Genomic DNA, 288,358 nt, shown 5'->3' on the forward strand with positions numbered 1-288,358 from the left:
AAAGAAAAGAAAAGATGTGCAGTAAAATGTGATTATATATAAAAGTTACATGTATAGTAACAATGAAAGCGTTGGCCAAAAGAGCTAGGAGGGTTAGGCATGGATATATGCTTCCTACAGATTTGTAAAATTATATCTCTCATAAAGTCATTGCAATGACATACTGTAGATTAGAAGTTTGATATGCTGTAAGGCCAAGGCACCATGTGAAATGAGGAAACTTTTGGTATTAGGTTAAGAATCCTGTAATGTATCTGTGAGTTTTGTGACCTTGAACAAGTTCTGATACTCTCTGAACTTTGGTGTTCGCACTTATAAGATGGCGACAAGAACACATTTTACTTTGATTTCATGTATATGTATACATACATATAAATATTTTAATTTAAGACTTAGCATATTACATCTATAATTTTATTTAACTGTATTAAAGCAATTGTTATAGTCGAGGAAAGTGAGGACTAGAAAGGCTACATTATGTGTTCAAAGACACAGGGGAAAAAGGAAAAGGCAGATAGACAGCCTGCTTTGTCTGAGTTCAAAAACTGTCTACTTACCTATGCTGTGGGACTAAATAAAGGAGTGTATATCATGCTATATGACATTATCCATGTCACAATATGGCAGATATGGCCACAAGCAATTTATGGAAGGCACAGCCCTGAGCAATTTTGTAAACTCAAAATTTTCTGGAGTTGTTGGAATATAGCAATAAACATGAAGAAACACCCATTACTACTTCCTTTTCCATCTTTATTAGTTATTCGTACCATGAGTCATGCTAAAATAGTTTTAGGATAATGAACACACAGAACAGGGGACAAGAAAATAAACCAGCTAAGATAAATGCTGGCTAAGTAAAGCACTTCTCTGTAAAAGGCAGGCAGTAGTGGGACTGGGGGTGGGGCAAGGCATGAAAATATTAAACTTCTTCCAATCTTTAAGATTATTTTATAGTCTTAGACTAAAAACAAGTTTTCAAGAAAGATAAACTCATGGTGAATTCACAGTAAATAGTTCATGACTTCCCATTTCCTGGCTGTTTATCTTGTTACTAATCTTGGTCTTATTTCCTTTTGACAAGGCTGAAACACTCCCTGATTTGTCTTCTTTGTGAACCAAAGCCACACACAGGCAGGTCATTTGAGCCATTCATATGTACCTGTATTTGAGCCATTCATACATACCTGTATTAAAACACCCTGCTTTGCAAAATCTCTACCCAGGAACCCAGACATCCCTTTTTACAGTGTTTTCCCCAGAGTATTAGTGAGGGGTAATTCATCCCCACCAGTTTCTCTCCATGTTTGGTGTTAGCATAGTTTCTGGCCAGTGCTTCTAGGATAATGAGGAAATCGTTGTGCTTGTATAGTTTGAACTATAGGCATTGCAGAAAATGAGATTTTGTTAAGCTTAGCATAACAAAGTACCACAGACAGGCTGCTTTGAACAACCATCTATTTCCTTGGTCCAAGATGTAGTGTTAGAAAGGAAGGATCCTCTGATGTAGCTCTCCTTACAGGTAGACAGCCACCCCTGCCTGCATTCACACATGCTTTTCTCTCTGGCATTGTGCCCTGTTTCCCTATCTTGTGCCTATTATGAATGGATGAATATTCACCCCCAGGGGTTCCTACTCTTCAGTGAGTATCCGTATACTGCTTCTTGTTCCTCATTGCAGAACCACATTTTTATGTGTTCTACATTAGAAGCCAAAATTCAGAGATCCTTCTGGAGGCAAAACAGCGGTAGAGATTAAGTATGCATTGATTCTGAACAGCCTTTCTGGGCTTCAGATCTCTTCGGTTTTCAAGTGTTTATAGAGGAGCAGTACAGTTAACTCAGACTAGAATTTCCACTCAGGTTTCTTTTCACATTGTCTCAATGCTGCATTTAGAAACAAGAGAAAGCTGTGAGTATGGTCTAGTGTGTGCTCAAACAACCTGTATAAACTCCTTCGTGCACATAACTGAAGGAATTAGAAGAGACGGGAGTCCGGAAATTACTTCTGCCTTTTCATGTTGTTTCCTTCTGTTCTTCATCTCCTAACAGGCCTATGATGAGTGAAGATATTCTAAAGAGACATCTAAATTTCTCAGTCTGACAGTGAGACACTGAAAGCACATATCCCAAAGAAATGGGAATCTCCTCCACCGAATCTAATGCTTATAAAAAGAAAAGAAACCAGTCAGAATAGGAAATTGTCTCCAAGAAAGAGATTTCACAATGTTCTAATGGTTTGTCAGAATACAAATCATTAGAATTACAGGATGAGACTGAAACCCAGACTATGAAGGGTCGATGGAAGGCAGGACTATACCTGGATAGGAACTACTTAGATGTGCAAATCCATAGCCTCTTATTTAAACTTTAATATTACTTTGCGATCCCAGTGAGTGAATTGAGCAGATCACCGGATATCTCTTTATCCTTCTTCTCAATGTGATCATACTGAATAAATTTCCTTTTTTTCTGATTTCCCTTTTATTTTGACTATTTTAGCTGGATTATTTAGGACCAATGACTGAACCTAGCTTGTAGCATAGGCTACGACCCCCAAGTGTGGTAACTGTTCTCCCGCTGACCCATGAGAGTGGGCAGGTGTGTGGTTGAAACAGCTGGTTCTAGTGTCAGCAATGAGATTAGGGCAATCATCCTCCCTCATATTAGCCTGATTCATGGAGGACCCAGGTGTTTGGAAGGCAAATTTAAAATTAGATTCCTTTTGTTTACCAAGCCTAATGGCAGATACAAGGCTGCTACATATGACATTTTTCTGTACTTGACCACACGGAGTTCATCTGGCTCTACAAATACATTTTCCTGGTGTCAAATGGCACTTGTGCTTATATATATTATTTACCATTTTAACATTTTCCAGTGCCCAGATATAATTGCTGGGATTCTTTACAATGGCATCATGTTTTTCTTTTTCTTTCTTTCTTTTTTTTTTCTTTTAAAATGCTGTCCTGAGGACAAAAGGGATTAAGTGCATTGCGTAAATTCAGTAAGAAATAAACACATTTAGCCAAGAAGAAAATGGCATGTTGTCTTCTGGAAGTGCTCCTAAGGGCTCAGTTGAGGCATCTTTTGCAAATTAGTGATCCTGGAAGGGCTACTGTTGAATAAATTAAAACCTTCAAATGTGTGTGTAAGAGGCTCTACTCCCTCAGTCCTTGTCAAAGACAACATCCAGAAAAAGAACAGGGTTCCTTCTGGACATATATTAGAGCTACTTTGACAGCTTTTGCTTTCTGTATATGCATTCATTGCTCTTGCCCTAATTATTATTTATTTTGTTCTAACCACTGAGGCTTAGTATTTCTTCCTGCAGCATTGAAAGCAAACTTTCAGAGAATGGGCCATTAGCCACATTGATTTTAACTCATTAGCAACTGTTAATTACATCATAACAAAAGATCCACAAACACAGCCTATAACTAATCACAAAGCCTCAGCAAAACACTCTTTGATAATTTAAAATTTGATTTGTTTCAACCTTTGTATGGTTGTCTGACATTACATTTATGAATGTAATTTAAGCTAAATTCCAGTTACCTCCACAGAAATAAATGGTTTCCATTTCTTCCATGGGCTGAGTTTACTCTTGGTCTCCTTTTGCATGCCACTTTTCCTATCACAAAGCTTATGGGCAGCTATTCTTTGACAAAAAAAAAAATGAATTCCAGTTTAATAGCAGTTTTCACTCTAACAAAAAATAATTTGATTAGTCATTTAAAACAGTGAGTCTTTTCCTTTTAAAACTTGAAATTGTGAAACTGAAATGAGTACCTCCTTTTCTGGCATTTTTCATGCTGAATTTCTGGAAACATTCCAATTAAACCATCATTTTTTGATTTGTTTCCCCCAATCTGGATGATATTGCTAAATATTACAAGTGCCGGTACCCATGAGCCCATAAATCATTTTTGTATACTTGGCACTTAATCCAGACCACACAATAAAGGACTCAGAGAATCAAGAAATGTTAAAACAGAGTAATTATCTTTGTAACTTTTGTTGCAATATTTCAAAGCTAAGACCAGTGCTTTCTGTAATTCATGCATTGCAGAGAATGAAGGAAACAATGATACATTAAACAGCTAGGGCAGTTTGTGCTTTGCTACTCTTCCTATAGGAAATGACCTCAAGGACACTAAATTCTTCAGTAGATTTGATATGATGCCTTCTATCTGGGTCACATTTACACCAATTTTAAGATGATAATTTCTGGTTTTCCTGTTTTTTTTTTTTTTGTTGTTGTTGTTGTTTGTTTGGGGTTTTTTTTGTTTTTTTGTTTTTCTTGTCTTCCTCTTTCCCTCTTGTATTGTGACATTATTTCTGGGGATACATGAACAAATATCTACTTGCCTAGTAGAGATTCTATGGCGGACCAAAATAAGGACACCACCAAAGCCCAACTTGGCTACTTAATTAGCTTTATTGCTGCTACTTACAGGAGTATGGGTGAGGGTTCCTCACAGGGCCAGAAATGACTGAAACACAACTGTGTTGCCAAAATCCCTTTCCAGCATGAGGGAATGCTCATGAGCCCACAATCCTGGAGTATGTTGCACAATCTGCAGATGCTTAAAGGATGGGAAAATGTCATTTCCAGGTTGCTCAGTTTGTCTGAGCCTCTTCCCCACAGCTTGACTCTGGTCCTCTTCTTCTAGATAGGTTGTCTGGTCTCTGCTTCTTCAAGGTGACTTGCCTGACTAGAGCACTTCTAGGCACGTCAGTTTAAACAGGCATCTCCAAGACCACTCAGCTGGCCTGTGTCTTTGTGGTTGCTTGACTGGTCTAAAGGAGTCTCTCAGAAGTCCTTCCTACTTGCAAGCTTAGGGAAAGAAGATTCTAGATGCTTAGAATCTACTTTCTAAGCCTAATGAGACTCCCTACAGGGTGGAATATTTCACCTCTCCTTAGAACACCCTGCTGTTTTTACTTCCTTTAATACTCTTCATCTTAAGGTTCTTTCCTCTAAGATGAACAATTATATCTCTGAAGGAACAATGAAATGGTACGCCTATGTTTTCCAGCACCTAATTCTTCTATCAGTTTTTATTCTTTTTCCTTTTTGGTTCCTGTTTGTTTTTTTAAAAATCCTTTATCTAAACCATTAAAAATTGTATCTTATTTTAAATGGTACATAAAAACCACAAGAGTCATAACTTATACTGTACTGCAAAATATTCCAATAATATGCCTTGTATAATAGTTAAATGTGATTAAGCCTATCTCCTGAAATAGTTGTCATCTTTATGGAGAAATGTTTGCAATCCTTCATTCTGCTGTGCAGAAGGGCACAGTGGTTCTTGTGCCTATCTAAAGGAAGCTCATCAATTATTAGTCTCACAGCATCCCTTTGTCCTCTGACTCCTCCTACTGTCTAACACTCATCATGCTCCTCTTTTTCTATGAGGTGAACTCTTTTTTACACATTTGAGTGCGATTGCATTGTCCTAGTCTCCCGTGCCTGAACTATTCCAACTAGCATACCAATTTATTTTATTGAAAACAATAGGATTTCATTCTGTTTGGAGGACTAAATTGTATTCCATTGTGCGTGTCTGTTTGTATAGAAGTGTGTGTGTCTATATCTATGAATGTATTTATTTTTAAATTTTTAAAAAGGTGCTTTGAGATTTTAACATAATTACATAATTTGCCTCTTCCCTTTTCTCTAAAACTCCACTTGCTCTCTTTCAAATTCAGGTTTCAAATTCATGGCTACTTTTTCTTTACATATAATATACCTCTAAGGCAGGCGGATCTCTGTGAGTTCGAGACCAGCCTCGTCTACAAGAGCTAGTTCCAGGACAGGCTCCAAAACCACAGAGAAACCCTGTCTCGAAAAACATATATATATATACCTCTAAATACATAAATACATGGCTAGGACTTGCTCCGTCTGTATAATGTTACTTGTATGGTTTCAGGGCTGACCATTTAGTAGTGGATAACCAATTGTGCTCTTTTGTGGAAAAGACTATTTCTCCCACTCTCACTGTTCCTTGTTTGTCTTTAATTCTTTATCTAGGATATGTCTGCTAAAACATTTCCTTTTAATGTCAGCACATCTATTGATGTTGTCCATTTTCAGGTCATATTTAAGAAATCATGTTTGCGTAACTTCTGAAATTCCCAAGATACACAGTCTCCTAGCAAACTCCCCTTTGCTCTGTTGTTTACAATCTTTCTGCCCCCCTTCTGTAATGATTCTTGAGACTTTGGTGGAGGATGTGTGCTCTATATGTATCACTGTGACTGGGATCCACAACTCTGTATTTTGATTAGTTGTGGTTTTCTGTAATGCTCTCTGTCTGTTACAAAAAGAAGTTTCCTAGATGAGGATTGAGAACTACATTTTTCTTTGTGTATAAGAGCAAATGTTGAGAATGTAGGTAGAGATTAAGCTGACTTAGTAAAGAGGCAGTTATAGATTCTCCTCCGAGATCCACAGTTTCTCCAGAACTGAGCTCTTGACTGGAATCCCTTTGCCAGGCATCACTTCTTTCTTATTCAACAAGTCTTAAGTCCTAACCTGAAGACATCTTTCCTGAGGACTTTCATGGTGCCAAACGTACTATTCAAGCTTCTAAAGTAAGAAAGCAGCCATCAGTCTTACAGCTATGGACCACAACAGCAACCAACATGGCATGATTCCTCTAAGGATGTAATGGTGACATGTATACCTTTGTGGTCACCAACTATTATCTACCTATCAGTTGATGGGCACTTGTGTTGGTTCTCTTTCCTTTTTCCCTCCCTCCCTTTCTTTCCACCTTTAATTTATTTTATTAGCCCCCTACACTAGCTAAGGCTAGCCTTGAAAGCATTCCTAATGTATAAATCTTTTGAATTTGCCAGTGTCAGGTAAAGCCATTTGTTCTGGCTTGTGTCCATTCTTTTAGCCACTGGAAATAGCCCTACTATAAATGTGACGTATTGACTACTGATTTCATTAATTCTGGTATATATAAGATCATGGCATGTTGTTAATTAAAGCCCAGAAAAGCACTTATATTGGGTATAATGATATATACCTAAGATTGAATACAACTCTGGGGGATATAATGATAAAATGAATCTTAAATGACCCAGATGTGAGAAGCCAAATTTTTGTGATATTAGAAATTCTGAGCATAACTAGAGGGGGTTGTTGTGTCTAAAAGAGGAGTTAACGAGATGTTTTCTTTAGCACCAAAACTTTGATAGTGATTGGAAGCTGTTGATGAATGAATTCAAACATCATCACATTGCAACCCTAACATCTTTCTGAGATACATTGGAATGAGATTAACATCCACTCTTAGAACTTTTCCCCTTTTATAAACCAGGACTGTGGGTAAACTTCACCAGAGGAATAAAACATCATAAAGACAGCCTCCTCTCTTTCCTTCTTCCTCTTAACAGGACAAAGAGAATAGTCTTGATGTCCTATCTCGACTTTCTCAAATGTTGATGATTCATTCAAGTTCTTAACTCTTTGCCTAGATACTGTACTATGGAATTCACACTTTCTTTGTGCCTCCATTAAAATGGATCACAAAGTTAAAGTGACCTGAAGGCCTAGTGAAGAGGGTTGGAGGCACACCAAAGGACAAAGACTGTGGCCTTTTGAAGTTCTCTGTAATACCAGATAAAATCCAAAGTGTGGTGTCTTCAGCCTAAAGGTATATGGGGACATCTTGGAATGCTAAAAAAAATCATAAAGTGTCTAGAAGGAGCCAACAGGGAACTGGTGGCTTACACAGGTTCACAGAAAGGGATATACAGAAAGACAGGTGAGGAATTTCCAGCTAATAAAACAACTCTTTGCTGGTGAAGCAGAGTGTCGTTAGGGAAAGAACCAATGTTAACAGTCACTAACATGACTAACTTTTAACCTCCCAATGTAAGAATAAAGATGTTATGGCAAAATAACATGAAGCTATAATGTTGTCTTGAATTAATTAAAATAAATGTTAGAGCTAAATACGAAAAAGAACTCATTTTAAGAAACAAATTTTGTTATATTTGTAGAAAAAACTTCTTATTTTTATGTCATGTGTATGAAAGAAAATATTTTGGCATATTTGAATGGATTATAAACCTTTCTTTAAAGAGAGGCTTTTAAAAAAAAGATAAGAGAAAATTCTAAATACCAAGCCTAAGGCAAAGAGCGTAGAATTATTGTTTATCAGCTTTATGTAATTGATGATTTTCTTCTCAAAGATGTACTATATATTCTTGATTTATAAAATTCATGTGGGCTAGCCAGAAGCATTTTAAATTTCCCTAACACCACAATTACATACGCCAGATCTTTTTTGCCAGCAAGATTTTCAGTATAACTGATTTTACAAATCTACCCCCATCCACAATATCTAGCTAATTAGGCACTTTCGGCACCAGTGACTGATGGATAAGCCCTTTAAGTGGCTTAAGAATAACTTAGCCATGCTTGATGACTATTGAAAATTTAGAATGTGTATGTACTCCAACAAAAGGAAGTAGAATGGAAACAAAGAAGGGATAAGAAGTTACTAAGCTGAGTATTTAGCATTTGCTTAAAGGAAGTTCTTTTTTTTTTTTTTTTTTTTTTTTTTTCTGTGTCTGTGATTTTACAGCTGCACAGATGTAACAAGGAGCTTTTGCTGCCAGCTGGGACTTAACACCAAAACCTTTCTAAGTTTTTGGAATCCTAAGGGGGTATTTTCTGTCTCCATGGACATAACTTTAGTTCTCATAAAGTTCATCCTTTCTACTTCCGCTTTCTGTAAAAATTCCTGAGCAATAAAGACTGATGAACTATTGTAGCAAAGAAGAAGTGCTATCAGCATTCAGGCTATTGAACACGTGTTGAACAATGAAAGATAATATAAGAAAACCCAATGATCTCATGGGTAGTCATTCTAAGGGTTTCTAAAAATATGCATGTCAACAGAATAATGAATAACTTATGTCAGTTAGTATATATGAAACCAAACATAATGAGGGGTAGGATTTTACTTTAAATCACTTGGACACAAGAAAACTTACATGGTATGGCAGGGAGGAGAAAAGAGTTAATTGGCTCTGAGATGCAAATTATAGAGGAATAATGATTCAAAATAAAATTTAATAGTGTTAGTTATGTGCAGTTGCCCATATTCAATGTATTTTATATAAATATTAATGATAAAATGAATTGCCATCTCAAAATAAGTAATGACATCAATTATTATAATATATAATAAACATATACCTATGTATGCAGTTGCATGGTAAATATATAATCAATTTAATGCAACTGAAAAAATGACTGTATAGTTTTACAAGTTGTAAATTATATATAATGGATTAAATTACATATAAATACTATGTATGTGTATTTTGTGTGTATTTGTGACTCTGTGTATAATTACATCTTGTAAATGATTCTTTTACTAATGTTTTCCTACAATCTTTTACCAAGTAAACTGAAGTAGAATTGTTAGGACATGAATAGCGATACTCCAAGAAGTAATTGTCTCAATTCATCAGGAAAGTAAATCTTCCAGTTCACAAAATTCTGATAGATGCCCAGGTGTCATGATGTTTTAATTATTTTGCCCTGTTCTGTAGATGATATAATTTATTTTCTTGAAAAGGAATAGCCTTAGCTTTAGAGTCTTTTGGACTCCCAGGAACATTTTGCTGAGTTCATGTGTTTATAGCTCAAGGAAACTTTATACTATGACAAATGTCCAAGAACCTTTCTCAACTTTTCAAGCTGGGTTATTTAAGGCCCACCTAGCACAATAATTCAACTTCTGAATCTGCCCTGAAATGGAGAAGGGCAATAGAGAACAAGACTATATTCAACACACCTTGATGGGTAACAGAAACTAATAAATGCTCACTTATTAGGATAGACATACTATGAGGAAGTTTGAAAAGACAATAGAAAGAACAACAATAGAATGGCTGCAAGTTTCCTTAGGTAGTAAACAAAACTAAAACATAAACAACAAAGGAAATAAACAAAAAAATGAGTCCTGATTTGATGACTCAATTGGATCCCAGTTAAAGATAACAGGTGACTGGAATTAGATAGGTACCAGGAATACTGTAGAGTGTCTCAGGCATGTTCTAGGGCTTCTTTTCCCTTTCTTTTTTAAAGTTTACCATCACCAAAGTACAGGTTCCCACACTCCAACTGTGCTTTCTTCTGTAAAGAAAATTGAACCAAGTGTCTCACCCTTGTCCTGAAATGGTCTAACCTCCTTTATCAACTCCAGAATTATTTACATTTCAAAAGAGAAACATAAAGCCTCACATTTTAGAGGTGATTAGATCAGTCAATAGCTCCTTTACATTCCTCTAGGACACAGCATATTCAAACATTGTCATAATATATATCCCATAGTTATTCTCACATCTGTACACTACAATTTAAAAATAAAAAACAGTAGATAAGTGGTTCCATTATATAAACTACTGAAGGAATTTAATAGATATAGCTATCTTTGAATCAAAACAAAAGTTCTAGTGAAATAAGATTCAAATCAGTATGAAATGAGCACCTTGGAATCCCTGGACGGTGTTGCGAATTAGGTCAGTATGATAAGTAACCAGGCTAGCTCAAGAGTAACAGGAATACTTTAATGGTTAAAGAGGGGAAACTTACACTATAAGAATGGGAGTTTCAAAATCCAATAGGTCTGGTGGGCACCGTGAAGAGAAGAGTGTGCATCTGCATCCCCAGGTTTTTCTACCTGGACTCTAGGTGGCCACACACTAACTAAATGTGATTGGTTGAAACTATCCAATCAGTTGACAGTTTCCCCATCATCTCCCCGTTTTGTCTAAACAAGATCAATCCAAACCCAATACAACTATATACAATAGGAAGAGATACCAAATATAAAATTATAAACAGTAAACATTATTAAGCAAGGAACACAAGACAAAGATTTTACTAAACGTCAGGAAGGCTCCGAGCATTGGGCCCCTAACTCATACAATGACTATGCGACACTGGTTTCTTAACTTTTTGTTCTAGAGCATGTCAAACGAACACTTCCAGGGATGGGGCAAGCTCATACACTGCTAGGAAAGAGGGACGAAACAGTATTTCCAGATGAACAGAGGTGACCGTGACTAATGCAACAAACCTAACAGGGAAGGAAAACCAAGTCTTGAGATTCCCCTTTGTAACTGCCCACAGATATGAATGGACGGCATGGGCATGCTTTCCTGATCCAAGGTGTACATCCTCTGGGCTACTTGAACTAAATAAAAACAATTGAACCACAGTACATGGATATTTGTTTCTATCGCAAAGATATAAGTTATACATGGTGTATGCAACACAGCAGTGGATCTTTGCTGGTCAGTTTCCTTGGGACTCACAGGCGTGAAAGGTGCTGTAACTTTTCAGGATATGTTATACAGAAAAGTAAATCAGCAGGGTAGTTGAAACCAGGAAGGAGCATGGTTTCTGCACAAGGTTTCTGGTTTGGTGCTTCTGAAGACATGTCATTTGATAAGTACATGAGATAGTCAACAGAAGGTGTAATGGATCATTAATCATCTTCACAGACATCTCTTTAAAGAATAGTTTATTCCCTTTCTTTGTGCACATGTCTTGCTGCATATTTATCACTAATAGTCTTTTTGTCTTTGTTTTCTGCTTGTAATGGTAAATTTTCATATGCAACATCAAATACTTTGTATAATGTGTTTTCTATGATGTTATCTCAATTGTACCTAATAAGAATTAATGAAAAAAAACTGTCTTCCAGGAAAAGTGCATAACTGACTTGGATTCCAGGTGTGTTCAATTCTTTCTTTGCTAACCCCAAGTATTATCTTACTTATAATGGTTATGAAATGGTTATGCAAGGCTAAGCTCACAGAAGCATTTATGATAGACAGACCAAAATGTCCAAAGAAAAAAGTATATTCTTGTTGGTCTAGCTGTGTGTAGTTATAATCTCAGTTCTGGGAGACTGAGGCAGGAGTATTGCCCAGGTTTTAAAGCCAACCTGAGCTGCATAAAAAATAACAATCTATTCCAGACTACATAGCAAAATCTTGTCATATATGTATATTAATGAATATATATATTCACACATATATACATGAGTCAGTATATATAATATAGATACCACAGATTATATAATTTTGAATTTCGTACTTATATATAAATTTTAGATATATAATATATTGTATATGATATATAATAGCATGATATGAGTATATATTATATATAGTATATTATATTCTGTATATTACATAATATATTATATATGTGTTGTGTAGGAGGTCCTTCTGTTTATGTGTTGCTTTCATTGGTTAATCAATAAAAAAAAATGCTTTGGGCCTGATAGGGCAGAACTTAGGTAGGCTGAGAAGACAGAATTGAATGCTGGGAAGAAAGGCAGGGTGAGAGCTGCCATGGAGCTGCCAGGTCAGACATTCTGAATCTTTCCCCATAAGCCACAACCTCGTGGTGATACACAGATTAATAGAAATGGGTTAAATCAAGATGTGAGAGTTAGCCAATAAGAGGCTAAAGCTAATGGGCCAAGCAGTAATTTAATTAATTCAATTTCTGTGTGGTTATTTCTGGAGCTAAGCTAGCCGGGTGGCTGGAAGGAACAAAGGATCCCTCCTTGTAACAATATGCGTTATAAATATGGTATATATAATTGTTCTGCTTATTTCAAAATACTGTAATTCTATATTTGCTTCCACACTGAATGTTAACCATGTTTCACATATGTAATTTTCTGATGTGTAATTTTTTCAGGTACTCTGATAGAAATCCATCTGCTCTTAAAGTCTTACCTTCTTCTGAATTTTGTTTTATTCGATGACTTTCATGTTTCTGAACTTCTTTGATAACTCATGATTCCTAAGAATTCTTAGTCTTCTCTATGAGCTGTAAGTAAAGTCTACTACCCCTCTCGGGACTGTACTGGCCCCACAGTTTTACCAGTACACTCCTTCTACCTTGCTTTCAGACTCTCATTTGTATAGCAGTCTTACAGTGTAAAATACAGAGCTTCCTAGGCACAAGCATGGGGGTAACATGTTCACTCTCATAAAGACATTTCCTACTTATTATTCAAAGACAGGTCCTCATAGGACGGTTCTGCTATTGATGCCATGTCTCTGAATAATCATTGGAAGCTTTCAAGTTATTATAATATTCTATGGATTGAACATTTAACATGCAAAATATACCAGGTTGCAAATATGATTAGGACAAAAATAATAATTGCAGTAAAAAGAGAAGTGATTAAAGCATAAGGAACTTTTCTTTTTGTTCTTGCTGCCCTGAGCACACATCTTGTTTCAGGTCACAAAGATCCACACTAACAGACGTGAAAGCAAATCTCATTCCACTTTAATGGCAGAAGCTGTCTTCTCTCCAATGGCATATTTTCAGTCTAAATTGAGTGAAACTGTAGAAGCCTTCCACTGAAATAAGCAAATAGCCCAACAATTGAAGGGTTTCTCTGGCAAATATTTAGAGCAGTGAGTGATTTAATATGACTTCTAGTTTTTTTTTTTTTTTGTTTTTGTTTTTTTTTTTTCAGTTCTATGAGTAAGCTTCCTCGCCAGAGTGAACATGCTTTATTCAGGAGCATGGTGACACTTGCTAAAAGCAAGGTTGCTGAATATAAAATAGCGTGTTTACAGTACCTCTCATACTCTTCACATCCCCAGGCAACACGAAATGGAATTTCCAGTGAAAAACATTATTTGAACAAATTTGACTTGAGATTTAATCAATTCAATTGTGAGTATATTGTACAGCCGTAGATTCTGCTTTTCATGCTGAAATGTCAACACTGAGTATTTTGTGAGACCGTAGAAACACTGCTTTCTCACACTGTTTTATTTTTCAGGTTTAAGAGAAAAAAAATTCAATGTTGCTGAACTATCTTCCAATTAGGTGAATTTTACTGGATCAGGAGGATTAATCAATGTGTCATTGAACATGCAAATTGTGTTTCACACTATCAAAGACTATGTTTCTTTATTTCTACAGCCATGCACTCTCCAGGAAGAGGCAATTCATATGGAGCTGTGTGCACTCTGTCAAGGTGAACAATGCCAGCACCTACATGCCAGCATTGACAAGTTACTCTATTCACTAGTGATCTTCTTTCTTTTAATGGAACTTAGAACAGTAAATATTTCCTCTAGGAACCAGTATTGACAAAGATAACTATCCTAAGTAGAAAACATTTTATTTCAGGCTGCCTTAATCAAGGCAAGGTGTGAGCTCTTTTTAAAGTGGTTGGGGCTTCTTAGTGCAGAAGGTTTAGAGTCAGATTCTTTCACACAGTGACCTCCCTTGAGGAAGTGAGGAAATGCATGAAAATGTGGAATAATGAATGCAGTTATGAAAACCAATTATTTTTTGCTGATGAGTATTGTTCTTTCTCCAGTAAAACAAAATGTTGCATGCAACAGGTTTTTTTTATTATCATTAGATTTCCAACTATGTACAAATTTTCAACTATGAGTAATGTGACTTTCAGCATATCACATGGTCCTTGATTTAATCTTTCCCTCTGCAATTCAATTTGGCAAGATCCCTAATTCATTGGATTTCAATACACCCAAAGAATGAGGAAATCAAGAAGGGAAAACACACTAAAGAGTGTAAAATGACTGTCCTTGGGACTTTGTTCCATCAAAATCAATTAAGATCAGTTTTAACTATGGTTTTTACATAGCCATGGTGGGAAGGGCAGTATCCTGCAAGAGTTTATCTGATAGTACTCATTAAAAATAGGCTTATAGGCTTTCTATGTAAAGAAAATGCATTCTTTATTAACAGGTAATTCCTCAGATGCTATCAATTTCGAACACAGTGGCAGAACAGAAATAGAACATTTCCATAAGTTGGCTCCACTTGTTGAAATGATTCTAAACATGAATGTGGTCTGTTGTATGGTTGACATATGCTCTGCTGTGATAAGAATGTGGCATGTAATCCTTCTCACCTGGAAAATGTTATGCCATGCCTTATCAAACTATATGTGTGGTTACTGGTCTCTAGTCTGGGCTCTAAAGCACAGTCTAACTCTCTTATCTGTAGTACAAATGTCCGATGGATAGAGAAAAGCAAGAGCAGTTCAACCTCTATGAATAATGTGCCTTTCCTATTGAATTATGACACAGCCTAGTTAAACATGAACACATGAGAAATCAAAGAAGCTCCATGAAAATGGCTGTATGATATATGTACATATACATTTATTATATAAATATATATATTATTTCATATATATATATATGAAATTGACAGAAAAAGCACATCTATGGAGATGGAAGGTCAATATTAATTGTTGAATATTATGTTTAGGTTACAGATTAATGAATAACTGCTAAATATTAGTTTCTCCACAGGGCAATAAATAGGTTCTGGATATTATAATGATGAAAAATGTACTAATAATCACTTATTTATATAATTCTGTACTTGAAAACAATGTATTACATCTCAATAACAACTAAAGCCAATAAAATATTTGGTCTACAGGAAATATAATCCAATTTGAATGGCAATTCTTAGATAATCAAAATAATGATGATGACTTAAAACAGTTAGGAATATGCTACTTTGGAGACAGTAGCCCTCCCTAGAAGCCTTTAGTAGAATTTTATATAAGCAATCACATGATTCAATTTTTACTACATTGGTATGGATAAGTTAGAGTTTTAGACTGATTATTTACATAAACAATTATTTAAATGTCAACATTGACTTGTGTGTTTGCTTTTACGAATTACTTTGGTGCAGAAAAGAACTCAGTGAAGCTTGACTAAGTTTCTGAATCCTATCTAAGATTACATATTTTTGTGAATGTTTGTATAGCAAATAAAATTTACTAGAACACAAAGGCAGGCATAATTAAGGGAAACCCATGTGTTTTAGTTGTCTGAAGCAGAAAGGGGATGAATAGTTCATTGCCGGTTGTAACTCAGAATTACAAGATAAAGCCCTAGTGCAGATCAAGTGTGTAGTGTGTGATGATTCATTTTCCCCGAAATTTCACTTTATAAATTTATGCAATTTTGCTTAATCTTTCTTTCATCATTTCTTGTCTCTCGCCCTGTGAACTAGTCTTACTCTTTTTATTTAAATCAAGTGTTTACTATTTGATGAATAACAAGCATTATCAAGTAGTTGATAGTAAATAATATGTACATATATATTTACTATTATATTTGTTCACATTTATGTGGAAGGTGTCTGCATGTGCCATAGCATTTGTATGGGACTCTGCAACTGTTTTTTTTCTTTTTTTGAGACAGTGTTTCTCTGTACTAGAACTCATTCTGTAGACCAACCTGGCCTAGAACTCAGAAATACACCTGCCTTTGCCCCCAAGTGCTAGAAATAAAGACCTGCACTATCACCACCAAGCCTGCCTGCTTGCTGTCTAAGGAGAGAGAGTAAAGAATATCATGGAGTTAGATGGGCATGGGGGGGGGGAGATCTGAGAAGTGACAAGGACAGAAACCATTCTCAGAACATATTATATGAAAAAAAATGTACTTTCAATTTTAAAAATGTTGAGGAAGAAAGCGGAGAAAGGAGAGAAGGATGAAAGGAAGGAAGAAAGGATGGAAGGAAGGAAGAGAGAAGGGAAGAGAAGGGAATAGGAGAGGAGAGGGGAGGGAGGGGGAGGGGAAGAGGGGGAGAGGAGAAGAGAGGAGAGGAGAGAAGAGGAGAGGAGAGGAGAGGAGAGGAGAGGAGAGGAGAGGAGAGGAGAGGAGAGGAGAGAGGAGAGGAGGAAAAATGAAATGCCACATCTCTAGTAGAAGGAAAGATGGTCTGGCAGAGGCAACGTTAAACTCAGAGGTTAATGTAGTAGTTATTGCTGCTTAGGGAAAATGATAAGAGTCTGAACTTGAACTTGTCATTATAGCTGGGATAGGTATTTTATGGTCTCTTGGATTAACTCTTCCTAGTTTTTAGTCTTTCTTCTGCCTTAAAACACCAGGAATAACAAAGCGATGGGAGATAACCAATCTTCCATAACTGTAGAAAGTAAAGAGAAATGATGAAAATGATAATAGAATCAACTATTAATTATTCTGCTCTAAGCAACATGTTTTTGCAATTTAAAACATCAAGGAATAGTTTATCCAAAAAATATTTTGTTGAGCTAAGTTCTAATTTATTTGTTGGATTGATTAGTTTTCAGGTACTATAAAAATATTTTAGCATTCTTAAGAATGTATGTATCAAATTAGTATATTTCTGTTAGTATATCTTTGTACCTTTTATGTTAAAAGTTTGATTTCAAATATGGTTGTTTGAGTTGCTAACTTGAGTAGCACATATACATAGGCAAGCACATATACACAAGACACACACACACACCATACACACACACTCGATACCTGTCCAATCTGGTGTGGAAGCGCAGTTATTATATTTTATGTTTTATATCCCTTTCTTAGTCTTTGCCTAGAGACTAACAAGTGTCAGGGAGAGCTTCTTTTGTCTGAAAATTACATAGATTCCATTTTGCCAGCATCTTTAGCACCTAGTCTCTGAATATGAGATAAAAAGAAAACTGTGAAAACCATGGTATTTCCTGTGTCCTTATTATTCCTAGACTGTCTTCTTGTAGCCCTTTACAGTTAGAGAGGAAATATAGATCTTATTTAAACCAAACTGAAAACCTAGTCTAAATTCTCTTCTAGAACAATAATCCTCACTATTGACTTTGTTTATTTCTCTCTTGGTGCTGTGTTTCACTGAAGGCTACAAGTAACACGTCTACCACAAATTCAACAGAAGAAAAGTGTATGTTGAGAAAAAAAATCATCAACTTCAGTAGCTGTTTCCAGGTTCTGCAATTGTGTATGTGTGGAGGGGGATATCAATGTCACATTCTGCTCATTTAGAAAGAAAGCATTATAGACCAATTTCAGTCCATCTTATCCCTGATACTTTATGTCACCTTTTCCTCTCAAAGAAATAGTCCTTGATGTAGTTACTTCCCTTGATAGCTACTTGAGGCCAGCCAAGTTCTAGCCTCTATTGACAGAAAGATAGTTTAGGAGAATCAAGCTCTAATCTTCTTTGTAAGGGAAAGAGCTGGTATCTGGTACTTGTGAATGCTTTGCTGACATGTCAATCCAGTGCGAAAACAAGATGTAGTAACTTCCTACCCATAGTTCAAAACTTTTATACTAAATTAACAAGAAGAAATATAGACTTATGTGCACCACCCTTTAAGGAGGCAGGGATACGTGGATCAGAAATCGCACTCTTACTGAATTCTGCCAATTATAATTCTACTTGAACTGGTTCATTAGGAAACACACAGAGGGTTCAGGGTAGCTTTCAGACATAGTCCTTTTGTTTCTGGGTTTCATCTCATAGGTGATCACTGTGGACATTATATGTCTAGGTTTCTTTGCAGCTGGCTTGTACTTAGATTAAAATATGGAAGGTACTGGCAGGAAATTAGAATGTGGAAGGAAATGGGGAAGTAATATCCCCTTCCTTCTTTGCTTGGGTTCTGTCTTTGGAAGTGAGTGTGTTTACACAGAGGTTCTTATTCCATTTCTTGTCCCTATGTATTCTAAATTCGCTCCTTGATAGTGATGGTTACTTAGTTTTAGAGATTCACCATTTTTTTGTTGTTTTCTTTCCAGATCAGTGATGGACAGCAATGCATTTATGCAAATTGTATCCTAGAAATCTTCTCAATGTGATTGTGTGGAGGGGTCTGTACATGTGTATGTATGTGAGTGGTGCATGTGCATATGGAAGCCAAAGGTTGCTTTAGCTATCACCCTCATCACTTTCCACTTTATATATTGATGGAGCCTTTCACTTGAGCCAGACATTTTGGATTCAGCTAGCTTGATCCATCCTAGGGGCCAGAGTCCTGAACTCTAGCCATCACATTTGCAGAACAGTTCTTTATCTGCTGAGCCACCTTCCCAAGCCTCTGAAATCCTCCTGATGACATTATTGCCCTTTCGTTATCCATCGGTTACATAAAACAAAGGTGGTAGTTATGGAATCTGAAGCCTGGCACCCTGTCAGGCTCTATCACCTGACCAGAGTTTTGCATATACATCACACCATACTGGGACTGCCATCTTCTCAAAATTATATGTAGAGAAAATATTTCCCCAAAGCCAGACTGTTGGGTAATAATCCTTTTGTACCCTGTGAATATGTTTTACTCTAATTGGTTAATAAAGAAACTGCTTTATTGTGAAGGTCCATGTGAGCCTATTTCATCTTGTCTGAAGGTCAGAGAGTTTGAGGTTACTGAAAGTTGTTAACAACAAAGGTGGCTACAAATCCTGACCTAAGGTGTGGTTACTTGCTGTTTTCCAAGATGGCCCATAGAGGTGTATCCAAAAGTCAGAGATTCAACCATACTTCTCCTTATTCTGAATTAGGAGGTTTGACCTAGGGAGTGTCTGCCTTCAGGATACTCAGTCTAGAGTGGGCTCACTGTCTAAAATACAAAATGTTTCTCTCATGAATAAATTGCTTGACGTTTCAAAGTACTGAAGCAAGTAACAGTTCAGTTGTCCTTTGTATCATGTTAAAGAAGTCTTTTGCCTTTCTCCCTCTTTTTGTATTGGAACATAAAACTGTATGGAAAATTAAACACTAATGAACTCACAACTCAGAAGAGAAATTCAGCATTGAGTATTCACTAAGATGCCCTCCCGGTACTATCCTATGTCTCTGTAATTCTTTCTTATCACGTTTCTCCTGCCTAACATTTCAAATCCTCATGCTCCTACCCTGGAATGTTCCAACCTGCCATGGCCAGGACCACAGCAGAAGTCACCCCAAAAAGGCAGGCCATGACTTACGGCGGCCCAACATGGTCGGAATAAGGCCAAGCCAGAAAGCTAAACTAAAATTACAGGAGGAGAAGGGTGGAGTCAGAGGGATATGCGAGCCAGGTGCCAGAGGAACAAGATGTGCTAGAGAACAGGTAAAGTTATGACACCATGCGGCCAAATGTAGATTATAGATATTTAATTTGTAATAAATTTAATAATTTAAATAAAATTAAGTTGTAAGAGCTAATTAATAAGTCTGAGCTATAGGCTGAGTATTCTGTAATTAATGTAAACTTTTGTGTGCTTATTTGAGCCTGAGGAGTCAGGACAAAAGAAAAGCTCCAGTTACACCAGACAGTTAATTGAAGGTTAGTCCTATGTCATAGATGACTTTTATAGCCATGGGTAGATGGCATTTCATATAATAATACTATGAAAAATCAAAAAAAACCTGATATGAACATCATTATTTAAACTTTCAAGGGATGTTGCTCATATCCTCCATAAGCTAGAAGAGAAGACACCCAAGTACCACACACTCCCTTCCTAAGTCCCTGCATAAAAACTTTAATTCATTCTTGAGGATATTTTTACCTCTCCTAGCTCATTTTCTTCAGTTCAACTTCATGGTATTTTGTATTTCTTTCTCTGAAGAGTTGAAAGCGTAATTGTGTGGCTTTTGATCAGTAAATGCCTGTCTCCACATACCTGGGTGGAACACACTTCTCGTCAAGAGTGACCTTTCAGCGGCACACAGTTGACATTTTTGTCTCTTGCTTTGTAAAAGATAACTTCCAGTTTATTGTGAGAGGCTTTTCAATCTGGTTGTCAGTGAAAATAAACTTTCAGCGCATTATCAAATGAGGTCTTTCTTCTCTTGCTGACCGTGAGGTTATTAAGCAGCTCACTGGTACCAGGATCTCTCACTAGTTCAATTTGAGTTATGCTTAATCTTTGCAGCATTCTGTTTTAACAACCATCCTGCATGCAATATGCTGTTTTAAGTAAAAATTAAGGGTGATAAAAGAATATCTTTAAAGAAAAGTCAGTAGAAATTAAGGGATTTTAACACATTTTCCTTTTTTTAATAAATACATAAAGCTTTGTCATTTCCCTCAATTATTTTGATTAACACGATAATAGGATTTTTAAATCATCTTTGTACCAATTCTCACAGCCTGATGTAAAAAGACTCATTTCACAGAAATAATTATGGTTAGCATTGATAGATGAATGTTGATGTCCTAACATAACAGTATAAGGCATATTTACACCATCTTAACATACAGAAACACCATACACCTACACAAAAGAACCACAGATCTGGAGCAAAGGAAGTCAGCCTCCTAGACAGCTTACATTTATAGACTTTGCCTGAAACTATATATATATAATTTTTGCTTTTTTTAGCATTTTTTCTTTCATAGCAACGAACAGATCTTCCCTATTTCTTGTGATTTATTTATAACATTGTATTCATGCAAAAATAATACTTGTTTATTGCATTAACATTTAAACAGTTGTAGATTTGAGTTCTAAAACCATCACTTAAAATTTTACTTCATGTTGTTTGATCCACATTGTTGTCTGAGTTGCTGTGATATGAAGATATTTTTGCTTGGTGAGTTATAGAATGACAAACATGTCCAGTTGACCACAGTTCAAAAATCAAGATTCCTAAGTTTCTTGATCATGCACGTTATACATTCATTATTACAAAATGGCTTGAATCAGATAGATACACCATTTTGACACACATTTGTTGGCTTCATTTTTAAAATTATGTTTCTAAAAACAACAACAAAAGTAATGAAAAGAAAATACTGTCCCACATCCACTGTTCACAAAAAGGAAGAGCAGCAAGAATCACACCTACCAACAGTCAGGTGGTGACATTGTAGTAAACATTGAATGCTATTTAAACAAGCCAGGAACATCACCGTTACTACAACCCATACTTTTGAAGCAGTTCAGATTGCCACTGGCGTTTGCGCTCTGGAAAACAATCTGGAATGTGGATCTTTTTAAAATCCTGAATACACTTTTTCATTTCTTCCTCCACACTTAGCTTCTCACAGACCTTCTTTTTGGAGAGATTTGTATCTCGGGACTTGCTGATGAGTGACTGAAAGAGTTCACTGTTCCTACGCTTGTCTGGTGGTGGCATCCATTGCACAGGCGCTTTTTTGGAGGGTCGATCCAAGGTTAAGGTGTTAGGCTGGTGAGCTGCAGCCTGCTGGGCATTGGGTGGGTTGTCCTGTGGAGTGCTGGCCTCTGAGTGACTGTCACAGCTGGATGTGGAGAGCTCATTGCAGGAAGTCCCACTCTCACTTCCTTTGTCGGCGACTTTGTCGTGTTTCCTGTCATCATGTTCTTGTTTGGGTGATACTATTTTCTGAGGTGGTCCTAAAGAAGACAAGTAAGGGGAAGGATAGGAAGAGAGAATTAGTAAATTCATGTTTTCTATTTAAAGACAAAAACATCGATCTGGAAAAAAAAAAAAAAAAAAAACTGTTGTTCTAGCCTGCATTTGAGAGGTTCAATAACAACACTTAGGTTTTTAACATATAAACATGCTACAAGCCAATTCACTACTTAAACCGGAAATCTTTTAGGGCTATCCCTAATGACCTTACAATAGATCATGACTCTCATCATGCCGAAAGGAAGGTCTTTGTTCCTTTGTTTTCTGACTCCTGCTGGAGCATGTGAAGAGAACAAACCTACAAATCCAAAATTGGAGGATCTCCATGACACAAGGCAACAACGAGATATTTAAGAGGAGCCCAGTGAAATGCCATTTTTGGTAGTCTAGCAGTAACCAGAGGCTTCAAGCCAGGCCAATGACTCTTGTCAATGAACACTTGAATATAAACATGAATGAATAAAGGACAAACTGTGTGACTGAATAGGCCACACTACAGCATTCAAAACAAGATTCTTCTTCTTTTTTTAGTTTTGTGCTCTGGGACAATGGTCTGTATTCCGTCACTTGTATTTTAAATAAACATTGATTGGCCAGTAGCCAGGTAGAAGTATAGGCAGGGTGACCAGGCAGGAAGTAGAGACAGGGCAAAGAGAATTCTCGGAAGAGGGAAGTTTCAGTCTGAAATCATCACCCAGACACAGAGAGGAAGTCAAACACAGCAAGCAAGATGTGACTGCCTAGCTGAAAAATGTACCAAGCCACATGGCTAACACAGACAAGAATTATGGGCTAATATAAGTTATAAGAGTTAATAAAAAGCCAAAGTTAATAGGCCAATCAGTTTATAATGAATGTAGGCCTCTGTGTGTTTATTTGGGACTAAACAATTATGGGAACCGGTGGGACAGAAAACTTGGTCGACCGTTTCATTCTGTTTCTTTGGGTTTTTTGTTAGTTTGTTTTTTAATTTGGTCTTGATGGGAGGTTACAAAGGTAGAAGGCAGATTCGAGGAAATGGGGAGATAAATGTAACTGGAATGCATGATGTGAAATCCACAAAGAAACAATGAAAGTTAAAAAAGAAAAGATGCCATGTACAAACATTCCCCCAGTATTATTTCTGCATCTCTAGAGGTTGTGATCAATTTTTTGACAATCACAGCCATAGCTGTTGTCCTTTGCATGCTTATTTTCCACTGCAAATTAGGAAAGTGCCATTGCTCAGGTTTGCAATTCAGTGGGCTCAGCCCAGAAATATAATCACATTGTATAGCGCCCAAGTGAGAGGCTGATTTAAATGTAATTCTCAAATTCTTCATCTGTTTTTTTTTTTGAGAATTATGAAGCTGCTATAGTCTTAATATTATAGAGACTGTAAATAGTTAAAATAGAGTACTCCTTCAAAATATATGGCCTTGCTATTTGAGAATACATAGGATGACAATTTTCAAAACCTGTTAGCTTTTCGTAGGGTATGTAACATCATTCAGTAAATGTTAAGAGGAGGTCCTAATCCCACAGTAGAGTCAAAACAAGCAAACCAAAAACAAAAATAAAAAACCTAAAATATGTTCCACTTTAGAAATAAGCTGTTGAAATATTTAAAATAATAATGATGGAAATTAGAATTTTTAACTGCATTCTCAATATGTTTGAGAATAAGACATGTGTAGCTCTCACCCCTCATCAAAGAAGCTTCCTTTGCAACAGATGTAGGCCTTTACTCAAAGACACAACTGATCAAAATGCAGAGAACAAGTGACTGTGGGGGCCTAGTCCCAAATGAAACATCAACAATACAAGCCCTTATTTATTTCTATTATAAAATTTTTTAAGTTAAAATGATTAAATGAATAAGAAGGAATATTTTACTGATGTGAGATTCCTCTCTGTATGCTAAGAATATGTTTTATTACCATTGGTTATCAAAAAAAACTGTTTCGACCAATGGCTTAGTAAAGCCAGGCAGGAAATCCGAACAGAGATATAGAGAGAAAAAAGGCAGAGTCAAGGAAATGCCATGTGGCTGCCAAAGGAGACAGACCACAGTTCCTTACCAGTAAGCCACAGCCACATGCCAATACGTAGATTAATAGAAATGCGTTCATTCAAGATGTAAGAGCTAGCTAGAAATTTGACAGATATTGGCTGAACAGTTTTGTAATTAATATAGTTTCTGTGTTATTATTCAAGCCCGGGTAGCTGGGAAAGGAACCAGCAGCTTTTCTCTACATTTTACCATGAATATAAATTAATCACTAGAAGAGAAAAATAATTTCAATTTCTACTGTATACTTATAGAATAACAAAGTGCAAGTACAATTTTCCATAAGCTCAATGAAACTTAGTCCTGGAAGAAAAAATCAACTTATATATGTTTCATTATACATATTCTTAGTCTTCAAACACAGACAAGAGAATGTTAAGGTTTCAAAGTATGTTCAGTGTGGGTTTAAAACCTAGTTCAACAATGTACAAAATTTGGCTTCTCTGGATACATTTTTAAATTTGGGAGAATGAATTTCCTTATGTTTAAGCTTTTAAAACTTTTTTCAAGGGATCAATATATATGGGGTATTTTGATTGATTCTGGTATGCTCAAATGTTAATTATTTTTCTTAGACTATGTAACCCTGAGCTATTGACCATGGAAATGAGGTACTCCTGTTTATTTGCAAATTAACCTTATGGACTGAGGAATCCAAATACTTTCATTCTAATTATGGCTCTGCACATACTAACTATGCACAGATGCATAAAGTTCAGCTTTAGCTTCTTTGTTCCTAAACTTTTAGTTTGTCTGTTGAAATTAAATTAAAATGGCAATATCTGCGCAAATGGCTATGGCAAAATTTAAATGAGGGGGGTCATATATGTGTAAGCAATTTGTAACTTTTAAAATTCTATTTAGGTAAGCTATTATTAGTTCATAGATTAAATTCATCTGTAATTAAGATTTTAATTTAAGTATTAAACTTTTGTTTTCCAAGAAGTAATTTCTTGAAAAAGAAAATAAAGTCTCTATCATGTTTTCCCAAAGAGTTCATTCAAAGCAATTGAACTAGATATGTTCTTAGGGAAAATTGTTTGCTTTGGAAAGGCATGTTTGACAACTGGCACCACAAAAATAATAGTAGCACACACACACATACACACACACAATAATAATAGTTGTTACATCAAGTAAAATAGACTAAAGGATATCACAATAGCCCCAAATTTGTTGATTTCAAGAAAATAAGGCTTTTGATGGATTTTATTAGGCTTTTTTATATTGCAGTAAAAAGGAAGAAAATGATAACTTTCTCAGCCATTTGGGAAGTGGTACAGAAATTAAATGTCAATTCTTGTATCTGTCAGCAGGCCATGTGAGCTCTGTGAAGTAATGTGGCTATGCTCAGTTATAAGACCATAGCAGATTTATTTTGAATGCAGAAGTGTTTCGAAATGAAGTCTGTATATTACCGCTCACTTTACAAATTGTAATTTAATCTCTTTACCCGCATAGTGATGATAAAAAAGACCGGGTATTTAATTTTTTTCTGCAGTGAATGTAATTCCAAGAAGGGAAATTACCTGCTAAAGGTGCTAAACTCAACTCCGTATAAATGGTTAAATGGTTCTTAGAGAGCAGCCCGTCTAACATACTTTAAGTAGTTGAGTTAAAGAAGGGAAAAACAAAAGTTCATGATTCCACAAAACTTTGTTAAATATCTATACACACATGGAATAATTGCTTAGAGGAGACTGAAAAGTTCACCTGATCCCTGGCAATCATTCTGATATCAGTTATTCTTAATTTACAGAGTGGACAAGTACATGTGTAACTGAAGCTTAAATAACACGTGCACAGATGTGGAAAACTGTGGTGTGATTTGAATTGAACTAACAAACAGGAAGTGTTTTTAATTAATTATTGAAATTCCTACTCTGAATTGAAACTTCACACAGGAGAGGCATTCATATTCAAGTCAAAGACTATTTAAATGAAGAACAGGTAACGGGTGTTAGAGAAAATGAAGTCATTTCTGTAGTTCTTCTATCTTGATGGGAGTCATCACCTTTATGACTGAAGAGTAATTAAGAAAAAAAAGAAGCATTGAGATTGCTCGATAAAATCTCAAGGAGTCATATTATTTTATATTTACCTAAAATTACATATAATTTTAAATAAAGTCATGCCATTTGATCTGACCATGCTCCTACAAGGGCCACAGACTACCAAAACAACAATAAGAACAAAAAAGAAAACAAAAATAAAAAAATAAAACAGCAATAAGCAACCATTTTTTAAGTGATTGGTAATGCAAGTTGCCGCTCACTGCGCCCCCGTGTCTGTGTTCTGTGCACAGGCACCCAGTTCGTGAGCTTCGGGCAAAGGGACTGGAGGTTAAAATACACAAACACACACAGACAGAGATACAGTGACACGAGTCATCCTTGAATTTCCCAAGAATGCCCCCTTTATTGTGTTCAGGGACAGATTATATAGAGATAGCCATGCCTCCGCCAGACCCACCAGAAACCACTCTCCTGCCATCAGGAACTCCTGAAGGTCTCGTACTCAGAGCAGCTGCAGGTGTTGGATATGGTGGTCTACAAGCCTCTGAATGACAGTGTACGGGCTGCTAGGGAAGCCAAAGAGGCGCACAGAGCGCAGACACGGGGGCGCGGTGGCAATTGGAGGTCCCCACGGAGATATCGGGAACTGACACAAGTGACTGGCTAAACAATATGGGTTATTAATGTTGCTCTTGGTTACCTCTCAGAGGTTAAGGATAATTAAGTCCCTACTGCCTAAGACATTGTTTACTTAGGATACAGAACTAGGAAGATATGAGATGGATCTGACCTATAAAGCTTCTTCCTGTTTCCTAGCTTTCATAATATTGTGCTAGCTTCCAAAGGTAGTGAAATTTTTCTTCACCCTGATAAGTCTCCCACGAAAACAGCAATCCAAATCATACCTACTTAGTATGGGACGTCCTTTTGTGTATATGTGTTGCTTTTATTGGATAATGAATAAAGCTGCTTTCAGCAAATGGCACCCCAACAACCTCAAATTCCAATGGACCAACCCATTTAAGATTCAAAAGCCACCCAATATTGTCTGTCTGGGGACCTATGTTTTAGCATATGGGATTTTGGAAAGCTTTAAAAATCTGTATCAGAACATGTTATCAGAATGCTCCCAGCATCCCGCCACAAAAATTGGGTCTCACAGTCACACATATTAAGTGACCTCAAAGAATTATCATTTTTAGAAGCACGTGAGTGTTGATTATGCTTCTTTGTTTCACTGAGGTAGTTTAAAAAAATTAACTTGTATTATCTCTAAAACAACTGATAAAATACATAAGAAAATGTATTTTAGGATTAGGATAAGAAAATATATTTGCTCCGTGGTGCATGTATTAAAGGAGATCTCTAACAGTAATCTTTTCTTCCATTTTTATTGAAAATAGAATTTTTTATAAAATAAATTCTGATCATGGTTTTCTCTTCAACAACTTCTCATTGCTTAATGATTTCAGTGCCTCTCAGGCATGCTGGCACACACAAGTCTGGTCACATAAGGAGTTTGAAGACTGCCAAGGATATTAGGAGAAATTTTGTTTAAAAAAATAAGAAAGATAAAAATAATAAATATTCAAAGCTTGTTCCAAATACTGCTTTCAGACTAAAACCTCCTCACAGTTAGTTGCAATTTTTCTCTTATTGACCCAAAAGTATTCTGTTTAAGTCTATATCAAAGTACTAAAAGTTATTTTGTCTTAAAAAATAATTTTCCTGTTTCAGATTTAATTCTATGCTGTATCTCAATATACACACACCACATGTGCACAATATACATAAACTGAACACAGACGACATACACTCAGAGTCACTACACCTATAAACTGCACACACTGCACACATATATTACTCATGAACATTCATACACACACACCTTATCGCTATATCTACTTAGGGTCAGAGATTATCTTTATTGGAATTCCTGATGCACCATCCAAGTAATAGCTACAAAATATTATAAAAGCACATACGAGACAGGTTGTGTTATATAAATTTAAAAATATAGACAAAAGTATAATGAGGCTCAATTGGCATGACAAGAGCAAAGGGAAAGCCAGGGGCTGAGTGAAATCACACTCTGGCTGTGCTCCATAGAAACCATCACAGTGCGTAGTTAGTGACCACATCACTTTTGGGGTCAAAACCCTGATTTACCCTTCAGTTCTTTTAAAGAGAAATAAATATTGAAAGGCCATACGTAATGAGGATATAGTTTTCTCTGCTCTGCATGGCATGTGAATTCTATACCACTTCCATGGTTGCTGTTGACATTTGCAGCTATGTGTGTCTAGTGAAAATGTGGGATCTATTTATCTACTCAGAGGCCTTGTCGTCCGCAAAATTGTTAGAGAAACCTCACCAGGGCTCTATTCTTAAAAATTATCTTCACACTGCACCCATGGAAGCTGATTCTTTGCTTTATTTCTGGTGCTTACAAGAAACTAACAAACAACTCAAACAGAGCTGCCAAGGTTCATTTGGGATCTTAGAATTCAGACTGTGGAAGCACTCTGTGGACAACTCTGTTTCCTTTATTTGACTCTGCCATTCCTTATTAGAGATGCTGGTGCATTTTTCATGTGTCACATTAGCCACCTCCCTCTAATGACCTCCTTTCTAACTGACACATAGTACAAGGGTGGCGTGATTTATCTGTTTTTGAAATTCATGAACAAAAGCCTACGCTTGCTTGTTCCACATCTATAAAACTGGGATCGTAACACCTACAAGATTCTCGGCAAGGATTAATGAGATGTTGTATCAACAGCATCTTGGATGGTTGGGGTGGGGGTGGGTGAGAAGGTCCTCTATAAATAAGAATGGAATGTTCATATGGTGTGTTATATATAACAAATTTATATGAACACAAAACCACGGTAGTATAAATTATGCTGTCGTTTATACAGTACCAAACAACTGTTTCAGGCCTGATCAAAACTACATTTTTCATTAAGACATTTTTATACATCCATATCATTGTTTTTAACTTTTTCTGCCACCCTCCGCAGACTACTCCCCAACTATCTGAGATAAAGCTTTTTCTACATGCCTTGGTGTACCCATGTATGTGGAGGCAGGAGATTAACCTTAAGCATTGTTCCTCGGAAGTTGTACACCTTGTTTTCAGTAGGCTAGGATGGATGGTCAGGGAGCCCCTCTGTCTCTGTTTTATGCCTGTAAGATTACACATGTGCACCAGCACTTCTGGTTTTACATGTGTGTACGGGGATCTAGCTCAGTCTTCATGCTTGCATGACAAGAAATTTAGAGACTTAGCTCTCTCCCCAGCCTTGAAATAAGGGCCTATTTGAAAACAGTGAAAACAGATTAAGAGGAAGCTAGACGGTGGAGCCTACGTGCAATTCCTACACTCTGGAAGTGTTGGCAGGAGGATTGCTACAAGTTTAATCTCAGCAATGCACAATAATTGCAAAGCCTGTCAGAGCTACACAGGCAGACTCTTTTGAAAAGATAATCACAACATAATCAAGTTTGTGAGGAAGCAAAAAGAAGTCAGCAACAATCCAAGACTTAGATTCCAGGAGCAGAAATAATTGCCTAGAGAAAGTCAGAGGTCAGGGGATTTTTATCTATTTGATCTCTGCAGATCTCAAGTGCTTATTTGAAAATAAATATTTCAAGTATTTTCAGTAATCGCCAATGGGATTACTTCTTGTAGCTGCCTTGCCATTTAATGTGAGTGCTACCTCTTTCCCCTTGAGGTTTATAAATGTTTGTCTCTTAAGGAAGATATTTGGCTCATAGTCATGAGACTTCATGGGAAACAGAAGCGTGCATGGGCATAGCAGAGTTTAATTTCATTTTGTGGTTCAATAAAAAATATGCTTTATCTTTGAAAATAGCAAAACTGTGCTCATAGTAAAAGTTCTGACACATGCCTTTCTAGGTCTCTAAAATGTCAATTTGCTACCCTGCTTCAGAAGAATGAGAAATGTGACATTAACCTGCTGGCATGATTTTATGTCAGCCTATATGTGGGAAAGACTTGTCCACTGGACTTACATTTAGCCACCCAGGGAGAGATGTGAAGAGGAGATACAGAGAGTAAGAGTGTGTGTAAAAAAGAATTTTAATGTAGTGGTGATAATAATGTTTTTGTTTTTCTTTCTGATGATAAAGTACTGATGATAAAGCACAGGACTTTACATATACCAGATAAGTTATCTAACACCGAGTCACACCCATAACTCTTGTCACATTATGCAGGGACTAGTTAATAGATTTGTGTATATTCATCTTCAAATTTATGAAAGTTTACAGATTAATGTATATGTTTGTGTCTTTTTATATCTCTCACAATTAAATAAGAATACACAAATGTGAGAATCACCTGATCAACATCATGGATATTTACTCAGTTGAAGAATAAAATAATGCCATTTTCAGAAAAATGGACATAACTGGAGAATATCAAATCAGACAAAGTAAATCAGAAGCAGAAAGCTTTATAGATCATGTTCTTTCTCACTTGAGGCTATTTATGTAGGTACAGAAAATAAGATATGTATATAGGGCATGAAAGGGGAAGCAAAACTTTTGTGAAATGGGGTGGGGCTTATGGAAGGAGGAGAGGAAAATGATGGGTAGAAGATATGGGTTGAGTGTTGTAAAATTATATTTTATTCCTGTATGAAAATGTCCTTATGAAATCTTGTACCATGCACAATGTATATGCACAAATTATAATCTAACAAAAAAAGACAAAACAAAAGAAAAACAGTTTCCTCAGAAAAAAAGAGGAACCTATAAATGTCACTTTAAGTGACCAAAGACTTCGTAGGCATAATTAAGAATTTTGGAGTGGTGGAAATCTGTTGGGTTGTTTGGTGTGGCTTCTTAATCCCAGGAGAGTTCTTTCCAGTAGGAAGAAGAGGGAGATTAACATATGAAGAAGAAGGACAGAAAATAGAGTCTGGGAGAAGCCAGCACAGAACTCCCTAAAACTCCTGCAGGGAGCCGAGACTTATTGATATCTCATTTTAATTTCTGATTAAAATGTAAAAGTGATTGCAGTCCTCAGACCCTCAATGGTTTTGGACAATACATTCATTTTCCCTAAGGTCTCCAAGTTTATGCAGTTACGGAAACTAGCATGAGTCCAGTCGAGTGCCAGGCTCTTGCCAGGTGCTTATTTTTATCATATTTGTGTAAGCATAATTAAGCCCTCTACATTGGGTCAGTTTCTCTGTTACAGTAAAATGTCTTTGCAAATCTGAAATGGGCTCATCCTGTTTCTGTTAGCACATCCCATAAAAATAAGCCCAGAATATCATACGGCACATCGTTGCCTTCTGTGGATATCCTTGTTGGTAGAAAACCCCAAGATAGTGAACATTTATTTACATACCGTTGATACTATCTCCATCTTTCAGGGAAGTATTTGTGAGTGGTTCTCCTCTTTACACTAATTCCCTTGGATATAAATGCTTGGCATACCTATTCTGTGCCCTCCAATTCATATAAATTAATCACCATATGGATGACATTAAATAGTCTCCTTACATCATCTATAATCACCAAATATGTTTTCTTTCTCTTTCTTAAATAAAACACAGATACTCACCTACCCATTTTAATACACATGAAAACAATGTAAAACATAAGAAATCACTGAATAATCCTTCTTCTGTAGCTGACACCATACATCCCTACCACCCATTCTTTTCTTAACATTCGGACACACTTTTCTGTCTTCTCCTAAAACTTCTAAAACTATATGCTAAATGGTATTATTGTTATTCTTTCCCTTTATTTTTATTTGTTTTTAAAATTATGTGAATTTGCGTGTTGTAGCAGGGTTGAGGCAATGATGTGCTCATGGACGATAGAATTGGAAATCAAATTCCCAAAAGCTAGAATTATAGGTGGTTATGAGCTGCCTGACCTGATCGCTGGAACTCAAACTTATTTCCTCTCCATTAACAGCATATTATTTGAAACCACTGATCTATCTCTCTAGCCTTATCCCTGATCCTTCTCTCTAGCCTTATATTCTTTTTGCTTTTAACCAGTTCAATCTATGATTTTCTTTTTAAAATAAAAACATCATAATCTCAAGTGTACAATTGTGTGCTTAGGAACTATATTATTTTAAGTTCTCTTGGGTAAGGTTTCCTTCCACATATGGAACTACCTGACTACATGCTATATGTCTTTAAGATTATTTCCCCCCTTGTCCTCTTAGTCTTTTTCATAGTTTTAATCCTCATACATGTACTGAATTTATTGGAAGGCCTCCATTCCTACAGATCCATTCACTGCCGTCTCTATTTTGTATTACCCAACTACTGAGATTCCAACTTCACATCGGTGAAACATCTTTTAAGAACATACCTTTTCTCAGACACCTTCAGTGCCTTTTGAAAAAAATTCCCCATTTCTTAGCTACATGGACAGTACACTCTGTAACTCAGTCTACACTCTAACCCAGGCTACATTTAAAATCAAATCACACTTGTTATTACTTTCATCCATTGTTTATCCAAAATTGGAGGAATGTATATGTCATATAAATCTATCCACAATTAGCCATCTGTGTTACAAAAGGTTGATTGATTTTTTTTTTAACTATTCTTGTCTACATGAAGTAAGAAAGCTCTTCACTGGCACTGTGTGTGTGCGTGTGTATGTGTGTGTGTGTGTGTGTGTGTAAGAATATATTTGGTGCTCCATGTATCCCTTTATTTAAGAAATTCAAACCCCAGGCTACAGCAGTAGATTTATTATCTAGAGGAGCCATTCATAATACCTTACTTAGCTAGCCCCATGATCTACTGCATGGGCACAGGTTAGAAAGCAAGTATTTATGGTTACTCAGCATCAGGAAGTTTATGGGATGTATTACACTGCTCATGAGGAGAAGAGAAAAGATCCTTACAGATCTACACAAAAAGTTCTCAGATATGATTGGATCTTACTCAGTCCATATACAGTCACGGAGAAGAAAATCTAAATAGGAGATTCTACAATGTTAGAATGCTGGTGTGACTTGATCACTAATTTTTAGGGAAGTTCCACCTGTTTGATGAGTAACTATAGACCATATAAAATATAATTCTACCTGACTGTATATATATATCAGTACTGGACTGTCTGCGAGGTGCTACAAGTATAAGTGTATGTGTGCTCTCTCTCTCCTTCCTTTCTGTGTGCCTGTATGTTCAAGTGTGTGTGTGTGTGTGTGTGTATGTGTGTGTATAAACCTGTCTACGTATTTTGGGCTGCAAATAATAATGAAAGATAACTGGGACCTTTCTTGATAAAAGGATAAGCAAGGTGTTTGTCATACACATCACCAGAATATGCTAACCTGTAATGTTTAATGCATAAATTAAGACTTTAAAATGAATGCCTTAATTTAATAATTATAAACCTTATGGAAATATGGAGTCTGTCATATATAAAAATATAATCAGAAGGTATCTTTTAGTAAATATTTTGTGAACAATTTATTGAAATGAAAGAATAATTTTCTGTTTTTCTATATCATGAGTAATAGGATCATATACCCCTATTTCTCGTGCCAGAGAATATTAATATTATTACTTTTTTGGCCCAGTCTCAACTTGTCATCCATTCTTATGTTTTAGGAGAAAAAATATGTTTAATAGATTCATGTCTTCTAGGTGCAAATATGTGTTTTATCTTTATTTGTTTTAGGATTATTTTATTTTGTTCATATTTCACCTTTACATTAAAAGTTGTAACAATAGTAACATGCATCATGCATTGTCCATAGTTTTCCATTTATAGTCTGAAGTTACTTGGCTTCATGTTATAGATTTGTCATGCCTGAGTTACAGCTGAGATAAACTGCTAATAAGAATCTCAGGTCTCTTTACTGAACTGCTTCCAATTATCCTGACAATACTGCTGAGAACATTATTTTTGAAACCCATACAAAAAGGTAATCACTTGATGTGGGATTCCCCTCTGTATGCTGTGAATTCCATTTGGTGAATAAAGAAACTGCATTGGCCTGTTGATAGGGCAGAACTTAGGTAGGCAGGGAATGCAGGGAGGAAGAAGGTGGAATAAGGGAGAAGCCATGTAGCCTTGCAGGAGATAGATACCAGAACTTTAGCCAGAAAGCCACAGCCACGTGGTGATACACAGAATAATAAAAATGGGTTAAATTAATATGCAAGAGTTAGCCAATAAGAAGCTAGAGCTAATGGGTCAAGCAATAATTTAATTACTTCAGTTTCTGTATGATTATCTCGGAAGTCTGGGTGGCCGGGAAATGAACAATTGGCCTCCTTACAACAATAACTCATAAACTTCATGCTCTAAATGGAATAAGCCTTGATATCCATCTGAAAAGTTCGGGTTCAGTGTCTAACTACACTGAAATGTTTGTATTTATTAAGGTTGTTCACAGTAGAGCATTTTTAAAATCGTGCATGAAGATAAAGGGCTATATATTTCAAAAATGTTGCATCTGTTTTCTAACTCATTCATTGTGCTATTATTGTGGTTTAACCACTTTAGTCCACTCATCTATCAGTTATCTTATATTGTTTTTTTTTTCCTAATTTAAAACAAAGACTGAGGTTAAATCATCTTCTGAAGAACTTGCCAATAATATAAACACTATTTTCAATGAGATGTAAGATGGGCCCCAAATATGACACCCCTATGATGCAAGAGAAAATGATACTGTTTATAACATGAATCTTGTAAATTTTTTGTAGAGAGATGTATGAAATATATAAGCTATCAAAAGAAGAGAAAAGAACAAGCAGAACATAGAACATTTCACACATATTAGGCCCTGGGCTTGTCAAGAATTGTGCTCTCTAATATTCAGAGTTACATTTCTACAGCAGGCATTTCAGAAGCACCTTTCACTGATATGCCCGTCTCCATCAGAGAGGTTCTGACACAAGGGCCGCAGTGTCTGTAAGAACTCGCGCAACCTAATTTAAAAATGAGTGAATTCTGCCCCTGTCAAGCTTCCCTTGTCTTTTCCTGTCACTTCACAGTGCACTTTAGCAAGAAGTTAATATTTTAACAACAGTAGCAGTGTCGCTCTTCTTTTGACACAAAACCAAAAGAATTTAAGAGGAAGATAGTGATATGCTGCTCATAAAACCATGTCGAGATGAAAAGATAGCTTTAAATCTTCTATGTGGATACACAATAATGGCTACACCACAGCATTCACACTGGAGACACATATGGAAACCCCTATATACTTACCAGATGAATGAGGGCCCCTCATTAATAGCTTAGAACATTTTTAAACATGTCAAGCCTTGGTAACAGAATCTTATGTTAGTGTATTTCATATTTTAAATATTTCCCTGGAACTCCATGGAAACAGCATTCATTAAAAAAAAAAAAAAACTGCTTCCTGCTTTGTCTTGATGTAATTCAGTGAATGGAGTCAATGAAAGAAATCAGTGATATCCACTCTTTTTTCATGTTACAAAAATTTAATAGAATAATGTGCTATTTTAATGAAAAGTTGAAATATATACTATTCTTATGGAAGAAACATGTCCACAATGAGGAACTAAACTAGAGCCAAAATCAGCTATTTAAAATGACACTAAGATTACTAATTAATTATAAGTACACCTTACAATATAATTATCTGAGTGCAATTGTAACTCTATATTGACATATAATTATCAAAAATTATTAAAGTATTAATTAAGAACTCACAGTCCTTTGTTTAAATAGTCAGCTATTGAATTTGTTTATCATATGCAAACAAATATGCAAGGTCACGTCAAAGGTCACATAGAAGACAGAAAAATTGGGGGTCATAGATAAGATAAAAGTTTGGGGGTCAAATAGAAGACAGAGAATATTGGGGTTTTTATAGTTCACAGAGAATAAGGAAAATTGTTCATGTGAAGTTGTAACTGATTTTTCTCTACTATTGATTTTGCTCTGCCCATTTTATCCTTTCGATCACCACAAAAATGACATACAAATACTAGAAAAAATATAATTAAAATCTGTAGTATGGTATGCTCAAATTGCTCAATACTCAATAATACAAAAGGTTTAACCAAAGAGGAAGGGCATGCCCTAAAGGTGGTAGTATCACCCCATGGAGTAAGGTCCTAAAATGATTTTACAAAATGCATGAGTAACAGCATATCTTTCTCTGTCTTCTTCCCTGCTGTAGGACCAATGTGAGTACCTCCTACTGATAATGGTCCTGCTGCCACATCTTCAATGCCATGATGGACTATACTCTTGACCAAATAAAGCCCTTCTTCCTTAAGATGTTCGTGTCATGTATTATGTCATAGCATGGAGAAATTAGTAATACAACATCCAAACAATGTAAGGCATGGGGAGGGGAACACCAGAACAGGCACATGTTTGTGCTTTTATATTAATCATCCTGATCTGAGTAGGGAAGGTTGGGGGTATAATAAGAGGTTCAATGCTGTGTAACAATAATGCCATTTTCTAGGCAGGGTGATGATATATTAAAGGAAGATGTAGGTGGTAGTGGTGGAAAGAAACAAAAAATATGAGACACTTTTAGAGTTGAGAGGGAAATGCCTAGAGCAGTCAATAGGTTTAAGCTCCCAGACTTTATAAACAATAGACTGGATTAAAATTGCACATTGAGAAAGTTTATTTTGAATGAAAGTTATGTTTATAGAAAAATGAAACAAAATATGATCTTATTCTTTCAAATCTCTTGGTTATGGAGAGCTAACATGTCTAGATGGGAATTCATGTATGCCTTGGGCTATATACTTGTTTGGAAAGCAAGTTGGCTCTGAATTTAAAAGAAAGAGAGAGAGAGAGAAAGAGTAAAAGAGAAAAGGTAGACAAAGAATACAAAGGTAAATGTTGAAGAAATTAAGTTAATTAAGTCATAATATTAATGATTATTAACATCTAAAGCTAAGATCTAGATGATCATAACAGAAAAAGTAAGAATGCTGAGAAGAAAGAACAAACAAGGGATACTGTCTTGTTGACAGAATACACATCCTGGTTACGGTCAAAATAGTAAACTGAAAAAAAATGTGACTGGTAAAGCAAATGGACTTTTCAACATGTTAGGAATGGAAAAATATGACATTAACTATGAATAAACAGGTAAGAAGGGAAGCTCACTGACAAACCCTATGGTCACATTCTCTGTCACACCTAGAACTGGCTAGAATGATCCAGTAACAACATTCCAAGAACTACATTCCAAATAATTAATAGCGGGAATCAGGTATTTACTTATACAACATCATGCAATGACATAAAAAGTTAAATCCACAGTTCTCTTTTCTTATCGTCCCTCTCTGTTTATCAGTAAATTAAAAAAGAAGGTGCATAGTGAGTGTATTTTGTAGAGTGTTTCACTGTTCTGGCAAGAAATACAAAACAAGGCAGAATAGCAATAGTGTAATTTTGGTGATTGTAATATCAGTGAGTACCAGGGAAGCTACAGAATACAACCTTTTCCAATACCTCTTACACACACACACACACACACACACACACATACACACACACAAGAAAATCCATGTTGTTGGCCTGAGAGATGGTTCAGTCAGTAAAATTAATATCCCGTTATTATGACAGCAAGTGTTCACATCCACAGAACCACATTTTACAAAGGGTAGGCATGGTCACAGAGATTGGAAATTCAATATTAGGAGGTCAGAATCCAAGAGGCTACTCAGAGCTTACTGGCCAGTGAGTATAAACAATAATTAACCATCAGGTTTTGTAAGAAATCCTGTGTTGAAAGATAAGGTGGAAAGCTGGTGGTGGGGGCACAGGCCTTTAATCCCAGAACTCAGGAGGCAGAGGCAGGTTCATCTCTGTGAGTTCAAGGCCAGCCCAGTCTACAAAAGCTAGTTTCATGATAGGCTCCAAAGCTACAGAAAAATCCTGTCTCAAAACCCCCCAAAACAAAAACAAACAGTTGGAGATTGATAAATATGATAACTCACATAAGATTCTGGCCTCCGTACACACATGTACACCAGCATGTGCACATGAACCTGTATGTAAACACACAATTTTGACACTGCAATAGTACAGCTTGGATATTTATATATTAAAAGTCACCCACAGACTCATATTAAAAGCTTGGTTCTGCCTGAGAGGTAACTGGATGAATTTATTGAATGATAATTTGATAATACTATTAGTGTGTAGTAAAATTTTCTGGAGAAAGGGACTGGTTGTAGAAAGTAGGTCCCTTCGGTAAGCTCTTCAAGGCTGTGTTCTGCCCTCACTCCTTTACGGTGCCTTTTCTGCAATGTACTGAACAAATTTACTCTAGTACATTTTCCCAACCAATGTTTGCTTCACTGGAGCCCAAAAGGAATGCAACCATGGAACCAGGGAAGAAAATCACTGAGCCCATGAGAACTATATATCTTTCTTCTTGACTATTTCTCATTGTTATTTATCACATTGAGTGATAACTGACACATATCACCAAGATGAACAGTAAAGTTCATGTTGATAATTAAAATTTTCATCACTCAGAGCAATATTTGAAGGAAAATAGTAAAATGTATTACAAACAGACCCAAGCATAGAAATCACATTAACAAATTGAGAACGTATCTATTTCTTTAAAGAGACACTGTGATTACAGGCATTTTTACAAAGAAAGAATTTAGTTGGACTAGCTTACAGTTTCAGAGGTTTAGTCCATGATCATCAAGGTGGGGTATGTGGCAGCACACAGGCAGATATGGTACTGGAGAAGTAGTTGAGAATGCAACATCCAAATCCACAGGCAGGAGGCAGAGAGGCACTGGGTTTGACTTAGGCTTTTGAACCCTCAAATCCCATTCCCTCTGGTATACTTCCTCCAATAAGGCCACACAGCACTACTCCAACACAGCACTTTCCTAATCTGTCTCAGGTAGTGGCCCTCCGTGATGACCAAAGATTAAAATAAGATTATGAGTTGATGGGGGCCATTCTTATTCAAACCAAAAAAAGAAACCACTGTAATTTTTGCTTTTTGTGAAAATTTTCCTTCAGCTTTTGGAATAAAAGATCTTACATTCTTACTTGGTTGATCCATGCAAATTCAAAGTTTATTTTAAAGGAGACCAATAAGGCTGCTAAATACCAAATTATAGGAGAACTTCAAAGTGAAGGAAATTATGAGAAAGAGAATTACAGTCTTAAATGTAATTAACTAAATGTGGAAAAGATTAGAAATATAGGAAGTAAGTCTTCAAAACAATATACTAAAATATAGTAAAATAAAACAAACAACAAAAAATAGGAGCTTGTCACAAATTTTAAAAGTAGCAAAAAGACAAACAATAGCATAAAAGATGAGTATAGAGTGCAGCAGGTTTTATATATATTGTACATATAATATGCATGTACATAATGTATACAATAAATAGGAAAGGGGTTATTTGCTTTTTGGTTTTACTCTTTTTTTTCTTTTGACTCTTTACTCTTTGTTCCTCTTTTGGGGGCCTGCCACCCATCTCCCCCAAAAAATCACATACGGAGTCTTATTCTTATTTATAAATGCCCGACCTTAGATTGACTAATTTCTAGTCAGCTTTTCTTAACTTAAATTATTCCATCTACCATTTGCCTCTATGCTTTTTCCTGTTATTACTTCTGTGTATCTTACTTTCACTCTCACTCCATAGCTAGCTGTGCGTCTGGATGACTGGCCCCTAGTGTCCTCCTCTCCTTGTTCTCTTGCTTTTTCTCCCCTTTATTCTCTCCGCCCGCCAGCCCAGCTTATCCTTTCTCCTGCATTGCTATTGGCCATTCAGCTATTTATTAGACCATCAGGTGGCAAAATATCAGTTTCACAGAGATAAATAAATGTAACATAGAAGAATGCAACACACCTTTGCATCATTAAAGCAAATGTTCCACAGCATAAACATGCAACACACCTTAAAACAATATTCCACAACAAAAGTATGATAAAGATTTTGTAATACTTTCTCCTCATTTTTGAAAGATATCATGTATGTTCTCCTTTATCTTAAATTGTAATTCAGCCCCATATCTTCCTGACTCTCCTTCAATCTCTTTAATATGTGATAGAATTTACATTATATATATATTTTTATCTTTACTTTATGCCATTAGTATATAACATTCAGCATTTCTTATACACTACATGGCTTACATATCACATGTCCTAGAAAAGGTTAATGTTCATATTTATTGAATTAACAAGCCAATGAATAAAATATTGAAATGATCTCAACTATTCAAGAAACCCAAGATTATAATGGGTTAAAGAAGTCTGTGTTAAGGAAGTCATGGAGATCTCATTATGAATATAAAAATTGAACACCACCTTGAAGGGAGGAGGGGTTTCACGTAGCTTTCTTAGAACTGTTCTCAATTGCCTCGGCAATTATCACTCTATTTTCCCTTCCTCCCATTGGAACATCATTTCTGATCATTATCATAATTGTTACATAGTAATTGCATTTGGTGTTTAACCAAAGGCACCATTAGTAATTACTTTTACAACAGTTTTACTCAGTCAATACCAATTGGTGTCAACTCTCACATTTGGCCCTGTGCATTCTGGCACTGTGAAAGACCCACTTGGAGAAGCAATTACCTGGGAGCATGGCCACAGGGACCTCAGAGAAATGCAGCACTAACAGAATGCATCTTAATGAGTGCCCTTTGAATCTTCACCTCCACCTCTTCTCATTGCTTCCATAAAATGAAGGTTTCTTTAATTTGCAGTATAATATCAGCCAACGAAAAAGAATACAAATTACATCAACAATTAAAACACAGTATCAAAGAAGCAATTTTGTATGCTCCAGAAGTAAAATGTATGCATTTTTGTCATTCTAGAGGACAATGAAAAGAAAGAATAGTTATGCTCAATTATTGACAACTGTGTTTCCCATGTCTCATTGATATATTGCCCTGTCCTTCAATTCATTTGTCCTCATAAAAGTCAAATAGAATTCCCCTTTACCTCTAAGTACTGCAATGGCTGAGTAAGGTAAAGACTTAAAAGACATCTCCATATGAGGAGTAGGAAAGAAGAGTAAGAAGTTTATTCTGACAGTGCTTGTCAGCTCCAATTTGATGGAGGTGGGGAAGGTCAAGATGTAAACATTTATGTCTAGCTTTTGTTCACCAGAAAAATATCTAGGTCAACATGGAAGAGATTGTATTTGTTTGTTTGCTGTTTAAGAAGCCTTTAATTTCCTTCCATGAAGAAGTTATTCGAGAGTTTGTTGTTTTAGTAACGGCAGGTTATGCCTGCTCAGTATCCTAACAGAAAAATTAAAACAAAAAGAATAAAATAAAATAAAAATAAAACAAAAAGAAAAAAAACCTTGGATTTCTAACTCTTCACAATAATAACATTAAATGATCTGTTAAAATGGTGTTTTCTGAATGGCTTTTATTATGCATACACAGCAGGACTTGCTTTCGAATGCTTTCTTTTGCAAGGGGGAATAGAGAGAAAGTGAGGTGATGGGCCAGAGCACGTAATAGAAGAATATGAGATTCCTTTCTGTTCAAAGACAAGATACCCACTAGGGAATATGAAGTTCAAATATGATTTCCATTTTTCTGAGTTCACTGTTCAAGATAAGTAAACACGTTATTGTAGGGATTTGGGAAACAAGGACTACTTTCTCCATCTTTTTGACATATGCCTAAATTATTCTCTTTCTCAGTTCCTCTTCCAGAGATATGGAAGAAGACAAGTAGATGTACGTCCTGAGAAACAGACAGAGATGTAGCTATAAGAGACGGCTATATTAATAGAGACATATCGGGGTTTGCTGGACCACTTCTGTTTTTTAATCATTGCTTTGAGTTTTTTCCTTTGCCTGTGATTAGTGTGTTAAAACTAAAATCAAATATTTCACATGGAAACAAGAGCTACATTAGAAAGATAGCACACCACTTTTTGTAACTCTGCGCATTGAAAGATACAGTTAGATTTTATGGTGGAGAAATGGTTTCTAGAATGTGAAGCTGTAACAGGAAGGAGAAGGTAAATTAACCCCTTAGAACTGAACTTGCCACAATTCTGCCTCTTCTAATTGTTGTTTAGCAGCATTATTTGTAATAGCCAGAACCTGGAAGCAACCGAGATGCCCTTCAACGGAAGAATGGATGAAGAAAGTGTGGAATATATACACATTAGAGTACTACTCTGCGGTAAAAAACAATGACTTCTCGAATTTTGCATGCAAATGGATGGAAATAGAAAATACTATCCTGAGTGAGGTAACCCAGACCCAAAAAGAAGATCATGGGATGTACTCACTCATAATTGGTTTCTAGCCATGGATAGGGGCCACTGAGTCTATAATTTGTGATCCTAAAGAAGCTAAACAAGAGGGTAAACCCAAGGAAAAACATATAGATATCCTCCCAGCTATGGGAAATAGACAAGATTGATGGGTAAAAAATTGGAATCTTGGGGGTGGGGTGGGATGGGGATGAGGGGTGATGGGGAGAGAAAAGTGTGAAGGAGAGGATGAGGGGAACTGGGGGAATCGGGGTGATTGGGGATAAAGGAAGGTTGGATAGGGGAGCAGGGAAACTCATACCTTAGTTAAGGGAGCCACCTAAGGGTTGGCAAGAGACTTGAACTTGGAATGGCTACCAGATGCCCAGGGCAATGTCCCCAGTTAGTTCATTGGGGCACCTGAGGATAGGGAACCTGAAATGAACCTATCCTATAATCATACTGATGAATATCTTGCATATTGTTGTTTTAAGATGAGGTCTCACTATGCAGCCGTGGCTAGCTTAGAACTCACTATGTAAACCAGCCTGGAAACCAACTCACAAGGATCTGCTTACCTCTGCCTCCCAAGTACTGGGATTAATGATGAGGGCTGGGATTAGCAAACTCTGGCATGCCAGGCTAATTATTTGATGCAAGAGTGGCAGGGAAAAGAATGTTGATGCATTTCCCTTTGGGTTACATACTTTCTTCCATCAGTTGGAGTAGGATTTTCAATATTTGCTTGTTTGCTTGTTTTGTTTTGTTTTGCTATTCTTTCTGAAAGCAAGAAAAAAATATCTGGAAAATTTTAAATAAATTAATCAGAGAAACTCTTGTCAAATAAACCTGCATATACAAGTAATATAGGAAATTATAAAGCAGTTTAAAATTGGTTACTCTGCTGTTATTTCATTATTTTTGTCTTAATCATAAAGCATCTATTCTTTGTGTATTTTAATGATCATACAGGTAGGAAATAACTAAAAATAATAGCCACAACATTCAAGTTAAATAGGATGAAATCCTAGGAAAATTTCTTAAATGGAAAAAGAAGAACAGGATAAAGTCAGTCTAATAGGTGTGCAGAGGACAGGTGGCCTTGCTTGTCCAGAGTAGAAGGCTATACTCTCTCTGCTGCTAATCTCTGGAGTCTGGGTCCTTTTATTACTGTCTGGATCTTAAGTATGATCTTCAACCAATAATATTATTAGGTTGTGGTAGAAACTCTAGGGTGGGAACTTATTGGAGGCACTAGGTCATTGATGGTGTTATTTTTGAGGGTATATTTTGCCTCAAATCTCTAGCCCTCCTCTCTCTCTCCTCTCTCTCTCTCTCTCTCTCTCTCTCTCTCTCTCTCTCTCCTCTCTCTCTCTCCTCTCTCTCTCTTTGATACCATAAATTGAGCAGCTTTCCATTGGCATTCCCTTACAGTATGATGTCCTGTCTTATGACAGACCCAGAAGCAATGAACTAAGAAGAAACAGTCATGGGAAATAAATTTTTCCAACTTTACGTTTATCTCAGCAATTTTGGACACAGTGACAGAAAGCTAACACGATCCTGACATGAAGCACTGAACAGATAAATTTCCTCGGCAGCTTCTGGTAAAAGTTTAAAGATGAATGTATGAAATCTTGCTCTGGGAAGGAAAGCAGAGAGGGGATGTCATCATTCATGAAAGCGGCAGCAGGTTCACAGCACACTGCAAAGGAAGAATGCAGCCTTGAGGTTTACTGGCACTCCAGAATCAGCCACTCGGGGTCCTGATTGTGAGTATTTGTTCTCAATACTCCATTCGAGAATGGGACTTTCCCTTTTACTAGCGGATTTTATCTTTAAAACAATCTTTCAATATTTGAGAATGGAAACTGTTATGAAACACACATTAGTTATTTAAAATCATCATATATTTGTAGTAGGGGCTGCGGGCCTCTTCCACAGCCCAGCTCATGGTTGCCTGGCTAGCTTATGCCCCAAAATAATGACACACAAACTCTATTCTTTTAAACACTGCTTGGCCCATTTCTGTTCATGTATGTAGCACCCTAAGGTGCGCTTACCGGGAAGATTCTAGCCTACGTCCATCCTGGGTCAGAGCTTCATCGTGTCTGCTCTGGAGAGGAGAGCATGGCGTCTGTCTCTCAGAGGAGCTGCCCTGCATCTGAGCTCACTTCCTCTTCCTCCCAGCATTCTATTCTGTCTACTCCACCCACCTAAGGGGTAGCCTATCAAATGGGCCAAGGCAGTTTGTTTATTGACAAATGACCTTCCTCCATCATTTCCCTTTTTTCTGTTTAAACAAAAAAAAAAAGGAAGGCTTTAACTTTAACATAGCAAAATTACATATAACAAAACAGTTATCAAGTAAAAATTACAATATTTACATCTATTTTATCTTTATCATAACTAAGGAAAACTATAACTATCTATCTATTATTCAACTCCATCAAAGACTCCAGAAGAATACAATATTACCTAAGCAAACAAAAAGTAAGCAACTTCTAAACTCTAGAAATGACAGAGACATCTCACTGCCTGGACAGTCACCCAAAGTTCCTCTGTACCGTTGGGGCATCCATCTTCGGCCTAAAGGTCCATAGTATCCAGAGACGTTTCCATGAAGCAGGAAATTTAAAGGCAGTTCAGTCACTATCTGCTGTGTCCTGCAGAATGTCTCGCAGACTCTTTCATGAATCAGGAACCCCGAAAGATCATCTCACCTTTAGGCAAGTTCAGCAGTCCTCTCTCTGCGGGTTCTTTGTGTCCAGTTTATAAAATAGTCCAGGCAAGAGCAGTTTCTTGCCCAAATGGTTATCAAACTCCATAAGGATCCTCTTCGATGCCCATCTTCTTCTTGAAGTAGATTGGTGCTGCCAGGAGCAGAGTGTCTCATTGTCATGAAAAACCCTAAGTTATTAAAGCACTTAAAATGCCATATTTTATAATCTTTGAAAGATATGAAGAATGTCTATCTAAAATATAAGCATGCACATCTAGAAAATCTAACATGACTACAAACTTGACTATTATTGATAATTATCCATTAGCAACCTATATACATTACATTTTTAAGTGAACTACACAATCACAATACCTTAATCAATATCAGAAATACATATACATATAATAAAATTGACCTTAAATTAATATCAGTAAACCAAGATTCATATCAATGCAAATTATTCACATCTATATTATCTCCCCCTTTAAATGTAAAAGAACATTTATAAACAATATATGGGAACATGGGCGCAGTTTTTTCTCTCCAAACTGCTTCCTGCTGAATGGGGGCGCTGTTAATCAGGTCTTTCATGGTATAACCTGTGTGCTAGGTTCCTCTCAGTCGGCAGTTGAGCAAAGTAATTTTTTGAAGGTGTTCACAGCAACCCTTCAGGAGGACGTGGTCTATCATACCATATTGGGATCGAAGAAGCAATCCAAAGAGTCTCATCCTCTGTGAAAACAAAAGAAGAAACTCTTTTCCAAAGTATCATATCCTTAGATCCAAATTCTGAAGTCAAGGTATTTTGAAAATATCTATCTTGAATTAATTCAGCAGCATTTATAAACAAATATCTTTTAGCATCTGTTGCTCCTTCCTCAGCATTAAAACAATTCAAAGAGAGCATAATAGCATACAGTATCAAGATTTTCTGTGTACTTTCCATCTTTGTGCGGCTTTATTTTAACTCTATTTTGTTTATTTTTACTTTTGTTTTATATTTTCTGTATATCTTTGTCCTGGAATAACTCTTTAGACCAGGCTGTCCTTGAACTCTCAGAGATCTGTCTGTCTCTGCCTCCCAGGCATTGGGATTAAAGGCATGTGCTACCACACCTTGAAGTCACAGAGGTCAATCTCCCTCTGTCTCCTAAGTGTTGGGATTAAAGGTGTGTACTACCACACCCAACTGCTTTCTTCCTTATTTTTTTTAAGAACTTTTAGCCTGCATATACTTTTAACACACTGTAAATCATTTAAAGTTTTCTTTGTCTTTGAATCTCTCTTTACTGTATCTCTCTCTTTTTCTGACCACACGAGCCTTTAAATTACTGAGCAATATGGGTAGGATTAAAGCCGTGGCTTTGCCAGATAAATCCAGGCCATTCCTTAGCTTTCCAGCCTCATGGCGGAGGTACCGGCTGTAGCCATGTTTACCACCACAACTCTGTGGCGTTTCAAGGTCCTTGCCAGCAAACAAGCTGCAATACTATATCCACAGACAACACTCAAGTCCTCTCTCTGTAGTTGGCCCTCCTGCCTCAAACAGTCAGAGTTTGCCCTGGCAGGATGGACCAGAATGCCAGAGTTTTAAAACAGCACAACTTTTTTCCTGCTACGTCTGAAAACAAACAAGTATGCAGTCAGCTTTTATCAATACCTTTTAAGTGTTTCGTGGCAGGACCTCTTAATGAGCTGCAGGGTTCTGCAGCTGAAGCTGAGTCAGGAAGCCTCTCTTAGATGAGAGCGCTTGCTTGCCTCTAGCAGGCAGAGCAGACCCGAGAAATTGTTGCTACCAAGAAAACATGCTTTACTCTATTCTTTCCCAAGCTTTCTCAGGCTTTCTGTGGATGCAGTTATCCACATGGGCGCCATCTGTAGTAGGGGCTGCGGGCCTCTTCCCACAGCCCAGCTCATGGTTGCCTGGCTAGCTTATGCCCCAAAATAATGACACACAAACTCTATTCTTTTAAACACTGCTTGGCCCATTTCTGTTCATGTATGTAGCACCCTAAGGTGCGCTTACCGGGAAGATTCTAGCCTACGTCCATCCTGGGTCAGAGCTTCATCGTGTCTGCTCTGGAGAGGAGAGCATGGCGTCTGTCTCTCAGAGGAGCTGCCCTGCATCTGAGCTCACTTCCTCTTCCTCCCAGCATTCTATTCTGTCTACTCCACCCACCTAAGGGGTAGCCTATCAAATGGGCCAAGGCAGTTTGTTTATTGACAAATGACCTTCCTCCATCATATATTATTCATAGGGAGACAAACAACCATAAGGCTATATATAGCAAGAAATAAGACATGTAGAATCAAACTTAAGAAGGATATTTTTTTCCAGTACCCTTGAAGTTGCCTGTTTCTTCTCTGCTATCATGACTCAACCTGACCCATAAAAATAGCTATTGTTTATAATTTTAATTAGTTTTCTCTTCATTTATAATTTTCTTGGTTAGTGATTATTTTGAGCCTATGAAAGTTTGTGAAAACTTTCACATTCAAAAGTAGATCCAAAAATGATCAGTCATCTGGTATTTCTTTGGGTTTGATTTGGGATCCCCCATCTGCATATACATATTTAAATTTATTTTCTAATTAATCTTTTTCATGTAAGTTTTATTCATAACCAAGCCAAGAATCTAAGAAAATTTAGGAAGTTTCCTACCATCTACACAAGTAAACTCTTTTGACTTCTGCTTTCCTTTTTGCATAGAAAAAGAAAACATTCTTAATCATGGCCTACATATGTACTAATAAATCAGTGATGTGCAGTATTTCTTAAAATCAAATATTATTAAATAAAATAATTAACAATGATAAAATAAAAAGTGAACATTTTATTTCATGACAAAGACTAGAGGGTTGAGAGGGGAGGAGCTAAGTAGAATTAATCAGCTGCAAGCAAAACCAAGGAAATGATCACAAATACTGACTTGAAACCTTGATTTTAATATCAGGTCTCCTAAGCCATTGTCCCTTGTCTGCAAATATATGTTCAGGACTGGTAACCCAAAGCTATCTAGAAATAAAAACTGCTTCTCCTGGACTTCATCCTCACTGGACGGATTCACCTGCTCCACGGTTCTCTGCTTCACACCACACATTTATCTCTAATGTAGGTCACTGGATTTTCCTCTCTCGGGTCTGAAGCAAATGCTCTTCAGGACGGTCCAACTGCTACCTTGCCCTGCTTCTGCCCATTGTGGGAACTTGTTCCAAGGTCTGACCCTATTTTTGGCCAGCACCTGTCATGTTTCAGTAAATCTTTTGTAGTAGAAATATCATCTCTAGTATTTTCATATAACAATGTCATAATTCAAAGAGAATTTTTAAACTAGAAATGCAAAAATGAATAATTCAATTAAAATTATATATATGTTTATTATTTTTAGTTTTACCTTTATCTACATTTTCGGTCCTTTATGATATTTATAGGAAAATACTTATCACTATCAATGTAAAGATGAATTCATTTATATTTCACATTTCAAAATTTTAGCATTAATATCTATGGGACATAATAAATTAATATTTATTTTAATTAATTAAAATATTACTATTTTATTATAGTTTTTATTTTAAAAGTTCTGATACATAATTAGTCCTATATCAGAATTCTTCAAGGAATTAGAAGAAAAATAGTAACAAAATTTTACTTGAACCTTATCCATAGTCTGCATTGAGATATGGTTGTCTTTTCAATTGATAATAAATACCTTATTGATCTTACACAGAGATTTAATGCACATAGGATTATGTAATAAAAGGGAGCTTGTAGAAATTGATGGACCAATGCTAACTTTTTTTTAAATGAAAGTGTCTCCTGATGAGAAAAGGGCAGGATGCTTGGTCCTACTGCTGTGTCCTAGATTTGTAGGATGAGACCAGGTTTGTCTTCTGAGAAGCTTCTAGATTGTACTAAATGTTAACAGTGTGGTGAACTGCATGAAGAAGCCACAGCTACGATTCGCTGATGATCACTGCTACCAACACACCTTCAGTTTCTTTTGACTCAGAGACTATAGGTGACAGGAAATAGCAACATGACAGGAAATGAATATTTGTGAAAAGTATCTCTGATACTAAGTTTTTCTGAGAGGCAGACTAACTTTGCTGTCAAGAGAACAGGCTGATTCTATTACAGACGTCATCAGGGAATACATCTTAATTTTACCATTTAGTTTTCTGACTCCTGTTTGCTAGTGCATCACTTCAATTCACAGATGTGACTGGATATGTTTGAGTGATAGTTTCTATCTCTTATTATTGCAAAGAGTAATTATTAAATAATTATTAAATTTCATTGTGATATTTCTACGATTATATGATAAACAATAGCAACAAATATGCTTTGTGATCCGATGAAGTAGAAAACACTATGAATCTAGCATCCTAAGCTAACATGATGGAAACTCTTCATATTATAATTAGTGCCGAGAAAACATTATTCACAAACAAATAGGGAGGTGGTAAACACTGTAGACTTCAAGGACAGTTGGAGGGCAGAAACCAAATACAATGTCAATTTTAAGTTTTCCTTGAACAATAAGACAAGTTGTGTGACTCAATTAGACCTGAGGATATCTGAAAAAAATATGAAAGATACATGAATAGAACAAAACCATTACTACACACACATTTTTGGCCTAAGACATAGAAATATAATTTCATTTTGATGTTGCTGTTTTATTTGTGCCATTTGTGTGTGCGAAAAAGCAGCATAATAACTAATAATACAGAGACAATTTTTAGCTATTAATATTTTTCTTTCTATGAAGTTTTTTTTCCTGACCTTAAGAACCAGTAATGTACTGTCATGTAGAAACAATTGTCCCCCTGTTTCTTAGTGAACCGTACAAGGGTGCACTAACGCAACCATAGTAGTTTGTGTCGCATGTTCTCCATGTGCTTAGGTATGAACACTTAGCCCTGGATTGATGGTGCTGTTCAGGGGAGAAATTTGGGACCTTTATGAGGTGCAGCCTTGATGGAGGAAGTACATTCCTATGGATAGACTTGGAGAGGTTATATCCTTACTACATTTGCTGCCCACTCTTTGTTTCCTGTATGTGTAAGTTGAGATGTGAGCTCTCAACTTCCTCCTCTTTCCACCATGCCTGCTATTGCTGCCATGCCCTCCCGGCATCCGTCATACAGACACCCTAATGTCCTCTTGTCCCTTTGGAACTAGAAGCCAAAATAAAAGTCTTTGTGTATAAGTTGCTTTTGGCCATGGTACCTTATCATAGGAACTGTGACAGCTGGTTTTGGTTGTCTGGCAAAGTCATCTATTCCCTTACTGTGTCATTCCTTCACTCTTGTTAGAACCAAGCTGTTCAGGGACACAAAGTGGACTGAATACCAACAAGATTTCCAAGAATCCTCTATCTATTCAGCTCCACGGTGAGACTGTAGGACATACAACCTTATTAGCTGACCAAATACCGTATTCTCAGCCTCTTTGGTACATGATAGCCATTGTTTTTACAGAATATATCTTGTAAGTCAATCTAAGAAAATTCCTGTTAATACATATATATTCATTTTATGAGCTATGATCTTTTAAAAGAACCTTAGTTAACATTGCAACAAAAATTAGCCAATAAAACGTATCCATTGCATCAGGTAACAATTAAAAGGAAAATCTTCCACAGTCCCAGAGAAGCTAGGTAACAAGGAGGACCTTAAGAGTGACTGACACATGGATGTCACTGGGAATAGGAAATAGATGAAATGTGCTGGGAAAACTGGGGGCAAGGAGGAGTCGAGTGAAGCAGATGAGGGGTTCAGGAGCATGAGGGATCGGGATGGTCGAGTTCAGGGGGGCAGAGGGGAAGTAATAAAAAAGATATATTGATAGAGGGGACTGTTATAGGATTAGGGAGAAACCTAATGGCAGGAAAACTCCCTGGAACCCACAAGGATGACTACAGCTAAGACTCCTAGAAAAACCTTGATATTAGTGATATAAATCAGGCACAGAAAACAAACATCATATAAAAGTTTGATCTCAGAGGAGACCATAAAGTGGCCACAAAGTACCTGGGAAGGATGTGGAGGTTAGAGGTAGAGAAAGGATATTTAAGAAGAATGAGAAGTAGTTGAACAGAAAAATAACTTCCAGTGTTCTATAGCACAGCAGATAGTTGTAGTGGCCAACAATGAATCAGATCATTCTGCAAAGCTGGAGAAACTTGTAGATGTTTTTAACATACAGAAACATTAATGTCTGATAATACAGATATGCCAATTAGCTGACTTGATCATTTCAGTACACATGAGTATTGAACTATCACATAATACCCCATAAATATGTGCAATTATTATGTCAATTAAAAATTACAAATATTTTTAAAAGCACTAACTTTAAAATTGCATAAATGAGAGAGGACTCAATAAAAGCAACATGTGATCCATACAAACAGAGTGAACCAACAATCTTACCAAGACTTTCATCTATTCAAAGATTGCTATGCACAAGGTAATTTAGGGCTATGGCAAAAATTCAGAGGAAATTTTCCATTGGCCTGTTCATGGGCTAAGAAATCAGATTCAGTCTCAAAAGGTTATTTTTCTAGACTACATAAGAATTATGACATAAAATAATAAATGATAATCACAAGTTAAAGACAAACCTAGGGGAGTATAAGGAATTTAAATTGTTCTGTAGGCTATTTCTTTGCCATAAAGAAAAAAATGTGGAAGAAACAAAGAAATATTAGCTTCTGAAATGAAAGTTACAAAAGTAAGCAAAATGAGTGTTATTTGTGGAGTGAATGCATTGTACCCCCAACAATGTTCAAGCTCTGTTTTCCTGCATCTGTGCCTGTGATCTTCATTAGCACCAAGGTCTTGGCCAGTGTGAGAGTTAAGATGTGATCATACTGGATGCAGGTGAGACCAGTGACTAACATCATTAGAGAAGTGAGGCATATAAGGGCTGAATGAAGAGAGAGCATTCATTACTGTTTTTAAATGTGGATTTAATGTGATTGGTGACGTGCTGCTCCTGCTGCCTTGGTTTTACTCTGAGGGACAGTATCTTCTGGAGTTGTAGACTCGGGTAAACCTTTCCTTCCTTCTTAGGCTGTTTGCTCCTGGGTGTTTTCTAGTAGTAACAAGAAAACTAAATGGTAGAATAGACATAAGAGGAAAGTTGCCAAATGAAGACGGAGGCCCAGGTAGGTGTTCCACAGATACGAGTGCAGAGAGGCCAAAGATCAGCAGTCATCTCTCAAACCCAGGAAGAGAAGAGAAAGGGTTTCCTTGTAGTTTTACATGGAATCTGATATTTTTACTTTAAACTTTTAGTTTTTAAAGCTGAAAGCTATACTCGTATTTTGTTCTAATCTACCTACTTGTGATAATTTGTTGTGATGACCCTAGGAAAACACTGATTCCAAAATTAAATATTTCTCTTGGTAATGGCCTTTACAGATAACATTTTTGATGACTATATTTTTATAAAATAAATTTTACAGTCACAATTATTTGAAAGAGTGATCTGAATAGGTGAGAATTGAAACATGATAATCTACGTGTTTTATCCATGCAAATCATTTGTCACATTCAATAACATATAATTTAAGAACAGGAGCATTCAACCTGCTAAATTTGCAGTAAGTAGAAAATGATTTAAGGAGTATCCAAATTTCTTCAGTATAAAATGCAGAAATGTTATTCACATATGTATGATCTATGATTTCTTCATGCTATAATATCAGATATTTGAACAGCTCCAACACAGATTAGAACTTCAAATATTCATGAAGGTCCTACAAAGGAGTGTGCAGAGTTCTTATTTGACTTTATTCACATATTCTTCTATGCGAGTCTCTGATTTTCTCTTTCCTCAGGCCCACCCTTCCTATATATGTCACCACTAGAGTGACAATTCAAAACTCGTTTTACATTTCCTTCAAAAATGAGGTGAAAGAAACCATGCATATGGTATAATTAAAATATGAAAAGGAAAGGCTGGAGAGATGGTTCGGTGGTTAAGAGCACTAGATGTTCTTCCAGAGGACCTGATTTCAATTCCCAGCACCCACACGGCAGCACACCACTGTCTATAACTGCAGCTCCAGGAGTTCCAATATTTTCACATAAACACGCATGCAGGAGAAAGCATCAACGCACATAAAATAAAGGGAGCTATTATGGAGTTAGCAAGAAACCTGGCACTAGGGAAATTCCCAGGAACCCACAGGATGACCCCAGCTAATATTCTAAGCAATCACAGAGAGGGTTCCCTAACTGGCCTTCCCTTCTAATCAGATTCATGACTATCTTAATTGTCATCATAGAACCTTCATCCAGTAACTGATGGAAGCGGATGCAGAGATCCACAGATAAGCACTAGGCCAGTCTCCTGGATTCCGGTCATAGGGAGGGAGGAGCAATAATATGAATAAAGGGATCAGAACCATAATGGGCAAACCCACAGAAACAGCTGACTGGTGCTAGTAGAAGCTCACTGACTCTGGACTGCCAGAGGACAGAGAGGAAAAGCAATAGTGCCTTAAGATTCTTTCTCTCTCTGCTCATGCCAACAGTCACATTGTTGTAAACTAGTCACATTGTCTTAAAGCCATCTACCCTCTGTTACCATATCAATTTCTCAAAGACTCTGTCTTAAAATATAATCATGTTCTAAAGAACCATGAATTTGGGGAGATGTAAGTAGCTCAGAATACTCCTTTCTCATTCCATGTGAACAGAATGACTTCCTGGTTTTTCAAGCACATAAGATTCTTTCTTTTTTTTTCGTCACAGAGTTTCACTTGCTTTTTCTATGCTTGTGTTCTTTCCTGCTCTTTTGCACACCTGAATTTTACTCATTCTTTTTTATTCTCATTGCTATCTCCTAAGAGGGTTCTTTCCTCGACAACCAATCTAAATCACTGTGACTGCCCCCTCTTCCCTCATCTCTGTCTAATGTGACTTATTTAACGTGTACTTCTTTATTTAAAATAATATCTACCCCAGGACTCATCTGTCATCTTATTCCTGGGTGCATACTTGAGAAACTGTGATGTACCAATGAGCCTCAGTACACAAGATTCTTCATTAAATAAATGTTCTTCATTAAAAGACAAAAATAACATTTTAACAATAAAAATGCCAAGACTCGAAATCCATTTCTTTTATAAAATGTTTCCTATATAATCTCATTGTTCTCACTTAAGGCAAGTTGAATAGCCACATTTTCATTCAGTCTTCCCAGCTGTAAAATGTAATTTATCCTTGCACACATGGATTGGTCTATTATCATAATAGACATGGAATGAATTTAGTAAAAGATTTATAATCATATTTATCAGACAATCAATGCTATACAATTCTTTGATATTATCAGGTGAAAAATGTAGTTCAGTATTAGTGGCTATCATTGATCAAATGAGATGAAGGCTCTCTGCTCTAGAGGATTTTACTCATCACTAAAGAGACTGCGTAAAATGATTTACACTGTGCTCAATTTATTTAGAGCAATTAAATGATATAAATATGAAATAACTATAATCATGAGGAAAATAAAGATCATTAACACCATGGTTTTGCATCATATAGGCATTATCCTGTGAAAATTATATATAATATTGATTTTTTTCATCTCCCTTAGTCTGTATTTCAAGGCCTATGATTGGCAAGTAATTTCTGTCCATTATAAGTTAACTCATTCTAAAGTATATCTTTAAAATTTTTCTTCACATTGTGAAGTGACAAGATTATAGTAGAATAAGAGATGGCTCAGCCTTTTAACTGACCCCTGAAAGTTTATTGTTTGGGGGACAAGAAAGAAGACTCAGCAGTAAAGAACATTGACTCTTCATTCACAGGACTCTGAGTCCATTCAGCACATTCATGTTGGCTCACAGCTGCATTCCAGAGATTTGATTCTCTCTTCTGGCATCCATGACCACTTCGTGCATATAGTGCACAGGCATACATGCAGGCAAAACACCCGTGAACATAAAATAAAAATAAACATGATTTTCTTTTTTAAATTGTTCTTTGTACCACTAAGTGTTTCTTCTCATGGAAGAATTCTTGAGCCAAAGTCCAACTTCTACTTACCATTAAATTCCTTGATATTCTATGCCTTTCTGTGGGATTTAGAAATCTTAAAACACACCATTTAACTAGATAATGGTTGACAATATCTACACTCTCAAAACTAATGGGTGGGAAGTAATGTGATTGCTGAGACCATCTGGTCGTTTGTGCTGGACAGCTCCAAGCAAACACCATGAAAATATTGATTTTCTTTGCAAATTTATAAATTGAGTCCTAAATACCCTGTGTTTGCTCAGTGTTCCTGCACTGGGAAGGAAGGACACTAAATGGCAATGACAAACTCAGATATGCATATTTGGGTGATTGATTTGTGGTCTGGACACCTGTGCCAAGAGATTGTTGCAGCTGCAATGTGACCATTTCACATGTAGGCTAAGGAATGCTCATGCATCTCACCCCCACTCCTCCCTATATTGGCCTATCTCTGATTTTCAGGCCCTTCTATAATTGTTCCAATCAATGCTATTACACATTAAGTGGATATTTATGGAAAATCAATTCAGAACACTATAATTAGCAAGCACTGTAAGCCTCAAAATGTTAATGCATAGCGGCCACTCCAAGCAGAAATTTACCCATAATAAAACTTGTATGAAATACCTTAAGACATTTAGCAGTAGTGACTTGGTTGATATTCAATAGTGGTGTTAATTTGTTTGTATGAGATAGAACCAAGGTCTTATCTCATTTCCACAAGCGATGATGAATAATATTCAGAAGCTCCATTTCGCCAAATGGGAAACTGTCACTGATCTGAACTCTTAACATTTTCAACATTATGTTGTAAGAAATCCAATTTTACATTTTTTTTGTAAAATAATATTAATTTTTATATATCAGGCAGGCATACGACAAAAATTAATTGCATTAGCATTTCTATTTCAGTGGCTTACAAAGATACTTTTCTAAACTGTTGCTTCTTTCCCCTGCTACTCTTTTTCACTGTTTCTCAGGAATAGAAGTTGTGACCAGTTCAGGTTGGTTCTAGGCAATGATTGCAGAAATGAAGATAGAAAGACTGTTGACTTCAAATCAAGGTTCCGGAAGGTACCTTCTTTAATGTCTCTGTTTTCATAGTAGAATAAATGCCTTTAAGTTAACTATTTTTGCTACTCTCACTAGTTCCCAAATCTTACAGTTCATCAGATGATTATCTGTGGAAGAATGTCCATTGCTATGTAAACTTGTGGGCCATTAGCATACAGAGTCTACTCATGGGATGACCTGATGCCTGTTTTCTTAGACACTCAGGTAAGGCTTCAGTGAACCTGAACATTATTCTCAGAAATAGCAATGTTTACACCAAAAGAACTTTCATGTGTTGCTCAAATATTACCACTTTTCTTTAAATCCTTTTTAATATGTTATTTGTTTATTAATCATTAAAATGGTTTCTGGAGCTCTGAAACCTTGAGCAGTATAGCAAACACTCATATCTGCTCTGTCTCCTATCTGTCTTCTTACTCTAGCTCCTCCCTGTTTTCAAACCTTAGTCAGCCTGCCTAGATAAATATGAAATGTGACTGTAGGAATCATCAGTATCCCTCAATGTTAAAGGGAGTTGCATAGATAGGAGAAAAGTGCCCATCTCTAGATTAATAAAATTTAACAAGACACAGCCTGAGGATAGTGGCTTTCTTTGGGAATGGCCAAGCTAACTATAGATAGATTATTCCAGCAAAACTTTCTCCAGCTATATTATTTCATTTATTCCTTTATTTTACTTATTTGAAGTGCTTCAATTCAAACCTGAGGCCCCTACACAAGACATATAAAGACATATATACAGTCTTTCTCTGAGCTCCACTCCTAGCTGGTGTTTTATTTCTCAAGTTGCGACACAGCTTTCATATACACTTGTATGAACTTTTTTTGTTTGGGGAGCTGGGCTAAGGTGAGAAGAGATCTCACCAGGTAATCCAAGCTATGTATCTCATTCTACCTTGTCACTTGAAATCCTGACTCTGTATCCCTATGACTGAGATTTATTTTTTTGTTTATTTCTTTGTTTCTGTTTTGAGTTTCTCTTTTTAACCCTTGCCTTCCTGGAACTCATTCTGCAGACCAGGTGGCCTTGAAAATTAGGAGATTTACCTGCCTCTGTCTCCCAAGAGCTGGGACTATAGGTGTACGCCGCCCTCACCTGGCAGGTCTGGGGATTTTGCATCTATTTTTATTAAATATTTATATGAAATGACATTAGGTGCTTATTATCTAGAAATGCAAATGAAATATGACTAAATACCAAGCAAATAAGTAGAAAACCATTGCCTCTCATGAGTTTATACTAAGAACGGAAAAGTAGAAGATGCAGAAACCATTTTTGTTACAGAATTTAACATCCAAGTAAAATGTTTGAGCAATGTGAACTTTAGTAAAAGCCTTATATTTGGTATATATGTCTTCATATGTTTACCTTTTGATCTTATCCTCCTTTTTGTTTCCTTATTTTGCATAAGAAAGCTGCTTTGCTTGGGTGGCCCACTGATGCTGCTCCTTCCAGAGAGGCAGAAGGACGACTTTGCTGACTTCTCACGTGTTTGCTTCAGTTTACACCATTCTGAACTGTGCTTTCCATTCAGGAAGTCTTTGCTTTGCCTGAGTGTCTTCTGCTTTTTTTCCCCAAAGCTTTCATTGTTTTCATTATAGATCAAGCTTTCTTCTCATTATTTTTTAACCTCTCATTTCAATAAAAGCATTTTGGAAACTTAATATTCAGAAATATAGTCTATTCGGTTTCAAGTAGCTTCCAACTTAATTGGGGATACTTGGTGGTCTACGTACACTACCTTTGCTTCCCAATGTAGCAACTTTTAAAGTGCGTGAAGCCATCAATCTCTGTTTTAATTAAGATTAGATTGTTCTAATGTAGCAGATACAGTTGGCCCTAGACTTCACTAATGAACTAAAGACAAAAAACAGATTGTTGTCGTGAACATATATAGTCTGTATCTGTGCGGAGACACCAACGACTACCATCTTTTTGATTAAGGTGGTGACAGCACAAAAATGTTATGCACTGAAAATGGAAAGGCATGCAGTATACATTTCCCAATAATTTTTCATCTTTTTCTCAGAAATATTATTTTCTTAAAATCAAGTGTTACTGACCTAAGGACAATATGAACATTGCATACAGTTTTAGTCTCTATATGTTGTGGTTTCAAATATTTTATGGTGAATTCATTTCTTGAGTTTTTCCAAATTGGTTACACGATTTTGAAAAATCTGTTTGACCTCTGTATTCTTTAATTTCCCATTAGTAGAGTGAAACTTGGAAGGGCATCACTGTTCTAAGATAGAATGTTTCTGACAATAAGAGCTAACATTATGTGCATTGCTCTCCCTGAATCAGGCACTGTTTAAGCCTCTTGGACATAATTCTCATCTAATCCTTAAAGCAGCTCATGGCAGAGCTCTGCCTTGACAACATCTGGTACTTTTATATGAGGACACTGATGCTGACTGGTCCATGGAGACAGTGCTATCTATTACAGACAAGATTTTTATGTACCAAATACAGAATATAAGCTATTAGAACCAAGAGTACCCAATGTTCACATCTGGGCACTGAGCACTGACAGAATGAAGGCTTCTCTGTAAGGTGAAGGAGTAAACCCCAGGGCGAGGGAGTCAGGGAAAACAGACCGCTGAGTGTTCTGAAGAGGACAGCTCAAGATGACAGCAAGGATAGTCTCTGCCAGTGATATTTTGCAGGCAGATACCAAAAGAGAGCTGAAGACCTTTTAAAATGAGTTAGGGAGAATGGATGCTGTTTTTTGTCTGTTCGTATTAGTGCTTGTCACTGGACAGAGAAGATAATTGGAAAGAAGTGCAGCCTTGTCCAAGGGCAGACAGCGTGCATGGTGAGGTGACATTGTGTTTCTGCTTTGACTCCACGGGGACCAAAGCAGAAGGTGGTTCTAGGCCACACCCCTCCCTTCTCCTTTCAGTCATCAGAATGTAAGCCTCTACCCTGGGGCAGGCACTTCTGGGAAGCAGCAATGAGTGCAACAGAGAACATTTCTGCTTTCTACGCCTGGGCACATCTAAGTGACCTTAGAGAAATTACCATTTCTATATAGGTGGTGTTGTGTTTGTTATGTTTTGGTTTTTAAGAGATATTCTCAAGCGTTTAGATTTATGTTCCATTCTATCTTGCATCCCTTTAACGGTAGCATTGGCAAGTGCACTTACTCTGAAGCCATACTCTAAGAAATAGACTGCATGAGAAATGGTCTGGTACCAGGTGGACTCCAACTTAATAGCAATTCAAGGCCATTAAATGAAAACAGCGAATCAGCAGTACTGCAAGGGTCTGCTTCATCCATGAGGGACACTGTCCCGAACTCCCAGTCAATGCTTGAAATCATACACAATGCTGCAAAGCCTTTAGATAGTGTTCTCATAAGTCCACATATAATGGGGAACCTCCTTCAGCAAATGGCCTTTGAGAGGCTGGACCAGGTTGGGTGTAGCTTTGGGTACCAAAAAGCCCACAGGAGCGTCCGCTTGACCTCTTCCTGCTTGCCACACCTGAATGCTGGATCCTGTTCCTGTTTCCTCATTGTAATTTGTGAGTTTCCTTTTTAATAAAGAAAATCTTAGGGCTGGAGAGATGGCTCAGCGGTTAAGAGAATTGCCTGCTCTTCCAAAAGTCCTGAGTTCAATTCCCAGCAACCACATGATGGCTCACAACCATCTGTAGTGAGGTCTGGTGCCCTCTTCTGGCCTGCAGGCATACACGTAGAAATTGTATACATAATAAATAAATATTTTTTTAAAAGAAGAAAATCTTAGTATGCTCTATTCTGAGCTAGCATGGGATTCCTTTATTCACATCTTCTCCCATCTAATGTGTTCCACTTCATATATATCTATAATAAACTTAAATTTATAATATTATGATAGGGTGAACTTAAGAACTGCAGTACTCACACAGAGAACTCATAACTGAAGTGACTACTGAGTGACCAGTGGCCCCCAGCTAGCACAGCCTAGACACACTAGACACAGGAAACTTAAATGGCCGATGTGGCAAATGATTCCATCATGTTTTGTTGGAAGAGTGCAGTGTAAAAGCTGGCAATTTCCTTTTAATATTTGGAATTGGGATTGTCTGATTGTAATTAGCACTCGAAATGCCGTTTGCAGCTAATAGAGAGGTGAACAGTAAACAGGAGATGGGAAGTGTAATACGGTATTGAAAGATGAGCTGGCTGTCCTCTCATGGAGCCCTGCTCTTTTAGGAAGAGACCTTTTTGGGAGAAGGAAGATGGGGTGGGGGCTGGAAGAGGAGCTGTGGTCAGGAAGTGTGTATGAGAGAAGAATCTATTTTCACTTAATGAAAGAAAGAAGGCTACATCTCACTCAACACTCGAAAGCTCCTGTGCAGAGTCTTGAGGGAAGTAATCAGGTCAGAGTCATAGAGAAACTGAGAAACTGAGACTTAAACCTTTGTGTGTTATATATTTTGAATGTCAATAAAACTTCTCTCTCTCTCTCTTCTACTCCCTTTGCCTCTCATTCTGAGAAAGATTGTTTTTCTCATGTACAAAAGTTGTGTGTGCTAAGGGAACTTTTGTCTCTAATAACACACTACTTGTATGTTTTTAGTGCATATTTTCTGGCTACACCAGCACCTCCTTACACATGGTTTGGCTTTTCATGATTGCAGTACCAACATCATATAGTGAAATATCTTATTTTTGTGCAAGTTATTTTAAATGGCAGATGTTCCACACTCCCACACTTACCCAGAGAACAGTCCATCAGCCCTTCTCAAAACATTCACTAAGCATTCCAGGCTTTTACTCTCCATATAGCTTTCACCTGAAGGATGATGATTGGCAGTGGTAAAGGAGAGGCTAATGGCAAAGGCAGGGTGGGGCCAAAAGGGTTTCAAGAGATGCTGATCCACAAGGAAGGATACAGAAGATGCAGGACACAAGGAGGTAGTTACTCTGATCTAGAGAAAGCTGCCAATCTGAAGTCATGAACTCAGTCCCTGCCTACCTGCAGCCAGGAGAGGAATGCATAGTCTGAACCCCCATTCCCTAGCACTCTCATTTTCTTTTTCTGCCACCTACAGCCTGAACCCTAGCGAAAGCCTGTCTCCTGGGGCTCCGAGGTTGGAGATTTGGGTAGTTGGGTTTCAAAGGTTCCCTCTAACCAGTGGGTCAAGCCTACAACATACTCAGTAAAGCAATATGAGGCAAATGAAGGATAAGTATATTTATTTGTTTTAAATTAGAGATGACGTCAATAGGTGTCCTAGGCTATTCTCAAACTCTACATCCTCTTGTTTTCTATTCCCAAGTGTTGTTACAGTTACAAGCATGTTTATACATCCGAAGCTGGCTGGGCAACTGTATTCTAATGAATATTTCACTTTTGTAATTTGTATTCTCCACTCCAAAGTTAATGTCTTTTGGTCAGTCTTGCTGTGCTGACATGTGATTCTGAATCTACTTATATAGAAAGGAAAGAAACCTTAATTGCTCCACTTGGCATTCTAAGTTTGTTTTGCTTGAAATATACATCTTGATACATGGTATTAAGTTAATTGTGTATGAAAAGGGTGAGCCCAAACCTTCCAGAAGATTTTGAGGAGGCAAAATAACAGATAAAATGAAAATGCACGCAAATATCAACAAGGATCATTTCCACTACACACCCTTGATTCTAGACTGTGGAAAGCATTTCTCCCGTACCTTTAAAAAGCATTCCAGGTGTAGATTGGCCTTTCACACCTCTCTCTTCCATACTGTCTTAGTTAGCATCACAATCGCTACGATGAAACACCATCCCCAAAGCAAGTTGTGGAGAAAATGGTTTGAGTTATACTTCCACATTGCAGGCTATCGCTGAAGGAAGTCAGAACAGGAACTCTAACAGGGCAGGAACATGGAGGCAGGAGGTGATGCTGAGGTCATGAAGTGGTGCTGCTTACCAGCTTGCTCCTCGTTGCTTGCTGAGCCTGTTTTGTTATAGAACCCAGGGCTACCAGTCCAAGAATGGTCTCACCCACAATGGACAGAACCCTCTTCCACCAATCACTGATTTAGAAAATACCCTACAGGCCTGCCTACAGCCCAATATTATGGAGGAGGCATTTTCTCAACTGGGATGCCCTCCGGTCAGATGATGATGCTTGTATCAAGTTAGTATAAAATTTGTCAGCACACATTCCTTGTCACTTCTCTCTCAGGATGGAGGGATGATATCTGGCCGGTGATTCTGGATGGTATGTTGCCACCCCTTTTATTTCTTTTTTTTTTTTTTTTTTTTTTTATTAATTAATTTAATTATTAAAGATTTCTGCCTCTTCCCCGCCACCACCTCCCGTTCCCTCCCCCTCCCCCAATAAAGTCTTCCTTCCTCCTCAGCCCAAAGAGCAAGCAGGTTTCTCTGCCCTGTGGGAGGTCCAAGGACCACCCACCTCCATCCAGGTCTATTAAGGTGAGCATCCAAACTACCTGGGCTCCCACACAGCCATTACATGCAATAGGATCAAGAACCCATTGCCATTGTTCTTCAGTTCTCAGTAGTCCTCATTGTCCATTATGTTCAGCGAGACCGGTTTTGTCCCATGCTTTTTCAGTCCCCGGCCAGCTGGCCTTGGTGAGTTCCCGATAGATCATCCCCATTGCCTCAGTGTGTGGGTGCACCCCTCGCCGTCCTGAGTTCCTTGCTCGTGCTCACTCTCCTTCTGCTCCTCCTTTGGATCGTGAGACTTCAGTCCAGTGCTCCAATGTTGGTCTCTGTCTCTGTCTTCTTTCATCGCCTGATGAAGGTTAATATTCAGGGGGATGCTTATATGTTTTTCTTTGGGTTCACCTTCTTATTTAGCTTCTCTAGAGTCACGAATTATAGTCTCAATGTCCTTTATTTATGGCTAGAAACCAAATATGAGTGAGTACATCCCATGTTCCTCTTTTTGGGTCTGGCTTACCTCACTCAGGATAGTGTTTTCAATTTCCGTCCATTTGTATGCAAAATTCAAGAAGTCATTGTTTTTTACTGCTGAGTAGTACTCTAATATGTATATATTCCATACTTTCTTCATCCATTCTTCCACTGAAGGACATCTAGGTTGTTTCCAGGTTCTGGCAATTACAAACAATGCTGCTATGAACATAGTTGAGCATATACTTTTGTTGTATGTTTGGGCATCTCTTGGGTATATTCCCAATAGTGGTATTGCTGGGTCAAGAGGTAGGTTGAACCCGACTTTCCTAAGAAACCGCCACACTGCTTTCCAAAGTGGTTGCACAAGTTTGCATTCCCACCAGCAATGGATGAGAGTGCCCCTTTCTCCACAACCTCTCCAGCAGAGGCTATCATTGGTGTTTTTGATTTTAGCCATTCTGACAGGTGTAAGATGGTATCTTAATGTTGTCTTGATTTGCATTTCCCTGATTGCTAAGGAAGTTGAGCATGATCTTAAGTGACTTTTGGCCATTTGAACTTCTTCTGTTGAAAAGTCTCTGTTCAGCTCAGTGCCCCATTTTATAATTGGATTGATTAACCTTTTACGGTCTAATTTCTTGAGTTCTTTGTATATTTTGGATATCAGACCTTTGTCAGTTGCGGGGTTGGTGAAGATCTTCTCCCAGTCAGTGGGTTGCCTTTCTGTCTTAGTGACAGTGTCCTTTGCTTTACAGAAGCTTCTCAGTCTCAGGAGGTCCCATTTATTCAATGATGTCCTTAGTGTTTGTGCTGCTGGGGTTGTACGTAGGAAGTGTTCTCCTGTGCCCATGTGTTGTAGAGTACTTCCCACTTTCTCTTCTATCAGATTCAGTGTGTTTGGACTGATATTGAGGTCTTTAATCCATTTGGACTTGAGTTTTGTGCATGGTGATATATATGGATCTATTTTCATTCTTCTACAGATTGACTTCCAGTTTTGCCAGCACAATTTGTTGAAGATGCTCTCTTTTTTCCATTGTATACTTTTAGCTCCTTTATCGAAAATCAGGTGTTCATAGGTTTGTGGGCTAAAGTCAGGGTCTTCTATTCTATTCCATTGGTCGACTTCTCTGTTTTTATGCCAGTACCAAGCCGTTTTCAGTACTGTAGCTCTGTAATAGAGTTTGAAGTCAGGGATGGTAATGCCTCCAGACAATCCTTTATTGTATAAGATTGTTTTGGCTATCCTGGGTTTTTTGTTTTTCCATATAAAGTTGATTATTGTCTTCTCCAGATCTGTGAAGAATTTTGATGGGATTTTGATGGGGATTGCGTTGAATCTATAGATTGCTTTTGGTAGAATTGCCATTTTTACTATGTTGATCCTCCCAATCCAAGAGCAAGGGAGGTCCTTCCATTTTCTGGTGTCCTCTTCAATTTCTTTCTTCAAAGACTTAAAGTTCTTGCCAAATAGATCTTTCACTTCCTTGGTCAGAGTTACCCCAAGGTATTTTATGCTATTTGTGGCTATCGTGAAAGGTGATGCTTCTCTGATTTCCCTCTCTGCTTCCTTATCCTTAGTGTATAGGAAGGCAACTGATTTTTTGGAGTTGATTTTGTATCCCGCCACATTACCAAAGGTGTTTATCAGCTGTAGGAGTTCTTTGGTAGAGTTTTTGGGGTCGCTTATGTATACTATCATATCATCTGCAAATAATGAAAGCTTAACTTCTTCCTTTCCAATACGGATCCCCTTGATCCCCTTATGTTGTCTTATTGCTATTGCTAGAACTTCAAGCACTATATTGAAGAGGTATGGAGAGAGTGGACATCCTTGTCGTGTTCCTGATTTTAGTGGGATGGCTTTGAGTTTTTCTCCATTTAATTTAATGTTAGCTGTCGGCTTGCTGTAAATAGCTTTTATTATATTTAGGTATGCCCCTTGTATCCCTAATCTCTCCAAGACCTTTATCATAAAGGAGTGTTGAATTTTGTCGAATGCTTTTTCAGCATCTAATGAAATGATCATATGGTTTTTTTCTTTCAGTTTATTTATATGGTTGATTACATTGATAGATTTGCGTATCTTGAACCAGCCCTGCATCTCTGGAATGAAGCCTACTTGATCATAATGGATAACTTTTCTAATGTGTTCTTGGATTCGGTTTGCCAGTATTTTATTGAGAATTTTTGCGTCGATGTTCATGAGTGAGATAGGCCTGTAATTCTCTTTCTTGGTTGGGTCTTTGTGTGGTTTTGGTATCAGGGTAACTGTAGGTTCATAAAAGGAATTTTGCAATGACTCTTCTGTTTCTATATTGTGAAATACATTAAGAAGTATAGGTATTAGCTCTTCTTGGAAGTTCTGGTAGAATTCTGCATTGAAACCATCTGGCCCTGGGCTTTTTTTGGAAGGGAGATTTTTGATAACTGTTTCTAATTCTTCGCGACTAACAGGTCTATTTAGATCGTTCACCTGGTCTTGGTTTAGGTTTGGTATATGGTACTTATCTAAAAAAGTGTCCATTTCTTTTGCATTTTCCAGTTTTGTGGCATACAGGCTTTTGTAGTAAGATCTAATGATTCTCTGAATTTCCTCTGTGTCTGTGGTTATGTCCCCCTTTTCATTTCTGATCTTATTTATTTGCGTGTTCTCTCTCTGTCGTTTAATTAGTTTGGATAGGGGTTTGTCAATCTTGTTGATTTTCTCCAAGAACCAACTTTTTGTTTCATTGATTCTTTGGACTGTTTTCTGTGTTTCTATTTTGTTGATTTCTGCCCTCAGTTTGATTATTTCCAGTCTTCTACTCCTCCTGGGTGCGTCTGCTTCTTTTTTTTCTAGAGCTTTCAGGTGTGCTGTTAAGTCCCCAATGTATGCTTTCTCCGTTTTCTTTAAGTGGGCACTTAGTGCTATGAACTTTCCTCTTAGCACTGCTTTCATCGTGTCCCATAGGTTTGAGTATGTTGTCTCTTTGTTTTCATTAAATTCAAGGAAGACTTTAATTTCTTTCTTAATTTCTTCCTTGACCCAGGTGTGGTTCAGTAGTTGACTGTTCAGTTTCCATGAGTTTGCCAGCTTTCTGGGGGTAGCTTTGTTGGTGGCTTCTAACTTTAATCCGTGGTGATCTGATAAGACACAGGTGGACACTGATATTTTTTTGTATCTGTGGAGGTTTCCTTTGTTTCCAAGTATGTGGTCAATTTTCGAGAAGGTTCCATGAGCTGCAGAGAAGAAGGTGTATTCTTTCCTATTTGGGTGGAGTGTTCTATAGATGTCTGTTAAGTCCATTTGATTCATTACCTCCAACAATTCTCTTAATTCTCTATTAGTTTTCTGTCTGATTGACCTGTCCATTGGTGAGAGAGGTGTGTTGAAGTCTCCTACTACTAGTGTGTGTGATTTGATGTCTGCCTTGAGTTTTAGCAATATTTCTTTTACATAAGTGGGTGCTTTTATATTAGGGGCATAGATATTCAGGATTGAGACTTCATCCTGCTGAATCGTTCCTGTTATGAGTATAAAGTGTCCCTGTCGATCTCTTCTGATTGATTTTAGTTTGAAGTCAGTTTTGTTAGAAATTAGTATGGCCACACCTGCTTTTTTCTTAGGTCCATTTGCTTGAAAAACCTTTTCCCAACCCTTTACTCTGAGTAGATGCCTGTCTTTGTGGTTGAGATGAGTTTCTTGCAAACAGCAGACTGTTGGATCCTGTTTTCGTATCCAATCTCTTAGCCTGTGCCTTTTTATTGGTGAATTGAGACCATTAATATTAAGTGATATTAATGACCAGTGGTTGTTAACTCCGGTTATTCTTACTGCTTTTGGTAGAAGAGTTTGTGTGTCTCCCTTCTTTGAGTTGTGCTGTTGAAGGGTCGCTAGATGCCTGGGTTATTGTAGACAGTGTTGGCAATGTTGGATTCCTTGGGTTGTGATTTTCCTTCTATTACTTTCTGTAGGGCTGGATTTGTGGCAACGTATTGTTTAAATTTGTTCTTATCCTGGAATGTCTTGTTTTCTCCATTGATAGTGAACGATAGCTTGGCTGGGTATAGTAGTTTGGGTTTGCATCCATGGTCTCTTAGTTTCTGTAGTACCTCTATCCAGGACCTTCTGGCTTTCATGGTTTCCATAGAGAAGTCAGGTGTAAGTCTGATCGGTTTACCTTTATAAGTTACTTGGCCTTTTTCCTTTGCAGCTCTTAATATTCTTTCTTTAATCTGTATATTTTGTGTTTTGATTATTATATGGCGAGGGGACGTTTTTTTTTGATCCAGTCTGTTTGGTGTTCTGTATGCTTCTTGAATATTCAAAGGAATATCTTTCTTTATGTTGGGGAAGTTTTCTTCCATAATTTTGTTAAAAATGTTTTCTGGACCTTTGAGCTGTGCCTCTTCTCCTTCTTCTATCCCTATTATTCTTAGGTTTGGTCTTTTTATTGTGTCCCATATTTCCTGAATGTTTTGTGATGAGAATTTGTTGGTTTTGGTGTTTTCTTTGATCAGTCCGTTTATTTTCTCTATGTTGTCTTCAGAATCTGAGATTCTTTCTTCTATCTCTTGTATTCTATTGATTATGCTTGTTTCTGTAGTCTCTGCTCGTTGACCTATATTTGCCATATCCAGCTGGTCCTCAGTTTGTGTTTTCTTCCTTGCTTCCATTTCAGTTTTCAATTCTTGGACTGTTTCCATTACCTGTTTGATCGTTTTTTCTTGGCTTCCCAGGGTATCATTTACGTATTTACTCATTTCTTCAAACTTTTTGTTATACTTCTCATCCATTTCTATGAGGGCGTTTTTTACATGTTGTTTAAGGGACTCTATTGCTTTCAAAAAGTCAGTTTTTTCCTCTTCTCCTGTGATAGGGTGTTCAAGTCCTTGTGTTGTAAGATCATTGGGTTCTGGTGTTTTCATGTTGTTTTTCAGATTGTTGGGTGAATTCTTGCCTTGGAGTCTGCCCATCTCCTCTTACCGATGCTATCTATTGGGTTTGATTTAATTGTAGCGGGGCAATCTGTTCTCAGTGCAGGCTTCACTGTTTCTTGCCCGCACTATCCTGTATCCAGTGCCTCCGCCGCCCGGGCCTGCCTGCCGGTGCCTCCGCCGCCCGGAATTGTCTGTGCGCCGGTGTTTCCGCCGCCTAGGCCTGCCTGCCGGTGCCTACGCCACCTGGGCCTGCCTGCGCGCCGGTGCTTCCGCCGCCTAGGCCTGCCTGCCGGGCCTGACTGTCGGTGCCTCCGCCACCCGGGCCTGCCTGCACGCCGGTGCCTCTGCCGCCCGGACTTGCCTGCGTGCTGGTGCCTCCGCCGCCCGGGCCTGTCTGTGCGCCGGTGCTTCCGCTGCCTAGGCCTGCCTGCCGGGCCTGACTGCCGATGCCTCCGCCACCCGGGCCTGCCTACACGCCGGTGCCTCTGCCGCCAGGACTTGCCTGCGTGCTGGTGCCTCCGCTGCCCGGGCCTGCCTGCGCGCCGTTGCTTCCGCCGCCTAGGCCTGCCTGCCGGTGCCTCCGCCGGCCGGAACTGTCTGTGCGCCGGTGCTTCCGCCGCCTAGGCCTGCCTGCCGGTGCCTCCGCCACCTGGGCCTGCCTGCGCGCCGGTGCTTCCGCCGCCTATGCCTGCCTGCCGGGCCTGACTGCCGGTGCCTCCGCCACCCGGGCCTGCCTGCACGCCGGTGCCTCTGCCGCCCGGACTTGCCTGCGTGCTGGTGCCTCCGCTGCCCGGGCCTGCCTCCACCCCTTTTATTTCTGCCAGCTTTCCTTCATATGATGCACAGTAGATTCTGCTCTTTTGCAGACAAGGTTAGGACTGCAGATGCAGGCATTGCATACTGCTATTGGAAATAGGTGTCGGTGGGTAAGAGGAAGTAGGGCTGTCTGTAATACAGGTAAGTAAACCTATTCATTCATATAATCACGTAAGAATGATCAGTGGTACCCTAGGTGTTAGCTCTGTTTTCCGGCTCAGGTTGTCAATAGTAATGCTATCTTTAAATCTCTAGCACTCTACCACATACTACTCGAATGTGATCTTTACTGTTCTATGATCTTTACTGTTCTAGTGATCTTTACTGTTCTATGCTGAGAAGCCCAGCAGCAACTCTCTTAAAGAATGGACAGCAGAATTCTCTAACCCTTCATAGAGACCATTTTATAACAACTCTCACCCACCCCCTGGGTCTGAGCAGGCCAGTCACGGGAGCGGGGGATGATTCTGTAAATGGATCTCAGGTGCTGGAGAAGCGACAAGCTGCTGAGAGACTGAGCAGAAACCGGTGAAACAGCTGAGGACCAAATTTCAGCTTCTATTCATGTGCAGATAACATCTAAATCTGCTTCTATCATTCAGTACTCCCTTCCTAAACGACCTTCGAAAGCCAACAAGAAATAAACAAAAACAAAAAGCAAACCTTCCTAAAATCCCCACTTCTCACTCTTTGGAATCATTGTTTATCCCAGTATGCCTATACTCTCCCTATTTCTCTAAATTGAGTAGCTTTCCTCTACCACAGCTTTTTGCATGTACCATTGCCTCTGCTGAAAATGCTCTCCTCTTCTGGGTTCCGGTTTCTTCTGCCAGTAATCCTTGTTCATATTAAGCTTCCCCCCAAGCTAAGGAAACTTCTATCTATAACACCACACTGCTGATATGGTTTTAGTGTGCATTTTTTTTAATTATAGGGGAACTTGTGACAGCTGGTTTTAATTGTCAGCTTGAAACAATCTGGAATCACTTGTGAAAAGAATCTAAAGGAAGGGTTACACAGAGAAGGTTTGCTGCGAACATGTGGGTAGAGGGTTACTTTCACTAAATGATGTAGGAAGAAGACCCAACCCAGTGTGGGTGGCATCATTCCTTAGGTTTGGGTCCCAGTCTATGTAAAAAAAGAGAGGGAACTGAGTAGTAAGCATCAATACACTCGTTTCTCTGTGCTCTTAACTATTGTTGTGATGTGACAACCTGCTTCAAGTTCCTGCTGCCTTAACTTCCTTATAATGTTGACCTGTCACCTGGAACTGTGAGTTAAATAAACCTTTCTGCTCAAAACTGCTGTCTCACCATGGGGGTTTGGTCACAGCAACAAAAATGAAACTAGAACAACTGTTGCACGTTCTGATACTCTTCATCCCTCTTCCACTCTTCCTCCCTCTTCCACTCTTCCTCCCTCTTCCACTCTTCCTCCCTCTTCCACTCTTCCTCCCTCTTCCACTCAACATCCTAGTTGTTCTTGTTTGGTTCAATACCATGAGCAAAAGCACTTGGGAACTAAGTGGTTTATTTCAGCTTACTTGTTCCAGTTCATCTTTGAGCACACCCAAGGGAAGCTCTCACAGCAGAGACAATGGATGAATGCGGCTTACTGGATTGCGCTTTCTCTGGCTTACATATCTGACTTTCTTATTCAGCACGGGCGCACCTCTTAAAGGATGGTACCCACCCACACACATACTCATCAATTAGCCCTTAAGAAAATGCATCAAAGTAATGACCATAGGGCAATCTGATCTAAGCAATTCTTCAGATGGGGTTCCCTCATATTGAGTGCCCCTAGTTTCTGTCAACTTGATTGCTGAAGTTAACCATAATACTAGCTGTAATTTTTTTGTTTTATTTATTGCTGTTTCATTTACTATTTGGTTAATGATTATTTCAGTCCAGATTATAGAAACCCATGTATTATTTTATTCATCTCCTATTTATGATACTTTTAATTAATGAAAGAAAGAGTGAATGCAAATGTAGACACCCAAGTGTGCACTTATCATGATTGTCGCTGGCAAAGTAGAATTTTAGGCCTGGTAAGATGACTAGGCAGTTGGAAAACTGGTTAATTTTTCAGAGGACTAAAAGATCTGACACCTTCTTCTGATCTCCATGGTTACCAGGCATGCACATACATACAGTTGGACAAAATATTCATACATACAAATTAAGATAAATTTTCAAAAGAGATTTTATGGATCTTTGGATACAGGGCTTTAGTATATTTTTTATTAAATTACTGTCTATTGGAAAGTAAACTTCTATCTACATAAGACTTGCAATTTTTCTGTTTCACAAGCAAACATGCTTATTTCATTTTTATAGCTGTAAGTGTAAATTATGCTGATATACAAGCAAATAATTTTTTACTGTTCATATTATTACCCAATTTTTAAAGTCTATATAATTCACATGTATAGTACCAACATATATATTTCTTTAAATATCAATGTGCATAAATAAGTTTTCTACATTAATTCATTCCCTAACTAGGTGTTGCACAATCAGCAAAACCTTTGTTTTATCTTGTTTTGGACAGGGTGTTCCTCTGTATCCTACGCTGGCCTCAGACTAGAAACTATTGTCCCACTTTGGCTTGCTAAATGCTAGAATTACTACCATGTGCAACCACACCTGTCACCAGCATGTTCTTCTACACCTGTCAGCAACAGTTTAATTGTAGCTTTAACTTGTGAACAAAAACACAAGGTGCTAGACATCAGAACCACACGGAGTTTGCTCTTGAAAAAAAAAAGGGAGGGCATATGGGTTCTAATTAATCTTTTAAATCACTAGTCTTATGTAAGGATAAAGTCAAACAACCTGTTCATGTAAATGAAGAAAGTCATATTTGTATTGCACATCACCAAGGGGCTATCTCAAAATATATAATGTGTGCTTGATTTTTGACCGAATCAAATATAAAATAACCACTTCATCAGGCGATGAAAGGAGACAGAGACCCACATTGGAGCACAAGACTGAAATCTCAAGGTCCAAATCAGGAGCAGAAGGAGAGAAAGCACGAGCAAGGAACTCAGGACCGCGAGGGGTGCACCCACATACTGAGACAATGGGGATGTTCTATCGGGAACTCACCAAGGCCAGCTGGCCTGGGTCTGAAAAAGCATGGGATAAAACCAGACTCGCTGAACATAGAGGACAATGAGGACTACTGAGAACTCAAGAACAATGGCAATGGGTTTTTGATCCTACTGCACGTACTGGCTTTGTGGGAGCCTAGGCAGTTTGGATGCTCACCTTACTAGACCGGGATGGAGGTGGGTGGTCCTTGGGCTTCCCACAGGGCAGGGAACCCTGATTGCTCTTTGGGCTGAGGAGGGAGGGGGACTTGATTGGGGGAGGGGGGAGGGGGAGGGAAATGGGAGGTGGTGGTGGGGAGGAGGCAGAAATCTTCAATAAATTAATTAATTAATTAATTAATTAATTAAAAAAATATATAAAATAACCACAATCTATTCCTGTTTGTGAAATTTCACAGAGGGTTTGATGCTGCGGTAGTCTCTAAGATGCATCCCTTCCAAATATGCAAATGTAGGGACTGAAAATACAACCTCAAAGGCTCGAATTCTAGCTTGCACACCTAAGAGAACCCAGGTAAGATGTGTAACTTCTCTGTGCCAATGTTTCCTCAGTAGTAACACGAAAATAATAGTATCTATCACTGACCCTATAGGATCATCCCAGAGATGAAGTGGGGACACATGAGATGTCTGGAGAACAGAACAATCCATGCTTATCATTCATAGAAAAGCATTCTTGGGAATTGTATCATTTAAGAATCCATTCTGTAATATACTGGATTTTTAAATTATATTCAGTGGTGAGATAACAGTTTTTAAGAAGTTCATGCTATGATTCTGGAGCCTTCTGATGAGGGAGAGAAAAGAATCATACATTTGAGATTTGGAGGAGGATTTTTTTTTTTTTTTTTTTTTTGAAACATAATTTCACTGTGTAGCCCTGGCTGGCTTGGTACTTGTTAGGTATAAGGCTATCTTTTTTTTTTTTTTTTTTTTTTTTTTGGTTTTTCTAGACAGGGTTTCTTTGTAGCTTTGGAGCCTGTCCTGGAACTCCCTTTGTAGACCAGGCTGGCCTCGAACTCACAGAGATCCGTCTGCCTCTGCCTCCCGAGTGTTGGGATTAAAGGCGTGCGCCACCACCGCCCGGCAGTATAAGGCTATCTTTAAACTTATGGAGATCCACCTGCCTCTTTCTCCAGCATGCTATAATTAAAGGAATATATATATATATATATATATACATTATATATATATGAATGATACCTGGCCCGATTTGGTAGCTAATCTATCAAAGGGAAAGATAACATTGGCAGTTAGGTTTTGAGAACATTCATCATTCTTCCCTTATTGTTCTTAGCACTACCCTGGTGCTCCTTTGCTGTGGGCTTCTCTTCTTCCACGGTGAGCCCTCTCTTTTGCCCTCTGTGAACCCTGGTGCCCCCTTGCTGTGGGCTTCTCTTCTTCCACAGTGAGCCCTCTCTCTCTTTTGCCCTCTGTGAGCTTCATCTCTCACACTCTATCAAGTTTCCAAAGTAGTTTGATTTCTACTCTTAATACCTGGCTTATAGGCTAAAGCCGTCCTTGAATATTTGGCAAGTTTTCGTCTATATAGCACGCATAACCTCTCCATATGGATTTAGTAATAAAGAAATAGGGAAAAATACTCACTAAGACCTCTTTCAAGAAACACTGGAACTCTGCACAGTTCTGTTTGTCAAGACTCTGCTGATAGTCTCCATTACGGGAAGTGGATCCCCTTGAAAGCCTGTTTGAATCAATTTGTAAAACTGCTTGAGGCATTAACAGATGATGTCTAGAAATTGAGAAGTAGCTGGTGCCTTCTTGGCAGTCAAAAGTGGTATCCTATATCAAAACACAATCTCATGAGCTTTTCATGATTTGTTCTGAAGAGATTTGCCCGACTTCATTGCTCACATTTATCCCCATCCCCTTAGCTGGAATTAAAGCGACGTTGGAGACTTGGTAATTGCCTGTTATGTACTGCCGTGTATGCCTTCCTCATTGCCTTGCCTTGCTGGTTGCATGTTTTAATATATGTCTTTAGCTTTCCTCATAAATAATTTTGACCAGAAGAAATTTATTCTTGTCTGTGCTTGTGAATAGATTTCTCAACTTTTCAAGGGCTTTGTCTTCAGGAGTTAAGGCTGAGCTAATTCCTACAGCAGTGTTTAAAATGTTCCTATGTCTGAAGGTCTACAGTTATAAAGATAAGTTACCCATGGTTAAAATGATATGTATAGGATGTATGAAATCTGCATACCACCACTAGCCATTATTCATTTGCATAAAATCAGTTCAGTTATCTTACCTAGTCCATCAGAAGTTGTTGAGAGTCCAGAGAATCTGGTCTTTGTTTGCTTTTCCATGATCCTTCGTGATCTCAGGCAGAACCATGTGTGCCTTCAGATCCAAACTCTACATAATTCATTTCATGTGCTGCCTCACAATACCAAGTTCCCCTTTACTCTTCAGTGCTAAATTTTATACTGCCCTCATTCTTTCCTACTGAAAAATCCTTAATTTGATTTTTTAATTTCTTGTCTGTTGGGCTTGTAAATATGGCTGATAAATTTTACATATATTTTCTTTTCTAAGTGATGAAAATGAAAACCACATATATCAGGTTAATATTAACACTCAAAACATTAAAACTTTGAAAATGTAAAGGCTATAAAATGTGAAAATACTTTTTAGAGTTCTACAGAAAGCATTAGATTAGGGGGTTAATAATATGTAAGACCAAATTAAAATAACATACACTGGTTATGAATGTGTCATTTGTGGCTTGCCAGTCCTAAGACTATATACAGGCACTATCACCAATTAAGTATAAGTCAATTAGAGTAACATACACATAATGGTTACCTTCTAAGTCCATAGTCTTTGGATCCAGAAATTTATCTACCTGACAAATGTGAAAGAAGAACTTTCTGCACTGAGTATGCATGGGTTTGATTCTTTCATTGTTCCTGAATCAAAACGGTGTTAGAGAAACTGTTTGCATGGCATTAACATTGTTATGGGTATTATAAAGTAATATAATTATAGTAAGTACTATAAGTAATTATAAGGGATGGTTTAAATATATAGAAATGGATATAGGTTTTGGGGGAAGTAGCATGCCATTTTACATAAAGGATCTGGATATCCAGATATTTTAGTCTTCAAGCAATACAAGCCCTAAAATTAACTGTCTGAAGATGACGAGGTGCAACACACAAAAATAAATGTCCTAAAGCATGCTCACAAACCCATATAGTCCTCAAAATACTCTAGGATCAGCTCCATTTCATGAAATGAGTAAAATGTAGCATAGAACCTAACAGTTAAACAAATGGCAGTGACATTTGGAACCTAATCATTTTCTTCTATAGCTAACTCAATAATTACTCAGTAATCATATAGTAACACACTATGCAGGATATGCAAATAATTATCACTTATGGATATATTTATAAAAATTTACATTTTAATAATTACTAATATTTGTTGATCTATTATTTGTTTATATTATGTGTGTATACATTTTGTGTGTGTGTGTGTGTGTGTGTGTGTAAATTGGATCATATGTGGAGATGACTGCACAACTTGTGGAAATTGGTTCTCTCTTCAGCATCTGTGTTCAAGGGACCAAATTCAGGTTACTATGCTCATGTGCATGCCTTTGCCCAATGGGTCATCTCAATGGCCAGTGAAGTCTACTTTTATGAAAGGCAATTGCTTCCTTGTATGGAAGGGAAATCTCAGTTCAGTGAAATAGACAGTACCAAGCCAAGTAAGAGTCTTTTATGTCTGTTAGATGGCAAACAAAATTAATCAGGTTCTATATAAAATAAAACCTCACATTTGTGAGTACACATCAAACTTTTAACCAACAGAGAATAATCTGTGATAATGATGCTTCTGAATTATGTAAATAAGTAAGAATAAAATAGCTTCTGGTGTGGGCCTTAAGCCTAGACTGAGGCTCTCTTTGTTTTGTTTTGTTTTGTCTTTTGAGAAAGGGTTTCTCTGTAGTTTTGGAGCCTGTGCTGGAACTAGCTCTTGTAGACCAGGCTGGCCTAAAACTCACAGAGATCTGCTTGACTGAGGAGGCTCTTATATGATCGCACAGTGGATTCCATTGAAAAAGTTTCTCTATTCTGCAACTCAGCCATTGCTTTAGCAGAGTCCAGTGTTGCCTTTCATACTCAAGTCAGCCATCCGTCTCCAGATTTGCAACTATTAAATGTGAATAAATGTCCCTAAATTGTAACTATTCTTGATAGGGATGCCAGTCCAACACAAGAGAGCCACTTAATACTTGGGCATAATTTTCAGTCATCCAACTTTTATAAGGCATTCTATATATCTTTTTAATTTTAATTTTATTATTATATGTGTGTCTGTGTTTGTGTTTATGCATCTGCATGATGGAAGCGTGCAGATTCATATGTGCGATGGATGCATGTGGATGTCAGGAGGTGACTTTCAAGGGTCCATTCTCTCATTCCACAATGGGTTCTGAGGATAAAACTCAGGTAGCCGGGCCTGTGTAGCAAGAGCCTTTACCTGCTGAGCTGTCTATCCACGGCATCCGACTTGATGTTTGCTCATCAGCCTAACCCAAGCAGCACACTTCTTTAGTCACCCACGCTTTCCCTCCTCATATGCCTGAGCATGAGCATTGCATTTTCGTCATGATCTTCATATTATACATTGAAACATTTGTTGAGCATAAAATTTTATGTTGTAATACTGATAATTTATTGTGAAAAACCTTTTTAGACGATCTGTTACTTTGACTGATTCTTGTGAATAAGACAAAGGGGCAATCTTTCTCTGTTTCTATCTTTAACATGAAAATAGACAATAAAAATAAAGTATAAATTACATATTTATAACTTTCAAAGCTACATCAAATGTGTTCAAAAAGGGGATATAGTCAAATAGGAAATAAAAATAGCTCCCACTCTTAAACACTGTGCATAGTGTCTGGTTTAATAAATATGTAGTTTACATGTGTTTTTACTTTTACAGCAAAAATAGTTTATACTGTCTTTAATTTTATTTAGATAAAATATTTTATAGTAAACAATTTGTCTTATAATTTAGTGAAATGATAAAGAATGCTATCAAGAAAACATGATCAAAAGCTTAGCTCCTTCAGTGTTAAAATGTCAGTATTCAAATAACCCCATAAGTCAGCAATAAATTCAGCTCAATTGCTATTTTTTTATTAGCAAGTAATAAATCAAGTAACGAACTGATTGCATTAAAAAAAAAACAACTTTCTCATGTGAACCAGTCTGAAGCTGTTTTTTTTTTTTTTTTTTTTTTCTGGAAATAAGGTTCGAAAAGTGCTTGAATTTGTTAAACAATATAACATTCAGAACATAGCATACCTTTGTTTCATCCAATCAATTGTCTTTACATGTGTTTTGAGCACTGTACCTTTTCATAGTTTGTTAGTGACAGGAAATAATAAACAGACACATGACACCATCTCCTATTGTTTAGAAATGGAGTTAACAGAAGAATCTGAACTGGAGATGTTGATGGTAACACATAAAGACAGCTGCAAAATCTACAAATCCATTGTAAAGTTCTATGCATTCAAACTATTTAGAATCCACTCAAACAGTGCTCAAAATAAGAGAACATTGAGTGCATTACATTCCTGACAAATAATTCTCCTATTCCTATTGAAAGGGAACTCTGAAACCATTGCATCTCTGTTGTAGCTGCTGCTTAACATCCTCATAGCTGGATGTCTCTCAGAATGAACCTTGCTCCGTTTGCTTCAAGTTTGTTTTTCTGCTTATGGTCATTGACCTTTTATTCTCATTTTCTCCAAGGAACTTGCTCAGTCAATCAGACCCAATTCCCAGTGTGTGTGTGTGTGTGTGTGTGTGTGTGTGTTTCTTCCAGAAAAAGGGACTAAACATTCCCAAGTTTTGGAAGCAAATCCCTCACTATCTTAGATTTACTAGGTATGCTTATTCTTCAGTTGTCCTGTTCAGTGTCTTTGAAGAGTTGTCATTCCTTGATCACTGCATTCCTCCCCTATAGCCAAGGTTTTGTCTTTCCCTGGTAATAGTTTTGTCTACATCAACTATGAGTGCTACCAAGTTCCTAGCCATTCCTCAGTCATTCACCTAGTTTCCTACCTCTTGTGGTATACAGCCCATAATTGCTTCCTGACATCTTCTGCTCCAGTTTCAAACTGAACTCTTCCCCCTTTAAACAGCTGCATTTTTCCTCATTCTTACCTTGAACTATATTAAGGTTTCTTCTCTTCTTTAGTATAACATCTCCCCTTATATGTCATATTATTTGGAGACTAGTCATATCCGATTTCTATCTCCAATCCAGGCATCTTTTTTAAAATTGGTTTTTACTGACCTCTACATTTTTCTCTGCTCTCCTCCCTCCATCTCCCCTCCCCCTTCTACCCTCCCCCCAAATCCCAATTTACTCAGGAAATCTTGTCTTTTTCTACTTCCCATGTAGATTAGATCTATATAAGTCTCTCTTAGTATCCTCATTGTTGTCTAAGTTCTCTGGGATTTTGGTTCATAGGCTGGTTTTCTTTGCTTTATTTGTAAAAAACACCTATGAGTGAGTACATGTGATAATTTCTTTCTGTGTCTGGGTTACCTCATTCAAAATAATGTTTTCTAGCTCCATCTATTTTCCTGCAAATTTCAAGATGTCGTTATTTTTTCTGCTGTGGAATACTCCATTGTGTAAATGTACCACATTTTCCTTATCCATTCTTCAGTCGAGGGCATTTAGGTTGTTTCCAGGTTCTGGCTATGACAAACAATTCTGCTATGAACATAGTTGAGCACATGTTTTTGTGGCATGATTGAGCATCCTTCAAATATATACCCAAAAGGGGTATTACTCAGTCTTGAGGAAGGTTGTTTCCTAATTTAGCCAAGAAGAAAGTATATATCTCCCTACTGGCCATTGTCACCACCAGAATGGTTCAATCAACGTTATCAAAGAATTCCAGACTTACCAAACTTTCCCAGCTGTAATACCCTAGCCCCGTGCATACTTATATCAACTATTTTAGCTATGTATTCCCTGTCTCTGTTGATGATTAATAGAGTTGATGATTCCAAGTAGAAAAATGTTGGGATCACTTATAGCAATTTATATTTCTCAAGTAATTGCATCCTCCTGAGTTCTAATGATTTGTGATTAGTCTTTTTATGTTTGTTCTCAACATTATTGTCACTAATCATACTTTTACTAAACTATCTATCTATATATCCCTCAGAACATTTAACATAAAATCTACCTACTTCATAAACTTTTAAATACACATACACTCATGTTAACAAGAGATTTCTAGAACTGTATTACCTTGTAAAATCAAATTTTTAACCATGGCAACCATTCTCTCTGTTGCTAAGAGTCTATTTTAGATATTTTATACAAGCAGAAACTTAAGATCCTGGTCCTAATTTATTATCTTGATATGGCCTACAGTTTCAGTCTGGTTGCTACCTGTGGTATTATTTCTTTCTCTTTTAGGCTGAATAATAATAACATAGTGGCTATAATTTTATAGCATGCTTTCACGTTATAGTTTATGTCTCCTTTTCTTCATTTATTTCTACATGAAACTATTCTATTTCTAAATATTGGCTAACCTGAAAAATGGCATAATGATCACTCCTCAAAAAATTAAAAGCTTCCCTACCACGAGGGCATTCTACCTTCTGATTTTATATTCAAAGAAATGGAAAATGGAATTTTGATAAGACATTATAGATTTTTCACTATTCTTTTGTACCTCTAGTCTTATGCCTTACTATTTTTAATGCATATATGCACTGCTGGTGTTACTTATTTTGGTTTTACAGTCGTACTGATGGAACGTAGGGCTTCAATTATTCTATCAATGGATAACAATTTCATTTAGTGTGATTTTTAAAAATTTGTGCATGGCTATATGTATAGACATTATCCACTCCTCAGATTAATGTATGTTATGAGTGACAATCTTAGCAAATCATCTCCACTGTAACAGGAGCATATATTATCTGTGCATAATCTGTAGTCATAAAGACTTCAAAGGTCAGCCACTTACTGTTCTTTAGAATGGAGAGACAAACGAACCCAACCCCTTCATGGGTCACGACCTTACTACTGTTACCCTGAATTAAGAAAGACCCAAATGTAAAAAGTCCTTTCGTTTTCATTGAGCATCTTCTTTGGAACATTTGGCAATGGGAATTATCAAATCAATTTTTTGACATTATACTTAATAATTAGTTAGCTTGTTTTACTAACTGACTATTCTTCCTCATCCTTGGGTTGTAAATACATATTGTCAGTTATGAAACTATTATTTAGTATAATTGTTAACAGCTATTCTGGCTGCATAGAAAGATATAGAGTAAGTAAAAGCGCATGGTTCTGAGGATTAAGAGACACACCGAGACAAAAAAGTCTACCTACATTCTACCTGGAATGTGCATTGAGTTGCATGATGCCTAGATCTCCATTATTTCTCATGAACAATGAAATATACGCTGATGATATGTTTTTAGAAAATTATAAAATACAGTCTTTGATAGTGTTAACCTTTGAAAGAAGTTACAAGTATAAAAATTATCAGCAAAAAACTTAAAATAACTCAAAATCAAATAATTTTACAAATCACTGAATTCATATTTTTAAAATTAGAAAGTGCTTAAATAAATGTAAAAGACATACTACACTATATAATGTTGGGAACCAACATTTTGACTTATTAAGAGTCAGACGAGAATTATCTTAGAATTAGTGGCTAAAATGTTGCTATCACAATCAGTTCATTCCACCACTGGAATGACATGTAGCCACAGATAAGAATAGTTATTTCCCTTCATTGAGAAAAATTCTCCTTGCAACAGAGAGAGAGACCTTTATAGAAAACTACAACTAACCCCAAAGGCAGTGTTGTTGAGCCCAGTCCCAACAGATGCCTCTACAAAATAATTCCTGCACCTAAGTCTCATGGAGCATTGTGGAAGATGGAATAGGGTGGAAAGATTATAAAAGCCAGAGAATAAGGGAGTTTTCTGCTAGATTGTGTCTTCTAGTAATGTCAGAGGCTCCACCCATAGTGTCTCATAAACAGGACTGTCTCAACAAGACTTGCAGTCTTCATTGTATTGTAGACAAGTATTTAGAGAGGCTGACGAAGAACTTTTGGCTACATAATGTATAGACATAGGAAAGTGTCAGATGTATTTAGGTATATAAAAGAATCTAAGATTCAACTAAAGCTCTAAATTTCAAATAAAAGCATACAACAAATAGAATAGGTCCTGAAGAAAAACACATATGTGAATATGGAGTCAACATGTATTATCTGTGTTCCTTCCTCGGTTCTCTTGTCTACTACACAGTAATTTCCTCTAAATTGATGCAGTCCTTTCCAAAGGAAGGAGGAAAATTCATGAGACATGAGCAGTGGACAAGCCACAAGCCTTCAAATGCCAATACTTCCAAGACTCACAAGGAATCTTTCCAACATTATAGAAGCAGAAAATAATTGCTGGGGAAAGTATCCTATCAGCGCAAATGCCTGAGAAAAAAAGCTGTACAGCTGCTTGCAAGTTGTACAGAAAACTCCTGGAATGTAGCTCCTGTAGGCGCTCACACAGCTGCATCACTGAATATTGTCAGTGCATCACTGAAGATGAATATGATCAGCTGCCTCTGAGCTCTACACTCTTCTGAAAGTAACCCTTAACCCATACTCTTGGTTTGCTGAGGTAGACTTCCATAGCATCTTTTTTTTGGATCGATAATTGATACTTTATCTGGATTCCAGTATACCTTGTGTTACGTTTTCACAGGAAGATTCTCATGCAACACTATCAACAACTAAAGAGGATTATAGAAAGATATCTCTATATTTTGCTGGTGGGGATGTAAGCTGGTGGTACATTTTGAATACTTTCTGTTGAACCAACAATTTTCTTCTTTACTATACTCTAGTATAGTACTTATTTTTTTTTTTTTTAGGAGAGACAGGTAGACTGGTGCTCCCAAACAATTCACATAATAATCACCAGTATTTGTGAAGGTATCACTTCATGTGACAGAAGAAATTGAGATGATGTGATTAAATTCAGGCTCTTTAGGGGTGTGTTTATATAGGCAACCCTGGGTGAATTCAATACAATGACAAGAGTTTCTCTGAGGATTAAGCATATGCATAATTAGAGAAGTGGTAGCCATGAAATAAGGAAGTGGTATCCTGAAGTGTTGCTAAATGCTCATTGACTAAATTTAGTCAAGACTGACATTGGTTCTTAGTCTGTGAAATGTATCAATTTAATGTATTTTGTTTACACTTTAATTAAAATTGTAAAAATATATCAAAAACATGACACAGAAATTTAATTTGATTGACAAGAGGAAGATTAAAATCTGTATAAATTTAAATCATTAAAAATGTTAAATGATTTTTTAAATGTCATCTTAGATAATTTATCAAAACATCAACCAAGGACTGAGGTTTTATTTAAAACCTGAAACATTCTCTTAAAGCCACAGGGTCTTGCCTGAGGCTAGCAATTTCCCTAGGGTTTATCTTCAGGCCATGCATATTTAATTGAATAGTTAATTGAAACACACATACAAAGATATTCCCTCAAGATCATAGAATGATAAAATTTTCTTCTCTAATTATTTTGCTCACATCCCTGTTGGGACTAGAACCTTAGTTCAGGGTTCATTTTTACCTATCCTCACTTTTGGCTACCTATCTTTCTAGTTCTCTCAATCAATCAAGTATTTTTTCCTTGTACCTAAAGGTACACAGAGGTCCTCAGTGCCTTCTGCTTTCTGCACCAAATGCCAAGAATGAAAAATGGGGCACAGTGGCAACAGTATACATCACAAAACCTGAGAAGGAGCAGATAGGGCTCCTTCTCTTTATCCATTGTTGCGGTGGAAAGCAGCCATTGTCAAGATGCAAAACTCTTGATTTAATGGCTGAAGTTCATTTTGTAAGGATCACGTAACTTCATGGTTGGTGATATGCATGAATAACCTCATCTTGACTAAATTGCACTATACCAAATTCACTCCAGTTTACAATTTTTATTTCAATTAGCATCAAATGTAATATATTTTGAGTTGCTTATTGTATTTCAAGATGTGTTTAAGAAACTAGGAACATAATGAGACACTAAGACGTTGCATACTCATCGAATGCATATATTCACAAGTCAGGTTCTCTTAGTTCACTGGCACAGTGCTATGACACTACAGCAATTGGCTTGGATGCTTCAAAAAAATAGCTGAATATTCAGAATCACATCATTTGTATTAGGAATAAAATACAGAAAAAATGGGAAACACGTGTATTTTATATTAAAATACATTTCTTTAATATACTTACTTTGTATTATAAACATAGTAAGAAAATCTTGCAAGCCAAGTTTTAAATTTCACCTGCAGGCTAGCTTTGCATCGCAACATATTGGAATGAAGGTCTTAATCTCTGTAACTTGAGATTAATTTCTCAGTTTTAATTTTGCTAGTAAACATGTGTAATTTCTTTTTAAATTCCTGACAAAATTGTGCCTGGCATTCAATTCTTCTATTCCTGTAACCCATTCTAGAGGAACTAGAAGTCTGCACTATTCACCATCCTCCACTCCAAATCCACTCCAAATGACATACTTATTCTAGGTTTTTTAGGTTTTTGTTTTTTTTTTTTTTTTTGTCTAATATTTTAATCCGTCTATGCTGGGCTGTTCACAAAGTCAACTGATTATCCTGATGATAAGTGATTAAACCAGAAAGAGCCAACGAGATCTCAGGCTTTCAGTGCTATAAATGTTCAATATTTTTATAAACCTAAAGATATTTAAACATGAGACCAACAGAATTCAAGGGTTATATTTGAATCAAAAGTTTAAATCACAGGTAATATCAAGAATGTCTCCAGGAAGAGAGCTGTGAGAAAACAAAAGAACCAAAGTTATCAATGTAAGTTATTAATAAACATAATAATATAAAAGAAGAAGCATTAAGAGAGGCAACTGGATAGGCCAATGTTAAACAAGGATGGTTTGTAACATATGCAGGGCAGTGCACAGCCCTCCAAGTGGAAAGCTGTGAACTTATGTCCTAAGCTTACATCCTAAACACAGGGAGGAGAATCTCTGCATCTCAGCAATGAAAGGGACAAACCTCTGAAAGATGAGGGCAGTATTTGTATAAACCTTCCTCTAAGAAACAAATGAGGCCATTAAGCATATAAGGAGATCCTGAACATTGCCAGCCATTAATTAAAATCAGATATTACTTCACGTTCACTGCAGTGCACTTAAGCACAGAGTGAGGAAACAGTAACTGTTGACAAAGGTACAGATAAAGCAGATGGCAGAGGGAATGTAAAAATTCTTCAATTTCTCTTTTTAAAAAAGGTGACAAATGTCTTCAGATTGTTAAACACAAATGCATTAAGTGACTCAGAGAATATTTTCCTTGTCAGATACGTAAGAGAAATTAAAATATAGGCATTCAAAATGGGTGAACAGATGCTCACAGGAGTCTTAGTCATAATTATCAACAAGTGGGATCAAGAAAAACATCCATCAGCTGATGAATATCTGCACAACGTTTTGTATCTTGATATAATGATACATTGCTCTGTAATACAGAGAATTGAAGTACTGACACATACTAAAATTTGCTGGATCTTAAGAGAGCAACATTGTATAAATATATAGAAAGAAATTGATGGTGAAGAAGATCTGAGAAATGAGAGGATGAGGAATGATAGTGCATGTGTAAAGGGATTGTGTTGGGGGCAATAAAAATGTCCTTACAAAGAAACACATCAGTATTTTCATATATAAAAGAGAGGAAGAAAAAAAATGCCATGAAGATATGGAATGAGAGATGGAAGACAAAAGCAAGGGAGGGAAAGTTCTCTTTAAATAAAGTTATTTGCCATCATGTTGATTATATTGATAGAGATTTACTTAAAGAGTATCACTAGAAAATGTTAATGAACTCATTTATCTGGTTACATAAGAATTATTTTTATAATTCCATATAACTCATGTGAAATATTTGTGAATGTCTGCTGGGGGAGGCTGCTTGTTTGTTTCCCAGCTGTACAGACTCCTAAAATAATGATACAGAAACTATATTATTTACATCACTGCTTGGACAACCACATAAGCATATTGCTAGATAGCTAGCTCTTACATCTAGAACTAACCCATTTCCATTATTTTATATTTTGCTACAAGGCTTGTGGCCTAATGGCAAGGTTCCAGATAGCAGCTCATATTTTTCCCCTCTAGCAGCTACATGACACCTCTCGACACCACCTTCTTTCTCCCAGCATTCAGTTTAGCTTTCCCAGCCTACCTCTCTTCTGCCCTTCCAGACCAAGGAAGCTTTGTTATTAACCAATGGTACTCTGGTACTCACAGCAAACAGAGGGTAATCCTACATCACCTCCCCGGTTCTGTCTAAATAAAAAGAAAGGTTTTGACTTTACCATAATAAAATTACATATAACAAAACAGTTATCAAGCAAGAATTATAGTTTTAATATTTATATCTACTTTATCTTTTATCATAACTAAGGAAAACTATAATTATAGCTATCTATTCTTCAACTCCATCAAAGACTCCAGAAGAATATACTATTACCTAAATAAACAGGAAGTGCACTGTAAGCAGCTTCCAAAACTCTAGAATTAACAGAGACATCTTGCTACCTGGACAGTCGCCCAAAAGTCTCCTGTATCATTGGAGCATCAAATCTTCAGCCCACAGGCCCATAGTATCTAGCAGAAGCAGGAAATCTGAAGATCTGTTTTGCCTTGTAATGGCAAAGTCCATCAGTTGCTTTCTTTTATTTTCTACGAAGTATCTGGCAGACTCATGAAGCAGGAACCCTGAAGAGCTGTTTTACCTTTAGGCAAGTTCAGCAGTCACTTTTTCTGTGACTCCTGCAAGTCCAGTTCATATAGCATACCATCAAGGCGTTCAGGGAAGAGCAGTTTTTTGCACAAATGGCTAGCAAACTACAAGAAGAGACTCCAAAACCAGATGGTCAGCCTTGAAAATATGCATACAAATAGCATAATATACTGAGCAGATTCTAATTAGGACTATAAATGTATATGCATAAACATTCAATGAATGCAACAATAATTCTTGGAAAATGAGACCATAGATTTGAAAAAAAAACAAACAAACAAACAAGAGATTATATATATGAGGGTTTGATTGGAGTAAAGGGAATGGAGAAATGCTATTATTATAATCTCAAAAATAAAAGTAAAATTAAACGTAAAAAAGGAAAATGGTATAAAGTCTGTATGGAGTAAGCAACAACAGACAGCAATTGCTCTGGTGCCATTTGAAAGCAAATAATTCCTAGACAGCATTTGCAATAATGAAACAGCCTTTCAACATTGCCCAATGTCCACTACATTGACAAATTCAGTTCAAGACTCTGCTCTGAATAAGGTAAAATACTATCCTTCCAGAACTTTGTTTACTTGAGGCAATATTTATGGCTTGGGTTTACAGTTTTATTGTTTTTTGTTTGTCCTTCTTAGATAATTTTTTTCCAGTTTCATCTTATTTATATGGGTGATTTGCTTGCTTGAATGTTTGTGCCCCACAAGCAAGCCTGGTGCTCTCAGAGGCCAAAAGCGGGCATCAGACCACCTGGAACTGAGTTACAAACAGTTGTGAGTCACGGTGTGTATGCTAGGAATTGAACCTGGATCCTCTGGAAGAGCAAGAGTTCTCTAACCAGTAATCCATCTTTTCATAACTGGAGATTTTTAAAGGTTGAACAGGTATAAACTTGACAGGAAAGTCAGGAAGAAAGAGAGGAAGGGATAGTTTCATGGTTCTGTGTCACGTGGAAGAAGGCAGGCTACAATATCTTAAGCTGGATCATGCAGCAAATCAGGCATGAACCTACATTTCTTACAAGTTGATTCAAAAGAACAGGAAGATAGTAAAACATTTATTTAGTTCACGTTTCTACATCCAAGTACTAATATCACCCACCAAATAAGCTACCTAATTGTCAAAAGCATCTCAGCTGGGGAACGCAAACTCCTTGGTGACCCATTTCAAATTATAAAATAATCTTTATAGGCAATAAATTGTTTCCTTTTATAAAAAGATTTATATTTATTTTTAATTCAGTGTGTACTGGAGATATTTTCCTATGCAAATACAAGGAGCTGTGAGGCCAGAAAAGGGTATCCCTTTCCCTAAGACTAGGTCACATTTACTTGTGAACACTCCAGTATGGGTCCTGGGAATGAAAACTGGATCCTCTGCAAGAGCACAAAGTACCTTTATCAGCAAAGCCATCTCCAACCCCCAAGGGGTTGTTTCTAAAGCAAACCTCTGAGTAAGAAAATGTCAGCCACACTTACATTACAGCTCTTTATGCACAATGCTGTTCTGCACAGAAGCTGCCTTAAGTTTATCACCAATTTGTGAGATATTTAAAACCATTAATGCAAGAAATGTTGATGTGCATAAAAACCTTCTAAAGGGCAAATTGTGCTTTATGGATATGTTCTTTGAGGTACATTGAACTTCTTCATGATTTTTCCGAGCCTTAAATATGCCAATTGATCCAAACTAAAAGTTTTAAAACCGTGATTATGTGCTCAGTTCTACATCCCGGGTTTAAATAAGAAAGAAAGGCACTATTTCTGCATATATGCTTCAGTGTCCCATAGTTATTTGGGTGGTAGGAAGACAGGTCAAACATTTAAACAAATTTCAAATGTTTGAAATGCTTTAAAAAAGAAAAAGAAAAAAAAGGAGTGAGAGGCTCCCAAAACATGCAGTTTGGTTATAACCCAGAAGTAGAAGGTTCCTATTGCTGAAGATAACATGCACCTCAGTCACAAGGCTCAAAAACCCATGAGCGATTCTGGCCAGAATGTTCCCTACATGGGGATTAGCTATAATGGTACAAGAAGGTATCTAGACAGCTTCCAAAGAAGGGAGGTAGGCAGCAGTCCTACCCAGATATAGCGACTATGAACCACATCAGCTACTAACACAGCATTAGTATAAGTATACCTTAGTGGTATATTAGTGGCACACATACCTTGGTGGTAACCAACATTTCTCTAATTGGATTTAAGACCTGCTCAAAAAGAGGGATATTGTGTTTGGTAATAGAAGCCTTGTAAGGAGGCCCGTTTGTTGGTTCCTGGCCCCAAAATAACACAAACAAATTATTTTATTTAACACCCTGCTTGGCCTATTAGCTCTAACTTCTTATAGCCTAGCTCTTACATTTTAATTTAACACATTTCTAGTAATCTGTGTATCGCCATGTAGCTGTGGCTTACCAGATAATGTTCCACCTGGCTCCATGGCCTCTCTCTGATTCCTTCTTCTTCCTCCCAGCACTCAGTTTAGTTTTCCACACATAGCTCTGTTCTATCCAGGCCAAACCAGTTTTCTTTATTATTAGCCAATCATATTCACAGCATACAGAGAGGAATCCCACAACCAAACCTTGCTAACTACTCAGTGCTAGTCACATCATGGCTATTGGGAATCTATGATCGTTAATTTACTAGACTAGCAAGTTCCCTAACCACAGTCTATAAACATTTGTCCTTACACCACAGGTAAGTGTAATTTTCACATCTCATCAGGGAAACTTCTTTTTGCAGTAGAATCCACTACAGAAAACCATAAGCAATAAAAAAAAAAGCACAACTACTGAACCCAGTCTCAGTGGCTACATCTACAAAAATCTACCACACCTTAGGACTTGGAACATTAGAGGAGGCTGAAAAGTCGTAGGAGTCAGATAATTGGGGAGTTTGCTGTGAAATAGTGTCTCCTAGTAAAATTAGAAACTACACACCTAAAGTCTCACTAATATACCTTCCCAAATGTGACATAAACAAAGGTGACAACAAAGAATATGTCAATTAGGCAGAGGAAAACTCTGAGGCCTCACCTCTGCACAAAGCACTATGGGCAACTGAGAAAAGCTGACCTCCCCACAGAAGACCATATCAATTGGTTGTCCAATGCCAAATAGTCATCCCTGGGCACAGACAAACAAGTAGCATTATATAGACCCAGAAAGTTTTGGTTTTGAATAATGCAATAACGATTAGTGAGAAAAGAGGTCATTAATTTGAAGGAGAGTGGAGAAGACTATATGGGAGGATTCAGAGAGATAAAAGAGAAGGAATAAATGTTATAAAGAAGTTGTAATATCAGAAACAAAAGAAGAAAGAGCACAGCTATCTTCAGACAAAATGAGGGCATTAAACTGAAGGCAAAAAAATAACAAAACAATGAATGTTCAAGTGTCAAATCTATTGATGAACAACAGAAGTTTTGATAATATCAAAGCAATGAGGGCAAACCAAATAGTATCTTGAATGCTTTTCAGAAAATTTATGATGTGAAAGTCAGGGGATATAAAAGCAGTTGTTACAACTCAGCTTTGGTGAGCTGTCCAGTTTTGATGTAGCAAGTACTGGAAATTCAGCACTGTGAAGCATAAGCAAAAAATACTTTCATGTGCCTAACCTGGATTTAATATTAGCATCATAATATACAAAGTTATAAAATAAAGAGTGCTATATGTGATAGTTGCTTTGTAAAAGAATTCAAGTACAATTTGGTTATCAAATGAGATTTTTAAGTTATAGAAACAGTATATTGTGATGTTATCATTTTATTGAAGGCACTGGAAAATGACTATTTTCCCCTATGGACATCCACAATAAGGTTACTCTAGGTCAAGAAGGCTAAGAGTATTATGCTTAGCATTTTCAAATCAATGGAAAAACAGAGAGTCAAGGCAGCTGGAGTGTGTGCTTATACATAGAAAAGTGGTCAAAATGAGTCATGGGAGTTTTGCTGAGGCTTGGAATTATGATTGACAAGACATTCTAAAGTCTAAAGTGTTTTGAAACATTGACAGGTCAGATGTGGATGAGCAATAGAATATGGATTTCATTTTAAAGAGGATAACTCTATTGATCATGGAAAGCAGGTGTTCATGAAGCAAGATGGCCAAAGCAAAGTGATAGCTGGTCTCCTAAATCAAAGTATTAAAGTCATGAAATTGGCTTAGCTGTAGCCTTGGTGATGATTATCTTACCGTCTTTCAAGTTCATACATGTTTTCTTTTTGTTTTGTTTTGTTTGTTTGTTTGTTTTTTTGATTTTCGAGACAGGGTTTCTCCGTAGCTTTTGGTTCCTGTCCTGGAACTAGCTCTTGTAGACCAGGGTGGCCTCGAACTCACAGAGATCCGCCTGCCTCTGCCTCCCGAGTGCTGGGATTAAGAGGCGTGTGCCACCACCGCCTGCTTCAAGTTCATACATGTTGTTACAAATGGCAGGTTTCCTTATGTCTAAGGATGGATAATGTTCTATTTTATTGAAAAGAGAAAATTTTGTGGGGTGATTTTCATGCTGATTGACCTGGTTCTGGTAATCATTCACAGATTTATTTTCTAATGTATTGTATTGTTAATTTTAAAATAATATGAGTGGAGGATATCTTAAATTTGAAGTCTGATCTCTGTGTCCCTGTAAAATAATCTGTACTGAGAGGAGCAGGAGTGAGTGGAAGGAGTTATATGGAGACAAAAGACCCAGAAATGTATTGTGTTTTATAAAACAAGAGATGGAAACTTTGCAAAAAGGAAGTGTGAGTCCCCATTAAATAGTGACTAAATATGAACTATTGTAATGTGGGCTTGAGAATATCTAAGTCTTAGATGTCTGTTTTTGTTTTTGCTTTTCATTTCTGAGACACAGTGTGTCTATGCATCTTAGGCTGCCCTAGAGTTCATGCTTGGTTCTCCCTAGTGTTGGATATAAACTTGGAATTTAACAACCTGCTATCATGGATGATGTTAGTGTTAGCTTAATTGAGTGACAAATGGAGTAATAAAAAGAAATTTCGAAGCTGGGCGGTGGTGGCACACGCCTTTAATCCCAGCACTCGGGAGGCAGAGGCAGGCGGATCTCTGTGAGTTCGAGACCAGCCTGGTCTACAAGAGCTAGTTCCAGGACAGGCTCCAAAACCACAGAGAAACCTTGTCTCGAAAAACCAAAAAAAAAAAAAAAAAAAAAAAAAAAAAAAAAAAAAATTCGATAGCGATGGGCTTACCAGTAAGTTAGAGGTGAGAAAACAGGCAATTCAAAGTATTTCCAAAAGATGAGAGGAAGCGATCGCTATGATACAGTCTGTTTGCTCTCTTCTCTCCTCCTCTCTTCTATTCCCCTCTTTTTTCCTCTGATCTCCAACCCTACACATAACAATCCTATAGAGACAGCTAAAGAAAGAATACAACTCTATTTACAAAGCATATCAAATGACAATAAAGGGAAGGGCTTATAGCATGCATATGCAGGCATCTCTTTCAAATTTGTGTTGTAAATGGATGTTCTGCCTGCATGTGTCTGGGCACCCACCACTTGTATGCTTGGTGCAAGGCCAGCAAAAGGCATTGGTCCCTCTAAGACTAGAGTTATAGATGAATGTGAGCCACCATATGGATGCTGAAATCAAACAGGCCCTCGGAAAGAGCAACTAGTGCTCTTATCTGATGAGCCATCTCTACAGGCACTGAAGACAGTTCTTAAAGAAAATATATTCCTGTCTATAGTAAAGCATTTTGCTTCAGGGTGAGCAAAATAATTTTATTTTAGTTATATAAAGTTAACAGTGAGAGCCTCTGCTATTTGATGTTGTTCTATAGAAAATTTGTAGATGGGCTAAAGAAATGATTCCATGAGCACCCAATTTGATTCCCAGAAGCTTCCAACTGCCTATAATTCCTGCCTCTAGGGATCTACCAACCTCTTCTGGCTCCTGGGAGCACTGTACACAGACAGGCACACACACACATATATATGTGAATACATATGTGAATACATATATATGTGTCATTAAAAATAAAATTAAAATACGTTTTAAGTATCCTTATGTTAGAAACTACATTAAATTTTATTCACATCACCTTTAGTCAACGTGTTATAGTAAGGCAAAATCTTTCTCTCCTCTCTGTCTCTCTGTCTCTCTGTCTCTCTCTCTCTCACACACATTTATTTTTACCAAAAATACATTCCTCGTTAGAACCTTAGAATGCTAATTAGGCATGATTATTTAATCATTAAAAGCACTTGCACACATGTGAAGTGCAGCGACACAGCCCAGACAAGCTCTGCCGATTGTGAAAATAGCAGCTTGTTTAACAGTTATGATATAGCCTTCTCTGTGCTGTCTTTCCAACTTCAAAGTGAGATTCTTTGATGTCATTTGTATGAAAACTTGAGAGAAGTGGAATATGCAGTGTTATGAAATTAGACATATGTTAAATTACTGCAATAAAAGATCATCTTAGGTCTGGGGGGCTGCTTGTTATCGAGAATGTTCAGTAATTCTTTTTATTCCACACATGACAATTCTAAATTTTACTTCAATGTGTTCTTTCTCCCGGCAATGTGGCAATAAAAACCATATGGAATTTTTTGGGTTCTATATTTTGACAACCTTTATTTTGTCACATTTTAAACATACCAGTAAGTGTAAAAATTCTAGTAATTTTATTGTAGATAAGCACTTATTTCTGTGTTAAATCTCTAGTATACTAGGAAACAGAGTTATTTAACTTTTCCAAAATGCTAGTTCTACAAACCATAGCTATATCACTAGGTTTTTTCTTTTCTTTTAAGATTTATTTATTTATTTATTATGTATACAACATTCTGCCTCCATGTATGCCCGAACGCCAGAGGAGGGCACCAGATCTCATTACAGATGGCTGTGAGCATCATGTGGTTTTTGGGAAGTGAACTCAGAACCTCTGGAAGAGCAGCCAGTGCTCTTAACCACTGAGCCATCTCTCCAGCCCCTCGCTAGGTTTTTTCAAAGAGAATAAGAATATTTATATTGTCTTGGCATCCCACCAGGACTCAACAGGATTGCTTCAGTCAGAAGACACTGGCATTTGGTACCTAAAATTGACCACTTCTTAATTATTTGTTGTTTCTTTAAGTCTTTTAAAAATAGATGTTGAAACAGCACATTTTCCTTGTCTGAAGAATGACTGATATGCAGTCCACTAATACAACTTAGATATTTGAATACAGAGAACTAAAAGCAGAAAAAAATGAAAGGAAAAAAGCAAATAAAGAGATGTGAAGACAAGCTAGACAGGGCAGTACCCATCCAGGAAAAACAGTGGTGTAAAACTTTAGGACCAGTGATGAATTAAAATGCATCCCCATCAACATCCTTAGAAAGGAACATGAAGCTATGTGTCATCAAGACAGACGTAGATACATTCATTTATGAGTAAGTTTGCACCAATCAGCCATTGCTTCCGACATCAGGGCATCTGTACCTACGTCCTTAGCAGAAACTTATGGTGCTCTGGAGAAGGCTTCTATTGCTCACTGATTGCTGACAATAGAAACGTCTTCTCTGTGTAGGAGAATGTCCCTTTTCACCAAGGATAACCAAGACACTGGGATATGAGTGCATTTGACTGTGCCTTCAGGACATAATAATTCAGAGTATGTTACCTGAATTCTTGTGCTCTGATTTAATCATTAATTGAAAAAAAAAAACCTATACAGTAACTCTCACCTTGAGTGATCATTGTAAGGATGACATAATTATCAAAGAAATATGTTGTACGTTATAGTGGGTAATAATTTAAGAATTGTGTGCCTAATCATAACTATAGATTATTATTAGTCTTAACAAATATAACATAGCAACTTCTTTCCCTCAGTCTGTGATTTCAAGTCTAAAACTCATGTAGGGGCATGTGTGTGTTTTCATTATTTATTTTGAGAATTTTGTATTCCTCTTTTATTGTATTTGCTACATTTTTATTGAAAATAAGTTCTTTTCTCATATGATATATCTAAACTTTGCTGTGCATTTCTCCATTCATCCCAGCTCTTTGACATATCTCTCCTCCCCAGATTCATTCTCCCTACATGAAGGAGAGAGAGAGAAAGGGTGTAGGTTTATCTCTGATTCTTTTGCCTGCTCTTGAGACTCTTTCCCTCCTATTAGGTTGCCTTTTCCAGTATCAATATGAGGTCTTTTGCCTTGCCTTATTGTATCTTGTGTTGTCCTGTCTGGCTGTCTCTTGGAGGTCTGCTCTTTTCTCATATTGAGGCTGTGAGGAGCCCCATTATATGATGTATTCTCCCATGTCATATTTTAAAATCAGTTAAAACATATATAGATGAGTAATTTTTAAATAACTTAAATACCTTGAAAATGATAATCTGTACAGAATAATACTTTAGGAAATCACTGTAGTAAGTTAGCAATTTAGTCTTCATGGATAATTTGAAATATCAGAAACTCAAGTGCATATATGCAGTATGTATATATGCATTTGTGATCAATCATTAATCAGAAAAATGTACTTCTATGCCAGTCATGAACTAGGTGTGGTGCCAGGTACCAGGAACATCACGGTTAGCGAGATAACCAGAGTCTCATCTCTAAAATACACTGTGTTCTTTGGTGTTGACCACATTAAGTAACAATCAACACAATGCCTCTGTCACATCTCATGTGTTGAAGGCTTCAACTCCATCCCATCTATTTTCATGGGTAAGACTTGGGAGAAGGGAATAGGCCATATAGCCTTTTATTGCATTACTGAATTAGTTGATTGATAGCTTAATAATGTGACGGACTATTAGGTACTGATGCTAATTTAGGAGGCAGGACCTAGTTGAAAGTCCTAAGGCCTGAGGGTTATACCTTGTACCTGCTTTATCCTTTCTTTTTTTGTTTTTTATTGTTTTTTGGTTTTTTTGAGACAGGGTTTCTCTGTGGCTTTGGAGCCCGTCCTGGAACTAGCTCTGTAGACCAGGCTGGTCTCGAACTCACAGAGATCCGCCTGCCTCTGCCTCCTGAGTACTGGTGCTTTATCCTTTCATGCATTCCATTTCCTTCTTGCATCTTGTATGATGAGCTAACATGCTCTATCACACACTCCCTCTCCTGATGTCTTATTTCTCCATAAGCTAAGAACAACAGAGCCATGTGACTGTGAAATGAGACCTCTGGAACCAAAATAAATCTTTCCTCTTTTAGTTGATTTTTCTCAAGTATTTTGTCTCAGGTTTGGGGAATTGACTCATGTAGCCATTAAAATAGAGAAAGGCAAATGCTGCAAATATAAAAGCACAGTAACCCTTTCCAACTGTACTAGAGTAGCACTGAGTAGGGCCATGGTTGTTGAGATCCTCAAAGGAGAGTCTAAATGCACTTACATGCATGGCTATTTCTCTCGCTTCACAGCTACAACATCTATTCAGAACCACAACACGTACCTGACTTGAAGGGTCAGAAGGATGACAACATAATTCGAAAATGGAAGGAATAATGGTTGAATCACAAATATACTTAAACAATCTTAAATGGTATATGACAGTTCATTTCTCTAGCACCTTATTCCCTAAAACAAAATATTTCCCTATGCAAGTCAAGCACTCATAAATATTCAGAAGATGACTTTTTTCTCATGTGGCATTATACATAATTTATCATCCTCTCCATGCTACCATTATGCAGTTACAGAGTACTGAAAGAGAGCTGAGTGACCATTTGACTTTAGAAGTTTAGTCTATCAGTATTGAGTCTACAGACAAAAAAAAAATCTCCCAAATGTGTACATTTTCTAAATGTATATTGACAGACTGCTCCATAAATATTTTCTAAGAAAATGTGGCTAACACATTCATAGTATGAGAATTCTAAAATTTTAATGACTTTTCATAACTGAAAAATACAGATGTTTGGAATTTGAATTATAAAAGTTATAAAATATTAGAAATACCTCTCAATGCAACATTTGATCACGATTAGGAGGGTAACACTTTCAGGAAAATCAGCCAACTTTCAGTCACTTTTGAAAAGGTCAAAGGTTATTAATTTATCTGCCAGCTATTGAACAGTGCATTCTTTACAAAAATGCAATAATAGAATTTTTAAAAGTTAAGTATCAACAACAAAGATGTGACAAGCCAAACCCAAAATTTTCAGTTAATCCAAATAATCCAGATGTTTGTGAAATGATTTAAAAATACTAAATAATCTTAAAGTGTTGTATTAATAACATGCTTCCCAATATGTTACAAGTATGACTAAGTGTCCTGCTGGATTCTCATATTAGTGGGGCTATCAAAGCTGGTTATACCAAGGAAAGGATGCATATCCTGTCATCTCTACTTCTTTGAATAAAATTTTACTGATTAAAATAATGTAAATATTAATAGTTGAGAAAAACTGTCACTGAGTTTACTTTCCTAAATTGAAAAAGACTTCAACAGCATTTCAGATTCATATCATTGGCACCATTGACTGAAAACCTTCATTTAACTACAGAGTTAAATTTAATAAATTAAATACCAATTGTCATGTCAGCATGGATGTGGGAAAACTTGCAAGGTCCTACCCCTAGACGAAGAGCTACAGGCAATCAAAGTCTTTTAAGGGTGGGAGAATCAGTTTCCTCTAGGGATAAACTCGTTTAATAGATTATCAAATCCCAAGATCTCTGTCCTAAATAACCATACATGTGAGCAACATTAATTTACCAGTTTATATTTATGTATACATATGCATCAATAAGTAAAGAGGAAGAAGTCATGAGTTTCAGATGGAATGATGGGACAGTCAAAGAGTTCTATGGAGAACAAAGGGTGGAAACAATGCAAATACAGTACTTGTGCATGAAATACACATTCTTTCATTAAAATAAATCTTAATAATATCTTAAAAATTATCTAGTTAGTCTGTGGTGTTTTGGTGGGAAATATTATCAGCTCAATGGCTTCCTTAGGTTGGTCAGGGCAATTCAAGTAACTCCCAAAACAAAGTAGCCTATTGTTATTACCCTCTGTTGCCCCTTATATTTTGAAGGTAATCTGCTTTTTGCTGAAAATACCATACATTTATAACAACATAGGGCTTCGATAGTTCAATTTGTATTTAAACTGAAAGCCTCCTCCGTGTGGTCTGGCTTCCATGGTACCACAAAATACTGTGAAAGCTACCAAGGGAAGGAAGCAATTGATATTCTTACCCCATTGGGGTACCTATAAACTATAGCAATCACCAGAATGATATAGGTGCAATAAGAGTACCTCATTTGTTAGAGTTACCCAACAGTTGTCTCAGTGAATGTAAGCCCACTCACCAACAGGGAAGTCATGCTTAGTTGAATTTTCACCTAACTGACTTCCCAGGGCTACTGAAGTCATGGACCTTAGAAAAGAATCTACTATTACCACATTCCTAGGCCAGCATAATTTCTTACTACATTCTGATCTCATCTTTATACATACAGATATGAGTAACTTCCACCATTCATCAAAGAAGCTTCTGTTTACAGTAATTGGAGATCATCACAGAAAGCCATAACTGGATGCAATGCAGAGATCAACAGATCAGGGGAGCCCAGTCCTAATGGATACATTTCTATCAAAATGCCCATGTCTATGGATCAGGAAAAATCAAAGGTGAGAGAGAGCAGAAAGCCCAAAAGACAGAGGAACAGGGAGTCTGCTGTGAAATAGTCTACCCTTGAAACAGCTGCATAAACAGAACTGGAACAACAATGATATCAATAGTCATGTTATGGTGGAATGAGGAAAATCTAGACAAAGAGCTACAGACAACTAATGACTGTTGGGAGAGGAAGAATAAGCCTCTTCAGGGATCATCTACATAATTGGTTACCCAATACAAAGTGGTCAGTATTGAAATCATACACACAGAAACAATAAAAATAGACTCAATAGGTCATATTTTATATTTGTGTATGTATAATACATTCATTTGTGTATGCGTGTGTGTGTGTGTGTGTGTTGTAAGTTCCTGGCTGCTTAGCCCCAAAATAATCACACAGAGACTATCATATTTAAATCACTAGTTGGCCCATTAGCTCTTGTTTTTTATTGGCTCACTCTTACATCTTAATTTAACTCATCCTCATTAATTTTTACATCACCACAAGGTTGTGGCCTACCAGCCTAGTTTCAGTATGTGTGTCGGCAGCTGCTCCATGGCATCTCCCTGATTCTGCCTTCTTCTTCCCAGCAATCAGTTTAGTCCCCCCTCCGCCAACTAAGTTCTGCCCTGCTATAGGTCCAAAGCAGTTTCTTTATTTATTAATGATAATCACAGCATATAGAGAGAAATCTCACATCATGTGCACAAGTAACAATAATAACTGATGGAAAAAAAGGCTGTCAATTTGGTAGCAGGAGGGTATGTGAGGAGTTAGATGGAGGATACGTGGGATGTGCTGGAAAGGAGAAAAGGAAATAGGCAAAGTAATAAAATTCTATTTTTATTCAAATGAATTAAAATAAAATCAAATATCCTCTGTATAAAAGCTAATTTTGAGAAAGTAACAAAGATTTCACAGAATTGGGTAAAGATAGGAGCTACCATCTGGATATTGTTTATGTTTTCAAGGCTTCACATGTTGAAATTTTACCCCATTTTATGGTGTTAATTTGAGAGTGATGAGAGACTTTGAAGGGCAATAAAGACTGGATGTAGATGTTCTCTCTTACTGTCACCATATGATTCTCTGCCATGCTTAAAAACTCAGAAGCTACCAGGCAGTGGTGGTACACACTTTAATATTTAAGGCGGGCAGTGGTGGTGCATGCCTTTAATCCCAGCACTTTGAAGGGAGGGGCAGGAGGATCACTGTGAGTTTGTGGGCAATCTGGTCTACAGATCTAGTTTCAGAACAGCTACACAAAGAAACCTTGTCTCTAAAACAAACAAACAAAACAAACAAAAACAAAGCAAACAAAAAGAAGACTCTGAAACTACAAAGTCACAAGTCCTGAGACCTTAGATCTCAAGAAGTGTGGATTAAATATGCCTTTTGTCTAAAACAAGCTTTATAGCCTCAAGTATTTTGACATACTAGGAAAAATTGACAAGTATTCCACATGTATGATGATTTTAAATCTTTGCTTTCTTCTTTGGGATACTTTGGGGACACTATACACTCTATTTTTAGGAAATGCTAACTACTACAGCAAGCATCACTGTTTTCATGAGCCATGCAGTGTACTACCAGACTTATCTACTTCTTATCCTTTTCTTCTTCCCTTTTCCCCTCCATTTTCCTCCTCCCCTTCCCTTCCCTTCCCTTCCCCTTCCTTCCTTCCTTCCTTCCTTCCTTCCTTCCTTCCTTCCTTCCTTCCTTCCTGCCTGCCTGCCTGCCTGCCTTCCTTCCTTCCTTCCTTCCTTCCTTCCTTCCTTCCTTCCTAAATTTCCTTTTTTCTTTTCTGAAACAGGGTTTCTCTGTGTAATAGTCCTAGCTGTCCTCGAACACGCTCTGTAGACCAGGCTGGTCTTGAACTCAGAGCTCCACCAACCTCTGCCTCCTGAGTGCTAGGATTAAAGGTGTGCCCCACCTGACTTCTCATCCTTTTCTACTGCATTTCAATGGCAATATAATTTACCTAATGTTCTTACTATTGAGTCTTTTTAACCACTGCATGAAGATTCTTAATGTTTTTCTGAAATGATCAAGTTTGGTGTTTCCCATAATTCTTCAGTCATATGAGCCACTGTCCATATCAGTTACACTGTACACTATTTGCATCAGTTTGTACTGTTCTTAAAGACCCCACCTTACTTATACCTTGTTAAGACAATTTCTTTCTTTAAACAGCAGATTCAATAATAATAATACGAACACAATAATTATAAAAATAAAACCAAGCTTGAATTCATGAAATTAGTAGTAATCACCTGACATTTCTAGTTTCCTCGCTAAAACCAAGGAGAATTGCAAAGCCTGGTGTTTTTATATGGTAAGTTCAACACATTTTACTTACTAATTTATTGAACTTGAGTGAATTCACTTTTTTGCTCTTTCAAAAGGAATTTTGTAATTAAAGAGATGTTTTAAGGAAAGTTTCATTACTGATTATTGAATGAAATGGGAGGGGAGGCAAGGGGTTGAGAGGAGGAATGGGAGAAAAAACTGTGTTTGGAATATAAAATAAAATTAAAAAAAATAAAATATAAAAAAAGAAAAGTTTTTTTTTTCAGATAAAGGGTAGAGTTGCCTACAGAATCATCTCAAACCAGCAAGGTGACTCAGAGGGAAAGGCAATTGTTGTCAAGCCTGATGACCTGAGTTTGATCCCTGGGGCCCACATCATGAAAGGAGAGAACTCATCCTGCAAGCTGTCCTCTGACTCACAAACACATATACACACACAAACACACACACACATACCCTGCATCATGTGTGCACACGTAAACATACACACCTAATAAATAAATAAAGAAGTTAGTAAGTTAATAAAGAAATGTCCCCAGCAAGGATGGACATCATTGAGACTCTACACTCTCCCATTATACTTGCTCCAAATCCAGATCAGGAAGTTAATCTCTGGCATTGAGGAAGAAATTTTAGTTTTAGATTTCTACTTCATTTAATTGTTCTGAATAGTAAATGAATTAGTACATATAGCGTAGTACCTGGGGATGAACGAAAAGCTGGCTAATGATCCGTGTTGCTGACATTTACGGTAGAAGACATAATGAACCACCTGCTAAAGAGAATATTTTGTGACACTAAACCGAAAGGATTTTTGAAAGGAAGACACTTATAACAAAGCTAAAATAGAATAAAACAAAAATGAAAATTTCAAGCTCAATAATTAACATTCATTTTGCCATTCATAGAATTTCACAGCTGGGAAGTTCTTTAGTTTAAACCTGATTTTCAGCCTTTGACACCAAGGGTCCTTTTACAAGGCATTCCTGTTTGTGGTCTAAGAAAGGGATCCACAGAATGAGTGTTCATCCGTCTACCCACATACTGATTTGTTCCGGAAGATTAACAACAAGCAACCAAATGACAATGATGTAGGGCCTTAGACAATATGACAAAGAATTAGACATAATTAATTGCTATTTAGTTCTTGAACATTGACTTCCATCAACACTTTAAAACATTGTTTCAGCACTAAATATCTTTAAAATGTAAAATACTGTAATTAAGTGTTTCTTCATATCTGTATATATATATACATATACATATATATGCATATATATATGCACTGTGTGGATGTTCAAAGAAGAGAGAAGAGAGCACTAGCCATCCAGTACTGGAGTTAGAGTGAGTGTGAGATACTATGTGAGCTCTGGGAACTAAACCTGGGGGCTATGCTCAAGAACTATAGATATGATAGCTTTGTGTGTTTCCTTGGGACTGAGCGGCTGTGAGAGTGGATGGCTGTGAGACTGTACAGGGCAGAAACTTCCTTCTACACAGAGCAGCAACTGCTAATAAACACTGAGCCATCTCATCAGCATCCTTAATCTCTTTTCAAACTTTTCCCTCAATCCCTTCATATACCACGAGAACCACATGTGAAATAGAGTCTTGGTTTGAAGTTTGAGAGTCATGATTCATATTTCAGAATTATATATATACAGAAGAGAGGGGGCAGACAGAAAATGCTTCTCTAATTTTCTTTTGCCATCTCATATCATCAAACCTCAAAGCTAGGAAAACAATCCACCGTATTAGTTTAAGCATTTGCTTCACAGGAGCATGGATTCCTCTTTGCCCATCATTACTTTTGGTTTCTTCTGTCTTTGTCTAAATGAAGAATTACAACAGTGTCATTTACAGTCATGTTTGTTTAACCTAGTTTTCTATGGACAATAAAGCAGGGAATCCTGGGGGAAAATCCAAGTAGACAATAGCAGCACAGCCATCAGCAGGACCTAATCACATGTGTTTATTATTATCATTCCAAAATGTTCTGGTTGCATTTTAGAATTTCTTCCCTTCTCCCATCTATCCTTCCCAATGAAACTGATTTTGTAGGGTTTCTTTTAATAAGAAAGAAACATCTATTTAAATCAGAATATCAGTAGAGTGGAAGATTAATTATTTTAGTATCAACTCACAATGCAATGTGGGAAATGAAGATGGTGAGGAACCACTCTAGAAGAATCAGTCACTGTGCACTGGTTTCTGGCCTCATCTTAGAAAATTATCTTGGAATGAGAATGTGTACCATGTCCAGATTCATCCATAGAATTCCAGTAAAACAAAAAGAGTGAGTGAAATCATACACACATCAGGGGTTTCGGTGTTCAGCTTCACAGCTCATCTGGAGTCTCTGTGTTTAACCTTCTGACCTCTTAAAAGAACTGACAATTGTGTGTCCGTCCTCAGCAATGCTGGAAGCAGCCTCCACTCACTGCCAATGCTGTCTGCATGTGCTGTTCAACATTTCCATCTTGACATTGTGTGTTCCATTGCCACTCCCTCTGCTAACTACTATTTGTCCTCATCCTCCTCACTGGTAGAAATTCTCTTCTTAGAGAATTGGGCACTGACTAGACTACTCGATAATGTGCAGACTTTTTAATTAAATATTAATGCTCTGAAACACACACACAAGTTATATAAATGGGATACTTTGTGTCCCTCCTCATTCTTAATGTGTTAAATGAAAGTAACATCCTCATCAAATTGTGTACATTCTCTTTGACTGTGTAACAAACTGCTGTGAACTCACTAACCTGAAGTAAGAGGTAGCTGTTGTTTCATTGTTCTCATGGGTCAGAAGTTCAAACACAGTGTATTTCACTGAAACTTCCTGCACAAAATCCCCCAAGGAAGAAGTAAGGGTACTGAGGCTGTGTTCAGTATGGGAGGCAAAATCGGTGGAGTGTTTCCAAGTTCATTCTTGACACTGACGGAATTCAGGTCCATACAGTGAGGTCTGCTATCTGCGACTGGCCCAGTCTGAGGTAATTTTCACCACACTGCATACAGTATCTTCTTTAATTTTACCGAGCTCGGTTAGCTTGTAAAATTGTCTCTATTTATCTAGAGTTGTCCCAAATTAAATAATGCTGGTCACATCCCTTCCCCTGACTTGTGGATCTTTCTTATTGGTTATCACAGAGTTACCATAATACATTCTTTTACATAGAGCCTCAATTGCCTGTAAGAGATACATTGCCCCACTCAGATGTAGTAAGTAGACAGACTACCTTGCTTTCTCCCATGCTCATAATAAACTGCAAATGACACCAGTAACAGGAGGGTTCATTTCCAGTGGCTTCCTCCTGACATTGCTCAGAGTACATTCGTGTGTACGCTGGGGTGTGACTGATAAGAGTGTTCCCTGGGCATCCTGCCTAACGACATTAAGACAGAGTTCCCAATTTGTACTTGTGGTGATTTACTATTCCTGTCCCAGTTGTAATGATGGAAAATACTTCTCCACCATCATTTAATTAGTGCAGCAATCCTGGCAGAAATTAGTGTTTAAAATGTCCCAGCATAGAGAAGATTGAGAGAAGCTATAAAGCACCTGCACAAACACTGTACAGTCTTAATAGCATTGCATTGATAGTAAACACTATCAATAAAAGGAACAATTATTTACTATAAGTGGATTGGCGCCTGAGGTCCCTTATCCTGGGGAGCTTTGTTCCATATTTTTATGAAGAAGAGTCTTGACAAAATATATGGAATATTACTCCTGATCTCCAGGCTCTATTTCATCCCCTACATGAAAGTTTCCATGTGGATAACTGGCATGTTAACAAATATTTTTAAAATGATTAAAAAGCTATTTTAGGGCAATAAATAAAATGTGCTCTGATTAAATGCATATGACTGATCACAATAGGCTAAATTTTTATGTCTTATGTGCAACCACATTTTGAAATTGTCCTATATCACATGGAGGAAATATAAATGTGTCTAGGGCGAGGGGGAACTTAGAGAGGCCAGATGAATTAACAATATGTTAGAAGTTAGAGTAAACTAATGTGCACATAATAAAGACACAGCAAATGAAACAGATGCAGATGTATCATTCAGAATTTCATAGTGATTTTGAACTGCGCTGTTTGATTTAAGCTTCTCATTTGATCATAAAAAACCCTCAAATGAAAACATATCTTATGCTTTATGAGACAGACAAACTTTAGTGAGTCAATTTTAATAAAAAGTAAATATATTCTTTTCTTCCATATTCTGCAGCTATCTTTTGGCCAAAGTGAGAAATTAAAGACAAACATTGGATCTCATATATGAACCTGTATATGTGTGTTTGTGCATATATACATATATGTGTGTGCATGTGTGCTTGCTTCTCTGAGAGAGTGTGCATGTACAATGCCATGAAGCACAAATAGAGAAGTACAATTTCAGTTGTCTTTCCTCAGCTTTTATTTGTTTGAGGCAAGGTGTCTTTGTAATCAATCACAATGTTTGTCAAAGGAGCTGACCTACAATATTCTGAGGATGCTCTTGTCTCTGTATCTGAGATTTCAGACATGTGATATCATGCCATGTTCTTGATATGTGTTTGTGTTCTTGGAAGTTATAACTCTATTACTCACCCTTATACATCAGCTTCATTACCCGTTAGCCATTTCTCCCGACCCCTTTCTTCAAGCATACTTCTCTGGGTATATTAAGTACCGGTTTCCTCACCAATCACTGCTTCTGGGTCTTCAGTGCATGCACCATCTCTCAGCCCAGGAACTCTCTTTTATCCTAAGGCTCTGCAGACGGGTTCTAGGTCTCTCATTTTGGAAGTATCTACTGCTGGCTAATGAAGAAGTCTATGTGACAGTGATGATTCTAACAATAAACAAATTCTACCTAAGCATATTTGTTTTCTTTTTTAACCCAGGCCCATATATCTAATCCTTAGATAACTCAAATCCTCAAATCAAGAATTTCTGAAATAGAATTCCTTTAAATCTTCTCCATACTCAATCTCTTCTGTTAATCGATGGCATTTGATCTTTCTGGTAGCTCAGACAAAAGTAGATACTTTTGTAGTGACATTATCCTAAAAGACGATAATCAGGACAGTTAAGTATGTGGATAAAGAAAAAAAGTAAAAGCAGAAAAAGATATCCAGGTCTGAGAACTTTAGATTTTGTAGGAAAAGGTACGAAGCATGGTTTTTATACAACTGTCATAAGAATCTGTTAAAGCATATGAAGCAAGAAAGTGATGGGCTATTATAAATATTGTAAACATACGAAGCAGGAAGGTGATAGGCTAGTATAGATAACTGTAAACATACGAAGCAGGAAGGTGATAGGCTAGTATATATCCTGTAAACATACGAAGCAGGAAGGTGATAGGCTAGTATAGATAACTGTAAACATACGAAGCAGGAAGGTGATAGGCTAGTATAGATAACTGTAAACATACGAAGCAGGAAGGTGATAGGCTAGTATAGATCCTGTAAACATACGAAGCAGGAAGGTGATAGGCTAGTATAGAGCCTGTAAACATACGAAGCAGGAAGGTGATAGACTAGTATAGATCCTATAAAAGGATGATTTGGCTGCTAGAAAGGGAAAAGAGGGATGTGGGGTGAGACTAGAGGCACAGGGAGCAGAAAGGAGGCATCGCCACAGACAAGGGCAGGGGATGATGAAGAAAATGGAGAAATGAGGTCATGCTGAGAATTTAATTAGAGACGGTTGATGTGCGGGGTGAAGGAAGTGGGGCAGCATAAAAGTTAATAGCTGCAGCAGTCTTGTAGGTGGTAGGAGCAATTATGAGTTTATGGATGATTCAGTGATTGCAAGTTTGCCACATCTTCAAGTGTATAATTGAAAATCAGTTGCTACCAGTTAAATCTTCTATATATTGAAACCATACAAATGTACATGAGTTCACTAAGATGAGTAGCTGAAATGTGATTTTCATATATTCCTAACTCTCCCCTGCTTTAAAATTCATTTATTAATAGTAGTTCAGTCATGTTGGTACACTCCTACAAGTTAAACTCATCTATTTGGAAAGTCATATAATACTTTATATTTCTCAATCATATGGCTGAATGGCTATGTGGTAAAAATTACCATGAATAAGTAAACTCGTCTTACCCAAAGGAATTTCATATTAAATGCAATTTTTAAAACTATCTAATTCTTAGCTGCTTTTCCTCAAATTGAGCCAAATCTACCAGCTTAAGATATTGTAAACAATAGTACTAATTCTGCTGTCTGCTGCTAGTGATGAGCTTCTAACCTGGGCTAAAGAGTACTTCTCACCTTCATACATTTCCATACTCAAAGCAGACATTACTAATAATTTCTACCATTTCTTGCTGAGCCAATAAAATTGAGAATCACTCGTAGTATTTCTGGCAATGACTACAAATCAATAAATGATAAAACTGATAAGTCCAAATTTAAAAAGCACTTTTTAGTGTTTATAATACAATATAAGACTTGTACACTGATGACTATTATAAAGTAGCTTCCTGAAAATTATGATAAAAGGAAGTAGAGGATGCAGTGAAAATACAGAAAAAAGTTAGTTTCCTGGCCCAATTAGACACTTAGAAAGATCTACTTTTTCTTGACTATCATTTACTTGCAAAGATATTATATATCTCCTGGGTTTTCTTTTTTCCAGGATAAGCATGTTGAATATCTTCCAGCCTTGGGCTAAAGGGAAATGCTGATGGGTGATGTGTGAAAGTCACTTCCAAGCTGCACATCATTAATATTGAGTATAATTGAGGAATGGATACGAAGTTCTAGCATGAAAGTGTAAGCGAGCAATTGTTTGCTCAGCCAAGTGCTCCACAGTAAACAGAGGCTTTAGTAATTATTCAAGAACCAGGCAATTATCGGACGAAGAAGCATGCCATTAGATTTGTACTTCAGACCAACACTGAAGAGCAGCTAGCCAAGGGCAATTAATCAAAGTCACAAATAGAAAAATAGGGGTAGTCAAAATATAAAATTGTACGAATTTAATTTATTTAGAAATGTAATCCAGGAGTGTTTAAATATCTTAGGGCTCCGGTTGCTTCTTTTTCTTGACAAAAAAGTGAATAGATATTTTTGTAAAGTTCAAAGAATCAAATATATATTCAGTTCACCATGGGATTAATTTTACATATTTTTGATAAAAAAGCATTATTTCCAGTTCAATAATGACTTCAGCTTTGTTTCAGTTACTTATTTCAGATATTAACAAGTAAATATATATTAACAAGTAAAAATATATTAACAAGTAAATATTTCTATTTTATGTAGAAATTTACACTACCACTTTTAAAATTCATTTTTTTTCTGAATAGCTATCTAGTTTTTCTTCTTAATTTGTGTACATATGTTGAGGATGTAGATAAATAATGCAGTAAGGGAATAATCAGATCAATTTTGAAAGACAGGATTTTGAATTGTTTTAACAAAATCCCAAATGAATATACATTACTTTTTCTATAAAAGCAGTCAGCTATTTTAAGAGTATATAAATCAAATCTACATTGAATTTCACTTTTTCCTATACATTATAATTTTGTGTCCAGAATTTACATTGTAAATTCCATCTGATAAAATGGTTACTTTTAAATAAATACGTGAAATTAAGTTTTCATGTGTTACATATTCAAGTTTCTGTAAATAAATACATAATATTAATGGTTAAATGTATAATAGTATTATTAGCTGTATAGTGCCACATTTGACACTGCGTATGTTAATACCGTGCCCTCTCATCCTTCCCACCTCTCTACTCTTCTCTCTGATAAGTATTTTCTTTCCCCTTCCTTACCTGTTCTGCTTTATTTTCCCTAGATTCTGATATCCACTCTTTAATGTGACTTTTGCCCATGGCATTGCTCTAGCTTCCTGACTTTCATATCACCAATGAAGTGAAATGCAACAAACAAAAGATTTGAAGCTAAGATCCAAATATGTTGCCTATTTCTTCCTGGACCTGGGTCAGTTGCCTCTGTCAGCACAATTCTTCGTGGTTTCATCCATGACAGACATGATATACCTTCCTATGAGATATTGGTCAGAAATGTCCCCAGAGGTATCCAAATGACATTGGACATTGGCTTAGCTCACCATAACTAGATTGTAAGACTATATAGCTGAAATCACCACACATTTTAAGATTCAGAACAAATCAATCATGATTTGACTGACAGCCTTCTCACCAGCTTGCTGCTTCTGGGAGCTTTCCTAATGCAGGGATATGCAATGTGTGCCACTGAGAGAGAAAAATACAATAATTTACATACCCATCCCTAGATCCCCAGGCGATATAGGCCCACAAGTAAAATAGTAGAATGACTGTTAGGAGGGAAACCAACCTCTTCCTATCAGATTTGAAGTCTGCTTAACAAGAAAGAATTTCCTCTCTACTCCCCTCCTGGTTCCACAACCTGAATCATGCCTGGTTTGATAACCTCGGTCAATAGCCCCAAGACTAGGGATGTCATACTCTTTGCAATGATATGCTATTTCTTGTTTTTTTTTGTTTTTTTTTTTTTGCTAATATGTTCTTGTTTTCAAGAAAGTAAAAGCCAACTAACAATTCTTAAATAACATATATTTTTTTGTTGTTCTAAACAAGAGACTCAAATGTTTATTCAATACTGATTTACCTCCCTTTGCTATGCTTCAAGATATCTGTTGGCCTGCTTATTTTTACTTCGAATGTTTTTTATAAATTTTTAAAAATTGTATTGCCATTTATTATTTGCATTAAATAATAGGTTTTAATTTGACATTTCATATAGATATATAGTATCCTTTGATCATTTTCAATCACCTGTTATCAAATCCTGCTCCTGACTGTGTTCCTTCCTCAACCTCCAAGCACTTCACCTACTTTCATTTCTTTTCTTTGTTGTTTCCTTTGTTACCAATGTTATTATCTATAGCAGTTATTGGCATAAATATATGTTCAGTCTCAGAGGAAGAGCTAACTGCTCTCCACAAACACCAGGAAACCACTTTGCGGAAAACATATGTAAACTTTTCTCTCCAGTCATTACCCTGAGAATCTCTCTGACATGTGAGTATAGCTGCAAACTCAGCACTCACTCATAGGATTCACACTGAAGTTTCAAAGTGCTACCTTCTCAAAGGGGCATGATTTCTGTCCCAAATACCTCTCATTTGTTCCAGAGAATCTAAGAATGGCACAGAAGTTAGGAACAGAATGCTTATTAAAGGAGAGTAACTAATACAACCATTGAACAAACCCATTGATACAGTCGTTTCTCTTATCCAATAAACAGCCTTTCATGGTGAGAATGGGCAGTGATATATAGAGGTAGCCATTCACACTGTTGTATTCTGCTTCTGCATGTTTAACTGTAGATCCAAATTAACAACAAATGAATCTGTATCAAGGATACATATATACTTTTTCATTTCATTATTCTATAAATGATTCTATTTTCATAGGACACATTTGTATTTGTAGTTAGTAACATAGAATTTATTTAAGCAATGCTAGTTGAAGTCTATAGGCTTTATACAAATAGTACACAATTTATGTAAAGATTGGAGTGTAGATGTAACTCGGTGTTTTCAATCTCTGTACATATCAAAGAACGACTAGTTGTAAAAGACAGTCTGAATTTAAGGCTTCCAATAGGAAGGAAATCTAATTTATTTGCTATTCTGAGAGTATTTTCGAACAGCCATACAGAGCAAATTTAGAAACATAAACATTGATGACATCTTCTTCATAATACTACATTTTCATTTTTCAATTGACTTATAAATTTTTGTACATTTATGGGATATCTTGTGACATTTCAATACATGCATACATTATGCAACACCCGGATTGGGATAAACACATCTAACTCTTCACACATCCACATTTTTTTAAAAAAAAAAAATATCTTATTTTTAACTTCATGTATGTTTGTGTGTGTGCGTGCATCCAGATTCAGATCCAATGTGTCATTTCCTAACAGGGCTGGGGGCAGTGCTATTTGCATATTAGTGCAGAATTGTAGAGACTACAGCAGAAAGAGAAATTCACCTGGAATTGGAGTAAAAGGTCTTTGTGAGTTACCTGATGGGAACTAAAATCAGGTCCTCTTGGACAATAGTGCGCACTCTTTAGGCACTGAGTTAACTTTCTAGCCACTCATCATGTGTTAAAGTGTGTTAGTTATGTAGGATTTGCCCTTGTAATGGAAGTGGAGGTGTAGTGTCAAAGTTTATTTCTAAAATGTAAATGGAAGAAAAAACTATTATAAAGGTAATAATCTCATTACTGAAAGATTAACAACCACAAAAAGATACATATAAATTTTTTCCAAGCACTAAAATAGATTTGTGTTAATTCTCTTTGATTTGTTTTTTTAAGTAGACACCCTGCTATTTATTTTTCTCAAATCTTAGGTAAATCACTGTACTGTGCTTGATGGTCACCTTTTACTATTTCATGTAGCAAGTCTCATATGGTAAGAATGAAATGTTTTAATCTGAAATTTAATGTGAAAGATCACACAGTTGTGTTTTCTTTTGCATCAAATATAGCACTTTAGGTGATATATTAAAATCCCTGAATCTTATCTACATTTATAGGAAATAAAATTCAGAGTTGCCTAAAATGACTTATCTTCATACAGGTTAACACACATTTTCTTTTTGCTGGTAATTAAGTCTACTTACTTGCAAGTAAATTGGTATAGTCTTCGGTGTTCCGAAGGTATAATATTTATCAGAAATACATTATATATTTCACTTTCCTTATCATGATTTTATTGCTAGTCATAAAGCAATAATAAGTGTTAAGCACCTTCCAAAATGGGTTTATTTCCAATGATGCTACCAGAATTAAGATTGTATTAGCATAGCTTATGAGGAAATTATACTGTGTTACATCTTTTTTTAAATGATAACTTATGTGAAGCATTATATTAGGAGACGGCAGAAAGAATAATAAGATTGGAAGTCTTATTTCATCAAGAGAAAACACGATCACAGGTAATATCCACCGGAGTACTAAAATTTCAGAGTGTATCTTTAAATGTGAAAGTCAAACAGATCTTATGTCACTGATATTATCAATGAGAATGCTTAATTGGTTTAATATTTTGGTGAATGATGTAAATATAAGCAATGCAGTTATTTAATGTTTTTCATTTTACATGCTAGCCCCAGTTTACCCTCACTCCCCTTATTCTACACCCTCCTGCTTCCCCCCATTCCGCCTCCATCTGCTCCTCAGAGGCGGTAAGGCCTCCCTTGGGGAGTCAATAAAGTCTGGTATACCAAGTTGAGGCAGGACCAAGCCCCTCCCCCCATATCAAGGCTCAGCAAGGTATGAATTCCATTATAGAGAATGGTTTCTAAAAAGCCAGCTTATGCACTCAGCAATATTTTTTAATTAGCAAATGATTAGCATAGGGAATACTAAGTTCCAGTTTCTTAACTGTAAGATAAATGCACATAAACACTAAGCTATTGTTTCTAAATCAATAAATAAAAATAAGGAACATGTCCCTGGTATGTAGCATAGGAAACAGGCCTTGAGAGCACCACTGAGACAGTGACCTGAGCTAGTGGGAGTTCATGGACTCTGGACTGACAGCTGAGGACCTGCATAGGAACAAACTAAGTCCTATGAATGTGGGTGACAGTTATAAGCTTGATCTCTTGGAAGAGGGTCAGGGACCTGCCAGTCAGGGCTTATCATGGGTGTAAGAACTGGGTATATCCTGGGTGCATGAACAGGACTTATCCTGGGTACATGATGGATTGAATGAATACCTTGCTTAGCCTTGATGCATGGAGAAGGGGCTTCTTCCTGACTGAACCTGGCATACAAGATTTTGTTGACTCCCCAAGAGTGACCTTATCATGCCTGAGGAGTGGATGGGGAGTGGGATGGAGGAGGTGAGGAGACAGGAGAAGGGGAGGGAGACAAAACTGGCCTGGTAAGTAAAATGAAAAAGATTTGTTAAATAAATAAATAAACATCAATGAAGTTACTTTGATTACTCATTAACAAACAGGGGTGAAGATACAACTCAGGTGGTAGAGTGCTTGCTTGATCCACAGAAGTCGCTCATCACGAGAACCTGGTAGCCTGTGACTGGAATCCTAGCACTCAGGAAGTGAGAGTGGAGGTTCAGATGTTCAAGGCTGTGCTTTGCTGCACAGTGTGTTCCAGGCCAGTCTGGAACAGGTCTACCCTGTCTATAGGGTGTGTGTGTGTGTGCGTGTGCGTGTGTGTGACTGTGTCTGTGTGCGTCTGTGTCTATGTATACCTAATACTACTAATACTAGCCTGTGACAATGTGTCCCCTTTAGTCTCTAACAATCTCTTGCATTCTAAGGAGATATTTCTTAGCTGGAAGAATGTGAATGGGTTGTTTGACTTTGCAAGCTTCTCCAAGAAATCATGCCCATTTTCCTGTTGTATAGGAATAGTCTTCCTTCAACAGAAACTTGTTTCTTCTACAGAAGCTTTTTTGTTTTGTTTGTTTTCACTAAACCCAAAAAGAATAAAATAAAATTAAGGGAAGATTTATATAGGAAGGGGTAAACAGATCAATCCAGGTGACACTTGGATTGACAGGTTTGACACTGGCAATGTGTTCGGTAAATACCTGCTGATGCAATGGGAAAAGAAAAGCATGTGCTGAGGACACTAGTCAGAACCAATGAGAACCCAAAGGCTTGCATTTTAGAATAGCTTAGTAGCTGTAAGATGGCTCAGCCAGAAGAGGTGTTTGCCTCAGGAATCTGATGCCCCGTGTCCTAGTCCCAAATTCCAAGGTAAAAAGGGAGGAGCAGCTGTCAGTAGTGGTTTTGACTCTACCTAACAGTAGCCTGTGGCAGTGCGTTCCCTCTACCCTCTTCTAAATGCTTGAAGAGATTACGTATTCAAAGAATCTGTCAAAGGATTTGACTCTTAATAATTTCTTCCAAGAAACCATTTCAATATGCTAGAGAGTGAAATCAAAATTGTTAAATAGTTCCATGGTTTACATTTGATTTTTAAACCCAACATGTTTACTTCTCACTCAGGTTGTGCTGCTATGTTACGCACAAGGCCAACTTTTCTCTTCACAAAATTTCAAGAAAAGAATTACTACTTGTTCTATTTTACATATTATAAATTTGAGAGGTAAGGAACTCGATAATTATCAATCCCCAAGTTCTGAGTCATTTGACTCCAAATTTCTATATTCTCTCTTGTGAAACATTTTGTACTTTGAACTGAAAATATATTCACTTAAAATTACATTTATATGTAAGAAGGCTAAGTTAAGATTTGTGAGATAGGATAAAGTCCACCTAAGTAAATACTGTAATATAATTATGTATCTTTACTTAGAAATACCACATTCATATCTGGGCTGAATCATCAAAATTGTCCCAAATTTTCAAATCTACTTTTTTACAGATGTTATTTTTATTATATTTGAAAATTTTATTGTTAAAAAATATAATAGTTGGATCTTAAGAGAGTTCTCTTTCTCTCTCACTACAGTGGTGACTTTAAAGGCACGTTGAAGATGGCCCGCCACCTAGTGTTTGGGACTTCTTGCCTTTTTTATTCTTCTGCCCTTTCAATTTTAGAAAATGTTAGTTATTTTTTGGCATGGAATGCCTGCTCTGATTCTTGTTTCTGAGTTACAAATGGGTAGGTTAAAATTAAAACAGAGAACTATTTACCAATGAGAGACAATTACTTTGTAAAGATAAATTTCATGGGAAAGTTTCCAACATTTTGTGCTTATATATGATTGGCCAGAAGTTAATCAATGGCCATATCAGAAAGAAACATGGAATAATATTGGATGTGTCTGTCATAAACCTATTTCTATCTGAATGAAAATGAAAGTTCTATGTAATAGACAAGATAGACAAGTAATAGGCAAGTTTCTCTCTTTTTAACTATGTTGGGAGAGAGGAAGAGGGAGGGAGGAAGAGAGGGAGGGAGGGAGGGAGAGAGAGAGACTAATTAAATTATAATATGTTCAAACAGAAGGTAAGTCCTAGAGTGATCAAAGAATTTACGGAAACTTAATATACATTTAAACGTGCTTGAGATACCTTGTCTTCAAAGAGTCCAATGCTGTCTTCAGACATGGGGTGACTTATTTAACTGCCACAGATACAGAATGCACAGAAGAATTCTTATGAACAAACAAAACTGAGCTTGAACAGCGAAGATTCTGTGTATGAGCTAACTAATCAAAACCTAGGTATATCACCAAGTCCTCATGTATAAAAGAGTTCTTAAGTCTTCTTAAGTCTCAGAGGGAGACTGTGTCCTATTACAGAAGGCTTACTAATCTAGGTGGGAATATAGATGGGAAAAACTGAAAATGTCAAGTCCATAGTCAAATACTAGCAACAAAAACAGCACTATTTCTTTGCTGCTTGTGTGCGCTCATGTACTATGCAATGTAAAAAAGTCAGCTTATGCTAACCCATCTGTTTGTTCTCTAAAACTGGTCTCTTATAGGAAACACACTTTCCTATTGTAAAATCACTCCATACTTGTCATTCATTGTTAATTTTAAGGAAAATATCATTGTAGAAAGTAGCCCACTACTAGAGAAACACATTTTCAGTATGTTTCGTCCAAGATAACAATGGTATATACTCAAGTTTAGTGTACCAATGTTATGATATCCAATTAAAGTAAAACATGAACCTTTATTTTAAAAATGGGCCACTGGCCCAAAACTCTCATTGTAATTTATTTTCCATTTAATTGCATAATTAACCATCAAATGGCAAGAGAAAACACACTAATTGAACTTTCATAGTAGCCTATGGTTTCTTTTACTCTATCACCTAATACAGTAAATAAAGTAGGAATAATCAAGAGCTGCAAAATATGCACATAAAGTTTGTGTAAAATACACACATGTATAGTTAACTCATGTATGGGAGTAAATAAAATGCTTAGGCTAAAAGTCATAAAAGAAATATGTCATAAAGTTTTACACGTATTTAGAATTGTGTGAAAAGTAGACATACATTAGAGAAAATACTGAAACATTTTTTGTAAGTTGCTTTAAAAACAAATACTGTCCACATTTCCACATAAGAGAGTACATTTTTGCTATTTTAACGATGGAGGAGTTACTTTCATTTAATAAAGAAACTGCCTTGGCCCATTTATAGGCCAGCCCTTAGGTGGGTGGAGTAAACAGAATGCTGGGAGAAAGAAGCCGAGTCAGGGAGTCGCCATGATTCTCCCACTCCAGACAGATGCAGGTTAAGATCTTTCCTGGTAAGCCAGCTCGTGGTACTACACAGAATATTAGAAATGGGTTAGATCAATATGTAAGAGCTAGCCAATAAGAGGCTGGAACTAATGGGCCAAGCAGTGTTTAAAAGAATACAGTTTCCGTGCAATTATTTCGGGGCATAAGCTAGCCATGCGGGCAGCTGGGTGCCGGGGACGCAGCCCCACTCCTCCAATTACAACATTTTAAATATATTATTCTATAACATTATACAGATACAACATTTTCAAGTAAACAAGCGTGCTTTAACATACACAGAGGTCTAAGTTTATAAATTAAATAAAATATTAGCAAGGCAGAATATGAGATTATTTTAAATATGATCATGTCTCACAGCTAAATGTGGTAGCAAAATTTCCAGATGAGAGATGAGTTTAGGTAAGTCAGTCACATCAATGTTTGTTAAGCTCAAAACCCATGTCCACAATAGAGCAGAAGTTACAGTGGGTTCTTCCTACCTTCAAGAAAAGTAGAATTTGTTTCCTATTCAGACAGTAAAATTTCCTTTATTGTATTTGTCTGATATAACAGATCATGTGGACTAGTCACAAGTTAAGAGTCATATGTGACTAGAAAACAAGCAATAAGAGAGAATAATGACGATATTTCAATGCCCTAGTCTGAATTTTATTTGTTATGGATAATTTTTGTGAAGTGCAGGAGAATGAATGATCCTGACCTTGCTAAGCAAAAGCTGTAACCTTAGTCACAGAAGAAGAATGAAGTATCTTTTTTATATGTTGCAATATTTAGAAGAAAAAGTATATCATTAATGAAAGTGAATGTATTTGTGCATATTAATACATTTTGCTGTTATTATTTATCCTTTAAAATCTATTAGAGATAATAAAACATATTACAATTTAACATCAATATAATACATTAATCAACTGCAAAATGTAGACTAATAAAATATTCACTAAAATATTTAATGAAAAACAGATAAATATCAAAAGCCTGCCAGAAAATTTTCACAGGAGAGCAATAAATAGAAATTCCAGGACATTACCTCAGTAGAGTTTACTGAAACCTGTAAGTGCAGGGTAATGCCACTGTGCCATGTATTTCAGGGAAACATAAGCATATTCAATAATAGCATTTAATAGTCAACATAACATATGTAAGCATACATATTGCTTGACTCATATTGAAAAACTACATAAAATAATTTTAAATATAATATTTTTTCACAGTCTGAAGGAAATATTTTATTTTTTAATCAGTTTCTTTTAAAAATATTTTTTTAATTTTTATTTATTTTTATTTTTTCCATTCAAAAATTTACACTTCCTCCCCTCCTCCCATTCCCCTCGTGCTTCCCCACTCACCCTCTTCCCTCCCCCTCCCTCCTTAAGAGAGGGCAGGGAACCCTGCCCTGTGGGAAGTCCAAGGCCCTCCCCACTACATCCAGAAGTAGGAAGCTTTGCATCCAAATAGACTAGGGTCCCAAAAAGCCAGTACATGCAGTAGAAACAAGTCCCAGTGCCTTTATCAATGGCTTCTCAGTCAGCCCCCATTGTCAGCCACATTCAGAGAGTCTGGTTTGATTGCATGCTCATTCAGCTGGATTTGGTGAGCTCCCATTAGAACAAGCACACTGTCTCGCTGGGTGGACCAGCCCCTCAACTATGTTAATAGCAGCATTATTTGTAATAGCCAGAACCTGGAAACAACCTAGATGCCCCTCAATGGAAGAATGGATAAATATATACACATTAGAGTACTACTCAGCATGCAAATGGATGGAAATAGAAAACACTATCTTGAGTGAGATAACCCAGAACCAAAAAGATGAATGTGGTATGTACTCACTCATTAGTAGATTCTAGCCATAAACAAAGGACATTAAGCATATAGTTCACAAGCCTAGAGAAGCCAAATAACAAGGTGCAACTAAAGAAAAACATATATAGATCCTCCTGGAAACTGGAAGGAAACAAGGTGGCCGGGCAAAAGTTGGGAACATGGGGGTGGGGGTAGGGGAGGAGTGGGGACAGGGGAGAGGGGGAGAGAGAAGGGAGAAAGGAAAGACTGGAGAGAGCTTGGGGGAGTGGGAGGGTGGAGATGGAGAAAGGGCAGATATAGGAGCAGGGAAGAAGATATATACATTAAGGGAGCCATTTTAGGGTTAACAAATGACTTGGCTCTTGAGGGGACCCCAGGTGTTCACAGAGATGTCCCCAGCTAGGTCCTTGGGCAGCAGTGCAGAGGGTGCCTGAACTGGCCTTGCCCCATTATCACACTGATGTTTGTCTCGAATATCACCATAGAATCTTCATCCAGCTACAGATGGAGATAGAGACAGAGACCCTTAAATATAATATTTTAAAGATTATGAAATCCTAACTGTTACAATTTCAAAGAAATTTAAATTTATTAATTTAAAGTTAATATTTATAATAAAGGCTATTTACAGCAAGTCTATAGCCAGCGACAGCTTAAAAGAGTAGAATCTAAAAAAATTCCACTCAAATCAGGAACAAGACAAGGTTGTCTGCTTTCCTCATACCTATTCAACATAGCACATATGGAAAGTATTGTTAGAGCAATAATAAAGTTGAAGAACACCAATTGAAGGGAAGAAGTCAATGTATCTTTATTTGAAATGATTTGAGAGTACATGTAAATGATCCTGAAGTTCCACCAGGAAATTACTTCAGTTGATAAATATCTTAGCAAAGCAGTTGAATTCAAAATTAATTCACAAATATCATTAGGGTCCATATATACAAATGACAAATGGACTGACTAAGAAACCATGGAGAAAACACCTTTTACAGTAACCTTTCTTCATTGATGGACTGTGGTAGACACATATCAATGGAAATAAACCCTTTCTTCTGCAATTTCCTCTCATCAGAATGTTTTATCAGAACAACAGAGAAAGAAACAAACTAAAATAACTCATAAAGCAGCCATAAGAATTATATTTGCTCACTTATGCAAATTATCTGTGCTCATTCATTTGATCCATACCATTTTAAATATTCTTTAAAAAAAATGCTCTCCTCCAGTAAGGGGTGGAAGCTAGAGTTCCTCTATTCCAGCCATGAGGGTATTTTGGCTTGAATTTATGCAGGCTACCACAGATGCTATACCTAATATATGACAGTCATGACATGTTTTATTATTTTAGTGAAGTTTTGCAAAATTTTGATACAATTTTTGAGTGAGTCATGTCTAAAACTATTTCTATTTTACTCCTATATTTGTTTAATATGATTATCAAAATGTCAAAGTAGCTTCAGTGCATTCTTTTCATAGAATAAGACATTGTTCTGAGATCCAATTTCCTAGGAAGAAGTGTAACATCTTAATGAGATCTGAGCCATGGAATCAACATGACATAACATAATCACTCTATGTATGGCTACTAAGGAGATTGGACTCAGCACCCTGTACATGCTAGATACCAGTCTACCACTGAGCACCCTTCACAGATATCTGCTTTGTGTCTTTCTGGATGGTTTCTAGTTTAGCCCTTTTAAACTCGATATCCTTCCGTTTTACTGTTGAAGTCCTTTTCGGTAGTTATTTCTGTCTCTAAACAACTAGTGCTCATTCAGAGAGAGTGTGTGGAGGTCTGTGCCTGTATACTCTACACTTCCGTCTCCTTTCAGCATACCTGGGGTTGTTCAGCATCCATTTCCCTCCTACTTAAGCTTTCATATAACTTCTATTTCTATGTGTTCAGATTCTGTCAGATTCTCTTACTTTTTCATTTTACAGAATTTTTTTTCATTTTGTTCATTGGTTTTGTATCCCTTTATTATGCTCATTCTATCTTTGAAAAATCTTCCACTTTCATTTCCTACTAATGCTCTAAAAATTTGTGATTAATCCTTCCAAAAGGCTCAAGTTAGACCTCTACCTTTATAAGTGCAACTAGAATAATCTTTAGATATTCATTTGTTCTATCTATAATTTCTATTTTATCCAAGACAGCTTTTAGTGTGTGTGTAAATCTATGTATGTGTGTCTGTGTGCATGTGCATGTGTGTTATCTGTCAATTTACATGTTTGTATTATTTTACAACGCAGACTGTCATTTCATTGTATATTCATAAATATAAAAGAAGTGCTATGTTAACTCCTATAAATAAATGAATTTTTTATTTCTAGTTGTTTATATCTGTCCTAGTTAATAGCACCTTGAATTGGAAGACCAACTGTGATTTCTACATAAATATTTAAATAGTTGTGTATACTAACAAGCAATATCCCAGTAGGATGTAGAGATAAAAAATTAGTCAGAAACCTGTAGTTTTCTGAACAAGGAAATAGTAAATTGTCAGTGAGAGCACCTTTTACTACTGGATATATTTAACTTCCTTTAATTTCTTTCCTTTGTTTATGCCGAGTTTTCAAGTATGTTACACATGAAACAATGTTTTGTGTCTTAAAAATATGTCCATTTATTTATGAATGGTCTAAAAGTGCTTTTATGCTTCAATAATTGACATGAGAATTGGAAGAGAAAGCATGCACCCCATAAAGTCTAAAGTTTAGAAATTTGAAATAGTTTGACAACTCTGGGTCAAGAGCATCTTTCTGTTCTAACACCTCCTTCACTTCTCTAATAGTAAGTGGTCATAGTGTTCTCTTACATCAGACTGTGTATTAGGGAAGAATGCTCAGGATTGGATTAATGTAATAATCTCTATTTACTGAGCTTGTGATGTACAAAAGGGCAGGGCTGTATCTCAGATATCTTTATAAATTACCCAATTGACCAACATTGACTTTTGTGTTTGTTTACTCTGAACTTGGAACATGTCCTAACATTTGTGAGAGGCCCCATGTTTAACTTTTGTATATTGTGTTGCTGTTCCTGTAGTAACTTCTGTATCAGTTCCATACACTGTCTTCTCTGCTCTAAATATCATAAATTTTATATATACTCATACTCATATTGGTTTTCATTGTTATGATGCTGCATCTTTTGTCCCAACTTTTCTGGGAACTCTGAAAATTTTGGAAATAAGAAATCTATATTTTGGGCTCAGCAAATGGGGATGGAAAGGATCTTCTGGTAAGAGAAACAGGGATGCCACTGGTCACTTTGGAGATACAAAACAAGGAAGCTCTTGACAGAAGAGGGCAAAGTGGGAGCTTAAAGATGAGAGAGATGAAGAAAGAGATAGAGTGAACATATACAACTTTAATGACTGATGGCAAAGCAGAAGAGAAAAGTGGTCTATCAAGTGGATAGAGTCATGGAATTAAACTTGTGGACTTTGTTTAATTATTTATTTTTATATACAAGAGACTATGTCTCAATGGAAAGTGGTAGAAACTTTGAGACAGAAAGGCATAGAAAAGAAATCAAGGATGAAGGAATTATTTATGACCTGCATTCTTGAAGAAGCAGAGAAGGATGGAATCTTAGCACAGATGGGAGAACTCACTTTAGGCAAGAGGCCAGATGGGAGGAGAGGATGGGTGTGGATGTAGTCTTGAAATAGAAAGCACTAAGTGGCAAAGGTTTGTATCTCATTGTACTCATTTCCCACATGGAATACAAGTTGATAGTGCATTTTATGCACTAAAGTAACTTGGAAATTGAAGAGGGTTGATTTGAATGATGTTGAAATACTGAGTAAGTCTTTAAGATTCAAGTGAGAATATGTATAATTTGACTTGAATGACCCAAGATTAAGTTTGCAGTTTTATTAACAACATTTCATAGCCTGAGGAAGAGTACAAAAGAGCAAACAGTAGGAGTTTTACCACTGAAGGGCATAGAGGATTTCAAGAGTTAACTTTTGTTTATAATGTTTAAAAATAACTGGGAGGGAGTAAAAAGAAGCAATGAATATGAGGGAGGAAAAAGAAAGAATTCAAAGTGCTTCTGCTGTTAAAAAAAAAAAAAGACGTGAGAGGTGTGGATTTAGTTTAGTATGGAGTGATTTCCCGGTCTGTGTAAAGCTTGAGGTTCTACCCATGTCTAAAAGTTTGCCCTAAAGAAGAAGCAGAAGCTGGGCAGTGGTGGTGCACACCTTTAATCCCTTCACTAGAGAGGCAGAGGCAAGTAGATGTATGTAAATTAAACCCTACTCTCCTTGAACTTCAAATTCTGAACCAATCCATTGCCATTTTCACGTACTCTGCCTTTCCATCCTTCCAGTCAATTTAACATAAAGAAAATCACTCATTTACACAAATTTTTATAAAATTAAAATATGAGAGACATGTTTAAAGTATTTTCTATTAAAAAACACTAAGAAGGGGATATATATTTATGTATATATACATATATATGCATGTATGTGTGTGTTTGTGTATTATAACATGTATTTGTACATTTTAAGGAAGCACCAAAATATATAGAGTTATCTATGACAATATATGTTGCCATATACATTTATTTGATTTGATATATATATGATCATATATATATTTGAATTCACATACACACATATATACATACATACATACATACATACATACACACATATACCTGCAGATAACTATATATACTGGTACTGCCTTAAAGTGTAGAAAAAACGTGCTATGGTACAGATAGAAAACTACACTTCCTGGATGAAACATTTTTCTTGTAAATATTGTGAGGTGAGGCCTCGTACACTTTTTCACATTCGCTGAAATGTGAAAGGCACAGCCCAATAAAACATTTTTAGCTCGAAAGCATAATTACAAACTCAGAGGGCTGTGTTGCCGTTCGTTTTGCGGAAGCCTCTGAATGGTTAGTGGGATTAAGGTACATAACACAGGAGGATGTCTGAGAAAGAGGATGAGTACTAATGGATCTGCCATAAATCTCCAGGGACGCTAGAGCAAGGGCAGAGACAGAAAGGGAAAGCTCACTGATTATCCCTGACTGTCTTAAAAGCCTATCAATAACTCTCTTGGCTAATATACATCTCTCCTTGCTTGTTTCTTTCTTTAAAGACATTTTAAGCTAAGCAGAAGCATGAGATTAGAGTCACGGTCTAAATGTAAAAGCATACAACCTTGCAAAGTGGCATCCTCAGGTCTTATGCTCATAGTCTTCCCTCTGTAAGCGCATTTACTCAGAGCAAATTTCACTGACCACTGTAGGTAAATACCAACTGCAGTTTTGTATATCCTCACTTCCCCTTCTTTTCATCCCTGTTTTAAAAACATTTGCAGTTACATTAGGGAGAATTCCGTATTATGTATAGGAATCTTGCGCACACCAGACTACCTGATCATCATTGGTTACTTGTCATTTGGACATATTATTCAACTATAGCAACAAGTGTCCTAAGGCTGACATTAAAATTTTCTGTTACTTGGGATAAAATTGGGAGGAGGCAAAAAACCCTACAATGGCTAATGAAATGGAGAAAATTGTTTGGATTTATTTGATTTTTCTATAACCAAGTGTTCATAGGTTCATTCCAGAAACGTCCAACTATTCACTCGGATCACTATTGTCCTTGCATTTTTGTTTGTTTGGTTTTGCTGTTGATTTTTCCAGACCTAGGATCCTTCATAACAATCCAGGACATGTTGTCTTTGTGTGTGTGTGTGTGTGTGTGTGTGTGTGTGTGTGTATGCGTGTGTGTGTATATATATATATAGAGGGGGGGGGAATATTTCAAATTATCAGGAATCTGACAATGAGAAGTAGGAGCAGCCGTTATAAGTGTGCCCTATCGAAATCTTCATTATGGATACTTGCCAGTTGACCAAGTATAAATGTACACAATATACCATTCTAAAGGAAATAAATCCTTGGTAAGAGATGTGCCAAGATAGTTAATGGCTAAGGGGAAAGTGACTGGGAAAATGTTCCTATTCCTGTACGTAACCTTGAACACAAGCTCCCATGTTTTCTGAAGCAATCCTGTGGAAATTCATTTGGACACACACACACGGAAATAGAAGGGGAGTTGTTCAGAAGAATAAGGGGCTCCATGGAAAGAAGAGGGTGGCAAACAAAGATAATGGGAGATGAGTGGAGTCAAAATATATCATGTACATTAAAAATGAGCCATAATGAAACCCATTATTACATATAATTAATGATGCTAATAAAAATGTTTTTAAAAGAGGGCAAAGAAAGTAGTGAGTTAAAAACAAAGAAGAACCAATGAACAAACTTAATATCTGATGGCAAGATTAGATTATCCGGGGTGTATATCTTCAACAGAGGAATGGCCTTGGCCTGAGACAGCAACACTCAAATGTTGTTGAAGAAAATGGCATCTCCTCCACAGACACAGCTTTGCATCTCAGACTTTCTCTTTATTCTACTTCAGGTTCTGGCTAACTCCTTTCTAATGGACATAGGCTTTTTTTATTACTATTTTGTATTAAATTAAAACTTACTTTTCAATAGAAAAGCTAGGCTTTCTCTTTAAATCAAATATGGTCATGTTCGGTCTATTATATGTTGACGTAACTGTTTAAAGAATTACATTCAAAGTTTTCCCAAGGTCTCTTGGAACTCTCTTAAGTATTTATAAAATACAAACTATCCATATAGTAGATTATATAATAAACTATAAGCTTCACATAATAGAATATAGGCTAATTCACCTAAGATATAATGTCTACTACTCAGGCTATGGTGCATGCCTTTAATCCTAACACTTGGGAGGCAGAAGCAGGCGGATCTCTGTGAGTTCAAAGCCAGCCTGGTCTTTAAGAGCTAGTTCCAGGACAGGCTTCAAAATGAAAAACCAGAAAAAAAGATAGTGTCTATTTTGGATTCTTAGAATTAACAAATAAATATTCACCACAGAAATTTGTACATTTTTGGTTAACTCTTCTTTCAGTTCTCCTACTTCAGAAAATGTTTATTAAGAATAATCTAAGAATAATTATTCTCTTTAGTGATCTCATATTGGCAGTTTAAAAAGCACTTTGTTGACTCACTCTGTGCACAGACATATATCACAGTGTGTTTTAAGTAACTTATATTCATAAATAGTATTAGCACCAAAGGCCTGTGATCTCTGGTATGTGTGTCACGTGGATATGATGTCATTCTATTTGTATTGGTAGGTGTCTATACTTTCTAGGTTTATAACACGTAAGATTTGGGGGGAGGATCTTGTGTCTTTAGTCCTAGGAATTTGGAATCATGGCTACTGTAGTTTTATTGGATGAAAGTCCATTATGTGAAGAAAACCTCATATCTACCCCCATGCATTTTGCATGTACATAATTTAATTTGTTTGCAGGGTATGGTGATGGAATAGTTGCTTACGTTTTTCATTGAACACACATGCACACACACACACCAGCTGCGTTCCCCAATGCTTTGCCTCATATTTGTCTGCTCTCTCTCTCTCTTTTTTTTTATGTTGTAGTCAAAGTCCATACTGTCGCATCTAATATACAAACACTGGAAGGCAAGCTGTTTCCCTTGATATTTCCATGCGTGAGTAACAGGTATTCTAACTGAAATCACAGCTTGTCTACTGCACGCTTTATCCTTCCAAAAGAGAAAGCTAATCTTGTTACATAAGCTGTCCCTTCATCAGCTGCTCCTGGCATGCTCCAGTTGGCACTCAGTTTGCAAATGAATTTCCACGAGGATGAGGGCGAGGCTTGTTTCGGAGTACTTTCAAGGAAGATTTGTTTCTTTAATGGGCTCTTGGCTGAAAGATGCGGGTTTTAATTTGTGAGTGAAGCATATGAAGATAGGGGTCAAAGGGTTTTCTAATTTTTATATTGGGGAAATTCAAGCTTCATGTGCGGTGAAATTAAAAATACACATTTTGCTGTGGTTCTACCTCTAGTAGTTGGTGCAGTTCATCGGAAAAGAACTAAAATTAAATCAGGTCTTGAAATGCGAATTTTTCATGCACATTAGTCTCAGAATCCATTTTCCCCAAGAAAGTATCCTGCATATGAACCGCGCTTCCCGTTTCTGTTTTCTTATAATGACAATTCTTTGTTTCATTCTCACTATCAAAGATAATATCTCTAATATGATACATGAGGTCATAAAGAATGTTTGTGTAATGTTCTTCACAGCATCTCTGGTTGCCAGAGATTTTATAAATACAAAAACTGAGATCAGACCCTCAGGGAGGATTGAAATAAACAAGGCTTAATGATAACAGTCTAGCGCTGAGCAGGAGAAGGAGACCCATATGCCTTCTCCTGGGATGACCTGCCCCAGACAACAGGTAGAACACACCGACCCACCCAGTGCCCTGTGTCACCAAGTGGTCAGGCACTATTATGGTGAGAAAATATATAGTGGGGTATGGGAGAGAGAAAGAGACAGAATGGTCTCTGTGTCATGTGGAGAAAGTCAGGTCTGAAGAAGGGAAGGCAGTGAACAGGCTGAGTGTGGCAACTTGCTAACTATCTGGGGCCATGGTGATGTCTGGGTCTGGGTTGCTAACAAGGGCCATGTCCACACTCCTGGGCCTGCCACAACCTTGATGTTTATTGGTTGATGTCTATGGCTCCTGTTACAACTAAAGGCCCACAGATCGAGAGGATAGGGCTGTACACAGTTGGCCCTGACCCTTCCTTGGCTGCTTCCTAAGCTAGGAAGATCTGTCCCTGCCCCTCACCTGGGAAAATATAACCTTACCTGGGCAGCATAGTAGATCTAACACTGTTTGTGGGAGGTGCAAGCGAACTGGCCCTGGAATGTGAAGAGTGAGGGGACTGGTCCTACCACCCTCATCTGCCATGTGGTGGTATGGGTGAGGGAAAGATGTCCTCCCCACTTCACCCCTCAGGCTACTGAGCTGAGCCAGCCCCTCACCAGCTGCAGCACCCAGAAGAACAGGCCCCACTTCTCACGTGGGCAGCAAAGTAGAACTGACCCATTTGGTGGATGCCAGGGTGAGCCAACCCTGAGGGCATGAGCGTGAGAGGCCAGAATACTCCTCTGTCATGCGAAGGTGTGGGCATGGGAGAGATGCCCCATATCCATCCCTTTCCACCTGCAGTAAGCAAGAGAGTTCACCCTCTCCCTTACCAGATGAAACATGTGGGAAGTGGGCCCTGGACTTTGCCTGGATAGCACAGTAGAACTGATCCTGTTTAAGTGGGCATGGGTGAGTCCATTAAAGAATGTGAGCATGGGAGATCTAGCCCTGACCCTCATCTGCCATATATGGTGGCATGCGGAAAGGAGAGATGTCCACCCCCTTCCAGTCTCTCACCACCTCTGGCAGGTGCGACAGCTGGCCCTGAAGTTGTCATGAGAGCAGAAGAGCTGCCCCTGCCACTCATCTGTTGTAGCACTCATTAGCTGCCCCTACACCTCCCTGAGCAACAGAGCAGAGCTGGCCCTAGAGGGGTAGGTGAGGGTGAACCTGCCCTGAGAGCATGAAAACAGGAGAACCAGTCAGTCCTGCCCCTTGTTCCTTACTGTATAGGATGAACTAACTGGGGCAATGCTGAAGAGATCACGCTTGGCATGAGGATGGGGAGATCTAGGGGCTGACAAACCCTGCAACCACCCAGACCCAGAACCAGGGCTATGAGTAGTCCCACCCCAACTTCCACCCCGTCTGTCATCTGCTAGAGAACTTAAGGGACTGGTCCTGCAGATCCAAAGTGGGAGGATCTCACAAGACAGGTAATACGAGGATATGTCCAAGAGGAGACCTGGTGAGAGTCCAGTATTAATAGCATAGCAGAAACTAGAGGCCTTGAACCAGATCAATGACTCTAGGTAAAGAACACTTGAATGTAAAGAGATATGGACTAAAGGGTGACTGTATTATCTCACTACAGCTTCACCAATGAGATTTCTCTCCATTTTTATATTTTTTGCTTTTTTCTTAAATTTTATTTTATGTTGGTGGGGAAAGTTGCAAGGGTAGAGAAAGTTGCAAATGGTTAGGAGGGGATGGGGAAATGAATAGGATTGAGATACATGATGTGGAAGCCACAGAGAATAATTAAAAAGTTTTTAAGAAAGAAACTCAAATAAAAATTACAGTATCCTGAGATGAAGTTACTTATCATTATTTAAAACATTATTGTTTTAATACTATATATGGATTTTCTAGAAGGCATAGATTAAACATATACCATATACATTTTCTGGAAATGAAATTTGTATATTTGCAATCTAGATTTTTCCATCAACTAGTTGTATATATTTGGATAAATTGCTCAATATCTACATGACTGGATAGTCTATTCTATGGAACAAGAAATATTAAGAATAAAGCATTTAATTCATACAATTTTACAAGCTTAAAAGTATTTTTTTAAATCTATCATTAACTGTGTATCTTAGTACACTGCTATAAGCAATTTGCAAGGCAGTATTGCTAAATTTAAGAGAGTTTTAAGATAGCAACTGCAAAAGCACTTTGGGAATGTGTATACACCTTCAACGATATTTATTTAATAGGGAATAAAAGCAATGCCTCTCTCTCAAATCAAGTACCAATGTATTACTTTTATTTTCTGACATTTAAATAACCTATGCATAGATCCATGCCATTGCATTTGCTTTCAAATATAAATGAATAGTTGTTAGTATTAATGCCTGGCAGTGTTCTTTGTGTGAAAGATCAACACAAAAAGTTCAACAAACAGGAATGCACACTTATAAATAGGTAAGTTTTATTTTATCTTAATTAGACATCAATAAATCAAATGAAACCAGAAAAAAAATTAGAAGACTTTGTTTGTGCTGTCCCTTGTAGCTGTGGATTATTAAACAAAACCTCCCATGCTGGGATGAGATAAGGTATTGTGAATTGCTCATTGGGTAGACACAAAGGTCCCCAATACCACCCTGCTTTTGCCATTCATCTTGATTGCTTATCACAGATAGTTCAGAAGACCCTATTGTGGTGATATCTTGTTTATACTCAAACAAAGTTTGCTGCAGGTCAGAGGGTAGAGCTTGCCACTAGTGAAACATACAGGAAGTGATATGACTGGGCTGAGAGGAATATAAGGCAGGAGCAGACAGTATTTTGGCCCTTCTTTGGCTGAGGAGTTAGCAAGGTAAGAGTTGGCTGTGGCTTGCTCTGTTCTTTCTTTGACCTTTCAGCATTCACCTCAATATCTGGCTCTGGGTTTTTATTATTCAGACCAATTATAACTCACACAACATCATATTGCTGAAGACATCGTAAATCTTCGATGAAGGATTTATAAGAGTAAAAGCAAAAAGGAAGCTAGAATTTTCTTGCCTGCAATGTTGCTCTCACAGTCCTGGAAGGTATTGAACAGGTTGCTGAGAAAGAAAGAGTATCAAGTTCCCAAATGCTACTTTGTTGTAATCTACTAACATTTAAAGCATTTCTCCCACAATTGCTAATTTGAATTGTCCAGAGGTTGTTGCACACCTGAAAAGTGAATCAGTACACCTTAACTAAAATACATTAGCAACCTTATCCAATAGTCCTTCTGCATGTGTCTTCTCTTCTTCTGGTTTAAAGCTACGTCCTTTATCTTCTATGTATGTATCATTCTGTGTATGTATCATTCATTACACACAGTAAATACCCAATAAAAATAATGTTGGATGATTTTCCATGTGGAGCATGAAAATGTCAAGTATTCTAAACCAGCAAAGACCATGAGGTCAGCACCTTCCAGAGTTGCTTTAAACTGCAAAAAGATATAGATGTGGGTGAACTGGGCTAAGAGAATTTGTAGTTGGACTGGTTCTTTTCACCACTAATTTTGTAAAATCCATTAATCCATTATTATCTCTGAGGCCCCCTTCATGACTGACTGTCATTAGGAGCTGTTGTCATGAGTCACTCCACAGCAGTTGAGGCGAGAAGACAGAGGCCTGACACCCCATCCCTTTCCACAGCTCAGAGAGCCCCTTATGTGAGTCCCTTCCTCAGTCAGGGCTTTTGTTTTTCCATACCAAACTTTAAAACTAAACAAATTTCTCTCTGATGATTCAGACTAAACATTTCTAACCCAAACTTCTCATTTATGATGCTGCTAATTTTTGGGATGATAGACACTATAAAAAGCAGTTTTTGCTAGACATATGCCTGAAAGCCAAGCTCTTGGGAGGCTGAAGCAGAAGATCATAAAATTTAGAAAAATCTGGGCATATAGCTAAGCAAATGAACAGTTACTAAAACAATTATCAGATTTAAAAAAACTACTTTAAAGTAAAATATTTTCTTAATATCTAGAAATAGGTAATGGGTTTCGAAGCTTCAAGTTCAAATGGATAAAGCCAGTCACACCAAACCTTATAGAAAAGAAAGTAGGAAGTACATTGGAATGCATTGGCACAGGAGACCACTTCCTAATATAACACCAGCAGCACAGACACCAAGAGAAACAATTAATAAATGGGACCTCCTGAAACTGGAAAGCTTCTGTAAAGCAAGGGATACGATCAACAAGACAAAATGACAGCCTGCAGAATGGGAAAAGATTTTCACTAACCCCGCATCAGACAGAGGTCTGATCTCCAAAATATACAAAGAACTCAAAAAATTTGTCATCAAAAGAACACATAATCCAATAAAAAAAATGGAGTACAGACCTAAACAGAGAACTCTCAACAGAGGAATCTAAAATGGCTGAAAGACACTTAAGGAAATGTTCAACATCCTTAGTCATCAGAGAAATGCAAATCAAATTCTCTACCGGTTTTAAAGACTCACAAAACCTTGCTTCTCTCTTTCATCTAAAATGTATTTTATACCAGAAACATTGACCTATCAAGAAAATCTATCTTATAAACTACATTTCTAGCTTATGTTGAGTTTCTTAGGTAGTATTTAGAAAATAATTTTTAAAAATCCTTTTCTCGTTTCACACATGATTTCATAAATTCTGCCCTCATTAGTTACTTTTTATAAATATCACCTTCAGTGACATCAATGTGAGAAGAAACATTAAAATACTGAAATTCTGTGAACATTGGAGTCTGTGTATCCATGGCACCCGTTATTATAATGCTCTAAATCAATCCACAGCTATTGCACTCAATCAGATTAAGAACAAGACTATCCACACAATCCTTTATACTAGATTACAAATAATTCATAAAAATTTATGAAGTGTAAAACTAAGTTGAGAAGTGAGCACATGTCATAGGTATACTGCTAGCAGAACTCTGTCAGCATGATGTTCTTAAGACACAAAGGAATCGAGTCATTGATTTTAATTTTCAGTATCAACATGAGTAGGTGGTGACAATCAAAAAAGAAAAATGTAGATTTCATAGCCTAATAACAATTCAAACTATATTTGATACACCTCATATGGGAAATTCCAATGAACTTTTAAGCTCTGAATCTGAAAATCATTTTTAATAACCCAGATAAATTATCCCGATTACCAAAATAAGTATATGGCACATGCCTGTGAGCCAAACATGTGTTATTGGTTATATATGTATTCATGTATATATATTGTATATATTTATATGTATGTGTACATTTCACATATACATACTAAAATTTTTCACAGATTTAAATCATACAGGAAATAACAGTGAATATAATTAGTTTTTTACTTAAGAGATCAGGCATGTATGCCTACTCTTCTTTACTACAAATACTGTGAGAAGTATATCATGAAGCCTAATTCCCAATACTGCAAAGTCTGGCCCCATTGTATATTCATTGTAAGAAAACTCCCATCATTTCAGAGAAAAATGCAATAAGACTGTAGACTTTTATTAGCATACTTTTCAGTGCATCTAAAAACCTCATATTTCTGATGTCTGAACAACAACACTACAGAGGATCTTTTATTTAATCCCTTGGCCATCTGTAACACACTGTTGGAATTTCCTTCAATATTTGCACATGTGTGCTCTACCTCAGGCATCGCTATCAGTTATTAAAGTTATACCCACAATGACTGGCTAGGAAAAACAGCCACTGGAGCCCTTTTCCAGAGCACTGGAGCTAGGTGAGTTTATTACTTTATTCAGTTCTGCTGATGTGGAGCACAACCGTTTCTCATTTTGGATTCAGACATTTAGAGAGCACACTATAAGTGTGTGTATGCATGTGTGTGTGTGTATGTGCGTGTGTGTGTGTAGTTAATTTGGAATTCCAATGTTCACCAGAGATTTGCTACACAGGAACGTTATCAGTGTTCGAGGATTCTCAGGTACCTAGCAGGGGCTCAATCCATTTTACAGAGCTATTAGGACATAAGTAAGAAATCAACTGTGCTCTATGGTTACTAGAATCTCAAATCATACAGACTCGGGTATAAATTCAGAATATGACAGCAACCACAGGTAGAAACTTGAAAAAGTCATATAACTTTGTGAACTTCACTAAGTTTGTATATAAATCATATATGAGAAAAGATTATCCAAAAGGAGTGCTGTCGCAATTAAATGAGGTGCTACATGCAAAGCACAGAGAGCATGGTAAAGGCTGGTCCTCAGCTTCATCGTGGGGCTGTTTGTGGCAATAAGGACTAAAGCATTCATGCAAAGTAAATGTGTCAGTAACTGCAGCTTCAACAGCTTTCCTATTTTAGCCAGAAAAGAAGGAACTCTGGTACAGATGTATTCTCTTGGGTAAATAAGAGGTCTGACAGGTTATGCCACTTAGCCAACCTTCATTACACGCCATTAAGAAACAGCAGGTGTTTTGATCAAAAGGTAAGCAATTATCAGGTTTGTGGCTTAACAACATGACATTTTTTAATCACTGAAGGAGTTGTTAGCCTATGACAACCTGGGAAGACTATCTTCATTTTATTTCTAAAGAAATATTATGCATCAAAACACACAAAAAATATATATTAAGCAATCTGTTCTATTTCATTTAGGCAACAGCTTTTGGGAAAACAACAGCTCCAATTGTCATTCATGCTCTGGATGCATATTCTTTCTTTTCTACCCTAGTTAGATAAAAGTGAGGATGAGAATGTTTATTTCAAAGTATGTACCTCATACTGAGGCTATTTTAAGTTGGTGCTGATAGAACTATAGTTAGCTCCAACAGTGTAGCAGTCTTAATTTTATAAACCACATTATTTTAGAAAATGTCTGTTCCTTTTGATGTCCTTTATTGTATTATAAAGCGTATAGGATTAGGACATTGGAAAATGGACCATAGAAAATCATTTAACAATGGGGCATTGTTCTTTAGGATGAGTTTGAGACAACAGGAGTTCAAATCAATATGAAAGCACAGCACAACATTATTTCTCAGTAGAAAATTCACTAGTAATCTTCCTTGTTGAGTCTAAACTATGAATATCTTGATTGAAACATGGAGCATTAAGAAGAAAGAAAGGGCAAAACTAAAGAATTCATGTAAATACCTAAAACATTCTGAATCCAATTATTTAAAAAAAAATCCTAAAGAATACACAAATTACAATGCAGTTCCTTCACAAAAACTAATAGCTACCTTCAAATAAACAAACCAAATCTCTCTACAATCATCACCCCTTTGGCAGATATAAAATCCAAAGCATTGTGCTAAGAGAAACACCCTAAGGAGCAAGAAGAGTTTAATTTCAACGATCATTCAACTATTTTCTAGGGCACAGTCTTAATTCACTCATCCTGTACATTTCAGTGTTCCTAAAAGACATAAAGAGAAGCAGTGTTCCTGGTTTGTGGAACAGATGGCTCCTTCTCTCCAACACTCTACACAATATCAGTGTTTCTAGGGGACCACTATTCATTTGTTCTTTGGGGATGATGAGAGAAACATGGTCCCAGATCTTCAGTGTTGTCTGTTGCACACAGCTCTTACACAATACATTTTAAAGTTTCAAATCTAGTAATAATTTCTCCGTGCCCATAGTACCACCTATAAAATCCAGTCTCTTTACACAAAATGATGAGAATAGGAATCAACATTCTTCTTTTCGAGAGTTATGTGCTGTAAGTACACAAACCCTTGCTGATAACTTAAGTGACTTCCACTGCAGTAATACCTTTGTGTGCTGTTTTCCCTCTCACAAGGCACAGTCACACAAAGCTTCACATTTTCTTGCCACTCTCACTAATGAAGTAGGAATAGCAGGTTTAGAAGAGAGGAAATGTGTTCTTTCTCTCCGTGTTAATCTTTTTCTTTAAAAAAAATCATAAAAAGGAAAAGATTCTGTCATCACACAAGCTACTTTTTGAATCAATCTGATTTTATCAAAACAGAGACCACAAAGATCCCATATTAATATTGCAAATTTTTCAAAATTAATTTTTATTAGTTAAATTTATTCATGTATTTTATGTCTCTCCGTTTTTTCCTCCCATTCCAAAATTAATTTTTATTTTACATGTTGGGACAGCGACCCCACTCTGAGAGTTCTCAGATTTGGGGAAGAGTAATTACATGCTGTGAAGTCCTCTTTTGGGAATTACAGTGCTCGATTATCCTTATTCATGGTTTACGAATTGAATATGAAATGGTTCTCACAGACTCCTTTCCTGGCTTTGTGGATGTCAACCTATAGGTTTTCTGGAGATAATTGGAACCTGAGTACTGTGATATCATCAATGTCTGACTCTCTTGATGAATTCATACAATGTTACCTTTATCAAGAAGAAGTGAAAGTATAAATTGACACCTAGTTAGAGGCGTCATTGGTCTTGACCTAGAAAGGCATACCCTAGCTCTTGACCTGTTTTCACTCTTGGTTCATGCATGTGATAAGGTGAACATGACCCTCTTCCACATGCTCCTGCCACTGAGATGATCAGTCTTGTATTGGGCCATTAGTAATGAAAGAGACCAGCTACGGTGAAAGCCCCGCAGCCTTGATCAAAAATCTATCTTTGCTCACTGAAACTTACTCTATTGAGAAAACTAACTAGGGTCTTGCCTTTGTTATATGCATCTTCCCATGAAATCTAATGTGAAAATCTCATAGAACTTAGGATACAACACAGTCCTCACTTGAAATTATCCTGACAGATACTACTGAGGTCAATTGCAGTGGCTTATCCATTAAAATGTGCCTGCCACATGCACGGTTCTTTAAATTAATTGCCCAGAATAAACAAGCACTGCCATCTTATAGTGTGTTTTTCTGTCTTATATCTGTGGGTGTTGTGCACCTGTGTAGCTGTTCGTATTTGCCTGTGTATTGACAGATTTATGGGAAGTAGGTATATTTTTGGAGACCAAGGATGATGTCTAGAGTCTTTATGTATCTTCCACCTTACTCATGTGAGACAGGATTTCTTAATTCTATCTTGAGCTCACAGCTATAGCCACTCTTCCCCAATCAGTTTGCTTTAAGGAATCTCTTCTTTTGAATTCCAAGGCTGGAATTTCAAGCAGGTTGATAAGTCCATGGAACATCTGCATGAATTCTGTCATGGTAATAATTGTTCAGAGACTCCCTTTTGCCTTCAGAAACTGAGCTTTTGCCAGACCTTGCAAAGAGGTTTGTGCTATGCTTTCAGCTTTCACACCATTTGAAACTATGTACTCAATCTCCTTATGACTGTGTATTCAGCTTGTTTGCATCTAACTAGCCTTTAAAGAACAATGTAAACAACCTTACTAGACTTTGGAATACTTCTGTATTCAGTTTTTACAGTCTAAACCAAAGGCATAAATTTAATCTAAAATTACGTGATCTCAAATGTTCCTGATCCAGAATGTGTGTGGTTTTATGTGTGTGTATCCTGTATGATTCTTTTCCTCCAGAGGGCTTTGCAAGGGAAGAAGTTATTTTACTCAGTTTTGCTAACCATTTGCTGAAAGCAGCCAGCAGTTGAAAACAACTTTAAAGAAAAAATCCACCATAAACATTGGAAACAGCTGGGTGATGGGGTACGCCTTTAATCCCAGCACTTGGGAGACAAAGGCAGGCAGATCTCTCTGTGAATTCAAGGCAAACCTGGTCTACAAGAGCTAGTTCCAGTACAGGCTCCAAAGTTACAGAGAAACCCCCATCTTAAAACCCAAAATAAAATAAAATAAAAAATAAAAACATTGGAAATAGCACATGGATGGATATAGGTTTATAATATGTTTGTGGATTTGGTGCAGTTCTTGGTCAGTTGGGCTGAGTAAAATAACTTCTTCCCTTGCAAAGCCCTCTGGAGGAAAATAATAAAATAATCATTTATTCTTTCCTCATAACATGCTTTCTGTGCTGTTCAACAATCATAAAAAGTCCTTTTGTAGAGATGAAGAAATATGCATAATATTTACACACAACAGAGGACTGACAAGCCACAAAAACATAAGTTACAGAAAGATAGGACACAGCAAAAGAAGTAGGGAAATCAATTTTGGCTTGCTCTTGGTCTAAACAACTCCAAAAGGAAGATTATAATTCTTAATACAATATCAGTGTATTCTAGAGATTGGAACTCAGGTCTTGTTGCTCTCCAAAAATGTGCTTTCAACACTGAACCATCTCCCAACTGCTTTTTCTTTCTGTTTCTTGATAAAAGAGTCAACTGTTCACACTGGTATTTTATCATAATGAGACAATGGCATGACTGTCTCATAGACTGTCATGCATAACATATATTTCTTATAGATATTCAAAATGATGGTAAAAAATACCAATGGACAAAGCAGGAAAGAAGTGCTACTAATAAACTGTTTGCTTCTCAGATCATGCATGCCGTGGTGGACTGTGGAGAAAATAGCATTCCAGCCACACAAAAGAAAGGCTTCCATTCGTGGTATTTTGGCTACTGTCTTTAAAACAAAGTCAGCACTTATATACTTAAGTCACAGTCTGCTACAGCTTGAATCTTAATCTTCAAGTACAGAAATGGTTATGAGCTGGGTAGATGTGCCTAAAATCAAGATTCCCATGATTGCCTAACAACAATACTGAATAGATGATTCCTCCAGGGCTGTGGAGATTGCTACTCACAAATGGTCCTTTCAGCTATTTCTTTTCACATTTGTTAAATGTTTACTGCACTGGCGATAGAAATAAGAGCCATGTGACTGCTACAGCAGTACCCTAGCACCGACTTGAACTTCTAAGTTGAAAAGACTATTTTGTCTTTTTTCTTTTTTTGAGATAACTTAATTGTATTCTTTTTCACTTCCCTTTGCTCCATCCACACCCTTTATGCACCTCTTAGCTCTTTCTCAAATGTATGGTCTCTTATCTCATAAATTGCTCTTACATGAATATGTATATATGTGTATACATATATATTTCTAAATATAACCTGGCTATTTTTAAACTAGAAAGACACAACAAATCAGAAAGTACAGATAAGATGGCAGTGAAGCTTAGCTAAGTGTTATATGTAGCACTGAGGTCACTAGCTTCATGCCACAAGATGAATAAATTAAGGTGGACATTCTTTTGAAAGAAGCTTTAAAAATAAAAGGAAAAATCCAAAGGCCAACACAAATGTAAAGAGAGTGGTAGATGTGTGGGAAATTTCACAATCCCCCCTCCAGGTGAAGAACTACACAAAAATTTTGAATGCTGGGAAATAAAAAAATAAGTCTTCTGTGAGAATGTACTCCCAAGTGGTTACCCAATACTGGTGGTCAGCCCTAAAAACATAAACATGTGAGCAACCCTAAATGAATTCAGCAGGTATCAATTATAAAGTTATGTGTTATGGTGGTTTGAATGAAAATGCCCCCATAGATTCATATCATTCACGAGTGGAACTGTTTGAAAGGATTAGAAGAATTAGGAAGGTGGCTTTGTTGGAGTAGGTGTGGCTTGTTAATTATGTCACTGGGGTTGGTGTTTGAGGTTTGAAAAAGCTTACACTAGGCTCAATGTCTCCCCCAACATACACTCTGTCTCCTTCCTATGGATCTGAATGCAATATTCTCAGTGACTTCTCTACAGTAATCTCTGCTATGCCTACTAACATGCTATTTTCAGACTAACCCCTCCACAGAGTAAGGCACAGGAAACATTTGCATTAGAAATTAAACTGCTTCCACTCAATAAACAAACAAACAATAAATAAATAAACAAACCTATGAGTCCCAAATTAAATATGAGCTGTCTGGTCTTTATGTCTCTTCACAGCAACAGAACATTGACTAAGACAAACATGTGTGTGTGTATACACACACGCATATATATATATATACATATATATACATATAATCATAATAATTAAGGGAAATTGTGATGATACCTGAAAGTAGAATTGAAGCTTGAAGGCAAAAAGCAGGAAAAAATAGGATATGATAATTGGAGATTCAAGATGATCAATTATATAATATATACATTATGGATTATCATAATGAAATACATTCAGTTTTGTAATTCATAAATGCTAATCAAATGAAAGAGTGGTAGATGTATCATTATATGCCAAAGAAATAATGCCAAATAGATTTTATAAAGATAAAATATTCATAAATTTCTATGGTGTATAAATTATCATCAACATATATAGAACAAAGACTTCCCAAAGAGTCATGACAAAATGAAACAAAATGCAATCGCATACAACAAATTTATACCTAATTTTTTAAAAGACAAAGATGTGGATAGCCACAGAGAATTTATAGGCCTAGGTTGGCAACTTGGCATTCTAAGGACAGATATTATGTTTCAGAAATGTAAATTATCAAACATTTTTCAAAATTTATTTCTTATATGGGAGGTCCCTTTGGGGTCATTCTTCTAATTACTATGTAGTAAGCAGAATAAAATTGCCTTTTCATTGTTTGATGTTAAATAACCAGGAAACAGTCCACAAATTTCAAGGCCCAAAGTGTAGGGGCGATGGCTAATAATCACACATGATAAAGGAATGAGTGAGATTAGATAAATTCTAACAAAATCCTCTTCAAATTCAATAGTTAGGTTTATTTCATTTCTGTCAGCTCTACCAGTTATAGCATTTTGTTCTAAAAAGAAAACTGGAGATGGACATACTAATTTTCTTACAAGGCAATTGATAAAGACTTAAGATATGTAAACACTGATATGGACTCAATTATGAATGTATGAAAACACTATAATGCATGTATTATGTCAAATACCCAATATATTTAATTACAAATTAGAGGAGAACACAGAGGTATTAAAAAAATCACCAAGTCTAGCGGGAAAGAAACCTCAGGATATTTTCTAGTATAAAATGAAATGTTTGATCATAAAACACCACAAAAAACCATAATTATGAAGAACAGGAAGGGAAAGGACTACAAGCTTATTAAATAAATGAATTTTTGAATTATTTCTTTGACCATTTGCTTGATAATTCAAGTGAGATAAAAGCACACAATTGCAGATGATCTGGAATACACACTGCAAAAATTGATAAAATGATTAATTTTTAATTAAACACACTAATAAGATTTATAATTGAACAAAAGACAAAATCCAAAATTTAAGTTTTAGATGATATTTCAAAAACAAACTGGGTGACTAAACAGTACATTTATTGCTGCTCAGTTTTAAATAAGGTAGCTCTAAATTTTTATGTATTTTTAATATATGTTCTATATATAAAAAATTTGAAAATCCTGAGGCTACATTCAAGTATACGGTAATAAATTTGATGATGCCAATAAACTGAAAAAAAAAAACTAACAAAGACAAAATTAAAAAAAAATTCTACATTGACTGAAAAGTTCATTAACGTTGACAAACATTTTATTTCACATTTTTATTTAATTTGTTTGTTCAGGTTTGTTGAGGTAAGATCATAGTATAAAAACCTAGCTAGCTAAGAAATCACTCAATCCTGAGTCCAATTGGCCTGCAGACTACAGTTGTCATTCCTCGCTTTCCCTGGGGCTGAGATTATAAGGCCGCATCACCATGCCCAGCTATGGTATACATGTTGAAGATAGTAAGAATCCTTTACAATTGTAGTAAATTGTGGAATCTTCAATGAGGTTGTAATGCTTTCCATGAATTAACAGTGCCTGTGATAGTTTCTTCTACACACGTATTCGTGGAAAATGATTGTCCAGTACAAGAGAGTATATCCCTTTCCATACCATAGAAATCCTGTGCAACCTAGAAAAATAATCTCTGCCATGTCTTACAAACAAATTTAATTTTTTTAAAAAAATAGCAAATTAGAATCAACAAAGCAGGTCATGGGGGCTCACAGAGACTGAAGTGACAAGCATGGGACCTGCATGGTGTATGCTAGAACCTGTGAATATATGCTACATTGTTGGCTTGGAGTTTAGGAGGGAACTTTTGACAGTGGGAGTGATGGTGTCTCTGACTCCTTTGTCTGCTTTTGGAACACTTTGCCTCTTACTGGGTTGCCTTGCCCAGCCTTGATATGAGGGTTTGTGCCTGGTCTTGTTGTATCATAATGTGCCTGCCATGTTCAGTTGATGTCCCTAGAATATTGCTATTTTCTGGATAACGACAAAGGGTGGGGGTAGGTGAATCTGTAGGAGAGGGAAGGTGGGGAGAACTCAGAGGGATGGAGGGGAGAGCTGCAGTCAGAATGTATTGTATGAGAGAATAAATATAAAAAATTTAAATTATCAAATTAATTTAACAAAATAAAAAGCAGTTGTAAAATAATAACAGATACCCCGTCAATATGAATTATTTAATACTACAATGTCTAATCAAATAAGAATCAATAGTACAAAAATTATAATCTTCCTGGAATGACAAAGTCACTTGGTTAAGTTTCAGTATCATATTTTAGTAAACCAGGGATTTAAGGATAGACCTGTGCCTCCTTCCTGAAGTCCCAGAACTTGGGAAGTGGAGACAGAAGACGCAGGAGTTCAAGGGCGTCCTGAGGCACATAGCATGTTTGAGACCAGTTGGAGCTAAATGAGAACCTATCACAAATACTAGGAAAAATTAAACTAGAAAAGTAAATAGAATACTCCCTCCAGGTTAGGATGTTCACGCAGATAATACTTTAATTCTGCGGAGACACTGCAGCGACAGACATCATCATGGAAGCAGAAAAATTGTCATTATTTCTTTAGGCACAAACAATTTTACAACTGAACTATGTTTCTGCTCAGTAGCACTGTTTTATAAAATTCCTGTCACCAAGCATACAAGATGTCATGTGGCTTTGAAATATACCCGAGAGAAATTTGCCAGGTAAGTTGTCATAAGCACGCTATTCTAAAAACATCTACAACCTTGTTTACATGTTTCATAGTGTCAGAATTAATTGAATAACTATAAATATACCAGACTTCTTGTTACTTTTAATGAAAGTACTTTTCAAGATAAGTCTCCTGATTGGAAATTTGTCTCAGGAAAATTCAGGCTCTTTCATTACATCCTTATTTATATTAGCTGTCATTTCACTTATCACACAGCACGTAATTTGGATAGATAGATGATAAATAGACAGATAGATAGATGATAGATATAGATAAGTATATAGACACAGAGGATGATAGATAGTAGATAGATTAGATCGATAGATAGATAGATAGATAGATAGATAGATAGATAGATGATAGATAGATAGATAGATAGATAGATAGATAGATAATAGATAGATATGTAGATCACACATGTTGCTTACAGAATGGATACAGTTTAAAGAAGGCACAACAGAGTTCAAGGGTTTTCAAAAGCGAGCTGATAGAAATTCAAGCACAGTCTTTGTTGATAAGATACGAGCCCAGAATACACTACTTGAAACAATTCACTGTTATGGACAACAAGCCACTAGAAAGTCAAGATTACAGGCATGGATTTCAGCTGTGGCGAGGAGAAGATCTAGCTGGACTGGAACATTAAACAAAATATTCAGGCCCATGTGGGCAAGGAGAGCAGGTGGACAGGTACACGTCAGTTATCAATAATGTGAGATCAAGCCACACTGAACTGAAGACCCTGGGTGAGTTTTCTAATCATTATCCTTGACAAAAACACTGGGAATAAGATTACCGCATAATGTTATCATAGGTTTACATATATAACATGTTTTGGAGCCCAGGTGAAGGACATTAATAGGGCCATGTATCCCTACAATCTCAGTTTATGCTGATAAATTAATAGGGTAGCCCCATTCCTACTCTCAGGAATGTATGGTCTTGTTTACTTGTCTATCCAGGAATATAACCATCCTCCACCCTCAAAGTGGAACCAAAAGGTGCTTGAAAAATGCTTTCCTAAGGCAAAATATAGCTTGAAGAACAACTATTTTAAACAATATGGAGTAACATCAGAGCATAGCTTGCTTCAGTATAAATAATGACTTAAAAGTGAAGTACTTATCTTTAGCAATATGACTTGATTAAGGCCCAATATTGGAGCAAATTATCTGGAAACATGGAGATATAAAACCTTAGCAATAACTCAAGGGAAATGTACTTGCCTCCTTAGCAATTTCCCACTATGATATTATCACATGAATTTTCTAATGTACCTTCTCAAAGCATGTGAAGAGTTAGGTACAAACATGTGCACAAGGAAAAATCAGTTGTGTGGTTTCAGGTTATATCCTATGTATAGTAATTCAATGATTTTTCGAAAAATGGAAAAGATTGAAAGTACAATGAAGAAAATGATTTGGCAGGTGAATCTTTCAAAGACTTACATAGGTGGAAAAATACTGGTGGAGGAACTAACTGGAAAACTTTTTTAAAAATAACATTTTAATCTGAATTTTTAGAAGAAGTGTTGAGCAAAATAATATGCTTATGATTGAAGAGCATTCTTTCATACACCTCCATCATATAGGAAGAAAACGAGTATATAAGAGAAATATTTGTGGCATTTTTGAACAAGAAGACACATTCTAAATATGATAAAATAAACTAGATATATTTTTACTAATTTTTAACAACTATGCATTTAAAGAGAATTGAGGGTATGGATACTGGAAAGAAGAGGCTTAGGTCATTGAATCTCTAATTTAAATAGAGGGTCACATTTCCTGACATTATCCTACTTATATTATTTGCCCGATTTAGCAAGGTTGTTTCATGATAAAATACAATGTGGAAATTTGTATCTAGCGAACTGATTGCTGGTTGTGATATGATCACCTTCAAAATGCAAAACTTGGGTCAGTGAGAGAGCTAAGAAGGTTGAGACACTTGCCAACACTCTGGAGACCCTGAACCTCACATGCTGGAAGGATTGGAGCCATTACCACATTTTCCTCTGAACTTCAGACCTGTTCTGTGAGAATCACTCACTCACACAATTGAAAAATCATATGTACATATATGAACATGCACACACAGATATAAGAATAATGTAATAATAATTGTTAAAAGAAAATCTTCTGTTTTATCAAAAATCTGCCAATTATAGCTAAAGTGTTCTTACTGAGTAAGAGGAAATGCAATCTATTGAGTCATATGAGTGAAATTTGAGCTCTATGCTTTCAGCACCAGGATTTCTCGAGCCACAAAAGAATTTTAAAATAATTACAATTGTCCTAGGATTTTAGAATCCCAAATAAATTATTTAAACACACTAAAAGCAATGTTTTTTCAAAAGCAAAATCAAAACCATACCAAAAAAAAAAAAAAACCATTTCAACTAAAAGAAAAAAATAGCACAGATAAAATACATGTATATAATTGTGGTTATTTCTCTAACTTTCTAATAGAATATAAAATAGAAAAGGAAAGAATAAACCTTCACAAAGTGAACACATGAACACTAGTTGGACATATTTATGTCTTGTTCTGTTAGCTCACTTCTAGTACCATTTACCTATCTATCTCCTTTCTTTATATAGAAGTAATAGCTTGTTCAACCCTTGATAAAATAGAGAACAGAAAATCATTGGTTCATGTGGTATTAGACACAGGACCTCAGTTGTCCAGTGTATGAGTCCTGTGTAAGTGGGTTTGACACATAAATTCATAGACACTGTTGAAGCCAGAATTAAGCTTCTTCCTTTCCTAAGAGTCCTAGGAGCCAACAGTCAGACACTGCTTTTGTTATCTGAAGTAACAACACCTAGTTCTACAGTTGAGATTGGGGGTAAGTGGAAATAGGAAACAGGAGGCATCCTGGATTAAGGGAGTCAGCCCAGTGTATGCTCAAGTCCTCAAGATGGAGAGAAAAGAGTGAATTAGGAATTACACAGTAAGATCCACCACAGTGTTTGAGCTTTAAATTACTGAGGAAAAGACCACCTGCCAAATAATGTCAGGTTTCTTGAAAGACGGATATGATTCTCAGTTAGCAGGCAGCAAAAGAATACAGAATTTGTTCCACAAGAATATGCAGATTTATCTTGCCAACAGCCCTATAGAATGAATGTGCATAGCCAGGAAGAAATATAGCCATGGATATACCCAGACTTCGACTCTGGAGTTCTTAGTGGACTTGTGATCAATGGCTTGAAATACATCTTAATTTATCATTTCTTTATCTTATTAGAGAACTTTGCGTGCCAAGCTCACCTCAAATTTCCATGTCCCAAACTGGTCTCCAGTTCACAACATTATTCCTGGCCCCCATCCTCTGTCCTGGAATTATAGGCTTTGACAGCATGACTATCTTATATTCGTTTATAAGCCTCTTTATTTATAGCAGCTTCTATGATCACTATAAAACATAAAGATATTCTCTAGTACAAATGGTGATAATAAAACTTTTATATTCTGTCTAATACCTGTTAGAAAGCAAGTTGTGCAGTAAGCATTTATACTAATGACCTGCACAGGCTTTGAAGATGATGCAATCTTTAAAAAGGAGTTTACAATGACACAATTACACTAGTTAAAAAAAATCTAAGGTGTTGTTTAAAGTACTTTAGCAATTACTCTTTTGCTCTTAGGAAACACTTTTGATAGCTTTTTTTTTCATTTCTTACAGTGTACAAATTATGTAAGGCTTAAAGAGATAAAATAAATTTCTCAATGTTTCTTATATATTACAAGTTAGAAGTGAAACTGAAATTCTATTCCATGGCAATGACCCTGTAATAGTGTGTGTGTATATGTATGTATGTGTTTGCATGCACAAATATATATAATGATATATATGATATATAGCATATGAAAGTGTTAGCAAATTCATTTTGTATATTTACTTATATGCATTTTTGAAGACTTCATAGTCTTCATACTCTCTTGCAACTTTTAAATTAAAAATTATACCCTCTAAACTTGTAAAATGTAATGTCATATGAGGTTTAAAAACAAAACATTTCAAAGATGAAAATTAACATATGAGAACAATACAAAGAAAGGATCAAATTAAAGAAATACTCTATAATTTTTTATGGAAGGTAAGGTAGAAAATTTTCTATTCATGTAGTCATTTGGCTCTGAAAAAGGCATGGATCTTGGAATAATTCAAATCTTTAAAATTTTAAACTTTAAATTGCAGAATGTCCTGTTTGTATGGGTACAAACTCACCAACCTAACCATTGCAAAGGATAAAGATTCAAGAAACGCTAGCTAGATACATCCCATTGGAAGAAAACTGGCCCAGCCCCTTTGAGAACCTTTATCCCATCCCCCCCCATAAAATTAAAAAGATAATCATTTTATGAAACTCAACTGTTAGCTTTATTCAAGAGGAATAAAAGTCTCCATATAAGAATAAGTGTATACAACTCAGAGGGGAACAACTGTCTTCGGGTGATTTCAAAGAAAATGGCCCCCAAAGGGAGTGGTATTATTAGAAGGTGTGGCCTTGCAGAAGAAAGTATGACCTTGTTGGTGGAAGTGTGCCACTGTGGGGGTGGGTTTTGAGGACTATTTTGCTCAACTTTTACTCAGTGTGATTCTTCGTTCACTTCCTGTTGTCTGCATATCTGCATGCCTGTCATGCTTGCTACCATGATGATAATAGACTGAACCTCTGAAATTGAAAGTTGCCATCTCAATTAAATGTTTCTCCTTTATAAGAGTTGCTATGGTTATGGTGTCTCTTTACAGCAATAGAAACCCTAGGGAGTACATGTCTATCCAAAGTCAGTGGATAAACCAGTTGGGAGATAGCATTCAGCAACAAAATTGAACTATTAAGAATACAAGTGTGTCTCCTCTCTCTCTCTCTCTCCCTCCCTCTTTCTCATCCTCTTCCTCTCTCTCACTCTCCTCTTTTCTCTCCCCCTCTCTCTTTCTCTCTCTACTTTCAGATCAGGATGTAGCTCTCAGCAACATCTGCAGCACTATGACTATCTAATGCCACTCTCTCTGCCATGATGATAATGAACTAAGCCTCTAAAACTGTAAGCAACCCCCTATTAAATATTTTCTTTTATGAGTTACTTTGGTCATAGTGCCTCTTCACAGAAATAGAATAGTGACTAAGATATTATAAAAGAATTTGTGTTGTTACAAATCCAAACTGATGTCAAGCAAAACTAGTCTGGTTCTACCAATCAGAAGAATGCTTGACTTGGAGAGATAGTTACAATACATTGATTGAATTGTTCTACTGTGAAAATATGATCTCTATTTTCATATAAATATTATTCTACTTTCATTTTTGTTTTAGTGATAAATTATTCTGACCAGGGGTAACTTAAAGAAAAGTTTTCATTGTTTTCTTTGGTTTGTTTGTTTGTTTGTTGTTGTTTTACAATTTCAGATTATAGTTCATTACTGTGGGGATGTTAAGGGAAAAAAAAAAAACTAAGCATGTCTACAGTTCAGAGCAGGGAGAATAAAGCCATGAATCTCTGTGGGCTCCTTTGTGCTTCTGTTCTGCTGGCTCTCTTTACTCTGTACAACTCAGAGCCCACTCATAAAATGAAATCTCTCACATTCAGGCTGGGTCATCCTACTTTGAATAACTCTTGCAAAACAGTTTCTCAAAGTCATGTTTCTAAGCCACTCTAAACTGGAAAATTCCTTATTAAGACTCTCTTTCCATGTTATTTTAGGTTAGGTCAAGTTGACAGTTAAAAATAAACTATATAGATGTACATTATATGAAACCATTAAACAGTATATGTGTAAGATACAGATATATAAGATAACAATCTATAAGATAGAGTTTTAGCATTTATAAAATGAATGAAATCCAAATTTTGCTTCATGAAATTAGATATACCATCATTAATCATTTAGGGACTTAAATACTATAAAATTAAAACAAAAGCCCAAAATATATTTTATTATAAACTAATAAATACGTTAATAGCAACACTAACATAATTATAGTCACTTACATCAGTGTTACTCTGAGAATAACTGATCACAGTACCACAATTTTGCCTTCCCTTTAGTATACCCATGTGCCAATTATTGAAATAAATTACTGTTTTGTTGTTTTGTTTTTATTCCCAAGAAGTCACAAGAGAACATTCAGTAACACAGAAATTCACTTGATTTGTTCCAGATGCATTCTTTATACACTGTCTCCCTCTTCTCTTTTGATTGGGTGAAAAGGTGAAGCAGTCTCCAAGATTCTGAAATAGTGATCAAGCGATTGATTCCGAATGTATCTACGCTAACTTCCAAAGATTCCCTCTAAATTGAAACCTGAATTGAAAAATATGGTTACTGGATATTAAACCTAGGACTTTGGACTTTGCACATGCTAGACAAGCAACACTACGGCAATACATCCCCAGCTCTCCTTTAACTTTTTACCTTACTGTGACCAGGTCTTATTAGATTGCCCGGGTCTACCCTCAACTCATTATTTAACACAGGCTGGACCAGAATTTACAATCTTCCTTTCTCAGACTCATGAATGCACACACCAATACATGAACATGTGGAGGCCAGAACTTGAAGCTGGGTATTTTCCAATATTTTTAATTAATTTATTTACTTTTAAAAGCAATCTTTTCTCATTTTACATACCAAACCCATTTCCTAATCCCTCCCCTCCTCCCATTCCCTTCACTTTCCCCTCCATTCCATTCCCATCCTCAGGGAGGGCAAAAGAAAAATTTTTGAGACAGGACTTTTCCTGGACGTCACTGATTGGTGAGGATAAAAGGCCAGTGAACTCCACTTTCCTCTGTCTTTGTCTTATTGCCCAGTGCTGGAATTAGCCACATGCTTTCCCAGTGTGCATGTCAGGATTCAGAGCTCAAGCTTGCATAGCAAGCACTTTCTTCACAGAGTCATCTCCTCAGTCCTCCAAAATAGAGCGATTGTAGAAAAGGAATTTCTATACATCTGCAAAAGAATGGATTTCTTTGGGCAAATTTAGAAATGCTGCTATAAAATTTCCTTTCTTTTGCCTACATACATTTCTTTGAACAAGAGGGCAGAACATGGACAAAGTTGTCTCCTACGCTGTGCCCTCAAGCTTCATCTTAGCTCACATTAGTCTCTCCTCCCTAGCTTTGGTTCTTTTCCTCACTCCAATGACACCATTTCATCATCTTTCTTATATCTAAGGGCATGCTATGGTTGAACTACTTCCTCTGGTCCTCAAAGCTCAGTTCTTTAAAAATAAATGTATAACATCTTATATTCACATCTTGTGGGACTTATTTTATTTATGTCTAGTAACATAGAACCTATCCTGTAAACACAGGCATTGCACCAGAGATAGTACAAACCAGTCTTTAAGAATCATGAACAGCTAAATGCAAAAGAGAAGATGGTGAGTAACTTGACTTTGGTTAGGATTAATGGTATGGGAAAGAAAGAAGAAATAATTTAGGAAAGATTTTACTTTTGCCTATAAATATTTTTGTCTCTATCGTACCTTTTATTGACTATATGTCTATATAAATAATGTTTAAGTTTTTTACAATGAATAATAAATTTTCCTGTTATAATCTTTGAAATTTCTAGGAAGAGGATGGGGTCCTGTAACAATGATTCCACCTGGCTGTTATGGCGTCATGATGCTGATAGCACTAATTTAAGATCAGTTTTGCGTACGAGCTGCTCAAAATGATTCCAACTTGGTTAGCTGAAATGATGTACTGTCTTACAATATTCTGACCAGAATTTATAAAGACTTAAGAAAAACCCTATCAACTACTCAGAGACAATAATCTTGAAACTTAACCATCATTTTAATTTTACAGGATCCCACAGGGAAAAAAAAATCACCCCCATGACAACTTGAAGTAATTCTAAAAGATGATGTCCCCTCTCCCAGTGAAGTTTGTCCTCGGGGTTTGGTACATCAATTAGGGATTGATTATAATTGGTATAGGGTTGGGGTTTGGTGTGTAAATTTTGTAGGCTCAGGGATCTCCTTTAGGAAAAAAAGGAAGAAAAAGAAAATAAAAGAATATAAATTGCTAAGATAGAAAGAGATTATTGGATCTACTTTTTTTGAATCTACTTTTTAAAAGCAACTATTAGTTTTAAATGTTTTACATTAGTTTTACTTTGTATATTGTGTGCAAAATTTGTATATTGATACAAATTTGAGATTAATTTTGTTAAAACATATTGATACATAGTTCTAATCTTGTCCAAGGTATTATACATATACAGCTCATTTAACAATGTAATGTGAATTTCTAGTCCTTGAGAATTATTATCGACTCATCAAGATAGAATAAATATGAAATATTCTCTTTGAATTTGCCAAATGCAAATGGACTAGACATTGCAAATGTATTTACTGCCTGTATATATTATGTATAGTTATTGTACTTACTGTATATAGTTTTCTTATATTAGTTATAGCCTTCTTTTCTATTTTAGACAAAAAGGGGAAATGTAGTGGCATTTCAATTGTATTTTAGTAAATAAAGACTGCCCTGAAATCTAAATATAAAACAGTCCCACTGGTCAGCCTTTCATACCAGGTTATGGTAACACACACCTTTAATCCCAGTAGCCACACTAGCTGCCATAGAAATCGGGTGGTGCATGCCTTTAATCCCAGCTCTAGAGAGGAATGTAAGATGGGGGAGGGGGAGACAGCTCTCAGATGCAGTCTCATTCTGAGATTCCTTAAGGCGGGATTGCCATTTTGGACTGAGGTTGAGGTAAGAGCCAGAGGCTGTCTGTTTTGCTTTTAGTATCTTCAGGTTGAACCCCAGCTTCTGACTCTGAGTTTTTATGGATCATGCTTCAGATCAAGAAAGATAGAACAGCAGAGAACACCCAGGACAGATGGCTTGTGTCCTTAGGAACCTTCCAACCCCCACTCTTAGTGTTTAATCTATGTTGTATTCTGTTATTTTTCCTACCAGCTCCATATGCTTTAGTTAGTTACTCTTCTGTTTTGACAACTGAACGTATGTACTTCATATTGCTTCTGTGCCAAAAATGATCAAGTAAATTGACTTTGCCACATATAATTTTTATGCTATCCAATATTTAAATTAGTTTTACAATTTAAATAATTTCATATTATATGAAAAAGTACAATCAGATCAATACCAAGACAAAGTGCCACATGTTTACCCTGAAACCATTAAGGAAATAATTAAATCAGTACTTTTATATAAAAATATTATTATTATCTCTATAGGGCATAATCTTGCCTTTTACTTGACACAAGTCAGAAAGTTACCTTCATGATAAATACTAATATTAATATCACAGTTGGAGAACTATTCTCTGAATACACACAGCAGGTACATAAATTATTGCCCAATTTTGTTTGGAAATGCACTATTTTCTTCTAATGAGCATGTCCAATTTCAGATAACACAAGATTATGTTAAGACCATAATTAAAATAATTGTTCTACATGCAAAAAATAGGTTACAACTTTGCATGGTGTGGTGTGGGTCAACTGTGCAAACCACTAAGAAAAATAGCACTGCTAATTGGGTTAAATATAAGACAAGTAAAACATTTTTCAAATGCTTATGCTTCACATTTAATCCAGTGTTAAACAACTATAACAATGCAGGTGGCACGTGTAGTATCATTCTGGCACTCCCATATGATTATATTTAATGCAACTGTACATCAGCAAAAGATTGTATTGACTCTGCTGACTTCAACTAGGAAAGAAAGTTGACACAAACTTCATTAGAAATTGATCTGTCCAGAATCCTAAAGATTGATCTATGACATGTGTGTGTATGTCTTTAATTTTACTTTTGTAAAGAATTACATCCATTCTAATGAATAGCTGTATACATGTTATTTACAAACCAAAAGTAACCAAAAGTTCTTCAAATGAAAACTGAATCTATTACTTCGGATGAAAAATACTAGTTATTCCCTTAAAGCCTGGATATTAATAAATTCTTAACCTTCCATCTTGAGAGACTAGTGTCTCCTCCTGCTACGTATTGCCTACAGACATTGGTGTTCATATTAAAGGACAAAATGACATTTCAGAGGCCAAATAAACACACAAATAAACAAGCACAATGATTTCTCTGCGGTGCTTACTCATCTTGACATAGTGTTCTAACTACGTAGTCTGGAGTTCTGAGTTCTGCCTCCTTACAGAAACTCTTCCCTCTGCTGGCACAGGCCTCTTTTTACCTTTGATCCACCTTTGTCTCTGATTTTGTTTTTCTCCTCTGTTTTTCCAAATGAATATTTTTGTAGAAGTTCTTTAAATGAAACATTAAAATGTGTGTTTCTAGCTGAGAATATGGAAAAGTAAGAACTGCGGAAGTCTGTATTTTCTCATCTCCAGCACTCCTCATAATCAAGTAACAGCCTCAGGATGTCTTCCCATCCTGGTTTTCGCAATTTAATGATCATGAAGCAAATCTTTTGGAAATGGAGTTAGGATAATGCTTATGGGGAATAATGTCAAAATTCAGAGGGGAAGATAGGGTGGAGAAATCCTTCCTAATGATAAGGATCTGAAAATCCTCTAAGGTGGGAGTTGGAATAAGGAAAACAGGACTTCAGATGGAAGCAAGACAGACCACCATGAATATCTGTCTAATCCAATAAGAAGCTTGAAAATAATGAGATGCTCAGTACAAGGACATCTTCCCATGAAGAGACAAAAAAAAAAAAAAAAAATAGACCTCAGTATTCTTAGAATGCTTTGTCAATTGGTAGGGAGAATCTAAGAATAAAGAATGTCCTGGACTGAAAAACTAATGTGGATCATGAAAGAAACCGTAGTTTGACAAGGCATACTTTTTAACAATCCAGAATGGGTCTTTGGGAATGGAGATCTGAGTGCATTGCCCTGGCTGCCATACTTGGAAGACTTCCAGTCAAATAACTCAACTTCACTAGTGCTTGGTGGAGTCTATCCCACTTTTCCCTATACTAGTCAGTTCCAGACAGTCACCTCCCAGTCATCCAACTCTAAATATGTACATTCCCTGCTCAAAAAGTCCACAAGTATTTAATGTCACTGCATATTGAAAAGTTATTGTTTATTAAGGAAACATAAAATTTTAACCCATTATCTGTTGCCCACCAAACCATGACCTAAGGGTGTCTTCTGGTTTAGTCAAGACACAGTACTGAGCAGTAGAAAAGCTAGCTCAGAGTTAGGGAAAGGCATGCTTTTGGCTGTATTATCTTCTGTCATTTATTAAGTTTATAATGTTACTCAGCTTAAACTCCCCATGAACAAAATTGTAATATTTTATATAGATTCTGCAAATTTAATAGAGACAATGCTTTGGGATCAAAAACAATGTATATTAATTTTTTCCCTGTTTTTCTTCTTTGCATGCATCCAACCAGATAAATTTCTATGTCTTATGCCCATAATTTTCCTCGGTTAACTTTCAAAGTTATCTGTTACATGAGTGGTGTGGGAAGTCCTTCTGTCTATGATTTTGCTTTTATTGGTTAATGAATAAAACTTTTTTGGCCAGTGACTTAGCAGAATAGGGCAAGGTAGGAGTTTCAAGCTGATAGAGGAGGTGAGAGTAGGCGAAGTGAGTGAGAAGCCATGTAGCTGCTCGCAGGAAACAGAGTCCTCTGCTGGAGCACACCAGAACCTTGCTGGTAAGCCGTAGCCATGTGACAATGCACAGACTAATAGAAATGTGTTAATTTAAGATATAAGAGCTAGCCAGAAATATGCTTAAGGTATTGGCTAAATCAGTATTGCAATTAATAGAGATTTCTGTGTGATTTTTTTCAAGACTGCTTGATGGTGTGCTGTATGAACTGGACATGCATGACCCACAGAAAAATGAGTACTGAACTTGCTTAAAGAAGGTGAGATAGTAGTACTTCAGGGTTCCTGCCCATGAAAGAGTCTGCCAGACATTCTGCAGGACATAGAAGAAAGTGAATGACAAACTTCCAATATAAGCTAAACAGTCTTTCAAATTTCCTGCTTCATGGAAATCTGCCTGTAGGCTGAAGCTAGATGACACAATGTCAACATGAAGAACTTTGGGTGACTGTCCAGGCAGTGATATGTCTCTGTCAATTCTAGAGTTTTGAAAGATTTTTTACAATTCATTTCCTGTTTACTTGGGTAATATTTCCTTCTGGCATCTTTGGAGACTTGAAAACAGATAGATATATTTTCCTTAGTTATGATAAAAGATAAAATAGATATAAAACTTTAGACTCACAAAGAAATATTGTAACTGCAATTCTTGCTTGATACCTATTTTGTTATATGTAATTTTATTATGTTAAAGTTAAAACCTTACTTATAATTAGACAGAAAAGGGAAGATAATGTGGAATGTCCTCTGTATATGTGTTAGTTTTATTGGCTAATGAATAAAACTGCTTTGTCCGATGGCTTAGCAGAGTAAAGTCAGGCAGGAAATCCTAACATAGATGTAAAGAAAAGAGTAGGTGGAGTCAGAGAGACACTGTGTAGCTGCCAAAGGAGAGAGACCAGGAACCTCACCAATAAACCACAGTCTCATGGCGATACACAGATTAATAGTAATGGTTTAATTTAAGATATAAGAGCTAGCTAGACATATGCCCAAGATATTGGCCAAACAGTGCTGTAATTAATATAGTTTCTGTGTAATTATTTGGGTCTGAGTTGTTGGGAAGTGAATGAGCAGTCTCTGTTTAAAATAGAGTCATTAGAAATAATGATCTCAAAGACTTTCAGCAATCAGGCTCTCCTCTGAGGAGTTGGTGAGATGAAGGCAGTCTGCTCCTTTATGCCTCAGTGTGTGACCTCTTGCCTCAGAACAAAGTTCTACCATTTCTAACTCAGGTTGTTGGTGGTTTGTGATCCAAAAATTACTAACTTGATCAATATAACTTTTCACACAACCAATAAGTGTCCCTTGGGATTATAGGTAATTTTAATCTGATTACACTCCTATATTATTTTGTAATAGGATTCCACTAAGAATTTTGCATCATATTTGTGAGTAAATTTCCATGTGGCAGAAACACTTATAAGATTATTACTTTTGCTTAAGTGAAGTACTTAGATAAATAGATTAAATTAATACTAAATAACTCATTGAAAATAATGTTGTCTGCCTATGAAGGGAATGAGCACAATTAATTGAGAAAAGCAGATTAATATATATCTCCATTAGATAATATCTGACTTCAATTACTAATTTGATTGATCCATCCTTCTATTATATATGATAAGGTATAGTTATTGAAGTTTATTAATAAGTGAACAAAGTTATTGAAAGAGAAAGAATATTAATTTAAGAAAATTCAGTAACCTATAGAAAATAATCAGTACATTTACAACAAAGTCATTACCAGCGGAGTCATTTGCAATAAATATCTAAACAGACTATGAGAACACACACCAATGGGCACATTCTCAACTACCCATACATATTCATAATTTCTTCTCACGCTAATTTCACAGATCATATTTAGACAGTAAACATCTTTCTGCTTCCCTCTCTAATCTGCACTCGTTCACAATTTTCCAGACTTTCCTTAAGCTTAAGAGTATGTGCTTTCAACAAGAGATTTTGTTTGGTTACTTTGTGTCTTTTTTTCTCAACTTTATCCACTTTACCAAAAGTTTAAAAAGATTCTAATAACTCTAAAGTTTTGCTTTGAATTCAAGATGACCATTGTGAACTCTATGTTTTCACTTCTTGTTTTATAGAAAAATAAAAAGGAAAAAGATAACTAAGCATTATAAAATGACAACTACAAAAGAATAAATAAATCTACCTGTAGGTTTATAAAAAGAGCTTTACATCTCAATTTCCCCTACCTCCTGTCAGGTACCAAGGAGGTAGTGGGAAATGAAAAGAACAGTTTTCTCTGATTTTTATACTCTGTATTTGACTTTTATATGTTCTTCATGTAACTTGTGATGGTATGAATAAGCCACATGGGAAAATATCTATTGATTCTCTAAATACAATTGCCATAAAAATCAGTTAATTCTGTGTTTAGAACAATATTTTTAAAAGCTTGTAACAGTAATAAATCACACACTTATAGTTTTGCAGAGTATCTTTCTTTGTAAGATTACATGTACTCAACTCAATTCTAAAGGTATTAATTTTAAAGGACGAATTTAAAAATTCAAATGCCTTTAAATCAAATATATAAAAGACTTAGTGCTTAAATTAAACTGTGTCGCATCCTCTACTATATTATAATGCCTCCCCACCCTTTAAAGATGAACTAATTCAAACCCAGTGGTGTTTTAAAAATAAGACAATGGGAACAATAGATAAATAGTGCTGCACCTCTGGGGGTCAGATTGTTGATTGTTCTGTGGGAGAAGCCCTTACCATGATATTTAAATAAACTCTAATATATGAAGGCTGCATATAATAAATGTCAACCATGCACAAGTAGGTATGTCTATAATGAGCTAGCTTTGATTCTTTGGAGTTTACGTACAAGTGGTCTAGCTGGAGTACATGCAGAAAAGGGGAGGATGGGGAGAGCTTGGGGGAATCGGACAGTTGGGATGGAGGAAGGGTGGATATGGGAGCATGGAAGTATATATCTTAACTAAGGGAGCCATTTTAGGGTTGGCAAGAGACTTGACTCTAGAGGGGTTCCCAGGTGTCCAAGGAGATGTCCCCAGCTTGTTCCTTGGGCAGCTGAGGAGAGGGCACCTGAACTAAATAAATAAATAAAGATGTAGTACTGTGGCCTTCTACATCTTGTGTTCCAGCATGTGTGGTTTTGTTCCAGTACAATGCTGTTGTTATCATTTTGGCTACACACTATATTTGAAGTCAGGTATTGTGGTACCAGCATAGTTCTCTTTCTACTTATGATAGCTTTGTATTTTCAGCACTTTGCTTTACAGATAATTTTTTATACTTCTGCCAAGAATGTCATTGGAATTTTTAAAGAGTATTATATAGAATTTGCAGGTTACTTTATGTAAAACTCCCATTTTCAAAATATTTAATCTATTGATTCACAGACATTGGAGATCATTCCCTTATCTATTGCTTATTCTGTTTGTTTTCTTGTGATTTTTAGCTTTCATATAAATATCTCTAACATCTTTATAATTAGGTATACTTTCTTGACTACTGTAAATGGAAATTTTACATAACGTCATTTTCATTGATCTCTTTATTTCTGTATACTCAAGTTTGGTGCTTCAGCCTTCAGTAACAAAGTATTCCTGAAGCATAATCTGTGAATTTTATCAACAGATTCATCTCATTTCTAATGCATGCAATTTCTATTTTGTTTGCTTGACCATTATGTTTGTTTTTCGTTCTTTCTAACATTTCTCCATAACGTAATTAGTTCTGTATTTTGTGTAAAACGAAGGAAGAATTTTAAAGGTTTAGCCTATTCCCGACAATACAGCATATGACAAAGTTCAAAAAACAAAAGACACTCAACTATTACTCCTCAACATTCACTAACAAACCTCTTTGTATTAGTAATGAGTTACAGTGTATCAAAGAAGCTGAAGATCCCAAATGCAGAGGTTGCAGGCTTTACCCTTTCTGCGGAGTGGATGTGGGCTTGGTGATTGGTAGAGGGAATGGGAGGAGTAGAGGGAGTAGGAACTGAGATTGGTATGTAAAATGAAAAAAGTTAGTTTTCTTTAAATAAATTAATTAATTAAAAATAAAACCTCCAAAAAACAAAAAAGAAAATACATTGAATACATGCATGAAAATCACAATGATGATGTTTATCATCTCAAATAAATAAAAACTATACTTATATCTTAGACAATATTTAATGAATATGTGTTGTTATTTTAAGGTTTGTTACATTTGTTTATGCTGTGGAACATTTGTTTTAAAGATGTAAAGATGTGTTGCATTCTTTTATGTTGCCTTTGTTTAACTCTCAGGTTATTTTGCATGTCTAAAACACCTGTTTGGTTGAATAAAGAGCTGAACAGCCACTAGCAAGGCAACAGGAAGAATAGGAAGGGCTGGCAGACAAAGTATAGGTAGAAAGAGAAAAACAGGAATAAAGAAGCAAGAGAGACTCAAGGGTCAAGATCAAAGGGAGGAGGACATCAATGGACAGCCACCAGCCAAACAGTCAGTCAGAGAATACAAAGGGAAGAAAGGAATATAAAACAGAAAAAGTAAAAATCCAGAGGCAAAATATAGATATAGTCATTTAAGTTAATAAAAGCTGGCCATAACAAGCCAACTAAGGCCGGACATTCGTATGTTAGAATAAGCCTCCATGTATTTATTTGGGAGCTGAGTAACAGCCCTCCCAAAACATCTAAAGATGAAAAACAACAACACATTTGGACACTAATATTGAAAGCTCCAATATCAGTAATAAAAAGTAAGTGAATTAAAATAAACTGAGGAAGATGTTAAAATTGTCATAAATTTATTTTATTAGCAAAGAAAAGAAAATTAAAATGAGATGCCTCTCTTTGATGTATATAATTATGTAAATGTATATATATGCGTATATATATGTGTGTGTGTATGTATCTATGTATGTATGTTATACCCAGTTATTGCATTAGCAACATGTTCTCACTGAACTACTGTGTGGTCATTCTGCCTTGGAACTGTGGTAATCGTGATTCAGTTTACCAAGCTCTGGGATTACACGTGTGTATCATAATACTTGACTGGAAGATCCTTCTTTGACTAAATATTCTAGCCTATGAAATTGTACACCCCTTTTAAAGTACAAGATTCATTTCCAGAATGTTTTCCCAGCACATGTCACCCTACTATAATTACTTACAAAGGGTCACTCTCTCCTTCCAGCACCTAGAGAGAAATACAGTAGAGTATGTATACGTATACAGGGTAGAAAAAATATCTCAGCGACTACTTTGGTTAATAGAAGCCAAACAATAAAATAGTTCCTCTTTACATGAAAATAGTCTGGAAAAAATGCATGCTTAGACATTTCAAAGCTCTTTGCTCTCAATATGTCAAGTGAGAAGAGGAAACAGTAATGAGAAAAAAGTGTAGGTCCCATTGCAGAAGCAACTAGGCACCAAACTCTAGTTTATGAAACTTGGCTGGGGATGTTATGATTACTTATTGTTTTTCATAGCGGAGTCCCCAGGAGTTCAGCAGTTTCTGAACTCTTTTACATTCTTCTTGTAAATTATGCCTTCCAAAATTTAACTGTAACCCATTGCTGACCCTGAGAAACAAACCCCACAGATTATCTCAGGGTGATAATGAAATATGTGCACTGTCATGTTAAGATGCACAGTGAGGCCTATTGACCCAACCAATAGAAAGTAATTCTGCAAAGAATTACAGTGGTATTGTATCCACGGGTTTTAAAAATCAATGTTAGTTTTTAAAAACTTGGCAAGCATAAGAGAAGGAAAAGCAATCTAACACTAGGATTAAATCTTAAAAAGACATGCAAGATCTTTCCACAGGAAAGTACAATATTATCATGAATGACATTTAAAAAGCCACAAAATTTCAGCGATTGAATAGAAAATGCAAAGATTCAAAGTACTGATTTCTCATAAGTCACTCTAGAGATTGAATAAAATTCAAACAAAAATAAACTTTAAATCTCTAATTTTATGTGTGTTTGTATCTGTATGTGTCTGTGCATGTGTGTGTGCATGTGTGCATGTATGCAAGTTGCCTGATCCATAAAATAATATGTATGCAAAGAACCAACAATTTCCAATACATTGTTAAAGCACTGAGCTTTATGGGAAGTCAAGAGTTAAAATATAAACTATTAAGACAGTGTGCACTCTGGTACTGGCATAAGACAAGATACGTGCACAAAACCACAAGACAGTCTGTTACCAGATGTACACAAATATCAACAAATACTTTGAAACAAACTTGGTACTCTATACAGTGGGAAAGCACAGTCTCAGTAAATAACTCAAGGACAGTTTAATATCTGCGTTCAATAAAATGAAACTTGACATCTATCTCACCACATACTCAAAAATCAATTCCAGGTAAATAGTGCAGATAAAGTAGAGAAGACAAAATAAAAACAAAATAAATCTAGAATATACTGCAGAGAAATATCTTTGCAACTAAGAAATTCTTCACTGGGATTCATTGAGTATTAACAATAGAAAAACGATGGCTAAATTTTGCTACATAAAAATTAGAACTACATTCTCAGCAAATAGGACTAAGTGGTTGACAATACAAACTACATATTGAAAGAAAAAATGTGCACAACAAACATAATCAATAGAGGATTTTTTAATCTGTGTGTGTGCACATGCTGCACACATGTGTGTTTTTGAATATATTATGTACAAGTCAAATAAATGAACAAAAGTCAAGACAACTCATTAGAAAAACACAGTAGATGTTTTAAATCAATACTTTGGAAAAGGTCAAATAGAAACCAACTTCTCTGGTGAGATCTGCACCTTCAAAATGGGTTCTGAAGACCCAATAAACTAGTCAGAAGATCCAAACTTTAAACACTTTAAATGCTATGGTTAGTACGGAGGTGTGGCAGTAAAAATATAAGTATGTGGTGATTAAAACCACTTTGTGGCCAGACAGTGGTGGCGCACGCCTTTAATCTCAGCACTCAGGAGGCAGAGACCAATGGATCTCTGTGAGACTGAGACTAGCCTGGTCTACAGAGTGTCTGTGTTCAAGGACAGACTTCAAAGCTACACAGAGAAACCCTGTCTTGAAAAAAAAGAGAAAGAAAAAAGATCAACTTTGTGAAATACTTTGTGATTAAATTTGGCATTCACCTGAGTATGTATCCGAAGATACAAGGAAAAAAGAAAAAAAAAAAACATGCTAAACATCCACAAGGCACAGAAAATATTTGAAAATTATAAAATACTCATGAAGTCAGCTACAAAACATATAGAAAATGTAGTGAGGTTGGAGGTGGGAGTTAGGAAGTTAAGGGTGAATACTGTGTGATTCTTTTTTCTAGAAATGAGGAGTTCAACATGTAAGAGGGTAGACTTTTCAGGCTTTATACTATATGACAAATAACAAGAATTAAAAAGAGTAAATTGGGGACACTAATATTAGTCAGCATAAAACTTAAGGTGAGTAACAGATAGAGAATGTGAAAAGAAGGTGGAGGACTGCACACTTGGCAACAACATTCTTTTCTGTCCTGCCTATGGTTGGACAAGTGTTGACTTGGTCATAGTTAATGAAGGCTCCATCTACTTCCTGGCTTTTCTTACTCTGGTAGCAATATTTAATTCCTCCTTCCCTCCCTTCTCACTCTTATCTCTCCCACAATCTTCCCACGGCTCTCTTTTTTTTATTATGTTTCCTGAGCTATACATTTTTTCTGCTATGTCACTCTGTGCTTTTGTGTGTCTGTGTGCATGCATGTGTGTGGATGTGCATAGGTCTATGTGGGTGCACATGGACTCCAGAAGATTTTGAATCTATCCTTTATTCTTGTGGCAACAGAGAAATCCCCATCAATCCTCTTTCACTTCTGAAAATTTTAGAGTATAGACGTGTGTGAGCACACCTGGCTTTTTATGTAGGTGCTTGTGCCCAAATCCAACCCTACATTGTGCAGCAAACACTCTTACTCACTGAGTCATCTCTCTGACCCCAATGATTTTATATATTCTTGAATAATACTGACAATAATAGCTATAGAATTTATCAATAATAATTGGTTAATTTTTAATATACTACTTTATTAGCAGAACTTACTGATAACTCATTAATAATAAGTGAAAAGATTGATTATTATACTTCAGAGACCACATGCAATCTATACAAGTCAATTTGCCTTCCTCCATCCCTACTCCAAAAGTAAAGTACCATAAAACTCAAAAGTACCCTCAGCATAATTTAAGAATTTTATGCAAATATTATTTCATTAGTTATTTAACTTTCAGTTTTGTGTTTCTGAGAGTTAATTTATGCAAAGCAGAAGTGAATTCATGTCCACCCCTTATCTTTCTTTAGATTTAATTAAAATTCCAAAGACCAATCTAAGTAACTTCAGCATTAATCATGAAATGCAAATGATCATGAGAACAGATGAGAAATATATTTTATATGCTTTTAAAATTAAATTTATTTCTCACTGAAATATGTTTAAGGCAATGTTTAATGCTTACCTGACATACATGTAGCAAGATTTATTATTTTCCATAGAGGAGAGGTAATATTCTTCCTAAATGTTTTCCTTTACATTTTATTTATAAATACAATAAAATGAAGGGTGGATTATCCAAGATTTTTGTATACATGTCCAATTCTATAAAAACTAAAAAATTCATATTTGCATTATGGATTGATTCTTAGTCTCAGGGACTAAGTAAGTGTTGACAAGCCCTGTTCCTTTTGTGCCTTCTTCCTCTCTGCATATGTTTTTATTTCAGTTGGTATCATCCTTGCTAGTATAGTAGTCTTTCCTGAGATTTTCATAAATTTCTTGAGAAAATATAGACATTGCTGAGGGTAAAATTAAAGCTGGCTGAAGGAAAGTGGCAAAAGTGTGTGTACAAATGAATGGTCTCAAACAGCCTGGAATCTGCTAAGAGACTGGAGATGATTAAATATTGAGTATTCTTTGTCAAATGGCTAAGAGTATAACCAGGAGCTAAAGAACAGCACATAGCTTCTTAAATTCAACTGCTAAACTCTAACTAAAGTCAATGGAGAACTCTCTGTGGGATCTTTTGAGAAAAGTAATCATAAACATGAAAAATTCATAGATTAAAGACTATTTTAGCTAAGTATAAATAACCGTTTTTTAACATTTAGCTATAGGTATGAGCTCTCTCCTGGAGATGCAATATAGAAGAAATGCCTCTTTGATGTCTTTCTGCCCTTAATGTTTCATTCATATCTCAGAACCTTAGCAGTTAGATTCCTTCCATATTTATCTGTCACTCTCCCAAGTTCAAACTAAGTAAAATACTTCTTCCTTGATCATACCCTTCCATATGTGTCACTGAATTCTTTAACCTGTCGCCGTAATTGCTCAGAAGTTCATTTACTAGATTCGTGGGTAAAGATTCTGATTGTGTACAACACCATGCAATCCCCTCCCCTTGGGATAAGTAAGACTATAGAAGCTGTCTTCCTTTCAGAAATCATTTAGATGATGAATATTGCCTGAAAAGAGAGGAAATGTACTGGGCAGGTTAAATATTGTTTCTTAATGTAATTGTGTATAATAAATATTATAGCTTACTTGAGTTATTGCTTAACATAGTTCTGTAACAAAAGGACATTCACTCAGTCAGATGTGGAGTTTGTGCAGAAATGGATTTCATTCATTTCATTCAAAGTAGAGACATTAAAAAATGAAATATTAGCTAATGAAACCTTGTATTATAACCTCAATGTACATGAGACTCTCAAGCCAGGATATGGTAGGGAACTTCCCAGGTTTGTGATTTTTACCGGGTTTACAGTACAAGACATGAACTTCCTACTATAAAAACAGTCCTTGTATTCACACGCTTAAGACTGAGGAATATTTTGGAATAAGGGCTAAAATGAATGTAAGTGCAATAATACATAGAAAAGGCATTTGAAAAATTATCTTCAGGTATGACGCAACCAGTTTAGAAGACAGGCACTTGGTATATATTTTATATAGTTTAAAATATATATGTATATATTATAGCTAAGCATAATCTTAAAATATGACTCAAGAAATTTATGCAAATTAATTGAAAATGCATGTGCATATAACAGCTTGTGCATGAATATTTACAGTCACTATTTTCTTCACAATTTCTACAATCTGGAAGCCTCTAAGATAACCTTCAACAGAAAAGCAGAACTTTGCTTGAGAATACTATATAGCAATAGGAAGAAAAAAAGAGCCTATGCTGAGAAAAGACTTGGAGAAAACTTGCGTGTGCTGCTGTCAAAGAAAGCACTCCAAAATGTTACATATGTATAATTCTAGCCATGTAATTTTATAGAAGTCAAACTACAAACAATTTTTAAATAAAAAAGAGCATACCAGACACCTGTGGGCAGAGCAATGGAAGACAGGAAGACAAATGGAGAACAGCATGTTTTAGGACTGAAAAAAATATTTTATATAAAGAAGGCATGGTGGTTACTAGATATTTTCCAGTAGTATTGGCGTCTGCAATACAAAGGATGAACCTTACCAGACATAATGTGCCTTGAAAACTATACTATATCAATATTGGTTCAATAATTGTAACAAATATAATACAATAATAGAAGATGTTAACATATTAAAAGAATTAATAATAGGGAAAGTTCGGTACCATCATAATGTCAAATAGCCTTCTAGGTATTACTTTTGTTTGCTTGTTTGTTTGTTTGTTTGTTGTTGTCATTGTATTGGTTTTGGTTTCTCCTTGTTTTTGTCTTTATTTTTGTTTTTCAAGACAGGATTTCTCCGTGTAGCTTTGGAGTCTGTCCTGGAAGTCACTCTGTAGACCAGGTTGGTCTCAAACTCACAGGGATCCACCTGCCTCTGCCTCCTGAGTGCTGGGATTAAAGGTATGCTCCATCTGGCATCTAAGTATTTCTTAATACCAATAGACCTGGAGTGCTCTCCATTTTGTAAGGAAGATTTCTTTTTGCATTGAACAATAGAAGATGCTTGTCAGATTGCTTAGCATAAAATAGACTGAAGATTCAGTCCTAAAGAAGACATCCATATGAATTCCACATCTACATCTACATCAAAGCTCTGTGAATATCGTAAAAGAGGAGGCATAAAAAAACATAAAGCCAAAGGATGGGGAGGAATGCTGTATAATCTTGTCTTATGAATTTGATATAGCTATCATATTCGTTAAATCACAGCATCTGTGGTTACCTGCACAAGATCTATTTAAGATCAAGACAGTCAAAATCATAGCATGGTTGGGTTAGTTAATCTTCAAGCCCCACACTATATTGATGAGCTATTGACAGCTGATAGGTACCATGAGAAGAATATTTTTATTGTTGTTTTATAATGTGACCACTAGTGGGCCTCCCATGATCCAATGGATGCCCCCCAGACCTATGCACATATAAGCAACACCAACTTAATTGGTTGCACAGGTGACAAAAAAAAAAAAAAAGACATGAAATTAGAGGAAGGCAAGATTGGAATGTATGGGGGAAGCTTCTGGAGGAAAAATTGGGGTATATATGATCACAGCACATGTATAAAATTCTCAAAGATAAGGAAAAATGTGAAAGCAGGCACTAGAAGGGTGATGGGCAAGGGAACCACTGCCTACATACACATACATAGGATTTTTATAAATCTATAGCTTTTTAAAAAGTACATTTTCCTCACTTTACCAAAATTTTTAAAATATTTAATTGTGAGACAAGTAGAGTTCTGCAAAACAACATGAAGGAAAATTATCATGCTATTAATTGCTGCTGATGCCAGCAAAATTCTTTTGCTTTCTCTAAATATAAAAGATGGCCTCAAAATCCACAAAGAAAAGTCATATGGCATTAATATCTGAATAATTCAACAATTTTTGACCATTTTAAAGTTCTGAATATGAATTTACTAAAATGTGATATATAGTTGCTAAGAATACTGAAACCCAGTTATAAAAACACAAAGAGCCAATTCAAATAGCAAAAACATAACAACTATAGTCTATCTGAAGGTCTAAAAATAAGAATCATAATAAAAAGTGCCTTAACAAAGACATGGGATAATGGACATTATCTCCAAAGTGATAATGATTAAATTGTCTCAACCTTTTTGAAGGGCAGATAATTCACAAATGTATTGAAACTTTAAATGTGTAGACCATGCGAGCCAGTAATTCCATCTTATAATTTCTCCCAAGGATATAATCAGAAAGGGACAAAAAGATTTATGTGCAAGAATATCCGTTCTAATCTTGTATACTAATGGAGGACTGGAAGTAACACATATGTCCATCACAGAAAAAGCTATTAAATAAATTATGGCCGCTTTTTACAACATCTTACCAGATGATCCTCACCACAGCTATTCTAAGTCACTTTGACAAGGAAGTACCTGGTTTACATATTGATTTTGTAACACAGATTGTAAATGAAATTTATAGCATGTCCCATTTCCAATATTATACAAGCTTTCTGCATGTATACGCTTAGACATATGTTTCCATCTTTATGTGCAAAGAGAGTGGGCTGGAAAGGATATTTGCATTTATGTCTTGCTTTGTAGAATTTGGCCCATGGCCAAACATTAGTCTGTCAGGGAATCCTGCTGCGGAGAGAAACGAAGGATTGTACCAGCCAGGATGGCCAAGGGCTCATCGGAACTCACAGAATTTGAACTGACAACCAGGGAGCCTGCATGGGACCAACTTAAGCCCTCTACATATATGTGACAGTTTTGTAGCTTGGCCTACTTATGGAGTTCCTAACAGTGAAGAGCATGGGGAACCTATTCCTCATACTGGGTTGCCTTACCAAATCTTAATACAAGGAGAAGTGCTTAGTCCTACAACAACTTGATATGCCATGTTTTATTAATTCCCATAAGACACCTCTGCTTTCCTAAACAGAGTAGAGGGGAGGTGAGAATGGGAGGAGAGAAGGGGAAAAAGCTGCAGTAAGAATGTAAAATAAATAAATTTAATTAAAAATATAACTAAAATGGACTTAGAAAAAAATCAGTGGAATTTGTAGGTAAGAATTAAACAAGAGCAGACAGTGCAGCTGTGAAGACAGATGGCCAGGAGGGCACCACACTCACTTGCACTAGGCTTCCTCCAACCGTCAGTCATATATGTGCCCATCATCTGTAAATATAAACGTTATCACCCATTTATGGAAACCTTGTTAAGCAACCTGCCATTTGCAGAGTCCTAAGAAAATGAAACGTGTGCACATGAGCACACACACACGCTCACATGCTCGTTCATGCAGATGCACACACATAAAAACACATCAATTTCCTGTGACTCCACAGCCTGGAGGTCTCTTTGGAGCAGGAATAGCAGGAATTCTGTTATGTTCCATATATTCTTACCTGTCTCACTCATCACTTTGCACTTTTAATGCATTCCCTAGACTTTTCCTGTAAGCATGAAATGCTTAGAGAGCCTTAATGGGAGGTTGGTACTTCAAATCTGCATCATCAGGGTGAGGAATCTTCTCACTCCAGCCATACACCGATTCTCTGCTAATTCTATCTACTGTTCTCCACACTGTTGCAGGATCTATGCACAGCTTGCCCCACCTCAACCATCACTTCTGCTAGTTAAAACCTATACAATCTACTGGGTGGTGGTGGCACATGCCTTTAATCCCAGGACTAGGAAGCAGACGGAGGTGGATTTGTGAGTTTGAGGCCAGCCTTGTTCACAAAGTGAGTTCCAGGACTCCATAACAGCCAGGGCTCCAGTGAGAAACCGTTGTCTCGAAAAACTCAACGAAACAAAACAAAAAAAACCTCTACTATTCTCTTCAAGTTGCTGAAGAAAACACTCTTGAGAGGCACCATGCTTACCAGCTCTGACTGGTAATTTCTGATTTTACATTGCATAGTTTCATGCACCTCTTCTTCTGTGGCTCTCATCACATCTGTAATTTGTGAGATAATTTTGTAATGCTCATCACCCTATTCCACCAAAGCTCCAAGAGCACAGCTAATGCCCTTTTTGGCTTAAGATTCCATTTCCAGCACACACCCTAAAACAGAAAAGAAATTCAATAAATCATTTATAGAATGAAATTATGAACCCATCAATCAGCCAGACAATCAAACAATATCAAAGCCTTGAGACGTTTTAGAGGTCCATACTCTATTACTAGACTAACTTGAGCAAATGAGTCTATGAAGCATTTGTTGTCAATGAAGTACACAGCAAAGAAAGGCTATGGAGGGATAATCACTGGTTTTGTAAGGAAGTGCTTTTAATTCCTAAGAAGAAAACAAATGGAAACATAAAGGTATTTTCTCTCGGTACTCAGCTTTGTTTTTGTCTTCACATACTTGGAGTTGGAATCAGTGCCGCTGTCCATTCTACTACCTAAGAACAATTCAAACCTTTAAGATAGACACAAGAAATGTGAAATTCTCTCTGTCTGTCTCTGGATGTCTCTCGGTCTCTTTCTCTGTCTCCGTGACTGCTCATGCAGATGCTCAATTGAATCTTTCCAGCTGTGGGATTTTAGTACACAGCACATGGTACAACCAACCCCTTTATCCATCCGAAGATATTCATGGTTTATTTAAACTTGAAAATGATCACTCTAGGTTACTATCTTAAGTTAAAACAAGAATTAAAATAAATGAACTGAGAGAGTACGGAAAGAGTATTTCTCTTCTGGAAATCTTTTGGTTATTCCATGAGTTGAAGCCTCTGATACAAGAAAGCATGTCCAAGAAGTGAGACTAAGGATGAAAGTCAATATTTCACAGACTTCACAGCACACTTCTAAGCAGCTTCATCAGCATCTTTCCAAAGGCAAATCCTATTATAGATCAGGTATGCCATAAAATGCAGCCAGTTATCCCTAGAACTCTGTGTCTCAAATACTTTTTGATGACATTAAGGAGAAGTCTACATTGGAGTGAATAAAGAACCCCTTAGTCAACACAAAGAAAATAGATGATACTGTACAAGCTCAGGCTGCTAGAACCAGTCAGCAACAGGGAAATAAATATAGATTTTACCCCACAGAACATGAACAGGACTGGTAGTGAAAAGCTGCTACATAAACTTAACAGAGTAAAGAAGTAAACGTAGATATAACTACCAATAGGCTCAGCTCGCCTCCTTTTTATCATTTGGTATGCTCAAAATCACTCCTTAAAGAAGTCAGTTTCAACCTAGGATACAGTGCATACAAAGTTCAATGGTGATGTTTGGGGGAATTATTGAGGTTTCCATCATTAAGAAAATACACTTTCTAGAAAATTTTACCTGCTGGTACCTGTCACTCTCTGAAACAGGTTACTTTTAACTTGAGTTTTACATTTGATTGGACTTTAGTGAAGAAGCAGTAGGGATACTGTTCCATCCTTTTTGTCCTTTGTGTTGGAAAGATACATGCAAGCTTATAATCTAGGATTTTTACACCAGCAATGCATCTGAATAAGATCTGATATCACAGCAACATCTCGAAGGAATGAAAACTTTCCTCCCCAGTTAAGTGGGGAATGATAGAATCTTCACTGGCACTGACAGACTACACTGAAAAGAAGAGGGATTGAATGGGAAGAGAATTCCATCGCCATCATTTCCTGTATTTGACCGAACATTTATGATGTGGTCTAAACACTTTTCACATTTATATTTCTAGTTAGGTAATATTTAGATTCCTACAAAAAAGTCTATTGGCTAATTTTCTGTCTTCCACGTTGGAGAGCTAACAAACTCAATATATGACTCATAAGTCAAAAATGAATAATATGTGCAAAATAAATAAAATTCCCATTTCAACCTACCAGCAGGATTCACACATTTAATGTCTTCACACCAAATTTGCAATTTGATAAACACTGGGATTTGGGTATTTTGTACTTTTGCTGAATTTAGCTGATAATCACATCTTTTTCACAAATGGGGTAAGATTACAAGAAATGAATACCATTTATTAATTTTCTAATTAATCTTCAATTTCACATCTTAATCAAAACTATGAAGACAAATGATTAAGAATTTTACTGTACTTCTCGCAAACAGTTGGCTAATACCCTGGGTGAAAAACATGTGCATTTATTACAGAACGATGAAGAAAGCAAAAATTGGATGCCACCAAGTGACCCTTCAAGGCAATGAAATTTGTTTTGGTTGTCTTAGTTCTTAAGGTCATCTGCAGACTTCACACAAGAAAAAAACTCCCTTGGTAAAATGTGCCTGAGTGCCCACAAATGTTCCTCTACTCTTTTTTTCTTTTTGAACTTTTGAGATTATAGCTTAATCACAACATTTCTCCCTTTCTTTTCCTTCCAAAACCAGCAATTACCAGGCTGTGGGTCACAACCCCTTTAAAGGCGTAAAGACCCTTTCACAGGGGTTGCCTAAGACCACCTGAAAACACAGATATTTACATTATGATTCATAACAGTAGCAAAATTACAGTTATAAAGTAGCAATGAAAATAATTCCACAAGAGGAACTGAATTAAAGAGCTGCAACATATAGAAGATTGAGAATCACTGCTATCCCTTCCCATATATTCCACTCTCCTTCATATACATGACCTCCTTTTCCACCAATTGTTATTTTATGCAAACCTATACATGCATATACATATAAATTCCTAAATGCACTTTGTTCAGTCTGTATAATGTTATCTCTATGTATGTGTTCTGGACTAACCTTGGGCACTAGACAACCATTTGGTGTATTCTTCCCTTATGAAGGCTACCTTCCATTTCCAACTTTTCTCAGCTGCCAAGAGTTCTGTATGTAGAGTGAAGGCTTCGGAGATTTTTCTTCATACAGTCTGGCATGTTTGTTTGGTAACCAGCATCATCTAATTGGACTTAATGTCGGTTGAACAAGGGAGAGATCATGGCTCGTACTGGAAACCTAGCTAACTACTAAATGTAGTAAAGTTATTGGAGTTGAATCTACAACCACTAATTTACTAAACCAGAATAACACCCAACAGCAATCTGTAAACACTCGTCCTTATAGTCACAGAGAAGTGAGGTCTTTACCCATCATCAAGGAAACTTCTCTGTGCATCAGATGTACAGCACTATAAAAAAAAAATGACAACCAATCAAAATGCAGAGTTGTGGAACCAAGTCCCAATGGATACTACAAAATCATTCTGCAACTTAGGTTAAAGGAACATTAAGGAAGAGAGGGAGAAGGACTGTAAAAAACAGTTTATCAGGAACTTGGCTGTGAAAATTGTGCCTCCTAGAAGTGTAAGGAGCTAGACTTATTAAGTCACAGCAACATGATTACCCAAATGTGAGCTGAATGAGTGAGACTCCATGACTTTTTAAATTCTGTTTTCTCACTAAAAACATGGAGACGTATTTTCTGAAAGCAAATCTGCTATTTCTGTTATTAAAGACACCTGATTCATTGAAGTAACACAACTGAGAAGTAACTGTCTTTTGCAGTAGGTGTTCCTCTATATTTTGAAAGGCAAACTGTTTCCAAATTAATATGTCAATTTACTTAACTGTGTCAGAGGTTAGGCTATTGTGTCCTGCAGTTGTAATTCACACAATTTATTTTATCAGAATTTTAATTGTTCTAAATTTTTTTCAGATGAAGTTACGCTTTATGGCGTAGTTTTAAAATTGGGAAAAAGTCACAAAAGGCTAAAGACGCCAAAAAAAATAGTTTAACTAAATAACAGAAGACATTGTTACTGTGTGTAGTAATAAATATTAGAAAATTTGGCTAGTCAAAATTTAGCAGGCCAGAGTTAGTTTTATCAACATAAAGAATTTCCTACACACAGTGCTTAAACTGCTTAGGCATTCAGTGGGACTACCAGAAACAGCATTTTCCAGTGCTTCCGATCCTGAAATCCTTAGAAGACTGTTTGTATACTCATAGTTGATAGAAAATACAACCCAAATATCATGTTTCCTTTTAAAGTAGAAAGAAAAAAGAAATGGAATGATTGTCAAGAATCTCAATGTATCAGTTCCCTTTACATGAAAAGCAAAATCCTTCTAGAAATCTTGTCTCTCACTTGAATTTCAATCACACAAGCTACAACTGAGTTGCATGAGCAGCTGCAGCTGGAAGAGAAGCTTGGAATGTTTTTTTTTTTTTTTTCCAGCTTCAATTTCTGAAACTTTTAAGAGAAAAGGACATGAATGTCAAGTTAGGCAAATGACAGTATTGATCACATCGAGAAAATCATACACAAAACGATAGGTGGACACAAATGTAGAATATATGTGTATATGTACATATGTATGTATATGCATATATATACACACACACACGTTAGATTTTCAGATATTATGTGAGCTTTGTTCACAGATGTGTGGTATAAGTGTACTTGTATATCTCTGTGATGGTGTGTGTGGATGTGTGTGTCTGTGTACATATGTTTATATGGTGTATGAGTGTGTACAGGCCTATGAATGCAAGTGTTAAGCCAGATGTCAATGTCTACTATTATTCTCTACTAATATCCACTTCATTATTTTGAAGAACTGAGAGATTATTCACTGAACCCAGCGATTAATTTCTGTTTGAGCTAGACTGCCTTGGCTGCCCAACAAGGCCATCTGTCCCCTCAACACATATGCCCAGCACAAGGTTTCAAGTCTTATACCACAAAGCCAGCTTTCTATGTAGGGACTGGAGATCCAAATGAAGGTCCAAGCTTTTGAAACAAATCATTCATGACAACATTCTCCTAGCCAGGTTTACACAAATGAATGCCAAAAAAAAAAAATTAAATAAATAAATAAAAAATCCTGTAATCAGTTGTCTGGTAAAGAGGCATGAAAACCAAAATGAAATTCAATCCTAACTCTTGATAACAAGGACACTAATGTTATAAATTCAAACCAAGTCTGAAAGCTAAGAAGTCAGTGCTGTGACGCAGCTCAAGATTGCCTCAATCAGTTACAGAGTAAACTGTACCCTCCTCATCTTCTTCTTTTCTATTTAAATTCTCAATGGAAAGGCCAATGTTTCTTCACTTTCTATGGTTCAGGGTACATTTTCAAATAGTATTAACTTTCAGAAACACACTAAGGAGGCATGCTTAGAAATACTGCCCTGTTACCTACCTGGTAGTATTTAGTTTAGTCAAGGTGACCTATAAAATGAATAATTACAACCATGTAACCTGTATCTTTGAAGGAACTTATTGAAGACAACAGCACCATCCATTGCTTTTTGCACCTCCAAAGCTGAGTATACTGCTTGGCTCAGGATAGTGTTCAGTAAATGGTTAATGAATGAATAAATGAATGAACAAATTAACAAAAAATAGAAAGTATGTGATCATTTAAAATCAAAAGATTAAAATTTCCCATCAAATATTTAACAAAGAAACCAAAACACATACCTATATGTTATGTGATCCCAACCCTAAAACATGAACACATTAACATAGTTGAAAATAGATGCCAACGTTTTAAGAGTGAATTTTTTCAGGAGAAACTATTGTGAAGTATCAGTATGAAATATCTCAGCATCTATCCTGCAAAAAGAGTGATAAGTTTATAACTCAAAATTATTACAATTGTGATATGAAATGAACACATTTGCTAGAAAACCCAAAGCACATGCTTTTCACAATCCTCATTTCTAATGAGTTCTTTTCGTGAATTTAAAACTTTGATTTGTTCTTCAGCGTTGCTTTTCATTCTGATTCTGCACATTTTTCCCTGAGATAATTCATGTGAAACTTTGTGCTGACATACCAGAGGTCAGTCTTCAGTACACCAAGCACACTGTCTCTTTCTGTTTCTATCTTTCTCTGTCTTGTGTTTCTTCTCACTCTCACTCTCTCTCTATTTCTCTCTCTCTCTCTTTCACACACACACACAAGGCACACACAACACAGCACAAAAATACATTAATATGCATGCACATTGGTGACATCTCATTGCTTTTTGGAAGTAATACACTTCTTTTTACTAGTTGAAATAGCATTATATCTCCATAAAAACATTTTAATAAAATAATTGTTTCAATTCTGAAGCAAGAATATTGTGCCATACTCTCTCTTGTGCTGAATATCATATGGACCATACTCTCTAGGGAATCATGATATATATATATATATATATATATATATATATAATATATAGATAGATAGATAGATAGATAGATAGATAGATAGATAGATAGATAGATAGATAGATAGATGAGATGCTATGCTAGTGCTTAACCTATCTCGCTGTCTGTGAGTAGCAAAAAGAAAAATAATAGTACCCTCATGAAGGAGGTAATAGAAGCACAGGTGCACACAGCAAAAAGAGCTGGCCTGAAGTAGAACGGGAATGAGACTCAGAGCAGCCTCTACAGAATTCTCGACTGGGAGATGGAGGGGCCAGAGGCAGGTTGCCACCTAGTCGTTTTACTCACTAGCCCATTCCAAGATGCAATACGTTCCTGATAATGGAACTGCGTCAGTCCTTCAGCAAAGCCTTGGCAGATGATATAAGGATGCACTCCCAAGCAACGTCTTGTGTGATAATTTATGCTTCTGCAAATCAGCTCAGATTTCACAAACACTTTTTCAATTCTCTTAAAAACGAGAAACATGATTACAAGTTGCATCCTGGTACAGAGAAATAACTCCACATTATCTTGCACTGTGGCAAATCTATAATAAAATCCCAGCTGTGTCAATGTCTTTGAAAATTTATGTAGTTGGTTTTAGCAGCTCATTCAAAACATAGAGGGACACTTTCTTATCTAGAATGACTCATCTTTAATGAATGCCTTGTTCCTTATGTAAAGTAAATTCAAACACAAAACCTTTGCTTGTACCAATAAGGCCCAAGTTTTCTGAGCTTCACCCATCCTTCCTTGCTGACTTATGCCAGACCACCAGCAGACATTAATATCACCTTTTCTGGTCTCATTTCTCACTCTTAGACTTAGAGAGAGAATTCTTTTGCATTGGGTCTCTGTCTTTCTGTGATTTTTGATCTGACAAATTCCTAAAAGGGACTTCCTCCTTTACATTCCTCATACACTACACAAACTTTAAAAAGGGGTCAGTGTTACTTTATAGCAAAGATCAAATGCTCTGAAATTGCCTTTAGCTAAATTCTTTTTATATTAAAAAAAAAAAAACATTTTACATACCAACCCTAGTTCTCCCTCCCCTTCTGCTGTTCTACCGCACCTCCCCTATTCCCACTCCCATCCACTCCTTAGAATGTTTAAGGTCTCCCTTTAGGAGTCAACAAAGCCTGGCAAACAAAGCTGAGTCGGGACCAAGCCCCTGCTCCCTGTATCAAGGCTAAGTAAAGTATCCTACCATAGGGAATGGACACCAAAAACCAGTTCATATACCTGGGATGTCTTCGTCCCAGGGGCCCCACAAACAGATGGAGCAACATGACTGTCACCCACATTCAGAGAGTATGGTTCTGTTTCATGAAGGTTCCCCAGCTGTGAGTCCAGAGTCTATGAGCTCCCACTAGCTGGGGTTATCTTTCTCTGTGGTTTTCTCCATCATGATCTTGACCCTTCTTGCTCATGTGAGCCCTCTTCAGTTGAACTCCAGGAGCTCAGTGTTTGGCAGTGAATCAGTGTACCTGCTTCCATCAGTTACTAAATGTAGGTTTTATGATGACAATTAGGGTAGTCACTTATATGATTATTGGGGAAGGCCGGTTCAGGCAACCTCTCCACCATTGCTTGGAGTCTTTTCTGTGTTATCCTTGTGGATTGCTGGGAGTTTCCATAGTGCCAGGTTTCTCCCTAACCCCATAATGTCTCCCTCTATCAAATAACACTTTCATTGTTCTTCCTCTCCACCTCTTGCCCAAACTGGCCTTATTGATCCCTCATGTTCCAACCCCCGTCCCCTCCCTTCTACCTCCATCTCCCAGTTTATCCAGGAGATCTTAGCTATTTCCCCTACCTTGGGCCCTCCATATGTATCCCTCTTAAGAAAGCACATATCTCATCTACTTTCACTTATAAGCAAAAAGAAACACTTGGAGGAACAGATAATATCCTCCATACAAGTAATACAGAGTGCAACTAGCATGCAAAACCCTGATTCACAAAGGTTATTGGGGATTATTTTATTTTATTGAAGTTTCTATATACAGAACACACATTTTCCATGGCTACCAACAAACGTAAACCTGTTGACTCAAAAGAATGTTTATTGATTTTTACAGTTCTATAATTTAGAATGTGAAACTGGTCTTACTGTACAAAAATGTATTAGGAGTGGAGGAGTGATCCCTCACAGACTCTAGCGGAGTATGTGTCTCTCCCGTTGCTAAACTCTATTCACCACCTCTGTCCCTTGCTCATAGCATCATGTTCTATCTCCAATGACAACTATAACGGGTTGATCATTTTATTTCTGACTCTGAACGTCTTGGTTTTTGTCAGGACCCAAGGAGATTATATTGAATTCAGCTGAATAAGCCACGATAATCTCCTTATCTTACCATATGTCAGTTAATTGCACAGGCAAAGCATCCTTTGCCAAATATAGTAACTTTTTATAACCCTCAACTAGGATACAGACATGTTGGGGGCTATTGTTAGTCTGGTATAGATATCAATGGCTGTCTTCAATGACTGAAATAAATCTGCAGGTGTTTCCTATCATCAATTTAAATAAGAAGCACTAAAGGAAATAAAATTGTGCAGACTTTTTCTGAACCTTCACAAGTAAACATGTGAGATCATAGCAACAGATAGATCACTGAAACCTACTGTTGCGTTTTTGCATAACCAGTGTTTTTACTGTATATGCTGTGTCTTGGCCAGAGAAGTCTTTTTCTACTTAATGTCTAAAGATCTTACAGAAATCACGTGGTTTGTATGAGAAAATTGTATAGAAGCAACAAAACAGAACTTGATATGTGTATGCATATGGATTGTCAAAAACCACATATGGCTTTCTTCATATTTTGTTATAAAAAATTCTCAGTAAGGCAGAAAACTATAAAGGATGTAAGACTTATAATTTGATTTAAATATCATATTAAGAGAATAATAGAGTTATATATCCTTGTTATGTAAAACTAATTTGTGGGTTACTGGTTTTGTTATTTTAATCAATTTACCATGTGAGCTCTACATATTCCATACTAAACTAGCAGTTATATAGACTGAATATTCATTTTAAAAATCTCTCCCTGATCTCCCAGACATAGCTAAGAGTCTTCATTGGGTTAAATGAATTCTTTCATGATGCTTCATATTTCTCCCTAATATTAACAGTAAATAACATATACTCATTTCTAACCCAATATGGCAGTGCACACCAGAGAGCCTAGACATAGAGTTTTGTCTATGTGGTCAAATAAATTTGAGAAGATGCCAAGCCTACAGAATGTAGAAAAGACAGTCTTTCTAACAGATGGTGTGTTTGGAACAGTGGATACATACATATGAAATAATGAAGCTATTCCTTATCTAATATTATATACAAACATTTCAAAACGCATGTTCGGGTAAAGAAAGAAAATATATAAAGGACTATTGCTGAACTTTAGAAAAGAAAAGGGATACAGAAATAGGCTAATTATCAACAAAATGAAAGGCCTTCATCGTAAATTACAATATTTGCCTCTCAACGCTAAAAATACTCCATGTGTGGTTACACTTATGTGAGGCACCTGGAGAACTGAAATCACAGAGACAGTCCTAGAAAGGTGCTGTGCGGGGAATAAAATTGTGTATAGAATGAAAGAGTATAAAAGCTAAATACTGTTAAAATGGAGAGGGAGGATTCAAACTGGTTAGGAAACAGTGAATGTGCTTAACAATATAGAACTGGCCGGGCGGTGGTGGCGCACGCCTTTAATCCCAGCACTCGGGAGGCAGAGGCAGGCAGATCTCTGTGAGTTCGAGACCAGCCTGGTCTACAAGAGCTAGTTCCAGGACAGGCTCCAAACCACAGAGAAACCCTGTCTCAAAAAAAAAAAAAAAACCAATATTGAACTGGACTTAAAATGTGGTCGACTTCAAGTGTGTTGTACCAAATTTTTAGGGTATCTTAGTAGTAGAACACTAACTTAGAATGGGCAACACTCCACGTTTTATTCCATGCACTAGAAAGCAATAAATAAGAGAAAAGAAGGGAATTAAATAATATAAAAATGCTCATAATGAGTGTTCAAACGTTTGGAATCGGTGCACGTGGCATGCTGTCTTGATGCTACCTGATTAGATAGGAGGGCTCTCTCCTTCCACACCACATCAGTCACCAAAAAAGGAACATGGTGGCCATTCACCAGATCAAACCTTCCAAGACCCAAACTTGAAGCCAAAGAGCACTTTTGTGCAAAGTTTAATGCCTACAGAAAACTGCCCTAAAATGAACTACACTAAATATTGCCCTAAAGTGGTTTAAAATGTTATGAAATTTTTAGCTTTGACATAGAGGGGACTACAAAATTTGGTCATATGACCATTTTCATTTCCCCACTATTTTCACAAACCATAATATTTGAACTGATGTTGCTTCATTAATTCATAGAACTGACTCTCTAGGTCTGACTCTTCTCTAAATGTCAAATAAGCCTCCTCCTTCCTTACACTGGTGGCAGAAGGAGAATTGAAGAAAGATACAGTGGGTCCTGCAGACAGGATTCAGAATCACACACTCATGCCTTGGAAGTATCATGCCGACATCATTTAGTACAAAGAACTAACTTAGCCTTCATTTCTGATGTATCATGCACCAAAAGTCCCTTCCTTTTATTACCTCAGCTATATCCCCCATTGTTTCTGTGCCACATCTTGTTTTTATTTTAACTGGACAAGAACACTTGTCCTTGTTCACAATTTGTTTTTATTTTAAAGGACAAGAACACTTGTCCTTGTTCATCCCCAGCACTTAGTTATTGTAAATATAAGTAGCAACATACAAGCCTTCCACTAAAAATGATTTTTAATAAAAAAACATAAAGTGGACTTTTATTAATCATAGTATTTGGCCTATTAACATAAAATAAATTTACTTACAGACTGGTATTTTAATTGTTCTGGATGGGTCACATTTACAAGATCAAATCCAAAGCTCAGCTACAGTATGGGTGTGTTTGGAGAATACTTAAATTGCTCCAAAGCACATTGCTTTCCCCTGCCAAAGTCTATATGGATCCTAAGGCTAATGGCCTTATTAAGTCTGATGAACTCATATAATGTCATCTTAAAAGGTGTTTGGTAAGAGTTAGTGATTCCCAACAGTGATGAAAACTTCCAAGAAATAAGCATAATCAAGAGTAAATAATCTTAAGTGATGAGCATTACTAATTTTTCCAGTTAAATGAAGAGACATTTTAAATCGGCGAGAGAGACTGGTTAGACTGCGGAGGGCCATTTAGCTTCATCATAATTTCTGCCATGAACGCTGCAATATAAATTTTATTATAAACCATAGCTCTGTGCAGCTGAAAAACATCTATTTTTACTGAATGCCAAAAATACCACCAAATGATATTCATAAGATGAACCTAAATATATCAAATTGTCAGAACAGATACAGACAAAGAAGCATTCCCCCCACCCAACCCTAGCCTGAAGAGCAAGAATACTGATCACCGCTGAGATGTGGGAAAGTGCTGATGCTGAATCTCAATTCTCGCTGGAAGTAGTGACACCACGGAATATGGGAAAGATGCAATACTGTGACGGCACATTCAAGCAGCATCTCCTTGCTGAGGCTCTGGCTACAGTGAGCACACTTCCGTGGCCCTGGGTGACTCACTATTTTTAGGAGCATTTTGAGGACAGACTAACAACAGCTCTGGTGGATGTCCAGGAGGACGATCCTGTTTCAGCAAAGGTGATAGAGGAGCAGGGAAAGCAAAGGTTATTCTCCATGCCAAATTCTAGAGTGAATTAAGAGGACAATGCAGATTCATCTTGAGAGTAACGAATCCCTGAAGGAATTATTGTATAACAGTTACTCGTGCAGCAGGAGGGCTAAATGTGAACAATGAAACACAAAGTTAGAAAATTAGAACTACACCAGTAATACTGGAAAACATAATATATTTCCAAGCAAAACAGTCAGTAAAAGTTAAACACACACATATAAACATGGAAATCACAAAAATGAGGCCTAATTACTTTCTTTCTTAACAGTGAAATACTAAATTCAAGCTTCAAAATCTAATCAAAAATATCAAATGAACATTTATAATCAGGATATCTAAATATTTTATGAATTATTAAGATAAACATAATGTTATGTTGAATGACCAAGTACCAAGTACACAGCAAGCTCTTCAAATTTTCTCACGTTTATAGTATGACTTTGGGCAATTAAAACAGAAAGTTCAAGAGAAAATAAACTTTCCAACCTCTCTATAAACTTGGTTAACTATTAATTCTCTACTTTCTCATAAAGTAATTAGAAAGTAACACAAATTTATTTAAAAATACAAAACCTTCTTTATAATTGATAATTATAGCTAGCAAACTCAAATAAAAATAAGGGGGAAAACAGCTACTGGTTTTCCAGTAGCTTAGAAAAGACTAGTTTTCACACATACTTTCTGCACTTGAGAGGAGGATCCACAATGCCCTCCACAGGACAAAAACACATGGTTTGAATGGTCAAGAAACAAATGGTTTGAAACTTGACAGGAGTAGGATTTAAGTGCGTGCCTTTGATGTGCTTCCTTTGAACATAACATCCAGTTGTAATTTGTCTCCAGTAAAACTTAGGAAGGGCTGGGAAGATGAGCAGGTAGTTAAAGTATTTGCAATAGAAGCATGACAACCTCTATTCAATCTATATTCCAGCAAAAAAAACCTCAAACCTCATTTTTATCATAAAATATCACTGAGTACAATTTAGATCATTTGATTTACATACCTTATTATTGGCCTGGTATAAAATGATGAAAAATTTTGTTTAAAGACTTTGAATTACAACAGCTCTATACTGGATCGAATTGGCAAAAACATCAAAAATCTCTTCTATTAAGTGAAGGATTACTTAATAGAAGTGATAGATTTACCTCAAAATAATGGAAGAATATATAGAACATAACAACTATTTTGCTTGTTTGTTTCTTTTTATTTTCAAGACAGGGTTTCTCTGTGTGGCTTGGCTATTCTGCAACTCGCTTTGTAGACCTAGGTTGACCTCAAACTCACAGAGACCTTCCTGGCTCTGTCTTTCCAAAACTGGGACTGAAGTTATGTACCACCACTGCTTGTTTTCAAAATCAACATTTAAGAAGCCAAACATGGGTGTTCACATATGTAATCCCAGTAGTTGGAGGGAGATGAATGAAGACTGAGACTTCAAGGACGTCCTAAAAAAAAGACTAAATGATGATGGACTGGGAAGATGACTCAGCAGCCAAGACTGCTTGCTGCTCTTCCAGAGTTCTGGAATTGGATTTCCTACAGCCATATATATATCAGCTCAAAATGCCTGTAACTCTACATTCAGAAGATGCAATACCCTCCTCTTGGCAAGCACTGGCCTACCTGTGTCATCCTTTCACAGTGACACACATATACATAAACAGAAGGAATAAAATCAGTCTTTAAACACAAAATGATTTGATGTGCATGAACATTATGGTGAAAAAAATGCTTGAGCTGAAATGCTATAGTCAAGAGCACCAGAATGAGAAGCAGAAGGCACGCGACTGGTATGAGAAAGCCAAGCTAACAAGGAAGAGGAAGGACAAAGCTGGAGCAGGCAAGCCCCCGTCCCATCACATACACACCAGCATGCATACCCTGAAACACATGTGCTGTTATTGTTTTATATAACCTTGCTGCTGATGGGACTAATTGTAGCAGACTAAATTAAGGAGTAAAGATGGCATTTGACAAAAAGATAAGACACGAGACCACTCTGTAGACTGGGTACTCGATATGAGGTAACCAAGAAAATTATGGCTACTTCTTGGTAGCTTCAATAAGAGTTAGCTCTCCACCATGGTAAAAATTACAAACTGATCATATACACAGGAGAACAAACGACATAGTTCAACTGGACACGAGCAGAGCAGACTCCAGAGGTCTACAACCAGCAAAGTTTTCAAAGTTGGCGAGAAGCAGCTCCACCCAGAGTAAATGGCTACCAACTTGAGTCAAGTTCAACAGGTATCAAAGCAACAGTTGAAGGAGGACAGAGGAAGGGCATAAACATATAAAATTGGTGACCAAACTGAACATCCTGTGTCATCTTTTTGGCTTTAAAGAAATGTATGCTCAGAGGGGTGGTGATCCTTTAATTGGCTGAACCCAGGAACAAGCCAGGGAACAAATCAATCTCAATAGAAATTTCTTCCCAGTCTTTGTCCAGTTTCTGCCATAAATTCTATAAAAACCATAGACCAACAGCTGATTTTTCTTTCTTTGAATCACCCATAATCTTGAGAATTTTACTTACTTTTCCTTAATTTCTCATTTCCCTTAGCTTTTCTTGATTATCACTTAAAAAAAAATGCTGACCATTGTGGTATGTTTAATTCCAGCACTCAAGAGGCAGGGGTAGGTAGGTTTCTGCAACTTTGAGACCACCCTGGTCTATAAAGTGAGTCTTAGGACAACAGGGACCATGTCTCAATAAAATAAAATAAAATAAAATATAAAATTAAATAAAAAAATAAACCAGGTTGTGGACACGAGGAGAGAGTACTGAAAGAGACTATTAGAAAATGGGGGGGCAGTTTCCTGCCCTTTCACTAAGGCTACCAGCCCAGACCAGTGAGTGCCTGACTAGAGGGCAGGCCTCAAGGTCCCCGCCAGGGGAAGCAGGCCCCTGCTGCTGGGGTTGCAGTCTCTGCTTGTGATCTCCTGGACCTGCTCTCCCTGCCCCCTATTTCCCTTGGTCCCTGGCTCATTGGGGCCACCAGGAATCCCTGCATAGGTGCTGAGAAGTCCCATCTGGATGGGTGAGTGTGTGCTATCCTGGGGCGCACTGTCCCGGTAGAGAGCACAAACGCCCCCCCCCCCCCAGCTCCTGCTGCAAGGCTTTCTTTCCTACACACCCGCCCCCCACCCCCACCCCCAAGCCTGCCTTGTCTGCAAGGTCCTTTACTGTGGAACAATTTCCTGCCCTTTCACTGAGGCTACCAACCCAGAGTAGTGAGGGCCTGACTAGAGGGCAGGCCTCAAGGTCCCCGCCAGGGAAAGCGGGCCCCCGCTGCTGGGGCTGCAGTCTCTGCTGTGATCTCCTGGACCTGCTCTGCCTGCGCCCTACTTTCCTTTGTCCCTGGCTCATTGGGGCATCCAGGAGTTCCTGTGTAGGTGCCGAGAAGTTTCATCGGGACGGGTGAGTGTGTGCTATCCTGGGGCAGACGGTCCCGGTAGAGAGCACAAACACCCCTCCCCCAGCTCCTGCTGCAAGGCTTTCTCTCCTACACACCCGCCCCCACCCCCACCCCCAAGCCTGCCTTGTCTGCAAGGTCCTTAGCTGTGGAACAGTTTCCTGCCCTTTCACTAAGGCTACCAGCCCAGACCAGTGAGTGCCTGACTAGAGGGCAGGCCTCAAGGTCCCCGCCAGGGAAAGCGGGCCCCTGCTGCTGGGGCTGCAGTCTCTGCTGTGATCTCCTGGACCTGCTCTGCCTGCGCCCTACTTCCCTTAGTCCCTGGCTCATTGGGGCATCCAGGAGTTCCTGTGTAGGTGCCAGAAGTTTCATCGGGACGGGTGAGTGTGTACTATCCTGGGGCGGACGGTCCCGGTAGAGAGCACAAACGCCCCTACACTAAGGATACCCAACCAGAGCAGTGAGTGCCTGCCTAGCGGGCAGGCCTCAGCAACCCCCGAAAGGGAGCGCAGGCACCTCCAGCTTGTACTGCAGTGTCGCCTGTGTTCTACTTGACCCCGCCCGACCCCTTGCATTCGGCCTTCTTTACGCGGGTCATTGGAATACCACGCATCCATGTTTTGGTGTTGAGGAGTTCACCTGGAAGAGAACGGTTCCTGCCCCTACACTGAGGAGATACACCTAGAGAGTTAGTCACAGCAAAGACTGGTCCAAGACATCAGGCCTCTCCTGGCTCCATTTGAAGGAAAAGATGGGCAGGCGCCAATGCAAGAATTCCCCCAACAACTTGAAAGGCAACGTGACATCACCAGGATCCAGGAATCCCGAAATGAGAAGTGTACACCCTAATCCAGAAGAATTAGAAGAATTCGACTCAAAAGTGAATTTTATGAAAATAATAGAGGACCTTAAACAGGAGGTGAAAAACTGCCACAACCAATTAGAGATTACAAACAAAAAGGTAGAGGAAATGAATAAATCTCTCAAAGATACCCAAGAAAACCAAGAGAAACAAGAAAAAGTAATCAAACAGGTAAGGGAAACGGTTCAAGACTTGAAGAATGAAGTGGAAGTAATAAAGAAAACACAAACCGAGGGAAGGATGGAGATGGAAAATTTGAATAAACGAACAGGAACTACAGAGACAAGTACCACCAACAGATTACAAGAGATAGAAGAAAGAATCTCAGACACTGAAGATACCATAGAGAAAATAAACACTCTCATCAAAGAAAACAGCATAACCAACAAATTCTCATCACAAAACATTCAGGAAATCTGGGACACAATAAAAAGACCAAACCTAAGAATAATAGGGATAGAAGAAGGAGAAGATCTACAGCTCAATGGTCCAGAAAATATATTTAATAAAATTATAGAAGAAAACTTTCCCAACCTTAAGAAAGATATTCCTTTGAAGGTCCAAGAAGCATACAGAACACCAAATCGACTGGATCAAAAAAAAACATCTCCTCGTCATATAATAATCAAAACACAAAACATACAGAATAAAGAAAGAATATTAAGAGCTGCAAAGGAAAAAGGTCAAGTTACCTATAAAGGTAAACCTATCAGACTTACACCTGATTTCTCTATGGAAACCATGAAAGCCAGAAGGTCCTGGATAGATATACTGCAGAAACTACGAGACCATGGATGCAAGCCCAGACTTCTATACCCAGCCAAGCTTTCGTTCACTATAAATGGAGAAAACAAAATTTTCCAGGATAAAAACAAATTTAAACAATACGTAGCCACAAATCCAGCCCTTCAGAAAGTAATTGAAGGAAAATCACAAACCAAGGAGTCCAACAATGCCCACAATAACTCAGACATCTAATGACCCTTCACCAGCACAACTTGAAGAAGGGAAACACACAAACTCTACTACCAAAGGAAAGAAGGAAAGAAAGGAAAAATGACTGGAGTTAACAACCACTGGTCATTAATATCACTTAATATCAATGGACTCAACTCACCTATAAAGAGGCACAGGCTAAGAGATTGGATACGAAAACAGGATCCAACATTCTGCTGCTTACAAGAAACACACCTCAACCACAAAGACAGACATCTACTCAGAGTAAAGGGCTGGGAAAAGGTTTATCAAGCAAACGGACCTAAGAAACAAGCAGGTGTGGCCATACTAATTTCTAAGAAAGTTGACTTCAAACTAAAATCAATCAAAAGAGATGGAGATGGACATTTTTTACTCATAACAGGAACAATTCACCAGGATGAAGTCTCAATCCTGAATATCTATGCCCCTAATATAAAAGCACCCACTTATGTAAAAGAAACGTTACTAAAACTCAAGGCAGTCATCAAACCACACACACTAATAGTAGGAGATTTCAACACTCCTCTCTCACCAATGGACAGGTCAATCAGACAGAAACCTAACAGAGAAATAAGAGGATTAAGGGAGGTAATGAATCAAATGGACTTAACAGACATCTATAGAACATTCCACTCAAATAAGAAAGAATATACCTTCTTCTCTGCAGCTCATGGAACCTTCTCGAAAATAGACCACATACTCGGTAACAAAGCAAACTTACACAGTTACAAAAAAATATCGGTAACCACCTGTGTCTTATCAGATCACCATGGATTAAAGTTAGAATTCAACAACAATGCTATCCCCAGAAAGCCTATGAACTCATGGAAATTGGACAGTCAACTACTGAACCACACCTGGATCAAGGAAGAAATAAAGAAAGAAATTAAAGTCTTTCTTGAATTCAATGAAAACGAAGACTCATCATACTCAAACCTATGGGACACTATGAAAGCAGTGCTAAGAGGAAAGTTCATAGCATTAAGTGCCCACATAAAGAAAACGGAGAAAGCACACATTGGAGACCTAATAGCCCACCTTAAAGCTTTAGAAAGAAAAGAAGCAGACTCACCTAGGAGAAGTAGAAGACTGGAAATAATCAAATTGAGGGCTGAAATCAACAAAATAGAAACACAGAAAACAATCCAAAGAATCAATGAAACAAAAAGCTGGTTCTTGGAGAAAATCAATAAGATTGATAAACCCCTATCCAAACTAATCAAACGGCGGAGAGAGAATACGCAAATTAATAAAATCAGAAACGAAAAGGGAGACATAACCACAGACACAGACGAAATTCAGAGAATCATTAGATCTTACTACAAAAACCTGTATGCCACAAAATTAGAAAATGTAAAAGAAATGGACACTTTTTTAGATAAGTACCATATACCAAAGTTAAACCAGGACCAGGTGAACAATCTAAATAGACCCGTTAGTCGCGAAGAATTAGAAGTTGTTATAAAAAACCTTCCCACCAAAAAAAGCCCAGGTCCAGACGGCTTTAATGCAGAATTCTACCAGAACTTCCAAGAAGACCTAATACCTATACTCCTTAATGTATTTCACAATATTGAAACAGAGAAGTCATTGCCAAATTCCTTTTATGAAGCTGAAGTTACTCTGATACCAAAACCACACAAAGACACAACCAAGAAAGAGAACTACAGGCCAATCTCACTCATGAACATCGACGCAAAAATACTCAATAAAATACTGGCAAACCGAATCCAAGAACACATTAGAAAAATTATCCATTATGATCAAGTAGGCTTCATCCCAGAGATGCAGGGCTGGTTCAACATACGAAAATCTATCAATGTAATCCATCATATAAATAATCTGAAAGAAAAAAACCATATGATCATTTCATTAGATGCGGAAAAAGCATTTGACAAAATTCAACATCCCTTTATGATAAAGGTCTTAGAGAGATTAGGAATACAAGGGTCGTTCCTAAATATAATAAAAGCTATTTATAGCAAGCCGTCAGCTAACATCAAATTAAATGGAGAGAAACTCAAAGCTATTCCACTAAAATCAGGAACACGACAAGGTTGTCCACTCTCTCCATACCTCTTTAATATAGTGCTTGAAATTCTAGCAATAGCAATAAGACAACATAAGGGGATCAAAGGGATTCAAATCGGAAAGGAAGAAGTTAAACTTTCATTATTTGCAGACGATATGATAGTGTACATAAGCGACCCCAAAAACTCCAGCAAAGAACTCCTTCAGCTGATAAACACCTTTAGTAGCGTTGCAGGATACAAGATCAATTCCAAAAAATCAGTTGCCCTCCTATACACAAAGGATAAGGAAGCAGAGATGGAAATCAAAGAAGCATCACCCTTCACGATAGCCACAAATAGCATAAAATATCTTGGGGTAACCCTAACCAAGGAAGTAAAGGATCTATTTGACAAGAACTTTAAGTCAATGAAGAAAGAAATTGAGGAGGATACCAGAAAATGGAAGGATCTCCCTTGCTCTTGGATAGGGAGGATCAACATAGTAAAAATGGCAATTCTACCAAGGGCAATTTATAGATTCAATGCAATCCCCATTAAAATCCCATCAAAATTCTTCACAGATCTTGAGAGGACAATAATCAACTTTATATGGAGAAACAAAAAACCCAGGATAGCCAAAACAATCTTATATAATAAAGGATCGTCTGGAGGCATTACCATCCCTGACCTCAAACTCTATTACAGAGCCTCAGTATTGAAAACAGCTTGGTATTGGCATAAAAACAGAGAAGTCGATCAATGGAACCGAGTAGAAGACCCCGATTTTAACCCACAAACTTATGAACACCTAATTTTTGATAAAGGAGCTAAAAGTATTCAATGGAAAAAAGAGAGCATCTTCAACAAATGGTGCTGGCAGAACTGGTTGTCAACGTGTAGAAGAATGAAAATAGATCCATATCTATCACCATGCACAAAACTCAAGTCCAAATGGATTAAAGACCTCAATATTAGTCTGAACACACTGAACCTGATAGAAGAAAAAGTTGGAAGTACTCTACAACATATGGGTACAGGAGATCACTTCCTACGTTTATCCCCAGCAGCACAGACATTAAGGGCAACATTGAATAAATGGGACCTCCTGAAACTGAGTAGCTTCTGTAAAGCAAAGGACACTGTCACTAAGACAAAAAGGCAACCCACTGACTGGGAGAAGATCTTCACCAACCCTGCAACAGACAAAGGTCTGATCACCAAAATATATAAAGAACTCAAGAAACTAAACTTTAAAATGCTAATGAACCCAATAAAAAAATGGGGCACTGATCTGAACAGAGAATTCTCAACAGAAGAAATTCAAATGGCCAAAAGACACCTAAGGTCATGCTCAACCTCCTTAGCGATAAGGGAAATGCAAATTAAAACAACTTTGAGATACCATCTTACACCTGTCAGAATGGCTAAAATCAAAAACACCAATGATAGCCTTTGCTGGAGAGGTTGTGGAGAAAGAGGCACACTCATTCATTGCTGGTGGGAATGCAAACTTGTGCAACCACTTTGGAAATCAGTGTGGCGATTTCTCAGGAAATTAGGGATCAACCTACCCCAAGATCCAGTAATACCACTATTGGGAATATACCCAAGAGATGCCACATCAAATGACAAAAGTATCTGTTCAACTATGTTCATAGCAGCATTGTTTGTAATAGCCAAAACCTGGAAACAACCTAGATGCCCTTCAATGGAGGAATGGATGAAGAAAGTGTGGAATATATACATATTAGAGTACTACTCAGCAGTAAAAAACAATGACTTCTCGAATTTTGCGTGCAAATGGATGGAAATAGAAAACACTATCCTGAGTGAGGTATCCCAGACCCAAAAAGAGGAACATGGGATGTACTCACTCATAATCGGTTTCTAGCCATAAGTAAAAGACATTAAGCATATAATGTGCGATCCTATAGAAATTAAATAAGAAAGTGAACCCAAAGAAAATCATATAGTCTTCCGCATGGAGAGGGGGAAGTAGACAAGATTGCAGGGCAAAAAATGGGAACTTGCGGGTGAGGTGGCATGGGGCAAAGGGGAAATGGGATGAGAAATATGAGAAGGGGAGGATGGGAGGAGCTCGGGGGATTGGGATGGTTGGGATATAGGAAGGATGGATACGGGAGCAGCGAAGTATATATCCTATCTAAGGGAGCCATCTTAGGGTTGGCAAGAGACTTGACTCTAGAGGGGTTCGCAGGTGTCCAGGAATATGTCCCCAGCTGGTACCTTGGGCAACTAAGGAGAGGGAACCTGAAATGACCCTATCCTATACTGATGAATATCTTGCATATCACCTTAGAACCTTCATCTGGCGATGGATCAAGGTAGAGACAGAGTCTCAATTTGGAGCAACGGTCTGAGCTCTTAAGGTCCAAATGAGGAGCAGAAGGAGGGAGAACAAGAGCAAAAAATCAGGACCACGAGGGATGCACCCACCCACTGTGACAGTGGAACTGATTTATTAGGAGCCCACCAAGGCCAGCTGGTCTGGGACTGAATAAGCATGGGTTGATTCCGGACTCTCTGAGCATGGCGGTCAACGAAGACTGATGAGAAGCCAAGGACAATGGCACTAGGTTTCAATCCTAATACATGAACTGGCTTTGTGGGAGCTTAGCCTGTTTAGAAGCTCACCTTCCTGGACGTAGATAGAAGACCTTCGTCTTCCCGCAGGGCAGAGAATTTGGACTGCTCTTCAGTATCGAGAGGGAGGGGGAATGGTGTGGGGGGAGGAGAAGAGGAGTGGGGATAGGGGGAGGGGAGTGGGGGGAGGGGGCAATATTTGGGAGGAGGGGAGGGAAATGGGAAACGGGGAGCAGGTGGAAATTTTAATTAAAAAAGAATAAAAATAAAAAAAAAAAAAAAAAAAAAAAAGAAAATGGGGGGAGGCATTTTGGGGTCAGGTGAAAACCTGGTATAAGGGAATCTCCTAGGATTCTTCAAGGATGACCCCAGCTAAGACTCTTAGCAATAATGGATATACAGCCTGAACTGGCCATGTCTTGTGATCAGATTGGTGCCTTTCCCAATTGTCATCAGAGAGGCTTCATCCAAAAGCTGATGGAAATAAATGTAGAACCACAGGCACACTTTAGGTAGAATTCAGGGAATCCTGCCAAGGAGATGAAGAAAGGATTGTAGGATATAAAAGAGTAAAGAACACTACAAAAGAATTCACAGAATCGACTTTACCAGCCTATTAGGGATGCAGCGAGACTGAACTGGCAACCAGGGAACCTGCATGGGACTGATCTAGGCACTCTGAATAGGCTACAGTTGTATGGTTTGTTTGTTAATGTAGAACTCCTAACAGTGGACACAGGGGCTGTCTCCAAATATTTTACTGACTTTTGACACCTTACCCCTTTAACAGGGTGCCATGCCCAGCTTTAATACATGAGGAAGTACTTAATCTTACATCAACTTGATATGCCATGCAGTTTTGTTAATACTCATGGAAGAGCTGCCCTTTCCTAAAATGAAATGGAGGAGTGGATTGGGGAGTGGGAACAGAGGGATTGCAGGGAGGAACTGGGAAGAGAGGAGGGAGGAGAAACTGCAACCAGGACATAAAATAAACAAATAAGTTTATTTATAAAATAATAATAATTATACTATACTTCCTTTCCCTTGACTCCCTCTTAGTAAAGCTTCGCTTTCATTTTAATTTGTCCCTTGAGTCATATCTTAAATTACTATTGTTGAAAGATAACAAATTATAGTGGCACCATCTCATGTTGACTTTGGTAACCATAGAATATTCAGCTCCCTAATATTCTCAGTCATAAACATCTGGGTTGTGAAATGTCCATCAAAAGACAAAAATAAATGAATACTTGGGTTCTTATATATCAATTGGTCTAATGAATAAAATATTTTGAGCCTAAAGTCTGATTTTCTAGAAATTTTATAATGATGGAAGTCTAAGTTGTGAAGATAGTGACTCCAACTTCACACAAGAGCCTGTTTTTCACTGAAGAAGGGGAGGGTTCAGACACTGCTTTCTACTTTTAATGGGAAATCAGATGTTTTCTGGCATATTCCCATCACTCTCCTCCCTAATTCAAATATCCAGATCTGTGCATGGAATCCCTCTAATACTAGCAGCCAGAAGGTCTGGAAGAAAAAGTGTTTGAATTTCCAGGTACTGTGGAAATAGCAATAATGAGAAAATAAAGAGGAAATGGAGCATGGGTGCTCTCCCTGTCTTGTTTGCCTTAAGAATTTTTCAAGAGATATTTTTCAAACAGTCTTTAAATATTATTTTACTATTGACTTTTTAAAAATAAAGGGCTTACCATCTCTTTTTTCTAGCAAAGAAAAAAAAATCTTCCTTAGGGAAAGAGTTAAGATTTATTGTCAGCAATATTCTGAAAGTAATAGACCTTATGAACTGCTATTAATACATGAAAAAGTAAGAATTTTAAATAATTATATCAAATATACTATACTAAAAGTATCATACCTAATTTATTTGCCATTGCAAACACTGGCAACGTAATGAATCACAGTTAAAACTACATTTAAAATATCCTAAATTTCTCTTGTCTGCAGTTATTCTTTTTTGATGAAAAAGAAAAACTTATAACAGTCATGTCCAGGCAGAAATCAACTACTGACAAGAAGTTTGGGTCTTAGATTCATCAAATAAATAAATTGATAGATAGATAGATAGATAGATAGATAGATAGATAGATAGATAGATAGATGATAGATAGATAGATAGATCGGAAAGGTAATTTTAAGAGAAAGGCATGAGAAAATCTTTGAAATGACACATGGCAAGTAAGTAACTGGATTGTATATAATGCCGTGCTTGTAAAGAGTTGGCTTTTTTGCATAAAAATTGCTTGTAAATATCAGCTCTCTCTGTCCATTAAATCTTGGTTAGAAGTGTATGATGGCCAGGCCCCTAAGCTAAGGCGTCCTCTTTAAAACTTGCTGTCTGCTCTCATGTGATGAATCAATGAAATGATGAGGTTTTCTGTGCAATTTCTCACCCAAAGCAAAAGAGAAAAGCACAGTGAAACATAAGCACAGTATTGAAGTACACACAAAAAAGTGGCTCCTGAATTATTCCTTAAGTATCCACCTTGTATTAATCACACTCAGGCAATTGAAATACAGAGCTTCTGATAGGGATACTCAAAGATATTTTACTTGGTGACCATCAATGCAACTTTCCAACTCTATCATTTTAGACCGCTGAGGTTTCTCATGGAATTAAGGCCCAGAATAGACTGTAAGGGCCATCTAGTACAGTTCATTTTACGGTTGATTTCTCTAGACATGTTAAGATAGACCCATCCTATATATAATGATTATTCAAACTAATTCCTGAATACATGAACCAATCATATAGATGATGCATAAAGCATCCATCACTGAGCACTCCATTGTTAGAAGAATAGTTAAAGGTACAGGTCCTGTGAGAGAGGGCAGGACAAAAAGACAGAAGCAATATAAGCTGAAGTTTGAAAGTAGGCCAAGAAGAGATGGAAGTCCATAGAATTCTTTGTAAGTAGATTGGAATTTATCACTAAACCAAATTGATCTGAGACATAGCTGCATCCTAGAAACCAAGGGAGGAGAGCATTCCAGGTAAGTACATGTTTGTTTGTTTGAAATTACCCAGATTTTGACATTTTAGTTGTGTAAAGACAAAGAAGTGAGTGGAACAGAGAAGGATTGAGGAATTAAGCAAGGCTGACCCTAAAAGAATAAGGGCACAGAATCTAAATCAGAGTGTAACGGTTACCTGGGGAAGGACAAAAAAGAGAGATTATGATCTTCTCCAAAGAATTTGAAGAAAGGCTGGGACAGTCAGAGGGGAGGATGAGAGTTCAAGGAAAGAAAAAACAGGGATCTTAAAGAAATACAAAAGGCCAGGTCTGTTGATAATTGATGGTCCCCAAACAAGACATCGGGTGTCCAAAAAAGCAGCAGTCAACACGTGGTTCAAGACCCTGAACAGAAAGTAAAATTGAGAGAACACCCTGTTAAATATCATACTCTCCCTTGTGCAAAGGAAAGGAGCAGTAGAGTAGTCAGTGAGGTCTAAAGTTGAACAGTGTGAACTGCAGAACTGACTGAAAAGTACAAAATTCCTGAAACTTGACTTATTTCCCCAATGACAAATGGAAGAATTATATAACTTTAAAGGCACTAAGGTGAAATACAACCCAAAATATTCCATGAATGACAATTCTTACCACATTTGCTAAAATGACATCACATTTCCCTCTATCGTTCAAACACCATTCCTTCTGTTAATAAGAATAATAGTTCAACAGAGCTCATAAATTAGAAAACATAGTATTAATGAAATGAGAATGCTAATTATACACTTTTAATCTATATAACTGGCATTGTAATTGCTTGTTCAATAGTATTATTTAATTTGCTTTTTAAATTTTCTCAGTCGTACTTAATTTCTGAAAAGGAACAATCTGCTTTTTTTTTCAAATTTCTCAAATTTCAGTAACCAACTTAAAAAAAACTGTTAAGTGTTTGAATCAGGCTTAAAACTTTAAAACATTTCCTACAGTGTAGCATCTCCTTCATGTTCTTCAGATTCCAGTCATATAAAGCCACAGAATCCTTGATCCTAAGTTCCCTATTACTCTGCTGCTGCCATGCTGAGACCAGAAAGAAAGCAAGAAGGAAAAAAGAAGAAGAAATCAAAAGTTTTCCTCTTAGCACCTTCAATTCAGCAAGTTTAATTAATCTCACAGGAATAAACTACATCTAGTTTACTTTAGTTCAATGGGTAAATTTCATAGCCTTTATAAAAATCTTGAGTGTCTTAAGATGTACTTTGGGATAGTAAGTAAACACTGTTAGCTTTGAGTGCTGATGTCTTTCAAGCAAGGCCTTATGATGCCTGACTTCAGAAACTTCCTACTGATCACTGAATCAGAAACCCTGACTTCATTAGAACTCTCTGAACTGACTCGAGTTCCACTGTCGCTTCCTTTATCTCCCTTTTCTGGTTCGCATCTTAGAATTCTCACTCATTCAAAGGCCACAAATAGTTCAGGCCACTAGTCAAGTTTCTGAAGTTTGAAGTTAGAAAAATCTGGATTTGCAACATTGTTATACAAGATACATTACTTCTCTGGTCTCTGACCACCTAGTTGGTGATGGGAGATAGAAATAGAAACATAGCATAATTTTCTCAGATATGCTAAAGGAATTGTTAATTGTATGCTCTTTAAGAAAGGACAAATAAAAGGTACTATGTTGTAGGGATAAGCCCCATCCATTAGGGGGCATGTTCGCCTCAGGCTAATGTTTACTGATAAATCTGCTGGGCGTGATCCCAGCAGCCCCTTTTTCTGCTTTCCTGTTCTCCGCGGGAACCTGTGGTCTTGTAGGTCTATTTCCCCATTAAAGCTGTATATATTTTTATAATCTGTCTGCATTCATTTACGCCGTTACATTTTGGTGCCCAACGTGGGGCTATTTTGCCCCGCCCCAGCACGGGGAGGGGGGGCACAAGCTTGATTTTTCCCAGCCGCGTAAATGATATTTACGATATCTATGATATTTTAACATGATTTACATGTCTATAACATATTTTGATCATGCTCACCTTCCATTACTCTCCTTTATTTAATCATCTTTAAAAATTTTTGTTTCTAAGTATCACAAATTTTTTTTTTCTTTTTTTTTTTTTTGGTTTTTCGAGACAGGGTTTCTCTGTGGTTTTGGAGCCTGTCCTGGAACTAGCTCTTGTAGACCAGGCTGGTCTCGAACTCACAGAGATCCGCCTGCCTCTGCCTCCCGAGTGCTGGGATTAAAGGCGAAGTATCACAAATTTTAACATGAAATAAAGATAAATTCAATTAATTCTACAATAGACATAAAGAATAAATAGTGAAAAGTGTCCAAAAATGACAAGAATGTATTTATTCATTAACACTATCTTAATATTCTATATTATTTTCATGATATTTGTGATGTTTCTGACATTTTTCATAATTTTGATACCTTTTCAAAACTAGGATATACACTTGGGATATAAGAGTCCTTGGGTCCCATTCCAAGCACAAAATGAAAGGGAGTAGAGAAAGAGGTTCAACCCATGTTTTATCTGTAACTCCTTAATAAAGTAGGAGGTAACTGATTAAACATAGAAATTGAAATCTTGTATTAACATTAAAAAAATAGACTTATGTTTCACAGTGGTATAGCCACTGACACACTGCCCTTACTCAGGTAAATAACCCCCAATCATATATACAAACACCAACAGCACCCACAGTCATGTAAGCAACCTTAATTCAAGCATTAAGTCTCTCTCTCTCTTTCTCTCTCTCTCTGTCTCTCTCTCTGTCTCTCTCTCTCTGTCTCTCTCTCACACACACACCCATGAGGAGGAATTGGCATTAAGATTAAGAGGGGACAAATAAAAAGGTTTTCAGGAGGGGAAGAGATCAATAATTGATGTGCTTTATTTATATATATGAAACTGTGATACTGGGTGGTGGTGATGCACACCTTTAATCCCAGCACTAGGTAGTAAAGACAGGTGGATCTCTGTGAGTTCAAGGCCAGCCTGGTCTACAAAATCAGAGATATTACACAGAGAAACCCTGTCTCAAATAAATGAAATAAACGATAAAGAAAAAAGAAGAAGAAAAAGAAAACTGAAAAAATATTTTTAAGATATGTTCAATTTAAATACATATTGAAAGAAGTCATCATTTCTGAAATTCTAGAGATCAAAAGGTAGTTTTACTAACTTCTTTTATAAAATGTGTTCCTTTTTCTTTCTTTCTTTATTCATTTTATTGATTTTTATTGAGCTCTACATTTTTCTCTGCTCCCCTCTCTTTCTCTCCCCTCCCCTTCAGCCCTCCTTCAAGGTCCCCATGCTCCCAATTTTCTCAGGAGATCTTGTCTTTTTCTACTTCCCATGTAGACTAGATCTATGTATGTCTTAGTTTGATGTCTAACTGCTCTGAAAAGTCCAGACATTAAACCCCTAATTATATTCTTGGTATATTTTTTCATTCCTTGTTTCTATGAACACAAAAGTCAAATGCTATGAATAAGATAAATTTACCGAGTATTATTAATCTCTACACTTGCCTGATCTCATCAACATGACAAATAAACCATATTGCTTTATATCTTTACATTAAATGTTCATGTGCCGTTCTTTAATTTAACACTGATTACATAACTACTACATAAAACTGTCCTAGCACATCAGAATGGGTTTGTGGAGACCATATTTTTCTCAAAACAAAAAGAAAAAAAGAACTCAGAGGGAAAATGACCTAAAGAGTTGGTTTACCTAACAGAGATAAAGAATAAGAAAGAGAAATACAGTTTTTAAGTTTATAAAATTGACATATTTTGTATTTCACAAAATCTCCTAATTTAATCCATTGAGAATTCAATATCATTACCAGTATTAAATTTACATGTGAACTAATGTATGAGCAATGAGGCTTGTTGAACATCTTCACTTTCAATGTTCCCAGTATGCTGAGGACTTAGGTCAGGCTTTTAGAGGCTACATGCATTTTCTATCTTTCAATTCATCTTTACTGAGTAATGTTTGAATAAAATATGCTGAGATTTTCTAGGAATATCTACTTTGAGAACAAATATCATAGAATGTAGCAGTTCAGAGCAGATGAAGGCTATCTATTTTTCATACTGTTCAAAGTATGATCACCTGGATCTTTAGAATTAAAGAGGAGTAGTGAGAATCATAGTTGTGTTCACTCTTCTACTTCTTTGTGTCTTCTTCTCTGGGTCTCTCCTCTGATAGTTTTACAAACAAGAAAAGTATCTTCCAACATTTATCTCAAGCCAAATAAGTAGCTGTCATTTTGGGAAGCCATCATCTATCAAACAGTATATCAAAAAACTTTGCTCCACCTGTACTCTCAAAGTACACCAGCTATTCTGTTTCTCTAATCCTGAATCATGTTTTTATCCTCTAAGCCAACCTTCTAAATAATCTTTATTACAGGGAATTAGACCCGAGTAGAAGAAATGGGTGGCCATTTAAAAAGATGGGAGTGATGTTTTGTCAGTCCAGCTTCCATTAGATCAGGATTTAGATAATTTAGGTCTTTGTCAGGTTGAGACTAAGAGAAAATGTTAATTATTTTCTTCATATTGAGACTCCTTGGCTTTCTCCATGATAATGTAGATCCTTAAATAATTTTCCTCCTCTTATATCAAACCATGAAAAAAATATATGCAGTAAATGCCAGTTCTAAGGTGAGTGTTGAAAGGGAAAAACCTTTGGTAGTCCAAGTAACATCTATAAAATATAATGTAGGCACTTGGGGGGTCAATAAAATTCAATCCATAATCTTAAAAGCAGCATAGCCTCATGCATTGGAAGACCCATTCCTCTTTAAAACAGTGTTCTACATAAAAACAAGTCTCATAAAGAAAATTTAGGAACATAAATATCATATGCAAATAAGATCCTTTATTTAAAAAGAATAGTTGAAATAAAGATTTTGTGAAAAGAACATTTTTATGATTCTAGTGGAAAAGATCCCATCTGTGCTTCTTGTCACATTATTTTTATCCTCAAATTTACATATTGTATTTACAAATGTTTCTGTTCTCAGGTTAAATTGAAGAGCTCAAGTTGAGTACTTAAATCCTCAATATAAAACATAACTAAGTAAATATGAAAATACAAATTCTTCATGTTCTATGCAACAGTTTACTACTTTTCCCTCCTTAATCATCAAACACTTGAGTTCCTTTCCTTCTGTCAAAGCCTTCCAGGAATATCAAATTTATTGTTCCACCACTGTGATGATTTAAATCAGAAAGGTCCCCTATGAGCTCATGTATTTGGATGTATGTTTCCCTGTTGGTGGTGCTGTTTTGGGAGATTATGAAAGATTTAGGTGTCAGGAATAATGGAAGCACATCACTAGGGACAGGTTTTGAGGATGCATTGCCTTACTCGACTTCCAGTTCTCCCTCTGATGTCCTCTGTGTGGTTAAGGATGTGATCTCTCAGCTCCTGCTCTAACAACATGACATCTTACCTCTCCTGCCATCATGGACAAATTCCCTCTGGAACAGTATATCAATATAAGCTCTTTCTGATTGTTTTTGATTATGGTATTTTACCACCACAACAAAAAATAACTAATACAATTTCTGTACCATTTTCTAAATGCATTTCTTTATCTATCCACAAGGCATTCTTCTGTGTATTGTTTTTACTGTAACCAATATGATCACAATCCTTCCAATTATGTACAATATCCATTTCAGTCACACTTTTCTCCCATTCATCACACACTACAACCCTGAATCAAACATTTCATCAACCCTGGTTTAGGTTGTCATCACTGATATCACAAACTCAACAAACTTAACTCAATTTTATGCTACATCTTTTCACTTACCCTGAGATAATCACAATATTAATTTTCATTTAACATGATTTTTGTCATAACAGTTCCTTCACCATGAATTATATCCTCCAATAGTTTGCTGACACTTCCAGAAATAACTTAGGACTGCCTAGTCTATTATTAAAGATAATATTGACAAACGTATCTCCTGTTAAACTTTATTATTACTATCATGGTGATACACTTGAGCTCTGCAAATAAGTTTAGAACTCTTGTTGACACACCTATTATTCTAATTTTCATACTTTATCTAAGGAGTGCTCATTGACTTTCTTACTACTAACTGAATTCATATACCTCAGGAGTTAAAGGCCACTGTTCCACCCAGACAGGTTTACCATTTTAAAGGTAGGGCTGTTGTTACCTTTGACAAATCATCAGCTAGTGTGTCTTGTTTATGTACAACCTGAACAGTAAATGGCTGCTCTTGATAATACCTTTTAATATTTCTCTCAGAAGCATTCTTTAATTTATGTTATGTTTCTGAGGTTGGAGGACTGCTAATCTGTGTTTTCCATTGCTGTAACAAATAATATACACATAAACTCGTTGCTATTTTAGACATATATAGTTTTAATTTTTCTACCTGTTCTTCTGGCCCTATACACTCAACCCACCTTATACTTAAATGAATATTAGCAATGAGCTTGAAGTAATTTCTTGGAAGACATTAGCAACAACCCCAAAACCAGAGACTGAAATTTATGAAAAGAACTAATTGAATTCTTCCTCAAATTGTGTGAGAAACATTCTGGAGACCCTACATTTTATATTAATGCAAATAAATTAGGAAAGGCATGTTTTAATTCAGAAAATTAAGTAAAGAGGTTCAAAGCCCTAATGGTTCGGTTCAAAAGTCAGAATTATATGCTATTCTCATGGTATTATTAGATTTTCCAGAAACTCTTAATATAGTTACTGAGTCTCAATATGCAGAAATAGGATTTTACATATTAAAATCACCAAACTTATTAGAGATGAGTCAGAATTAACATTTGTATTTATTCAACTATAACAAGTAATGAGAACTAGAAATTATCTGCTATATATGACATGTGTCAGATCCCATATGGGTCTATCAGGCTCCTTAATACAAGGGAATGATGAAATTAATCAGCTATTGTCATGAAATATACTAAAAGTCTCAGAATTTTATAATAATCACCATGTTAATAGCAAATATTTAAAGAAATGTTTTATCACTTGGAAACAAGACAAGGAAATTATAAGGAAATGTCCTACTTCTTCTTTTCATAACCAAATTCCATTACCTGCAGTAAGTAATGCAAAAAAGTACTTATAGAAATGAAAGTGTTTTATTTTGCAGATGTTGGAAAATTAAATATATACACCATACCATAGGTACTCATCAAGGATGTCAATGGGCAACTGCTTTGACTTCTTAAAAAGACTGATTCTCTTTTTATTTATTTCATTTATTAAAAGTTATGGCTATTAAAGGAATACCTGTACAAGTTAAGACTGACAATGCTCCAATATACTTCTCTTGTGAACTTAAAGGTTTTTCAAATATCACAACAAAGAGAATATTATAGGACAAGCAGCTATAGAAAGATCAAAGCACACTTTAAAATATATTGTTAGTAATCAAAAAGAGGTACTAAGTACACCCAGAGATAGATTACACAATGCTTTATTAATTTTAAATTTAAAATGCTAATGAGAAATGAAGAACAGCTGTAGAGTGATATTGGATAGTTGAAAAAACTGCTGAATTAAATCATTCTGCATATTTAAAAGATGTGTGGACCTCAGATTGTGACAATGGGAAAATGATTTTCTTTTTTTTTCACAGAGAAGGAAGGATATGAATACCATAAAAAAGTGTTTTGGCTGGAGGAGTCATAGCAGTAACTAGAAGAGCCCCCTGATTTTGAGAAATCATAAACAACTAAGATGGGAGGGAGAACACTCAGAGAGTAAGCAATGAAGTAGAATCTTGGTTGTAATCTTTGACTAAAATAAAGGTGATCATTTAAAGGGGAAAACTACAGTAACATGTTACCAGGTAGACAGAGGTCCCCGAATCAGTGATTTCAAAATCTAGAAAAATATACTAAAGAATTTATAAGGGAACAACGAAAATGCACCTTTATAGTTTTATTTTTTTTGTTTTGTTTTTTTTGTTTGTTTGTTTGTTTTTGTTGTTGTTGTTGTTGTTGTTTTTTTGAGACAGGGTTTCTCTGTGGTTTTGGAGCCTGTCCTGGAACTAGCTCTGTAGACCAGGCTGGTCTCGAACTCACAGAGATCCGCCTGCCTCTGCCTCCCAAGTGCTGGGATTAAAGGCGTGCACCACCACCGCCCGGCGACCTTTATAGTTTTAAAAACAGTCCAATAACACCCATGCTTGAATTTCCAGTTCATGGTATATTTGAAAAGAGCAAGGGCTTGGCATAATTGCTAAAATGAATCACCTGGAAAAGAGAAAAAAAAAATCAGCTCCATGACTGGAATAATGGATAATTAGGAGAGTACATACAGCTATATATTATGAAACCTTTATCACAAGCTATTTCAGTCACTGTAATTCAGTTTTGCAGTGGAGCCTTGCTGTATAGAAGAAGAGAAGGAAGGGCAATGGCAGTGAACAGGAAGGCGACGAGGAGGAAGGTGGAGAGAGGAAGAAGAAGAGGAGAAGGAGACCTCAGAAGGGAGTAGAGGGATCTGACGGTGATGAAACAGAAAATGGCCCCAAGCCAAAGAAGGGCCGTCCACCAAGAGCAGAGAAGAAAGCTCCCAAGCCAGAACGCCTGCCTCCTTCAATGAAGAGAAAAATAAAATCCAAAGCCATTATATCATCGAGTGATGATTCTTCAGATGAGGATAAACTGAAAATTGCTGATGAAGGACATCCCAGGAACAGCAACAGCGATTCCGACGATGACAAGCGGCCCAATAGACGGACCTCCTCCGAGAGCAAGTCAAATGACAACCAGAACAAGTCTGGCAGCGAAGCAGGCAGCCCTCCGAGGTCTGGAAGACAGGAGTCGGATGAGGATTCCGACAGTGACCAGCCGTCCAGAAAGAGAAGGCGCTCGGGCTGCGAGCAGTCGGACAATGAGTCTGTGCAGTCTGGGAGAAGCCCTTCTGGAGGTTCAGAAAATGATTCTCGCCCAGCTTCTCCAAGTGCAGAGTCGGACCGTGAGTCGGAGCAGGGGTCTGACAACGAGGGCTCTGGCCAAGGCTCTGGAAATGAATCAGAACCAGAGGGCTCAAACAATGAGGCCTCAGATGGAGGCTCAGAGCACGGATCAGACGACAGTGACTAGGTTTTGTTTCATCCAAGACTCCTGGGGGTGGGGGAGCTTTATAATATATAAAAGCCGTGATAAAAACATTTCAGATGCTTAGACGTTTGTGAAGTTTTCTTAAGGCAATTTTTTTTCTATTTGTATATTTACTAAACTCCAAGAGACATTTCCTGTGCTAGATCCAGTGTCTGAAACGGGAGCAGTGAGATTCCTTCATTGTGGTGCAGCTCCACCCGTCATATGTGAAAACTGCATTCTTGCAAGGCTGGCCCAGGCTACCCTGGTCTCTGGCAGGCAGCATGCTGCTATGTATGGTTTTTGTTGCAAGCTTACCAAATGTTGCAGAAACAAGGACATATGCCTTTGTTACCTGGTGAGTTGAAATGAAAGCTTTATTTCTGGAGGATGGAGGAAGACACGTCCCTTGTGGAACTCTGAAAGGAAGGTGTTCACAGTGTGAGGCTCAGCCGTGGGTCAGAGTTGAAAACACTGGCGTGGGTAAGGTGTGGAAAGTGCTTTTCTGTTTTTAGAATGGGAAGACCTCCCCCAGCCACATAATAAATCCTTTACCAACCGTGAAAAATAAAAAAAAAAAAAAAAAAAAAAACACTAAAAAGAATGACTTCCTTAATGGGAACCCTCTTTGAGCCATTCTCTGCAACATTATTTCTAAAATGTATCATATTTATTACAATAATTCCAACTAAGAGATGCTTCATGCTGAGACGGAACTATTAATAAACAATATTTAAATACTTTGATAAGAAACTATGTTATCAATTGTGTCAAACTAATAATAAGCACAGCCTTCTGTTCTGATAGATCACTTATTACTCCAGATGAATGGCTGGTGACAAACAAATGTGACTGATCGAATACTAAGCTATATGATACAATGATAAACACTGCTGTGATCTTTCTGGAGTAAATGGGTTATTTATTTACTTGTATTATCAAATTTCATCATCTCAAATATTTTGTAACTTAACTATGATTAATTTGTACATTCTGCACTTAAGAAAATTTACATACAAGGGGAAATAATGTGTATGGAAGGATTGACCTCAGGACCTGTAATTGCTAGGCAAACATTTTACTAAAGTTTAAGCTCTTAAGTGATCTTTCCGAGTTCTTAATGAATGTAAACGATGGCACGTTTGTCTCCTTACTTGGCATTTACCTATCAAGACAACTCCATAAAACAACATGTGTTATGTTAGAAAGAGTTCCCAGAATCAAGTATATTTGGGGAATTTTTGAATAGGGTCAGTAAATTTAACAGAAGTCTTCTTGTAGACTTAATTTTAAAAGAATCATAATATGTAAAAATAATATAGAATATTTACTTAATTGGACAGAGCAGGATGTATTTCCATGCATTTGTGTATTTGTATCAAAAATATTTAAATAAAGAGACTGGGAACTTGAGAAGGACTGGGATGGAAGTCACAAGAGAAGTGGAGTGAAGAGAAGGGGAAGGAAATGGTATAAATTCTTTAAAAATATGAAATTTTTAAACAAAATTAAGAAATACAATAGTTGCTCTCATGCAATCATGTGACACCCAGTTCTACAAAAGAAGGAACACAATGACAAAAATAAATCTAGATTTTTACAATTGTTATAACCATAGTTATAAATAACACTGTGACATCAAAATATCTGTTGAAATCCTAACCTTCAAGATCTACAGAATAATAGCTTATTTGGATTAGGATTACCAAAATTTTAATTAAAATGAAATTATACTGTACTAGAATGAACCATTGTTCCATAAAAGATACAAAAAAATCCCAAATGGCAGCATCCAGGCAATGGAATTCAGCAGTTGGAAGCCAAGGGTTGTCACTTCGTGACAACTACCCACACAAACTCATGATGCACTGTGCAACAATGGGTAGTTTCCGTGTTTGAAAAGACACTGAAAACAGATAATCAATCTACCGAGAAAAGATATTATTTGCACTGAAGAGAACACAAGCTAGTTGAATAAAAAAACAAATCCATTATACTGTTTTCTCAGGTAGAAAAAATATAAAACTTTCAGTTTAATCTTGCAAAATTACTATATTAACTGAGACATATGGCACAGCGTATACAGTCAAGAAATATTGCATGAGCTATTTCACACTGTCATAATCACTCTGACCAGCAAACTGCTGTTAACCCTCTGTTGTACTTTACAGAACTCCAAAGGAAATACACAGTATTACCTTAGCAGTGAAAGAAAGAGTCATTAAATATAGTTTTCCTCTTGAGAATATTGTTTCTCAAACAAGGAAAATGTTCCTATCCATGGAGTGCACTTGTGTTAAGGTTTTAGAAGAGGTAAATAAACCTTATGATAGTGGTGCATTTCCTAGAAGAGCGCCAAGCCATGTGTCTTTATCAATCGGCATTCTCTGTAATAAAGTTGGTAGACAGAGTTTGGCCTGTGGTAACAAGTTCATTAGTAATACTTAATTGAAGCAAAATTGTTTCCAAAAATATATTGAAATAAAAAAGAAAGCACTTACTATAGTGACATTTAAGATTCAGTTTAAAATAATAATGTCATTTCTCTTGGCATCATGTTGGCAGTTGTTAAATTATTTAATATGCTTAAGCTAGTTCCCAGGACTTCATGTAGATGATCTTAAATTATTCAAGGGGTTGATCTAAAGCAAAAAGGGAAACATGGTCATTTTCTTTCTTTTTTTTTTTTTTTTTTTTTTTTTTTTTTTTTTTTTTTTTTTTTTTTTTTTTTTGAGACAGGGTTTCTCTGTGGTTTTGGAGCCTGTCCTGGAACTAGCTCTTGTAGACCAGGCTGGTCTCGAACTCACAGAGATCCACCTGCCTCTGCCTCCCAAGTGCTGGGATTAAAGGCGTGCGCCACCACCGCCCAGCCAAACATGGTCATTTTCTCTCAAACTTTTATCCTGACATTTTCATGGTAATTTACAATATATTTCTTATTTTGGGTAGCTCAACCAAATGTGATCTAAATGCTAAGTGGGAATCATTTCCAGATAAAAGATACTTTGCCCTGATACCCTACATTTAAATAGAATAAATTGTGTATAAACAGAGCTAGTGACATCCTATCAATGCCCACATACTGCACATGAGAGGTCTAAGAGAGGCAACTCAATGAATAATTTACCTGTATTGACAGTGAGAAGCATAAAGACATCTAAATGAATTATACGATCTTTATAATTTAAGAAATTTGTATAGATGCTGGAAATGCACTACAAAATTTTGTTACTTAGCAAGAATAACTCCATAAAGCTAAATTCTCCAAGTAACTAACATTCTACTAAAAGACAAACTTTGTAAAAGAACTCTTTACTCATTTAGATAGAAATCTATAAAATTCATAACCTATACACTTACAGTATATAGTGGGTAGGAGGATTATTGAACAATAGCTTCCAAGAACTGAACTACTAAATTTAATATATAAAATATATAAAATAAATAAAATGTCCTACATAAAGTGCCTTACCCCAAAGAGAGTATTTCTTCAAATTTAGTGCTTTGAAAGCAATTTGGAAATGTAACTGGAGTATTGCTAAATGCAAACATGCCATTTTGCAATAATTAACAATAATTTATTCAAAAAAGAGATCCCTAAGGTGTTCGTGGCACACAAAGCAAGAGTTTCCCTAAGATCCCACCCCTTACTCTCCAGATGCTTATGAAAAATATGAGCTAGGGGTTAACTGTGCATTACCCAGCAGGTTCCACAGTAGTCTTAAGTCAAAAGCAGTGCACAGAGAATCAAAGAAAGATGTATTTGAAAAAGCCACACTGATGTCTTTGAAGACAAAATGAATCCAGGAACCAGTAGTATGGGCAACCTGCAGAAGCCGGATAGGGCGAGATGAAGACTTAATCCCTTAAACTACTAAAAGAAACGTAGGTCTTGACATCTGGATCTTTATCCTGTAAGAACCTTTCTGGTTTGCAGTTTCTGAAGCTGTAAAGTAATAGTTTTATGCTCTTTTAAACATTTAAAGCAAATTGATCACAGCAGTGATGGGGAACCATTGCCCTGGTTTTTATAGAGCTTTAAGAAAAAAAATGAAGATCTGGTGTCCTGGGTTTGTAGCACTGCCAATTATACCAACACCTGAAAGACTGAGGCAGAGGGTGATGAATGGAGTCTATTCTAGACTTCATAGTGATACTCTCAATGTTTTTTAAGGTGCAAAATATTTTAAGTATTTTATTTAATGCTTAATTACTATGATTATAGAAAGATGCTTTTTTTAAGAAGAAAACTTGATACTTAAAGTAAAATATTATAATTATATTATCACCCCTAAATAAAGAATTCCTAAAAATAAATTTGAATCCCATAAAAATAATTATTAAAAACAATGCAAGTCATTTTGATGTGTTTTCTCATCATGAAAATTTCTAGCGCCTAAATGAAGTTTCAGGATGTAAAATATAGAAAAGGTGCTCTAGGTAGTGAACAGTGTTCCACCCGTAAGAATAGTTTATCTTTATTACAAGTCAATGAAAATGGGGCTTTTGGGGTCTCTGGGTTTATTTAAAAATCTGTCCTGTTTGCATGATGTGCTGGGGCAATGGTAGCACAGAATTTGTGGAAGTAGCCAAAAAATGTCTGGTCCAACTTGAGGCCCACACCACAAGAGGGGAGCCCACACCTGATACTGCCTGGATGGCAAGGAACCAAAGACAGGATAGCTCAGAGACCCAGGATAAAAGCAAACACTACTAGGAAAAACAAAAATGAATGAAAAGATTCCTAGTGATATTCTGCCTGGAGAGACCTGTCATCCAGGAACTGGTGGAAGCAGATTCAGAGACTCACAGTCAAACACACTAACCAGAGCCACGGATCCATAAGAAGAGGAGGAGAGATTGTTGGAACCAGAGGACTTAAGGATAACATGAGACTATGGCCCACAGAATCAACCAAGCTGGGTTTATAAGAATTGCAGAGACTGAAGCCATAATCATAGGCCCTATAGGGGCCTGTGCTAGACCCTCTGCATATAGGTTATGATTATGTATCTTGGTGTTCTTGTAGGACTCCTAAGAGTGGGAGTCAGGACTGTCTCTGATTAACCGGCTCTCAGGACCCTTTTTCTCCCACTAGATTGCTGCCTGGTCCAGCTTTGATATGAGGGTTTGTGCCTAGTCTTATTGTAACTTGCTATGTCATGTTCAGTTGATATCTTGGGAGGTCACCTTTAATTAATTTATTTTTTTGAAGGGAAACAACGGAGGAGTGGATCTGGGGAAGAGGTGAGTTGTTAGTGGGTGGAAAGAGTGGAAGAAAGGGAAACTGGTTGGGATCAAATGTGTGCCTGAAAGTCAGGATTTGAACTGAAATTACAGTGATGCTAAAAGCTAGAGTACTTCTTCCCTTACAGCAAACAGTTTAACAAGGAATGGTTTGGACAATCTGAAATGGTGTCTTCATATATTTTCCCATCACATAATTAAAACTGAATTTATATCGCTCACAGAAATTAAAGTGAAAAATTTATAAAATTTATGCATATAATGTTGCCCACAGGGTATTACTTGGAGAATAATTTTGTTTACAGGCTGTGTATTGTAAAATATTTTTCACTAAAAATTGTTTTTAATTAAAATGATAAACCTATCTATCCTACCAACTTGCTGGTTCAAAGAAACTTGATGCTTTATAGGTGTTGATTACAGCTTTCCTGATTAAATTATGTGAGGGAAAAAAGAAATTATAAAACCTCTATCTCAGACTCTGGAAGATCTTGTGAAAATCTCTGTAGTAGGGAGTTGTGGGCCTCTTTTCATAGCCCGGCTCATGGTTGTCTGGCTAGCTTATGCCCCAAAATAAAGACACACAAACTCTATTCTTTTAAACACTGCTTGGCCCATTTCTGTTCATGTATGTAGCACCCCAAGGTGCGCTTACCGGGAAGATTCTAGCCTACGTCCATCCTGGGTCAGAGCTTCATCGTGTCTGCTCTGGAGAAGAGAGCATGGTGTCTGTCTCCCAGAGGAGCTGCCCTGCATCTGAGCTCACTTTCTCTTTCTCCCAGCATTTTATTCTGTTTACTCCACCCACCTAAAGGCTGGCCAATCAAATGGGCCAAGTGTTTACTCCACCCACCTAAAGGCTGGCCAATCAAATGGGCCAAGGCAGTTTCTTTATTAGCCAATAACCTTCCTCCATCATTTCCCCTTTTCTGTTTAAACAAAAAAAAAAAGGAAGGCTTTAATGTTAACATAGTAAAATTATATATAACAAAACAGTTATTAAGTAAGAATTATAGTTATAATATTTATATCTACTTTATCTTTATCATAACTAAGGAAAACTATAACTATTTATTTATTTTTTAACTTTATTAAAGACTCTAGAAGGATATAATATTACCTAAGCAAATAAAAAATAAGCAACTCTCAAACTCTAGAAATGACAGAGACATCTCGCTGTCTTGACAGTCACCCAAAGTTTTTTTGTACCGTTGGGGCATCCATCTTTGGCCTACAGGCCCATAGTATCCAGAGACGTTTTTATGAAGTAGGAAATTTAAAGGCAGTTTAGTCACTATCTGTTGTGTTCTGTAGAATGTCTCGCAGACTCTTTTATGAATCAGGAACCCCGAAAGATTATCTCATTTTTAGGCAAGTTTAGCAGTTTTTTTTTTGTGGGTTTTTTGTGTCCAGTTTATAAAATAGTCCAGGCAAGAGCAGTTTTTTGTCCAAATAGCTGTCAAACTCCATAAGGATTTTTTTTGATGTCCATCTTTTTTTTTTTGAAGTAGATTGGTGTTGTCAGGAGCAGAGTGTCTCATTGTCTTGAAAAACCCTAAGTTATTAAAACATTTAAAATGTCCTATTTTGTAATCTTTGAAAGATATGAAGAATGTCTATCTAAAATATATCTATGTACATCTAGAAAATCTAATATGATTACAAGTTTGACTATTATTGATAATTATCCATTAACAACCTATATACATTACATTTTTAAGTGAACTACACAATCACAATACCTTAATCAATATTAGAAATACATACACATATAATAAAATTGACCTTAAATTAATATCAGTAAACTAAGATTTATATCAATGTAAATTATTTACATTATATCATCTCTTCCTTTAAATGTAAAAGAACATTTATAAACAATATTTGGGAATATGGGCGCAGTTTTTTCTCTCCAAACTGTTTTTTGTTGAATGGGGGCGCTGTTATTTAGATCTTTTATGGAGTAACCTGTGTGTCAGGGTCATCTCAGTCGGCAGTTGAGTGAAGTAATTTTTTGAAGGTGTTTACAGCAACCTTTTAGGAGGGCGTGGTCTATCATACCATATTGGAATAGAAAAAATCGACAGGGTCTCATCCTCTGTGAAAACAAAAGAAGAAACTCTTTTTTAAAGTATCATATCCTTAGATCCAAATTTTGAAGTCAAGGTATTTTGAAAATATTTATCTTGGATTAGTTTAGCAGTATTTATAAACAAATATTTTTTAGTATCTGTTGCTCCTTTTTTAGCATTAAAACAATTTAAAGAGATCATAATAGCACATAGTATCAAGATTTTTATTGTATTTTTTATCTTTGTGTAGCTTTATTTTAACTTTGTTTTGTTTATTTTTATTTTTATTTTATATTTTTTGTATATCTTTGTTTTGGAATAACTTTTTAGACTAGGCTGTCCTTGAACTCACAGAGATCTGTCTGTCTCGGCCTCCCAGGCAGTGGGATTAAAGGCGTGTGCTACCACACCTTGAAGTCACAGAGGTCAATCTCCCTCTGTCTCCAAAGTGTTGGGATTAAAGGTGTGTACTATCACACCCAACTATTCTTTTTTTTTTTATTGTTTTTTTATTTTTAAGAACTTTAACTTTTAGCCTGTATATATTTTTAAACACATTGTAAATTATTTAAAGGTTTTTTTTTTTTTTGAATCTCTCTTTATTGTATATCTCTCTTTTTTTGACCACACGAGCCTTTAAATTACTGAGCAATATGGGTAGGATTAAAGCCGTGGCTTTGTCAGCTAGATCTAGCCCATTTCTTAGCTTTTTAGCCTCATGGCGGAGGTACCGGCTGTAGCCATGTTTATCACCACAATTTTGTGGCGTTTTAAGGTCCTTGTCAGCAAACAAGCTACAACACTCAAATGCTCTCTCTGTAGCTGATCTCCTGTCTCAAAGAGTCAGAGTTTGTCCTGGCAGGATGGCCCAGAATGCCAACATTTTAAAACAACACAATTTTTTTCCTGCTACGGCTGAAAACAAACAAGCATGTAGTCAGCTTTTATCAATACCATTTAAGTGTTTTGTGGCAGGACCTCTTAATGAGCTGCAGGGTTTTGCAGCTGAAGCTGAGTCAGGAAGCCTCTCTTAGATGAGGGTGCTTCCTTGCCTCTAGCAAGCAGAGCAAACCCAAGAAATTGTTGTTACCAAGAAAACATGTTTTACTCTACTCTTTTCCAAGCTTTTTTAGGCTTTTGGTGGATTTAGTTGCCCCACGTTGGGCGCCATCTGTAGTAGGGAGTTGTGGGCCTCTTTCCATAGCCCGGCTCATGGTTGTCTGGCTAGCTTATGCCCCAAAATAAAGACACACAAACTCTATTCTTTTAAACACTGCTTGGCCCATTTCTGTTCATGTATGTAGCACCCCAAGGTGCGCTTACCGGGAAGATTCTAGCCTACGTCCATCCTGGGTCAGAGCTTTATCGTGTCTGCTCTGGAGAAGAGAGCATGGTGTCTGTCTCCCAGAGGAGCTGCCCTGCATCTGAGCTCACTTTCTCTTTCTCCCAGCATTTTATTCTGTTTACTCCACCCACCTAAAGGCTGGCCAATCAAATGGGCCAAGGCAGTTTCTTTATTAGCCAATAACCTTCCTCCATCAAATCTCATTCGTGAAGCCTGTAAAAGTAAATAAAATGACTGATTTTCGTCTGAAGAGATGTGAACAAATCACCTTAGATAAGACATGACTGAAGGAAGGAAGGAAGGAAGGAAGGAAGGAAGGAAGGAAGGAAGGGAGAGAGGGAGGGAGGGAGGGAGGGAAGGAGGGAGGGAGGGAGGGAGGGAGGGAGGGAGGGAGGTCTGTCTTGTGTGTCCTTCCCCCAATCCATGATGGGGAAAGCTGTTCACAAAGGCAATAACTGTTCACAAAGGCAATAGCATATCACTGCAGGATATCATTCCAAAACAGACATAGGCCACACAAAAACAGAAAGGTTTTGTTTTTTGTTTCATTTACAAGAAAATAGAGGCATTAGCCAACTATGTCTACTACCACTACTGTCCAAAACAAGCTCTCCAGAATTTATGCCTCATTTTCAAAAATGAAAATACAACTAGAATAAGAAAGAACTCTGTCTTCACTTTGAGATTTAGAGAAATTTGTTCTGTAGTCTGTCAAGTAATAACTTTGCACCCAACCCAGGCTGTTATCATCCAAAAGATTCCAACTTCTACCCTAATAGGAGCAAAAGTTTCCCCTATTCAAAGGAAAGAAAAACATCTTAAAAAAAAATAGTAGAAAATGTGACACTATTTACTTTTTAAAAAACAACTAAGTTTGATACCTGTGATGGCTATTGTTTAAATACTTGACTACAACTGGAATTAACTAAAACATAATCAACCGGGTACAGCTATGAGGGATTTCTTTTCTTAATTAAATCATTTTTGGTGGGAAGATTCACTTTTAATATAGGTCTTTTGAGGTGGGAACATACACCTTTAATCTGTGCCGCACGTTCTGCTGGCAGCCTACATAAAGGACAGGAAGAAGGAAGCTCTTTTCCACTCTTTTTTGCTCTCTCTCTCTCTCTCTCTCTCTCTCTCTCTCTCTCTCTCTCTCTCTCTCGGGATTCTGCTGTATAATGAAGAACAGCTGCGGCATCCAGACTCATTTACTGAACAGCTACTGGATTCTTAGACTTCCTATTGAGAAACAGACATTGGACCACAGCCGTTAGGCACCAATTTAACTAAGCCAGTTTGTTCAAGAAACTGAGGTAGTTCATCTCCCTTCTGAATAGTGTTTAAGATGACAATCAAAAAATGATAATACATAGAAAACCCATTTTTTGAAAACCTTACTTTATGACTCTTAATTTCCTAAAATTTCTAACTCGTTTTGATTCAAAGAAGTAAAGTAAAATCTTCCCAAAGAAGTTTATGACCCCTAATTTGGAAAAATTCTAGAACTATCTTCAGATGAAACCAACGGGTTGTCTTTACATCTCTGATTTGTTAAGTTTGTGAATGAACTGAGTGGATGAAGGGAACTTAAATTGCTGTCATCAATAAAGCATTTGAGAGGATAAAGAGAAGAAAACCAATCTAAATTTGGCTTTATAAATGCAGTGTTTAATTTCCTTTTTAAATTCAATTTGCTTAAATGAATATAAACTACTAGACCCAAGAATAAAGAAAGCTGATTACAGAAGTTAATTAAAAATATTTCATTTTGCTGGACAAGATGAGGTACATGAAGAAACATTACTCATACTCAAAACAATTTTCAGAGGATTACCATACAAGATAAAAAGTTGACTTTGTGGCAAAACAGGTATACAAAATGCTATCTTTGTGTTTACCCAGGCTTACTAAAGAGCAGTTTCAAATGTGTGTTAATAGATAATAAGAGAAAAGGAAATTGTGCATGCAACTGCTTTTGTTATCGCTTTCTGAGAAGCTAAAATGAGCCGTATGTAATAATATAATCTCACAGACACTAATTAGGATCATATAACAAAACTAGCTTAAGTAACTACTGTGTTTTAGGCACTATGGATACCCTGTAGTTTGATAGATGCATACGAAAAAGAGGTCCCACAAAAACAACTCCACCTGGTTGATATAATGTCATGATGCTGATAGCATTACTTTTAAGATCTGTTTTGGGTACCAGCTGCTAAAGATGATTCCAACTTGGTTAGCTGAAATGTTGCACCTTCTTACAACATTTTGGCCAGAACTTCAAAAGTACCTTACTGGCTACTCAAAGACTTTTGCAATTATACCAGATAGTAATCTTGAAACTTAACCATCATTTTAGCGAGTAATAAAGTGAATACTTGTGAGCTATTATTTATAGACAATTTACATTGGTATCAATTCTTGAATATTGATAAAAATTCAAAGTATATTTGCAATAATAAATATGCTCCTATTTTTGTCTACAATATTTGTACACCTATGCAAAGTTATTTTGTCATATTGTATGCATGCATGTTTCTATCTCTGCTTAAGATATTTTGTATATTGATTCAATTTTAGGATATATTTATCATATTGTACTATACATTTCTATGTCTGATCAAGATACTTATACATTGTTTACATTTTGAGGTCATTGTCTTCATTTGCTACACAGTTGTTTAAAGATTGTCTAATATTCTAATATGAAGCCTTAGTTTTTAAGCTATATAGATATATTAAGAATTATAGGTCTAAATTCATACATGTTTGTCACACTTATTGTTAGACTGATAAGGTTCTTTAGATATATAGAGATTGTATTCTGCATAGATCGGAACACTTCAAAGAACTGTAAAATATGGCATTTAAATAACTTAGGTTTTGTTTACATGAGACATGATTGCTCCTGGCAGCACTGATCTATTCCTGAGAAAATGTTGGGCACTGAAAATTGTCCACTTGGAGTGAGCTTGCTTTCTTCTTGGAAAAACTGCCCTTTGGGTAAAGAACTGCCCATAGCTTGACCACTGACTGGTCTGGACTAGAAAAGCAGGATACAAGAAAAAAGGCTGCCAAACCTTGCCAAGACAGGATAAGACAGTTCTGAAAATTTTCCTGCCTCTGAAAATGGTCTGTCAGTAACTCTAGGCCTTAGCCAAAGTTGGTTGCTCCAACATTGCAAATGAGACTTTTGGGTGGTCCCCCAGGTAGTCAGTTATCTCTGGCATTAATTGCACTTTTTTGAAGTTGCTTGATTGTGCTTCCTGTTCACTCAAGTAATACTATTTCCCCTGTAAGGTTTTGATGGGGTTGTTTTAAAAGAATACTATCATATTTGAAGAAATACTGATAAATTTATTCATATATACAAATGATGAAACCTTAAAGTCAAACCAAAATATAAACTGCAATACATTAAGCCACCTCACAATTAGCACAAACAGTAGAATATACACATGGTGGTTTAAAGGTATAGCAGAAAGGAAATAAAAAGAGAAGAGTGAAGGGAACTAACTAGTGGAATTATTCTCAACCATATCATCTATCAGATGTTCAGTTTAATTACTCTGAGCTACAGCTCCCATGGCAGTAGAATGAGAATGGCTGTCTTTTCTCTCTTCATAGAGGAATTAGAATGATTAATGTAAATAGTAAAAACGGATCACTATAGTATCTGATAGCTGACTTAAAACCAGAAAATAGTCCTTTCTCTCCTTACCTGCTTTGTCACATTGTTGCTATTGTTTGACATGGTTGATTTTCCTTAAGACTGAGATGGCCGCCACAAAACTTACAACATTTTAGATGCTTATATTCCCAAAGTAAATTTAATACTAATATAAACTAGCAACTCTCAGAGGGGCCCTTTTTCCTCTCAGGAAAAATTTTTCTCTCTTAGATCTGGAATGGAGAAGAAGAAGAGTAGGTGAACAGGACTTACTAGGTAAAGGCCAGGAAGCCTACCCCTCATCCCATACTGGGTAGGGGTTAAAGTTTCTTCACAAATAATTGTTACATAGATATAGGTAACAGTACCTAGGTTAAGAATGCTTGAAGTGAAGATTGATCAGACTTATTTCTTCTGTGACAGAACATAGATTGCAGGTATTTTCTCTCTGGGAGTGTCTGAAGTAAGCAATACCAATGCTTCATATTCAAAGTATCCCATTGTCAAGAGCCATGTCCCCCCAAATTATTATAGAAATCACTGCCGTGAGGAGTTTTGCAGAGAGCCCCACTTCCCAATTGTATTGAGAATAGTCTTATTGACAAAGCCTATCCCACACCCAAATTAACTGTTAATAGAGAGCTATCTGTTAACAGAACCTGCCTCACATTCCAAACTATCTAGAAAACTAGGTGGGTCAACTTGTGACTTCCTGACCAAGGAATTGTGACCTGACCAATTGTAACCTCTTGGCCTACGTGATGGGCGTGGACCACGTGGCAAGATCCCATGCCCCAGCCCCCCAAGCTCCTCATCCAGGGGCTATATAAGCTGTAACCATGACTCTAATAAATGGAGGCTTCGACAAATATGCTTAGCCTCCTTCCTCTCATCAGGCCATGTCTTTCAGGTGGTACCTCTCCGTGACCCTGGAATAACTGACCAGCCAGGCGGGTTACAGACCCCAGACAGAGTAACCCATCAAGGCAGTAGACATCCCATCACTTAAAGAGTTATGTTTTTAATTACTTTGTGAACTGTCAAGATAACAATGGTACACGAACTTATGTAGTTCATTAACTGATACAGTTGAAAACACTGACGATTGTGTCTAATTAATTGAGTGATCCAATCCTTCTCCAGACAAGCTGGATGAAGTTCTTGACAATGTTTCACAAAAGAATCCAGAAATGTCAAGACAAATGGAGAATATTAAGAACTCTTTCCAAAGATGGGAAAATTTGGGTAAATGGAGAAGTCTTTGCCCAAGCCAGGCGTTATCTTCTGTCCTGTTGCAGAAGCACAGGTTTTATTAAAATTCATAAGAGAGAGTGGATTGTAGGCCCATATTTCTACATGGTGTGACAGCCAGGCTCTCAGGCCATAGTTTGTACCTGAAGTGTTTACATATCCTTCCAGACAGGCTGTTGTTACCGTAACAAAGAGTCAGGATGTTGTTTTGCTCCTTCTCTGTAATTTGGAGGATTCCTGAATAGAGATGCTAATTCAAGCCTATGTGACTGAGCTATCATACTGACCAGGAAGATAAGACAGCAAGCATAGGTAGATGTGGATTTGACTAAAAGCCATTCACCTGGTTACCAAGGAAACAGAATGCTAATGAATTCCCCCCTCAGTTTATGTTTTGATATATAAGACTGTTTGGAGAATAAAGCGAGGAATTTTCAAGATGTGAACTCAGGATTTCATGAGGGATCATGAGAATCTCCTTCCTGATAAAGTCAAAAAAAAAAAAAAAAGAGAGAGAGAGAGAGAACTTTTTTCTAAGTTAGCAATCACTGTGTCCTAAAATTATTTTTAATTTGGGTAGTCATTAAAATATTTTAATCTAATGGAGATATAAACAGAAGATGAGCTATTTAATAGAGAAAAATGCTATTCTTAGCAGATTCATCCACCTCCATCCTGGAGACATTTTTTAATGTCTTATTCTGAGGAAAGGTTCAATTTCTAGGGACAGTATTTAATGAGACCTCTGAATTGTCCTTAAGGCAATTTGATAGAAAAGTTTATTCAGCAAGCTCTTACAATTGCTGATGGTAATTAGATTACTGACATGGTATTCTAATTCCACCTTGCATTTACACCTCAGGAAGCAGTCCTGAGCCCATAGTTTCTACCACTTTTGCCTAACATTATCCATCTTTATCTCCCCTATGTGAGTTCTAGTTTGATTTTAAACAATCAATGACATCAGTTCTTTAGATCCAAGAACACACTGTCCACCAAGAGACAGGTGAGTCTTATAAAGATGTAATGGTGGAGTTCTGGTTTGAATATGAAGAGCCCCCAACTTGAGGCACTGCTTTGGAAAAATGGGCAGTCTGAGGATATGGAATCTGAAGTAGGTTATTGCAGTGAAGGTAGCTTTAAAAACTTTATCCATCCCAGTTCTAGTCTAGTATTCTCTGTTTCTTCATCCCTGCCACTTGAACACTCATTGACATAAATCCTCACCATAGAGACTGAGCCATCTTACTACGACATATCCTCTGATTTGAGGAATGAAACTGGATGCCAGAATAATATTCTCCATAAAGTATTTCTGTCAATTGTCTAGTCCAGAGAAAAGTAACTAACACACAGCCACAAAAAAAAAAACTATTTTGGTCTTACTGCTAGGGGCCCCACAAACAGACCAACCTATACAACTGTCACCCACATGCAGAGGGCCTAGGCCAATCCCATGAAAGCTCTTTGTCTAGAGTCCTTGAGCTCCCAAGAGCTCTGGTCAGCTGCCTCTGTGGGTTTCCCAGTCATGATCTTGAGTACCCACCTCTTCCATAATCTCTCCTCTCTGTCTTCAATGGCACTCCCAGGGCCCTGGTGCAGATCTTGGCTGTGATCTCTGAAACTGCTTCCATCAGTTGCTGGATGAAGGTTCTTTGATAACAATTAGGGTAGTCACCAATCTGATTACAGAAGAAGGCCAGTTGAGGTACCCTCCCCATTATTGCTAGGAGTCTTGGCTGGGATCATCCTTGTAGATTCTGGGAAATTTCCCTGGTGCCCAGATCTGTCCCTTGTGTATGAGCTGGCTTCTTGGAACCTATTCCCTCTAGTGAGCCAGCTCACTCAGCCTTGATGCAGAGGGGAGGAGTTTGGTCCTGCCTCAACTTAATATACCATGCATTGTTAACTCTTATGGGAGGAGGCCTTACCCTTTCTGAGGAGTAAATGGGTGGTGATAGAAAAAAGGTAGGGGAAGGAAATTGGAGGAGAGGAGGGAGGGGAAACTGTGGTTAGTGTGTAAAATAAATTTAAAATTTAATAAAAAGCGACCATTCTGGGTATCCTTCTTCTTTCTTACAGTTTTGCATATAAGTAAAATGGTGATTAGATATTCTTCATTTATCATAGCCAGAATTACAAGTCTTATCCCGTCACTCTCACTGAGATTGTTGCGTCCTCAGGTCCCTTTTTATAACTAAACATATTTTCTCTGTTAACGGCCACTGAACCCCTTCTTTGTCATTCAAAACCACCATTGTACTTATGAACAAATTAGCTTAATAGAATAAAGAAATTAAACATTTTATATGAAGAGCTGTTTGGGAATTATCTGTTAAAAGAATTCCTATATGCTATAGGGCATAAAGTTTTTTCCTTTTCACAATCAAAGTGTACCACTAAATTTTATTGCTGGGAAGTGGTGGCATATGCTTTTCCTCCCTCGGGCCTGAAAAATTTTAGGTGTCTTTTACAAACTATCAAGAAAAGAATAATTCTTCCCTCAAGTGAAACAAAGGAGAAGGTTTACCATTTTACATGACTACTGAAATTCAAAACTATCTGAAGACCTACAGGAGAATGGTACAGTCTTCTGATTTCTGATTTTGTAAATGCATTTCTCTACATTAGTATGCTAATTCTATGTAGTAATTTACATTATGATGATGATGACAATAGTGATGATGATTGTGTAATCAAATATGTTTCATTTTTAATGCAGAAATACCACATCTGCTTTTAAACATGTCAGTAACATACTATATACACAAATCTCTGCCCTTTTTCATTTAGGATTTAAAGATAATATTTTTTCCAGAAAATATGCTTGTTTATATTGACCACATTCTTAAACAATAATGCATGTCTTAAATTCCAGGACTTGGCAGGTGGATTTCTGTGAGTTCGAGGTCAGCCTGGTCTACAAAAGCTAGTTCCAGGATAGGTCTCAAAGCTACAGAGAAACCCTGTCTCAAAATAATAATAATAATAAAATAAAATAATAAAATAAATAAAATTAAAAAAAAACAAAAAACCCATAAAGTTACCTAAATAAGTGTCAAAACAATATCCCACAGAGACTTGAATTCAGTAGAGAACAAACACTCATTTATAACTAATATCCCAAGGCATCTATGTAAACATTTTCAAGTATCCAGCTTTAATAGTTTCTTTACCAACCCAGAAGGAGAAACTAGCCACAGCAACTACTTGTCTTAGCATCTTAACCAGCTCCCATTAGCCTTCAGAATATCCATACTAAGAATTAACAGAGAAGATCGTTTAATTTTCTACCCTCTCTACCACTGTAGCCACACCAAATACTATCTCCCAATAATAGAATTTAGCATATTAAATTTAAATTGTTTTTAATTATCTCCAATGTCACTAATAAACTCCTAATTGGTAAATCTAATTGATGCTTTTAGTCTTAATCTCCAACTGTCTCCCTGTTTCATCTACACTGTTGAATGTATATTTTTTATGTTTATTTCAAATTCATTCCTCTTTTTTCTGGCACTTCTAATATCTAACTGACTTCCTATTTGCTTGGTGTTTCAACACCTTCAACATGTGCCTTGGAAAACTCAGTGGCCAGTCATCTAACACCCAGAATCTATATAAGGGACAGCTTACCTACAAGCAACTTCAAATATGTCTAAAACTGATTTGCTAACCATACTAAGTACAGTGAAAGACTCCTTCATCCCATGTTTCTCCCGCTATAATAATCCATTCCAATCCCACAACAGTTTTTGAGATCTAGTTCCCACTCTCTCCTCTTCACACCCAGGAGGTCTGTGCTGAAATCACACTATTTAATCGAAATCCAACAAATCGGAGGAGCATTCGTCAGAAATGACCTCAAACAATGGGAGCCCGGTATTCCAGGGGTATGGAGGCTATAAGCCTAGAAAGATTGCTGTGAGCATGAAGACAGCTTGGGTTCCATAGTGAATTCTAAGATAGACTGAAAGGATGTGAGGCATTGCCTCAGAAATTATGGAGACAGAGCTGAAACAGGAGCTGTCTGGGTCATCCTTCATAACTTCCCAGTTCTCTGGGTCCTTTGTTGGACATTCAATGCCTGACTCAGAGTTTTCAATGAGGAATCTGTGGAAAATAATAAGAAATTTTATATATCTCCTCCTAAAAGGAGTGTATGAACTTGAAAGCGTCTACATATCATATGCCCATAAAATGAATAGTTGATGTGGTATCCTTCAGGAAGGTCTGCCTCCTAGATCCTGTAGTTATTTACTGTGTGTCACGCTCCAGCCAGGGTCATCTGGCAAAGACCTTCATAAGATAAGGTCTCTTCCCTGTGAGAAATACTCGTCTTCTTCTTGGCCAGCCGCTTGACACGGAGATTAGAAATGTTCATCTATCTCTTTCCTTTCTTCAAGGCAGCCCCACAGAAAAGAGAATGGATGGAGAGGGAGTGGGAGAAGGAGTCGGGGGAGTAGGAGGGAAATGGGAGGGGGGGAGGAGGTGGAAATTTTTAACAAATAAATTTTAAAAAGTGAATGGATGAGCCACAGGCCAACTTCCTGATGCTTAGTTTCTTCCTCCTTAGATTCCTTTGAATACACTCCGCCTTCAGAGCAGAATTGATCCCTCACTCCTTATTGCCACAACTATATTTGATCCAGTTCATTTCTAGCCTGAACCCTTTCAATAGCCTCCAACTAGCCAAACAAATTCAGTTTCCACAATTCAGTGTCAAAATGCTGCCATAGTTATACTGTCAAAGGTACAGGGGAGCACAGCACATTCAGGTTGAAAATTAATGAATATCTAATGCGCTCTTCATTCTTGCCTCTACCTATATTTCCAGACTTTCCCAACCCCCAATACATTCTCTAATATTGATTACAATAATAATGTTTTGTCGTCATGCCATGATTTTGTGAACAAGCTAGTTCAACCTCTTTCCCACAGATGCCCACAGTTCTGTTAACAATTTGATCGGTCATTTTTCTCCAACCCTCCCCGTTAACCTTCCATCCAGATAAGGCAATTAATTCCTTCTCTGTTTTAGCACTATTTTTCATAAATAAATGCATAAAATTGTTCACTTTAGTATGACGTATTTTAATCGGGTGCTATGTACGTGCTCTCTGTCTATCACATTGTTAAACATTCAGAGCAACACCCTGAAATAATATGCTTTTGTGCAATAAGTTTTTAACATAGGAATCTAAGCTTTTAGAGAATCAGAACTACTCATTCACAAAGCTATGGAGGACTTATGTGAAAATGTAGTTCCTGTTTACTATAGGACTATCTCCCTTAAACCCAGTCATCAGGTGCCTCTACTCACCTATTACACAAGGCAGGTGCCAATAAAGAGCAAACAAGGCTTAAGGCTTCAGAGAGCCTGCACTGTGGATATAGTTTACAAAGTAGTCCTTACCAGAGAATTCACAAGATCAGATTTATTTAAAATTCTGGCAAATAGAACCAATCCTTATTACTTCAATCAAGAAAGAGTACTGAATTTTCAGACTTTACAGCAAAAGCAGGCCAGCTCTGATGTAAAACATGCTTTCTAAACCTGGTTATTCTGATCATTTGCTTCTGGCTTAATAAAGAGTTTCTCTGGGGAATTGAAAATCAACTTATAATCATTATAATATGTTTATAATCATAGTCATCTATGGGATTTTGTGTTGTTTTACTAATGAAGTATCTATAGAACTGAAATATATATATATATATATATATATATATATATATATATATATCCTGTATCGTGAATTTAAGTGACTTAAATACAACATTGGGCTGAAGCTGCTCATTGGGAAGCTGTAGTATCCGAAATAATTACATGGAAACTGTATTCTTTTAAACACTGCTTGGCCCATAAGCTCTAGCCTCTTATTGGCTAACTCTCACATCTCGATTAACCCATTTCTATTAATGTCTGTAGCACCACGAGGTGGTAGCTTACCTGGAAGATTCTAACCTGCATCCATCTTGGAGAGGAGAGCTATGGAGACCGCCTGACTCGGCTTTCTTTCTCCCAGCATTCAGTTCTGTCTACTCTGCCTATCTAAGCTGCTGTCTTATCAAAGGCCAAGCAGTTTCTTTATTAATTAACCAATGAAAGCAACAGATAGACAAATGACCCTCCTCCATCAGGAAGCAATGAGGATATAACTTTATAAATTTAAATATATTAATAAGACACTGAAGTGTTTCCTTAATCTCTTCTTGTTTGTATTTCTCTCAAAGCAGTTTAAGAATTTTTATTTTTATATTTATTTATTTCGCTGATGATTCAGTGGGTAGGGCACAATGCATCTAAGATGCTAAACAATACTGACAAGTGTTATCTTTCCTATGCTTAGAAAATAAGAAGACCATCTCAAAGTATTTTTGTGATTTTCATGAGGCCAATACAACAAAAGTGATAAAGACAAAAAGTAAATCAATATTTTCAAGTTTTCTCTCACCATTGCTAGAATCCTATAAAATGTTAGTAAAGCTGCAGCTGTAATTGTCTAATAACTCTGTGGGTATTCACTTATTCTCTACACTATACCTACTATGAAGCTGTGCTTTTTCATTTTTTTAAAGTGTTTTGGGTTATTTTATTATTATTATTGATTTTTGTTGAGCTCTACATTTCTTTTTTTATAAAATAAATATTCCTCAGAAATTTTTTGTTGTTGTTGCTCAAACTGAGATTCTGATCTGTCTCCTTTTCCTCATAGATAGTTTTCAAATAAGAAATTTTGCAGGTGATGAGAGCAAAGCCATCAGCCCCATTTCCAGCATGTTCCCAGCAATTGAGATGAAGCTATGACTGCAGAGGCTGTCAGAATGGGGAGAACTTCAGTGATGTGGGGAGACACAACTGTAGTGAGTCCAGAGCCCAGTTATTTTGGGCAATGATTATGCTTCAGTAGCTGCTTGCTACCCACCTCTATGTGTGCCCTGAAATCTTTGTGGCTGTTCAGTAAATCCTTTGGAATCTGCAAACAGATCCTAGTTTCCACCAATTAAAAGACTATAAAATTATCAGATAGCATTCAAAATGTACATTAGGTATTTCCTTTATTTGATGTAAGCCATGTACCCAATATTTATATAAATGTATTTGAAAATGTTTTGTTTTATTATTTATTTGAGTCTATTATTAGAAAACATTTTGGAAATTATAACCTGGGAACATGGAACTTTATATAATCTAAATCTAAGTTCCTAAGGCCGTGATCTCTCAGATATGGCTCCAAGATAAACTATTTATTATCAGGCCGGGCCGTGGTGGTGCACGCCTTTAATCCCAGTACTCAGGAGGCAGAGGCAGGCGGATCTTTGTGAGTTCGAGACCAGCCTGGTCTACAAGAACTAGTTCCAGGACAGGCTCCAAAACCACAGAGAAACCCTGTCTCGAAAAAACAAAAAAAAAAAAAAAAAAAGAAAAAAAAAAACTATTTACTATCCCCTCTGAAGTAAATTGTGATTTTTTTGTCAACACAGTATGAATAAATGCCAGCATTAAGTTGTATTTGCAGAATCATGATATATATATAAACATGAAAAACTGCAAGCATTTTAATAAAATTGCTGTCTGTAAAATGTTCTCAAATTCAAATAATATGTAATGTGTAGAATATAGGAATGATTAGGAAAAAAATAACTGGTTGAAATCTAAATTCCTTGATTCCAGTGGGATGAGGTTCTACATGTGATCTGAGAGTTATATGAAAAATAAAAACAAGTAAAATTTTGTCTGTTCTCTATAAACTACACTTTAAGTAATTCATTAGAAAAAGTTCTTCATTAAAAAACTCCAACCAATAAGCCATGATAAATCAATTTTGTAGATATAACATTTGAATGAGGCAATTTTGTATCCTAAAGTAACACTTAGATAAATATTCAGATACTTAGAAGAGAGAGATCATATCATTTGCATCCACCAATTAATCTCAGTAGCACTAAAAATGGAATCAGACACTATATACTACAGAATATATTAGCCACGTATAAAAAGTTTTATCACATACTTTAAAATATAGGTATTTTACATGTTCAAGTACATAGGAGCAAAATCACATTACTTTTTGATGACTTAAGGGTCAATAGAAATGAAGAGTGGAGATGCACTTATGATTTGGCAACTGTTAAGGTCTAAAGGATGAATGTGTAAAAACTTTTGTAAACTATTATGTCTCTCTTTCACTTGTTTGAAATCTGCATTTGTTTTAACAAAGCAATGGCAGCAGTGCAACCTAAGGAGCTGCTGCAAATCTGCAACCTTAGCAGGAGCTGTGAGTGATGCTCCTTCCCACAAAGGTCACAACCCTGCTGACGAAGCTGGCAACTTCCCCTAAGCCATTACATTAAGAACGAGAAATAACTGACTTACACGGAGCGTAAAAGCGTCTTCACCTCTAAAAATCATTAAGATGCTTTTGGTTAGTTTGCTCTCGAAACTGATGAGAAGTGCTTAAAGAGCTTTCAGGAATTACAATTATTATTGTTTGCAAAAGAAAATGGAAAACTGGCTATGAGCAGCACAGGCTTCTTTGCCCTTAAACCAACTCCAAAACCCCTGACCTACAATACATGAAGTGAGCTGTGAAATACACATGGCTGCAAAGCGAGCTACTGCCCATTGGGCCTCAGAAGTAACTGCAGAGGACAGTTAAAAGAAAAGAATTCCCCAAAAGACAGAGCAAGAATCACAGAGTCCAACCAACAAGTGAATACTTAGGGGAAGAACTAAGCACTGTAACACAGGTTTAACAAGAAATTCACTCGCTCGTGGGAAAAGACATCTGAACTTTGTGTAGACATGTTTACTATATAGCTCTGTGGCTGGGAAGTCTTCCATTTGCCCATTCACAGAACTTAAGTCGCCACTGCAGTCAACCTCACCCTATTTGACATTGATTTCTGAATGTTTTGGAGACATATGACATGTTATCAGAAGTCACTGGTGACCATTCTACAAAGAATCTCATTCAAACTCATGTAATATAGTGCTGAGTGTGGCAAGAAGATAAAGGCAGGCTGATGAGAGTTCAGGATCTCCTCTTTAGGTAACTATGAGAAAATATTTATTTGTGTAAAGGACAGCCCATGGTTGGAAACAGGAACATGTAATGGTGGTAATGTTGCTACTGTTGGAATTTTTATTTTATTTATGTATTTTTTATTTACTTTTGCTCTTTATGAATGTGGTAGTATGACATCACCAACTTTGGCACTTGAATACATGGTCTCCAGTTAATTACTCTAGTTGAGAAAGCTTAGGAGGTATGGTCTTTAAAGAGGAAGAACATCACTGGGTGGAGACTTTGAGAGTTTATTGTCTCACCAATTCCAGTTAACCCTCTCTGTTCCTTGCTTGCAGTTGAAGTGAGTTCTGAATGGTTCCTGCCACTATGACTGGCATTTGGTGTCATATGCTATCCCTCTGTGATGGTAAGGGCCTCATCTCTCTGGAAACTTAATCTCCAAATAATCCTTTTTTTGTATAAATTTCCTTGGTCTTGGTGTTTTATCACAGTAATAATTATTTATACACATATGTTATAAAATTATTTGTACATAATGAATGATGAGGGCTTAATGGTATAACGCCTGAAAATTGATAGACATGAGAACGTCTCATACATACACATAGCTCTCTGGGTAGAGTGGGATTGCCTGGGTTTAAAGAGCTACTTCACATATTGTCTTGTGACCTGAGTTATACACATGAACCAACTTGACATTCTTGTGAGCTGAGGCATAAGGAGACCCAAGAAGTATATTGAGGATTTTATTTTGAGTGCCTTGAATTAGGCGGTGTGAATAGGTCCAAAATCTACCCAGGAGACTATGGGCTCGGAAATCTTTGCCAAGTGCTCCTCCCTAACTAATTCTATTTTAAACATATGAAAATATAGCCTTCCTTACTAGGGAAATGTATTACTCTAAAATAGTCTTTCTAGCTTTAGTTAGCTAGAATGGAATTTGTTATGTAAATAGCCTCTAAAGAATGCAGAAAATTTTAAAAATATTACTTTTTAAAGTTTTTTATTTTTTTATTTTTGCTTGTTTGCTTGGTTGTTTTGTTTTATTTTGTTTGTTTTTCCAGACAGGGTTTCTCTGTGTAACACCTCTGGCTGTCGTGGAACCCACTTTGTAAACCAGGCTGGCCTAAAACTCACAGAAATCCAATTGCCTGTGCCTCCCAAGTGCTGAGATTAAATGTGTGCCACACCACCACACAGCTCTAGATAAGTTTTTTTTTTTTAAAAAAAAATAGGATAAACATCTTGAAAATACTGTAGCCATTTAAGGCTGATGTAGCAAAGCACCATAAATTAAGTGGCTTGAATAATACAAATTCACAGTCCTGGATGTTGAAGTTTGTAACTGAAGTGTTAGTATGTTTGGATCATCCTGAAAACCACAGAGAATATTCACCCCACTCTTCTCTCCAAGTTCTGGGGCTTGTTGGCCAATGTTGCCATTGATTGTAAGTGCATGACAGATATCTCTGTCCTCATGTTCAGTTGTCATTCTTCCTGTGCTTGCATGACTACCTTTAATCTCTGTTCAGATTTCCCCTTTAGATATGGACAGAGATCAAGGAGAGCCTACCCTAGCGATCTAATTTTACTAGGTTATCTATGCAAAGACCATGGCAAGACAAGGTACAGAGCATTTGATTGTGATCGAGGCTCCAGCATATCTTCTTGAGAAGTTATGATTTAATCCATAAAACAATGTATACGGTGTAACAAAAAAATTCCCATTAGTCCCAAGAGTACAGTGACTGTGCTAAAACTGTGGGTTAAATCTTTTTATATTCATGTCTATCAAAAATTAGATATTAGTAAGCTTCACAAGTGTGAATGTTAAGTACCAAAATATTATGATAATAAATATGTTTTGGTAGCAGCAGCTATAATCCAGACAGCTTGAAAGAACTGTTTATTTTACAATCCAAATATTCTCATACAGCATGAAAGAACAAAATATCCTAATGGCTCTAGCATCTATTAGACTGATATGTTCATCAATCTAGCCACAGTACACTAAGATGCAAAACTTTAGTCCTAGGCTTCCAGGCAATATTTATTCATGAATGCACTTGTTGATAGCGTTGATAAATATAGCAAGGTTCTTTCTTCTGCTATATGGCAAACATCTATGGTCACTGTCACAAAGGCAGACTAAAGTAACCCATACTAGATCTACAGAGTGAAAGGAAGAGTCTCACTGGAGGCCATTGCTGTTTCTAATTTAATCTTTTTGTTGTTACTGCTGTTTGGTTTTTCAAGACAAAAGTTTCTCTATGTAGCCCTGGCTGTCCTGGAATTCACTGCGTAGACCAGGTTGGCCTCAAACTCACAGAGATCCATCTGCCTCTTCCTCTTGAGTGCTGGAATTAAAACATCACTTTCAAGCTCTAATTTAATCTTAATTATACGGTACTTACCAAAGATAACTAGGAAAAACCTTCACCTTAATTTGACATTAGAATTTGCTCCTGAGTAATAGATGATGTCTGTTGAAATGACGGCAAAACTCTGAACTCTTGAATAGATTTTACTTTTGAAAACTGAAAATTTGTCAGTAAAGAACTCAGATGTATTTCAGAGACCGGAAGGATTATCACTAGGGGAAAAAGTTCCTTCATATTTCTCAAAAATTTTATCAGAAAGTCAGGCATGCCTTATTTGACAATATAAACTGGCCGTTGTTTAGTGACTGTTCTGTGGACACATTTGTAGTTGTCTGCAATCACACAAAACCTTGATACTTGCCCAAAATATTTTTGTTGTATGTTTGTAAATATGTACATATATATTTCTATATTTGCATGCATGTGTACATACACACGCACATGTACATACACATATACAAACTCTATCATATATGTATACCATATATCATATGTATATGTATGATTATATGCATGTGTTGCACATACTCATATGTGCATACACATATACAAAGTCTATCATGCCTAGACTTGTGGGCAAAAATTAATACAGGATAAAGTCAGTCTTCAGCCATGACCAGCTCCTCCACACATGGCCACCATATTTATTAATTGCATATTTAATCAATTGTGGCCCCCAAAGTCTCATGTATGAATGAATACTCAGTCCTCATTGGGTACAACTGTTTGGAAAGTACTAGGAGGTATGGCCTTGGAGTAGAAGGTGTTACTGGGAGTGGACTTGGAGATTATAAAGCCCATGTCATTCCCAATTAGTAGTCTCTCTCTCTTTTTCTCTCTCCCTCCCTCCCTCCCTCCCTCCCTCCCTCCCTCCCTCCTTCCCTCCCTCCCTCCCCCCCACCCTCTCTCTCTCTCTCTCATTGCTAAAAGGATTTAAGCTTTCAGTTAGTGCTCCAATGTTATGCATGCCTGCCTTGCTTCTTGCCATGATACGTATGGACTCTAATTCTCTGGAACTGTGAGGCCAAATATCAAATGTTTTATTTTATAAGCTGCCTAGGTTATGGTATTTCGTGACAGTGATACAATAGTAACTAACTAAGATGCTTAGCATGCTAGTCACACAGCATGCATCCTAAAGATAAGTGGAACATATGCCAGAACATACGCCATGACCATGGTCAGGAAGGGCAGGATATCTGCTCACCAATATTCACTGCTATACCGCCAGCATCTGTCAGCTATATAACACCGACCAAGGAATTCATGATTGCTTTGATGGAATAATACGGCTAAAAAATAGATAAGATTGGATACCTTAAAAATCTATCTACTTTATTTCTCTTTGTTTGATGGATTTTATATTTCTGAATTTTCAAGTCATTAAAGGAGATAATACATGAAAGGCTGTAACTCTTTAAGAACTGTTTTGGGTGTAATAATATACTCGATACATTTTCCTTTAGAAATGACAGTTGGACACATTAAAACAAGAAGATAAACCCTATTGTTATTCAAAACAAATAACTTGGCATATATTATGTATTGCAGTCTATGGGAGTAAAAGAAGAAAAAATACATTTCTATTATTTTATGCCCTAAGAACTGAAATATAGAAAAATAAAGAAACACAAAATAAGACATATATATTTTGAAAATTAGCACTATAAGTCCAAAGACTTTGGTTCTTTCTCTTATGACAAATCAGAATCAGCATGAAAGACTCATCCATACCAAGCCTTTACAGACTTGAAACCAGTAATTCACAACGACTGTAGGAACATCCTCCACTATTCATTGCACAGTTGCCATGGAAGTCACTCCCTTATCAAAAATGGAAGTTTCTGTGGAATTGAATTCCTAAATCTTTATCCTCCACCTACAAAGCAAAGTGCTATCTGAAGCCTTTACTGACTGGAAAAAAAACGAGGTCATAGTGTTAGAGAATTATCCCTGAAAGGCTGCCAGCTTTTCTCTCCTTTCTTCAAATACCTGGATTTCAGCAACCAGAAAGCTTATATTCAGAAAGTGTCAGAGACTTTCAATAGGAACTGATTGAGTTGACAGCTAAATGCTCTCCCAGGCTTGAAAATATGTGTATTTGAATCTGAAATGCAGCTTAAATTTTGGCCACATGCCCAAACTCTGGGCAATGTATGAGTCCAAATGTTTCTTGAATAAAACTGTTGACAACTGAAGCTGAAAACTCCCAACACAAATGTAAAGAACATGTGTAAGATGTGTTTCACCTGAATATGCCTCATAGATCAGGGCAATTTTTATGAGAACAAGTGCTTGTATATGTTGGTTGTAAGTCATTGCCTTTAATGACTGAGCTGTCTTCCCTGCCCAAAACTCATGCTTTTAATAAATTTATCAAAATTGACCAGTACCAGAAGTAGGCCTGGAAAAATATGTTTTTCTCAGGCACGCTTGACAGTCAACTAGAATAAAGATGTTTAGTAACATGTTGCAATAACAGTATAAATAGCAGAAGAGTAGTTCATATGTAAAACTCATTAATGATAGCAGAACCTTCCCAGGTAGTTTTGAATAACCATTGCTTTCTCTCTTCTACAAAAGAATTATGATATTGAATGCTTCTCAGATAAAAGAGATTGTCTATGTATGTGGGTCTCTTAACTTAAAGAAACGCCATAGCTAGTGCTTATTGAGCATTTTATTTATGCCTAATATGATTATGTGTTTTATATAGATTTTGTAGTTTAACCAGTATAACAAATCTATAAAGTAGATACATCTGCTCCTCTCACATTCCTGTCGGAAGGGAAAATAAACTGTTTTCCCAATATCCAAAATCCAGAGCCAGTAGTTTTCAAAGAATCTATGAAATATTAAATCATTCATGCTGTCAAGAATTTACTTTTATGCCGAGCAGGTTCTAGGATTGCCTCTGACTGAACAGTAGTAATTGCCTTGTTCTGTAAATCATAAAATATGCAGTTATGCAAATGAATGTGAAAGCACTAAGGCATAAAACCCATCATGAAAATTTTTGTTACGGTAAACAGTGAAAATATTGAAATAACCCAACTAAAATGGTAAAAACCACATACTATTCTGGTTACTGAACTCAATACTATATTTCTTATATCCTTTGGTTGTGTTCCTATAGAACTTCTTTGTATTCCTATAGAAGGATCTATAATGTGACAATGGTTGCAAAGTGCTGCATGAACGCTAACTAGGGACTAAGCATGAAATTAATAAACATCCTATTAGATGGCATCAAATGAGTACTAGTATTATCATCTACATTTCTGTGTTAACATTCTCAAAGTAAAGTTGAAAGGTATCAGCAAAATTGATGTTGCTACATTCATCATTAAACAACAGTAGCTCTTTAGTGCCTTTTAGAAACTGAGTTGATTGCAATGTAGAGTAGTTTGGCTCCATATATTTGTAAATAGAATCAATATAGACAGATTTTCGGATTCTAATTTCCACCGAAACTAAAATTTTAATAATTTATTTTTAAGCGTATTAGTGTTTGGACTGAATGCCCCATGCAGTGTATGGGGCCTGTGGATGCTAGATGGGGGCATTGGATCTCCTATAATTGGGGTACAGATTGCTTTAAGCCACCATATACGTGCTGAGAACTAAATCTGGGTTCTTCCCAAGAGTAACAAGTGCTCTTAATGGTTAAGCTATTTCTTTAACCCCACACCAAAACTAGCATTTTATCTGTCATTCCTTTTATCCCACAAACAATTGGTATGCAAAGAAGTGTGTGTGCATCCTTGTGTGGTAATTTGAATTAAAATGCCCCATATAAGTTCAGGCATTTGAATACTTGGTGCCTAGTTGGTGGCACTATTTGGATAGAATCTGGAGTTGTGGCATTACTGGAAGAAGAATGGCACTAAGGTTAGGCGTCGAGATTTAAAAGCCACACACTGTTGCCAGCTCACTCTCTTTGCTTCCTCCTTGAAGTTCAAGATGTGAGTCCTCGGCTTCTGAACCATCAACCATGCTTGCTATTTGCTGCTAAAACTCCTGACAGTAACAGCCTTTTATCCCATCACAACCATAAACAAGAAAAGAAATCTTTTTTTTTTTCTACAAGCCACCACGGTTGTGATTTCTTTTGCAGTAATAGAAATATAACTAAGATACCTTTTATTCTACCAACTTAATATACAAAATCTTCTTAATCTGCCCCACAGTCAACATTTTATTTATTTTCATTCTTTGTAGCACTATGTAATTATAGTACTCTACAGTAGTCATAAAATTACTTCTATTTCTTGCAAATAATTACCAGGAATCACCTCTATAACCTAATTCACACTTATATAAAGATTTATATGATCATCATCTTAAATGCAGGGTTTCTGTCTTGTCCAAATTTATGTGTGTATAGTCAGTGATGCTCCTTGCTAGGTGCTTAATGAATGCACTCTCAACTGTAAGGAAACTAAATCCCAAAACTTTGTAGTTATCTTAATGGAATCTCTAACATCTCTAGCTCATTCTGTAATCTATATAGTCATTCAGACACCAGACATTTATTAAATCCTTAAACACTGATGTTGACTATTTTATGAGAGTTAAGAACACAAAACTTTGACAATAAAAACTCACAAGAAAAAAAGAAATATATTATGCATTACATATATAAGAAACTTACAATTAAGGTACAATGAAACAACAGAGAAGCGAAGACACTCCGTACAGCAAGGGTTCACTCCACATTATGACTATGAGACCAGGAGGTATAACACAGCTTTAACTGAGGTAGAGTACTTATCTCTTTTGTGTAGGTCTTTGAAGAAAGAAGGGGGAAGAGGGGATAACAGAGAGGTGAGAGAAGGAGAGGGAAGGAAAAAGCAGAGGATGAGTGGGAAAGAAGAAGGGAAGAGAGAAATTGAGGAAAAGGGAGGGGAGGGGAGGGGAGGGGAGGGGAGGGGAAGAAGGAACCAAAGGGGAGAAGGGGAAAAAAGAATAGCTAGTTGTTGTGACTCATGTCTACAGTATCAAAACTATAGAAATACAAGTAGGAGGCCAGTCTGGGCTACATAGAGAGTCACAGGACAGCTTGAGCTATTTCATGTAGAATCTGTTTAAAACTAAACTACGAAAAGGTAAAAAGAAAAGCAAACAGAAGAAACGAGATTTCTTTCCACGTAAGACATTGAACAAGAACTTTTGACTAAAATCCTACAAATGAAACCCAATGAGTCTTTACTTGAGTTTTACAAAACCTTCAGAAATTGTCAACTCTCATTATTAAAATTATTGTACTAGATTAGAGGAGCTATCAGTACACTTCATAGGCTTCTGTTTGCTATGTGAAGCAAATACTATAAAATCCATGAAAAGGAGGTCTCAAAAATTCTGTCTGTATTTAAATCCACATTTAAGGTTAATTTGAAACTCTACTTTCCAAGAATTTCAGATTCTAGATATACAGCCACGTTCCAGATTTCAAAACTACTGAAAACCACTCTCAATACCCAGCATGTATTTGGAACATTTTAATCTGATTAAACCAAATACACAATTTAATGGGATTAGTCAGGATTTAAAAGCAAGAAGCAGTTATATAATTAACACACAATTCATTCTGCTACTTTCTAAAAAAGTGTGCTCTATTTACAAAGATAAAAATTAATTTCTTTATTGATCACTATTTAAATATGTCTTTTGTCAAACATGTAGATATTAATAGTTTATAAATATTGATATCACTGCCCCCCATAGTGTTAAAGATAGGAAAATATGGTACTTTGATTTTAAGAACACTATAGACATGCATATACTCTTAATAAATAAAATAAACTTCTCAGCAAGTAAAAGACACAAAATATGTATTTATTATATTTTAAAGAAATCTTTCACAAGCTAAAAATTATTACTGTCAAACATGGTAGCTCTTCACACCATACTTCTTTCACTTGTACGTTGAAGCTTGGAAAACTCAATCAACATTGAAATAAGTTTTCCTATTTGAATGTTTTAAATGTTTCCAGTACAGAGCTAACCTCAGGTATTAGCTGGCCTTTCCACAGCAGTGTTCTCACTGAAGCACCGGGGAGCCGATGTCCAGCTCATGGAATGTTACAGGAAGCATTGAGTAAAAAACACTCATCATACAAACAAGTGAATAGTTCTGGAAGAACTGTGTATAGAACACTCAATACATAATCAAGTATATAGTTCTGAAGGTACTGTGTATAAAGCACTCAATACATAACCAAGTGTACAGTAAGTGTTCCTTTTGCTATGGGTTCTCTTTGGGAGAAGACCTCTATTGTGAAGAAGATAACTTCAGAGAGAAAACTATGCCACAAATAAGAGTCCAGAGTTCTTATACAGCAGCAGGTATCAGACCACACAGCTTCCCAACTTTCTGCATTCCAATGAGTTTCCACTTTCTCTCTGCTTCATTGTGGAACTACCTACCCATGACATGGATCGTTCAAGCAACATTTGAGGTTCTGCTACACAGGAGAGAATCTATGTTCACCATCCTCACTGTGAGGAACAATGGAATCATATGACGCTGGTTTGAAGCACAGCTGATCCACTTAGCACATTCCAGCACACACCTGTCTACGTAGCACGTTCCAGCACATACCTGTCTACCTTCTCTTTGTTACAACACAGAATGCATTTGTCCTGTCTTGCTGTTTCAAAAAGCCACTGTTTTCACTATTTCACTTACCAAACACCTGACCCCACCCCCATACAGAAAATCATTCTGCCTTTCCCAAGAGAGGAAAACCTGTCTTCAGTATTGAGGAGTAATAAGAAATTTTATCACAAATGTGTAAGTAGTATTATATTTAAAAGTCTTTGTAAACAATGAGTTAAGAATGAGAAGAGATAAGCATGTCCTTGTAACCCAAGGAGGCTGGTATTTAATGTCTCAATAGCTTGACTATAATCTTGAAGATATGAACTTGGTATCTTAAATACAAGGTTAGTATTTATAAGAAAAATATTGCTGAAGTTTCAAGTACTAGTAGGGAGTATCAAAATACTTCCTAGCCCTACCTCAGAAGTACGTGGTAATGGATGTGATTCAAACAAATTGAAATATGATAGGAACATCTAGGAGACATGGTTTGAAATATTCAAGTTCCAAGAGAGCAGTATTCAAGTACTGTAAACATGAAAATTTAGTGGTTTTTAAATTAATTTTTAATTAACCACTAAATTAAATATACTCCCTATAAAAATAAAAATTACTGTTGACAAATAATGAACTATAGAATAGTCCCAACTAGCACTTGTTGAGTCAAATTCTGATATAAGAAGTATTTCACATGGACCCTCAAATTCCATAAAATTGGAAGAATGACAACATCCATTATACAAGTGGGGAGAAACTAAAACAGAAACAAGTAAATAATTTGGCCCGCACCCACGTTTAGTAAATGGCATTGTCTGGGATTACGGAATCATCCGCCATCCTCTTCCCTTCTTTGGAAAGTTTGGATTGACAGTGAGCACTAAATTCTATTCCCTGTGTTTAGCTGCTGCTTTTGGGGTAGTATCAAGCCACTAAATTCATCAGCAACCTAAATTCAAAAGATTTCTTAAAATGCCTGACATACAATGCTAAAAAAAGTTTATGCTGTACACCTGGATAAGACAATGGTGGCAAAGAGGTCATACGTGTAAATAAGTGAAGCAGTCTTTATCCGATCAAAGTATGAGCAGAAATTTGGATCATACAACTATCATTAATAAATGCTTCCAATAGAGGTCTGTCCATCAAAACAGTAGCATTTTGGCATTACCCAATATGAAAAGAATGGAAACAGGAGAGGAGGCATTAGAATGTGCCTTACTTGCAAATAATGGAGAGGAATTCAATTCAAAATGATCTGTGCAGATAGAATGCAGCTGTTCAAAACACAGATAAAAAGGAGTTTACTAGTATTTAAGATAAATTTTATACCCCCCAAATGAAAAATATATTTGGTGGATCAGCAATTTGATTAGAACTTCAAGAGTCAAAACTTTACTCTTGAATTATGTGTTTCTCCCACTAAATTAGGATAATCCATGAAGAAGTCTAATCCCTGGGGCTGTTATGCATAAATCTGAGAACTCACTAGGACAGTAATACATAAGAAGTGGCATTTTTTAATAAATTGAAATTTTGATTTTTTTTATTTACTGTCACTTCAAGTTCCCAATGTGCAAGAGATACTAAATTTCAGGTAATTTTCAAATCACATTCTTAATTAAATTAACATTTTCTAACTTCAAGTTGTTATTGTGTACACTGTTTTACCCCAGTTTACAGATTGAATCTTCTTTTTGCAATGAACAGTAAAGGGAGGGAAGAAAGAAATACCAAAGTTGTGAGACACACGTCTGAAATATAAGAAATTTAACTCCATAAGCACACCACTCACACTTAGGCAGACATGCTGCCAAGTGTATAGCATCACAGTGTTCAGAGTCAGAACACCAGCCTGAACGTGTGGAAGACCCTGTCCTGAAAAACCACCTCCATCATTCTACTCAGTGCTCTCTGGTTTGACCCCTAGTATTGCAGTTAATAACAAAATCTAAAAATACCCTCATGTTTATATCTTCTGAAAGAAAAAAAAAAACAGCATAAACCATGTGAAAGGTAAAAGCTCATTTTACATCATTTTCCAAAATGGTTAGAAATATAGCCTTGGTAAAAATGACTTGGAGGCTTAATGTTTCCAAAATCCTGGTAAGTGTCTCAATGATAGGGAGTACTTTATTTAAATATCTTAATTGCTTAATGTATATCAAATAGATGCTAGACATCAATTTTACACAAACAAGAAAGTATTAATTTTTCTTTTGTGCTCTCCCAAATACCAGTCATTTTTACTGTGTAACAAAGTTTCTTTGATACAATAAAGGCAATGAGCCAGGCCTGGGCATCAGTCCTTTGCTAAGAGCACTCACAAGGAAGAGGCAAGAGGATTGAGAATTCAAGGCCAGCATGGACTATACAGGAAGACCTTCATAAATGATAAATAAATAAGTAACGGGATTGGATTTTATTTATCACTTCCCTGGATATTTATTTACCACTCCAATGCTACCTCAAAAGGTCATCTAACTTTCAGAAGTAATATGTTGTCACTCTACGTCCAAGGTTACCAAAAAAAAAATGTATATATACTCTCACTGAACCACTGAACCACTTTCCAATCAATCCTGCACCTGTATAAAAAGAGACCCCTTCCACTCTCTCTAGTCAAGTGTAGAAAATTATTCATTTTGCTTTGCAACTGAGAGCATCTTAGCAAGCCAAAGCGCAATGAAAGCCAGACTACTTCCATTATAGGCTTTTAGTGCTGTCTCCACCCCACTGAACACACACACACACACACAGACACACACAGGCGCGTGTGTGTGGTTTTCAAGCTTCTTGTATCTTGCCGAGTGAAAATGCTAGCCAAATAATCTCTCTGCTTCCATCCCTACTTTTTATTTTGTTCACCTTGCAATCCTAGCTTCACTCATGATAAACCCACAACCCCCTGCATATTAAGACTGTGATGTTTGTTTGAGATTTTTGAACTCAACAAAGCCCCATCTGGAAACACAGCATCTTGTCTAAGAATTCCCATAGATTCTCCTTTTTTTAGAAAGTGATGCATTTATTTACCTTGGTCAAGTTGATTCAACACTCTGCTCCTTACACACACACACACACACACACACACACACGCACGCAGGCACGTACCACACAGAAGCCAAAACTCAATTCTCCCCTCTGAGCCCTGTTCAAAACATTGGGCAGTTGCACTGGAGGTAAACAACAAAGGAAAACCTATCTTGTTACTAGTTACTGGAGGGCATGTTACATTAGCGGCCCTCATGTGTGAGCACCCAGGACTAAGTACTCTAGAGATACATTCACAGCCTCTTGAATTGTTCCCTACCAAAATCACATACAACTGGAGCTCTTGCGCGGGACTGCGGGACCGCACCACGGGAAATAATTCTGGCGTGAGCTTCCCTGTCTTCATGCCAGTTCGCCCCTTGGAAGAACGCTCAAATAAACGGACGCCCTAAACTTACATCTCATCAGACAAGAGGAGGATGGCTTATAGGCACAGACAGTGCTCTGTCTCCTCTTAACCCTGTGCCTGTGCTGTGAAGGGTGTCCAGAGGATCCTGGAATTAGGCGCGGCAAGAGGGCAGGATAAATAAATTCAAGATGAGAATCTGAATTCAGTAATGCGGGGGGGAAGGGCGGGGCGTGGGGGACCGGAATGCTTACACTGCACTACTCAAGGGACGCTGGAGGGGGACCTCTGGTACAGATTAGCAGACTTGCCGTCAGGGCACTCCCGCAGGGAACCGGGGCTCCTCTCGCAGCAAGTCTGCGATGGCGGAGAAAGGGTATGAAATGCATAGGTAGGTAGGTTGCTAACTTACGGAAGAAGATGTACTCGGTATAACTGCTCCAGATCTTGTCGTCTCGGTACTGATTGACAAAGGCGGCAGTGCCAGAGGAGTTGCACGCCACCATGTGGAAGCCGGCCTCAGACAGTCGGTCGAACGCCTGCTCCAAGTAGGTGAACTTGAGGTAGAAGCGGGACGTGTACTTCTCCGGCTGCCGGTCAGGGTCGCGACTCTCATTTAGAGTGTCCCCAAAGACCTCTTTGGCCAAGGCAATGCGTCCGCACACCATGATGCGCGCCACACGCCTGAACTTGGCATCTGCCTGGTTGTCACGCACTGTCGTGTAGGAGCCACGGTAGCCCAGGGTGAGGAAGCCAGAGCGCTTGTCCGGAGCGCCGCTGCCACCGACAACGCCACTGACACCATGCGCTCCAGAGCCCGAGGGCGCGCCGCTGGCCGCCGCCCCACGCAGCAGCAGTGCATCGCTGCTGCCCTGGGAAACATTGTCCTCCAGGTCACTTTGGCAGCCCTCGTCGTTGAGCGAGTTCTGCTTGGTGACCTTGGGCGACAGCAGCTTAACCAAGTCGGTGAGCTGGAAGAACTCTGCCTCGCGCAGAAGCCGCTCCTTCTCGGGGAAGTGCTCGGGTAGCGCCAGCTGCTTATCCCGCAGGTAATCCAGAACGTACCTAAAGAGGAAACCGTCGCGGTCGATGAAGAAGCGCGCTCGGCTGTCCCTGGGCAACTCGCCCCGGCGCCGAGCGCCACCCCGGGGACTAGAGGGCGAAAACATGCTGGCCAGAGTGCTGTCCGGGACGCTGAGCAGCGTCGAGTGCTTGGTCACATAGACCTGGCCGCCAACATTCAGCTCCACTACCTCGGGGAAGGGCGACGGGGCGCAGGGCCCCGGGGCGGCGGCCAGAGGAGCGCCAGAACTGGACGCGGACACCATCTCGCTGATGGGGAGGATGGTGCTACCGCCGCTGCCCGTGTCCTTCAGAGCCATGGTCACCCACCGCCGGCCAGGTAACCCGGGCGAGCGGCACGGCGTGCTTCCAGAACCTCGAGGTCCCCTGTCCTCGGTGTGCGCTCGGGTACTCTGCACTCTCGAACTGGCCGGCTCGGTCCTCTGGACAGCCGGAGAGGCTCAGGGTTCCGGGCAGCTGTGGCGTCGGCGGCACCCTAGCTCCATCGGGCAGAGGAGCTCAGGAATGGAGCTCCGCGGGCACTGCTGCTCCTTTGGGGCGACCGGCTGCCAGTGTGCTAGAGACTTGGAGAGGTTCAGGGGCTGCGCGCGGCTCTCCGAGGGGAGGGCGGGAGGCGGGGCCGGAGCAAAGAAAACTCTCCCTCCGCTGCTGGCGAGCTAGCGCGCCGCGCCGCAGCCAGGAGCGCCGGCGCGGGCGCTAACTACTCGCAGCCCAGGAGGTGGCACTGACGTCAAGCCCCGAGCCGGGACTGGAGTCACAGCTGTCATTTAAAGAGATAGGCTGTGGGGCTGGCGGAGCTGAGTGAGGGCAGAACCAAAAGGAAAGGCCAAAGGGTGACAAAACCAGAGGGTGCGTCAAAAAGAATCAATCGAGTGAAAGTGGACTGCAGCTCATCGTTTCATCCGAGTCTCATTTATTTTCTCTCTCTTTTCCTCACTTCCACCCATTCTCCCTAATCCACCCCCACCCCCTGAGTTCACCTTTGGCAAAACTAGTTTTACTCTCTAGAAAGCTAGGACATTACAGATATTGGAATGTGGGCTGTGTTTGCTAAAAGTCTGTGAGTGAGGAGGGGTTGAATCCCAGCTAGTTGCTTTTTAAATGATAATTTTTTAAATGAAGGGCAAACTCACCTCTACCTATCTACTGACATCAAATGACATGACTGTTAAATTGATGTTCTACATCCAGTGGGGGTTTTAAAAAGTCTTAAGTTAGATTCCATTTCACAAAAGCAGTAAAGGGCTGTGTACAACAAAGCAATTCTTTTCGACCACATTTACGAAAGTTGATACACATGGCTACTTGCTGCTTATTGAAGAGAGAAACTGAAAGGGGACGATGTTCCTTTTGTCGCATCTTGATTTCTTGATCCTTCGATTAATCCTTTGATTAATCTATTTTCCTTGCAAGTTCTCAGAACAAGAGAATGGTGTACCTTTGTTATCTTCTTCACTCTAGCAATCTACTAACAAATATAAACCAGCAGTGTTTGTAATGGAAAATGAGGACAGAAATTCAAACGAGAAAAGTCCTTCCTATTGCTAGATAATCTAACATGCTGACCAGCCTGGGGCATAACTTAGTGACCAGAAACATGAGTCATCTACTTACAAAATACAAAAGTGAATATGGAATGTTTTAAGACACAACGTAAATAGCTTCATAGGTACTATAATAAAAATTACATACAGACTTTAATATTTCAAAACCCCTAAAATGCCTGCCTATGATTCCTCCCGTTCAAATTCACCAAAATAGTAATGGATTTGAGATTTAGTTGAACTTTAAATTTTCATAAATGATTAATATCCTATTATTTGAACATTACAAGCTATATTTATTTCATTGATTCCTATAAGCCACATCCACAGAAAATGCTACATCAATTTTGAAGTTTGATTACCTGAAGCAGACAGAGTTTAATGGACCAATGAAGGGACACAATACACTTGCCAAATGATGAGGACACAACACAAGGTTTGCAATGGGCATGTTCACTGAATCCCCTTACTCAACCATATTACTTCATTCCCAACTTAGATCGACTGATCAAATTGAGAAGTAAAGTTGATTTAAGTCTTTTTTTTTCACTTAAGGACTTAAATTGAGCATTTAGACAATCTGAAAAAAAAGTACATTTTCTCCCTCATTTGAAGAGTAAGAAAATATTTGGACTTTAAAATGATCGTTTCTGAAAAATGAATTAGTGAAAGCTTTTTAACCTTCATAGATGAATAAGTAATAACGCCTCAAACCGCTACTAATGAAGCCTATTTGTCATGAAGTAAATGTCTCTAATGGTGAGGATGGTGCGTACCCTGGCATTCTAATGAAGTGAATATGCAACAAATAACAAATATAAATATGAACACGGAAACGTGAGCTTGCCGTGATATCAGCTTAAAATTTGTTTTCATTTGTGTTACATAAAATATACTTATGAGATGGTCTGAATTTTATACTATAAATGAAATCACTTTAGTAATTCATAATAAATCACATTGTGTGTGGTATTGTGTGATATATTACTTTTGAAGATTATCTCTTCAACATTGATGGATTGCTTCTCCTTAATCTCTTCCTTCTGCCTACTGTTATTGCTGTCACCCTCTATCTACTCTCCAACCAAACTCCTAACTGAACAAGTAGCAAGTCAGAATGACTTCCTGCTGCAAAGCCCGTTCTTCTCCCACCAGTTCTTTTCCTCTCCAGTTATTTTTCCTCCCAATATAAATACTACTTACTCAGGAATTCCTTCCATTATCTGACCAGCTTCGTGTTCAACTGAGGTGATCCCACCTGATCCTGAGCTTGTATATGAACTAACACTGGATTTCTTAGCGGGCTGCAGGTATGGCATTCAGCCGTACACACCATTCCATCCTCAGAATGGTGCCTGGCACACGAGAGGTGGCCACTTTCTATTTGAAATATGCTCTGCTCATAAAGGGAAGGCAATGCGTCACCCACATGAAGGCCACCAGGATAAGATAGAAGTGGCAGACATAAGGAAGATGCTGTCATTCATAATTACAATCAAGACAAAAAAGTAATTTCTTGTGAAAACAAACTCAGACCCAAGAGAGAAAAGACTGCAGAGTCTGGGTTGTAGCAATCCGTTTCATGCAAAAGACCATAATCAGAAGCATTTTCCTCTAAACCACAGACACTATTAATGTTCCCCAGACCTAGCTGATAAAAATAAGAGAAAAAAAAAAGTGGATCCTTGGAGATCTGCTGCTGTTATGCAAAGGCAGGGCATCAAACTTCTGTGGCAGGGGAGTGATGCTGGATTCCACCTCCAGCACCTTCTAAAACAGCACAGTCAACACAGTGTGTCTCCAAAATCACAGCTAATAAGCCATAGATATATATATTGGTTCCATGGCATAGCACATAAGTAATTTGCAATTTAAGACAGTAAAGTGACTATTGCTTTTCACAAGGTAGAAATGAAGTTAAAAGTGGAAACTATCTACCTTGATGCAAAGAAAGAACATGAACAGGGAACTAAGAGGTTTAGATAGAACTCGGTCAACATCTAACCAGCTTGTAATTTCAGCAAGTTACTTCATCCCTGAACATAGCTTGTTTTAGACACTGAGGACATAATAAAGACCACAGGCTTAACTCTTCAGTGAGGGATAATCCAAGGCTACAGGAGTCCCTCATATTTACGACAACTATTTCAAGTTTGGAAATAGTCAGATACTAACTTAGATGTACCCAAGTGGAACACTGGTATTAGTTTAGCAAGGTAATAGAATAATTACCTACCGTGGTCTAGGCTGTAGGTTGCTAACCCATCGCCACATTATATGTACATACATTGTGTGTGTGTATGTGTGCTTGTATGTTAATTCACTTTACATATTATTCTGCTATGCATCCTACAATGCTCACATAGTCTGGTAGAATGCGACTCCATCATCATGAAGATCCCCTACAACGTTATAATCTTTACCCAGTGTAGATACCATTTCACTTACAGGATTTTGCTTGGTCTCCACTTCTTCTTCCTCCTCCTCCTTCTTCCTCTTCCTTTTCTTCTTCTTCTCTTCCTTTTCTTCTTCTTCTTCTTCTTCTTCTTCTTCTTCTTCTTCTTCTTCTTCTTCTTCTTCTTCTTCTTCTTCTTCTTCTTCTTCTTCTTCTTCTTCTCCTTCTCCTTCTCCTTCTCCTTCTCCTTCTCCTTCTCCTTCTCCTCCTCCTCCCCCTCCTCCATTTCCTCTTTCTCCTTCACTATAATAAACACATTGGGTAGTATGTATCCAAGGCCAACTCTAATTTTAAAGACACTATCTGATATCTGTTTATTTTATTTGGAGCAATGAAAGTTTTATTAAAGTGAAAATAAAGACAAAAAACAAGTTTCTCTCTTTCTTGTCATTCTAAGCAAAATGCCTGATTTTTTCTCAACCATAAGTCTAATTTTAATTTTCTACCTGCAACATTCAAAAGCAAATACGAAACATATGGTAGCAAGTGTTTTTATTCTTTATTCCCAGCACTCAGAAGGCAGAAGAAGGATGATCTCTGTGAGTCTAAGGCCAGCCTGGTCTACAGAGAGAGTTCCAGGAAAACTGGTTTTTGTTTGTTTGTTTGTTATTGAAACCTTATCTCAATAGCAAAATAAAATAACTGCAATAAAAAGTAATCATGAAAAAGGCAAAATGGCTTTAATAATATAGCTTAGATAGCCTATGTGATAATTTGAATGTAGTTGGCCCCCATAACCCCATAATTTCATAATCTCATGGGGAGTGTCACTATTAGGAGGTGTGGCTTTGTTGGAGTGGGTACGGCCTTGTTGGATGGAGCCTGTTACCGTGGGGGTGGGCTTTGAGGTTTCATATACTCAGGATATCATCCAGTGAGTCAGCTGATTTCTTCTTGCCTCTACTCAAGATGAAGCACTCTCAGCTCCAGAACCACTTCTGCCTGCACTCTTCCATGCTCCCCGTCATGACGGACTGAACTTCTAAACTGTAAGTGAGCCCCTTCAATTAAATGTTTTCTTGTAAGACTTGCCTTGGTCATGGTGTCTCTTCAAAACAATAAAAACCCAAACTAAGACAGCCTACTATATAAAAAAATGTTAGCATATAGCCAGCATATGTATGAAAAATGTTACTTTTTCCCCATCTAGATCTTGAATGTGAAGCATTTTCTTTATTCTAGATTACATTACAATTGAGACTAAGCCAATTCTGTGTGTGATCCCTCCACTGTTCAATGCTCTATATAGCTCTATAATGTAAATGGATTAGAAGAACCTATATATTTTGACACTTGATAAGAAAGCAATGGTTTTAAGTATTTTGTCAGAAGACTGTGATGAAAGGAAACCAACCAGAAGTTGGCATTGGGGTAAGGTCATTCAACTTGTGCAATTCAGACCATTAGAATTTTTCTAATGTACATGTCTATGTACAATGGGGAGAGAAGACGTAAACAAAAATATTATAGTCATTAAATAATTTGTGTTCCTCTTATAACAGGGCAACTGAATAGCACACCTTACTCTGGGGAGAAAAAGAAAAGCCAGTGCAGGAATTATTTTGTGATGATACAGCCTCCTGTGAAGATAGATGCTAAAAAGAAATCCCGCACTAGCTCAGAATTGAGTATAATAAAGGTTATTTATTTAGGGGTAGACTCACAGATCACAGTCCTCTGCATGAACAGAGAACAGGAACTGAATCCAGCAGCCTTAAGAAAGAGCAAGCGAGTGTGGGCTTTACATTGGCAATTATAGTATAATAATAGGTCACGCTCAAGTTGGCTCTAAAGGCTACTGGCTGAAGGAGTTCCTATAGCACTCCTAAAGTGCAGAAAGTCAGTTTCCAACCAGAACAAAACAAGAGGGCTAACCTCTTCAGCAACAAAGTTGGAAATACGAAGCAAAGCAAATTACATATTCGGCAATTCTTACTACAACTGTAGAACGCTGGAAGCCAGGCAAAATTCAAGTTTATTCCCAAATTGCAAACATCGGTTTTGAGATTATCAATGATTCCAACACAAATGAGATTTATAAAAATGGGATTTAAGTAAATTCTGACTATGCTCAAGGTCCATTTTATATGGTATATTATTTCAAATTAAACATCTTCATAAGATAATTTCTTTAATCAATTTAAGTAGAAATTTTGTTACAGGCACTATGCAAGGTTAGAATAAATTAAAATACCCCACCAAAAAAAAAAGAACGTTTATTTATGATTCAATGTAGCTAAACCTTTAATATATTCTGTGGCATGTAAAGTGTGATCCTCTGGCATTTTGAAATAATGTCATTTGTGAACCATTTTCAAATCGGCATATTTAATATGCACATCATGTTTTTGGAAATGGAATACAAGCAATCTTGCGCATTTCTGACTGTATTGGGAAGATGCTTAACAAAAGGGTCTACTATTTCATTTTCCCTAACTATGCGCATGCCTTAAAAATGGCTCAGGTAAACCGGGCGGTGGTGGCGCATGCCTTTAATCCCAGCACTCGGGAGGCAGAGGAAGGCGGATCTCTGTGAGTTCGAGACCAGCCTGGTCTATAGAGCTAGTTCCAGGACAGGCTCCAAAACCACAGAGAAAGCCTGTCTCGAAAAACCAAAAAAAAAAAAAAAAAAAAATGGCTCAGGTACCCAAAGTCAATGGGACCAAAAAACAAACAAACATATTTCCCACACTCTAAGAACATTATGGGCAACACCTTTAGCTTCACTGAACTAAGGGGATGATATCTAAGCTAGAATGGACTCTAAGCTCCTTCAAATAACACCAACGAGGGTACAAACGCAAGTGATATTGAAAGCATATAAATCTACCAAATTCTGTGATATGATTTAAGAACTGCCCCTCATTGGAAGAAGGCTCTGAAACACAATGTAAAATTGAAATACTACTTTTAAGAACCAGTCAGAATGTCCCTAAGGGATAACTCCAAACTACAAACATTATCTCATTATTTTGACTAAAGACTCTTGACTATTGAATTTGAGTTTATAGTTAAAACACTATTGGGGCATGAATCTGTTATTTCTGGTGTTCCTCAGCTTCTACTCATTAGGTTTGTCTAGAGAACATTTAGATCGTGACTATGAGACAACACATGCTCCTTTAGTGAAATCATTATGGAAATAGTATTTCTGGAAATGCATTGACCCTTTTGTTGCCTGTCCACAATGGGAGTGCAGGGTGAATTACATAAAGATGTAGTTGTGAGTCTAAGGTCTCCATTTACCAAAATGTTGGGGAAATATCCCAACCTGAAATAAAAAAAATAAAATTAAGTTTCCCAGGTGATCAATTATTTTGTAAAAGTAGAGTGTAGATGGAAATATTGTTAGACAAAGTTGCATGCAGCATTTGCTTAGAAACAAGTCAAGTTCCTTGTTTTAATGTAGGATTTGTTTAGAACTGAACATGAAGGGATGGAGGGATGAATCAGCAATTAAATGTCTGTTGCTTCTAGAGGATCTCTCAGTTTGGTTCCCAACATATTTGTTGGGTGACTCGCAACTGTCTGAAACTCCACCTCTTGCAGCTCCAACATCCTCTTCTGGCTTCAGCAGGTGGTCATGTCCATGTGCACATACCACATACATACAACTATGCATAATTAATACTAAAAAATAAAAAAAACTGGATATATTCAGTTGATTGAAGTTCCTAATATGGGTCAATTTCTAAGCTACATGGTATGTGAGACTCTATTATATGAAATAGTTACCTTTTGCATAATTTTATATAACTCAATCTAAGTTTTTAATGACAACACAATCTACTACCATATGAACAAATGACAAAATATTTATATTCTTATGCTGAAGAAAGTTCTATCTACGACTTTTACCTCAATTACATGAGAATTTATATATACCTATACAAAAATTATTTGTCCATCGTAGGCCAGTGATGTTCTGACATATTATTTGTATGCATCTGTTTTTGTCTCTAACTAGACTGGAAACTCTGTGAAGCATATACTATAATTTAGTTTGTTTTGTTTTTTAATTTATTTCAGAACTCTGCTTAGAAGTGGGAAACTATGTGTTTGCAGTGCGACTATTTAGTGAGGTTTCTCTCTGGCACCATTTAATTCTATGCTTTGCTAAATAGGGAAAAACCTGTTACTTGTTTGTCTCCAATTTCCATATTTAAAAGTATACCAGTAAGTTCAAACAGAAAAAATAGAATTCATGGCTGGAGATATGGTTCATTGAGAACAGGTGTTGCTCTTGCAGTGGCCTGGAGTTGGATTCTTAGCTCCTAAGTCAGGCTACACACCACAAACTTCAGCTCTAGTTCCTAGGGACCAAATACCTCTGGCCTCCACATACCTGCAACAGAGTGAGTGTGTGCCCACATATATGCCCCCCACACACACCACAGAGAAATATACACATAATTAAAATAAAATTAGAGCCCAATGCTTTAGTCTGAGGGAGCATTTGAATGTGAGCTATAAGTTCAACTAGTAGTCATACGATATTCTATTATTCAGGTTCAGTAAGAACCACTTTAGAAAACATCTAGTTCCTAATGAAATGTGTGGTACAATATTATTTGTCAGAAATGTCAGAATGTAAGATAGTTTTCCCCATCAAAAAAAAAAAAAATTAAGACCGTCTGAGGAGAGGGACTGAGTAATCCAACCATAACAAAGACACAGCTTTAATAAGCATTTTCCTTGTCAGTGTGCTAGCTGGTCAAACAGACACATCCTAACATCTCTAGAAAATCTTATTCAGCTGACACTAGCCTCAGAGCAAGTCAAACTCTCTCACTTAAACAGCAATGACTTTCTCTCCACCTTTTTGTTTTTAGGTTTAGCTGAACGATTAGGGCTTTAAGATATCTCACAAGACTGGTATCAGACAGTGGCTGGCTGTAAAGACTCAAACAGGCAAGGGCTTCAACAAATGAAGGTTTTGAGTCCCCCCCCCCCCTGCATCATCTTTGCATCATGGTGATTCAGGGCTCCAAATTTGCCAGACAGAATCAGAGGGTCAAGCAGAAACTAAACCATTTTGTGACTTAGTGTAAGAAATCACAAAGCATAAATCCTGCTACATTTTAGTAATCAAAGTCACATAAGAGCCTCCCCTCATTAAAAGGAGAAGACACAGATTCTACTACTTGAAGGGAGGAAAAGACCCTTCTGGAAATGCTTGAGAAAAAAATAGATCATTGTGACCATTTGGAGAAGTATAATCTTCCATAAAAGCAGTCATAATAATATTCTTTCCATGTAAAAGTTTTGTTAATTTTTATCTTCTAAAGGTAAAATATAATTACATTGTTTCTCCTCTTTCCTCTCCCCTTTCTTTTCCTGCCTCCAATCCTTTTCCTGGCCTCTCATTTCCTGCACTCATTCCATATATACTATGTGAGTATGCATATATATGCATATGTATGCATAAATGCAAATGACTGAATATATGTGTGTGTGTGTGTGTGTGTGTGTGTGTGTGTGTGTGTGTGTGTGTGTAAAATTTCAGGGATGAACACTAGTATTGGATAACCAATTAGGAGACTCATTCTTGGGAACAACTCATTCTTCCTTCCTCTGAAGTCTTTAGTAGTAGCTCATAGTAATTTGTTTATGAGTGGGTGGTGCCCCCTGAGATTTCCTTTTTGTAATATCATCTCCATGGATGCAGGCAGCTATATTGTTGAGGTATCATGGGTGAACCTTCTCTATTATGGAGGAGACAGAATCACACAGCAGACATCCTGGTCCTCTGACTCCTGCAGTCTTCGCAGCCCTGTTCCCAAAGTTCAGGAGCTGGGTTGTAGAAGTACCCATTGTTACAATATGTTGTCCTCTGCATTTTGACCAGCTGTAGATCTCAGTAGTGGTCTCCAGCTGCTGCAAAGAGAAGCTTCTCTGACGCTTTCTTGCCATTATTTGTGGATAGAATGACAATATTTAGGAAGCAGTTAGGAGTTATGCTATTTTTATAAATTGGTGATATAAGGTTCTCCTCTAAGTTCCATAACCTCATTGCCCCTGATCCTTGGGTAGGTTTCTAGCAGTAGGCATGCATCAGTTTTCTTCTGTTAAGCAGGCCTTATAGAAGAAAAAAAAAAAAAAAGTTGGCATCAACTGATGTATAGGTGTCAGTGCTATGCCTTTAGGGACACCCTGCCATGAAGCTCATTGTTGGGGCTGATAGAACTATTGAATGGAACTTTTATCACTTGTAGAATATTAAGAGAGAGAGAGAGAAACAGAGAGAGGAAAGAGACAGACAGAGATGTGAAAATAGAGCCATAGCATTTTTCTGTCACATGCAGTTTATAGGTTGTGGATACCTAATTGTGATATATAGGATATATAATAAAAGACACACATGCACATACACACACACAAAGACCTAGCTCAATCATAAGGCTGTCTGAAATGTTAAACCAGCATTTACAGACATGAAAGTACATCCAGGTGTTTCCCTCATTTTTAATAAGAGCATTCATTTTTTCACCCTGATCATTTATTCTGCTCTAATAAATTGCCTCAGCCAATTTGCATTTGCTCTAGTTAATCCAGACCTCCCCTCTGCTGCATCCTTTCAGCTTCTCTTGCAACATCTGCAGGCTTTAATTCACCCTTGTCGAATCATCCCCTTTATCTTTTAGATGCTGACCCAGTAAACACAGATACATCTGTGAACACTTTAAAATGTACTTGGTATCCCACATCCCACAGTTTTTTCACTCTGCTCATTATACAGTTGATGTAGTCCTACTGTATAAACTCACATTTCTGTTTTGTAAAGCTTGTTTTGCTTCCTAAAGCAATACTGACTTTATCTAGCTGAACTCAAGGTTATTGTTGGTCTGTGTATAGCCATGAACCCCATCATACTCTTATTATATTTATTCAAAGTTTAAAAAGACAATATATTCAATATGGCACTATATGTGACTACACATAAAAGCATATACTTTAAATTTCCATGGGGTAAATATAGTAATAAGATTGAGACGAATAAGAAAAATAATATAACAAGAGATATCATAAAATTCTAAAATTTTAAACGTGGCCTAATTATGTATAAAAGCTTTGACTTATGAGATTCTAAGAAGAAAAAAGACTGTCAGTCACAATATTCAAACTATACAGAATAAATAAAAATTTGCCTATACATTTAAGAAAGCAAATTGGTCATGTCTGAAAATTAGGACTCCATGTTTATTTCCAACTACATAGTGAGTTTGCAGTCATTCTGGTCGACACATACATACATATTTGTGCACACAGATACACACATGAAAGCTTGACATAGGTAGTATCTGAAGTAGTATATCATATATATATATATATGTATGTATACACACATATGTATTGTCTTATTTAGGAGAATAGAACATTTTCATCATGTTCTAAAAACAGTAAGCTGATTTATAGTTTATTAAAAACAATTTTAAGCTCAATGTTAGTAACATTATTCCAATTTCTTCAAAAGAGGGAATGGAAATTTCTGAATGTTCACTGAATAACTGAAGATCACACAGCCAATATCTAATAGAATTTGGATTTGACGTGTGTTTCTTTGATGGGAAAGTAGAGGAAAACGTGTAAAGGGCAAAGAGTTAGTAAAGAAAAAGACTGAATGGCCATTCAGACAGTGTGTTTTTGACAGAAGAAATGGAGCACATGGTGTAGAGTTAAAGGAGGAAATTGGGAGTGAGGGAGGATGCCCTTCACTTCTGAGGAAGAAGTTTGTGGACAAAAGGAGGGGGTAGAAATCTCAATTGGACAAAGAAGGGGGACACAGGGACAGGATAAAGGGAAGGTTTGACAGGGAGGCAGAGCTATTTCTCATCAGACAGATTACAAATAACAACAACATCAGAAAATGGATAAATTAACCTGTAATTTCTTTAGATTGCTAGAAGAAATTCCTTCAGGTCAAATATTTCTATAACCCTTTGACAGCTGAAAGGAGCTTCCCCTAAGAGCTGAGAACTAGGATGAGATCAAATTGCCATTTTTCTTCTTTTCTTTCATTTGCTGCCCCCGAAATCAGTTATAAATGTGACCCTGGAAATTTGCTTCTCAAATTGAGGGGCAGGGTAATTAGATTTCACTGTTAGTCATGGAGATGGCAATAACCAACCTCAATCTGTAGGGTATTTTAGAAAGTCAGGCCAGCTTCTGAGTCCCTCATGTTGGACTGTTTGTTCATTTTGTGACAGCCTTGATATCAGCACATAAAATAAAAATTTAAGATTCTCATCTTGTTTTTATTGCAAATTAATTGTGACTAGATTGTGCCGGCTCACGATAAGCAATCAAAGGTCATGAGTTATGCTCAGCATGTGCAGTCAATCCTCATGGAACGCATTTTAGGACCTGACAGATAGATAGGAATACTTATTAGAAGAATAGTAAATGTCTCCTACTCTGGCATTTTGTTGGGAGCAGTGAGACCCCAGATCCTGAATTTCTTGTTTTCCCCTGATCTGAGTGCCTACAGCTGCTCTGAGCACGAGACCTTCAGGAGTTCCTGATGGCAGAAGAGTGGTTTTTGGTGGGTTTGGCTGGGGCGTGGCTATCTCTATACAATCTGCCCCTGAACACAATAAAGGGGGCATTCTTGGGGAATTCAAGGATGACCCATGTCCCTGTCTCTCTGTCTGTGTGTGTCTGTGTATTTTAACCTCCAGCCCCCTTGCCTGAAGCTCGCAGACAGGGTAATAGTGCACCGAGCTCAGACACGGGGGCACCGTGTGTGGCAGTATTTAGTCATTATTTCATTTCTTGTTTTCCCACAGCAAATATTTATGCAATGCCTTCTTTGTGATAGACATCCAGCTCAACCTAGAAATGATGAGGAACACGGGGTTGGTTAAAGGTTCTGTCCTTGTTTACCTTGAACTTGGGGTCTGCTTCCTAATTCCATTCCTGTCATCATTTCTAATAGTTTGTCATTTCTCCTGCTTTGCCATTGGAACTGCTATCTTAGGACAGATCTTGAGTCTCTTAAACCTATAACGACCACATCTTCTTCCTAATTCCTAACGTCTGGTACATGTGTCCTGATGCCTGATGCACACTTACAGATCAGTGAGAATCATATCAGAAGAGCTTTAAACACCTTGCAGAATAGAATATGGATAAGAGGAAAATGTATTTCTTTTATCAATAAAAGCAAAAAAAAAAACTTTGAATGAATGTGTTGGATTAATTATTCTATGTAGCCATTCCAACTGGGAATTAATCTCATTCAGTCTTCCTCCTTTAAAGGGACCAGAAGCATTGCATCAGACATAGAGTAGATAACGACTAGGAAAGGAGAAAGTGGAAAACAAAGACTCTGATGTTATTCCTCTCCTTTATTTTAGTTTTATACCTATGATCATCACTGTGTTAAATATAGCAAAAAGAGAGGTGGGAGGGGTTCCTCTTTTATTCCTTATGGTTCTGCTTCCTGGGGACACAGAGAAGATTGAGAAAGGGAAGAGTGGACCTACAAGGACAAGAACAAGGAATTCTTCAAGCTCACAGGATTGTGGTATTAGTTTAAACAGAATGCAGAGATTGACAAGCCAAGAAGAAGAGCTTAGAAAGGATGACAGCAGTGATGGCCAAGATGGAAGAAAAATGGAAGATCTGCAACAAATTTAATGTGCCTACTGGGGACTCGTTAGGAACACATTGGGTGTTTTCAAAGATTTCAGGAAATTGACAAAATCAGAACAAAAAGGGAGTTAATGGAAATTAACTGACCACAATAAGCCAGATGTTACATAATTCCACATTTGTTGTGCAAATATATACTTTGTGATTTTTGCAGATTAAATCGTGGATATAAGTAATATCATCATCATACTGATTTTTGAAAAGTGAGAGGAACAAAAGATACTTAGCTAGACAGTAGCACTATTTGTACACATTTTCATGTAACCAACAGCGACAATAATGGTAAATTATTTCTAAGCCTACAGAGTATGTCCCAGGAATTGTTATAAGCAATTGGCTTATATTAAGCTATTTAATCCTCAGAAAAATCCCATTAAATGTATACTGTATCATCCCTGCTATCACTGGGAATTAAAGGGAAGCAGAGAAAATTGAATAACTTCCCTTTGTTGATACAACCAGGAGAAGGTGGGTGTGCTCTTCCCCATCGGGCAATAGAGCTGCAGTTACAATGTTTCCATCCCTGTACTAATTTCTAGACCTGCTGTTTTTGGGTTTGTCTTGTTTTGTTTATGCATAAACAGCAAGAATTGTTTGTTTAGTTTTATCGTTCCTATTACTTCCCTTTCAACTCACTGCAATTTTCTTTTGACTGTTTCTTCAGATCAAACTTCTGGTGTGTGCAGTATTGTTCTCCAGCCAATGACTTTTTTTTCAAACTAAAATTATTAACTATCACTTGTAGAACTTTTAGAGACCTGGTCCCTTCACTGCACTTTGTCACCTCATGCTGCTTCATCCACCTTTTCCTGCTAGGCATGTATCCATTCCCATCACCGACTGAAAGAAATGTAGGTCACAAACTGGGATGTGTACTTTCAGGTGTTCTAGTCTAGCCACAGAAAACAAAGAGTGGGATCCCAAAGTTCAGGAGCAGTTCAGAACACTACTCCCACTGTGGCCAATCACAAGCCACCTGCAGAGCTGATACTATCTAGCAAGACCCAGCACTCACTGGAAGGTTTTATACTTTTAGTGTTACGACCCAGTGTTATGAAAAGAAGTGAAGCGTTAATCAAATTCATCTGAATCAATGAAAATCAGGAGTCAAATATAGGGGCAGAAACCTAAAAGATCAAAGAACCTGAAGCAGCTGCCAGTCTCTTTCTTCCTCTCTAGTTCTTGAGTGCAAAACCCCTGAGATGGTGTCTCCATCCCCCACCTCATCACTCTCTCTCTCAGCCTCCCAAGTGCCAGGATTAAAGGTATGCCCCACCACCAGTGGGCTTCTGTGGTTAACTAGTGGCTAGCTCTGCCCTCTGGTCTTCAGGCAAGCTTTAATATTTGTCAGAACACAAACAAAATATCACACAACAAAGAAGCACAGTAAAATCAGTTGAGATGAGAGGCTTGCAGAACAGATTTTGGGAATGCCTGGAGCTTCTGGGTCTTCCCAGTGAAATTCTTTCCTGGACAGGTGTCAGCATCAGTGCACAGCAGTGCAGGAGGTCTTGTACAACAGAAAATTTAAGCAGTTTTAACAGCCAAGGTTTTCACTGCAACCCAGTCACAGACGAGGTTTTCTGCCTTGTGCCTGGCATCAGTCATTAGATCTCTCCTATGTTTGAGCTGGCAAATTGGCAAACAAGAACCTCATTGACAGCCATACTATTGAACATCTTTTTCATGCTCTAAGATAAACAAAGATGCTTTTATCAGTTAGGAAAAGGTCTGAAAGATAACTAGAGGTAATGCACTAAGAGTTGAAGGCAAAAGGCAAACTTGTGCCTCCTCAAACTTAAATTCCTTATCCTAGATGCATAGATTTAGTATATTTTTTTATTTAAATGTATTCCAAGTTAACATTTCTACATGCAAAATAATATTAATGTAAAACAAATGAACACATCTTAATTTTCTCTTGCTAACTACTTGAAATTCTTATGTAGTTTATATTTACAATGCATCAGAACTTAGTCTGGCTTCATACTTACTTCATACTTACTTATGGTTCTTGACACATAACTGGACTACTTCTATTCTCTCCTTATTTTTACTAAATTGGGAAAAAAAACCCTTTATATGCATCAACTATTGATACACTAGTCAGTACCTTTTAATAATTTATATTATTCTAAATCAACCCAATATTAGAGAATTTTATCAAATTTATGTTTTATATGTACATTTGTAAAATCGAAACAATATTGACAAATAAACCTTTTTAACAAACATTTGATATGTAAGTTATTATCTGTAGCTTCATCCATATTTGTTTACACAAGACCCCTTTCCTAAAAAAATTAACATTATGTATTTCTATCTTAAATATCTAAGAATTTTTTAGAAATCTTGAAATAATTTGCAGTCTTCCTAAGTTATACATTAAACTGGAGGCTCTATTACATATAAGAGAAAAAGTCTCCTAGAAAAATCTCTTCCAGTTGCAGTTCAGCATTTCAAGTTATAGATTTAAGCTGCATTTAAAGAAAACTAAAATTAAGAAATAGAATACATTCTTGGGGTAGTTTATTTTCTTTGCACAAACACGTAGTTAAAAAACTGTTTCAAAGGTAGAGCTAATGGTGGCTTTTGAACGGACAAGCTGAAAAGGTCAAAGTCTGTCCAAATGTCTTCTAGCTCCTTCCTGGGCCCCGTGATTCATCTGCTGTGCTAACCCCCTGCCGGGAAAGAACACATTGTGAGCTGGTGGTCCGTAAGAATGGCACAGCTTTAATATTCAACTTTCTTCACCAGAATTTTCTGAGTTCTACCTGCTGTCTTTCCTCTTTTCTCTCCCCTTAAAGACTACAGAATGGTAGTATCATCCACCCTAAACCACCTAGGTTCTTCTCCTTCATAGAATCCATTGATGTGAGACAGTCTCTGTACATTTTCTATTACTGCTTCCCTGTTCTATTTTAACTGTAATCATAGGTTGGATTTAGAGCATGCAGCTATTCAAAAAATGAGTGCATTTTTCCAGTGTAATATACAAATTTATTTATTAGCTATCTGAATATAAGTCTAATTTATTTCATTTGTAAGTGTTCTTTTTTAATTTATTGATTTTTAATGACCTCTACATTTTTCTCTGCTTCCCTCCCTGCCTCTCCCCTCCCCTTCAGCCCTCCCCCCAAGGTCCCATGCTCCCAATTTTCTCAGGAGATCTCGTCTTTTTGTACTTCCGATGTAGATTAGATCTATGTATGTCTCTCTTAAATAAGTCTCCTTCTATGTAGAAAATTAGTGTTTTTCATCAGTTATAAATCTGAGTTTCATATATGTGTGTGCATGTGTATGCATGTGTGTGTGTGTGTGAATTGTGTTCCAAGAATTCATCACGACCTTTAAAAGTCCTCTTCAAGTTCTTCAGTGTTGACACATCTGTTCACAACACATGTTTTGCTTAGTCTTCAGTTAGGACTAAGTGCTCTCTCTTTTTATGAACAGAAAAGAGTACATTTTTATGTCTTTTTCTTAATTTCAGCATTTATGAGAAAGTAATGAGATGTATATGTAGCTGGAATGTTCCTTCCCTCTAGGTTGACATTATTTTCTTTTCTGCTTTAAACATTGCGAAGAGATTTCCTTCCTCTTTCAAGGTCAGAAGCTCTCCCTCTCTATTATTATATAATTAGTTATCTACCATCATTGTATGGTTAGATATTGAGTAGAAATATCACCTCAAAAGAAGCTACACCTTGTGAGTAAATTAACAGTCATTTCCAACATGTGAGTTGAAAACGTGATCACTTATTAATTAAGCAAGATTAGATGAACATATGATAGCAGTATCTCTAAATATAAATGTCCCTGGATATCTACAGCAAAGTGTAATTAGAAAACAAAACATTTCCATAAAGCATGGGTATGATTTAAAGACCAAAAATGGAAGAGAATAAACCAAAAAGGGCCATTTTTCAGATAGACGATTAGTCAAATATTACAAACAAAACAAAACAATAAGCACAGAAATGAGGTGCTGATGGCCTTGGGACCAACATTATTTTTGAGTTTCCATGAATTCATCCAAAAAATTGCAGCAATTAGGAAAAAAAAACAGCCTTATCAAAAATTTAGAAGAAAAAAACTGGTTTGTCAGATATAATGTAAGTCAACTAATGAAAGTTGAAGATTGTTTTCCATTTTAAGGATGTCCCACATATTGTTATGGGACACAGTTTTAAAGGATACATTGTTTGGGGGCTGTGGAGGGGGCTCAGTGGTTAAAAGCACTGACTGCTCTTCCAGAGGAATCTCTCTCAATTACCAACAGGTGCTGCCAATAAAACGCAGGGGAACGATAGAAACTGAGCAGGCTTTTTGCATTCTCCATTGTTCACCTACCAATATGGACCTATCACCAACTCTAGGTCCCTTAAGAGTGAAAGGAAAATTCAAAGAGACCAGAAAAAGAAATAAAGTTGAGCATGAAAAAGAGGAGGCAAATAAAGAGAGCATAGATTAGGAAATCTTTCTTTTATTTTAATGTCAGAAAGAGATATCCTAACTCATTTTTTCTTTCCAAATATCCATTATCTGGGGAGTGGCTGAGCAAACTATAGCACATTAGTACAATAGACATGATGTGATTCTGCAAAGGAGGAAAGATAATCTCTATGTTAAATAACGATACTTAGATCTTCCAGGATACATTATCACATGAAAAAAAGATGTATAGTTCTTTAACTATAAAAGTTGCAATAGAAGGAAATTGTGAAGTTATAGAATAAAAAAAAAATCCCATGGGTGTTTTTTGAGTTGGTTTTTCGGCTTTCTCCTGTTGTGGGAATAAAATGTTAGGGCCAGAATATTGAAGAACTCTTTAACACTGTAATCATTTGTTTATAAAGAAGAAGCTGTACAGTAATGATAAGTTAATAATAGCTTTGAATCTATGAATAATTTTGAATCTGACAGGTTTCAGAGAGACGTAAAATGAAAGGGGAATATAAGCTCACTTCTCAACAGTGTCTCCGGAAACTCCGCAGAGGCATTCTTCACAGACCAGCACACCACAAATACGGCCACATTACACTTTAAAAGGCAAACACACAGGAGAAAGTAAATGGAGAGCCCAGTAATGGAATTTTTCTGGTTTTAGTTTGATGACTTTGCTACATAAAATGCAAATTTTAAAATATAAAACCAGGCCTGGCAATGGTGGTGCATACCTTTAATCCTAGCACTTGGGAGGCAGAGGCAGGTGGATCTCGATGAGTTCGAGGCCAGCTTGTTATAAAAGAGCTAGTTCCAGGACTTGCTCCAAAGCAACACAGAGAAACCCTATCTCGAAAAACATATATATATATATATATATATATATATATATATATATATATATTACATATATACATATTTATACGTATATATGTTTATATATGTATTACACACACACACACATATATATATATATATATATATATATATATATATATATAGAGAGAGAGAGAGAGAGAGAGAGAGATCCAGCAACAGTGAGCAACACCACTTTGAAAACGAAGCTAATGAAAGTTTCAGAAAAGCAATTGTATGTCACATCATTTTTCATGCCAGCATGTCGAACCTATCCAGAAAGTTCTTAAATTTGTTTTAGGCTATCAGTTCATGTTCTTCACTTGACCCCAATATGTAGCATTCTTAAAACTTAAAAATATTTCTGGGATTAAATGAGTTATCTTAATCATTAAAATTAGTGTCGTCATATCAATATCTAACCAAAAAGTAAATAGTTTTTCTGTATTTTATCTGTGTCAGGTATAAGCATGAAGTTGGGTGGGTTGGGGTCCTCTTACCTGGTTTTCCTATGAGATATTTTTACCCTTAGGAGCTCTTAGGATTTTACACTTCAGTCTACAGACCACCAACAGATTATGTTCTGCATTGTTTTCAAATTTAAGTTTTTAATGCTCCTTTGTGGATTTCACATCATATACATCTCAATCCCACTTATCTCCCTGTTCCTTCCCATCCATCCCTTACCCTTGCAACCTCCTGCAACCCAATTGTAAAATTTAAAATAAAAAGTGGGAAAAAAAGAAAAGAAAAATCTCATTGTGGGAGCTGTAGTGTGAGACACAGTCCTTTAGAGTCACACAGTCCTTTAGCCCATGTATTACTACTTCCACGTGTTCACTGCAGTCAGTGATTGGTCTAATTTGAGGTTTCTAGTTTTTGTTACATCATTAATACTAGCCCTCACTGGAGCTCCTCTTGGATATTCTATTGTTTCCTTGTGTCATGGAGGTTCTGTAACATTGGGTCTGCAGGACTAGTCCCTTCATGTGCTGCAGCAGATCAAAGAAGGGGTGGATGATGGGATGGGCCAAGCCATAGACCTGACTCTTGGTCTGCATGGTTGCTGACTTGGCCAGCCCACCATCTGTTCCTCATCTTCAACACCAGAGTGAGGTCTATAGCAAGACCCCACCCTGTGTAGTAAGCAGCAAGGGGTGGGGTCAGTTCTCCTGTTCTCATGTCCTGTGATTGGCTTGCCAACATCTACACCACCTACACCACTACTGTATTGCCTAAGCAAGGTGTAAGGGCCACTCTGCCCAGAGCCTCAGCTGGTGAGAGGTAAAGTCAGTTCTCTTGCTCTAGTGATTTCTGGGGATGGCTCTCTTACCTGTCACAGGCAGTGAGGGGAATGGGGATGGGGCTTTTCTCCCTCACCCACAAACCATATGGTAGATGAGGGACAGGGCCTAATCACTCACACCCACTTTCTTTGATGGCTCACTCAAACCTCTATCAATGGGATCAGCTCTACTGTGTTGCCCAGGCAATGTGTGGAACCCACACTCCCTAGTGCTACATCTGGTGAGGGTTACAGTCAGTTCCTTTATCTGCTGCAGTTGACAAGATTGAAGGGGTAGTACATACTGCATTTTAAAGTCTTCTTCTTACCTGCACCCCACCCCCATGCCCAAGTTCCCAATTTTTGCCTGGCAATTTTGTCTACTTCCAATATCCAGGATAACTATGTTTTTCTTTGGGTTCACCGTCTTATTTAGCTTCTCTAGGATCAATGTCCTTTATTTATGGCTAGAATCCACTTATGAGTGAGTACATACCATATGTTGAGGGGAGCTACGGGCTGCGTTCCTGCCACCTAGCTCCTGGTCGCCTGGCTAGCTTATGCCCCAAAATAACAACACACAAACTGTATTCTTTTAAACATTGCTTGGCCCATTAGCTCTAGCCCTTACTGGCTAATTCTCATATCCCAATCAACCCATCTCTAATAATCTATGTAGCACGAGAATTACTGGGAAAGATTCAGCATGTCTGACCTGGGGGCTTCCTTCATCACATCTGGCTCTGAGAGGAGCTGCCCTGCATCTGAGCTCACTTCTTCTTCCTCCCAGCATTCTGTTCTGTTTACTCCGCCTGCTTAAATTCTGCCCTATCAGATGGGTCAAGGCAGTTTCTTAATTGACCAGTGAAATCCTACATCATCTTTTTGGGTCTGAATTACCTCACTCAGGATAGTGTTTTCTATTTCTTTCCATTTAAATGCAAAATTCAAGATGTCATTGTTTTTTACCGCTGAGTAGTACTCTAATGTGTATGTATTCCACACTTTCTTTATCCATTCTTCTGTTGAGGGTCATCTAGGTTGTTTCCAGGTTCTGGCTATTACAAATAATGCTGCTATGAACATAGTTGAACAAATGTTTTTGTAGTATGATAGGGAGATGGGGAGAGAGAAGGGAGAAGGGGAGGATGGTGAGAGCTTGGGGGAATGGGATGGCTGGGATGGAGGAAGGGTGGCTATGGGAACAAGGAAGTAGATATCTTAATTAAGGGAGCCATTTTAGGGTTGGCAAGAGACTTGACTCTAGAGGGTTTCCCAGGTGTTCAAGGAGATGTCCCCAACTTGTTCCTCGGGCTGCTGAGGAGAGGGAGCATGAAATGGCCTTATCCTATAGCTACACTGATGAATATCTTGCATATCATCATAAAACCTTCATCTGGTGATGGATGGAGATAGAGACAGAGACACACACCGGAGCCCTGGACTGAGCTCCCAAGGTCCAAATGAGGAGCAGAAGGAGGGAGAACATGAGCAAGGAAGTCAGGACCGCGAGGGGTGCGCCCACCCACTGAGACGGTGGGGCTGATCTATTGGGAGCTCACCAAGGCCGACTGGACTGGGACTGATGGAGCATGTGATCAAACCAGACTTTCTGAACACGGCTGACATGGAGGGCTGAGAAGCCAAGGACAATAGCACTGGGTTCTGATTCTACTGCATGTACTGGCTTTGTGGGAGCCTAGTTTGTTTGATGCTCACCTTCCTAGACCTGGATGGAGAGGGGAGGACCTTGGACTTCCCACAGGGCAGGGAACCCTGACTGCTCTTCAGACTGGAGAGGGAGGAGGAAGGGGAGTGGGGGGAGGGGGAGGGAAATGGGAGGAAGGGAGGAGGTGGAAATTTTTAACAATAAAAAAAATAAAGTCTTCTTTCTATTTGTCTTTTATAGTCACTTTCTATCCTTGTTTATTTCACTCCTTGAGTGAATCATTTGTTTTTACTATACATTTTTAGATCATTTATATATATATATATATATATATATATATATAAACAATGGTATATATATAAATGGTATATATATATATACCATTGTTTTTACATGTATTTTAACATTATATAAATACTCTGATCATATAAGTTCATCCTATCTTTTATTTTCTCACTAAGTTTATAGTAGTATGTATTACAGATTGCTATTCACACATAATGGGGTTGTTTTCATCTATGTATATGTATATTGTGTATTCATATGATGTATGTGAAATACATTAGTACCTGTACATATATAATAGACATGTGAATTGCCTCCATGTTTGTTTTCTTATATACTATTAAAACATCCTTGTAAATGTCTATGTAACTGCTTGGAGAACATGACTCTTGGCTAAATATGTCCAAAGTCCAATGACACTCCCTCAATTTTACTAAAATATTTTCAGCTTGTGCTAAAAAAAAATATGGTTCTAGCAATTTAGAATCAAAAATACAACAAAAATTCTGTGTCTTAAAGTTACTGTTAACAACTTACTTACTTACAAATGTTCTCATGACTGCCAGCTATTTATTATATGAATATAAAATATCAGTGTACAAATTTTATACATATAATTCGTAATGAATTAATATGAAGTATTTGCTGTATTACACGCATTATCCTTTTGTAAAAGCTTGTTTAAAAATCTTTACCTGCTTTGTATAATGGACTCCATTCCAAAATCTTAATTATTATTGATATTTAAATTGCAAACATGATCTTGATCCTCTTGTTCATATAATCCCTCCTCTCTCTCTTTGACTGGACTCCTGGAGTTTGGCCAGCTGTTTGACTGTGAATCTCTGCATCTGTGAAGTAGGAGGAGGAAAGGGTGGAACTCTGATGGTTATGTGAACTGAATAAAAGATCTAAACTTAAAAAAATGCAAGCATGGAAATCTTTAGAATTTTTCAAAATAACAATCTGTGTATACAAAGCCGTACTGGAGTCAGGTTAAAGTGCTTATGTGGCCCAGTGTAAGACACATATGTCCCCAAGTAGGTAATCATAACAAACAATGGAAACATAAATGAGTAAGGAAAATACACAAATCTACGCAGAATTATTCTGAATTATTTACTTATATGTTACTACCTGCTTGACAAGGTAGAATATTGTATTTCTCAAACCTTATGTTTGTTTACACATAGCTGATTACTTCAAAAATTGTACTATGAGAAAGAATGACTTTATAGTAAAAATAAAATGTGGGTAAATAGCATATAAAGACAAAGCTCAACCTCAAGTATTGTGTGTATTGGTGGTAAGTGTATTTTTTATGTATTCTGAGAATTGCACCATGTCTCTGAAGTTCTCTTCTCTAAAATATATGACCCAAACTAATCACAAGAAAAGCATCAGTCCACTACAAACTGAAGGATGGTCCCTGTATCTGTCAGTGTTCTATTGCCTGCCTTTGCTTCTCAAGTGCTGGGATTAAAGGCAAGTGGCACCACCGACCCACCAGAACCCACTACTAATCAAACAACTAGAGTACTCCAAATAACTGGTCAATACTTTCCAAAATTGTTCAAGTCCTCAAAAACAAGAAAAGCCTCAAAAATTGTGACATATCACAAAATACTTAGGACATACAATGTTTTAATTTCACATGCATTCATAGTTTGGATCCTAAAACAAAAAAGAGGAGATAGATAAAAATTAAGGAAATTTGAGATAAAAGTACACTTTGCTTAATGAGCCCATAGCAGTTCAGAGTCAATAAGAGCTGTTGCAAATGAGCCAATACGTGATATTAACAAATAGGAGGCACTGAGACCGGCACAGAGTAGAGATTAGCGTTTTGGGGGTGATGGCAAATGAAGAAAGGACAGAACGGTAAAACTCAGATCAGGGGGCTATGTGTTCTGGTAGAATTGCAAGAACAGCCTAGAAGCAGCATATTTATTATATCTCACAGAGTGAGAAGAGTTTATGGTATACAGTTGATTGTGGAGGAGGCAGGTGATATATCTCTATAGACAGAAGGTCTCTGTGGGGAGCAGCCTCAGGCTACAGTCACTTGGGAGAAGAAAGCTGTCGATGATATGTTCTGTACTTGCTGTCAACATTCATACTCAGACCAGGAGAAGGCTTTACCATTCCAATGTATCTGAGGCATTGTGATCTCATAGCCGAGCCAATGTCCACCAATATACATTTCCCAAGGATTTCATCCACACTCCACAAATGGATTTTTCTATAGGATGAGTAGAAATTCTCTGTATTCATTTCACAACCTATGTGTAAATAGAATGTGTTAAAAAATTAAAAGTTTATTTTTGTGATTCTGCCAGTATTTTCCCTGAGCCTACCAACTATCTATTAATTCTTTCTGTGACAAATCTTCAGTGAAAAGAAATCTAGACGAGACGTTAATTTGACAAATGTAAAAGTAACAGTAAAGGGGCAAGCTTGGGAAACAGAGATGATGGAATATCAGAAACTGAGCACAAGAAAATAGGATGCTGAGGAGAAACAATTTCTAGAAACAAGCTTTGGTTATGATAATAAATAGAATCCTATTTTCTATTTCAATTTATAAATGACAAACATTCTATTACTTTATGTACTGTCTTTCTGCAGTATATATTTTAGATAAAATATAAGATTCTCCAAGTTTTCTCTGTGCATATGAAGGTAATCACATGGTTATATTGTTGTCCGTTAATGTGATAAAGTGTATTACCATAATTTCTGATGTCCACTCTCCTTATGTTCCTGAAGTTAAATCCACATCAGTTCATACTATAGTACTAAAAATACATTGCTGAATTGTGTCCATTAATAAATATTTGGAACGTACGTTAAAAAATAAATGGATTTATTATTTCTTCTTCTCGTTGTATCTTCATCTAGGTTTGATACTCTGCAGGATGGCTTTTCATTTGCCCTTTTAGAGCTATTCTTCTTTATTCTTCTGTCCACTCAGTTGTGGGGTGTGACTGAATCAGTCCCATCAATGGCACTTCAGCCTGTGATTTCTGGCAGAGTTCTGACAACACCCTTCTGGCAGTAGTTGAGTGAAGTTTATCTACCATCCCAGTGTCATTTAGTTCAGTTACCAAGTTCAATAACTCCCTCCACAATAGATAAACTTTAGATTTTACTGAAAGTTTCCTCAAATTGTTCATTTGGAAAAAAAAAAAAAGAATGTCTCTCACTCCTTCCTTTGTTAAGTTTGGGTCCAAAGTTAGTAATATCAGTTTTATAAAATAAAATATGGCTGACACCTTTGTAGAGCAAGTGTTCCTGGTCCCTCTTGCAGGAATATGGACTGGTACAGATATCAAAAATTTACATCGTTAACAAGTTGCACACTTACTATTTTTTCTTCTAAAAAAAATGTTTGTGCCTGGTAAGGTGACACAGGCCTGTAATTCCAGTATTCAGGAGGCAGAGGCTAGAGGATCACAGCAAACTTGATATAACCTAATCTGCTTAGTGTGTTCCAGGTCATCGATGACTACACAGGAATGAGCCAAACACAAGAAAATCAATAAAGAAATTGTATAAAATAAAAACACATTCATTACCAACCCATGAGAACACATTAAATCATATTTGTCAAGCAAAAATTTGGTTATTAGTCATCATGAATTATTATAAATTTTCTGGCTTTGCACTAATTTTGCAATAATACATTGCAAAAACATCTATTTTTCTGATATCAACTTAATGGAATTTACTAGCTCATGTTGGTCTAATGTGACTTATTTTGTTACTTATAACTGTTTCTCCTTTATTTAATATTTAGGCAAATATTAAATAATTATTTAGGCGAATATTAAATAAATATTCAGACAAATATTAAATAAATTCTTGGTAAATTTACAGAGTTTGTATCTTGCTATGTCTTCCAAAGAGCATACTTTTACTTTTAAAACTGACATTTAATTGTATATGTTAACTTTCACTATCATCTGGCCCAACTATTACCTTTATAATTTCATTCTTCATTTATACATTGCATAAAAAATCATTGTATTTAGATGATATGAATTTGGAATATAAAATATGAAAATAAACTTTATGCATTGGTTGGGTAAAAAGTATTGTACTTCTTAAAATGAGCAAAACATCTAACACGTTATTTCTATCAGAGATATTGTATAGTGGTATATTATTTGTGTTTGAATAAATAAAACTTGCTTGAATTTCAGTGCAGAGCAGTCACACTGGTCAGCCATACAGGCCAGGCAGGGCTGCACAACTCCTTTCATCCAGGAAGCCACACTAGTTAACCATGGCATCTGGGCAGTGGTGATACATGCCTAAAATCCCAGTATGAGAAAGATGGCCTCTAAAATGGGAGGAGAAAGAAAGGTCTCTCAGCTCAGTCTCAGTCTGAGGATTCTTGGAAGCAGGATCACTCATTTTTCAGTTTGAGGTAGAGATAAGATTCAATGACTGACTGTTTTGCTTTTCTGGTCTTCAGTGTGAATCTCAGTATCTGTCTCAGGGTTTTATTATTCATGCTACAATAGTGCAGAGAGATTCATTTTCATCTTTACATTTCATATTCCTTGATTTTGGAATGCTTGAGTCATCTGATAATAGGAGAATCAGTTAAACTATTTAATTAGGCTATAAAATCCATTAACATTGCTGGCCGGGCAGTGGTGGCACACGCCTTTAATGCCAACACTCGGGAGGCAGAGGCAGGTGGATCTCTGTGAGTTTCAGGCAAACCTGGTCTACAAGAGCTAGTTCCAGGACAGGTTCCAAAGCTACAGAGAAACCCTGTCTCAGAAAAAAATAAATAAATAAATAAATAAAACAAATAAATCCATTAATATTGCTGCCAAGCCAACCTGGGAAGCCCAGATTTAATCACTAATTCTGCTATAGTCTCTGATTATGCACCTCTTCAGATTCACTGCTTAGTCTGTCTTGTTCACTTTGTTCCACAATATTCTCCATCATAACAACAAGTTCTGAGTAGTCAGGACTCCCTGAGTCAGAGGACACAAAACATCTACATTCTGTGCATCATTTCAAGACCTATATGAAACACCCTAAGGCAGGTCTTCCCAGCAGGCTACCAAAGCCACCATTCATAAAATTCTGTGACTGGGCAGAGTTAAGATGTTATGGAATGACATATATAGACATGTACATATTGACAGGATAAGGTAGAAAGCCAGCAGACAACTTTCTCTCATTTCTTTCTTCCAGTTAGATGCATAAGGCAGAAGTTTCTTTATATGGTGTTCACAGAGTCCTTTTAGGTGAGGCTTATGGGTTGAGCTGCTGCCTCATGGCTATTTTCAGGCATAGCACAATTCATCTCTCTTCAGAGGCCCAGCCCACTTGGCCACTTGTCCTCTCACACTCTTTCATGAGACGACTTCTCATGAGAGCTTGATATTTCAATCATTGTTCAGGCTTTTTTTCCAGGAAACCCTAGAAATGTAAGTTGGGCACCAATCACTCAGCATATAACAAGAATGACCCTATCCTAATTAGAAAAGAAAAAGTGGGAATTTTGATTTTGAGGTATTTTCCCCTTTTGTAACTTTAACAGAGAGGAGAAAGAAATAGTAACTTTGGGATAATGTGGTCCCTTAGCTACCTCATAAAAAATTGCACTTTCGTAGTGAAAGGATTAGACCCATGTCTGTAGTCAAGTCTCGTATTTCCAAACAGTTCAGCCACGATGGCCTTGTATTCTTTTCTACTTTTCAACAACTGGACAAAAGTATGCTATTCTAGGTAAACATCAGTTTTCTAAGAGTACTCTCAAAATTCTTTCCATTCTGAAGAAACTCAGAAAATAATAGACTCTATTCCAAGCTAAGCAAGCCTTAGAGAGAAACAGATAGTCTCAAGAGGATTTACTAAAATGGTAAGTCAGAACGAGATTAGCTGAAGTATCTCTTCACACTTTCAATAATAGCAATGATAATAATTAGAATGAAAACAAACCAAAGAAAGGAGAATAAGAGATATAGGTAGAAACATTGAGTCCAAGTCCCTTGTAGGTGGATCCAAGTTGATATGGTCACCATGGGAAAAGTTCTCTGACAATTCAAGAAGCTAAACAGAACCACAAAGCTAGCAACTGCAGTCTTGGATATATGGTCAGATTTATTGGAAAACATTTCTTCAGCCAAACACTAGTACACATATTTTACAGTCACTCTGTCACTCTATTCCTGGTAATGAAAGGGCAGAGTCAACGCAAATGTTCATTAAATGATGAACAGATAAAAACATTTTGTAATATCATAGCCATGCAAGATAAATTTCTTCCACCAGACAAAGAAATAAACTCAATATATGTTAGAACATGAATAACACTTGAAATGTTGCACTAGGTGAAAAAAAAAACAGGCATATGACATCCCATGAGGTTCATCTTACATCAAATCTCCTAGATAGACAAGTTCATTAGAGAGTGTGATTCATGGTTACCACAAGTTTTACAGAGGGTGTCTTAGTTATTTTTCTGTTGCTGTGAAAAGACATCATGTCCAATGCTACTTACAAAAGAGAGTATTTAATTGGAGGCTTGCTAAGAATTTTCAGAGGATTTGTCCATGACCATCATGGTGAGGAGTACAGCATTAGGCAGACAGGCAAGCAAGACCCTAGAGCAGTAGCTGAGCTTACATCATGATCCACAGGCAGAGGAAGAATGAGAGAGGGAGAGACTGGGCCTCAGAAGGGCTTTTGAAACTTCAAAGCTCACACCCACTGACACAACTTCTGGACCTAGGTCATACCTCCTAATCGTTCCCAGAAACAGTTCTAACCAGCCAAGGACAAATCATTCCAATATATGAGCCAATGAGGGCCAGTTTCATTCAATCCATCACAGAGTGGAACAAGAAATGAGTGCCTGAATTTAGAAGATTTCCTTTTGGAGTATGATAATATAATAATGACAGGTTGGAAACACTGTGAGTGAAAAAAAGTATTATTATCAATTTATATTAGGTATATTTCACTAAAATACCAATTTTAAGGTGTATATGTATGTTTCACATACTCACGCATTACTCACTCCTTTGTCCTTAGAAACATCTGCTTACTTTTTCTTAAAATACTTCCAACTTGTTATCGAAAGTCTCCAGAACAGGGGACTGCAAAAATCATAGAAATGTCTCAAAAAGACAAAAAAGTATAGCTAATAAAAAATCTGTAAAGGAGTTGTTATAATAGAAATTAAGTATGAATTTATTCACATTAAAATAAAGAAATTGATACTCAGTAGTGACAGGTTATGAAAAGAATCCAGTCAGAATTAGAGGATTATTCACTTAAGACAAGGAAATGTGCTGTAATCATAACTATCATCCATGGCTGAAAGTATAATAAATAATCAAGATATAATGAAAGATAATGTAAATCACTAACAGTCCTACCAGAGAGTAAAAAAAGAGTCTATAAATTCAAAAGTTAGATATCAAGAAATTGAAAATCTAAAGTATGAATTTACCATATTAACCACATGAACAACCATTTATTTAAATGGTATCATGTGCTGACCATTCTTAATAGGGAATTAAAGATGGATTTTAAATTTGAGAGATTTTTGAGTCTACTTTTATTGTATAGGGAAAAATAATGGCCTGTCTGTATCACAATACAGAATAGAATGTGGAGAAGGAAAACTCGCTACCACTTGTAGCTCTCCTTATGCTCTAGAAATGCAAAAGTTAGAATTATTCTGTTTGTTTATTTTTAAAAACAGCATTTCTCTTTGTAATAGCCCTGGCTGTCCTGGAACTCACTTTCTAGACCATATTGGCTTCAAAATCACAGAGATCTACCTTCCTCTGCCTTCTCAGTGTTGGGACTAAAGGTGTGCACTATCACTGCCTGGTTTAAAGATGACATCTTGTAGACAGATAAAGAGATATATGGAAAAAATTATGAGCACGTTTGTAGAAATATGAATAAAGTGTTTTAAAACCTTAAAATTATATGTAGAAGGGGTCACTGTTGGTTCTCTGTGAGGGAATGACAAAAATATCACTAAGAAATTGTTTGTACATTATTCTAATAATAATCAGATGATCAGGTGAAGAGAAATACAGGTGGCCTGAGTGTGATAAGAGATAGCCACAAAAAAGCTTGTGAACAGGGTAGAAGAAAAGAACAGACATAAGTGCCAAGTATTTTAAGGCCAATTTCTCGTCATTGTGAGGAATAACCCAGGAGCAATTATCTGCAAAAAAAAAAAAACAAAAAACAAAAAACCGTGCACATTCCTAAGGAAGCATTCCTATGGGCAGTTTCATCTCTGGTGTTTCCTTAGCATCACATTGAAACTCATACAAAGAAATGTTTCGTGTTGTAACCCTTACATTCTTTGCTCTGGCTTAATTACAAAGCTGACCGTATTTTCTTTAATGTGTCACTGCTTACTTCTTTACATTTTCCACTATAGCATGTGCATATGTGTGTGTTTGTATGTGTATGTGGTGTGTGTGTGTGTGTGGTATGGTGTGTTTCTAAATGTATGTATGTGAATATGTATGTGTGTATTTATGTATAACTGGCTCTGTTGGTTGGTTAGTTTTTGATCAGTGAATTCATAAGTTTATATGTCACTTTGAAGATCTTCTTTACCCATTGAGGAATTCTTTATTTGCCTAAACATCATCTGGCATAAAGTCATAGTAATTACTTACACTCAGAGCTGAGCTGTCTTCCTCCTAACTGGCATTTATTTTTAAAGAAGATTAGAGTAAAAATTCCCTTAAAGATAAGATTTCAGAATCTATAACACCTGACAGAAAGACAGCTGGGAGAAAGTACTGATCTCCCCTACTCTATTCTCTACCCTGCTGCAAGTAAGGTTTTGTTGCTGTCCCCATTTCAGAGAGATAAAAATTGAGGTTGAGTGAGGAATTCAGAAACTTGCTAGAAATTATACAATTACTATGCATGCCACCAGTCCTGCACTTAAATCAAACATTCAGGCTCTAAGTTAATGGCCTTTACTGTTCCTTTACTGTCTGTTTCTTGTTTTCCCTACAGGGGTCTCACCTCCAGTTACAAGGGCAAATTCCCTGAGCAGTGATTCCATGCTGTGTGGTCTTAGAAGTGCTTTATTTCATGGATTATTCTAGTGCAGATAATTCATATACCATAAAGGGAGGGACGCTTTGGGAACTCTATCAAACACACAGCAAGGCTCAGTTCTCCAGCTCATTAAAATTGAGCAGCAGTGAAAACAATGCTGTTTTAATATATAATACTGAATATTTTTTTCTGAAAATCTTTTTTTTCCCTGAAAATCTCTTAAAGGGAGCAAGTAAGGATCGTGCCCCAGTGTGAGAGTTCTCACTTTCCAAGCAGTGTCGCAGGCAACTGTGACCTTTGCTCTTGAATCCTTCCTCCCTAAACAAGGTTAAATGTTTTGACTGGTGGCAAAATGCAACTAACTAATTAAATACGCCTCTAATAAATTATGTTATTTTCTTATCAACAATAGACCAGTTTATTCCAGTTGCAACAAATGCCTTTATAGAACTAAAGTAGGAAGCTGCTTGTTTGTTTCCCTGCCACTCAGACTCCCGAAATAACCAAACAGAAACTGTATTAATTAAATCACTTCTTAATTTATTAGCTCTTACTTCTTATTGGCTAGCTTATATGTCTTAAATTAGCTCATTTCCAGTTTTTCATATTTTACCACAAAGCTTGTGATCTACTGGCAAGGTTCCAGTGTGTCTGTCTCCAGCGGTGGCTCCATGGCTTCTCTCCACTCTGCCTCTTTTCTCCCAACATTCAGTTTGGTTTTTCCTGTCTAGTTCTATTCTACCCTGTCAGGTCAAGCCACTTCCTTTATTACCAATGGTATTTACAGCATACAGAGGGAAATCCTACATCACCTCCCCTTTTCTGTTTAAATAAAAAGGAAAGTTTTAACTTTAACATAGTAAAATTACATCCAAAATTCTAGAATTGACAGAGACATCTCCCTGCCTGGATAGTCACCCAAAGTTCTTCTGTACCATTGGGGAATCCATCTTCAGCCTACAGGCCCATAGTATCCAGCAGACTTTTCCATTAAGCAGGAAATTTCATGTATATTGGCAGTTTGTCTGTCACATTTTTCTGTGTCCTGCAGAATATTTTGCAGACTCTTTAGTCTAGCAGAAACCCCAAAGGATCATCTCACCTTTAGGAAAGTTCAGCAGTCATTTCTCTGTGGGTCCTGCATTTCCAACTCACACAGCATAAAATCAAGCAGTACAGGCAAGAGCATTTTCTTGATCAAATGTCTAGCAAGCTCTAAAAGTAGCCTCTTTAATGCCCATCTTCTTTTTGAAGTAGATTGGTGCTTCCAGGAGCAGATGAGTCTCATAGTCATGAAAAGAGCTAAGTCCTTAAAACATTTTAAATGCCATATTCTGAAGGTCTCTGAAAGATTTGAAGAATACCTATCTAGCTGAAATATATCTCTATATATCTAGAAAAACTAACATGACTACAAGCTTGACTATTACAGATGATCATCTATTAACCTATATTTTAATTATATATTACATTTTTAAATGAACTGCACAAACTCAATAAATATATAACAAGATTGACCATAAATTTGTATCAATAAACCAAGATCTATACCAATGCAAATCTCTATAGCATATCCCCTTTAAATCTAAACAAACATTTATAAACAATATTTGGGAATATGGGCTCAGTTCTTCCCAAACTGCTCTCTGTTTTTTGTTGGGTAAAGTAATTTTGGGTGTGTTCATGGTGACCTTTCCGGGGGTCTTGGTTCACCAAACCACATAAATCTAAAAGGATTCCACAGGTTCTCATCCTCTATGGAAATAAAAGAAGAACCTTTTCCCCCCAAAGCAATATATCCTTAGACTCAAATTCTGAAGTCAAGATACCTTTAAAGTATTTATGTTGGTTACTTAGCTCCTTCACAGTCAAAAAATTCAAAGAAAACACAATAATATACATAATCAAGACTCTTTGTGTATATTTCATCTTTATGTGGCTTATTTTTCTTACTTTGTTTCTTTTTAATACTCTGTCTTTTTAAAGACTGCTTTTTATAACTCTCTATACTAGGTTTCTTCTTTCTCCCAAGTTTACATACACTGTGACCCATTTAGAGGTCTTTTCCATTCGAATTTGTCTTTACTGTGTATCTGTAATCCATTTCTGACTAGGACAGCTTCTTAAAATGCTGAGTGCTTCTTAAAAACCTAAGAGGCAGCATTGCTAGGACTAATATGGTACTGCCTTCTTGCTCTGCCCATTCCGAGATGGTGGAGGCATGTTCACTGCCTCCGAGAACCAGTACATTGTCTCCATTTTAAGGTACACAGTGGGTCTATGTTGCACTCTGCTCACAAAACCCATTGAAATGTTCCATAGCCAGACCTCATCAGAGTTTGTCCTGGAAGCATGGCCCATAAAGCTGCAATTTCCTAATAGGGTGGCTTTTTTTACTGTTGCCACTGAATCAGGAAGACCTCTCTTAAAGGGACTGTGGCACACCACCAGCAAAATGCTAGCTACCAAGAAATAAAGCTTAACTCTGTTCTTTTGTGTCTAAAATTACTTTTTAAGCTTTTATGTTTTACATGGATGTAGGTAGCACACATTGGAGCACCAATTAAGAGGTCACTTGTTCATTTCCCAGCCACCCAGACTCCTGAAATAACCACACAGAAAGTGCATTAATTAAATCACTGCTTGGTCTATTAGCTCTAACTTCTTATTGGCTAGCTCTTACATCTTAATTTAACCTATTTCCATTATTTTATATTTTACCATGAGGTTTATGGCCTATCAGCAAGGTTCCAGTGTATCTGTTTCTGGCAGTGGCTTCATGGCTTTTCTCTGACTCCACCTCCTTCCTCCCGGCACTCAGTTTAATTTTCCCTGCCTAGCTCTACCTACCTTATCAGGCCAAGCCAGTTCTTTTATTAACCGATGGTATTCACAGCATACAGAGAGGAATCCCATATCATAGAACAAACATGCATTGATCTGTGCATAACATACTGAGGTTCTCCTCATCACAAAATTTTCCTAAAAGATCAGTAGATGACTTTTTATGTCTATCACCCTGTTGCCAAGAGCACCATAATGTCAACTATACAACCTTAAATTCACACTGTTTCTGTAATATCCAAACCTTTATGCACTTGGAACATGTGACAGGACTTCAATATTTTTATTTCTTTGTTTGTTTGTTTGTCTATTTGATTGTCTTTCAAGGTAGTGTTTTAGTGTGTAGCCCTGACTCTCCTGGATTCTGAAGAGCAAACTGGTCTGAACCCACAGAGATCTGCCTACCTCTGACTCCCAAGTGATGGGCCACCAGCACCAGGAACAAACACTTCAATACATTTTTGTTGAGAGTCATTTTTCAGTAGCCTAATCACAAAACAGCAAAAAAAATTACAATGAGCTTGGCATTATACAGACTTTGAAGTAAATATGTGCCAATAGCATTAATGTGGGATTCCCCTCTGTATGCTGTGAATATCATTGGATAATAAAGAAATTGGCTTGGCTTGATGGGTTAGAAGAGAACTAGGCAGGAAAAACTAAACTGGATGCTGGCAGGAAGAAAGTGGAGTCAGAGGGAAGCCATGGAGCCCAACTGGAGACAGTCGACTGAACTTTACCCGGTAAGCCACAGCCTCGTGATGTTACACAGAATATTAAAAATGGGTTAAATTAAAATGTAAGAGTTAGCCAACAAGAAGCTATAGCTAGTGGGCCAAGCAGTGACTTGATTACTACAGTTTCTGTGTGGTTATATCAGGGCGGAGCAGCTGGGGCCAAACAAGGAGCTTCCCTACAACATAGCATGATTGCTGAAGAAAGAAAAGACAGAGGAGCATGTTCTTCCACTCCATCTGGGAGCATGGGATCAGTTAGTAGACCTTTAAAATATTGTAGCACTTGGTTTACATCTGTCAATTAGCACAATGGTGTTGCAAATGCTGGTTTTTTGTTTATTCATGAAAATAAAGTTTAATGAGCAGGTAAATTTGTGAACATGGAATTATCTGGCATAAATTGAATCAGTTAACTATAATCTTATGTTTGAAAACTTTATTCTGTCAGGCTGGTATTTGTCACTCACAGCCTGTGTTCTGAGGTAGGTGATCTATCCGTTCCAGGTAGCTCTAGCCTCCTCTATTTAATAATAAATGTGAAGCTGCACGTGTAGTATTTGCCAAGTACACACAGGAAAAGTAAAAAGATGATAAAACAGGGCTAAGAGAAGTACAAGTTTCTTACTAATGCTGCTAAAAATGCTGGAGGAGGAAGAGTATTTGACAGAACAATTTGCTATTTCTTTTTATTTCCTACGTATGGGTGGAACACATTTCTGTGACAGATACAGAGTGTTATATTCTAATGTAAGATGATTTTGGCAAAGTATTCTAAATCAATAGTGTCACTTTGAGGGTCTTGATTAAAGCATACATTTTTTTTAGTAAGTGAGGCCTCATGCTAGAATTTTAATTAATGCAAAAGAAACTAAAGTTTAAACTGCTAGTCCTAATTGTATTTGCCTAGATTAAGGCAGGAACAAATTTGATCATGCTTTAAGGTCTGGCCTCTAATACACTGAAATATAGTAATACGGCCTAAAGTTTCATCTATTTATGTTTTCAACGATTTTTATTTTTAATAATTGCTGAACACTTTGAATGTGACATTTTTAGACTGAAATATTTAACTGTACTTTCTTGGGTTCAAAAAAGAAAAATTAAATTAGGAAAAAACACAGAACACTGCTAGTTATTAATCTGAGAATGCCTGCTGAAGACCAGTTTGTAATAAACTTGTAGAAATAAAACTGGAAGTTTGTCTTACTTTATTTCAGTTAAGTACAATAAGAATTCAGCTCCTACAGAACAGTACAAAACAAAACACCATAAAGAGAGCAAGTAAGTCTGCCACCTTTGTCTTGTGGGCTTCATGATGACTACAAATGTTTAGGTAGGAGTGAGATGAAAGAGCTCAACCATCTATCAAAAAAAAAAAATGCACCACAAACAGCAAAGAAAAGTGTGCTGATAACTTCTCATAAACATTTCGAGTGGAAGGCATTCAAAAAACCTAAATAAAATCTAGAAAACTTTTTCCCTCAGAGAGGTATCTAGCATATTTAATTTTCTGCTTCAGCCGTGTTGGTAGTTTTAGGAATGCACTGTAACTCCATGGGATAGCTCATTTCTTTCCCGAAGAATAAAGAAACATCATATTTAAACCACAAACATTAGCTTTGTAGCAAATGGAGACTTTTGAAAAAAAAATCAATAATTTAAAGAACTGTTAGGGGAGCCAAGTATACGTTGTATTTGTACCATACTTGTGTGAATTTCTGGAGTCCCCTGACCCTGCTGTCTTCTGGAAATATTACCTGGCGATGCTTTTTAGAAATGGTCAACTTCTGTTTGTGTTGCTGCCTGTTTAGACTGACAGAATTTTGTGACCTTTTAGTAAACCAGAACACATGCTGCAGGGAACTTTTCTTTCTACTGCAAAAATTTCCACAACCTATTGGTTTCAATAAGGAGAGCAAAGACAGAGTGAACTGCAAGTGAAGTAGCCTCTAACAGACCAAAAAGTAGGAAGATATAATTCCATTCTGTTATGTTTGATGGGTACTGTTTGAAGACACGACCCACATCTTCCATAAGCTTATGGTCCGAGGCAAAAGAAAAATCATCATTTTCGTCAACAAGTGTCCTATATAACCCCAACCTCTATCCCTGAATATTTCACAGTCCATTGTGCTCCATAGACATGTCATGGGGATTCATCTCAATCACATTACAAAAACATTCAAAGGCTGGAAGTGATTTATTTTGCACAGAGCCATTGGTCACATCACTTGACTTTAATAGGAATATACTATTACGGCTGCTAGTGCCATCTAACACACCATGATCTGGGGTTTCAATCTGACACCCTTTGGTGCTTATCTTTGGCATTATCCATAAGCTGCATCTGATGCCAAACTTGGTCATGCAGAGAATGTAAATTTAAAGAGCCATTTTCATTTATAACAAACAGACCCAGCTGGGAACACAGCTGTTAAATGGAAAAGGGAAGCAACATTTCCTGCTACCTGGGAAGGTCTAATTATACAACCACCCAGACAAGGTTTCAAAATTCATAAATGAACTAGCTCACCAGCAACATGGGTATGACTTAAAGTGGTAAAGGTGAAATTATCTCAAGCACAGTTTAAAGAGGAAGTGGGAAACCTATATATCTTAATTGAAGCTTTGATTTTTAACATTGTTTCTCTGTTTATCTACAGGCGTACATGAATCTAAATTTTTTATAACTCAGACCATAAATATAAGAATCTCAGTTTTTTCTTTACATTCCCTTTCAGACAATATTAGCAGGCAAATCATACAAAACCAATATTCTGAAATTTGAATATACTAACAGTTCATTTTAATAACCAGTGGAGACTGATCTGTTTCCACCTACAAGCTCTGTTACTTTCCCTAATATTTTAGAAAGATGACATGAGATTTCCTTTGTGATATTTTGTTCATAGATGTCCTTTCCTAAAACCATGTGACCTTGTGAAATGAAGTAATCTTGATTTACATGATTTTATCTAACTGCTTAGCTGCCCAATTCATTGTGCATCAGAGCCTTTTCTGGATGCACATCCTGGACCCTACAGCCTACTTCAGATTCAGAGGAAGATCTGTATAGTGCTTCAGTCCTTTGACTCACTGTCTCCTTTGAGGTTTAGTCTTTTAATATTTTGAAACACTTCTTGGACTGATACAAAGGATGTGTATTTTAAGTATTTTTTCTATATTCTAAAGCTCCCAATGTCTCCATGTCAGAGCACAAACTAAGCACATCATAGAGGAGGTACTTCATGGACACTAATTAGATGTGACTCTGGAATCATTTAATTTTATTTTTTACCCTGTTCTGGGTCATCCAGGAAAATTCTCTAACCTACCACACAGCCCTTGGAGCAATTATGATGGACAAACTTGAAAAGCCTTAGTTTTTCAGATCTTAAATTGAATTTGAGGTTTTAAATTTTAATTCCATGACTTTCTTTCAACTTATCTAATTCTTTACTTCTTCTCAGTAAAGAAAAAAAATCATATTCTAACTAAACTCTCATAGCCTTTTTTAAATGGAAATATACTTTATATAAAGAAGTTGTGTTTGGATTTTACCTAACCCTTATCTGGGGAAATGAGCTAATTCAAAGAATATTTCAGAATTCTGTCTCAAATAACTTTGCATCCTGCTGTAGAGTGTTTTGTCATGATGTCATGCTCATATTATTTATACTTCCCTGTGTGTATCATTAGCTTAAAACTCCAAAATGGAGGTCTTACCTGTGACAAAACACCTCTGTTCTCTTTGTATCAGCAGTTGGCATTCAAATTTCACTCCTCAAAATATATTCCCTAATTAAATATATATTTCCAAAGGACACACAAAGAATAAATACAAATGTCCTGTTCCTCAAAAGAATTGTTTCAACAAAAATAAATAAATAAATAAATAAATAAATAAATAAAGATTTAAAAAAAAGAATTTTCTAAAGAAAACAATGACTAAGCATCATAAAAGAAGGCACTGGTGTTACTAGTAGGAAGTTTTATTATCCGGAACTGATCTTGTCATACCATATTTTTCTCCTTTTTGTGCTCCCCAAAACTTTCTAAAACACAATTTTCAGAGTACAGCAATTAGTGGGTAATAAAGTGTATCCATTAAGTTTGTCTCCAAACTTTGCTTTGAGGTTGTCTCTGTAAAATGATGCCATGTTAGATTCTCAGCAGTAGGAATGACTCAGCATGTGTTTAAGATGAGGAGTCAGTAAGGCAAGGGTTGTTCGGCTAAGAATTTTAGGGTGAGTAAAGTACTTTAGAACATTGCTCACAACATTATGGGTGAATACATGGGTTTCTCTCATAATTGTTTGCTTTGAATTTATGAGATTTGCAAAAGTATACCACAAAAGTAATGCAAAGTGGAGAAGAAAAGTTTTAGAATCTGGTTTAGTATGACATCAATGAAAATGATGGCGTGGGCATCAGAAGTTTCATTTCTGTGCAACTGATCAAGTTAACTGGAGAGGAAAAAATGCCCCCCTTCATCTATTTAGAACCCTGGATAGCTATCAAAGTTCTACACTAGTTCAAAGAAGCAGCATGCAATTTGTCTACAACCTTTTGCTCCGAAATGTGTTCAATTTCAGACATTAGGAGGGTTGAGCCTGGATAGTACTTGGGAGGGAGAGTGAACATGAAGCTAAGAAAAGTATCCGATTCTTGGGGAGTGGACTAGATTGACAGCATTTCCCCTGAGCTCTAGGCTGACCTTACTTCCACTCCTCCAACATTGTGGAAGCCCTGAAAATAACAGCATCCATTTTCTTGCAATTGAAATAAATCTATTCTTCTTTTGGTCTGGAATAAGTTTCAACTGTGTGTAAATACCCTTGTCTTTATCCATTCCTCATAATGATGGACAGAAGGATGGGTCCATAACATTCCTTCTGTAGATAATACTAGAATAAATATTAATATGCTAGGGTCTCTATGTTAAACTATGTTGGAGTCCTGTGTATACACATTCAGGATTGATATAGCTTGGTCATATACTTGATGTGATTTTAATATTTTGAGAAATCTCTGTATTGATTTTTAAACTTGCTTGATAACTTGACATGTTATATTATATTAATCAAGCCAGTCTTAGAAAGACAAGTATCATATGTACTTTTTCAATTGTGGCTCTTAGTGTTTAGATTGACATATAAGTTCATGTACACACACACACACATATGATACAAGAATGGTGATGCTCTCTGTTCAGCACATAATTGTGCACATGTGTTCTTATATAGTATTGTGCCATATACAAGGATTGTATGTAATGGATTTTTTTTAAGTGAGCTTTCACAGTATCAGATGGAGCAGAACAGGTAGCAAGCTCTCTAAGATCTCATCTCTCTAAAGGAGACATTATTTAATCTATCTGGTGGTTCCTTCAAAGATTACTGGAAAGACTCATCTTTCATTGATCTCAGTTGAATATTGCCTGAACTGACAGCTTCTCTCTGGGGCTATTTACCTTTTCTTTTTTTGAAACAGGGTTTCAGTATGTGACTCAGGCTGTCCATAACCCTACTTCACCTCCCCACACAAATCCTACCAAGGGTGAAAACTATGTCTGGCTTATTTATCAGGGTGTTTTTTGTTTGTTTGTTTGTTTGTTTTTTTTTTTTGTCTACTTTTTAGTATCACTGCTGTTAGATGTAGCAAATAACACTTGAAATAACAGACTAAATTATATGAAAGGAAAGTGGCAATGTTCCTTGTATGTAGATTCCAGGACTGACAGTTGCAAATTTTTCAAAGGTCATGAATTTGAGAGAAAGCAATGAGGGGTATAGGGGAAAGGTCAGAGGGAGAAAAGGGAAGAGGAAAATGATGTGATATGGAAAATTATGTAAACTCATTCCACTTTGACTAAACGTTAGAGAGTCCAGGCCTATTATTGCTCCTTCAAGGTTATACAACAGGAGGTTTAAACCACAGAGTAGCTATTAACAGGATGTTTTGACCTAGGGTGTGGTTACTTGATGCTTTAGGTATTGAGAAGGTGATTACTTTGTTTAATCCTTGTATTATGGTAAAGAAGTCTTTTGTATTTCCCCTCCTCTTTGGATTGGGGAATTTAAAGCTTTTGAGAAATAAATGTATGGAGGATTCAGTATTCACTGGAGTGCACCCCTGACTCTATCCTGTAATTCTGTCTTTCTTTTGTATCTTTATTTTTTTTCTACCTGCCTTTTCTTAATTTTCATGTTCCCCTCCAAGCTTGATGTATAAGCCTGATGGGACCTGGCTGATGTTGTCACCCGGATGCAAGATAAAGCAATGTAATAATATTTTAATTTCAAAAAATTTTAAACTTTAATAATCTGAATTTAAAAGCAACTAAAGGGCAATAAAAGACTCCAAAATATTAAAAGGAATCTAGAAGACAATGTGTGTTTCTAGCACATATGTATACATAAAGACTTGAGAAATTCCAAAACATTCAGCACTGATTGATCTTTATGCTCTATAAATTGGAGATAATATTTACAAGGAGCTCCTATTTGGAAATGAGTGACTCATTACTTCTAGACTTTGTTAGCCAGTCTTGTATAACCATCAGTACAACCACCTGAAGGAACAGCTTAAAAGAGGAAAATGTTCATTTTGGCTTCTGTTTTCAGGAGTTTATTCTATAGTTACTTGACCGGAAGAACATTGTGGAAGAAAGATGGGAAGGATGAAGCTGCCTACTACATGAAAGATGTGATATACTCTTCGAAAACATGGCTGCAGTGACTCACTTCCTCTTACCAGGTCATACATACCTCACAACATTATTTCACCTCTCAAAAAATTGTCACCAACTAGGGAACAAATTATTCCACATATGAACTTATTGGAAATATTTCAGATTCAAACCACTTTGTCTTTTATTTATCATCAAAGACTCATGATCATCTCATAATACATTCATTCATCTTTAAAAGTTCCCACAGTCACAATTATAAAATTGTTTAATTTTAAACTCTTATCTGAGACTCTATTTAAACTCTTAACTGTGAGACTCAATTACACACTGCCAAGATACAATGATGCAAAGTAAAATTTCCTTTTAGATATGAGAGAAAAAGGAAATAACTTAAGAAAAAGGAAACAACTCAAGAAAACCTAAAATTCGATCCTGTACAACTATGTCTGGCATTTGAGGCATAACCTATATGCTCACAATAATTTAAATATTTATTACTTAAGTATTTAATAACTGAGGAATGCATAAGCAAAATGTGTGGCATACATAGATGGATTATTATTCCAGTGTAAAGAGTAGCAGAATACAAATAGGTGCTATTCCATTGATAGATATTAAAAACTGTAGGTTAATTGAAGGAAGCCAGATAGAGCAAATGATTTTCTTTGTGGAGTATATACTCAATAAGCAAGTCCACAATGCATATACACATATAATAGATTATTAGTTAAGAAGAAATAGAGACATGAGAAGTGACTAATGACTCTTTATAGGTTTAAGATTTCTTTGTGAATTGATGAATGTGCTCTGGAATTAGAATTCAGTTATGGTTGTACAACTTAACAAATATACCAACTGCCACTGAACTAAATTACATGTTTTAAAGAGGTGAATCTGGTTATATATGAATGATCTCTGATCTTTTAAGAGAAAAAATTGGAAACTAATATTGTATAATTTTTTAATCTGAAATTTGACTCAATAGCACCACAGTCAACATGTGCCTACAAGTGCTTAAGGTTTTTACAGAACCTAGTTGTCTATCATCCAGCTGGCCAAGGGTTGCCATAGCAACACATACTTCAGGGTGTCTTCCACCTAAAATAAATCAATACTATTTAAAAGAATTCCAACAGGAATGTAAAGTCAAAGTTCAACACAGCCATAGAACACGAGAGAAGCAGACTGGAATCTTCAGAATGGCACTGTAGACTTCCACTCTATGGAACTGGGCTTCATCCATTCTGAATTAATCTGTGAAATATGTTCCATATAAAACTTGCAAAGAAAGCTACATTATTCAACATGTGTTATTTCCTCTACTTGGAAACTTTATTTGTTTGTTTGGAGACAAGATCTCCCAATGTACAATTCAGGCTAGGAACTTGCTGTGTAGTCCAGGCTGGCTTCTAACTCACTATCCTCCCACATCAGCCTCTTGAGTGCTGGGATTGTAGTCATCACATCCAATGGGCTTTCCCAGAGAACAGAATAGTGTGGTACACATTAGCAAGCTATAAAAACCAGAGTGATGAAAAACCAGTCTCTGGAGCGTTAGCCAAGTGCTTCCACTGTTTAGTATCACAGTCTGAGAATAGTTCTGCTTTCACTCTTTCTACGCTGTGGAAGGAGATAAGTGAAATGACTTCATACTTGAGATGTCTGTCTTTCACACATCATTTTATCATACTGACAAGCTATTGATGAATTAAAAATTGCATCATTCTCATTGATGGTTCAGTACACTACACATCTCCTTTCCACTGATATTTATAAATAAAACACAAATACAATTCCAGGACCTTACATGGTTTTTTTTTTTATATGACAAAGAAGTTGTTATCCTTTTTGCTTACTGAGGTGAGTATTTGATTTAAGACCTTTATTAGCTTTGTTTACTGGGATTAAGAAGGAATAATTGCTGCTATGACTCCTGTTGTCATGGATGAGAAAATTGGTACACATAATGATTTTGTGAATTCTGAACTCCAAAATGATTCCTAAATATCCACAATCAGAGAGTCAAATAAACACAATATGCCCATATAATTTTGGCTTCAGCTGCAGAGAAAAATCATTGAGGCAAAATAAGAATAAATTGGATTGTAAGAGTTCAGGCAGAGAAAATAATCTATGGCTGGAAAAATCTAAATAGTTTTCTAATTATTCCTATAAACTCCTTTCCCTGTTGTATAAATAAAGAATCAGAATAATAGGAAAAGGAAGAAAAATTTGAGTTGGCTTAATAAAACTGTTAGATAGTAGAAAATCTAAGAACACAGTATAAGCCTGAAGATATGAATCAGTTGCCTAGAAAGCAAAAGGTCCTGGGATTAATCTCCAGCACTGAAAAATAAAGCACCATGGTTATTTCAACTACCTAAAAATGCTCCAGGATAGCTGAGAAATGGTCTCCACTGGCCACACAAAATACCTAGTGAGAATTTTCTCTTGACAAATCACTACTGATTTCTCTTGCATTCCACATAATGCAGGCAATATTGCTGATCACTAGTGTCTTCTTATAGAGAACTGATATATGCCCACATCCTGTAATAAAATTATTTGTCTATTGTAATGAGGGCTTGGAGAAGAAGGCAGACATGTCAACAAATACCCACTATTTTGCTTCTTAGTAGTTTTGGTCCTTGAAGACATTACTTAATCTAAGTCCCAATGCATGGCAACAGGTAGGTCTAGATCTTCTGCATTCCATGAGTATTACAAGATTATCTGTAATGTTTATTACCACTTAAATAGAACAGGGTAATAAATGCAAAAACAGAGAACATCAGCGATGGCAGTCAATTCAGTATCTGGTACTGATTTGCTAATATTTAAACTATTTGTCCAAAATAAAGCTAAACACTATTAGAAAATTATTGGTGGTTTTCTGTTTGAACTACTTACAGGTTAATTTTTTTAATCTTTAAATTTTGTGCAAAGCTCTAAACGTGGCATGCCTGTATGATCCAGGTGGCCAAATGCACAAAGGACTCCCCAGTGGACTGTCAGTAGAGCTTGCTATTCGGCAAGATAGAAAAAAAAAGGAGAGGGTAACACACACTTGTAGGATAATTTTTCTGTGAAGTTTTCCAGGACATGTGTGAGACATACTCTACTTGTGTTTCTAAAATTAATACACACGTGTGGTCAATTAACATACACCATGAGGAAACCTGCCAGTAGTTTATAGTAGAGTTTGGAGAGATTGCCTAGGATATTTTTGAAATGAAATGAAGAGAAAACAATTTATAAGTATGGTGCCAGTGTTTGGGGGGTTTTGTTTGTTTGTTCGGTTCATTGATTGATTAGTTGGTTAGCTGATTGGTTTTTCAAGACAGGGTTTCTCTGCAGTTTTGGAGCCTGTCCTGGAACTCACTCTGTAGACCAGGCTGGCCCCTAACTCACAGAGATCCACCTGCCTCTGCTTCCTGAGTGCTGGGATTCAAAATGTGCACCACTACTGCCTGGCTTACTACCAGTTTTATGCTTGATAACTCACTGTGCACCAATATAGCCAGGACCAAGGGTGACTCCATTATCTAGAGGGGCTTGAAAGATTCTAGAATGTTTTTCAGACTGATATATCTGCCTCCATCATAAAGAATCAGATTCGAGGAAGAAAAATCGATTGATTGAAATTTGTGAGAGATTGCAGAAATTTTTAAAAATGTAAATACCTTTGACTACAAACTAGTTCAAAATGTAATGGATAGAGGCTGAAATGTAGCTTAGTGGTAGAACACTAGCCTGGAACATAAAAGCATTTGTGTTTGATCCTAAACACTACAGAAAATAATAGAATACCTAGGTAGTATTGGAAAGCAGGCTTCTATAATTAAAAAGAAATCTTCAAAGTGATCGTAGTAAGAAGTCCTGATGATCAGTTCTCCTGCATCTCATAATCTTCCAACCCCTGGGAGTGCCTGGAGTGCTAATGATGTTAGACTTAGTAGCTCAACAGTTCTCCAGGTGAGGGCATCAGACAGTAGTCTAAGTAACACCTGAAAATCTGTTCAAGATGCAAATTCCTTATCTCCATCTCACAACCACTGAGTTCTTTCTGTCTTAACCAGTCCTCTATGTGATTCTGCTGAGGTCTTCGCTTGAGAATCACTGACAACATGTGGTTACAATGGCAGGTACACAAAGGCTGATAGGAAGACCTCCAGTAAGATTCCAAAAACTTTCACAGGCAAAATGTGTAAGAGTGTGGTGCTGTTTGCAGTGAAATTTAATGAGGAAATTAGAAGAAAGAATACAGCCATGCTCTGCATGGTGACATTTTGATGAAAGACAGACCTCATGTATAATGTAGATTCCATGAGATAAAAGTCATCTGGTAATTACTTGGCAGTCATTTGGGTTTGTTTATTATACTATGATGTTTTTACAGTGACCAAAAGACCCAGTAATGCATTTTGAGACTCAAGTATCCTGTCACTAAGCAATGGAGGACTGTTATTTACAGTTTTACATTTATTTAGTCATTTTTGTGTGTGTGTTTGTGCATCTGTGTTGATGTTTGTATGTGAAGGAGAGGAGGTGCATGTATATGAGAGCATACCTGTGTGCCTGCTTGTATGCAAAATATACATGCAGAGTTCAGAGACAATTTGAGTAAATAAGTTCTCTATTTCCATTATGTGTATTCCAGAGATTGAACTTAGATAGCCAGGCATAACAACAAGCACCTTTGCCCACTGAGTTATCTCACCAGTCCATGACTATCATCTAAAATGAGAGGCCAGAGGTTTCTTTTGCTTACAATCTTTTTGAATTTTTTTTATAATCTTTTTATAGGATGCCTGGTTTCTTAAGTGAAGAAGTTACCAATTATATTCGCTATTAATGCAAGCTGACGTCTGCATTAGAGAAAACACATGCTAGATTCTTGCCTCACTTCTGTCTTAAAAAAAAAGGAAACATTCAAGGCAAATAAGATCTAGTTAGAACATCAAAGACAGTGGAGGAAAATTAAGTGTTGTCAAATTACTGAAAAATAAAACAATGTGATAAAAAGACCAATAAATGGATGATCATACTACCTCAGTGGAAGCTATGACTTCTTACTAAACAGTATGACGTTAGACCTTCTAGCTCTACAGCTTATAAAGTGGATGGAACACAAGGTCAATTATATGGACTACTCTAAACATTTTTGAAAGACTTGAGAAGCTAGGAAGTACACAGAACAGTATCACAAGATGGAAGGGATTCTTGGGATTGTCTGTTTGATGTCTAGGAACAGTACTAGAACTTTGCATGTGCTAGGTAAATATATTCTCCAGTTGAGCTACACTCCCAAACACAGAAAGCTTAAGATGCCTCTTTTCATTAAGATAGGGAGTATGTGGAAACACTAGCCAATATTCAGTTCTCTGTCCAATCTACAATGCTTCTACTTTACAAGATTAAGACTGATGAAGACTATCTTCATTGTTACCGAAATGAAGATTACACAGAAAGTGCTCCAAACAAACAAAAAGTCTATAATAAAAGCAGTTTTAAATACAAAAACAAAAACATCAATAAGTGTGATGACCAAAAATCCCTAACGTAACAGGAAACAGATTAGAGCTTTATTCATGGTGAATCTGGACAAATGAGGAGTACAGACAGGACCCACATCTACTCGGTGGTGGCATTACTGGACTGATACATTTATTTAAACACATGAATGTGGTAGAGATTTAGCTACCAATGATAATGTATAAAATTCACAAAGCTGTGAGTACCCTATGTGATAGACAGAAGGTGGGTAAGGGTAGACGAAATGACGCATAGTTTCTATCCTATGGTAACACAGTCAGACTAACTAATCAAAGTCATTCTAGGATGGTGGTTACTTGCATAATATAGACAGCAAAATTGAAGCAGAGATTATTAGTGGTTGGGGGCTTTAATTATCTGGACATCTGCTGGCTGCTTCATTCAGCTAAGAGCAAAAAAAGCTGATGAAACGGTGTGAAAAATGTCATTTCAGAGCAGAGAGAATTATATGGTTTTTAGTGTAGAAAAGATTTTCATAAAAGTTATGTTCAATCCTTCTGCTAAATTAGGAAGACCGAGGAATTGCACGGTTGTTACCAGATTTGTCTGTGAGACAGAAATCAAAACCAGGTTCCATTTCAGTCATCAACATTTTGCACAGGCTTGTTTGTTTAGCTTTAAATTAAATACAGAGTCTGGGCTTCAGTTCAATCTGCTTTCTCAGCTGTGGAGACACTTGGCCTAATCTCAGAGGTAGCAGTAAACTGCTCCTGCTGTTGACAAGTCAGGGGTGAGCCCAGGAAGGCATTCCTGTGCCAGGCTGCTCTAAGAAGACAGCCTGTAGCAGCATCAGCAAGAATTTTGGTCATCCAGTTACTGACTCTAACCCTTAAGAAAAGAAAAGAGCCTGCTAAATGATCCATGGTTTCGGTTGCAAATATCACCTATAGTAGGCTGGTTTTATGTTATGTTTTGTTTTCTACAACACAGAAAACAATGCTTCTTCCTTTCCCAGGAGAGAAGAGAGAAAGTCAGCAAATAAATTAGGACACAATGTGAGAGCCAAAAAAAAGAGTGCCCTTACAGAAAGCAAAGCCGGAATATTTCAGAGTCATGTGAATGAGAGATGTGAATTCAGGTTGGGTGATGCCATTAGTATATAGAAAAATATAAAGCAACAGCTAATTAATTGTGAAATTATGGTGCAGAAGGATAATAATATGATGCCCACACAGGGAAAAGAAATCCCAGGCCAAATACAAAGTCACTAAGGCTGAGTCATATTTCTATGAGAGAAAGAAATTTACCTAAGTGTGAACCTTACTCATATTCTCAGGGTTCTTCTGTGAAAGCAGATATCATATATGAACTAACTAATAGACCACGGTATTTGGTACAGTGGCCATTCTGTACTTAGGGACTTATCCGAAACATCAATCTTCTAACATTTTTATGCAGATGAAAAGCATACATTATGGTTGAGTAGCTTGGTGTTCTTGTGGGATCCTAAGAGTGAGAGCTCTGATTCTTTTGCCTGCTTGTGGGACCCTTTTCCTCCTATTTGTTTGCCTATTCCAGACTTGATTGTGACGGTATGTGACTGATATTACTGTAGCTTGTTATGCTGTGTTTGGTTGTTTTCCCCGGGAGGCCTGCTCTTTTCTGAGGGGAGATGGAGTGGTTGTGGATCTGGGGGAGAAGGGGCCCAGGAGAGAGAGACTGGAGGGAGGGCAAGGAGGAAAAACTGCAGTAAGAATACATATGTATATGTATATTTCATTCTTTTTAAAAAGCTTAACGTAATTATTGTTTGAAAAGTAACTCACTGTGTTTATAAAGGTCTTGTTGACTATCTCTGGAAGTTCTTTATGATAAATTGATTAAGTCTCTGCCCCTTGGTACATGACTAAGAACCATAGCTAAATAAAAATTTTCCTTCTTCCCCTCCATAATAAAGTTTCTATATGTACTGGTAGCCTACCTATTAAAGAAAGGCACCTCTTTTTGTTTTCTCATTTATCAGGTATCTCTTAAGTAATATCTCAAAATTAAGAAATAAATTAAAAGTCGTATAATTAGTTATACCCAGTTCAAACATTCGTCTACTAGTCATCAGGTTACATGTCAATAGAACTGTCATATGTTAAAATGATTCTAGATGGACATTTTATTGAACTGGGCTCATCTACCAAACATCACAGCTGAATAACAGAACCCAGTGAAGAGCATCATGTGCTAACAGAATGACTGTAGAATTAAGTGGACACTATGGTGTTTCCTCACAAGAAAAGTATTCTACCGTGTATCACTAGCCCAGGAGACCAAATTAAAATTCTGAAGCATTGTTCCCACTGAATATGTAACCTTTTGTGTCATCACAGAGTTAAAGATCATAAATTGAACTATCATATCAGAGACCATCTGCAGATTATATTTACCCAATGAGACATTCCAAAGAGTTATACAAGGAGTATGCATATTGTTAATATTGGAGGTTAACAATCTTGTCACAGGATAGCTAGATGGCCCAGGAAGTAAGTGTGCTTATTACTAAAACTGATAACCTGTGTTCAAACTCCTAACCCACATGGTGAAAGGAAACAAATGACTTTTGTACATTGTTCCTGACCTCTGCATGGGTGTACTTCATGCATATCTCTGTACCTGCACACAGCATAAATAAATACTTTTCAGATTGTTTAAAATTAATCAAGATCCTTCTCACAGTCATAGAAGTGTTACTAAAAGGGCAAACAGAAGCTCATATCCCCAACTAACCATTTTAGTTGGGGTTATGATAGAATGTATTTAATCTTATTTAGTATTTTAGATTATCTGTCTTCTTCAGTAATTGAAGGGTTCAACCTTCAGTTGCAGTTTGACTTCAAACTTGTGTGTAGCAAATTAGATCAAACAAATTAGGTCAAACAAAAAAAGTGACACTCCAGTTTGTCCCACTGTGTGTTTCTGCAAGCCATCTACATTTCTTGAGTTCTATACTCAGCCTTCTTTGACTTTGGACAATTTAGTTAACTAACATCAGTGTTTAATGCTTGTTTTTGATTGTATTGTTTGAATATTTTGCAGTTTACATGAGTTAAATGGCATATCCCTTATACTTTACAATGTAAGGAATTTAAGTTATAGTTAATTTTTTTTGTAAATTGTCCAAGAAGGAAATGAGGATGTAGTCGGTGGCCCAGAGCTTACTTAACATGTATAAGGCTGTGTGTTTGGTCTCTAGCACAAAAAAGTTTTATCTCCCTATAGCTTAAGTACCCTAGCTTGAACCTCCTTTTCTCATTCCTCACATCGTGGAAAGAAATATAAGAAGCATGGTTGCTTATTTATTTGCTGAATCTGTAAAGCTAAAGTGAGAGAATGCACATCACTGTTATTCAGTTTTCCAGTGCTGCCAGAGGGGGAAAATGTCCAGTGAAAACAGCAGGTATTTTATTCTTTTAATGACAGCAAAAGAAAAATGAAAAAGTAAAAGAAAGTAATTACTTGGAACAACATCCTGTCTGTGTGTTTTAAATTTCTTTCAGTACTATAATGAAATAACTAACGTTTGTGGTTTGTGGAAGTTATCATCCAGTAGTTTTTAATCAGGTGCTGTATTATAGATTACTGGACTCTTTTAAATATATATTTGGTATTTTAATAGTAAAATGGGACTGACCATATCACATTGTTTCAAGGGTTACAGAATATGCGTAGAATCGTCGAGTTCACAGGAACGTAGTAATTAGCACCTTGTTGTCATAATTCAAGGTGAATATGTGCCTCTCACCTCTAACATCTGCAGACAGAAACAGTTGCTAAGAACTCGATTTAGACAGACTGTAAAGTTCAAGAGTGACTTCTGCTTATTAACCCCAACCTCACACAAACCCAACCATCTGTTTTCTCCACACATGAACCTATACATTTGAGCACAGGAAATAAAATCACACAGTGGAGCAAATCTCACTATAAAGTTTGATTTCTGAGTCAACATAGACCCCCCAAAACTATGTAACAACCCAACCATGGTTTTCTATAATGCTTGTGTTTCTGTTTTCTGAAGAGATTATCTCATAATTTCTTACTTTGCAAAATGCTTACCCTTGTTTCCTCCTTGCTTCCAGCTGATGTTTGTGTTTTACGCTTCGATGATGAGAGACAATTAGTGTGCTAGAGTCTGCTCACATTTCTCTCAATAAATCTGCAGGACAAACAACTTTTCCACCTCGCTCCAGTGCCAGTGAAGGAAGTGTCACTGCCCGCATCACAATTGTCAGATGGCATGTTTTGGTGAGCATCCTCAAGGACACTGATTCTCACATATTTTATCTTCTCACCCTTAGTTGCTCTCAACAAGTGCTACCTTTGTGAAAAAAATACTGTTTGTCTTTGTTTTTCTTATTGTGTTTTGTTTTGTTTTTAAGACACGGTCTTATGTAACCCAAGCTGACTTTCAACAGATACTCCTGCCTCTTGGCCTCCAAAGTGTTGGTGCTCCATCAAGCCAGGCTTAACATCATTTAACTTAGCTAAAGACTTTTGCTCACTTGTTTGAGACAGGACCTGTCACACAGTGTATAATAGCTTTGACATCATTAAGAATCACCTTGAACTCCTGCCCAAGTGCTGAGAACACGTTCATTTTTTTTTTCTGTTCCCTTTTGGTAACATGCTAATCACACTTGAAGTTTTTACTATAGCTTAGTCATTCAACTCTTCCCAATCTGGCTTCTACCTTACTCAACTGGAATAGATTTTACTCATGTAACTAAAGATCTACCTATGGCTCCATTGATAATTAAGTTTATTTTTCATATGTACTGTACATGTGATCCACTTGGGCTCTTAAAAAATTGAAGATTCAGTTTGGAACCTGCAACACTGTCCAAGATTCCATATTGTTCATAAGACCTTATCTCAAATTAATAAATTTTTGTGATGGTTAGCTTTGATTTGCCAACTTCAAATAACCCAGAATCACCTGAGAAGAAAATCAGTGACGGTTGTTTACATTGGATTCCTGAAGACATGTCTCTGGGGGATTGTTTTAACTGAGTTAATTGATGTGGAAGACTCAGCCGACTGCGAATGGCACCACTTTCTAGAAAGAGGTTCATTCCCTAACTATACAAAAGTGCAATGCATCCATTTGTTTCTATCTGCTATCGACTATGGGTGTAAGAACTATCTCCTATCCTACTTTGGCATGCACATAACGATGGACTACAAGCTGCATTGCAAACCTTTCTCCACTACATTACTTCTGCCAGGATAATTTATCACAGCAACAGACGGGAAAGCAGGATAATTCTTCTTTGTATTCTGTGTCTGAGATTTTTCTTATCTTTATGGTTTCTACTAAGGCTTGGTCTCCATAAATACCTTCAATTCATACGAAGTGGACACTTTCTACATTTCTTTCACAGCATTCTATATTCCACGAAGTATATAGAATGGTGCTTTCCTGTTGGTGTGGACTTTCACACTAGACTGTAAGCTGCATAGAGGCCTTATCTTTACTCATCACCGTGGAAGCATAAAGCTAGACCTTTGCTGGTTATTTATTAAGTTTTCTTAAATAATAACCAGATAGGTAATCATGTAAGATCATATTCTTCAAGAACAAACTGAAAAACTCTCAAAAGTTCATTGGTTGATTCTGGTGTGTTTTGTTTTGTTT

General features: G+C 36.9%; 1 protein-coding gene across 1 annotated transcript; it reads right to left on the reverse strand.

Moving 5' to 3' along the window:
* Positions 1-20,913: 20,913 nt before the first annotated feature.
* Kctd8 (potassium channel tetramerization domain containing 8) lies at positions 20,914-236,226 on the reverse strand. The gene is made up of 2 exons (XM_057772150.1): positions 234,963-236,226; positions 20,914-22,218 (listed from the first exon to the last, which is right to left on the reverse strand). Exons 1-2 carry the CDS (start codon positions 235,930-235,932, stop codon positions 21,758-21,760), a joined length of 1,431 nt encoding a protein of 476 aa, XP_057628133.1. The 5' UTR covers positions 235,933-236,226; the 3' UTR covers positions 20,914-21,757.
* Positions 236,227-288,358: the final 52,132 nt, after the last annotated feature.

Source organism: Chionomys nivalis, chromosome 6 (assembly GCF_950005125.1).
Source record: "Chionomys nivalis chromosome 6, mChiNiv1.1, whole genome shotgun sequence".
NCBI classification, from domain to species: domain Eukaryota; kingdom Metazoa; phylum Chordata; class Mammalia; order Rodentia; family Cricetidae; genus Chionomys; species Chionomys nivalis.

Bases quoted from the DNA above. Each gene is read 5' to 3' on its own strand.
- Kctd8 (XM_057772150.1), bottom strand. From the start codon at position 235,932: ATGGCTCTGAAGGACACGGGCAGCGGCGGTAGCACCATCCTCCCCATC. The intron at 22,219-234,962 runs GTAAGTTAGCAA...TGTCTTCTTTAG, and splicing joins TACCGAGTACATCTTCTTCC to GACCACCTCAGAAAATAGTA.